Source organism: Morchella importuna, assembly GCF_003444635.1.
Source record: "Morchella importuna strain M04M26 chromosome Unknown Morimp01GS007, whole genome shotgun sequence".
NCBI classification, from domain to species: domain Eukaryota; kingdom Fungi; phylum Ascomycota; class Pezizomycetes; order Pezizales; family Morchellaceae; genus Morchella; species Morchella importuna.
Window position 1 is genome coordinate 704,955 of NW_025763404.1, and position 266,486 is coordinate 971,440.

General features: G+C 46.8%; 74 protein-coding genes across 74 annotated transcripts; 39 read left to right on the forward strand and 35 right to left on the reverse strand.

Moving 5' to 3' along the window:
• Nucleotides 1-6,488: 6,488 nt before the first annotated feature.
• Nucleotides 6,489-7,169, reverse strand: LAJ45_03377 (uncharacterized protein; the record flags this gene model as incomplete). The annotated part of the gene is made up of 1 exon (XM_046112964.1): nt 6,489-7,169. The coding sequence occupies one exon, from the start codon at nt 7,167-7,169 to the stop codon at nt 6,489-6,491; it is 681 nt and encodes a 226-aa protein (XP_045973841.1).
• A 5,661-nt stretch (nt 7,170-12,830) lies between these two features.
• Nucleotides 12,831-17,109, forward strand: LAJ45_03378 (uncharacterized protein; the record flags this gene model as incomplete). The annotated part of the gene is made up of 8 exons (XM_046112965.1): nt 12,831-13,182; nt 13,239-13,597; nt 13,663-13,780; nt 13,849-13,999; nt 14,085-14,207; nt 14,281-15,644; nt 15,705-15,968; nt 16,040-17,109. 8 exons carry the CDS (start codon nt 12,831-12,833, stop codon nt 17,107-17,109), a joined length of 3,801 nt encoding a protein of 1,266 aa, XP_045973842.1.
• Nucleotides 17,110-19,594: 2,485 nt separating this feature from the next.
• LAJ45_03379 (uncharacterized protein) lies at nt 19,595-20,311 on the forward strand (the record flags this gene model as incomplete). Its single annotated transcript, XM_046112966.1, has 1 exon — nt 19,595-20,311. The coding sequence occupies one exon, from the start codon at nt 19,595-19,597 to the stop codon at nt 20,309-20,311; it is 717 nt and encodes a 238-aa protein (XP_045973843.1).
• Nucleotides 20,312-24,723: 4,412 nt separating this feature from the next.
• LAJ45_03380 (uncharacterized protein) lies at nt 24,724-26,572 on the reverse strand (the record flags this gene model as incomplete). Its single annotated transcript, XM_046112967.1, has 3 exons — nt 24,724-25,795; nt 25,869-26,371; nt 26,477-26,572. 3 exons carry the CDS (start codon nt 26,570-26,572, stop codon nt 24,724-24,726), a joined length of 1,671 nt encoding a protein of 556 aa, XP_045973844.1.
• Nucleotides 26,573-27,189: 617 nt separating this feature from the next.
• Nucleotides 27,190-27,519, forward strand: LAJ45_03381 (uncharacterized protein; the record flags this gene model as incomplete). The annotated part of the gene is made up of 3 exons (XM_046112968.1): nt 27,190-27,193; nt 27,253-27,403; nt 27,456-27,519. 3 exons carry the CDS (start codon nt 27,190-27,192, stop codon nt 27,517-27,519), a joined length of 219 nt encoding a protein of 72 aa, XP_045973845.1.
• A 207-nt stretch (nt 27,520-27,726) lies between these two features.
• LAJ45_03382 (uncharacterized protein) lies at nt 27,727-28,849 on the reverse strand (the record flags this gene model as incomplete). Its single annotated transcript, XM_046112969.1, has 3 exons — nt 27,727-28,216; nt 28,300-28,646; nt 28,703-28,849. 3 exons carry the CDS (start codon nt 28,847-28,849, stop codon nt 27,727-27,729), a joined length of 984 nt encoding a protein of 327 aa, XP_045973846.1.
• A 3,044-nt stretch (nt 28,850-31,893) lies between these two features.
• Nucleotides 31,894-32,718, reverse strand: LAJ45_03383 (uncharacterized protein; the record flags this gene model as incomplete). The annotated part of the gene is made up of 4 exons (XM_046112970.1): nt 31,894-31,924; nt 31,989-32,103; nt 32,170-32,583; nt 32,652-32,718. 4 exons carry the CDS (start codon nt 32,716-32,718, stop codon nt 31,894-31,896), a joined length of 627 nt encoding a protein of 208 aa, XP_045973847.1.
• Nucleotides 32,719-37,330: 4,612 nt separating this feature from the next.
• Nucleotides 37,331-38,706, forward strand: LAJ45_03384 (uncharacterized protein; the record flags this gene model as incomplete). Its single annotated transcript, XM_046112971.1, has 6 exons — nt 37,331-37,479; nt 37,534-37,690; nt 37,747-37,832; nt 37,890-38,293; nt 38,348-38,380; nt 38,444-38,706. The coding sequence occupies 6 exons, from the start codon at nt 37,331-37,333 to the stop codon at nt 38,704-38,706; spliced, it is 1,092 nt and encodes a 363-aa protein (XP_045973848.1).
• A 1,249-nt stretch (nt 38,707-39,955) lies between these two features.
• On the forward strand, nt 39,956-40,788 carry LAJ45_03385 (uncharacterized protein; the record flags this gene model as incomplete). The annotated part of the gene is made up of 3 exons (XM_046112972.1): nt 39,956-40,155; nt 40,231-40,440; nt 40,512-40,788. The coding sequence occupies 3 exons, from the start codon at nt 39,956-39,958 to the stop codon at nt 40,786-40,788; spliced, it is 687 nt and encodes a 228-aa protein (XP_045973849.1).
• An 828-nt stretch (nt 40,789-41,616) lies between these two features.
• LAJ45_03386 (uncharacterized protein) lies at nt 41,617-43,746 on the forward strand (the record flags this gene model as incomplete). Its single annotated transcript, XM_046112973.1, has 8 exons — nt 41,617-42,015; nt 42,121-42,140; nt 42,200-42,314; nt 42,381-42,494; nt 42,564-42,636; nt 42,694-43,038; nt 43,104-43,396; nt 43,474-43,746. 8 exons carry the CDS (start codon nt 41,617-41,619, stop codon nt 43,744-43,746), a joined length of 1,632 nt encoding a protein of 543 aa, XP_045973850.1.
• A 2,783-nt stretch (nt 43,747-46,529) lies between these two features.
• On the forward strand, nt 46,530-48,173 carry LAJ45_03387 (uncharacterized protein; the record flags this gene model as incomplete). The annotated part of the gene is made up of 1 exon (XM_046112974.1): nt 46,530-48,173. One exon carries the CDS (start codon nt 46,530-46,532, stop codon nt 48,171-48,173), a length of 1,644 nt encoding a protein of 547 aa, XP_045973851.1.
• A 16,346-nt stretch (nt 48,174-64,519) lies between these two features.
• LAJ45_03388 (uncharacterized protein) lies at nt 64,520-65,526 on the forward strand (the record flags this gene model as incomplete). The annotated part of the gene is made up of 2 exons (XM_046112975.1): nt 64,520-64,912; nt 64,963-65,526. The coding sequence occupies 2 exons, from the start codon at nt 64,520-64,522 to the stop codon at nt 65,524-65,526; spliced, it is 957 nt and encodes a 318-aa protein (XP_045973852.1).
• A 1,250-nt stretch (nt 65,527-66,776) lies between these two features.
• Nucleotides 66,777-67,124, reverse strand: LAJ45_03389 (uncharacterized protein; the record flags this gene model as incomplete). The annotated part of the gene is made up of 2 exons (XM_046112976.1): nt 66,777-66,952; nt 67,028-67,124. The coding sequence occupies 2 exons, from the start codon at nt 67,122-67,124 to the stop codon at nt 66,777-66,779; spliced, it is 273 nt and encodes a 90-aa protein (XP_045973853.1).
• A 5,033-nt stretch (nt 67,125-72,157) lies between these two features.
• On the forward strand, nt 72,158-72,448 carry LAJ45_03390 (uncharacterized protein; the record flags this gene model as incomplete). The annotated part of the gene is made up of 1 exon (XM_046112977.1): nt 72,158-72,448. One exon carries the CDS (start codon nt 72,158-72,160, stop codon nt 72,446-72,448), a length of 291 nt encoding a protein of 96 aa, XP_045973854.1.
• A 4,963-nt stretch (nt 72,449-77,411) lies between these two features.
• Nucleotides 77,412-79,507, reverse strand: LAJ45_03391 (uncharacterized protein; the record flags this gene model as incomplete). The annotated part of the gene is made up of 6 exons (XM_046112978.1): nt 77,412-77,736; nt 77,794-78,783; nt 78,839-78,964; nt 79,021-79,146; nt 79,325-79,377; nt 79,442-79,507. 6 exons carry the CDS (start codon nt 79,505-79,507, stop codon nt 77,412-77,414), a joined length of 1,686 nt encoding a protein of 561 aa, XP_045973855.1.
• Nucleotides 79,508-84,422: 4,915 nt separating this feature from the next.
• Nucleotides 84,423-85,445, reverse strand: LAJ45_03392 (uncharacterized protein; the record flags this gene model as incomplete). Its single annotated transcript, XM_046112979.1, has 5 exons — nt 84,423-84,442; nt 84,515-84,816; nt 84,871-84,971; nt 85,044-85,154; nt 85,245-85,445. The coding sequence occupies 5 exons, from the start codon at nt 85,443-85,445 to the stop codon at nt 84,423-84,425; spliced, it is 735 nt and encodes a 244-aa protein (XP_045973856.1).
• A 2,779-nt stretch (nt 85,446-88,224) lies between these two features.
• On the reverse strand, nt 88,225-89,325 carry LAJ45_03393 (uncharacterized protein; the record flags this gene model as incomplete). The annotated part of the gene is made up of 3 exons (XM_046112980.1): nt 88,225-88,483; nt 88,557-89,140; nt 89,227-89,325. 3 exons carry the CDS (start codon nt 89,323-89,325, stop codon nt 88,225-88,227), a joined length of 942 nt encoding a protein of 313 aa, XP_045973857.1.
• A 1,422-nt stretch (nt 89,326-90,747) lies between these two features.
• Nucleotides 90,748-96,411, forward strand: LAJ45_03394 (uncharacterized protein; the record flags this gene model as incomplete). The annotated part of the gene is made up of 7 exons (XM_046112981.1): nt 90,748-91,821; nt 92,132-92,228; nt 92,320-92,417; nt 92,489-92,758; nt 92,838-93,029; nt 93,139-96,224; nt 96,324-96,411. 7 exons carry the CDS (start codon nt 90,748-90,750, stop codon nt 96,409-96,411), a joined length of 4,905 nt encoding a protein of 1,634 aa, XP_045973858.1.
• Nucleotides 96,412-98,717: 2,306 nt separating this feature from the next.
• On the reverse strand, nt 98,718-100,828 carry LAJ45_03395 (uncharacterized protein; the record flags this gene model as incomplete). Its single annotated transcript, XM_046112982.1, has 1 exon — nt 98,718-99,107. The coding sequence occupies one exon, from the start codon at nt 99,105-99,107 to the stop codon at nt 98,718-98,720; it is 390 nt and encodes a 129-aa protein (XP_045973859.1).
• A 4,152-nt stretch (nt 100,829-104,980) lies between these two features.
• Nucleotides 104,981-106,392, reverse strand: LAJ45_03396 (uncharacterized protein; the record flags this gene model as incomplete). The annotated part of the gene is made up of 1 exon (XM_046112983.1): nt 104,981-105,826. One exon carries the CDS (start codon nt 105,824-105,826, stop codon nt 104,981-104,983), a length of 846 nt encoding a protein of 281 aa, XP_045973860.1.
• Nucleotides 106,393-107,168: 776 nt separating this feature from the next.
• LAJ45_03397 (uncharacterized protein) lies at nt 107,169-107,997 on the reverse strand (the record flags this gene model as incomplete). The annotated part of the gene is made up of 3 exons (XM_046112984.1): nt 107,169-107,657; nt 107,734-107,813; nt 107,880-107,997. 3 exons carry the CDS (start codon nt 107,995-107,997, stop codon nt 107,169-107,171), a joined length of 687 nt encoding a protein of 228 aa, XP_045973861.1.
• Nucleotides 107,998-108,217: 220 nt separating this feature from the next.
• Nucleotides 108,218-108,787, forward strand: LAJ45_03398 (uncharacterized protein; the record flags this gene model as incomplete). The annotated part of the gene is made up of 1 exon (XM_046112985.1): nt 108,218-108,787. The coding sequence occupies one exon, from the start codon at nt 108,218-108,220 to the stop codon at nt 108,785-108,787; it is 570 nt and encodes a 189-aa protein (XP_045973862.1).
• A 533-nt stretch (nt 108,788-109,320) lies between these two features.
• On the forward strand, nt 109,321-109,719 carry LAJ45_03399 (uncharacterized protein; the record flags this gene model as incomplete). The annotated part of the gene is made up of 1 exon (XM_046112986.1): nt 109,321-109,719. The coding sequence occupies one exon, from the start codon at nt 109,321-109,323 to the stop codon at nt 109,717-109,719; it is 399 nt and encodes a 132-aa protein (XP_045973863.1).
• A 1,744-nt stretch (nt 109,720-111,463) lies between these two features.
• Nucleotides 111,464-112,997, reverse strand: LAJ45_03401 (uncharacterized protein; the record flags this gene model as incomplete). Its single annotated transcript, XM_046112987.1, has 2 exons — nt 111,464-112,779; nt 112,832-112,997. The coding sequence occupies 2 exons, from the start codon at nt 112,995-112,997 to the stop codon at nt 111,464-111,466; spliced, it is 1,482 nt and encodes a 493-aa protein (XP_045973864.1).
• A 679-nt stretch (nt 112,998-113,676) lies between these two features.
• Nucleotides 113,677-114,092, forward strand: LAJ45_03402 (uncharacterized protein; the record flags this gene model as incomplete). The annotated part of the gene is made up of 3 exons (XM_046112988.1): nt 113,677-113,679; nt 113,753-113,833; nt 113,895-114,092. The coding sequence occupies 3 exons, from the start codon at nt 113,677-113,679 to the stop codon at nt 114,090-114,092; spliced, it is 282 nt and encodes a 93-aa protein (XP_045973865.1).
• A 414-nt stretch (nt 114,093-114,506) lies between these two features.
• On the reverse strand, nt 114,507-116,125 carry LAJ45_03403 (uncharacterized protein; the record flags this gene model as incomplete). The annotated part of the gene is made up of 6 exons (XM_046112989.1): nt 114,507-114,544; nt 114,610-115,048; nt 115,111-115,528; nt 115,598-115,827; nt 115,905-116,033; nt 116,087-116,125. The coding sequence occupies 6 exons, from the start codon at nt 116,123-116,125 to the stop codon at nt 114,507-114,509; spliced, it is 1,293 nt and encodes a 430-aa protein (XP_045973866.1).
• Nucleotides 116,126-116,754: 629 nt separating this feature from the next.
• LAJ45_03404 (uncharacterized protein) lies at nt 116,755-117,985 on the forward strand (the record flags this gene model as incomplete). Its single annotated transcript, XM_046112990.1, has 5 exons — nt 116,755-116,759; nt 116,850-117,001; nt 117,072-117,385; nt 117,493-117,714; nt 117,776-117,985. 5 exons carry the CDS (start codon nt 116,755-116,757, stop codon nt 117,983-117,985), a joined length of 903 nt encoding a protein of 300 aa, XP_045973867.1.
• A 372-nt stretch (nt 117,986-118,357) lies between these two features.
• Nucleotides 118,358-119,807, forward strand: LAJ45_03405 (uncharacterized protein; the record flags this gene model as incomplete). Its single annotated transcript, XM_046112991.1, has 2 exons — nt 118,358-118,590; nt 118,658-119,807. The coding sequence occupies 2 exons, from the start codon at nt 118,358-118,360 to the stop codon at nt 119,805-119,807; spliced, it is 1,383 nt and encodes a 460-aa protein (XP_045973868.1).
• A 459-nt stretch (nt 119,808-120,266) lies between these two features.
• On the forward strand, nt 120,267-121,609 carry LAJ45_03406 (uncharacterized protein; the record flags this gene model as incomplete). The annotated part of the gene is made up of 7 exons (XM_046112992.1): nt 120,267-120,374; nt 120,428-120,503; nt 120,572-120,641; nt 120,697-120,760; nt 120,812-121,275; nt 121,329-121,412; nt 121,465-121,609. 7 exons carry the CDS (start codon nt 120,267-120,269, stop codon nt 121,607-121,609), a joined length of 1,011 nt encoding a protein of 336 aa, XP_045973869.1.
• A 354-nt stretch (nt 121,610-121,963) lies between these two features.
• LAJ45_03407 (uncharacterized protein) lies at nt 121,964-122,461 on the reverse strand (the record flags this gene model as incomplete). Its single annotated transcript, XM_046112993.1, has 3 exons — nt 121,964-122,226; nt 122,278-122,373; nt 122,440-122,461. The coding sequence occupies 3 exons, from the start codon at nt 122,459-122,461 to the stop codon at nt 121,964-121,966; spliced, it is 381 nt and encodes a 126-aa protein (XP_045973870.1).
• A 545-nt stretch (nt 122,462-123,006) lies between these two features.
• Nucleotides 123,007-123,970, forward strand: LAJ45_03408 (uncharacterized protein; the record flags this gene model as incomplete). The annotated part of the gene is made up of 5 exons (XM_046112994.1): nt 123,007-123,020; nt 123,176-123,188; nt 123,325-123,454; nt 123,586-123,741; nt 123,801-123,970. The coding sequence occupies 5 exons, from the start codon at nt 123,007-123,009 to the stop codon at nt 123,968-123,970; spliced, it is 483 nt and encodes a 160-aa protein (XP_045973871.1).
• Nucleotides 123,971-124,612: 642 nt separating this feature from the next.
• On the reverse strand, nt 124,613-125,457 carry LAJ45_03409 (uncharacterized protein; the record flags this gene model as incomplete). The annotated part of the gene is made up of 3 exons (XM_046112995.1): nt 124,613-125,091; nt 125,204-125,307; nt 125,432-125,457. 3 exons carry the CDS (start codon nt 125,455-125,457, stop codon nt 124,613-124,615), a joined length of 609 nt encoding a protein of 202 aa, XP_045973872.1.
• Nucleotides 125,458-125,859: 402 nt separating this feature from the next.
• Nucleotides 125,860-126,580, forward strand: LAJ45_03410 (uncharacterized protein; the record flags this gene model as incomplete). The annotated part of the gene is made up of 4 exons (XM_046112996.1): nt 125,860-126,001; nt 126,076-126,113; nt 126,203-126,345; nt 126,442-126,580. 4 exons carry the CDS (start codon nt 125,860-125,862, stop codon nt 126,578-126,580), a joined length of 462 nt encoding a protein of 153 aa, XP_045973873.1.
• Nucleotides 126,581-127,215: 635 nt separating this feature from the next.
• LAJ45_03411 (uncharacterized protein) lies at nt 127,216-128,406 on the forward strand (the record flags this gene model as incomplete). Its single annotated transcript, XM_046112997.1, has 1 exon — nt 127,216-128,406. One exon carries the CDS (start codon nt 127,216-127,218, stop codon nt 128,404-128,406), a length of 1,191 nt encoding a protein of 396 aa, XP_045973874.1.
• Nucleotides 128,407-130,281: 1,875 nt separating this feature from the next.
• On the reverse strand, nt 130,282-130,801 carry LAJ45_03412 (uncharacterized protein; the record flags this gene model as incomplete). Its single annotated transcript, XM_046112998.1, has 2 exons — nt 130,282-130,730; nt 130,786-130,801. 2 exons carry the CDS (start codon nt 130,799-130,801, stop codon nt 130,282-130,284), a joined length of 465 nt encoding a protein of 154 aa, XP_045973875.1.
• Nucleotides 130,802-131,105: 304 nt separating this feature from the next.
• On the forward strand, nt 131,106-133,400 carry LAJ45_03413 (uncharacterized protein; the record flags this gene model as incomplete). The annotated part of the gene is made up of 1 exon (XM_046112999.1): nt 131,106-133,400. The coding sequence occupies one exon, from the start codon at nt 131,106-131,108 to the stop codon at nt 133,398-133,400; it is 2,295 nt and encodes a 764-aa protein (XP_045973876.1).
• Nucleotides 133,401-134,088: 688 nt separating this feature from the next.
• LAJ45_03414 (uncharacterized protein) lies at nt 134,089-135,002 on the forward strand (the record flags this gene model as incomplete). Its single annotated transcript, XM_046113000.1, has 2 exons — nt 134,089-134,300; nt 134,360-135,002. 2 exons carry the CDS (start codon nt 134,089-134,091, stop codon nt 135,000-135,002), a joined length of 855 nt encoding a protein of 284 aa, XP_045973877.1.
• Nucleotides 135,003-138,516: 3,514 nt separating this feature from the next.
• On the forward strand, nt 138,517-140,742 carry LAJ45_03415 (uncharacterized protein; the record flags this gene model as incomplete). The annotated part of the gene is made up of 5 exons (XM_046113001.1): nt 138,517-138,726; nt 138,790-139,401; nt 139,449-139,914; nt 139,994-140,656; nt 140,717-140,742. 5 exons carry the CDS (start codon nt 138,517-138,519, stop codon nt 140,740-140,742), a joined length of 1,977 nt encoding a protein of 658 aa, XP_045973878.1.
• A 912-nt stretch (nt 140,743-141,654) lies between these two features.
• LAJ45_03416 (uncharacterized protein) lies at nt 141,655-142,830 on the forward strand (the record flags this gene model as incomplete). Its single annotated transcript, XM_046113002.1, has 4 exons — nt 141,655-141,675; nt 142,014-142,042; nt 142,237-142,672; nt 142,750-142,830. 4 exons carry the CDS (start codon nt 141,655-141,657, stop codon nt 142,828-142,830), a joined length of 567 nt encoding a protein of 188 aa, XP_045973879.1.
• A 114-nt stretch (nt 142,831-142,944) lies between these two features.
• On the forward strand, nt 142,945-145,738 carry LAJ45_03417 (uncharacterized protein; the record flags this gene model as incomplete). The annotated part of the gene is made up of 5 exons (XM_046113003.1): nt 142,945-143,850; nt 143,950-144,276; nt 144,357-144,359; nt 145,319-145,382; nt 145,479-145,738. The coding sequence occupies 5 exons, from the start codon at nt 142,945-142,947 to the stop codon at nt 145,736-145,738; spliced, it is 1,560 nt and encodes a 519-aa protein (XP_045973880.1).
• A 1,039-nt stretch (nt 145,739-146,777) lies between these two features.
• On the reverse strand, nt 146,778-147,562 carry LAJ45_03418 (uncharacterized protein; the record flags this gene model as incomplete). The annotated part of the gene is made up of 2 exons (XM_046113004.1): nt 146,778-147,229; nt 147,307-147,562. 2 exons carry the CDS (start codon nt 147,560-147,562, stop codon nt 146,778-146,780), a joined length of 708 nt encoding a protein of 235 aa, XP_045973881.1.
• Nucleotides 147,563-148,159: 597 nt separating this feature from the next.
• LAJ45_03419 (uncharacterized protein) lies at nt 148,160-150,923 on the forward strand (the record flags this gene model as incomplete). Its single annotated transcript, XM_046113005.1, has 3 exons — nt 148,160-149,006; nt 149,084-150,646; nt 150,712-150,923. The coding sequence occupies 3 exons, from the start codon at nt 148,160-148,162 to the stop codon at nt 150,921-150,923; spliced, it is 2,622 nt and encodes an 873-aa protein (XP_045973882.1).
• Nucleotides 150,924-155,637: 4,714 nt separating this feature from the next.
• Nucleotides 155,638-156,874, reverse strand: LAJ45_03420 (uncharacterized protein; the record flags this gene model as incomplete). Its single annotated transcript, XM_046113006.1, has 2 exons — nt 155,638-156,569; nt 156,628-156,874. The coding sequence occupies 2 exons, from the start codon at nt 156,872-156,874 to the stop codon at nt 155,638-155,640; spliced, it is 1,179 nt and encodes a 392-aa protein (XP_045973883.1).
• Nucleotides 156,875-162,380: 5,506 nt separating this feature from the next.
• LAJ45_03421 (uncharacterized protein) lies at nt 162,381-163,302 on the reverse strand (the record flags this gene model as incomplete). Its single annotated transcript, XM_046113007.1, has 4 exons — nt 162,381-162,420; nt 162,489-162,673; nt 162,741-162,833; nt 163,300-163,302. 4 exons carry the CDS (start codon nt 163,300-163,302, stop codon nt 162,381-162,383), a joined length of 321 nt encoding a protein of 106 aa, XP_045973884.1.
• An 894-nt stretch (nt 163,303-164,196) lies between these two features.
• LAJ45_03422 (uncharacterized protein) lies at nt 164,197-165,181 on the forward strand (the record flags this gene model as incomplete). The annotated part of the gene is made up of 6 exons (XM_046113008.1): nt 164,197-164,265; nt 164,326-164,408; nt 164,483-164,856; nt 164,916-165,017; nt 165,080-165,103; nt 165,159-165,181. 6 exons carry the CDS (start codon nt 164,197-164,199, stop codon nt 165,179-165,181), a joined length of 675 nt encoding a protein of 224 aa, XP_045973885.1.
• Nucleotides 164,961-165,468, forward strand: LAJ45_03423 (uncharacterized protein; the record flags this gene model as incomplete). The annotated part of the gene is made up of 3 exons (XM_046113009.1): nt 164,961-165,017; nt 165,090-165,103; nt 165,159-165,468. 3 exons carry the CDS (start codon nt 164,961-164,963, stop codon nt 165,466-165,468), a joined length of 381 nt encoding a protein of 126 aa, XP_045973886.1.
• A 1,113-nt stretch (nt 165,469-166,581) lies between these two features.
• Nucleotides 166,582-167,317, forward strand: LAJ45_03424 (uncharacterized protein; the record flags this gene model as incomplete). Its single annotated transcript, XM_046113010.1, has 2 exons — nt 166,582-166,667; nt 166,741-167,317. 2 exons carry the CDS (start codon nt 166,582-166,584, stop codon nt 167,315-167,317), a joined length of 663 nt encoding a protein of 220 aa, XP_045973887.1.
• A 354-nt stretch (nt 167,318-167,671) lies between these two features.
• Nucleotides 167,672-168,698, reverse strand: LAJ45_03425 (uncharacterized protein; the record flags this gene model as incomplete). The annotated part of the gene is made up of 4 exons (XM_046113011.1): nt 167,672-168,282; nt 168,369-168,411; nt 168,479-168,590; nt 168,661-168,698. 4 exons carry the CDS (start codon nt 168,696-168,698, stop codon nt 167,672-167,674), a joined length of 804 nt encoding a protein of 267 aa, XP_045973888.1.
• A 628-nt stretch (nt 168,699-169,326) lies between these two features.
• On the forward strand, nt 169,327-170,332 carry LAJ45_03426 (uncharacterized protein; the record flags this gene model as incomplete). The annotated part of the gene is made up of 2 exons (XM_046113012.1): nt 169,327-169,933; nt 170,004-170,332. The coding sequence occupies 2 exons, from the start codon at nt 169,327-169,329 to the stop codon at nt 170,330-170,332; spliced, it is 936 nt and encodes a 311-aa protein (XP_045973889.1).
• A 1,646-nt stretch (nt 170,333-171,978) lies between these two features.
• On the forward strand, nt 171,979-172,496 carry LAJ45_03427 (uncharacterized protein; the record flags this gene model as incomplete). Its single annotated transcript, XM_046113013.1, has 3 exons — nt 171,979-172,014; nt 172,080-172,287; nt 172,363-172,496. The coding sequence occupies 3 exons, from the start codon at nt 171,979-171,981 to the stop codon at nt 172,494-172,496; spliced, it is 378 nt and encodes a 125-aa protein (XP_045973890.1).
• A 1,064-nt stretch (nt 172,497-173,560) lies between these two features.
• Nucleotides 173,561-175,377, reverse strand: LAJ45_03428 (uncharacterized protein; the record flags this gene model as incomplete). The annotated part of the gene is made up of 2 exons (XM_046113014.1): nt 173,561-175,039; nt 175,096-175,377. 2 exons carry the CDS (start codon nt 175,375-175,377, stop codon nt 173,561-173,563), a joined length of 1,761 nt encoding a protein of 586 aa, XP_045973891.1.
• Nucleotides 175,378-176,343: 966 nt separating this feature from the next.
• Nucleotides 176,344-177,609, forward strand: LAJ45_03429 (uncharacterized protein; the record flags this gene model as incomplete). The annotated part of the gene is made up of 6 exons (XM_046113015.1): nt 176,344-176,517; nt 176,590-176,662; nt 176,724-176,840; nt 176,899-177,038; nt 177,111-177,467; nt 177,547-177,609. 6 exons carry the CDS (start codon nt 176,344-176,346, stop codon nt 177,607-177,609), a joined length of 924 nt encoding a protein of 307 aa, XP_045973892.1.
• Nucleotides 177,610-178,357: 748 nt separating this feature from the next.
• On the forward strand, nt 178,358-178,924 carry LAJ45_03430 (uncharacterized protein; the record flags this gene model as incomplete). The annotated part of the gene is made up of 3 exons (XM_046113016.1): nt 178,358-178,475; nt 178,526-178,831; nt 178,905-178,924. 3 exons carry the CDS (start codon nt 178,358-178,360, stop codon nt 178,922-178,924), a joined length of 444 nt encoding a protein of 147 aa, XP_045973893.1.
• Nucleotides 178,925-181,881: 2,957 nt separating this feature from the next.
• On the reverse strand, nt 181,882-183,329 carry LAJ45_03431 (uncharacterized protein; the record flags this gene model as incomplete). The annotated part of the gene is made up of 4 exons (XM_046113017.1): nt 181,882-182,171; nt 182,228-182,530; nt 182,586-182,878; nt 182,938-183,329. The coding sequence occupies 4 exons, from the start codon at nt 183,327-183,329 to the stop codon at nt 181,882-181,884; spliced, it is 1,278 nt and encodes a 425-aa protein (XP_045973894.1).
• A 4,826-nt stretch (nt 183,330-188,155) lies between these two features.
• Nucleotides 188,156-194,856, reverse strand: LAJ45_03432 (uncharacterized protein; the record flags this gene model as incomplete). The annotated part of the gene is made up of 13 exons (XM_046113018.1): nt 188,156-188,186; nt 188,479-188,494; nt 188,554-188,655; nt 188,709-188,780; nt 188,834-189,832; nt 189,882-189,987; nt 190,060-190,197; nt 190,248-192,290; nt 192,342-192,618; nt 192,668-192,768; nt 192,819-194,362; nt 194,416-194,616; nt 194,685-194,856. 13 exons carry the CDS (start codon nt 194,854-194,856, stop codon nt 188,156-188,158), a joined length of 5,802 nt encoding a protein of 1,933 aa, XP_045973895.1.
• Nucleotides 194,857-194,933: 77 nt separating this feature from the next.
• On the reverse strand, nt 194,934-196,293 carry LAJ45_03433 (uncharacterized protein; the record flags this gene model as incomplete). Its single annotated transcript, XM_046113019.1, has 4 exons — nt 194,934-194,938; nt 195,000-196,028; nt 196,087-196,151; nt 196,238-196,293. 4 exons carry the CDS (start codon nt 196,291-196,293, stop codon nt 194,934-194,936), a joined length of 1,155 nt encoding a protein of 384 aa, XP_045973896.1.
• Nucleotides 196,294-197,475: 1,182 nt separating this feature from the next.
• LAJ45_03434 (uncharacterized protein) lies at nt 197,476-199,347 on the reverse strand (the record flags this gene model as incomplete). Its single annotated transcript, XM_046113020.1, has 6 exons — nt 197,476-197,576; nt 197,634-198,192; nt 198,249-198,719; nt 198,789-198,978; nt 199,042-199,122; nt 199,199-199,347. 6 exons carry the CDS (start codon nt 199,345-199,347, stop codon nt 197,476-197,478), a joined length of 1,551 nt encoding a protein of 516 aa, XP_045973897.1.
• Nucleotides 199,348-201,578: 2,231 nt separating this feature from the next.
• On the forward strand, nt 201,579-204,944 carry LAJ45_03435 (uncharacterized protein; the record flags this gene model as incomplete). The annotated part of the gene is made up of 6 exons (XM_046113021.1): nt 201,579-201,816; nt 201,885-202,033; nt 202,089-204,265; nt 204,328-204,683; nt 204,741-204,769; nt 204,858-204,944. 6 exons carry the CDS (start codon nt 201,579-201,581, stop codon nt 204,942-204,944), a joined length of 3,036 nt encoding a protein of 1,011 aa, XP_045973898.1.
• A 2,224-nt stretch (nt 204,945-207,168) lies between these two features.
• LAJ45_03436 (uncharacterized protein) lies at nt 207,169-207,456 on the reverse strand (the record flags this gene model as incomplete). The annotated part of the gene is made up of 2 exons (XM_046113022.1): nt 207,169-207,220; nt 207,290-207,456. The coding sequence occupies 2 exons, from the start codon at nt 207,454-207,456 to the stop codon at nt 207,169-207,171; spliced, it is 219 nt and encodes a 72-aa protein (XP_045973899.1).
• Nucleotides 207,457-208,424: 968 nt separating this feature from the next.
• Nucleotides 208,425-210,063, forward strand: LAJ45_03437 (uncharacterized protein; the record flags this gene model as incomplete). The annotated part of the gene is made up of 4 exons (XM_046113023.1): nt 208,425-208,711; nt 208,786-209,099; nt 209,150-209,257; nt 209,309-210,063. The coding sequence occupies 4 exons, from the start codon at nt 208,425-208,427 to the stop codon at nt 210,061-210,063; spliced, it is 1,464 nt and encodes a 487-aa protein (XP_045973900.1).
• A 1,361-nt stretch (nt 210,064-211,424) lies between these two features.
• LAJ45_03438 (uncharacterized protein) lies at nt 211,425-213,167 on the reverse strand (the record flags this gene model as incomplete). Its single annotated transcript, XM_046113024.1, has 5 exons — nt 211,425-211,975; nt 212,029-212,106; nt 212,175-212,495; nt 212,557-212,626; nt 212,691-213,167. 5 exons carry the CDS (start codon nt 213,165-213,167, stop codon nt 211,425-211,427), a joined length of 1,497 nt encoding a protein of 498 aa, XP_045973901.1.
• A 1,538-nt stretch (nt 213,168-214,705) lies between these two features.
• LAJ45_03439 (uncharacterized protein) lies at nt 214,706-215,654 on the forward strand (the record flags this gene model as incomplete). The annotated part of the gene is made up of 3 exons (XM_046113025.1): nt 214,706-214,740; nt 214,882-215,146; nt 215,220-215,654. The coding sequence occupies 3 exons, from the start codon at nt 214,706-214,708 to the stop codon at nt 215,652-215,654; spliced, it is 735 nt and encodes a 244-aa protein (XP_045973902.1).
• A 1,064-nt stretch (nt 215,655-216,718) lies between these two features.
• On the reverse strand, nt 216,719-217,891 carry LAJ45_03440 (uncharacterized protein; the record flags this gene model as incomplete). The annotated part of the gene is made up of 4 exons (XM_046113026.1): nt 216,719-216,865; nt 216,934-217,275; nt 217,341-217,507; nt 217,585-217,891. 4 exons carry the CDS (start codon nt 217,889-217,891, stop codon nt 216,719-216,721), a joined length of 963 nt encoding a protein of 320 aa, XP_045973903.1.
• A 4,666-nt stretch (nt 217,892-222,557) lies between these two features.
• On the reverse strand, nt 222,558-223,851 carry LAJ45_03441 (uncharacterized protein; the record flags this gene model as incomplete). The annotated part of the gene is made up of 5 exons (XM_046113027.1): nt 222,558-222,692; nt 222,772-223,376; nt 223,434-223,548; nt 223,601-223,699; nt 223,765-223,851. 5 exons carry the CDS (start codon nt 223,849-223,851, stop codon nt 222,558-222,560), a joined length of 1,041 nt encoding a protein of 346 aa, XP_045973904.1.
• A 473-nt stretch (nt 223,852-224,324) lies between these two features.
• Nucleotides 224,325-225,517, reverse strand: LAJ45_03442 (uncharacterized protein; the record flags this gene model as incomplete). The annotated part of the gene is made up of 5 exons (XM_046113028.1): nt 224,325-224,406; nt 224,466-224,598; nt 224,653-224,917; nt 224,980-225,392; nt 225,457-225,517. 5 exons carry the CDS (start codon nt 225,515-225,517, stop codon nt 224,325-224,327), a joined length of 954 nt encoding a protein of 317 aa, XP_045973905.1.
• Nucleotides 225,518-227,993: 2,476 nt separating this feature from the next.
• LAJ45_03443 (uncharacterized protein) lies at nt 227,994-229,135 on the forward strand (the record flags this gene model as incomplete). Its single annotated transcript, XM_046113029.1, has 3 exons — nt 227,994-228,330; nt 228,390-228,757; nt 228,824-229,135. The coding sequence occupies 3 exons, from the start codon at nt 227,994-227,996 to the stop codon at nt 229,133-229,135; spliced, it is 1,017 nt and encodes a 338-aa protein (XP_045973906.1).
• A 4,921-nt stretch (nt 229,136-234,056) lies between these two features.
• Nucleotides 234,057-237,527, forward strand: LAJ45_03444 (uncharacterized protein; the record flags this gene model as incomplete). The annotated part of the gene is made up of 9 exons (XM_046113030.1): nt 234,057-234,086; nt 234,175-234,271; nt 234,333-235,785; nt 235,844-236,030; nt 236,089-236,183; nt 236,237-236,364; nt 236,424-236,496; nt 236,553-237,189; nt 237,243-237,527. 9 exons carry the CDS (start codon nt 234,057-234,059, stop codon nt 237,525-237,527), a joined length of 2,985 nt encoding a protein of 994 aa, XP_045973907.1.
• Nucleotides 237,528-239,222: 1,695 nt separating this feature from the next.
• LAJ45_03445 (uncharacterized protein) lies at nt 239,223-240,130 on the reverse strand (the record flags this gene model as incomplete). The annotated part of the gene is made up of 4 exons (XM_046113031.1): nt 239,223-239,296; nt 239,377-239,599; nt 239,670-239,833; nt 239,908-240,130. 4 exons carry the CDS (start codon nt 240,128-240,130, stop codon nt 239,223-239,225), a joined length of 684 nt encoding a protein of 227 aa, XP_045973908.1.
• A 930-nt stretch (nt 240,131-241,060) lies between these two features.
• On the reverse strand, nt 241,061-243,272 carry LAJ45_03446 (uncharacterized protein; the record flags this gene model as incomplete). The annotated part of the gene is made up of 4 exons (XM_046113032.1): nt 241,061-241,528; nt 241,584-241,993; nt 242,043-243,062; nt 243,140-243,272. The coding sequence occupies 4 exons, from the start codon at nt 243,270-243,272 to the stop codon at nt 241,061-241,063; spliced, it is 2,031 nt and encodes a 676-aa protein (XP_045973909.1).
• Nucleotides 243,273-243,460: 188 nt separating this feature from the next.
• On the reverse strand, nt 243,461-247,140 carry LAJ45_03447 (uncharacterized protein; the record flags this gene model as incomplete). Its single annotated transcript, XM_046113033.1, has 3 exons — nt 243,461-245,301; nt 245,401-245,653; nt 245,713-247,140. 3 exons carry the CDS (start codon nt 247,138-247,140, stop codon nt 243,461-243,463), a joined length of 3,522 nt encoding a protein of 1,173 aa, XP_045973910.1.
• Nucleotides 247,141-248,885: 1,745 nt separating this feature from the next.
• On the reverse strand, nt 248,886-252,350 carry LAJ45_03448 (uncharacterized protein; the record flags this gene model as incomplete). The annotated part of the gene is made up of 2 exons (XM_046113034.1): nt 248,886-252,067; nt 252,119-252,350. The coding sequence occupies 2 exons, from the start codon at nt 252,348-252,350 to the stop codon at nt 248,886-248,888; spliced, it is 3,414 nt and encodes a 1,137-aa protein (XP_045973911.1).
• An 812-nt stretch (nt 252,351-253,162) lies between these two features.
• LAJ45_03449 (uncharacterized protein) lies at nt 253,163-256,180 on the forward strand (the record flags this gene model as incomplete). The annotated part of the gene is made up of 4 exons (XM_046113035.1): nt 253,163-254,697; nt 254,822-255,050; nt 255,103-255,505; nt 255,586-255,641. 4 exons carry the CDS (start codon nt 253,163-253,165, stop codon nt 255,639-255,641), a joined length of 2,223 nt encoding a protein of 740 aa, XP_045973912.1.
• Nucleotides 256,181-259,443: 3,263 nt separating this feature from the next.
• On the reverse strand, nt 259,444-261,259 carry LAJ45_03450 (uncharacterized protein; the record flags this gene model as incomplete). The annotated part of the gene is made up of 3 exons (XM_046113036.1): nt 259,444-260,900; nt 260,963-261,128; nt 261,191-261,259. The coding sequence occupies 3 exons, from the start codon at nt 261,257-261,259 to the stop codon at nt 259,444-259,446; spliced, it is 1,692 nt and encodes a 563-aa protein (XP_045973913.1).
• Nucleotides 261,260-263,802: 2,543 nt separating this feature from the next.
• On the forward strand, nt 263,803-264,153 carry LAJ45_03451 (uncharacterized protein; the record flags this gene model as incomplete). The annotated part of the gene is made up of 3 exons (XM_046113037.1): nt 263,803-263,820; nt 263,905-264,046; nt 264,101-264,153. 3 exons carry the CDS (start codon nt 263,803-263,805, stop codon nt 264,151-264,153), a joined length of 213 nt encoding a protein of 70 aa, XP_045973914.1.
• Nucleotides 264,154-266,486: the final 2,333 nt, after the last annotated feature.

Consider the following 266,486-nt stretch of genomic DNA (forward strand, 5'->3'; position numbering starts at 1 on the left):
TACGAACGCACAGGAATTGGTTTAACCTTCTGGCGGTCTTCCGTTCCATTACTCAGTTTTAGGCCTTATTGCTCGCTTTATGCTATGGACTGGGTTGTAGCTTTAATAGAACTACTAGAAAACAGAACATTTGCGTCGAATGGTTTGTCTAGAAAGTCCCGGGAAACCTCCAATTGAGTGAGATATACCAGTGGACGTTAATTATACTCAACCACATGTAGCTACATGTAACACCTAGTATCTCCGAGCCTGTCGACTCGCATGGGCCATGCACATTGTAGCCACCATTGCCAAGCCCATAGCTCCCGAGCGTATCAAGAGTCTCAATAGTTACCGTCACTGTTTGAACGGCCCGGCCCAGGTTCGAGTCCTGGGTGCCCCCCCTTACTTGCTGAGGGTTTTGATGCCGAATTTCGGACTTTTTGAAACCAACTATTACCGCACACTCAACTAAACCAGCTACAGCCGAATGGGTACGCTCGAGACCGGAAACCGGTACCCTGATAGCAAGGGTCAATTTGTGCTCAAAAAGCCCAATAACTACATAAGTACCGAGAAGTGGTACCTTTATACTATAGGGCAAGTATTCTGATAGAAGGTATTTACCCTTATATATATATGGAGATTCAAACTGCAGTGCACGTGCCCAATAAGCTGCTGTAAATCTCCAAACAGCACCTTGTTACACCGATTACAAAGCCACGAGAAGAATGGTCAGGGCACGTTTGGGAGTCGAGACTGTAGAAAACGCCGTTTTGCCCAGGCCTCCGTTAGCAAGGGCATTCAAAAGTCCAAATGCCGAAAAACCGCAACTTGTAGCGTAAAGTGGAGGAAATGGAGGGGGGTTTTGGGGCGGAGTTATTAAGCGTGACGTGTACTGTTTGGGAGACGTGACTGTGGTGTTGAGGGTACGTTACGACAAGGCAAAATTGGGTGGTGGCAAGTTGTGATAAGAAAAGTTAAAACTCCGTTTTCATAATAAGGTTAACGTTGTTTTATAGACCTGCAAAATGGGTCGCCAAAAAAAAAAAAAAAAAAAAATCTGTTTTCTCAGAACGGAGTTTTCAGCAGAACGGAGTTTCAAGCCCCAATAACTCCGCTCCGGACTGCTCCCAAACGGGCCGTAAGCATGTAGGAAATATTGGGAGCCGGCCATTGGCTATCTACATAGCAAAAAGCGGAGACCTAACTAGGAATTTTTTTTTTATTGCATGCTGCTCTTTTTGTCTGCAACCTGTATCCCTATAAAGCCAAGGAATCTGCTCCCATTCTCAGCTTTCTGTAGTTAGACTCCGTCCAATGGGGGGCACGATTATAGGGTTAGGGTTATTGGAGGTTCATGTTTCAGATATCTTTTTTTTTTTTTGTTTAATTCATTAATTGCATGCAATGTTTCAGATATCTAGAGCCAGTATCAACCAAGTCAATTTAGGAATCTGTAGATATACATTTATGCCTCTTCTTTCTACCATATCTTTGAATTTTTGTGCCAGACATTGAGGGCCGTGAGACGAGCCTGAACAATGGGGTGAGTCGATATTCAATGAATTTCCCCTGAATACCTTTGAGAGCAAAATCTATGGTGAATATTATCTTCCAAGACTTGAGTTTAATTAAAATCAGAGCTACTGGGCTCGAACCATATGAGCCTTCAATTGTCTCTAGAAAGGGAGCCTAGCTGCTCATGCCATTATTACTTCCAAATGCTAGGCCGTTCTGTGAACTTTCTCCGGTATGGCCTTACAGGCAGTGACAGCAAGATCGGACGCGTCATGGGGGGACACTTTGTCTTGCCTGTATTTGATATATATGAAAGGTAGTCTTGTTCACAATGTTGCCCAATCAGAAGAATGGTGACGCATTAACCAGGAGATATGCCAAGACCCAGCGAGTGATAGATCATGACGCCGATAGACTGATTGTGCAAAGGTGGGCTGCTTAGGTTGATACGTAGATCCCGAGTAACATCCCCTTAAGGAAACACTATCCAGGTGTAGTCTCGTGCCCAGTCTGTGTTTGCTTTGATTCTGCGTCTGGGAACGAGACGAATCCGGGTGCGCTATCCCTCTCGGATAACGGTACTTGGGCGCTTGAATGATGATAGCAAGGCTGCTAAAATGTGCCCCCTGGGGGAGAAGGAAGGAGGGAGGCGGTTGCTTCTCGACTATGGGGGGTAATATAATATAATGTTGGCATTGTGATAGAGGCGTTTTTCTGGTGGGTTGCTATCACGCAACGTCGTTTTGAGCAATCTAGATAGTGTGGCTTGATGTCGTGTTAGTAGCTCTACGATTACGTTCACCTCTCAAGCTTCCGCCCAGTCTCGACCTCTCCCCTCTCCACGTGCACCACACCTCAATGTTACCCCCACGTCTCCAGCTCACATCTTGCCATCTCTACTACATACTTAGGGTTTATTATTATCCCTTTTTGTGGCCGCGGGCCAAGCTGGATGAAGATCTCGTTGTATCAATCTCGACTAAATCTTCCAGGCCCTCGATTCTTCAGCAGGGCTCCACTCTCACGTGGGTAAAAAGTTACTAAAAACATCTGATTCTGCGGATACTGGTCCAAGAGCTGGAGCTCTAGCTTGAAGTCGTTACCCTAGCCCGGGCGATCTCAAGCCGAGTCGGCCCGGCCCGTATCAAAAGATCGACTCAAGGGATGTATAACTTGAGAATTAAGGCTTTGTCTCGGCTCCAATATATCAATCCGACTCAGGGGCGAGCTAGGCATGTGCTTCTTCAGGCATCGGATCCGAACTGATGTTGATATCCGAGACAGTGGCAATCAATCTGTACCGCAAAATTTTGAGTTATTTGGGGGGTTACCAAGGCCACCTGCTAAACTACATTTAGTTTAGATTCTGCAGAGGAGGGCTGTTTTCTCGAAGATCTCTTTCTCTAAAGTGAAGATCCTCAGCTTTTTGCCTTGGCAACCCCCGAATAACTCAAAATTTTGCGGTATCAATTGACTCTTCTTGGGATACGAGAATTGCCTGGCGTTATGCACGAGTATTAATTCTCCCAAATCTCGCCATCACCGGAGCCGCAAACAAATGAAAGCAATTTGGCAAATATGGACGTTTTCAGACTCAATGCATATGGGTTAGGGCTGCTTCTAGGCAGACACGCTGTAACAGCCATCCGAGGGATATGTTGCTCAAGATTTACTATTTCTTTTATAACAGATAACTATCAGGGCCAAAGGTTTTAAGGCCCCTGAGCTCGCCACATAGCCTCGATATTCAGAGAATTCTCATTGGAACAGAAACCGCTTTTACGTTTGACTCATGGACTAACAATGGTACTAATGCAAAAGGATAAGAGAGGAGATAATAGCTCAGACAACAAATCTATCTACGCACTTGTAGGATGTCGTCTTCGATTTCGTCCTCGACTTTGCCAAGACCTGGCTTGAGAGATGCGCGAGCTTTGGCCACTTAATGCCCTTTCGCACCCTACATATGATGTAATTTTTGAACTCAATTGCACATTAGGAGGAAGCTTCCGTTACGCAGTTAGGTAGTTACACATGCTTTCCCTGCGGATGTTCGCGCCAAGTTTTCGGTGTCCGCTCATGGACGTTAAAGGAAATATATTTACAATCAAAGATGCGCAATCCCATTGGACCTGCGCCTGCAAGCCTGAGTCCCACTTGCCTGGATCATGGGTGAGGAATACGGAGTCAAATTCAAGCTATCAATTTTAAATTATTCTCCAAGAAGAAAGTACGGGTACATCTGCCGATAACCCATCTATTACTTACCATCTCCAAGTTCTGGGCTCATCTAGAGGTCCCAGGATGTTGTATGCACGTCAAGTATGTAGTACATACTGACATATAGGATAATAATACAGATAACCTCACCCCTGAGGTTATGATAGGACACAAGGTTCTGACTAGCCAACGGTTGATGCATCAACGGCTGCAGGCCCAGGTTAACAACAGCGAATTGAACCTCATTTTGGTGGTACATAACCTCCCACAACTGATAACATCACCAGAATCTTAGCTGCAGCTGCAGCTGCCCCGCACTTTGGTGTAAGGCGATGCCTATTAGTCGAAAACTCCATAGGCCAAATCCAGTGATTTACGTGTCCAATTGTTCTTCTGGATACGTACCAGATCGGCTTTCTGAGACAATTTACTACAGTTCCCGCTTTCTGGGCAACACGATAAGCGTGGTGAATCTTGAAATCAGGTTTATTCATTGCTATTCGCTGAAGACCATGGGCCAAATTGGCCCTCGAATTGAAGGCGATTTGATGAATTCAGTACCGAAAATAATTGATATTCAGGCAACGGTGCTCTGCGTAGCCTCGGGCGTATAATATGGATCTCACTTTCATTGGACAATATATTTGTTTGATGGCGTGATATACGAATGATTAGTAAATTATTCGAGACCGGAGCTTAGGAAACCTTCACATGATAGCAAACATCTTGGTGCTTGCTGGCATGCAGATGTTGATGAAACAAAAGCTACCAATAATGTGGAGGAATAAGTTTGGGTGCATAAACGCACCTTCCTAAAATGAGCTGATCAGAACTTCTCGTAAAGTAATGGAATGACCTCGCTCCACGGCCAACATATCAATATCTGCAGCTTCATTCTTTAGTGGCAAAGGAAGGGCCGGTGAATGCAAGAGAAGAGATAGCTCTCGTTTAAACCCAGCAATTCCCAAAGATGGGGTTGACTACTTCCTTGAGGAACGAGAGGGGGGGGGGGGGGGTGGAGGGGGAGGGGAACATTAACAGTACCGGCAACCCTATATGCACAGTACTATATTGACTCGCCTGAAGTTCAAAATGTGAGTAGGTATTGAATGGGAAACAATACTTTTAAAGAAAAACGTTTACAGGGATGACCGGGCACCCTTCCAAGCCAACATTTTATCCGTTCTTAGCATCAATCTACTGCATAACTTCCAATTTGGGGCCACTTTGTTGATAAAGTGATACCATTGGTACGGGCCCAAGATTTTCTTGTGTTGCTATCAGCTCTACTTTACTACTGCCGTGTGGTGGTGTGCACGCGTGGTAGTTAGCTCCGAATATCACTTCCTTAGATTAAATACCTGCATAAAACTTCTACGTACATGCATTGATACGTAACCTAACCCTCCTTTTATGATTACTAGTACTTTTTGTTTGCCAAGACCAGGAACAAAACTCCGAGAAATTTCGACTTCAGCTATCTAGGGTCCTCGTGATGGAAGTTGCAGGTACATATATAAAAAAGAAAGAGCCCTACTGGCTGGCTGGTAGACTTCTTCTCTACTATATGTACTTACATGCCAGACTACATAGTTAGCGCTCTGGATATATATACAAACCATGATATAATTATATCCGGCAGCGCGCGTACGGTACGTACATTTGCATACGCCCCCCTCCCCAAAATTGGGGTTCGCGATAAGTACATATGTAGGAAAAAACGCAGACCAAATCACTAGGGCTGAAATTTTTTTCTCTTTCCAAGATTTTTTCTTTCAGCCTTTCGAATTCAAAAATTTATTTTCCACGACGACATCAGTACGACGACACCCTCAAGAACGATTTACAGTGCTAGAGTATTTCATGCAGCCGTGAACAATGACTCGCATATGCAGGCATGTTGGTCTGTCTGTTCTACACCAAGTAACGTTTACCTACTCTACTCTACGCTAGAATACATGAGGCTAGCTTACCTAGCCAGCCTTGGCGAGGAATGTTGCCACCCCATTGGCCGGCGGACGACAGTGGTACATGGCGCTGGGACGAAAACCGAACCGGTACCGCCGGTCACTTGAGGCAGAATTACACAGCGAGCTACGCTAGGCTAGGCTAGGGTGTGGTGTGGTGGGGGTGGGGTGTGGAAAATGGTGGCAATATGATCATTGGTTCAGTATTAACTAAAAAAAAAAAAAAAAAAAAATAAGAAGCCACCTACATGTACATAGTTCTATGTTGTGGAATTCGAATCTCTATCAGAGCAATTGCAAGCAGGATAGATAGATGTAACAATGTAACAATGTAAAAAATGTAAAGAGTAAAATGGAGAACGTAAACCCGTGTGAGACGTAAAATCATGAATGTTTACAGTGGAAAAGAAAGTAGGCTAGCAAAATAGATCATGTACATATAACAAATTGTTTTTTTGAAACTCCTCCGGATCCTTCATCCCTCATCGCTCATCCCTCATAATCGTTATCATCATCAAACTCCCAGCACAGCATATTGAACCGAATTGGTGGCTTTGCTTAGCATAACAATAATAAATAACAAAAGAAAAACGTCAAAAACGTTATGACAAAAAAAAAGGAAATGGCTTGTAGTTGAAGAACAACCTGTTACTGATCCAAAAATTAAAGAGAACAGCAAACAAAAACTAAAAAATACACTAAAAGCACATAACGATAACTCTCACCCGTAGCTATCCCCGCCAAGGGGGCTCTCCATAACAAATGAAATTCCTCCCCGCCAGAAAAGACCGATCGTCAAGATCATGAATACCTCCTCACAGGAGTAGACTCTCTCCGTCCGCCATAGCTCCTCCTCACCTCATTCGTATACAGCCTCCCGCCACTGATATACCCATCATCACTGCCCACGGACCCCTGATCCGACCGATACCCAATATAGCTCGACCTGTCGCCGCCCGGGTTCACCGTATACCGTCTCTGCCCCGCCGCCGCCCTCACGCCTCCCGCATGCACATGCGGCGCATAGCCTGTGTTGTGGGCCGCTTGGTAGTGCGACGACGGGACGCCCTGGTGGATCACGGGGCCGAGGCCATCGGCCTGGAGCACCATCGGCTGGTTGAAGCCCATCTCGCCGCTGCGGATGCTGGACGTGGGGCTGTCGAGGCTGCTGCGGCTGCTGCGGCTGTAGCGGCCGCCGGGGCTGAGGCGCGGGGACAGCTCGGACCGCCCCATGGGTGTGCTTTGGATCAGCACGGGTGGAGGCGTGGTGGAGCGCCTGCGGCTGGAGAGCGGGATGCGGGTGCTCGTGCTGGTGTAGGCGGTGGCGCCGCGGTAGGTGTCGGGGGAGGCGTGGTAGCGGGTTGTGCGCGGGGCAGTGGAGTAGTGTGGGTGGGAGTGGCGGTCGTAGGATTTTTCGATGATGGGGAGGGTACGGGTGGTGCGGTGGTAGTCGTAGTCGAGGGGCTGGGAGCAGGTGCACATGGTGGATGAGTGTTTGAGGTTGTTTGTTTGAGAACTTTGTGAGTGTAATGGAATTGGTTCCTTGAGGAGGTGTAGTAGTAGTGGTAGTTGTAGTAGGATGTAATATAAGACTTGAAGGAACTGGTAGTAGCAGTGTAGTTGTAAGGCTTTGTGTTTGAGTAAGAGTGACTCTCGTGCTGTCCTTCAAACAAAAACACAGCGGAACAGTAGCAATACTTATATCTGCAACACGCCCCCTTTAGCCAAGTCCCGAGTGAGCGCCTGTGAAATTTTTTTTCTTCACTATCTGCAATGTCCTTCTCCGGGCGCCGGGGGGGCGATGGGAAAGGGGGGGGGGGGTGTTGGTGGTGGGGGGGAGGGTCAATTATCAGATGTGTAGGGATGATCCCACTGAGCTCTCATGCTCATGCTCAATACATGTAGTTGTAAAGTGTAGGCAGGATGCCTATATTAGGGAGCGTATGTAGGAGGGAATCAGCGGGTTAGTTATCTTTTGAATAGGGCTACATGAACATCCCGCTGATAGGTGGAGGCGAAATTGGGGCGCGATGTTCCGGTAAGTGGTTTCCGCAGATGGATGCAGGTTAGGTGTGGTGGGGGGGGGGGGGTTGTTTGAAGAGTAGAGCAGAGAGCTACAGGTACCACAAACAATGTCAGCAAGGTGCCTGTAATATTTCCTTTCGTTCTTGTCGACCATAGGCTGATAGGATATGTCTGTGGGTAGAGTACCTACCTACTCTACCTATAGCTAGTACTATTACGTACCTAGGAACAGTACTCTACTCTACCAGTGAGTGCAGCAAGCACATCTAAGGGGGGAGTTCCCCTTCGGCGACGCAGCCAGCGAGCCGGCCGCTGTATGTACTGATCTACCCTTTTCCAGAGCAACTCCATCCAGTAGCAAGGACCTCAATTGGTGATCCCCGAATTTTCACCACATTCCGCGGGAATCTAGGGCGGTAATTTCTGGGCGAGAACCATTAAACTGACTGATTGATTGACTGATTGATTGATTGTAGTAGGTTGTTGCACGTTGGTTGGACGTACCGTACTACTCTACGTGTACGTTTGTACCTACGAGGCGCGGTTGGAAAATCTAGAACCTTGGAACAAAAAAAAAAACCAAGTCAAGTCATGTACCGAAACTCGTTTCTGGACGATCCATTGTTCAGGTTTGATTGCTGTAGAAAGTTCGAATCTAAAATCCTTGCAGGTGATGAAGGAACGCGTGCCCTGCCCATGATTGACAGTAGCGTAGCAGCAGCAGCAGCAGTAGACGTACTACTAGTTGGTCTTAGTTGTAGATCAACCCTCATAAACGCCTGCATTTTCGGATGCGCCATGCCCTGCCCTGCCCAATTGTTAGCTGTCGGCGTTTGGTTACCGTACCGACCTTATCGACTTCTCCCCCCAATGCAACCCAGCAATCCCCAATATATTCCAAGACAGGATGACGAATAACTAGCAAAATTCCAACCTAGTAAAAGTAAAATTGTAGGGAAAGGGCAAATAATAATAAATTATTACCCATCACAAAATAAACCCCAACCCACAAACGCCCCTCCGCCGCCCCCCCACCAATAGAGAGCCTCCCAAAAAGCAAAAACCTTGATAAATCCTGACGTCAAAGTCCAAAAAAATAATTGTCGCCGCAGCATCTTGTCCCATAAATGCGATATGTTTATTCACAGTCTGATTGGAAACTCAATTGGGGGGGTCCAGGGGGTTGAAAGCAGAGGGCCCAGTTATTTTATTTTATTTTTTTCTCCCGTCGCACAAAAAGAATGGGAACCCTTTTTGGGCGGTGCGGTGCGGTGCGGATGTTTACATTCGAAAAAGTCTGCAACAATTGGGAAAATCGCTCAACATGCGATAGTGGGCGTGCGCGGGCGGGCGGGCAGGACAAGTTCCCTCCCCGGCTGGACCGTAGGCTGCGGTTAGATATCCATAGGCAGGTAATTGCAATCCATATCTCGCTACCTCTCCGTTAATTTGTTCAGGCGAGAGAAATTTGGATACGTTCGGTAAACTGTCGCTGCTGGTTCTAGCAGAAAAGATAGACGACAGTCGTGTGACATGACATCCGACGGATTACAATACCAGTATTGAGCAATCAATTGCAAGGCTGCTAGGGCTGGTACTGTTCCCACTGCATGATAACTACTGTAGGAGTAGTTTGCGTCTCCTCATATTTCCTCTCTCTTTTTTTTATTTTTTTTATTTTTCATTTTTTTTTATCTGCTACGCAGCTCTGGAATTGTTTTCCTGTTTTTCCCGGCGTACGTTAGCGATCTATCTTCTGTAATTTTATACTGCATGAGCAGAGCAGGAAAAACCAGGGCCTGAAGATTTCTCGAAATCCTATTGACCGCCTACCTAGTCTCTAGAATCCTCCCCCGCCCCTTTCTCTCGCATACAGATACAGAAAGCCTGGGGTAGCTGGGTATAGAGTACGGTAGGTTGTACGATAACTCGGCCTAAGTGCAAAAAAAATTAAAAATGTTTCCGTAGTAGTAGGATCAAATTAAAGTAAGAATGCTAATCAGGACTTCCCCCCCCCCCCCCCCGGCCCTGACTCTCCACGACCGACTCTTCCCACCAAGTTGATTCCAAGGCCGCAAAACGCCCCGAGGTATTCAAATCTAAGACACACACCTCACCCATGTCACCCGATTCGACTCCGACTCTTATGTTTTTCGGAGAAAATCAATTTATTTTTTTGTTTTTTGTTTTTTGGTGCAACGTCGTGAGACAAGACAGCTAACACTGACATTGACAACGAGGTTGAAACATCATGTGCGCTGATGCCTGAGGTTTTGGGTTTTTTTGTTTTGTTTGGGTGTTGTTTGAGGATGATTTACATACCTGCCTGAGAATGGGAATGAGAAACATGCGCGGGATAGGATACGTGTGAGGGATTCGATGTATATCCGACCCCGACCCCCGACCCCGACCACACCGCACAGCACCGCACAGCACCGCACAGCACCGGTATACCCAGTGTCGAGAATAGGTCTCGTTAAGCATTGTAATTCTATTCGATGATGTTTTTAGCCCGCTCTCTACAGCGTTTACCCCCTTTCTTTCCTTCTTTCTTTCGAATTCTTTCTCTCAGCCCGCGTCTTCGTCCAAGTATAGCACAATAACAACAAACAGTAGTACGTACCCAGCACAAAGGGCAAAAAACGAGTGTTCCTGTGCGAGATGCGGCATCGAACGATGATGCACGGCACCCATCTACCCAGCTATAGGCGCTCTATCTGGTCAGTAACAGCTCAGAGAAGCAAGCAAGCAACCCGTCCGGTGCAGCCCCACGCACTGTAATGGCATCTCGTAATCCTCGCTCGTGTTCGCAGTTTCACGATCGTACATCGAGTGGGGAAAAACGCTGTTAATCCTCATGACCTGGTTTGCTACTTCTTTTTCAAACGCAATGAGCCTGGCCTGTGTGTAGGCTTCAGATCAGATGCATTCCACGACATTGTAAAAGTATGTAGGTAGGTACAGCAGCAGCAGCAGCCACGGCCGTCCAAGCAATCACGATATCGATATCCAGCTCACTTCGAAATCCACAACCCGTCCGTCGCATCGGGAAACGACAGGGCTGGTTGATATCCCACGATCGATTTTAACGGCCGAAGAAAGAAATAAAAGAAACAAAAGAAAAAGGAACAGTGTCCAGCATCGGAATCGGAAATAAGTGATTCCTGTCAGGAAGGCTGCGGTATGTAGGTACTCCGCATACATAGATACTCCAATGCGACCGATCGGTCAGCTATGTTTACAAACCAACCCTCGGTCCTCGATTCGGCCCTGTCAGTATGTTTGTTTCCTGGTGCTCGGGAGAGTACATAAAGATAGAGGGTCAGGCAGGCAGGCAGGTACGCTTAGGAACATCGACAGTTGTATAGCAGGATCGTAAAGTCCAGGGGGCCAGGGGAGAAAAAAATTTGTCTTTTCAACGAGGCTTGCATTTTTTTTTTAAAGCAGTGTATTGTTACACTCATGTGATCGTGATGGCTTGCTGGGGGGACCAATTAAGCTTTTTGGGGAAAGAAAAAAAAGTGGTTGACAAAGGTGATGTATGTACTTACATGTATGTAGTTGCAGAGTGATCGAAACCCTTACCCAATTTGAATGTTAAACATTGTCATGCCTGTTTGTTCTCACCCAGTACCTTTTCGGGTTAGGGGACAGTAGAAAAACAAAAAAATGGATGTTTGTAAAGAAAAAAAGCATTGAAATGTTCGTGGAGCTAGCCCGGGTCTTGTGGTGAGACCATGTAGGTACATACATGTACGAATTGCTTTTGTATGGAAATGTCAGAATGTAGATCTCGAGCTGTGTATGTTGAAACATTGAGGGTACTTACAAATGCGATTAGTGACACCGGTTATGAACCGTCAAAACCCTTGTTCCCCAATAGGGCAGTTAGTGTAACTAAGGCATTCGTCAGAACCTAATAATCCGAATCGACGAGGAGGTTGAATTCAAAGAAAGGGAGAATCAGGAGAGGGGTATAATCAAGAAGAAGTGTAGGAAGAAGACCCAATAGGTAATGGGGACGGATGGTTCAATCACGAAGGAGGATGAATGCCCATGTACAAGTATCTACTTATATACTTATACATATAAAGGTGACACGTCTACCTGTTAGGCTAGACTGTGGACATCGTTACAAAGACCACCTTACCAGAAGGCTACATGTACACTTTGTTTATATGTGTTTAATCGTTTCACGGTTTTGTCACGTCCGCAGCTGTGACATCCGTAACCTGAAGCACGACATGTCACGTATTCCGCGTGACATCCCATGAGTGACTGTGGGCACGCGCGTACGTACATGTACTCTACCTGCATCTAGGCTGTGACAGGAATTCAAAGTGTCGGACCTGTCGGTCGGTCGGTCGGTCGGTCGGTGCTCAGCGGTACTCAGCCATCGGGATATATTAATACGAGCTCTAGCTCTTACGTGGCTTCTGGGGATTTCACCTCAACGTCTGTCCATCGTGGGATGTTAGCGACTTAAGGAGTACATACTCCATGATCCAGCTGAAACCCAACACCACTTTTCCTTTCTCAATCTTCGCAATATCCGATTTTTAAGCTTCCTTGGAAGCACATACCAGCACAGACCAGTACCTATTTCATATCCCCCCTGCCAAAAACATCAATTGCGGTATTCGCTTCCCCCCGGTGTTTCGGAGCCCGTATTCGGGTTTGCATCATAGCTTCCCACTCGCATCCTGTAGCGATTTTCGCTAATCTTATCTTATCAGGACACCCCTAGATGACGTTTTAGTGATCTGCACAGCCACGATAGCCACGCGTACCCACAACTACCCTGCAGGCTAGTATGTATTCGTATTCGTTTCGTCACAGTAGGAACCCTGTTTGGGCTGTTCGGCGGGGGTGAAGAGCAGGCGCAGGACACAGAGCGACACGGAGCTACAAATACTCAAAAGAGCTGCTGTCGCCGCTTGCAATTAATGGGGGACACAGTCAGAACTCTTTTCATGCTTCCATCTGCGCATATTCTTGGAGCTGATATAAACCAGTGCTTCCAGTACTGTTACACTACACCACAAATATATCCTTAAACACTACAGCTCCCAAGCAAGGCAAGCAAGCACCCAAGCTAACTCCCCTCCCACCACCACCATGTCCGACGAAAAGCGCCCCTACCGCCCCGACAGAGAGGGCCACTACACTCCACCTCCGCCGCCCCCGCCGCCCCCACCGCCAATCCCCCCACACTACCAGCAGTCCCCACCAGAACCCTCATTCTCACCCCCCTCCTACGTCTCCCTCCCCTCCATTAACTCCTCCACCCCCGCCGGCCCCACAATCGGCCCCAACGGCCGCCCCAGTGCCGATGAAGACCGCAACTACGACCTCGCACAAACCCCCGACTACGGCGGCCCCGGCGACCAGCCGCCGCCCGCATACACGGAGACCTATGGCGAGCTGGACATCACGCAGGACGGCATGTCGACGCATGCGCAGCTCTCTGGTCCGTCCCCTCCCCACCCCACCCCCCCTTCTTCTCCCCGTTAACCCCGCCCGCAGAGGATGGCCGCATCAACATCAACATCCACGAAAAGTCCGGGCACCTGTCGATGCTGCTCGCGCCGGCGATGCGCACGCAGCTGCAACTCGCCGAAAAGGCCGCCTCCCGTGCGCGCGCCGAGAAGCCCACCAGCGCCATCTTCGGCGTCCCCGAGTTCGCGCGCGACGTGCCGCCGCTCAACATCGTCATCCAGATCATTGGCAGCCGGGGCGACGTGCAGCCGTTTGTTGCGCTGGGCCAGGTGCTCAAGAACCAGTACGGCCATAGGGTAAGGGTCGCGACGCACCCGACGTTTAAGAAGTTTGTCGTCGAGAATGGGTTGGAGTTTTATTCGATTGGCGGGGATCCGGCGGAGTTGGTGAGTTTTTCTTTTTCCGGGTTGTGGGGAGGAGGGAGGAGGGGGCTAATGTGGTGTGGGGGTAGATGGCGTTTATGGTCAAGAATCCGGGGTTGATGCCTGGTATGGATAGTCTGCGTAGCGGGGACGTATCGAAGCGCAGAAAGGGCATGTGGGAGATACTACTAGGCGGGTGGAGAGCATGTGCGGAACCTCCCCCCCCCCCCCTTTTTTTTTATTACCATTTAAGACGGAGGCTCACGGGATTTTAGGTATCGAGCCAGGCGACGGCACTCCCGAGGGCTGCGGAGACCCGGCGGCGAATAGGCCCTTTGTCGCCGATGCGATCATTGCCAATCCGCCCAGTTTCGGGCATGTCCATTGCGCCGAGAAGCTGGGAATACCGCTGCATCTGATGTTTACGTATGTTTTACTTATTACTTTTACTATTTACGATGACTCTACTTGCTTGGGATTGGTGGGCTAATGATTGATATGTGGGATTTAGAATGCCGTGGTCACCAACGACTGCCTTCCCACATCCGCTCGCAAATATCCAGAGCTCTAATGCGGAGAGCGGCGTCACAAACTATCTCAGCTATGTTCTCGTCGACATGATGACTTGGCAAGGGTAAGTCTCCGCATCACAGTCCATCACTCGGCCACATGCCCGCCCCCAAATAAACATAACTAACTCTCCGCAGCCTTGGCGACCTCGTCAACCGCTTCCGCGAAACCAAGCTCGGCCTCGACCCAATAAGCACCATGTGGGCCCCGGGCATGATCTCCCGCCTGGCAGTCCCACACACCTACATCTGGTCCCCCACCCTGATCCCCAAGCCCCTCGACTGGCCCTCCCAGATCTCCATTAGTGGCTTCTCCTTCCTCTCCCTCGCCTCCAGCTACACGCCCCCACCTGATCTCTCCGCCTTCATCGCCGCTGGCCCACCCCCGGTCTACATCGGCTTCGGCTCCATCGTCGTCGACGACCCCAACGCACTCACAACCCTCCTCTTCACGGCCCTGCGCACGCTCAACGTCCGCGCCCTCGTCTCGCAGGGCTGGGGCGGCCTCGGCGGCGCTGACATGGCGCCCCCGCCCAACGTCATGCTCCTCGGCAACTGTCCGCACGACTGGCTGTTCCCGCGGTGCGCGGCCGTCGTCCACCACGGCGGCGCCGGCACCACCGCCGCCGGCATCCGCTGCGGAAAGCCCACCGTCATCGTCCCCTTCTTCGGAGACCAGCCCTTCTGGGGGTCCATGGTCGCGCGCGCGGGCGCAGGGCCCGAGCCCGTGCCGTTCAAGAAGCTGACGGCCGAGATCCTGGCTGAGAGCATACAGACGGCGCTGAGCGAGGAGGTGGGCGTGCGCGCGAGGGAGCTGGGTGAGCGCATACGTCACGAGGCGGGCGCGGAGGTCGGCGCAAAGACATTCCTGGCGGGGTTGGCGGGAAGCGGTGGCAGTGGCGGCGTGTATAGGTGTATCCTTGACCAGTCGCGGCCTGCGGTGTGGCGGCTGCGGAAGAATGATGCGCCGCTGAGCGCGTTTGCGGCCGCGCTGCTGGTGTCGAATGGGCTGGTTGAGGGGGGCTGGGGCGGGTTGAAGCTGTGTCGGCATAAGGAGTGGCAGACGGATGTGGGCCCTTATGAGCCGTTTTCGGGTGCCGCGGGCGCGCTGCTCGGCACGATCGGGAGCGTCATGATGGGGGTCGGAGACTTCCCGCGGGAGATCTTCAAGGTTGTGAAAAAGGCAGGCGACTCTTCGCCGCCGAACGGCGAGTCCTCGACCGCCGGTGGTATGTTGGGCGAGAAGGGGTACAGGAGTGATACTTCGCTGAGTGGGACCTCGACACCAAAGTCCATGAGCGGCCCGGGCTCGACAGAAAAGTCCATGAGCGGCCCGGGCTCGACAGAAAAGTCTATGAGCGGCCCGGGCTCGTCACAGCCGAGGGGTCCGCTGGGCCGAGTAGCCACCGGTGATAGTCAGGGAAGTGGGAATAGCTTTAGTATGGAGATGGCTCTGGGCGCCGGAAAAGGTGTTTCTAGGATCGTAGAGGCAGGACTAAAATGTATATTCAATCCTCACTCGGTTGCTTCGAATAACTGAATCAAAAGCTAACATATTACAGCACCAATGGACTTCGCCCTCGGCCTTGCTCAGGGCTTCCATAACGCACCAAGACTGTACGGCGACAACGTCCGCGAGGTCAGCAAAGTCACCGGCTTCCAAAGCGGCCTCAAGGCCGCCGGAAAAGAACTCTCACTCGGTCTCTACGACGGCATTTCCGGCCTCGTCACGCAACCCATCAAAGGCGCAAAAGAGGACGGGGCTGTGGGCCTGGTCAAAGGCTTTGGCAAGGGGGTCGGCGGAGTCTTCCTCAAAGGCGGAGCAGGTAAAATCTCCCCAATTATACATTACCAGTAATCTTTTTTGGAAACACCACCTACTAACACTGTTCAAAAGCATTCTGGGGTATCCCGGGCTACACAATGAAAGGCATCCACCGCGAGATCCAAAAGCTTCAGGTCTCGGACGCCGACAAACACATCCTCAGCTCCCGCATCGCCATCTCCGAAGCAGAACTGCACCAGAGCAGTCTCTCTGAGCAGAAGGCCGCCCTCGCCAAATGGGCCACAGTACGGATCGAGCCCAAGCGACCCATGAAGGACGTCTTCAACGGCGTCAGGAAGGGAAAGGGCAAAGAGCGCAAAAAGACTAACGAGTCCCTCCCACACTACCCCTATAATTCGGTGGAGACGCCAACGATGGCGATCAGCTCGCCCACGACAGAAATCACTCAAGAGGCTGCGCCGTATACGCCCGGTGTATTGCAGCAGGTTGCGTCTTACGATGATGATGAGCTGGAGAGGGCTATCCAGGAATCGGTCCGCGTGACATCGCAGGGGAATGCACAGCATGATGCGGCCGTGGAGGCGGCGATCAGGACTAGTGTTGCGGAGATGCAGAATGTGGCACGGAACAATCCTACGCAGACCTCGGATGAGGAGGAAGAAGCCTACCAGCGCGCTATTAGGGCCTCGATGGCCGAGACTAGCAGATTCAATGCTGCAGGAGGAGGAGGATGGGGAAGAAGTGGTGGAGTAGATGTATGGGAATCCTATGACAAAGAGACTGGTATGGTAGCGGCAGATCGTGATCTAGAGCTTGAAGAAGCGTTGAAGCAAAGTCTGGTCGAGAGAGGTGGCCACATAATGCAAGACGAAGCCGAATTCGAACGGGCCCTCAGAGAAAGTGAGATGTTCGCCGAGGGGGCCGGAGAAGACGATGAAAACGAGCTACAAAGAGCACTTAGAGAAAGCAGGAGATACGACAAGATGCCGCAGGGTAGCACCGACGAGCGTGATGAGGACTTATTGAAAGCCATTGAGGAAAGCAGGATACTTGATGAAGAGAAAGAGGCGAAACGGATCGCCGAGGAAAAGATAGTGATGGATTATGTGATAAAGGCAAGCTTAGAAGAGCAGGAGTACCAAAGAAGAAGGAACGGAGGTAGTAGCTTTACAGTAAATTAGCTTAGACTATAGCTAGCTTAGACGTATCTTTTTATTCTTTTTTCTGCTTTTTTGCGGGGGGAACTTGGAGTTTCTGGTTTTCAGTCATTTGCTTTGGTTTCGTGTCGTCCACGTACGTACGTACACTATTACGAGTCGTTGTTGACTCTTTGATATTGGATTGGAATTGTATCGGATTGGGGAAATACTCAATTACATAGATACCCTCCCCTGAAATCTCATTTCGTCAAATAACCCTTTTCCATATATATTCCAATATAACAAAGAGAGTAGAGTACACTGCATTTACTCTCGATCTCCCCCATCATCTCTGCCCCCCTGCCAGTTCTATTTCCGTCCACTCCTACACTTCCCTCCCAACGCCGCTGCCGCACATAAAAACAAAAAAACACACTCGGAGCTTTCGCGGCCATTCGTCTCTTTTCTGTAGATCATCTTGTCGGAAGATACGGGTAGATCCTTTTCGCCTAAGCACTGGCCCCAATTAACCCCCGGAACACGATCGTCTTCTTCCCGGGAAGGGCCTAGGGCCTGGGGGGAAGGAGCTTCAGCCTCAACGGCGGTAGAGAAATTTATTCCGTTGATTGTTTGCAGATCTGGTGGTGAGAATAATAGCAAGCCAGATATTATTTCGCGCACAGTCCTTTGTTACTGGGTTAGGGTAGCGTAATATAACTATTCTCTTGGCAACGGCACAGTAGTTGATTGGGCTAGCCACGTTGGTCGTAATTGTTAGGGTCTACGAACTAATAGCGGCTACGAATAGAAGCTTTCGGTTTGGAGGGACATCTCCATAGCTGTTGCTTGTTGGAATTTACTTCGGGGTTAAGCAGGCCTAGGCATAAAAACTCCAGGCATTACTTACATGTAGTTATTATTCTCGAGTCAGATCTCATGGAGTAGAGTAGTCCCGAGTCGGGCTCGACTCTACGACATTCACAGAGCATTGACATCATCCCCAATCCTACTTACTCACTTACGAGTCAGAGCTCTTGTGTGTACTACGTACGTAGGTGTTTTAACTCGGCATGGCACTTCAGGGTTTTTACTCCATGTGGCTAGCGCAGCGCAGCTCTAGTTTCCTTAGTGCGGGTGGTTTTGAAAAGATGTGGCTCTATTCATATAATTGTCTCATTATATAACAGTCCCAGGAGAGTCTGAAGATAAAATCATAGACTCTCTACCACACACAGAACCGCTCGCAATATACCCTCTTGCAAATCCAGACTCGCACATACGACATGGTTTCACCTGTCCACAGATCTTCCAGAACCCAAACTGACGTTCCCTTGGATAAAGGCCACCGGCGCCGACAAGGAAGCTTTGTGGGGGAGCCACCCCCAAAACAAGTATGTATGTATAATTCTTCCAGCAGCAGCAGCTGCTACAGCACACATGCACCCCCTGTCACCGTCTCAGCTACTGTGAGAAAGCGAAGAGAGGGACCGTCTCTAGCCTGTGTTGGATCACCCCCCTGTCCAGAACTGTCAAAATGTTTCATGTATATTTTAGCCAACCCCACTTTAACTGTTTCTTCTCTTTCTTGTGCCACCACGCACGCAGCCTACAAACAAGCCTGGACTTAAGTTCCTGCCTCTGTTTTGGGTTTCATGCAACAGAATATTCTAATCGCCTCACTCATGCCCTCGCTCCTCATCTATACGCTACATCTGGAACTGATTTCATCTTAAGCGGGAATACGTACCTACCCTACCCTACTCTACCTGCATGTATATATGTGCGTTCTTGAGATCGGAATCGTCGGATTGTGCCCTTCAGCCATTAAAGGCGCTGGCTGCATTGCTATATACTATATCATATACATGCAATTACTACTTGCCTTGGCCTATATAATTTCCCTTGCCCCCAATATTGCGTAGCTATCTTGCAAGGATGCGAATAACCATATCGCCTTTAGAAGCAGTATCTCTTAAAGCGACCATGGGTGCTGTTTTCCTTCCTCGATATAGCGTTACTCCATCCTCCACAATTACAATTTTTCTGGTCCATTACAATCACCTATCGTTTGAGAATACCTCGAGAATCATATCAAAACCCAGATACCGGCCCTGAATTGCGGTTCAGAGTCCCCCATCCACCGTGTTTTCACCACTCGCATGCCACCGCCTGCCACAACCCGCTCACAATGGATTGGCTTAAACGGAGCGTCATGTTTCCTCTCAATCTCACAAACCCTCACAAACGCCGAAAACCCCCTCCATGCTAGACAGAACTCTAACGGCCCAAGCCCCAGCGGATCCCCGGCCCCCATAAACACCCTCATCCCCCCGCCCCCAGCTCCTCCGGCCCCCCACCGCCAGATTCTACCAGCAAGCCCCACATAGCCGGCCTCAGTCGCTCCATCTTCATTGCCGTGATCATCACCGGCGTGGTAGTATTGACTGTCCTTTCCTTTCTCGCCGTCTGCTACTTCAAGCGCTGGAAACGCAACCGCTCCATCACCGAGCACACACTCTCCGTGCAAATGCATGACATAGACCACACCAGCCATTTCGGCGACGCCCCACGCCCCGACTCCACCACGCTCCCCATGCAGACTGTATCGCAACCAAAACCCGATGCCACTCTCCCCGGGAACGTAGTAGTAGGGAGCCCGCTGGGAACCATGCTAAACCGGTTCCACAGCCCGAGTAATAGCGCATCGCACCGCCGCCTGGGCTCAGGTGACAGTACATATAGTAATAGGGTTATAGCGTGGGATAACGATCACCCCACACGGACTGTCAGCAGCGCCAATGTACCACCCACGCCCAGCCTGTGTGGGCCGACGTCGTCGCCGGTCACGTATCAGGGAGTTCCTGTGTCGTCGCAGCCGTCTACCCCTGGGCCTTTCTCACCAGTTCCGTTTTCGGCGTATCGCTCGCCGTCAATTACGTCGCTGGATTTAAATCCACCACCGGTTCCTACCAGGGGGAAACGGCCGTTTAGGGATACGATAATGGCGGTGCCGAGGCCGCTGTCGATATCAAATAAGCTAAGGAAGAAGAAGATACGGCCGATAACAGAGAATAAGGCGGTTTCAGAGCCGGCTCTGGGGGCCCCTGTGCCCAGCTTTGCAGGGTTTAGCAGGGCGAGTGCAGGGAGTATGAGTAATTGGGTCAGCTGGTGGGAGAGCAGTAGCGATGAGGAGGAGGAAGAGGAGGAAGCGGCGGCGGCAAAGAGGAAAAAGCGGAAGAAATGAAATATCACCCTATATGGAATTTTCTTCGGCCGAGATTTTTCTCAGAAAATTAGGCGTTCGGGTTTAAGGATGATTGTATGCAGGACTTGTGTTTGTTGCCAAGTTCAATGGGACCGCACTCTTTCAGGTCATTACTGATAGCGGCAGTGACCGGCCATGCCGACGAATTTTCTTATTTTTTTATGTATTATTGATCACCAACATGGACGTCGATTTCAGGCTGTTCCTGATCAAGGTCTCAACTATCAGTGATGCGCAGGTCGATGATGGATGAGATGATTATGTATTGGTCTAGGTTACGAAGTCTGTTTTTATACAGGTCTGAAAACAGGACAGGTTTACTTGACCCGGTTCAGCTATGTTACCGCTGAATCGTGTTACGTACGCTCATGCAGTTTGCACCGCGACGACTCTCATAGAGGTTCTCTATATGATACTTATACATACATATGCCTCATTTAATACAAATTGGACTTATTCATTTGCGTTATGCAGTTTTGAGGAACTATTTAGATCGAGTGATATTTCATGAACACGGGCCCTTCAATTAAATTACATACCTCCACCCGAGTACTGTACGTATACTATAGTACTAACAGAAGTGACTTCGCCCCATTTTCATATTACTGTTATTGTTTGCTTTCCGAAATTTTGCCGAGGCCGCTAGTGTAACTGCACGTGTGAACCCATGTCTGTATCTACATACATGTAATACATGTGCTTGAGTACATACATGAAGTTCAATGTAGCCATTCATTCCTCTATATAATCATATAATCAGGGGGGAATAAACCGTTATAACTGACTGGCATGTACACGCCTCATCAAGTAGAATAAGCTCCCCCACAAACAGATAGGAACCAATGCTCCAACCAAAAAAAAAACTACCCACTAGTCAGTTCTTTGCGCATGCAAGATAAACATGAAACCGAAGTCTTGCATATCCGGGCCCATCCAACATACCTGTATGTACATGTATGTATCTACATACTCTACTCGTATTTCTCTGACGTTTGTGGACGCGACTGATATTGCATGCCATACAAAAATACGCCAAGCTCATGATTTTGGGTGTATGCAATAATGGCCCAGTTCAAAAACGTCAGAGAAATACTAGTACCCGTACTTACGCACATGAGCTCGGAACTTTCCATAAGACCCCGCAACGCCCGTGATACGGAGGTCCCGCGCAGACAAGCATCGTCTTCCAGGGGGTTGCAGTTAATATAAAATAAACGAGGGCCATGCACTTCGCTAGATATACCACTAAATGAGAGAGATAGACGATTTCGGATCTCCTGCCCCGGGATTTACTCCTGGTTTATTTCGATTTGCCGTGCCGTTCCGGGGGATTGCCATTTTCCCCTGAGGGCCCTGTTCCTTGAGTACCATGTGGTGAGGGCCAGGGTAGGCGGGGGGATAGGAATTTTGATTTCTTTTAGGAAAATTCCTTGATACAATCTCGAGTACTCGTCATCATGGGGAGTTCGAGATTGTAATGCCACGTTTTCGCAGTGTATTTATACATAAACATGAACGAGCACATGTACGTACGTACCTGCTATTGTAATGTCAGGGTACATTGGGTTACTAACGATAAAGACCCAGGTCTAGAATATTACCGGGTCGTTATTTGTGCGGGGCTTCACTGTCTTATTTGGAAACCCTCGAGACCTCGGGATTCTATATAAAGTTGTCCCAGTTGCCCTAGGGGTGACGGACATGGATGTTGGCAGCCAAAGTACTGACTCTCTCAGGCTGATATTTGATCACCAACACCAACATGTCTCGGAATTTGCCTTTTTATAGCTCATCTAAATTATTCGTAGCCCTAAATGTAGCTGTAGTCTTGAGATTGTATTTTAGCCAGGGGATTTAAGTATGTATATACGTAATAGCTAAGGAGGGCGATTTCTTACTATGTCTTTGGTTGACCCCGTGGCTCAGCAGCAGGTCGTACGCGTAACTTGAACAGAAAGTATTTTGGAGAACTGAAGACTTCATGTTATCTGTAGGATTGTCGGTTAGAGAAATTGGGGTGGGGTGGATGTGTCGAACTGTTAGCTAGAAGTGAACACGGGGTTAAAGCTGGGTGCCGATGTTCCGAGAATTTAAGGTTTCGGTTAGTACATGTAGTGGTCTCCCTCTCGAGCAATCAAGGGGCTAACAACGTCGCGATTAGTACGGAACAAGCCACATATCACACTGCATACGAATACGCAGAGGACATACATGTAGGTACATCTAAACCCGCCGAAAAGTTGTTTATTCCCAAGGGGATCGTCTGGAGAGTGCTAGGGGTACTGGCCATAATAACAGACTGCTGGCTAATAGCACTAGACGGTGTTGGCTATTTCTGAGACTGTACATCAACAGCAAGATTGAAATTGTGTTCGTCTTTGCCTAGTAAAGTCGACGGAACTTAATCCTATATATGTATGCAATTATAGTCGCCAATAGGACTCGACGTTTCCTTCCTCCTCCACTCCCTCATGAGATCCAGACAGTTGTCAATATTATAAGAAATCTTTTGATTACGGGCCGGAAGTACACGTAGGCTATACACAAGTCTCACCGCCACGGCCATGATCTGGTCATTTATAATAATCTCCTATCACCCTTCTCAGCGGTGATTTTTAAGACTCGTTTGTTCTGGGAGCTGAAAGGGGGGGGGCTCCAATGAATCTACGATACCGGAGCGAGTGACAGATTATGATTGACGCCTAACTAATTCTCGCGGGGAAAGCCGTTACTGAATATCACGCCGTTTCTTCGGCAAAAGTTGTGAATTGCGGGAACGGACGAAGGGATAGGCAATTTCTTGCATCCTCATCTTCGATCATGGCCTGACTTTACAGCTTTCCAAAACCTGTAGTTATAACGGCCGGCCGCTCTCACCACGGAAAACCACAAGTTTGGCCCCTAAATATTTACTGTCTCAAGAAAAGGAAGTTTTCCTCGGGCGGTCGGGTGTAAATACCCTCTCTAGAGTACACTGAAACCCTAACTAACCCAATACACACAGCATATCACTCGACTGAGAGAAAAAAAAGGAAGGCTACATGTAATTTTTTATTCTGCGCGCGTCATATGTCTCTATCTCAATTATGGGGTGATGTGATTTTTCATTGACGTCGTACCTCGTGGCCTATGGAGCGGTAAATGTGTCAAAAGTAATTTTACCAACAGTAGTAAATCGTTTTACCACCGGTGGTGAAAATAATGCCATCACTTATACCTTATAATGGATAAAAGCACAGACCTTTTGGCCAAAAGGGGCTATATAATGCCAATTTATGAGTCCTATTGTCCACCAGTGGGGAATTCACCATTGGTGACAGGTATTTTTACCACCAGTGGCAGGTATTTCACCACTGGCGGGAAACTTTCATAAGAGTTGGCATTAATGATTGAACATCTACTAATGAAGTATAGAGCAGCATAAAGATTTCAGTCCTTGTGCCAGTATAAACACTGAATTTCAATCTTTATGCTGCTCTATACTTCATTAGTAGATGTTCAATCATTAATGCCAACTCTTATGAAAGTTTCCCGCCAGTTGTGAAATACCTGCCACTGGTGGTAAAAATACCTGTCACCAATGGTGAATTCCCCACTGGTGGACAATAGGACTCATAAATTGGCATTATATAGCCCCTTTTGGCCAAAAGGTCTGTGCTTTTATCCATTATAAGGTATAAGTGATGGCATTATTTTCACCACCGGTGGTAAAACGATTTACTACTGTTGGTAAAATTACTTTTGACACATTTACCGCTCCATATACATTGGTATTATTTAGCCCCTTTTGGCCAAAAGGTCTGTACTTTTATCCATTATAAGGTATAAACGACGGTATTATTTTCACCACCGGTGGTAAAATTACTTTTGACACATTTACCGCTCCATAATTTACCGCTCCATACCATAGGCCGTTGTACTAGGACATTATATATTCAATTCGAAACTAGTTTTATTTTGTGACAAGGTTGGTCGACTGAAGTGGTTCGAATCCTATCCCGCTCACATACATCACTTCCTCGTTAAAAACTTTTATTCAGTACACAATCGCGTGGTATCCTATACAAGATTATGAGCTGGGCATGGGCTCACTAGCAATAGTAGCATGATGTTGGCAGATCCTTTGGATAACCATATCTACGCCAACTCGAGTAACTGTCATCACAACTACTTGACTAATATCCCTGGGAGCAGCATAAGGCAGTCTTGATATATCGTGGAATTTCCTCACATACCGAACAGTAAATACATTCTCTTATTTGTATCATGATATTCGCCTCTCTAATCAAACACAGGGCCGCGCACAGCGGCATAACCAGAGATAAAACAAAACTCCCGCAATGATCAGTTACAAAAAATAAGCAAAAAGAAAAGACAGCACGCCCCTAAAACTACAACTTCATTCCCAACGCTTGGTGCACCTTCATGGACTGCCTGATGCTAAGATCCAACATAATTTCCTCGCTGCCTCCGGGAATGGCATAACCTCTGACGTCCCTATACAGCCTCTCTACCTTAGCACCCTGACCACCCTTGGTGTATCCAATACCGCCAAAGATCTGGACTGCCTCGCGCGCACAGAACTCAAAGGTGACTGTCGCCTGCGCCTTGAGCCCAGCAATAGCACCACCAAGCTTAAACATCGCCTCGGTTTCTCCCATTTTCATGCACTGGTAAATGATGTTCTCTAGCCAGTTGTGTGTAGCCTCTACCTGTCTTGCCATGTTTGCGAGTTTCATGCGGATGACGGGGTGCTCAATGAGCTTCTTCCCGAATGTTCGGCGCTTATTAGCGTACTTCATTGCTTCCTCATAGCAGACACGCGAGAAGCGCGTGCACTGGATGATGATTCCAATACGCTCGTGGTTGAAGTTTGTCATGATGACCTTGAAGCCAGCATTTTCCTTGCCGATAAGGTTCTCGACGGGAACCTTAACGTCCTCGAATGTAACGTATGTAGTTCCTGATCCGTGAACTCCCTGGCAGTCCATTTCGCGGGTTGTGACGCCCTCGCTGCGCTCAATGAGGAGGACAGAAACACCGCCCATTCCGGGTCCGCCTGTACGCACGGCTACAGTGAAGTAATCGGACCAGACACCGTTGGTGATCCACTTCTTCTCGCCATTGACAATGTAGTGCTTGCCGTCGGGAGTCTTCTTGGCCTCGCAAGTAAGATTCGCAACGTCAGAGCCCGCATCGGGCTCAGTGATACATAAGCAGATACGCTTTTCACCCTTGAGGATACCAGGGACAATGCGGTCTTTGAGTTCTTTTTTGGCGAATTTCATAACGGGAGGTAGACCAATGGCGTACCCCCCAATCATGTTCCAGACAAAACCACCAGATCCAGTGCGTGAAATTTCGTCGGTGACAACGAACTCGTGGAAGAGATCCCATTTCTCAGGTGGTACAGCAGCGATCCTGTAGGGGGTATACTCTACGGGATAGTGGAGACCGAGGAGACTGCAAAAAAAGGAATATTAGTAACCTGTCATGCGAGGAACTGGGGTTGGGGTTGGGGGTTGGGGGTACATACCCCGCAAGGTATCCGCGCTGTCCCATCTGTTGGTAAATCTCAACCGGTACAAACTTGGCCTTCTCCCACTCGTTGAGGTAAGGCTCAATCTTTTCTTCCACCCAAGCCCTGACCTCCGTCCTAAGGGCGGCATGCGACTCGTTGTAGTAGGGTGAGTGGTAACCTTGGTACCAGGCTGGATCGCCGTAGGGGATCATGTCACCCCATGGTTCCAAAGCTTCCTTCAGGTTCTCCTCTGCTGGGGCAGGTGCGACAGGGCCAGATTTCATAGGTACGAGCGCCTGCTCTTCAACTTTCGCTGGCTCTGCGACCTTGGATTCGGCGGGCTTGGGCTCTTCCTTGGGAGGCTCGGGCGCAGCCTTACCCTCTAATGAACCGATCAAAAGCTTGGGCTTGTACTTCTTGAGGATGGCCTCATTATGGTATTTCCAGAACTGGGCGGTTGCATCTTTGCCGCCAACTCGCTGGAGGATCTTCTTTCCTCCGGGATGCTCATCTGCGAACTATCAAGTTATGGCGCGTTAGTTTTGTTTACTTTGATTGACTTTATTTTCCTTTACGCGTTGGCGGCGAGTTAGTGAGCGAGTGGGTAGGCAGGTAAGGCAAACCTTTGTGACATCGTATACATCACCCTCGACAACGATCCACAGCGAGTCAGGCTTCTTGTGCTCTGCTACCTCGGACAGCTTGAAGGTCTTTGACATGGTTGCTAGTATATATTTGATCCTGTGGTAGTTCTTGTAATGATGGTGCAGTATCGAGAAGAGGAGGAGGAGGGAAGAAGAAGAGAGAGAGAACAGATGCAATAAAGAGGCAGCGGACGACCGGGAGTAAGGCATGTGAAAAGGGCAACTCTAGCACTTCTGGACCACTCGATCTCACTCAAAGTCAGGTGGTAACAACCATTATGTCATTCACTCACTCACGGGATGGGGGATTTCACATGTTAGGATATGGGTTTGCTTTCGTTCCCCGCAAAGGTCTCGGACTCCCCGCGAAAAGTGATAATGGGGGGTCTACGATTGGCCGCTGAAGGGGTCTGGGGAAGGTGTGGGACCCTCACCTCGGTGCCTCGGCAGTTACTGTGTTTAGTTAAGCTGCATGTCTAGCTGTGTTGTTGCTGTCACAGGCCTGGACAGGGACGACACACGGTTGTGGGACGTCATAGATCTTGCTTTCATTATTAAGTTAGGAGTTCAACTGTACCTCCACGAAATCCACGAAACCTGAGATAGGATTCACAGCAATTGCATTATCGGATATACCATGATGTTGTTTACGCTTCAGTTAACGTGCGGTAGAGCAAGCACCTTATGGCAGGATGGGTATGTAGAGTGTATTGACCCAGCTTCAACTCCACAGCTCTCTGAAATCACAGTCCAAGACTCTGCTTCACCCACAGACGGTCGGTTTACTCGGATCTCACACGGCTATCCCCACGCCCACGTCCACCCCCACATGCACATGCCGAGCGGCTCTTGCCGTCTCCAGCCGTGTGGTGAAACTGAGACAGGGCCCGCATGTCCGAATCTGAAGTTCTGAACCCACAAAGATCTTATCAGATTCGATAATTGACTCTCCATCTAGATTCAATTCCAGCCCCAGAACTCATCATCCAAAGGCGTTCTCATCACCAAGTCTATTACGCTAGCAACATTTACAGACCGAGAGCATCCATCCAGCAAACATGGAACTAACTAGGGAGTTCTGAGGTTAAATAAGACATCCCCAAAGAATCCGTTTTAATTTACCTAGTCACAACTAAAGATACATATATATATGTAGAGACCTTACGATCGACCCCAACCTCATCCGCCCCCTCTCAATTGCACTCCTTCTCAGTTTACCGGGCACCTGTCTACTGAAGAGCTGCATCCCTAATAAAAAAACTTAGAAAAGCAAAGCGAGCCAACGCCATCACTGCCGCAATACTAGCGATAATTACCACCATTTTCCCCACCAACATCATTATTCTCTGCCATCCCTTACACTTGAAACTTCTGGCCGCCTCCTTGAAGCTCAACGCACCAGTCACCTCTTTTCCAAACGTCCTATCAAAGCTAACAATCGCCTCTTCGGTATCAGGAAGCAGCGATGCCTGCACTCTTACCAATACAACCCACAACGGCAGCACAACAAATAGGTTCACAACAAAGCTCAGCAGAAACATCGACACTCTAATCGGGAGACTAGACTCGCCGCTTGACGCAATAGCAAGCAATTTATACGATGCCCACTGGGCGAGAGCAAAGTGAGCCATTGCGGGCAGCGTTTGGCGTGCACTGGACCATGGTGTGGCAAGGACACGCTTAAACCACCATGTAGGCTGGGGGCGGGAGATAATAATACTATAAAAGAGCACCCCCATCAACACTGCACCACTGGCCAAGGACGGACATAGTGTGAGAGAGAGAGGAGATGATATACTTACTGTGTCACAGCCAACGAAAACCTAGCAAAAAACAATATACTCAATACGCCGATAACTAGACTCGCCGGCAGGGACGTCCCCAGAAAACTATGAAGGATATTTGCAACCGAACCCGTCGCAAAGTAATATACGAAACTTGCACAGTAGCCCCTCCACGCACTGAAGAATCCCGCCTGTGTACGCAGGTGCTTAATGGTCCCACGCATGCTGCTGGTGACATATTGTTGTCTCTCATTGATACCTAGCACGTCTGAAGCCTTGCGATTGTCGGTGTTGAGCGGGAGGGAGATTGCTGGAGGGGTTTCGATGCTCGCGAGAGTGACAAGAACTTTGAAGGTGTATAATAACTATCGAGATGAGTGTTAAATGATGCATCATGCCGTACTAGGGGGAGAGCCCCTACCTGAAGGCAGAAAACACCGACAAGAACATCAGCAGCAAACATCATATAGAACCACGTATTTCCATGGGTGTCGGCGATGAGCGCCATCCCCTCAGGGGTGGACCCGCTGTCGTTTGCAATGGAGAGATAATTGATTGTAAAAACCATGCTAGGCGGTGGTATGTATTATGGATTTAGTACTTGCAAAGCGCGTAGTGAATATGAACGAGGTTTTTGGTGGACGACGCGACGGCGAGGTTATATACCGTGGAAGCACTTTACGCGAACACGAAAGGGGGGGAAACACGTTATCATAGGAATATTAAACCCTCACGCAAATTGAGCTAGTGGTGTGGTATGGTTGGACCCCACGAAGTATGTACTGAGTCACTGTGATCCCTGAAACTTCGCGGGGCACAGTTAATGAAGTGCCACCTTCCAAATTCTAATTACTTTGGAAATCGTTGATAGATAGGGCTATAAATAAGCTCTTTATGCGATATATTAGAGGTCTTAAGTTGGTGTTTTGAGAAAGCTCCTAGTATGATCGAGGACACCCCGAGAACTAATTGCAAGTTAAGCTTCTAGACCGGTATATCTTTGACGTTGACGGTACTGGTGCTGAGACTCCTTAAATTTTATCCCCAGGCCGGCTCAAGCCCCGAAAACTAAAACTATTGAGCAGTTGTAGATAGAACTAGGTTGTCAGGAGTGTACTCCTATCCCGAAGCCGCATTCACCTATTTTATTGGGACGATTATTATCGCCATAATCGGTTATCTACATATGATTTAGCTACTTCTCAGAGTCGTTAGAAACCAACCCCTATTATTACATGTACTTAGACACGACCGGCACTCGGTGACGTGCCGAACAACTTGACTAGGATGGCTCAAGCGTCTATTCAATGACTCTTAAGGTCGCTTTCCCGTTATACCCGAGATTCTCAAACCAGGAGTCACTATAGATATAGAAGATGTAGTGCTTATGGGCTAAGACCATACCTCGCTGAGAATATACCCTTCATTTCTTCTCTACATTCCGTGTCTTGAGGAAATCAAACAGAATAATGATACCAAAGGCTTGATCATCAGATACCAAAGCTCTGGCCACGATGCTAAAATTTATGGGCCATACATGTACATGTAGTTAGTTTCCCCTTCGTTTTTATTCTATTACTATTGGAAAAGAACGCCCCTGAATATATATATGGTTATCAACACTCAGTCAATACACTCATGTACAAGTCCGCTGGAACTTATGTATCTACGATTCTCCGTGGGCAAGATCTCTCCAGTGGTTTGTCTATTCAACTGTACAGAAAACGGGCATTATATATTCGATGCTAAGATGATACAGTCATCAAACATCACTCGAAATCGGAATCCTGTCCAAGAACGTCCGTGAAGAGGGTCAACCATAGAATATAGAGTGAACACATCACATCCCATAGATGAACAGTAAGCATTGGGCACTGAGGATACTCTTGATAGGGTAGGTGCCTAAGTGGGTAGAGCATAATAACACTAGAGCAGGGTCTAAACTCTAGACATCTCAGCTCAAGGTTAGGATGAGACTGAGAACAATCAGTAGTAGAACTTGATCAGATTCTACTAGTATCTACTACCTAAACTATGTCTACTAGTTAAGCGGATCGTTCTTACCTATGAGCGGGCTAGTGGGCGCAACGGGCATCCCAACAAACCTACTCAAAATTATTGTTAGGATATGTTCACCCCTTGGTTATTATTAGAATAATCTGATTCCTGGAAATTTCCATTTATGATTTTTGGTATTTTAGGCATGGAAATGTGCATAATAGAACAAGAAAAGGTTTGTACAAAATACCAAGCCCTTGTCTAACTAATCTTGGTCCTATCCCAAATTGTAGGGTGTGTGGTTTTAGCGCTAAATGCCTAGCACTAGAGGAAGTCTTGGATCATTGGCCAGCACTTGGATCTTAATCTTAATCCCCTGTTGATTTTTTGACATCCAATTCTGGGGGTTGGTTCTTCGACTTCGGTTTATGAACGGGATCTAGGACCTGCACTGAAGCTACATGTAGTACATATGTATGTAAGCACATGTAGGTATTTATGTATAGTTCTTGGCATATGTTTTGAAGATTTTCAGAATGTTTATAAAGCCGAAAATATCATGTGTTTGTGTTCAATTTCCGTATGCACCGCAATATAGCATGGAAAAATTCGAATCTAATCGTGGACGCATATGTACGTATACGAAGCTGATGCCTCTATCACGTATTCCTGAAAAAGCAGGTGGCCGTGTTGCAACTCGTGGGTATCGTACGGCACTCACGGGAATTTCTTACTTGTAGCACTCTATGGCACTCTATGGCATAGGGGGTGGGTGTGTCAACTTCAGAGGAACTTTTTTTGCATGGGAATTAGAGAGAATTCTACCACTAGGATAGGCGCTAGTACCATTAGGGGAGTAGATCTTTTAATTTCTATAGATTGATTGGCTGCAAACGCCGAAGTTTACACCATGCTTCTCGAGCCATATGTTTTTCGGTATTCGAGACATTATCGGACTACTCTACGTAACGGGGTTTGACCGTTTGATGCTACATAGCTGTCATTCTTCCAATAAGGAACGCTAGCACTGTTCTTGGCATGTAACTAAATGTAAATGGTTGTTGCTGTCAACCACGATCCAAGATCGCTCTTAACCACCGATCAAACCGAATCAATGCCACATGGCAAGGAAAAAAGAACAATACATGCACCTTATGGAGTAAGCCCCGCCAATAATTATCCCATGATAAATTAGCACATTCCCAATATGAATCTAAATTAACATTTCTCAACCATTACTTCAGCGTTTGGCAAATTTAGTTCTTTTTCACTAAACTAAGTCCATAACCATTGAATCTACGTAGAATCAATTGTTGATAGCTATCGTCACATTCTGTCCGCGCTCTGGGCCTGGAAATATAATAAAAAGTGACAAACCCCCCAACAAGTTACTAAAAAGACATATAAAACATTGATACATATCGAATATAAAGAGAGAGGGAACTATAAAAGAAACTTTTCAACGCCTGCGTAGTAGACAAAAGAAAGTACCTGCTGTCGTGGATAGAATGAAAGATACGTAAAGGCAAACCCAGTATTGGTACATGGGAACGCTTACCCAGCCCAATAGCGCAGTAATATATTCCATTAGTATCATTGTTGAAGTTTGAAGGGCTAAAATGCGAGCCAAACGTCATTCCCACACCTGATAATCGGAGAATTAATAAACATGGCTTCGATCACTCGTATCCTTCAAAAGGAGCTCATACCTGCAAACGACGTGTGCGCAGCCAACATCTCTGCTGAGCATCATACCACAAGAATCACAGCATCTCCACCCATTCTTTCCGCTCAATCGCTTATATCGTATCTCCTCTTTCTCCGCTTCACCGGGGATCCCGCATTCCTCAGCTATGTGGGGTGCTGGCATCTTGCAAAGAGTGCAAGTACCTCCTTTGCATTTCCCACATATTGCCAAGTCTTCTTCCTCCCTGATCTCTTCTGGCGTAATAAACCACTTCGTATCAAGACCGGCATCCAACTCCACGTCTCCGTCTTTGATACACCCTCTCGAGCAGAATATAGGATCATTTGTACGCTTTTCAAGGACCTGTAGATACTTTTCTTTGAGCCCTATCGTGTCGGTGGGGTTTTCAACTCCGTCAAGGAAGTCTCCAGTGATTGAGAGAGTAATTTCGTGCCCGCAACAGCGAGGAGGAACTGTGCTCTCGCCGCCATCGTCCACAAGGCGCAAGAAGGTTCGACGGAGGCATTCTCGGCAGTAATTATGGGCACAGTGAGGGAGGACCTTTAGGTTATGGGACTTGTAATATTTCATGCAAACCGAACAACGAGTCTTTCCCGCTATATTAAACGAATATCTCGGTTAGTATCGTGTGGCTACAAGTGTCAGTGGGGGTGGGACACCGTACATAATCGCCGAACCCGCCCAGATACGAAGACGGCAAAACGACGCACCCTTCTAAGTGAAAAGCCCATCGCTAATAGAATTAATAATGATGGTGAAAGTAGAGAATGAAGATTCAGTCACAAAGGTTCATGCAGCTAGGTTCAGATCAAACGCACTGTCGAATGAGGGTTGTAGTTATCGATAACACCTTCACGCGACCTCCAGCGTCAAGTGAGGAACAGCAACGTCAGTCAAGTTGCTACCAGTAAACAATCACCACAAATGAAGCGAGAGTAAGCGGGATTCCGGGACGACAAAGAAGCGAATGTAGTCGGTCGGTGGAGGTGGTTGGAATGTTTCTTTAACGATGATAGTGGTGATGGTGTCGACAGTGGACGTTGAGGTCTAGGGTGTTCCTCGGGTCTCTATTCAATGTTACCTATTTCTTCTGTAGCTGTTTGGAGGTTCTGTTGCCTTGCAAAATTCCCAAGCGAGAATTATCCCTCGCCCAGTCTCATATTCAATTATCAATTATCACATTTCCCAGCTCCACCCAAGCTCAGCCTCACTGTGTTTCTAATACCAACGTACCAGTAGCGCTGATATGCATTTGGTGAACAATGGCGGGGTATGGACAGGAGTGTGAGTAACACACAGTTCAGGTGGATGAGGACCATTGAGGTCCGTTTTCGGAATGTGAGTCGAGTCATGCACGCGCAGATCTGACCATTTATGAAGCTTATCTAGTCAACGAGCCACAGCCTATGCTCTCTAGGGTACACATGTACCTAGCTACAGCTGACGAGTCACGTGATGCCATGGTGAGCAGATATCAGGTCAACGTATGTACTAGATCCCTTGCTGTCTAGTCCAGGGTCCTCTGAAGCACACTGGAAATCAATAACTATACGGAATCCTCGGAACTTTGGCAACTTTGGACTGTACTCTAGCTTCTGGAGTAGATACACTAGCACTGGCGTCTGCCGCCTAACTTGTACTTCGGTATCAGGGGTAAGTGAGTAGAACGCGGCGGTTCATATTCGCGAGCAAAACAGGAAAACTACAGCTTTAGCCACGCTGCCACGTTCTACTCACTACCCTTGATACCGAAGTACTGCGCGGGTGACTCACGTGACCTGAGTCTCGATCTCGAGAGGCGGTTTAGAATTTCCCCGATTTGGATTGAGAAGCGAGTGTGCTGTGTGTAAGACATCTGTAGGGGAACCTAAGTGTGAATGGTATAGTTATTTCCGGTTCAATGGCGAAGTGGTTCAACGGCTGATCCGACACAGAAACCAACAAACCTCTGGTTGAAACATCTACCATTCACTATTGAGCCAAGTTTCTTTTTATCTGGAAGTGACTGTACTACATGTACTTGAGCTCGATTGAGAGATGCCAAGCTAGAATGCTGCCTTGGTAAATAAAAATATATACGTTGGAGTCCTAAACGTAGTACTTCTTCACTATAGTCAGGCTCCAGGGCCATTCATCAATTTAAACGAATCAGTCCATTTATAGGGGTTTTAATATTATGGGATTCCTCTCGCACACGCTATAACTAACCATTATGGAATGCAGCACAGCATTGAATTTAGTTCAGAAGGAGAGCTTTCCAAAGCAGGGAACCGAGTTTTTCTACGGAGGGAAACCTATTTCTTTCAGGCATAGCTTGTTCGGCGCTCATCAACAAAATGTCTTTTATTATGGGATTGGTACATCCATGACTGGATATTGATGTAGCTGATAAATGGACAAGCATCTTGTAACTGAACTGTTATTTTTGGGTATACAATACCTCTCTTCATGATGATGGTACTAAAAAGTTAACTCATAAGTACCTTCTAATGGATGAATAGTTTTTCGACTAGACCAGAGAACCTCCGCCCTGACGTAAACATGCATCTAATTACAATTACATAAGGTAAATAATGTACTCGAATTGTATGAGTTACATGTATTTCAGTCATTTGTATTGATGTTCTGGGGGTCTCATCCGCAGACCTCCATACATGTAATTTATACTAGCTAGCTTATGATGACAGCGTGTGGTCACTTGGTTGTGACCACGTTTACTAGCTACATTACAGTCTCTCGGGAATAGCCTACTGCTAGTCCCAAGTTGTACCTTACACGAACGATCCCAAGAAAATATGCGTAGGTACACTTACGGCCTTCATCCCGTGCATGACTATCAATGCATAATCCTATCTAAGGAATGATCCTTCAAAACACTGCCTCAACTAGGTCTAACCATATAGAGCCTTTGTTACTCAATCACCCGTGCTTGAGAAGATGACACAAAGGAAAACCATTGGAGAAGTATGATATGTAGGTACTCGGAGTCGGTTCGGGGTACTTATGAACGGTAATGGGATCTGGAATCCTCCGGAACGCTATTATGACCTCAGCCGCTGACCCGTATAGAACCTGATTCATAAGGATTGAAATTCTTACAAGATCCGTGGCCAGATTATATATCCACAATCGTACTTTGAACTAGCAAGCTTTGTTAACACAGGCTACAACATCTCACTCAGACATGACACAGAGAAAAATCTTCTACGCCCCGATTGGTATCGCAACCACCTCCATATATGGGCTAGAGCAGACGAACTCGCTAGATAAGTGTCTAGGGCTTTCAGTGGTATGGTACAGTTAACAGAGGCGTCCTTCTTTACACAGGAGCAATTATTGACGCCTTTTATTATAGAAGGTTTAAAGGTTTGATATGACGCGTTTAGAGTAGGTGCTCGTAATCACATCTGCGGCGCAGCGTTAAAAACGGGAAACTATAATGTTATGGTTATGAAGCCCAGATATTGAGGTTTTGGCGCCCTTTTCAACGGCGATCGATTTCGATATCAATTGAGATACATGCCCTCTATATCCATGTCTCATGCATGAAGATTCACCAATATACGTCTTCAACAAGGCTAATGATATTTACGATATATGATCCTAGGCTCTTTTATCTGAGCTCAACTAGAGCCCGAGAAATTCCGAAATCAAGAATGGGCCAGGGGTGGGAGGCCAGAGGGTTTTGTTTTTGAATTCTTCTAGGGACCTGACTTTTTTGGATTCCGGGAATGGTACGATATCTGACATCAAGGGTAGCCTCGTTTAAATTAAGCCTATCATTAACGGCGTTGATGTAAAGATTTAGGCCTGGAATGCATGTGGGGATCGTATCTACTTTGCTAGAGTGTCCATTGGAAGAATCGATCTCGGTACAAGGGTGTACGTACTCACGCTTTCGAAAAACAACACCCATGGCACTCATGCATTACAACAATCACTTAAGCTTTATTTTTAGTGTCTTCGAGAAAGGGCAACCCGGGAGATTCTCTATTTTCAGGGACGTAAGAACAATCCAAATACAGACTCGATGAAACGTACCTGGGTTTGGATGGAAAAGAGATAAGTTAAAAAAGGGTAAATTATGAGAAGGGCTGGAAAGATGAGGTATGTATTCACGTCCATGGATGCATAATCCTTTCCAAATACTAACATCGCCAGCTAGATGCCTCTTCCTGATGTGTTACGTACATCGCCCATACCCCAGTAATTCAGCTATAAGGTGACATTATAACTCTAGTTGTATGAGCATAAATTTACTTGCTCTTAGATTAAAATCTTGGCTATCTATGGGAGCTCTTTAAAGCGGAAGCAGCTCCATAAAGACAAAATTTCCAGTACTTAATATCCTCTATTCGTCGGGTTCTATACTTCACAAAGTACTGCAGAGACATGTGATGCGTAAGTGCTGCAATTACCAAATCAGCCAAATAATGCCGAGAAAGATATAAGGCTGAGATTATGCCAGCGTATCGTTATCGTATGCACTCAATCAAACTGTCTTGAATAACTATTCGTTAGGGTCAGAATAAGAAGCCTCGTCCCCATATATATAGACCATAGTTATAGGGTACGAAGCGGTGAGCTTCTGTTCGACCTTCTCTGGATAGTTACATCCCAAGGCGTAATATTAATGGATTGGGGACCCTGAAAATCACTCAAACGGGAGCTTACTCTGTTCGAGCTATAATTTCGATCATTGGTACTATGCACGCACATTAAAGTTTAGGTGCACTCTATTTGCTGCAGAGAACCAGAAATCTTGATTTTACCCAAAAACTTTATATGAGCCGCAGAAGTTCGACTCTAATTTAAGTCATAAAAAGTGGGTTCATATACTAGTGTCCATGTATGCAGGTAGCTTCCTGGTAATTAGCTAGGTTAAGCTTGTTTACAGGGGAACACTTGTTCAACAAAGACTCGGCCTTGACTTGGCACTACCGAGTTCAAGGAACAGCTAATAGGGATCTTACTTGGAAGTACCATGGATAATTGAACGTCTTGTGCCACTCACAGGTAGCTTAGCTTAACTTGTTTTCTAGCATGCCGTTTCGGCACCGCGTCGCGATCTAGATGTGCGAATGAAAATAAGGCATTAGGATAAAGAGTTCGGTTTAGGAAAAATGGCGATTCTGCATGTTCTGCTATGTTAGGCAGATATTTCGGCATTGATAGTCGTTCTAATAGCGCTGGGTGAGATATGAATGAGGTGCTGTCAATTCTGCTAGGGTAATCTTGATAATAGGAAAGATTTGGTATATAAAGAGGTTTCCTTTTCCAATTTCTACAGAGACAGTATCATTGAACAGCAACACAACAGTCATATTCTTAGTACTGGACACTATGCTTTTTTCACTATCTTCCGTTTCGAAAGCTTTGTCGATCCTTACTTTCGGGTTGACTTGTGTCTCTTCTTTACCATTGAAAATTGGGGAATATGGAACACATGATAATGATGGGATATGCAAGAATCCACGAGTGCGCAAAGAATGGTTTGACACCATGAAATAAAACATTAGTGGGACTGGAGCTAACTCTCTTTGCAGGAGAAAGCTTTCTGATCTTGAGAAGGCCGACTATCTCCGAGCTGTAGACTGCCTTCACAGCATTCCAGGGCAGTATGCCGATGTAATTGATGGACTTTCGGTTTTTGAGGACTACATATACGTTCATAAGACCCAAACGCCTTATGTGCACCTGGTGGTATGCTTCAATCCTGATATAATCAACGAATTTCTGAAATAACACGTCAATAAAAGGGGCACTTCCTCCCATGGCACAGATACTTTATGTGGACATACGAAGAGGATTTGAGAAACCGCTGTGGCTATAAAGGCGCTCAACCGTATGCTACTCATAGAATCCCTCTCTCCCCAACACAAAAGCTGACGCCTAGAAATAGTTATTGGGACTACTCCCTAGATGTGCCTCCTACGGCTGAAGTCACAAGTTTATCAGCCTCTCCAATATTCTCCCCTGATACAGGCTTCGGCGGAGATGGTCAATATGCCAATGACAGTTCACTTCCTGGACTTGATCTTCCGAAGGGTACAGGTGGTGGCTGTGTTACTGACGGACCCTTTGCGGATTGGACTATTCATATCGGAAGAAATACAACTCAAATCCGGGATGATAGATGCTTGCAACGAAGTCTTAACCCAACAATTGCAAATGATTGGTGCAATGCCAACGTCGAGGCGGAAATCATGGCACAGAAGGATTTTGGCTGGATGCACCACGTGCTGGAGGGAGAGCCTAGTTATGTCAAAATGGGTGTTCACGGCGGAGGGCATTTCGCCGTAGGAGGTTTGTTAGATCTGAGCTCTAATGCACTTGATTGAATTATATTAACATTCTCAGGATCTGCTTCTGATGTATTTACTGCGAATACTGGTACGTACCAATCCATCCATTGAGATCTGATATAACCTCAAATGCTAACTCTACCTATTCAAGAACCACTTTTCTACCTCCACCACACAAACCTCGACCGCATGTGGTGGCAATGGGCAATGGCCGACCCGGAGAACCGCGTTTGGGATATCTCTGGCCCCATTGCGCCGTGGACAGACATATTGGCCCCCAACCGCACTGGTCTTCCCACAGGGAATGTCACGCTCGAGTTTGAGCTTGGTCTTGGGAGACTGGCAGATATGATTGAAGTCGCTGATTTGATGGATACGGAGGGTGATTTCTTATGTTATATTTATGAGCTGTAGATATAGTTGAGGGTGTTTTTGGGGCTTATGTACTTGCTATACGTTCTTTTTAATTAACGGATTTCTTTTTGTTCACACTGGTGTTACGTATTTGAGGGGGTCGGCCGTGGGGGCTGTCTTTGTGATCTACATTGTAGTACTAGAAGTTAGGGCTAGGGTAGGGAGCAAAAGCTTTGTATTACGATAAGCTTTTTTCAATACTGCCCTAGTGTGTGTCACCTACAAGTGCATTTCACTCGAACCGCGGTGGCCACGGTCCATATGACAAAAGTACATGTAGCCTTGATCAGAGCCAATTAGGCAATGTTCGCTCAGGAGGAAAGCTTGTCTAGACATTGATCAGCTTTCTCATGTTTTTTCTGTACTTTTTTGCTAGCCACATTATACGTGCTTCATGATTCCATGAGAAGTGGCTTACGTGGATGGACCTGGGGACCTCAATTTCTCGATCTACTCAAATGTAGATAGAGTATTTCCTTTTGCCGCTCCATTTAGATTCATTATCGGCATTTTTGTCTGCTAAGTTGTCCATCAACGAATGGGTGTTTCTTTTCGTTTTATGCTATATCCCTTCGTCTGTCGATACTAAACTTTGCGCTGGTGGAGTGGCTTTTTCTCGCGGATCTCTTTATCCTTTTTGTCAGCTAGTTGATCTTTAAGATACGACTCAGAATCACAGGGCAGAATGCAGGCAGCTGAGGGGATAGCGTCGGTTGCCTGCCAGATCGTTTCCTATCATCGAGTGAAGTTGAAGGGGTGGTTTTATCTTTTCATAATTACACCTACTAACACGATGGTGGTAAGAAGTATTGATAGAAAACAAGACTCTATGACCATACGAACTGCAGAAATCTGGGGATGATGATTAATATGAAATATAACCCTAAACACCCGGCCCATTGCATACATATATTTCCCCTTCGGTCCCTTGGTTGAATTTCAACCCTTTAAAATTGCAAAGGCCGGTCGGCCCGGCTACGTGCACATTCAAGGGAGACTCGGAGCCATCTGAGTTTGTAATCTGTGTTAAAAGGCTTTCAGGATTTGCAGATGGAATGTCAACCACCAACCACCACAGTCCTTACAAACAGCCACTTCCACGATTTCAAGATTTGTATTTTAAAGGTTCTCTCGTCATTCCGGTTATATCATACAATCTAGGTAGCCCACCTTTATACGTCAAAACTTTGGATCAGTTATGATTATCAACACCCTGCTGCTGGTATGTGTGCCAGCGATATCCGCACACATGGGAATGAAGTTCCCCACACCCCTTAACTACGAACTCAACCCACACCGGGGCCACTCTAGACCCATTGACGATAACTATAACGACCCTCTCAAACCTGACGGCTCCGATTATCCTTGCCGTGGGTATGCAAAGCTCATGGGTACTCGGGAGGGCGTTCAAGTCGCAACATACAATGCCGGTGGAACGGGCTACTTTATGTAATTCCCTGATATAGCTCACCCATTATATATATATACAGTTAGCTAATCTTGTTTTTTGTTTTGTTTTGCTAGGCTCGAGCCAAACAGCCCTGCTGCGAAAAAAAAGGGCGGGCCACATGGCGGCGGCAGCTGTCAGATCTCGCTCTCATACGACCGGGGACAAACGTTCAAGGTCATCAAGAGCTTCATCGGGTCCTGCCCGAAACGCAGCATGGATGAGGAGCAGAAGTTCAACTTCACGATCCCCAAAGAAGCGCCTAGTGGTATCGTTATATTTTCTTGGTATGTCTATTCCTCTTCCTTTCCTTTCCTTTGCTGCTGTTTCATTTCTAACACCTATTATTGGTTTTAAGGTCTTGGTTCAACCGTGACCACGAGATGTTCCAGAACTGCGCCAGCGTAAACATCAAGAACGGCGGTAGTGGAATCTCGCATCTCCCGAACATGATGGTTGCCAATATTGGCAATGGATGCGATAGTCCAACATGGACCACCGTTGATGGCGTGGATAAATACATTGATCTTTTGTATCCGAACCCTGGCAAAGTGGTAGAGTATGGGGATGGGAGGTATCCACTAGTACTTCCCTCAGGAAAGAATTGTTCTGTACTACCTCGCCCTGCCGTGTGATGGGGGATGACTGGGTGAACTCTTATCACCGAGAGAACTTGATCGACGAATTCTTCCGGTGCTGGAATCCATGGACGTTTTCTCTCGGGGGTTTGGCCGTTGTAGGTTGTACCTACAATTGTTGTTTGGAAACCCTAACCCACTAGATAGTTGGTTAAATATTAGGGTCTTGCCTGAATACAGCTTGTACCTACTTCAGTTACCCAAGCGAGCCACGATCAGCACGTGCTTGAGCCAATTGAATATCAGCATAAAGGAGAGGGCCACGGACCTGTATTTTTCCGTCAGGATGGCCAAGGCACTGCAGCTGTAGAGTAGAACGTACCTACAGCAGTTACGTCGTGATGTGAAATTGAACTACCGGAATTAGCCTCTGAACCCGGTCGATGGCACTGCACGTGAACGTCTTTGTGAATTGTAATCAACTAAAAGTGGGCCCTGTTCTAGCCCCCCCCCCCCCCCCCCCCCCCCCGGGCGGCCTTTATCTACTACCGAGAAACTCAAATGCGCAGATTCCGGGGTAAGATGGCGAACGCCGTTTTTCCCCAGCTTCCCCACGCTCGCTCCCCCACAAAAGTATACGTACCATGTACCCCGCAAAACTAGCAATCGGATAAATCGCCATAGCCGTGAGCTTCGGTACCGATTATCCCGTACTTGTTCTACGCTCTGTGAATACCGGTTTTCTAACGGGGCCCTCAACTGCATCTCCCTTCTAGATAAAAGGCCAGATCCCACGTTGTTTTTGTTCTTTTTCCTGTAGACGTGCTGTCCAGAAGCTCTCCACTGCAATTGAACCCTAATTCGCAATTGCACACTCTGTCCACGATGCTGCCCAAAAGCATCCTCCTCCAGCTCTCTGGCTGGCTACTAGCCTCCCCCTTTGCCTTTGCCAAAGACCCCACAGTGACCATCAACACCGGGACCCTCATCGGCCGCTCCCTACCAGAGTTCAACCAAGATGTCTACCTCGGCATCCCGTACGCAGCGAAGCCGGAGCGGTTCACGCCCGCCACGCTGCTGACGACAAAGTCGAAGGAGGCGAGCGAGGTGAAGCAGTATGGCGCGTCGTGCCCCTCGTATGGCAGTGATACGACGGTGCTGCTGGAGAAGGGCATGATCACGCTGGATGAGGACTGCTTGAACTTGAATGTCATTGTGCCGAAGGGGTATGAGAAGAAGGAGTTGCCGGTGTTGGTGTGGATTTATGGTGGTGGGTGGATGCAGGTATGCTTTTTGATTCTTTATTTCTTTTTGATGTTGACGGGTTGGTTTTGTGGGTTGTGTGGGTTGTGTGGGAGAGACGCTGACGGAAATGATCGGTGACATTAGGGAACTACAGCGGATCCACGGTTGGTCTTTTACTGGTTATTGTAGAAAGGTCAATTGACTAAACTAACGAAATCTATAGTTACAACATGAGCTACATCATCGAGCAAAGCGCGGAAATGGGTAAGCCCGTTATCGGTGTCTCAATGAACTATCGTCTCGGTGGTTTCGGCTTTCTGTACGGTCAGGACGTTCTGGTAACACACTCCTAACCCTAGCCCTGACCGTTGTGTTTCAATCATTGACACAAGTGACCGAACCAGAACTCGGGAAATACAAACCTCGGCATAAGAGATCAGCGTGTGGCTCTGGAATGGGTCCAAAAGAATATCAAGGCTTTCGGAGGTGACGCGGACAAGGTTACGATCTGGGGCGAGGTGAGCAAGCCATTGATTCTGATTCATTTAATTGCCTGCAGAGTACTGACTGGTCAATTGAATGCTTAGTCGGCGGGAGCTTTCAGTGTCGGGAATCATCTACTGGCGTACGGTGGGCGTGATGATGGTCTATTCCGCGCAGGTTTGTAACCCGAAGTCCCCTATCTAATTAACGCATCCAGTACTAATAACACTCAAGCGATTTTGCAATCCGGCAATGCTATCGGCCCCCCACACAACGACACCCGATGGTACCAGCCCCTCTACGACCGCATCACGACCACGACCGGCTGCTACAACGCAACTGACACGCTCCAATGCCTACGTGAGGTGCCATACGACAGCATCTACCCCGCCATGAACGTTGGATATGAATGGTTCGCAGTAGTAGATGGCAATTTTGTCGAGCAATGGCCTGTGCTGTCCCTTCAGCAGAAGAAGCTCATCAAGGTCCCTCTTCTCCTAGGTACTTGCACGGATGAGGGCACGTCTTTTGGTGTGGGCGGAGTCGATAACGACGAAGAGGCTGTTGCGCAGCTTATCAGTAAGTTACCTTCCTTTCCGTCCTCCCGGCGATGCTCGTAGACAGATCCTAATGCAAAAGTTCAGCGTCAAAACGATGGGTGGTAAACACATTCCAAGCACAAAAGGTCCTCTCCTTCTACCCCGACGATCCAGCAGTAGGTTCACCATTCGGCACCGGAAACCGTACATGGCCCTCTCTCGGCCTCCAGTACAAGCGCTACTCCAGCATCGCCGGCGATATCACCATGGATGCGCCACGCCGTCTCCTCGCCGAGACGTATTCCGCCAAGGGTGTCGACCAAAAAGTGTATTCCTACCGCTTCGACAGCCCGCTGCAAAACACCACGAGTAAAGTGGGAGTTGGGCACTTTTCTGATGTATGTTCCTATCCTCTCCTTCCGACTTCATCATACGCTATTCCGGGGTGGTACTAACATAACGGTTTACGCAACAGATACCCTACGTCTTCTCCAACACCGACAACAAGATCATCACCGCACTAGGCGACGACCCATCACACGTTAAGCTTGGGCACCTCATGGCGCGCATGTGGGCGAGCTTTGTGACAGACTTAGACCCCAACGGGCATGGCGTTGACGGAATTGCGAAGTGGCCGGATTATAGGAAAGGGCCGAACAACTTTGTGTTTAGGAATGATACGAGCTATGTGGAGGCCGATACGTATAGGAAGGAGGGTATGGCGTATATTAATTCGTGGTTGAGATAGTTGGTGTACATGGGAGGTGTGGATGTTGTATATATTTATTAAAAATAATGGAAATGTTTAAAATGACAGAGCCTTTGGTATGTCACAGTTCACCATGATCCAAAATAAAAATTTACTCGACCTCACCGCCTCCCCCTCTCGAGAGATCAGGGATCAAAGTAACCTCCTACTAGGTTGTTTATTTCATCACAAAAAAAAAATTAATAACAGAACAAAAGGTACTGCAACGACTTATTGATCAGTGTGCGTTGCTACCCCACCCCTGGTTTGAACCCAGGACCTTGTATCCTGGGTAAACACTCGGTGTCTAACCCGACGAGCAGTCTAACCGTTAGACCACTCGCCCATGGTGGATGCTGCACTGGAAGTGATACTTGAGCTTGGCGGTGTGCCAAGATGAGGTAGACACCCCTAACCCATCGATTCGATGTCACCTGTAGAATTCATTTTAGATCGTACTATAGAGAACTGTATCATCTTACATCATGTGTTATTTTAGAGCATGTCCACCGATAACTGTGTCATTTTAGACCTTTTCCGTGGGGGTGGTTGGTTGGTTGGTGGTGAGGCTTCACGGGGTGTCACTCGGCAGACGGCAGTGCCAAGAGTTTGACAATGTTAGGAGTGGAGACAGATGTCCGCCCCCCCGGTCCGTCACCGAGACAAACTTTCCAATGCCCGCACTTTTTCTGCACTGGAGGACAACAGCCATAAGCGGACAGAAGTGGACACCTGTAGAAACCCTCACTACTTTTTCTTTCCTCTGAGATCCTTTGTATACAATTTACCATGGTTCGTCCTACCGCACTAGCCATGGAATATTCTTTGTTTTTTTTGCAGCTTTGAAGACCAAAGTTGATGTAGTACGCTTCCCTTTTCAATAACCATCTCGTACAGTGCCGTCCTCTTTCATCCAATGCTCACTCCCAACTTCCAAGAACCGGACAAATCTCAAACCGGCGGGGGAGAAAGCAACAAAGCTCTCAAAACTTGTACGATATAAAGCTCAAGACCTCGAACTCTTGACACTCTGCGCAGAGAGTGGTGGACACCCTTCCACTAGTGCGTGCCCGCTACCTATGAGGGCGCAATGTGTTAGCTTGCCTATGGCTCGTAGAGCTAGAAGTTAAGGGCGATTGTACAGCATTCCGTGTTCAAAACCCTCAATAGCTTGGTAATATGTATGTTGAACCCGTTGATTCTAACCCGTGGATATCATATCGACAAGAGCTGCTTACTCCGAGTGACGGATTGTGATGCGATTTACTTCGCTACCTCATCCACTACAATTAAACGCCTAGCCATACATACGGTTTTTTGACACTACATCGAATACTCAATGAGATTTTCCCCTTTATTTGGACACACCGGAAATGGACCCAGTCTGTTTAATTCATCGGTATGGACCCAACTCTCTGGGCTGTGGATTGTTCTCTTTTTCTTTTTTCCTCGATTGCGGCAATTAATTCCCCAAGATCAACCAGTTAGAAATTGAATTCCTTTTAGCTAGAGATATTGTGGTGTGGTATTCGTGGGCGAAATTTCCTCATGCATGCGGGCTTTGGGATAAAAAGGGTAGGAGAGAGTGGTACCAATAGTTACTCGGTGTTCTGGATCATAAAAGATCACTCAAGGTCATCCAGTCTCCCGCGAGGCTTGAGTGAAAATGTATATAAAGAGGGCCAGACCACTCATACTTACCGGCGTGCATATATACGATGCATATACGCTGGATAGTTGGCTTTCCAAAATGTGTGCGGACACATCATGTCAACACTATGTTCTTTTCAATCTGTGACTACATCATACAGTTTGCTTGACCTCTGTGCGGAATGGCCAGTTATATCGTCACTTGCTGGTTTGCTCTTTTGGGGAGTATAAAAGCGGAAGGCCTTCGTTCTTCTTTTCTATCGGCCCTTAGTCTGAGTCATCGATGATCTCATCTTATCCTAGCCGATAGGGCAGCAATCAAATCATTCAAGTCGATCAATATATATACATGTATATGCCGCGGCTATCCCCCAAACCAGGAGTTCCTGATAAGAGCTCACAGCTGCCAGCTACATATATACTTACCTCCACAGACGGTATGAAACCCCTCACAATTGAAAATGATATATCTATACTCTATAAATCCAGTTTTATTGACAGCAACGACCGCAACCCAAGTTGCAACTTTCCGGGTGAAACGGTGCGGGTTTTGCAATTTGTATCTACGCCAAGATCTTGAATGGAACCAGGCACATCCACGTATCTCCGCAGCTCGCGATTCGGTCTTCGGCATCCCCTCCACTACCCAGAAAAGATGATGCGGGGAGCGTACGTGCAGGTTACACCTTCCCGTTCAGCCAATGGAATGTGGAAGAGCTGTATGTAGTAGGTTATATAGGTACATCCTGTAGCCTGTATCGCTTGCATGTTATGGCGGCTGTCAGGGCGCTGCAGGCCCGCCGTCGCCCCGTCGCCCCGTTGCCTGGCAACAGATGCGAAACGGTTAGTTACGTGTAAACACATGACCCTGCGCGACAGGGTCCAATGAAGAATAGCTACGGCGCAGTAACATTCCCCTCCCCCTCATATCTGACATTTCCCATACGAGCTGTGGAGGCAGGTATGGTATGTATATTGGATCCCTTCCCTTCTCCCCTTTCCTACTGACTGATCCCCTTCCCCGTGTTGTTACAATTTGCTCGCCTGCCCTTGATCCTATCTGACTGATCTTGAAGAACCAAGGTGGGATAGAATTCTAGAGGAAAGGAATCGAAGAACAGAAACAATACGAAATGCACCTACGCAGGAGGCTCCCTGCAGCGTCCAGCTTGCGCTCAACACTCTCGGCAATAGTGTTCATCGGCCTACTTCCGTACATCGCAAACGCCCTCCCTCGAGGCCTATTCCCCCGCCAAACAACGACGACGACAGGAACAACATCAAGCACAATTCCCAGCAATATACAGTTCACGTCGTCTAGCCTGTGTGTGGTGCCGGCGCCGTGGACCCAAATTTTATCCTTTTTCCTCACAAATTACATCGCGCGTATCGCAACATTCAAGAAGACATCCGGCTACGAGGGATCGCGCGACTACTTTCGCACCATCATATCGCTATTCGTCCCATTCTTTGGTATCAGTCAGGCTGCCAGTACTATTGCTCGAGGAAGTCGTTTTCTAGGGAAAGATGAAATTGGCAAGGCACTACACGCTGAGACTCTCTGCATAGTGCAGCGGCAACAAACATGGAAGCCGAAGAATGGCGACGTGATTCGAGGTTGCACGCTCGAGGAGCCCTCGAAAAGATCAAGGAAGAAGAACAGGTCCTCAGGTTCACACCATAGGGAGGAGGCAGTACTCTGTATCGAGACTCCGAATATGAAACAAATAGTGAATCCCACTAAATGGAAGATTCAAGGCCAATACAATCTCCCTAACGGGTACGGCTTCGCAAAGCTACCTCCGGGGACCTCTCTAGGGGCCATTAACCCCACCACAGATCGTAGCACAATCGTTATTGCTTCCTCCTATGGAACCGCAAAGTCCTTCCTTGGTGCCCTCCAGATTCTATTCTCCATATACACACTCTACGGCGCATATGGCGCACAGGTCCAAAACTACGGCTATGCCGCATTCGGATTTTCAGTCATTCCTTACACAATCATGTCTTTCCTCAACGCGATCGCAAACATCATCGAGGCGGACTATGACACCCTCTTCATGATCGAGAGCGAAGTGATGGTCGAGGCCTTCGGGCGCACCAAGGAAGAGTTTGTCGGAGCCGTAGGGGCACTGATCCCAGACCTCGATCGACGGGAGTGGACTGACATCAAGTTCAAGCGCCACAAAGAGCGAGGAATTTACGCGTACGAGCTCGACGTCAACGACGAGGAAACAGGGAGGAAATGGAAAGTGGTTGAAGCAGAGCCACTAGGCGCTGAATTTGCACTCGCGGCACAACGATTCGATCAGCCGGTGGGGAACCCGCAGCATGCACTGCCAATGATACAGCAGAAGGAGCCGGTGTCGACAAGCCACTGCACCAAAATCATCATTCCGGGCGCGGGCCAGTATCAACGTAAGAAGAAAGAGGTTAAGAAGTCGAATCGTTTCTATCACCAGTCGGTATTTATAATCGTCATTAGCGCTCTTATCCTGCCGTACATTATTCTTGGTGCATTATCGAGGTTTAAGCCGGAGGAAAGCACGATGAGGCAGAGGACCTTTATGATGGGGTGGTTAGTGTCTGGCCAGGTTCTTGGAGTTCTCGATTTGGCGGGGACGAAGGGTGGGAGGAAGAAGTGGTGGAGGCTGATGGAACTGCTGACGAAGACAATCATTGTCATAATTGGGTTTGCATTCTCGATCGGCGGTTTTATAGAGGCGGGGAGGATGATGAGGAACTTTGGCTTTTGCCTAAGGTTGTCGAATACATAGTATGTGATATGAGGCACGAAATTATGTTTTTTACGGAGTTATTTTCCTTATTTTCCTTGTTTCTTTTTCTTTTGTCTCTTTCAGGGATGGCTATGTTTTGTGTATATAGACATATAATTTCGATGAGCGTGAGCCTGAGTTGTATATATTTAATGGTGATTTTTTTTTGTATTGGTGGTTTTCAGTGGTAGAAGCCGCCAGATGGCCAAAGAAAAGGGATTATGGAGGCTCAATCGAATACCTCTAGTCTAGTGTGGTCCACGAGCCGGACTTGCTCGAGCTTTTAGCTCGAGCCGTTGTCTCGAGCCTATACAAGCCCGACTCTTCACGAGCCGGGCCGGCTCGAGCCCAAATGCCGGCTTGTAAAATAATATCCTTCATCCTGGGATGTATGGGAGTTTGTAGTAGTCATTGGAAGGTCCAAGAATACAGCAAGGTGGTCCGGAGATCCCATATCTCATTGTATATTCATGAATATTCTACTATTTCTGGGGGACTACCTCTATAAAGGCCACATCAACTGTTAGCAATAATAGACTGATCCACCAAAACTGATTCGTTTAGGCTTGAGCCAGGCTCAAGCCCTCAAGCTTTTAACAAGCAAGCCGAGCCCAAGCATAGATATCGCAAGCCGGCTCGAGTTATATCAGAAATCCGGCTCGAGCCGGCTCGTGGACCACACTACTCTAGTCTTTCCAGATCTTTAGTAGGATAAGCAATAAAAGCCCAGAGGGGCCTGAAACCAAGAGTCTCCCGAGTTAAAAACAAAGATTGGGGCTGAATTGAACCCCATAGAACTTTGGGTTTTTAAGCTCCATAAACGAAGAGGAAACACAGGACTCCGTGTACTATTTAGCACGCAATTAACTCTTAGTGCCCAGTGAAAATTCAATGTCCCAGTCGGTACTATATCATGGCCTGGTAGAAATTTAAAATTCCGGGGCTTCCTATTTAGCAGACCCTCCTAGTGGCGGGGTTACTGCTCTACACTGGTAGTGTGTGGATTAGTGTTAATGGTGCGTGGAGCAGTGACTTTGCCACTCGCTGAAATAGGAAGTCCCAGAATTTTAAATTTTTACCAGGCCATGGGATAGTGACAGGAACACAGGGTTTGGGGCCTCCCCGAAGCGGATGCACTCCCCCAATAATCATACAAAGTATAAGTGACGGTAAAGAGCCAATTTTAATCTTCCTTTCGAGAAGAATTGATCCAGTAATAAAGTTGCTCCTATGCCAAGCCCCGGTAAATGCGAGTGATAACATATGACTAACTGAAGAGACGAGGTCCGGCGCCGGTTTGCCCTTGGAGAGATAGCGACGAAAGAATGTATTTTGATGATAAAGAGTATGGAGAGTTGAAGGAATAGCTCGCGTCCGGATGTGTACTTACCCGGGATAGCTATACTAGACCGACCCTGATACATACCTATCGCGCAGTCACCAGAAGGCATGTGGCGGGCGGAGGGTTTGAGTGTAGATAAATCTTATATAGCTATCCCTTCTAGTAGGAGCCAGCTCTCTGTTTCCTAGCCGGCCAGGGAGATGCGGTAGTCATATTGGGACAAGTTCAGCACGATGACTCTCCTGAGCGCTTGACGACAAGATTCTCTTCTATGCGTTTGTGGAGTTAAGATGCTCTTCAAGACGATAGGGGCAATAGGGTTGAGACATTGCTGGAATCCGGGGCCAATGTATTAGTGCTAGGCAACCACATGTACCCTCCGAACGATACAGAGATATCTTCTTGGCACACAATGATATTACTGGCTCACTCATGAGTGATAGTAGCAGGTGCGTAGTACGTATAGCCGCATTTGAAAAGTATTGGCACCTCCGAGCCAAACTCACGAGGCAGTCCTTTCTGCTTTTCAATTCTCATATTCGAGACAATTGCCAGAGAGAGCTGCAATGTCTCTATTGCGGTCATACCTATCAATAAGTTGAGTATGCGCGAGTGCCATGGTTTTTGGTGGGCCACAATTCATGAACGACTCAATATAGTAGGGCGCCAATACTTTTCGAATGCGGCTGTACATGTGATTTAGACGTATGGTCAAGCAATGATCTGAACAATCTAGCCGTAGATATATTAGGTTGTGGATAATGAAGTTCCTACTGGAAGAAGGCGAGGTAGCCGAAGAGAAAGAGTGCCACAGCCGGACATCATGTTGCAAATGCATAACGCAAGGCTTATCTGGATGACTTGTTTTTTCCTTGCTAAATTTTAATTAGATAGATTAGGTGATGATAGGCGGAAGAATTGCTTTTAGCGCTCAAAACGTGGAAGGCTCATATTGTTCATTGCCAGGCACGAATAACTTAAAAGGACCAGTGGACAGCTTCGACTTCGAGGCTCAGAAAAAGCAGTATGTGAACGTAAGACTGAGTTATTGGGGCTAGGGCTCGGGTGTTTGCACTTAAGGTTGAAGGTCTGGCGTATGTACAGCGCGAGGTAAAAAGTGAAGGCTGGCAACCAAAAATACACCAAAATTAGCTTAAACAGAACGAAAACACACATCCCAATTGCGATCGGAAATAAACAAGGCTTTATAGAGTAAGACTTTGGGTACCAAATTTAATATATCTAAAAGGACACTCTCTCAGGTCAGATATGAAAGAAAGTACATGAGCTAGAAGTAGAGCAATTTGGAGATTCGGCTACATCCCATACAAATATGTGGTCTTGGCGTGTTTTTTGGCAACTCAACACAATAAAATCAACATAGCTCATGCTAGAGGAATAATAGTTTAATTTTGAGCTGATAAGTCAATTCTTGACATGCAAGAAATATACTTCTCCAATTCTCGGAGATTATTTATGATAATTAGTAGTCTAGGGCCACGTTGAAAAGTAGCATTTTTGGTGTAAAATGGGTGCCCAGCCTTCACTTTTTACCTCGCGCTGTACACGTATACTACATGTACCAAGCGAAAGAGGTATATAGATGCCACCGCCTTGCTGTTGTCCCCCACCTCCCTTATTTTTTTTAGATTTTAAGCTCTTACGGTCTTCGTCTTCCGATTGGTATTGGACTAGGCTCTGTCAATTTCACATCACCTAAATCTCTGAAAACTACACTTCCAGCTAGAATCTGACTCTTTATCTTCCTCATTGCCCACCCCCCCCCCCCCCTCCACCGGTTGAATCCTTAAAATCGTCAAGTTCTGACGTTTCAAAGTAGTTTGGCTTTACACTATACTTGGATAGAATAAAACGGGACTTTTATCTGGAATTTTACGGCCTTATTCACGTTAAATCAATAGCACAATCCGTTTCTTCATCGATTTTAGTACACATCGGTTACCATGGAGCCTCCCTGAATACAGCTCTCTCCTGAACACTTCTTAGGACTAGGTTTGAAGATTTCTAGTCTTGTTTGAAACATCACTGCCACGTACCAACCATTACAATCTCATATTAAATAAACTAAACTATATCTAGGCGCCATTCTTAACGGATCCCTTAGGCGGTCAGCCCAAATCAAAATTGTGACAGAACCAGATATGGACGTAGCTATGCTTTGATAAACGCTGTTCCTGTTTATTCTGTCCTCGAGTTTCTTCTCACACGCTAGAAAGCTCTACCTGCTCTACTAGAGACAAGGAGAGAACAAATATTAATTGTGTTCAACTGAGCATAGCTAGCCATATCTGGTTCGGTCGTGATTTCGATTTGGACTGACCGCCTAAGGGATAGTTGGTAGTTGGCCATGGTACTTTGCGGTTGCGCCATATCCCTTCCTCCGTTTCCAGACAGTGAGGCTTAAAGGTAGATTATAGCTCTTTCTGTCAAAACAGTACTTCTAGTTATTCAAAATCTCGGGTCCTGTGGTGAGTACTTTATGCCCTCAATTTGGTAACACTTCTCTCACCAGTGTTGGCACTAATAATGAGTGGAACGCGAGACTAACTAAGTGTATAAGGGCCCTAGAGCTTGATGGCTTTTCTTTCAGCTTTAAAGTTCTATCAGTATCCATTTATATCCGCTATGAGTCAGTGAGATGGAACTATCACTAAACAGCGAGTGATATCATATGACGCGAGTGATGATTTGTGATTAATGTAGATTGGACTATCATTGGCTAATATTGATTGTGTATATGCGCTTTCTAGTCACTGTAGCGCAGTATCAATTCAAAAGTTTTTTTGCATATACAGGATATCTCTACTCGATTTACATTTACAATAATAGCCGCCCGTGGGGCGATTTAATAAATGAACCAAGATCTAAAGCTCTAATGATCTCAAGGGAAGGCAAAACATTCGCTTATACCTCGCAAACAAAATGACAGAACCCCATAATCAAGGTCCAAACCTCCCATCTGATAGTAATTCAAAGCGGTGACTTCATCGGACGCGAATAGTCACTAATGTCATGACCTGGAGCTCGACTGCCCTTGGGTTGAATCCTTCATTTTTTACACTTGAGGATTGGCAAATTTGAACCCAACGTCAACTAGAAATGATTAGATGGTATATCGACACGCCTTGACGCCTTTGCGGCGAGTACCGGTATTGGAGCATACGTACACACATGTAGTACGTATGTAGGGGCTTTTGACGAGAAAGATTCGTTAATAGACGACTTTCCTAGCCACTCGAACACCCCCCTCGCTCGGGGGTTTAACGCAAAACAGAAAGGATCTTCGTTATAACCGACTTCTATACCGTTATTTTACCAACCATCATCCACTGTTCGAGTGAGGGGGGTGTTCGAGTGGCCAGGAAAACTGTCTACCTTCGCGCATTAAAATTACCATCATGAAAATGTGCGTATGAGAGAAAACTGATCAACTGCTTAATCTGCCTTGCAATTTTTCTACCCTGACACCGACCAAAGAAATGGAACGCTATCGTTGTTGTATTATATCAAGAATATCTTCCCCACTACTAGTCGCAGCACTATATCGACTTGTTCGCCTCCCGGGCCTCCCTAGAGTTATGCGAGATACGGGATTAGGACCGAGAACCTATCGGATAGTTAAAGATATTGATCTTGACCGGTTTTCTCATCAGGTTTAGACGATTCCATTGCATAAGTTATGACGAGTAACTATCTGCTGCATGCATATATGCATGCAGGTGAATCATTCGAACGGATCCGATGAGACTAGCATTCGTGTCGACTGCATCGATTTAGAAGCACACTACAAGTGTAAATCAATTCGTCAGGTTTTAATGGCAAATCTTTTGGTGTGTTTCGGGCGAGTAACGCACGTGAAAAATGCACGTGATTTTTCAAATTATCTCTCAACCATGATGAGCTTTGGAGTACATTGAGGCTGTAAATTTCACTTGAAGCATATGTGCTTTTGTAGAAGTGGCAATCAACTTATTTAATAACCTCTGGCGTCATAAACCACCGATCTAAAAGGCCAAGTGTTGATATCATCAATCGAGAGACTTTCTGCATATATTTCTTAAGCTGTAGTTGGAGCCAGAAATTTAGATCTAGACTCCATTGGCTGCCTCACTGGCTCTAATTACCTTCATTTTTTCATTTCAATGTGGTTGAGCTATACTCCGTATCTTTATTCTGCCTTGGGTTGGAGCTAACAAGGCTTAAAATCTCTTCAGGGGTCTGTCAGGATATGCTGTAACCCCCTTACATGGGCACCAAGCCCACAGCTAGCTAGTGGATATTGATTCAAATAGGCAAGAACTGTGCTTCTTAGCATTAGCCACAATCGTGGCATGTAAGGGCCTAAAAGCTAAGGGGCATACAGCCATCGGCAGAATTATTGTGGAAATGTGGCGTTGGAGAATCGCCCTGTTTTCCACAATAATTCTACCGATGGCTGTACGTACATACTCGCGACCAGCAACAAGAACCCGAATATGCAGCTGCAATTCTTTGGTGTATTTTTGACTTCTACTCCAATGGAAATTGCAGATTAGGACGTGCATTTTCGGGTTCTTGTTGCTGGTCGCGAGTATATATAATTCACGAGGCATGTCTTATCCTGAAACTGCATATCATTGGTCGTCAGTTTTAGACGGCGCAGCTGCGCAGTCAACGAATAGGAGCAAACCAAGGAAGCTGCTACCCAATCACATAAAGCGATACATGTAGGTACTAATGCAGGGCGCAAGGTCAAACATAGAGTGAGGGAACTGCGCACATATATGTTGTGCGTAGAGCGTAGAAAATACATGTATTTAAAGTACTTGCACTTATTACTCGATAGTGGACAGCCACCACATGCCTACTGCGTAAATATACGAACAAATCATTAACAAGCTCAATCAAGCAAGGCCATTCTACATGTAGCTAACTCTAGTGATGGAAATCTTTTCAGGTGTCGATAAAGGACAGATGGTCAGTTAAAGGAGCATGCACGTGGACCTCTATACCTCTACATCAAGAGGGTATATACCTTGAACCACTGAGATCTTTATGCATTCAAGCACATGTAGTTACATGTAACTGCTTGAATTCTACGAATTGATCAAACAAGGCTGATTGATGGTCTCTGAGTTTAATGGAAATCTTTATCTTCTCTTTATTTAGCTCTAACTCGTTTTCGCTGAGAAAACATCGAGAAGTGAACATACACAAAAATCAAATTTTCAAGAGGTAGGATCTGTAGAAGGATCTGTTTCCTTTTTGGCCACGGTTACAAGGTTCTGTTCCTCCAGGCTATTAATAAGAACGCCACAACAATCCCCGACCCTCTTAATCTCCGTATCTAGTTTTTTAGGCTCCACCAGATTGACGCAAGTTAACCACAACGTATAGCCCGGAGAGTTCTGGAGATACACTGCCACATTGCCTTTACGCCAGGGTCTGAATGGGCCAATCAAAATTTTTGCATAGATCGCCTTTTCTGTCGGCTCCTTATTCTTGTGAAAATTAATACGGTACGAGTTCTTAGGGCATACTTCCTAGTTTGAATATTTAGTACAACATTAAACGCTGAACGGATCAAACGATTAAGGAAAAAGGTATTACAAAGGGGATTGCGGTATGCCAGTCTGTCTGACTGTATGGCTGTACTGTCAAGCTTGACCGAGTAATGCTACGGTTGAGTAACTCTGTAAGCCCTTTCACAAAGTTGAGCACAAATGTACTGTGCCTAACAGAGGGTTTCTTTGGATTTTCCTATACACCTTTTTAGCACAAAATACATCTTATCACCAGTACTTCTCTTACATCTTGAGCCATGGCGATCATTGCAGCCTGTATTTGCAGAGTTCCGAAAAAGTTTGCAAGATGGTAAAGGTTTCCATCGGTCTATAGAAAACCAATTAACCAAAAGTTCTGATAGGTTATAGTAAGAATACTTACAAATGTACATGATCTAACGTGGCGGTAATATAAAATGTCCTCTGTACGGATAAGAAGCGGCAGCATACGAAATCGGCGGAGAATATATGACACAACGATTCTTGCCATGAACAAGTTGTAGGTCTACAAAAATGAATTAGTAACCTAAGAAGAATAAATCTTCAAGTTATTAGAGAAACTTGCGTGAAAAGGACTGATAAGTTCAAAAAAGTGATGGGCCCATGCAGAAATCATGAAAGGATTCAAAGGCGGTTTGATTAGTATGTGTTTCTATTTGCGTTAATCGAATATTCGAGAGTACGAGAGGGGAAAATTCACCTCGAGCAATTCAAAAAACCAACATACAGCGGTACGTGCCTCGGATGGAACACAGTACCGGAGGGTGGGGCCTAGTTGATGCTGATGAGGAGTGAGAGGATTATTTGGGTAGAGTTTGAATGTTCCAGTGTGGACAGCACGTAGGCTATATGTAGACTCTCCTCTTGATCGAGCAGTTCGTTGGACATGGCATCGAATCGGCTTGAGAAATTGGTTGTGTAGCTGGATTAACATTTCCGATCCCATACAGCTAAAGGCCTCTTCTTCATCCTTTCCCTCAGAATATGCATCCATGAGCTCAACCAATATATTATATGATTGCTTGAGGACTCCAATAACATGGGAGGAATTAGCAACTTGATTCTTCCTCATGGTGACATGATTGATCCCATGAATTATAACCTCTCTTAGGGTTTCTTTTTTCTCCAAAAGCTGGTTCAATCTCCCTTCTAGATTGTGATTGGAGATAACGATATGTCGGAATAGCCTTGCATGATCACACTTCGCTGGTGCATTTAACAAACGCATAATAAGATCGAAATCCTCGACAACCGTGTCTGGGATAACAAAATCCCGCATTCGGTCTAGAGAGTACTCACAAAGAAGCGATTTAGGGGGATCATTAGCACGCGCTTTCTCGGCAACTTGAAGCCATGTCAGTTATAGTATTCGTAGCTCTCTAAGGATTGAGGGGGTGGCTACGTTTTGCGATAGACTCATCCTGACGCTTCCTCAGGTCTCGACTCCTGCTGACTAGTTTAAAAAGCCAGGGAGAGAATTTTTGTGTCTTTCGATTCACTTGACGTATGACGTTATAGGCTTCTACATGGTTCTCAAGTAGGTACAGAACCTTGAACCACAGAAGGCCAATCCTTAAATCAGAAGAAGAGTTTGGGCCGTGGTATAACTTTCACCAGGAGAAATTAGCTTCATCTCAAAGTTCTTACAGTAAAGTTGGACACCTACCATTTCCAAGGCCTCTATTTTTGCAGATACATCTGCTCGTTGAGTCTCTAAACCCAACCCATCTGACCGGACTTCAGTGGTGATCTTGTAAATGTCATTATAATAGCTTACTGCAGCGCAGAAGTATTTTGTATCCTTGGGATCTATTGTTATGTGACCTTCACTGATTGAGAGATCCACCACTATAGAATAAAGTCAGAAAAACGCACAACGGAAGAGAAGGGAAGAAGTGTTTTTGGTTTACTTCTATTGGCTTGAAGAGGTGGGTCGTCAAGGAATATGTTACTGGTATTGTCATGATTCAGAGCCGCTCTTGAAAGCATGGTATCTTTCGAACGCTTTCAATGTGGGATATGGAGCTGGTGAGTGAGTTGTCGGGGTTTGTTCTTATGGTTGATGTTGATGGTGGTGATGGAAGGTACCTACATGTTGTTGTTGAATCAAGTGGGTCGTCAGTGAAAGCCCCAAGGGGGCTCTGGAAGGCCCTGGCTTTTTCTTTTTTTCTCCCAACTCCCGCCAACCAACTCGATAAGCGGATCTAAATATTCTTATTTCCAGAAGTTCGCGGTAAGATTGGCCCTGCTTTGCGGCTCAAATAAGGTTTATCTACGCTATTTAGTTTGGGTTGGCTGATTTTGTAGCTTTATCCCGGAAATAAGTTGATGTAGCGACTCACGGTTACGAGGCATGCTGATATTAGACCTTATTGGGAGGAAGGAGAAACGTAGTGGTACTCAATGCGCTGGCGATTGTGCTGATACCACTGCTACAGGTGGTGGTAGTGACAATGTCTGGCCGACAAGATATCTTTACAATTCATTAATCCAGGGATTCGATCCCCCACAAAGCCTCTCTTTTTCAGCTAAGGGTGATACAGACAAACTAAACTATGAGAGCGGGGGAATAATAACTGCAATAAGAGTAATAAACATAAAAAAGAGGGAAAGGACATGGTGGAGAATTATACAGGAACTTGGGCTGGACCTCACCTTGTGCACAAAATAAAACATAAGACGTACGGGATGGCCCAAGGGATATAGGCCAAAGAAAATATATGTATGTATGTAGGCTTCTTCTGCATTAGCGCTATTCTGGTGTTGTGCTTATTAGCTTTGAGACCGAGTGATAGATCATGATACAAGCTAGAAAGGTAATACCGGGAATGCGAAAACTCCCTTCAGTCTTCCATCTCCTAGCATGGCCGTTTAACTAACTAGAAAAAGCTTTTAGAAAATTTATGCCCGATATTGGACACAAAAGCCATAGACCTCATGCCGCATGTTCCTGCATACCCGCAGATTGACATGTGGCACCCAACAGCGAAATGCTTATACACACATGCGCAAGCGCATAATACTCGTACGGAACTTTCCCAAAGTGAATATTCTTCATCGTAGACACACAGATGAATTCTGAGTAAGCGCCTCGGAGAGAGTTCTGGTATTTAAATATTTTCACACTTTGTAATGTATATAGCGGCGGAAGACCGAGCATAAATAGAAGAGACCTATCATCCTCATCAGCTGGCCAGAGCTTGAACAGATCGATGGCTATATATACATGTACAAGCTTTTTTTTAAAATGCATGTATATAGATTATTAGAATAAGTTATCGAGATGGAGAACTGTAGGAACCAAGTTAGATGTAAAACCGTTATACAAAGCCTATGTATCTGTTGATTGGTCACGCTCTCTTAATGATATGTAGATAAATCCATAGCAGTAGAGCTTCGCCTATTCCAATATACAGGCAAGCCACTTTGCGGCTTATTTGTCTATTTGCCTGTCAGTTGGGGCTCTCAGGCCGCTGCGCGGCCCTCGACCCCTCCTGGCAGGCAAAGTCCATCACTATATCTAGATCTGATCTGGTCAATATGTGACTTTTCTGATATATTATCCCCATATATCAACGGATAAGTCAGACAATTTCTCCAGTTAAAACTACAGGTATATCCCTTTAACAGCTACCAAACCGCTAAAATCGAACCACTATCGATTCCCAGAACCAGTAGTAACCCTATTAACACTCTAACACCACTCAGCACAATATAATACCCTATGTTAATATCCAACACAACATGTTTCAAGTGAAACAAAAACATCTCTCAATGAACCAATCAGAAGACTATAAAAGCACATTGCATATACAGGTTATAATTATATACTTATTAGATGTAGCAATGCTCCATCTATTATCTCCCCTCATCTGTAGGTACAAGGCTCTGGCATTAAGTGAGCGAACTAAATGGGGTGTTGACCGGTAAGGATCCGTTCACTCACTTAATGCCAGAGCCTTGTACATGTGTCAATGCAAGGTACCATGCGGCTGAAGGCTGTGGTCCGATTGCAAATTTTAAAAACACCGAGCTATCTAAACTCATACTCCAACTTCTACTCTACTCAGTACCCGGTAAGACTGCAATCGATCGCAAATTCAAACGGTCAAAGAGCAGACCGTTATTGAACTCGGCCGGTCCTAAAGGCCACACACACAGTTTCATAGTCCGTGGCTCGGATCTGTCTTTCCCGCTCCGTGTCTATGTATTTTTCTTCCTCCGTGTCTTTTCTGCCCCGTTGCATGTTATAACCACTCTTAAGCTTTCTGATGCACACAGACCTCTTAATATAACATCCAGAGGAACGAATGCGCACTCCCGAATACATTACAAGACTGGCGCACGACATATCGAGACAAAATGTAAACGTCTTTGCGCCTGGCCATGGGAGTACCTAGGGCTACGTACGTATCTATTCCCATACCGACCGTAAGGGCCCAGCACTTACGCTCTTGGAATACATACGTACACACGCGCTAATATCGATGACAAGCACATGTACCTACTAGATAACAATTAAAGCACTGAAGTGTACGTTTTCTAGTGTTGTTCAATTACACCATTTAAGTGAAAAAGCTCACAGGCCAACCGAGTCCCACTAGCATGGAACATATTTACACCAACAATGGCAACATTTTTGTCCCACGTCACTCAATCAAGAAAAACAAAAGAGCATTGTGCACCGTGGAATACAGCTTAGCCTATACTTAATGCCTTTGTAATCTGCCTACACCAAATACCAACTGCGGTTTCTGCAGTGCGGGGGTTACCTTTGTTCGAATAGCTAGTCACAGGCTTGAACGAGGATCGAAGTTCACATTCGGGTCGTCCAGGTCACCTGAGAATTCAAGAATTAAGGGGTACCACAGCAAGGGTGATACCAAGGGGCTTCCTTACCCCACGAAGAATTCATCACCTGGGAGGCCGGGGTGCTGTTTGAGCTCCTGATATCTTGACTGGGAATACCTAAACTCGTCGACAAGTTATACATGGTAGGCAGAAATTTAGAGTGCCCATGGATCACCATATAGGCTCCCGCCAACTGGATATACGTGTCGCTGAAATTTCTGGAAAATAACCTCCTCAGATCAAAACCATAGACATACCCCCTTCGATCCAAATTAAGGCCCGAATGAGTATCCTTTTACTATTGGTCCATTAAGAAGGTGCACGTGCACCCAGTCACACAAGGCTTCAGCCTTCGTCTACAACATTATCACGGATCGTGGGTACTCAGCCTCAGTGAACAAGGCATTCTGAATGGTATATCCCATCTTAACTGAGTTGTACTCTCTGGGCCTCGTCTGTCCAAGCATATTCGACTCAATGTCCAACTCAATGCAGCAGTAGACGAAAAAGAAACATCGAATGTTCTGGATTGATAGGAATCGGCATTCATAACTAATTGCTATATCTGCGCTGGCTTTCTGAGCTACAATGAATATTGAGGTGTTAGATACTTACATGTAGTAGTACGTACCTGCGTCTTCAAGGCAGTTAAGGCCCAATACACACATTGAAAATTAGATGAAGCATCTCCCCAGAGATCACTCCGAACGTGGCTATGTTCTGGAAAGGTTTCAAATATAGTGGCATAACGTCGCGCCAGAACATTGGACCGTCAAAGAAAGTGTATTATCACCGGGTGTTTAGCAGTTGCACTAAAGGTAGCGCATATTGTTTGTTTTGAGGTCTTCAAACCCAAGCTGGGCAATTGTTGAGAAACATCCTAGTGGCTCAATGGACCAGGTTACTGCTGGCCTCGGGTCAATTGATCTGGTCCGGATCGTTGGCTTAGTCTTCTCCTGCGGATGGCTACGGAATTAACGGGCCATGAAAATTCATTACTTTTTACTCTGGGGTTTTGACTTGGACTTGGCATAAGCCTGGCGATGAAGCCAATAGTTTATTTACTCGAGAGATTAACTGTCATGAAGGGTTAACTGAATATACTGATTTGCCTCACTTAATTCGGCCTCCGGACCAGGCTATAAATCCCATTTCAACTATCCATTTAGTTATCGATTTTTACGATAATTGGCCTGATTTAACGTCGATAAGTTCATCTCATGACCAAATTATAGCCCAGAATACGGCTGGCTCTGCCAAAATGTAACAAGGCTTGTTGACAAGCACGAATACAGAAATCAATAGACTCGTATAAAGATAATTCCTTGTGATAGGATTGTAGGGTTAGGGTTCAACTAACATGTAATACTTGCACACAGCAGAAGCATGCTATAGCCAACTTTTCAGTTAACTTAATGAATCATGATACTTTTGGCGAAGCAAAAAAGTGGTAAGGTAATCTGAGTATTGGCCTTGCAATTGGCCTTGAATGACGTTCGAACGTTCAGCTGGTGGTGTGGTTTATAGGCAACATGGTCATTGTGTGTGAACTGGCCACAATTGATAATAATGCAATAGTCTCGCGACACATACATTTAGCCTCACGTACTCAGGAATCCTAGCCACCCCCCCACAGCGATTCAAGCCCCAAACACCGCAGAATATATGTATATGCATGAAGGACCAATCAGAAGCCGAATACCATACCATCGGTAATTGGCCGGGGCCGGGATTAATTCTTCATCGACATCGCAACCGGTTCTACAAAAAGGTTGGGTTTGCCTGGTCTGCTACATGCCGGCTTGCCGGCCGCGGTAGGATCAAGGATTTTTCTCGGCGGGGCCGGCCGCACGTCATAGACTCATAGTGATCATCACCGACCGAGAGCGATCCCAAAGGTTCTGAATATAGGTATCCAAGTATACGTATGTGTATGTAATACTTACAATGATGTGGCTTGGCCGCGCGAGTGAGACACTGTGTCCAGTGTCCAGTGGTAAGGCATACTATTTTGCAATATCCCTGTAACATACATACCCCTGTAACTGTGGCTAGAATTATCTGGTTCCCACTAGTATATTCTTAGTGGCTCTGTAAGCAGTACCACATCTAAATTCATATACAGAGTCTGGTAGAATTATTGCGAAAGTGGGTTTTCCGTCCTATTGGCCCTTAAAGGAATTTCTGCAGTGGGCACGGACCAAGAAGCCCACATTGATTGGCTAGTCTTATAGGGAGGATCGCACCAATGTCATAGGTTACCTTTACGCAAAGGCTCTCATCACCGAATTCCTTGCTCTGTGGGAGTTTGGAATGGGGCTGTAGCCGTGGAGTGATTAACGGTGAACAATTGAGGCGTGAGGCGTTGGTATTGACATACGCTTTCATTATAACAGTGGAACGTTGATTATACGCATCTACTATTCTGCCTCGGTTGATCTCCTGTTTATCATATGTATATCCTTAACGTATATACGTCGTTAACTCCACCAACAAGAAAATTTTTCAATTGAGGCAAAGGGGGGGCAATCCAGAAAGGCGGGTTCGGTCCCTCTTAAGGCCGGTCAGCTACTAGATGGGCCAAAATAATTACCACATTAGTATAATTGTTCCACTCGGCCAATGATATTAATATATATTACCAATACGGGGGAGTTAATAACGCCACTGGGCATATATAACACTAGCCTATGTTACATAACCCACAGACTAATAAAGTTCGAAATTCGCCATTTCCACATATAATATGGCAAATTGGTAATATAAACTTTTTCTTCTAAGCCACAATAGAAAAAAATCTAATGCAGTAAGTATATGCACTGAACTGAATTTTGTGAGCAATAATTATGAGTTAAGTTATGCATCAGCTGCCTGTGCCGCACCCAGGCATAGCCATGCGAGTCATCGATCTATCTATGCAGGCACAATTCTAGAGAACTATCCACTAGGCAGATAGGCATCCCCACTGCTCTCATCCCTGATGACGGATCGAAATCTTGGTACTCACGTGGGTGAGATCCACCTGCATAGCTAAAGCCCCAGAGCCCCCGTGCAGAACAGAGAAAAAAACGGTGAACATGCACGGTGAAGTCATGGGGGCCCTCCGTTCCTAGCCGGCCAGCCTGCCTTGTGAGGATCCTGCTGGAATATTGGTACTCATGGGGCGTAGAAACGTGAGGATGATTCTGTCGACTAACTCATAGTGGAGGAGTGACAATCCCAGGGCCGCAGAAGTGGGTCCTTTATACGCCTTTTTGGGGGCGTGGAGGCAGTGATGGAGAGATTGACTGAGGACTAGCTTGAATGAAGCTTTGTGAAAATGTTCGGTGTGGGGGTTTTTGATTGAGGGTCAAAGCTCAAAGGGTGGCCATGAGGTCTTGGTAGGACGCCAGTACGCAGCAAAAGACGTTGGGGAGAACAAAGCCGTTCATAGCGTTCGAATATGCGTTGAGGCAGGGTAGGAGAAGTGGTCACTGGGAGAGTTTCGCAATGCTCAATTGTGCTGAGAAAGAGAGAGAGGGGGGGGGGAGGGGGAGGGAGCGGAGGCAGTGTCATTGCAAGTCTGGACTGATGTCAATGCTGGCCGAGAACAGCTGTAGAAACAGAAACCATGAGCTGTAATGTAGAACATGTGCAAACAGACGTTGCCGTTTCAATCCAAAACCTACATTCCGCGGGTGAGGAGGAGGAGTCATATTGTTGGCAGGTATGGAGGAAGTACCTCTCTGTATGCTAGCGTTAATAGGAATCGTACTTTGATGTTGTCAAGACCGTTTTAAAAATTAAAATCCCGAACCACAGGAAGCGTGCCTTGCACTTGCAACTGTAGATACTGACGTTGCTCAGTGACTGGCGGTGTTGGGAATAGACGTAACTGAGCGTTCCTGGACTACTTACATAGGTCGATCATGTTTAGCTAGCAGGCTTCCTTTCTTTGTTCCGATCTGGAACATGCATGCAGTGCCGGCGTCCACATATGGAGGGACCGATGACTAAGGACGTGCGCGGTGATCAACTCCCACACGGGTGTGTGCGCCCGGCAGAAAGGCAGCATCTCAAGGGTGCGATGGGTGCATCATGTTGGGGGGGGAGAGAAATTGTGTTGTAGGAGTAGTGTGGGTGGCACGAGAGGGGGGTGGAGGAGAGGAGCTGAGGAGAGAGTTAGGGGAGGTATAAGTTGCGAAGAGGAGAACCGACATTTACCGGATTCTCGCACATCGATTTTGGTCTGGCAATTAGACACAGAACAACAATTTACAATTACGCTACTACTAGCCCCTATTTAATTACTCTACGATAGAGTATAGCATAGTACAGACAGGTCTCTGGCTTCATACAATTCAAGGTCTGCGACTTGTACTCCTCCTCCTTCTCCTTCTCCTTCTCCTTCCTCCCTGCTCGAATCGAACGCATAGCAACGACTGCAGCGACCGACTTAAAACAAAACAAAAACTACAGAACCTCAACCCCCCCCCCCCCCGCAATTAAGCGCGCCAAACAGAAGCCTGCATCTTCTTTCCCCGCCATTATATTCGTAGCAACCAAACAAAACAGCTACATTTACATTTACATCTTCAACCACAACCACAATGGGAATCGGCCGTTTTTTCTGCTTCGGCTCCTCCGGGAAGAAGTCTCAGCGTCACAATGAAAAGACCACCGCCCGCAGCCTAGATGCGCCAGGACAACTCATGTCCGACAAGCAGCCCCACGCCCAATCCCCCACGTCCCACATCACCACCATCCCCGACGGCCCACCCCCCGCCTACGCCGGCATCATCCCCCCCGCCGCACCCTACAACCAATTCACCCCCATGCCCGAAAACCACCCCTACCCCTACCCCCCACAACCCCATACAAACCCCTACCACCCACACATAGCCACCTCCCCCACCATCGAACCCGTCACCCGCCGCTTCTCCTTCCGCGCCAACGCAACCGTGGGCGTCGACCACTACAGCGCCCTCCGCAACTTCGACACCGTCTTCCTCATCGACGACAGTGGTCCATGCTCGGCCCCAACTGGCGGCAGACCTCCTCTGCCCTCGAAGCCATCGTCCCAATCTGCACGGCCCACGACGCCGACGGCGTCGACATCTACTTCCTCAACCACCCGCGCGCACACACACAAGTGCGTTCGCCCGCCGAGGTGCTCTCCATCTTCAGCAGCGTGCGCCCCTGCGGCGCGACACCCACGGGACGGCGGCTCGGCGAGATCCTGGAGCTGTATTTGGCGGCGTATAGAAGGAACGCGGGGATCAAGCCGTTGAATATCATTGTGATTACGGATGGGGAGCCGACGGACCCTGGGAAGCTGAAGAGGTGCATTGTGGACTGTGCGAAGAGCCTGGATGCGCTTGGCGCGAGGGATAGACAGGTGGGCGTGCAGTTCTTTCAGGTGGGGAATGATGAGGCGGCGACGGAGAGCCTGGAGGAGTTGGATAATGAGCTTGTGGAGGAGGAGGGCGTGAGGGATATGGTGGATACGATTAGTTGGAGGAAGATGAATGAGGGCAAGGGGCTGAGTGCGGATGGTATATTGAAGGCGGTTATGGGCGCGGTGGATAAGAGGCTAGATCGGACGCAGCGGGCATAGATATGGTGCGCGGAGAGAAGGGGGTGGTTTTTCATGGATTTCCTTGTGTCCGCTTTCTTGCTTTCAAATTTTTTTTCGTGTCGTTTTAGGACACTCTTGATGCACCTTTTTTCCCGGATCTTTTCCTATTCTCTGTATTGATTTTTTTACTCTTTTCTATTTTGTGGCCTTGGCCCCATTACGGAGTTGGCACACTCATTGTTCATTTGTGTATTTTACAGGCGTTGGGAGTTTTTTTTTGCTCTTGCTCTCTCAGATTCTGCCGTCATAGCAAGTTTAATATGTATACAGTTCTAATTCGACACACTAAAAAAACTGCGGTATGATCATTGACCATTTACCCCAATATGGACCAATATGGACCAATTGGCCCCGTAGCGCGCACCGCACTGCACACCGCCAACCCCACCCCGCCCCACAATCACTCCCCCACACCTCATCTGATTAAACCGATGGTACCTGCAGCGTGGCGCCCACAGTACCATGGTACTGGAATGTAGATTTACATAGAAAATCGGGCTCGTCCTCTGAAACAGGGCAGGATGGCGGGCGCTGCACGGTGGCTGTGCAGCAAAGCAAAAGAAATGCTTGGATGGTCAAGCTGTATTTGCCGGAGCATAAAACAGCACCCCACGCCCCGCGAAACTGATGTGAGGCGAGATGATGAGATGGGCTTCAAGTACGGTGCTGCGCGTGGGTGGTAGGCGCTGGTCTCCCCCCCGCCCCCCTCCTCATGGAAGTGTTTGTTTGCCCTGCTTGCGGTGGGGAGTCACTCCTCGCTTCTCACTCGCTCGCTCGCTCGCGCGCTCATTACCCTACCACAGGTGCCTGATCGACTGAAAGTTAATTTCAACTACAGTCGTTGTAGCCACTCGTCGACATATATATTCGAGGTTGCACTGTGATTGGTTGTTGTCTCAGCTGAGCAAAGCTAGGATCTGGGCTTTGATTGGTCCGTAGGCAACGCTCATATCATTACCATTAAGGTTTAATTGCTGTTTCGCGTGAGCTTTAGTTGCGAAATAGATATAAAGTCAGCGCGTACATGCGTCTCCTTTCTAGTGCTCTGGAGTAATTAAGGCACTTACTGAGAACATACCCTAAGGCACAGAGTAAACCTTCATTACATTAGTTTAACGCGGCCGGCGGTAACATAGTGTCGCTTATTGACGCATTACTGTACTGGAAACTCGTAAGTAGTAGTCTGACCAGCTAGCTAGCGCTTAATTGGATAGAAGTATAATTTTATATCAGTCATGATCTGGGAGAGCCAGAGTCATTATAATATTAACTTGGGCAAAATCAGGCTGTGAAGTGCTTCTCGTGGCTTGTTCCATGGGTGAGATCGAAACAGAAGTTGTTCTCCGGTCTTGATGACCGGTGGTGAAAGTGTAATTACTATATGACCATCTGACCTCCATCAAACCTACAAGCCATAAATATTAGCATCACTCCTGCAAGTACTGCAATAATGTTTGGTGTTTAAATCCAGTGCACTCACGTGACCGGGCTACCGCTGCACGCACCCCCGCATTACATGAACACCGCGCAGTATCACCGATATCCCCGCCGGCGACGTGGGGAAAGGTTCGTTGCATCTTTTAGTGCAGCGAGCCACTTTGCTTCCATGTACTCTAGACAACTAGAGGAAGATGTATATACTCTACAGCACCTCCAGATCTCGGCGCCCAGTGGACGCGTAACCATGGAATAAGCAAAATGTTCGCCCACACTGAAGTGGTACGTGTATAAAGAAAACTCCGCAGAGTAAAAATCTGTTGGTACCCAACTACATAGCTAGGTGCTCCTCCAAGATGTTACTGACGAATGGTTGAAAGACCATAAAGAGAGAGTTGTCAGAGACATTACTCCATACAGGCATAGCCCGGAACAGCGCTAGGCCAAACACACAGTTAGACAGTGATGAGACGACGACTACCTCAAATTCGAAACCTTCTAGAGTATAGTGTATGCTGAACTACGTGTTCCCGCTTTTAGCCGTTTCTTCCATGCAGAATTTCTCATGGATCATGATCAGTCTAGGCGGAGGAGGCCGGGGTTGGAAGGAATGCCGAAACTTATGTGCTTTCAAGAACAAACTTAAATTTATTCCACCTCGGGAGCCGTAGCCGGAGCGGCCTTTTTCTGCCTAGCAACTCGGAAGGTATCCGACGTTATACATGATATACTTTCAAAAAGTAAGTTCGTGTGCCCTAAGTACATAGCCCGTAGCTAGTTAGTAATATGTTCCTTTTAATTCTAAGTCCGATCATCTGATAGCTCCGTGATCTCGGTCGACATTGGTAGGATGGGCCAATTGATTTGAATGTATATATTTTAGTCGAGGCAGACTGCTCTGTGCGCACGTGTGCTTCTAAGTGGATATTTCATCATGGACAAGGCTGATTTCGGCGAAACTCCCTTGCAATTGATTAGCCCCCATTAGAACGACATCATTATTCGTTGGGTTATCCCAACATGAAACAAGCTAAAAGAGTTTTCTCGAATTAGTATCCTGAGGTACTCGGAGTGGTTCGGTGTAGATTTTTTTCTTCTTTTCATTTTGGTCCATATGCATCCTTGTGCGGTATAAAGAATACACGGTGGACCTGCATATCTGTGTGCTAATTTGTGAGCAACGAAAGTCCGGATGAACGCTTTATCTGCTAAGCCACGATGTATATAAGAGGTAGGAGGTGTCTGATACGTCAGTTGAGTTCTCCTGGGACTGGTCGGGCTTCGTTTGAAAGAATATAATTATCGAAACCACGTGGTTCGAGAAATAGAAACAGAAACATCCAGATCTATTTGGTGATAGTATAAAGCTTTGGAAACGTGGACGCTTAGGCGGTCGTCATCAGTAAAGTTATTTTCCTCTTTTCCCCCTAATGTTTGTGAGTGGCCTGCTTCATAATATCGTATTTCTCTTTATGAAGTTGAGAACGTAGAATAGTATTCCATAGTGTAAACCTAATCATTGGAAGTATCTTAATTGTATTAGTAGTGTCTTTAAAAATAGTAGAATCTAGAGTTTCAAACCCAATCCTTGAAATGAACAACAATGTTTCATTCAATTATTGAAATCGAAAAACCAAGGCCACACAGAATCTGAGGAGAATGGTGCTCTGACATGATCCATAGAGCCCGAGTACGAAGATTGAGGCGGTACGCCGGGCACAATATATCCCTGCGGATGCCTACCATAGCTAGGTGAGATCGCCCCACCGAAATCGTTGGATTTGAACTTTAGCGTTATCATGAGTAAAACCACTTAATTCACAAGAGCCAAAATTTAACTGCCGTTCTAATTAAGCTATGCCTAAGCTTTAGAAATTAAAATCATATGCCTGTTCCCTAAGGCTATGCGTAAACTCTGGAAACGCAAAATCTTATATTTGCTCCCAGGATCGAGTGGGTGCATGCATATAGCACAATATACCTCTATATTGAACCCAGAAACTCATGAGAATACTTTGGTGCTCGCTGATTGATCCTAGATTTTTCATTAGCCCATAGACGCCTTCCCGGGCCACTCGAACACCCCCCTCACTCGAACAGTTAACTTAAAAAAGAAAATATCTGCGCTGTAACCGGTTTCTGTACCTCTTGAATTGGGCTTCTCCACCAATAAGCATCAACTGTTCGAGTGAGGGGGGTGTTCGAATGGCCCGGGAAGGCGTCTAATCACCTATTTACTAACTGTGCGTCCTCTTCAAGATTCATACTTTTTTTAGGGCGGTGGTAAAGTTACTGGTTTTGAAATATCCTTGCCAGACGTTAAGGCTCCAGAAATTCAGTGCATATACCTCCCAGCGAGCGTCCCGGCGTCCTCCAATCTTCTAGAGTACTCCAATACTGTAGATAGCTATTATCCCTGCATCTGTAATATAATACCAGTCGTACTTATGATAGTCTCCTGATATTCTAGAACGCCTAGGACGCCTACCGTCTCTATAATATCATGTGCACGCATATACTTTTGTGATATCTTAAGTGATATCTTAAGTTACTCAAAGCCCACCCGTGCAGTGCAGTGTTACATACATCGAGATGCTTAAGGTGTGGTGACACCTAATGCCATTTAGAGTGGTCAACCCGCCCCTCCACCCACTTTAGCCGAGCTTATTTAAGCGAAACGGGTGGAAAGCTTGGGCCTGCAATCGATCAAGGTACTCGAGCCTGGCCCATGTAGAGGATATGAAAACAAGGCTAAGATAGCTGAGGAATCGATAGAACTGTAGAGGCGAGGGACGCCCCCCATACAGGCCCAGTCTTGATCGTACGCATTTGGTATGTCAAGAAGATAGACATATGTACCGTAAAAGTTGGAGTGTTGCACCCGGGTGTTAAATAAGATCCTAGTAAGTTTCTCTCACCAAAAACTGAAGGATTCGCCACAGTTCGAGCAATAATCGGTGCTTTTTACATACCAGGATCTTCTCTAACGCCCGGGCTTTACGCTCCAAATCTTGCGGTAGACTGCTTCTTTCGAATCCATGAAACTCGAATCGAGGATCGAATCGAATCGATATCAAGAAAGGAGTTCTGATCACCATCGGCACTGCTACGTCTCCAGATCAGCAATTATAATCAAGTAAACTATAACCTATAAGATGTAGCTTACTTAGAATGTGGAGTAGCATGGGATCGATGCTGGCAGCGTTACAGCTGCAGCCGTGTGCATTACATCCCCGACCCCGGTCCTGACAGCTACCCTCACCTCCATTGCAAAAAGTGGCCAGACGTCGCCAGGAGAAAACGAAACTTTTCTGCAAGGATTGATAGACGACTTGACTAGTAGTCAGGGTTAGGTATGTTCTTTCTTTTTGTTGCTAATGCTGCAGTGGATAGAGGATTGGCTAGCAGTAGTAGTGAGCGTATGGTAGTGGCAGTTTTGTAATAGTGGTGATAATATGGCCTTACGAAAGCATACCTAACCCTAGAAGCACGAAACTACCTGCGGTGATAGATTCTCAGGGAAAATCTAGACAGATAACAATCTCCGTATGCAGGAAAGCTTAAAATACAAGTATGTACCTACGTAGAGTAGGTGTGTTCTAGATCTATTATGTGGGGGATCAACGCCACCCCTCCGGCCTCCCCTGCAGCGGCCCGGATAACCAGAAAAGGTGGGGTAGGCAACTAGGTGGGGCGTCTAGTATACCTATCCTCTATTTTGTAAATTTTCCAAACGACTCCGTACGAGTATGGTTGGGGACACCTTGAGCCGGAGTGTCAAAGTTGCCGAACTTCGAGGCTTAATGGCCAGCCACCACAACACATTAAAATTAAAATGGCTCTGTAGAGTAATAGAGAAAGAGATAAATAACACTGTAACAGAGCCCAATTAATTTTATCTGTTGTGGTTGTTGAGCTATTGAGTTTCTAAAAGTTGGGTTTTTGGTGAGAGGCTGACTAAATATCGCACTTCCACACCAATAATTACCCGATTAGGAAATACTTTAGTACATAATTACCCGATTGGGAATAGACCACTGATGCTGGCCAATATCTTGGCATAAATCTACTGTCTTGGCATTTTCGGTGCGATTTGGTGCTAAGTAATTACTAGACTAGGAAGGTGATCTTCACTGGGGACCAATGTCGCACCCTTCCGTCTCTAGGTGTCCCCAACCATATGTTACTAAGGTTTAATGAAAAAGAAAGGTATAAAGCACGCCCTTCCCGGCCTCGAGCCTCTGCCAGCCGATTGTAAGACATTATCCGGATACACACTCCTATGGGCAGCTCTTGCTGCATTCTACCATATGCTCTACCATCGTATTCAATTAACCTTCCATCCGTCACTACCCTCGCATTAAATCCTCAGTACGTATTTGGTTGATGGTACTTTTGGTGCTGTTGCCGTGTGGTCTCCGGGCTGCAAACAATTAATGAATTATCAATCATCCAATCTGATCTGGCGTTAAATTCGCCATTCGATCTCTGATATCTTATCCACTTCCGTCACCACCTTCGAATCAAGCATCAATATCCCTCGCCTGCATTTTTCATATAGTTGTCGGGAGGTGTCATTTACGGCCTCTGCTTTTCCCCGTCACTACCATCGCATTCAATATCCGACATATATCCTCACAACTCATAATTATACACCAGAATTACCAATTCTGAACGAGGTCAAAGAAAACAACGCTTACGAAGACTCAGTAAACGCACTAACGTGCACCCTATTCGCCCCCCCCCCCCCTCCCCCCTCCTTCCTGGCAACCGACAATTGGATTATCGGCCCCGAGCAATCGAGGGACGGAGGAAAGCCAGATTCCAGGAATTCTATAAACGGAAATCGACAAAGACACGTTCATATCACCTGTATCTCTAGAGAGAAAGTCATACCCGGGTTTGGATGCAAGCAGTATGAGTAATAAATAAATAGATGGAGGAAGTCAAGCAAAGAGATGGAGCAACTGCAAGTACGCGGAGGAAAGGCACGAAAGAGATGCCCAGCAGCTAAACACGGTTGAAGGTAGTCTCCTAGTTGCTCAGGGCAAGATTGCACTCGAACATATGGATTCTTTGGAACACGATTTCCTTGATATATTATATATCCTTCCAAATTCAACACTTATTCTCCCACCCGTCATATCTCGCTACATGGTTTGGCAATGGCTCTATGTTGATTTCTTCGATAAAGTACCCAACATTGAAGAGTATGTGGGTAAGGACAACCTGGAAAAGCGAAAAGCACAGGAAGCGCTGGCAGGAACGCGGCCGGGAGACACAGCTTGAGCTCTACAATAAGGACAATGCTGAGAATGACAAAGACATGACGGCCCTCACCATGTGGAACGACCCCATGGAGTGGTTCTACTGCCCACTTATGGAGGAGAACATGAAGGAGCAAGGCCAGGAGTGGGAAGTCACGGAGCATCGGTTAGAACCAGCAACCAACAACAGAACGTAGCCTAAATTAGTCGGAGATAATTAGAATAGGAAATGACGGGAGGGTGATGAGGAAAACAGAATTCAGATTGGGAAAAAGGATGGAAATTATGGACGCAGAAATGATAGGGACGAAGAAGGCTGTCAAATACTATAAACGGAACTACATGTATCTACATTACCCCGACATTTCATGGCTTGCATGAACAAAAATAATAAAATAAAACAATCAAAAATCCTCACTCAAAGGCTCAGGGAGGATTCAGGGAATTAGAAAATGAGCAGGTCTCCCTCTTTTCTACTCAAATTATTCTTTCGCTAGTATAAAAACTATGTTCGTTACGATGTTGTCTAATCTTCCGTCTAAGTAATTTGCCTTTCCCCCCAGTCGATCAGTTGATGTATCCTTTTGTGCGCAATTAATAGCATGTTGAATTTGTTCCCCTTCATATACGTCACGAGGGTAACAACGGGTATAAGCCTGATAGGAACAACCAAAGATTTGCTGATTAAACTATAGAACCATAAACGACGTAGTTGAATATCTAATAAGTATATAATTATAACCTGCATATGCAATGTGCTTTTATAGTCTTCTGATTGGTTCATTGAGAGATGTTTTTGTTTCACTTGAAACATGTTGTGTTGGATATTAACATAGGGTATTATATTGTGCTGAGTGGTGTTAGAGTGTTAATAGGGTTGCTACTGGTTCTGGGAATCGATAGTGGTTCGATTTTAGCGGTTTGGTAGCTGTTAAAGGGATATACCTGTAGTTTTAACTGGAGAAATTGTCTGACTTATCCGTTGATATATGGGGATAATATATCAGAAAAGTCACATATTGACCAGATCAGATCTAGATATAGTGATGGACTTTGCCTGCCAGGAGGGGTCGAGGGCCGCGCAGCGGCCTGAGAGCCCCAACTGACAGGCAAATAGACAAATAAGCCGCAAAGCGGCTTGCCTGTATATTAGACTGATTGATATACATATACTCCTAATCCCCTGTGTTTAGTAGCAGAAAGTAGGCCAATCTAAATCGAGTGATTGATCATGACTAGGCTTACATCTTACTTGAAATCCAAAAACAATAACTGAGCTATCAAGTATCAAGCATCAAGTGTATAACTATTGATTCCAACCCGTAGTATATATACTACATACATACACACACTGGAGTTAATTAAATATTATCAATTACTAACATAACGCCACCTTTACCCTCACCAAACATCTCGCATACCAAAGGCAACATTAATAATATCTACACCGTAGAATAAATACGAACTAGCGCGATAATGGATGTGAACCCTTACTATGGCGTCGACTTTGACTATTATTATGAGCCTGAACCGGCCTCCCGACGCTACCCTCTCTTGACCATGATTATAGCCAAAATAATGTTCGCCATCTATTCTAGTCCGGTGGACTTCATCATAGTGATAGGGTTCACTGTATTTTGGTTTCTCCTCCTGGCTATAGTCTCGCTGGTCGTGCTTGGTGATTTGTTACGTATATTGATGCTCGGGTGGGAGTCGTGGGAGCGGGATGCTGCTATGCCTGTATATGGTAGTAGCATGCAGAGGAGAACTAGGCGTAGAGGAAGGAGATAAAATACTTGGAGGGTACTTGAGGAGGTTTTAAAGACCGCGGCGATATGATGGAGCCTTTCTAAAGGTTTTGTGGTTGAGATATCTTCATGGAGAATATTAGACTCGTTTAGAACTGCCGAGTGACTATGTATGGTTAGAGGACAGAATGAATTGAAATTACTGCTTACGTGTTCTGAAATACGTCAATTCCAGATGCTTCCATAGTATGCTATTCCATTAATGCTAGATATAACCTAAAGGAAATACATCACCGGGATTCACAACGATTCTGTGAACCAGATAACCATATGCGAGATAGAAGAGACAGTTATATCCTGGAAACTTTTGGTGCTAAATAATTCTGAAGCCTGATACTACACCATGGCATGAGTCTTGAGCTTATTCTCAGTATTAGTTATGTAAGTGTCTTTTCTGGGCGTAAGCCATGCAGTGTTGGAGGAAATGTATAATAGCTCTTTGTTGCCTCCATAATATTTGAAGACCCACCCGCCGACAGGATTTAATGAGAGAATATCCGACAGAGAGGTCTTTGAACGGGATTTACAAGAGTATAAGCTTTGTCCTAATATCCTGTTGCCGAATAGACTTGAAAAAACATCACTGATGTGGAATCGAGTGATAGATCATGACTTCACACTCCCCACGTCGTTTGAAATCCGAAAGCTATTAGTTATAATTAGGATATATTATCAAGTATCAAGTATCAATAATTGTGTACCATACCCTAGGGCAGCCCTCCATACTTCACTGAATCCTACAGTATAAGTATGAAGCCATACCTGCCATCTGTCCCCACCACACACCCCACGCCAACAAGACGTATCACATATCCGCACGAACGCTATTAGTATATATTTACACGCCATAAATTAACTCAAGACAAGCGTTAGTAATGGCCTCCTACTACGAGTACTTCTTCAAAACTGAACCGACCAACACCTATCCTCTCTTAACCCAACTCGCGGCTGAGATTTCAATGGCCATGCATAACTTTTCGGACGAGATCAGGATGTTGGCGTTCACCATACTTTGGTGCATCTTGGTGACTATAGTATCGCTGATCCTGTTTTGCGACTTGTTGAAGATATTGCTGCAGTGGAGTTGGGGGACAGTTACTATGCCGGTGGATGGTAAGAATGAGATGGCGGAGGACGTCTGTAGAAACTATTAGGAGTGAGAGCCTTCAAAGATTGATATAGAGAAACGAGGTAGAGTTGATTTTTTATGTGTACCGTAGTGAGGTCTCGATGATTGTCGGTTGATACAATTGGCTCTTTAGAAAGAAATATCTTTTAAAAGCTAAATATAGAGATGTAGTTGTTTCTTAGAGGTTTATCCCGCCAAAGTTTGAAGGGACTATATATTACTCTGCATGATTATCGGGAATATAATGAATGAGCCTTCAAAGTTTCTACCTTGATTTCTTGACTTCGATTAGTGAAGTCAATTACAAGTTCTCCTTCTTCGGCTGTCTATGCTACCCACGTAGTCACCATATAATACCTGTAGAGGGTCGTAGTTTGATGAAAGATCAATCTACTATACAGAGAAACCTATCATAATTCCACCCCCTCGAAACTTCATCCCTATCAAACTTCCAGCGTTCGGAGGGAACAAAACCTGCGGTTTGCCAACAAATACCTCTCTCCAGATTCCATCCCTCCGATAATTCCAGCAGAGTTCGGCCATCGCGGGGGTGGAATTATGATAGGTTTTGCTGTACTATAAAATTAAAGAATACTTATGTACCGAAAGGTTTTGCTAAAACCTAACCTACACCTGGCGCCCTGACCATTGAATGGAATATAGCAGGTATGGCATCAATCACGATCACAGCTGCAGGCCTACGTTGTGAGCGGGACAAATGAAAAAAATGCTGCCCTCTCTAAAGTAGACGCCGAGGCAGTGTGACCTTGGATCAAAGTACTTCTTGTTGATTGATAATAAAGATAAGGTAAACAAGTGACTCGCTATTGTTGAAATAGTCGTGGCCTAGCTGCTCATATGTAGATCGATCGCGCAGCCCGGCCCTGACGGGGGCTTGCCGTTCTGTCTCTTCGTTAGCCATGACTTCGTCCTTTTCCAGCTCCCCGTCTTCTTCTTTTATCATTTCAAGTACGCTAAACTTACTAGTTTTCATCGAAGATAGGTTAATAGATATTGCTTTTATATTGGTCCCAGCTGTTCTTTCGATCATCCCCAACAAGCCTAACTGTAACCTCTGTACTACTAACAATTTTTCCTCTTAATGAAGGCTCACTGTGTATTTATTAACTTGAAGTTACCCCACGATTGGCCGGATTGTTTTTCCGGTAGGCCGTTAGCATGCCCAGGTCACTCTGTCCCCGATTCTCGCTCTCGGATTGTATAGATTAGTAGTACTTCATACTACAGCTGGGGTTTTATATGAAATAAGCAGACCAAGTTGTCGGGTTAATTAATGCTGAAGAGTAGGAGAAGACCTCTGGGGTAGGGTGACAGGGAATCTAGTCTAATCTAGCTGGATCAGCAGCCTGGGGTGGTCATCGAGAATGCGAACTGCCTGATGGATGACATGTGTAAACTGTGCCTTCCATGTATTGAGTACAGCTGACATGACATTTGCCCTGTATATACATGATGTCGACTGGAACGCGGCACTATAATAGATGCCACAGAATACGTAAAGGATATCGATCTCAGATTGGCAAGCTTTCGAATTCAGCTTTTAACTCATACATCCCAGCGATAGCTATATAGCTCTACTCTACTTTACCTTTCGGAGATTCTTGTATCCCTTAAGAGCAGTATATATATTGAGACTATGATGTCGCCGAATACGAATATCGAAAACCTCAGACAAGCTTTTGGATTTAGCCTATTGTTAATATTTCCGGTTCCAGGATAGTACTAGTAGAGTAAGACTAACAACGCCCCAGGCTCCAGCGCGTACCCGGGAATCCCTCCCACTGGCGGGAGTGTAGCGGTTGCCAAGTCTTCCATCTGGGGTTAGGTTAACTTTATCCAGGGCCTCACAGGGAAGTGTGTCGCACTTGAACCTACTTTACATGAGGCAAGATTTAATTACATGTATTTCACCCCGCAAACCGGCACGGTAAAGAGAATTTCTTTGGGGTATGCCTGTTCCTATGCTTGTTCACTCGTAATTTGACTGCATTCCTCGTATTACAAAAGTAGCTAACTTCATAAACTGAATGAAAACTTTCCTTTTCTTTTTTTTCTCCGGCCCCGATTGTCGAGTCTGGCCTAGCAGAGCTCAAAATCGAGAAAGGCAAATCAATAAAAAAGACTAGTCTTCAATAATAAAAACATTCCCGCCCCTAGTACAACCAACAAATGAAACCAAACGCTAGGTACTAATATAAACGCTTAAACATGCGCATCTGACTTCTCTACCACCTGAGAAGTCCCCTTCTCACCGGAATAGCTCTGAACAGGGGTTAAATCTGAGAGGACCTCGCCCGTTTCCTTAACATGGACCCTCGCAACCTTTGCATCATCACCGTCAAAGATCTTTGCGATCTCCTCGAGGGTTGGCCCCTTGGTCTCGACATAGTAGAAGTAGACAACGACCAACTCGAACGCGATCCAGACACAGTAAAAGATGTAGTATTTCCAGCCGATCCTTTCAAGGGCAACGGGGTTGACATACTGGTTGAACACGAGAGCAATTTGAACACAGAGGTTCATCAACCTGGTTTTTTGTTAGAGCTTGATGTGCAAACCGAGAGACTGAAAAATGAGGACTTACATGAGACCCTTAGCACGGATGCTGTACGGGAGAATCTCGACCGAGTAGGCAACCAACAATCCGGACCAGGCGAAGTTGTAGGTAGTATTATAGATAAAGATCATGGCCACAACTGCCTGACCTGCAGCCTTGGATTCATGGAGCGCGTACTGGGCGGAACAGATGGTCCATATGATGAATGCAACCAGCATACCGGACGTGGAGGCCAAGAACAAGGGACGACGTCCAAACTTATCTACGGAGAACGCAAAGGAGATGGCAACAATCCAGTTCCAGATAGACAACCCTCCGTTGATCTTGAATTGTGTGTCGGCATCTGTGATACCGATGGTATTCATGACAACACCAAAGTAGTATGAGACGAGACCGTTACCAGACCATTGGGAGAAAAGACCCGCAGTCATGATCAGAATCATTCTGTGGCGGTTACCCTTGGTGGCAAACAGTTCTGACCATCCGGTGTTCTTGCTAACACTCTGCTCCATCTCAATCGTGTGCTTGATTTCCTGGTACTGGAACTGGACAAGTGGGTCCTGGGTGTCACCGTTGGCGTGATATCTGGCTAGGACATTCAGGGCTTGCTCAGGCTTGTCCTTGGATAGGAGCCAACGTGGTGACTCGGGGACCATCCAGAGACAGGTGAGCTGGATCACTGAAGGGAGAGCTTGCATAATAGATGGGGATCGCCATGACCAATCGCTTTCCATCTTGAAGGTTCCATAGGTCACCCAGGTGGCAATGATAGCTCCAATGTGCCATGTTGTGTTGTAAACAGCAGTGACTCTACCTCTGTGTTGGGGATGGCAGATCTCTGTGAGAAGAAGGGGAGCAGAAGCCTGGGAGATAGAGCAGCCGAATCCGATGAAGAATCGGGAGCAAACGAACATGGCAAAGTTCTGGGAAGCTGTTTGGATGGCAATACCGAGCATCATGAAGAAGATTCCAGTACAGATGGCAAGACGACGACCTAGAAAATCGGAAATATAGGGCCTATGGTCATTGTTAGTTTATGAAATCCACTAGATGGTGTTGAAGAAAAACCTACGCGAATGGAAGACCACAGATAGACCCAATACCCATGATGGCATTGAAGAGGCCGAGAATTGATCCACTAGGATGGTTAAAGAAGTCCTGCCACGCAGGGACCATCTGTAAACCGTTCATCATAGATCTGTAATACATACCATTAGTATATATGCGTCAGAATATAAGTGGTTAAAAACATACCCATCGAAACCAGTTGTTGCAGAACTCAAGATAATGATTGCACAGAGGCCATAGAGTTTTCTTAGACCTGCATCTTTGTACCAGGTAACCTCTGCGAACTTTGGTGCCTCAATCTGGGCTTGGAGACTTTTTTGGTTAGGATTAGGAACCATGGTGACTGCCTGATTCTTTCAAATTGATCGTTTGAAAGATCTAGAGAATGATGGTGAGTGAACAGGAGCTACTATCAGGAGCTGGGGAAGCGCGTCCTATATGTACTTTCCATTGTCATGGCTTTCGCAACCCCACTATATTAAAAAATTACACTGTAACCATGTTCCTGGGGCCAATACTCAGTTCGACCCCAGAGAAATGTCGCTTACACGGTCAGTGTCAGGTTTCTCCGCGCGGGGGTTTGTTCTTCGTGGGGTTTGTATGTTACCATAGGCCAGGCCATGCCGTACATCGACGGTCCGTCGGGATTGAGGCCCGTTATTCCGTCTCCCATGCAAGGCAGCTGTTACATAAAGGTACCGGAAGAATTAGCCTCCAAGTTTATTTCCAGGTCAGGCGGTTTTCCTTTATTTTTGAGCCGCTTGCTGAGGCTAAATGTTGCACAAAATCTCTTCTGTGGCTTGAATTGCTTTACGATTTTGTGGGGTCCATTTTTGCGGGCCTCAAAGCCGGGAATTTCACATTTGTTTTTCTTTCTAGAACACTTCGTGTAGGCATACATATGCCTGCAAATCAGTTATTCACCAATGAAATAGGATTAACTTTAATGCCAACTGGTATAACAAGCACATACATTATGCGTTGTAGTGATCAACTTCTCTTTTTGCCCCCAGATATATCTAGGTTTAGTTATGATTTCCTAATGATCACCTTCGCCGCAATTTATCGGTCAGGCCACGCCAGTACGTATAGCCAGTGTTGTGATTTCGTATCCAGTATCTAGGCCAAACTCATATATTTTTGTCCCTCAAGATAAGCATGCTGTGATATATTTTTAAAAAAGTCTGATCACACCTCTATTAGCAGTTAGATAGCAAAAAACTGCAACCTTATCTCAATGAAGGTGGTTTTATGATATGAACCGCTCCAAAATTGATGGCATATGGCATTCAAACTGTTGGTAACGTTTGTTGGACCATTTTTATTTGATACTATAGTAGAGTCGCCACACAGAGAGCCGCAGAACCACTTATTACTTGGTGGGAAAGCTGGGGATTGTGGGGAGAATAGAGTTCGAAAAACGATTAGTCTTTCCCCGCGAGATCGGTCATAATATCGTAGAGACGACTCAGCACTAGCAAAGTACCTACATGGGGTCAACTGGGAAAAGATTGGTTGACAACCATACGTGAAAGCACAGTAATCACGCGTTTCCAGCTGCGCCATGGGTACGGTACCACTATGCGAAATATATTGAATTTTTTCCAAATTTCGGCTAAAGCCTGTAAAAATTATTTTCATGCGGTGCAGGTTGCCACTTGGCGCCAGAGACTTGTGGGCCCAAACTCTTAGGTTACAAATTCCTGGGACCCAATTTCTTTGCAGGTGGGGTTGTTTTAATATCAGAAATAAGTTGATCGGTTGATTATTCCGATTTTGGTTCCTGGTATCGGATCTTTCGAGTTTTGAGCTTGTGATTGTGGCTTTCGTGACACACATATTTATCGTACTTGAACGACGTTGAAGGCTAAGCTTCTCGTGATATCCCGGAGATCACGAGTGTGAAAATTCTATTTGTTTAGGTGCAAGTATAGATGAGGATCCCTAGTTAGGATAGCTTGGCTGGTGTTTGATCATGAACGCAAATTTGATGTCGCATCACAAGATCTCTTAGTTCTTCGGCCCATAATAAGCTGAACTGAGCACAAGATAGTGGAGGTTCCCATATGTAGAGTATACTATTGACGATGTACTCTCGTAGTTCAGTAGGTGCACCCGTTGCTGGAAATCTAGGAAAGTACAGTAGTAGCGTAGATATACCTGTCATCTGATCTTCAATGTATTTAATATCTCATCAGAGTGACACCCAGGGTGCTTCCAGCCGTCTCAATAGCGTGCTATGTAGGAATTGCTGTATAGGTGTCGCCTGAAAACTCAAATGCGTTTATTTTGCGCTGTATTGCATTGCGGCGCGCTCCTATTGTTCTTGTCGGTATTAACAGACACAAGATAGTGATTTCCTCCTGTATAGATCTAGTATGGTAGGATTCAGGGCGTATAGAGTAGAGTTTAACCCCCCACCTGAGCGCCCCGAAGCATTCCGACGCTGTCGTTGGATTTCGATAACCCCATGGGTAGCGTCGAGTGCTGCATGCAATATGTCCTTGAGCTCATGAGCCAAAGTGACCATTACCGTGTTATTCTCTAGCGTGCTGTACAATACTTAGAAAGCAAGCCTCACCTGCATAGCCCTAGTTAATGTATACGTGAACTGATACCATAAGGAACATTGTGCTACATGCATCCACCCTATTGCAGCCATATATTTCTTCAACGGTCAGAAGTTCCGTAGGCACGGAACTAGTCTAGCTACATTAAGCCATTTCATCAAACCACCTCTTATATATCTCAAGTCTTTTAATCACGTGGATCTTGGCCCCTACAATATGTACAGGCTTCACGCCGCAGCTGTACTTTATGTTCCTGTGATTGGCAGGTGCTGTGCCCCTTAGCCCCTAGATCTTGGCAATATTGATGGCGCTGTAGTCCTATCGTGAAATTGACCTCATACTATACATGTACCCACCATACGTATACATGTAGTGAGATAAAACACCATATTCCACTGGCGCACTACATACTAAATGTGGGTTTGAATAAATGAACGTAAGTGCTTATTGAGCAACCAACCACATGAATTCCGATATATCTACATGTAGAATACTATCTGTGGTATGGCTGGGCATGATTTACTCACTAGCCCTTTTTAAGGTTGTTACTACCACGTACCGAGTGATATTCAATGACTCAATTCATATTAACACTTCAAAGGTTAACGTTTCATCTGCGCAGAACTAATCTCCGATATTCCACTAGATATATATTCAGGAATTATATGTTCACCGAAAACATGTACCAAGCAAAATTTCTGCCCTCAGCGACATTAACAAAACCCTGCAGCGATCTGATTTCCAAATATAATCCTCAACCTTATTTCCCTATATCTCACAGCTGTACTGCTCAATATCACATACGGTACCTGCATTGATATTTCATAAGCGTCTACATCTAGACCCAATGTTAGGGTCAGGGATCAATTGTCCTCCCCGCCCAGCCAGTACAAAATTGACTAAGCACAGCAACAGGGAATACCGGAAACCCAAGCCGAATTAATTTACATGGTCAGTGCTAACGTGGGGTACATGAGTGTTACAGCACACCTTCTCTCCACCCCTTCTACCTAACTGCCTTTACCCCCTTCTGCTCATTTTCTCCCACCACCGGAAACATATCTCCTACATCAAAATGTGCACGCATTTTTGATTGGGTTGCAATTGAGGGGTACATATACGTGGAGTACTCTATATCAATGCAGTTCATCGGTGATAGAAACGCCGATGGCGCGGACTAATACCTTATCCCATCAGTACCGACAGGATCGAATATTACGTGTCTATTATTGATGTATGGTGCGCACCATCATAAAGGTGACAAGTCAGGTTTGGCGGGTGGAACAGGCTTGGCAGGAATTACCCAAATATTGTAGATAATAAATCGTTATTTTAGGGCAGAATAATTGACTAGCCTATGAATATTTAGAAAAAATTGGTTTTAAATTTTCTATATATTCTGAGCCTAGTCAAATATTCTTCCCTAAAATAACGATTTATTATCTACAATATTGGCCTGCATATTTGGAATGTTGTTGTCTACCTCCTGCCAAGCCTGTTCCATTCTGTGAATGCTTGGCGCATTTTACATACAAAAATCCGCAATTTCAAAAGCCTAAGGCTTTTTATCCAAGATAGATATTAAAAATCGAGAAAAATAGAACTAATATTTAGCTTTTGTACTAGAGTTCTATTTTTCTACATTTCTTTTAACATTTTTCGTTGAAAAGCCTTAGGCTTTTGAAATGTCGTCCCAATGTGTCACCTTTATCGTGGTGCGCACCATAATTAATCCTATATGTACCTGCAGCGAATTGGTGGCACAGGTAATAGGAACTTAGGATCTGTTCACTGACAGCTGGACAATGCATGGTGATTAATTAGTACCAGTTCATATTATATAGTCGTCTAATTATGATATAGTTTTAATTTTTCGTTTATTATATATATTTGAGATGGATGTGAGGCTGGTTATTGGCCGTTCTTAGCGAGATGAAAGGAGGGGTAAAAATGATTTAATGCATGTAGTACAATATCATAGCTATAGCCAGGTAAGTTGATTGAAGTTGTGCCTATGGGCGCCGCGCCGGACACGACGGGTCGGGGTTTTGGAAAAAGATTACCTACCGAGCATACTGGAGTCTGCGTGGTACCTGGAACTACTACATGTATGCATGTATGTATGATATGAATAAAATAAACCGCAAAGAACCCAGAGATAGGTCAGTGTTTGATTTCCTTGTTATCCTTGGATCCACATAATACTACGCCGACAAACCAAACCGACTAAAGAGTATACTCCATTCAGGAATAGCTCTATAGCTAAAATACCGGATAGGAAAGAACCACGTTCATTTTCAACAAGTAGGCCAGCTTTACTTTGCATATCTGACTGATAACGAAACCGTGTATTTTGTCAATGCATCTCGACACTTTCCTCCTCCCGATAATCCGCAACTGTATATATAACTATAAGTAGTCAAAGTGACCTCGTATCTGTTGGTCGAGTACATATGTAATTACATGTAGTCTCCCACTCTTCTATTTCATAGAATTTTTACATCAAGATCTCGTTCTACATCTATCACAATACTCTACTTAATCGAGTGACCGAGCATGACGCGATATATACATAACTCATGAATAATCACTCGATTCGAAGGGTTACATGTAGATTATTGAGATTATCGGCGCGAGTCCGGGAGCGATGTCTTACCTATCATGAGACGGTTATTTCTGAGAAATCTACAGAAGATCATGGTTACATGTATTTGTCTTTCTCCATTAATTAACCAAGTCACTTAACAATCCCGTTCTCCTTTTTCAACACAGACCCACGATACTACTGGATGCTCTACAGAATAAGGAAGGCTATAACTGGCTGGAATAGCTTTGTTAAATATACAAACCCAATTCCTCAAACCAGTTGAAATTAGTACGGAATCTAGATTTAGGTATCTTCATATAGATATAGTATACAACCCATCCTTATATATATATGCAGCAGCCGATTCTTTTATAATTATACATCCACCGATCCTATCCAGACCAGGTTGATTCAATCCTACTCTTACAGCCCTAGGCCGACGAAAACCAAGCTAAACAACTCAGAAAGTAAGCTTACCAAAACTCCCTTTGACATTATATATTCCGCACTATCTCGGGCTTACTAATTTTATATTTAACCTTCGCCGCCGGGGGCCCGCTTCCGTTTCTCCTCCTCGCAAGCAAAAACACCCCAAACGTAACCAGAATAACAAAGAACGCCACGCCACCAAGGACCCCACCAACGATGGCGCCAACGTTCGTGATGGTTTTGTCGTTGTCGGCATTTGTGAAGTTGAAGCCGGTGGGGAAGCCTCGCTGTGGAGGGGTGGTTTCGGTACGGAGAGAAGAGACCTCGCCCGGCGAGAGACTCTCGGGCGCTTTTGAGGCTGCATCGCGGAATCTTTCAAGTGATTGCTCGGCAGTTCTTGAAGGCGTTAGGGTAGAGTTATTTAAGGAATTAAGTGAAACTCATGCTCACGGGTTGATGGCGCCAACAAAACCTTGCTGGCAGTGGCGGCCTTGCGAACAGTAGAAAAATATGGGATCAGGGCTGGTAACGTTGATGGTAAATGTAGTCAACTAAATGTGTTACTGATGTTAGAAAAAAATAGCTAATAAGTACTAACGAACAAGTATATAGGAATACTCAACTATCTCTGTATTGAGAGGAAGGGGATGAAAACCAGAGAAGAAGCCCTTTCCAGTTGAATTATTGATTGGTATGCATGGGTTATTAAAGTCCGCCTGTACCGCCGAGTGATTCTACGCGTTCATCTGTTGTCAGCATAAATCCCACTATTATACATACAGCAGTCAAAAGGAAAAGGCCCAAAAAAAGAAAAGCCAACATACCAACGGATAGAACTGGAACTGCACCCTATCACCCGCATCCGCAAACACCTGTTCCGGACTGAACCTCAACTTCAAGTCGTTGCCCTCCCTCCCCACCATCACCACAAACAACCTCTCCCCATTGCAACCGCAAGCGATCAGTAGCTGTAAAAGAATGACGAGGTGAATAATATAGTATGCATTCAGCATGGCCAGCAGCATCATTAACGTCCCCACACATCTCCACATGCGTGCGGATAGAAGAGGTATTTGTATTGCATTTTTCCATCTCTCTATCTCTCCCTACTTTCACGTACGGTATATTAAATATCGAAGAGCGGTAGATAATGCTGGTAACGTGCGGTTTCATTACAGTTTCGGTTGATGTTTTAGCAGTTGACGGGGGACCGGGGTCTGACCGGGTTCGATGCACGTCAACGCACAGCTGCAGTGTTTCGCTTTGGGGAACTTGCTTCCCTTCCATGCGTAGAGTATTCCAGTATCAACATAAAATTCTCTCTATGCATGCAGCTATATTCCTTGGTGGCGGCGGGGGTGGAGAAATACTATGAGCAAACATAGGTAGGCGCTTTGATAGATCTAGCTTTTAAATAACTATATGCGGGGCTTCCGAGTGTAAGAACTAGCAAGTATCGAGAGAGAACAGGAACACCGTTGTTACACAAACATAGTACCTCAGACCCACTCTGCTCGTGTGGTTCCTGACAAGGTGGGGGCGTCTCAGTGGCAAGCTCCGTTCAGGTCCTTTAGCCTACATGTACACTTTACCTAAAGACCAGGATGTACCTACATACATCGCCGGCTTGCCACAACTGGACTCTCTCCCATCATAATGGATTCTTTGGTTCTCCCCCAGCTTGTATGCCACAGATATATTTACCAGCAGTTAGCTCGCCCTCCGCACTCTATCCAAGTCTGAAGCACATCTATCGGACCAAAGCTTCGTCCCATACAATACACGCGACACCCCTGCCCAAGACAGAGATCTGCCAGGGATTGACATTGCACCTACTCCACATATACCCAGAGGTAAAATTATTTAGAAACAGGGTTTGTATGGCTGGTTTGGCAAATAAGACCCCTCCCATATACCTACATGAATAATTATAATCTTACCACGCGCAGCTGAATGTGCATGCGTCTCACTCGTAGCTACAGGACAAGAATACCTCCGGTTTGCCAAAGCCATTTGCTTGGCCTGCCCCATCTGTTTCAGGAGAATTGCGTATGCTCTGCTTCCAAAGCAGGGGAAAGCCCGCGGCCTGGGTTTATGATCGCAAACGTACGAGAAGGGTAAGAATGACCGGCCGTTACCAAGATGATAATCTAGAAGGCGAAAGATTTGGCCAGCTAATGCTCCAACTTGGGTGCGCAGGCTCGAACATGGTCTCTGGGTTGATAACGGCGGGTAGTGCGGTGGATCAAGTTGCTCAGATGGGGACGGTGCGGGGCTGGCTTTGGCCTTGCTTCATATGGCATCTATTCAGATGTGATGAGTGGATATACAGCTCCGTCACAGTATAATATTGCACAAGGCTTCAACCAAGGAAGTATTACTAATAGGCTCTCATATTTGATTGGTTCTACACGGCAGGCCTTCGTTAAGCATTCCTGCGTTGGGTTCTACGCCTGCTCACCAGATCACCCGATTATACGCTTAGATAGAACCACAGGACTTGACTAAAGGACTGGCTCTTTTCGTCTGAGAGGTTTTAGCCGTTGGCTCGCTACATGTGTGTAGGAGGGATATACAAGAGCGCACGAGCGGCCGGGAGTGCGGTATGAGCGGAACCGGGATCCTGTCGGGAGGCGATAGTGAAAAGAATAAAAAGTCCGGTGACCTTAAGCTGCATATTTATAAAAGCATTTCTCTGCAGATCGTTCTGACGAGTGATATACCGTGATTGGAATCATTTACTTTTGTCACTGACTTCCGGCCCATGAGATTCTTGCGGAAGATGCTGGAATGAGATCCCTGATGCCTAACTTTTCGGCCTCTTAATATCTAGTCGAGACTAGAATTGGTTGGATCGACCAGTCTATACGCGTACGTACGGGATGTTGTATTCGTGTGGTTGATCGGCGCGACTAGATGCATGCACACTAGACTTAATTGATCAAGAAGAAAGAACGAAAAGAAAGGAAGTAATGGTGGAAGCGGGCCTAGAAAGAAAAGATTTCCGACCCTATAGTTGGTGCATATTTGCTGGTGGTAGATATCGATAAAGATAGGGGTTCGCGACGGCACACCAGTGCGGCCAGTACCATGTCACAAGAATGTTTCCTGCTCATGAGCTATATTTCAACTCCTGCGCGCGTTATACACGCGCATATACATATACACTTTATATATATGGCGTATTTTGTTTTCGGCTAAATTAAGCTACCTAGCCTAGTACTGGATATCCTCGATTTCACAATAATGATACACAAGTACCTCCTTACAGAGCTCTCCCACCATATAGCCTTACATATATAGAAGCACATACTGTATACTTTGGTCCGAACTTAATCCCCCCCTGTCACGCCTAGAGTGCCACTCACGTTGAGTTTGGTTACCCTCTTTTGGGAGCGCAAAAACGGAAATGATCGTTTTGCCTACAAATCTGGGTCGAGTGATACTCCATGATTCGGAGTGGAACAAAGAACGTTTGCGGCAAGCATTTAAAATAGCGAGTTGAGATTCCGTTACACCTTCTACCCCCCCCAAAACACACACACACACACATTTTTACACACGAAGAAAAATTCCCACTAACCAAGCCGTTAAAGAAAAAAAAGATATATGCATACAAGCAAAGCAAAGTAAAGCGCCCAAAAGCAAAGAAGAAAAAACATTGCTTCATCGGAATTCATGAACCAGGAAACCCTTTTTTTTGGCTCTCTCTCTCTTACTGTTACCAACCGCTAGAGCCTCGCACTACGCTACCCGTGAAAGATTAAAAAAGAATAATAGGGGATAGTTGGTTTGGTGACTAGCTTAATACTTCCTCCTCTTCGCCTCCTCTGCCGCGGCCCGTCGCACGTCTGCGCCGCTCGCCTTCTCCCACACGTTGCCGCCCCACTTGATGGCGCGCTCCGCGATGGCGGAGGGCCTGTCGATGGCTGGACGGACGTCGAGGTAGAACACGGGCTCGCCGGTGGGCTCGGGCGCGCCGGAGTAGTAGTCGATGACGTAGCGCACCTCCTGGCCGTCTTCGCGGAGGACGTACCAGTCGTGTCTGTCAAACGGCGGGGGTCTTCTCCTGTCATCAGCACACGATCCACCACGAGAAAAACCAAGAAAAAAGGAAAGAAAAAGAAAAAACCTACCCGTATTTCTCAGGATATACCCTCCCCAGCATCTGCAAGATCCTCGCCTTCGGCGTCAACTCCTTACTCCTCCCCTGGAACCTCAACAGCCTCGGCCACGGCTGCTGACCCTCACTCTCCCTCTCCCTCTCCCTCTCCGCCTCCGCCTGCGCATCCTGCGCCTGCTTCTCCCGCAGCGCATTCATCACGCCGCCGCCAAACTGCCGCTCCCACTCGACAATCTCGCCCCACGCGCCCTCGTTGAGAAAGTTGTGCACGGCCACCATGCTCTCGACTGCGTCCTCGGGGATGTGGTCGTTGCCCTTGCGCTTCATGGCGTTGTACATCTGCTGCGGCGACGGGTACTCCCAGTTGCCCTCGCCCTTGTCGGCGCCGCGCGGGATCGACGACACCTCGCGCTCCGTCGGCAGAACGAGCTTCTGGCCCGGCGCGCGCGTCTGTGGAAGGTTGGAGAACATGAAGTTGAGAGGGTTCATGCCTGAGTCCGAGGGCTCTTTCTCCTCGCTCCCGGGGGGCACGTAGGGGCAGGCGGCGGCGTCCTTGGGGGGCGCAGCGGTCTCGGGCTTGTGCATGGGGCATGATGCCTGCGGGTATGGGTTGGATTTTTAGCTGGGGTCAATGGGGGAGCTTTGGGGGGGGTGGGGGGGGGGTGGGGGGGCGGGGGTCTTACGGGAGGCTTGCCACTGGTGGGGTGGTTTGGGGGGGGGCCTCGGCGGGGTGCGGGAGCACTGGCGGTGGGTTCAACGGGATCAGCCCAGAACCAGCCCATGGTGAAGATATAATCTGACGGAGGAGGAGGAGGAGTTGAAGGTAAAGAAGTTGTAATTGATTTGGTGGTGGCGGGGGCGCTCTTCAAGGTAGCTGTGGGCGTAGTAGGAAGAGTTGTTCGTGGTGGATGTGGATGTCGGACAAAGTAGGGACCTGAGGTTTTATTTCAGAGGGTGGAAGAGGCGGTGGAGAGAGAGTGAGTGTTGGTGAGGTTGGTGAGGACCGCCGTTTAAAGATCGCTTATTCATCGATCCTCCCATCCGATCTTTTTTTTTTTTCCCCCGAGACGTTTTTTTATCCCGGTAGCTCCCGTGCTTACATGTACATCCTGGTCGAGAAGGTGCACCGAACGGCGCTATCTCGAGCCCTCCAAAGACGACTACATGTACATACACACTGGACACTCCCGCCCGATCAGCCAAGTACATACATGTACTCCACGTGCACATTTATGGACGAGCGACGCAATTTACAGGTGCTCAGAGGAGAGCTCTCAGTCGTACCTAGGTGACTACAGGCAGTACTGGTGGTATGTACATAGTCCTCGGGGGTGAGCGCGGGAATGCGGCGGTCGGGTTATAATATGGGATGCTCCTGGAAGAGATAACTATTAACTACGCATGCTGACCTTCTTGCTTCTTAAAGTTGTCCAAGACTGGCTGCACGCATATTCAATGTTCTGCCCATATATATAAACAAGACCGCACCCACGAAGAAATCATGTACTACATATGTAGCAGCTGCGATTTCAGTGCTTCGTGCCGTCGATCACAGACAGCGCTGCGAGCTACAACACCGGCACGGTTTGAACCTCCGAGCTTTGTTGCCAGCCCGACAAGCTACAGATATATATCACCATGGGGTGTGGACCGCAACAAACAATCCAATTGACCAAATAAACTCGCATGCAACCAGTGTTTATTTGTGTGTGTATGCAGAGCCGTCATGAGTGAGTAGCAGCTGGCCGACGTTGGGACCAACACTGGAGGTTGAACTCACCCACTCATTGTTACCGAAAGAGCCAAAACAATGAAAATGTCTGCCCAATCAAACAAAGAGGCATATTATAAACAAGTGAGCTTCATCAAGCGTCTTCCCTGGTTGGTTGCGATGCCACCGACTGATTGGTCAGTTTGCGCAGATAAACTTTCCACCTGTAGCGGCATTGTTGGAGACAAAGAATATGTCTACACCACCCCCCATCCATCGAGAACCCATATACTTCAAAGACCCAAGGGCTCCCTAGGATTGCAGATGAACTTGCTTATTTTTTCCTCTTTCTCACTCTCTCACCCTCCCGGGCCAGCACGACGATATCGGTCCCCTCAACTTCATCCCTGAGGAGAAAAGAAAAAAAAGGGATTCCTGGGATATCCATATATAAAAAAACCCTTAAAACAAATCAATCCATTCCACCTCCACCATGACAGGACTAGGCTTCATCACCGACACCCCACGGTCCGGTCTCCCGACCGAAACCGCCCCCCCACTCACCGCCCTCCCCCTACCGCCACCTCCACCACCCCCCCGGCGCTCCCCGCCCCAACGCCCCGAATTCAAAGCGCCCCCCGAGCCCGCCGACGAATTCGGCGACCTCCCCCCACCCGTGCCGCCCACAGCCGACGAAATTGCCGCCGAGGCCGCCGAAACGGCGGCGCTGCGCGCGCGGCAGAAGCTCGAGATGGACCGCAAGATGACCGACACGTCCGAGATCTACGACCTCCTGATGGCGCAGCAGGAGGCCGCAAAGGCCGCGCAGGCGAAGCGCGAGGCCCTGGGCCTCGAGGCCAAGGAGGAGGCCGCGGGGGAGAAGGACGCGAAGCAGGAGGGCGCGGAGAAGGACCCGCCGTATGAGCGGGCGCTGTCGTCGCTGTCGTCCGAGTCGGATCCGCTGGACCTGCCGCCGGAGGTTACGGCGAAGCTGACGGCGCGGCGCACGGCGAGGCGGGCGGAGGAGGCGAGGAAGCGGCGCGATGCGGATATTGAGGAGATGAGGCTGATAACGCTGGCGCTGGCGGCGAAGGAGAAGCAGGCGGCGCAGGAGAAGGCGGCACAGGAGACCGCGGAGCAAAAGCATGGTGGCCAGAAGGAGAAAACTACGGCGGAGAGGGCGGCGGCGGAGAGGGCGAGGGCCGATGCGGAAAAGTTGTCGGCGGCTGCGAAGGCGGCGGCAGCAGCAAAAGCAGCAAAGACGGCGGCGGAGGCGGAGGCGGAGGCGGAGAGGCGCCGGCAGGCACAGCTGAAGGCGCAGAAGGAGCGGGATCTGGTGTCGGACGACGATGTGACGGATGATGATGACCCGGCTGATGAAGGGTCGCCTCCGCCGCTTAGTGACGAGGATAGAGCGATTCTAGCGAGGATAGAGCGGGAGGAGGGGCGGGCTCACGCCTTCGCGGACATGATTGATAGCATCTCGTTCACTGTTGAGATTAACCACGGGCTGCAGATGAATACCTGCCCTTACTGCCAACTTAACATTGGTGCTCTGGCTTATGATGTGGGTACTTTTCCTTTTTCTTGTCTTTTTACTCATTGCACCTGTGCGTCTGCGTCTGCTTCTGGTAGAGGGTTTTGAAATTAGTGCAAACACTCCCCCAAATCTGAAATGAATTAAACAAATCCAAATCCAAACCTTGCTATCCTAATATCCCTATTACTGCTTTGTTTCTGCTTTGATCCGCGTTACATGTTGACCCAATTCCACTCCACGATCCCCATTATCAATTTATACCCAGCGCTCAAAGCATTGCATTGCATTGCATTGATTTTCCCAAGAGAAAGCCCAAAATACTAAAACAGCACTCTAGGAGAAAAAAGCCCATCTATTAGCCGATCTTGCTCGCGAAACTGACGACGAACCGTTTCCACGCGCCGACGAGATGATACACGGGCCCGGAGCACTAGGTATGCATTCGTGTCATCCATTTTTTCCCGCCCTCAAGCACTTTGGCACAAAAAAGGTTCCATTTTTTTCTAACACAATGGACTCAAATAGATTTGGAATACGACGACCATGCAATGAGGCGATGGATCTATATCGACCAGCGGACGCATTGCCAGCACTGCGGTATAGAGTTTACAGAAGTCGGCATGGTGCGTATCATTGACCCAAACAATACCCTGCAAAAAGAGAAAAAAATCATAACTAATCATAACAACCACAGAGAAAACTCTGGTTCACGGGTGCTGAACGAAGGGCTCAACTCCCTGACCTTCCAGCCTCTGTAGATCTGCAGAACAGGAACCACAGGATACGGTGCCCGTACCAGAGGCGGCGGGCGGGCTATAACCACCTGGCGCAGTGGGGGAATGCCAATCCACTCGATGGACGGAGCTTTGCGACTCTGCCGAGGAGGAATAGGGCTGATTTGAATCATCTGTACGCTCAAATGGATGCGATGGGCGACGACACTTATGGTCTTGAACTCATTTATGTACGAATTCATACGTTCCCCCCCCCCCCCCCCCACCCCACACACACACAATTAAGACTCTTACTAAAGACTGGGATAGGACAACATTCCTCGAAATCTCTCGGTCGATGCTGTTCGTACTGTTATAAGGTATCCCTACAACACCGAACTGAGCAACTCTCAAGCACAAGAGTATGCAAGAGCAGTCCGCCATGTGTTCTGCCCCTCTTGCCGTAGAAGACTCCGCAGGAGGCCGTACAAAATAGATGGTGAGGAGCGTCCCGCAGCAGAGGTAATGCAAAATTCTTCCATAACATTTTTATCTTCACCTTATCCTTCCCCTCTCCCCCCTCTGCTCCCCGCCTTCTTTATTCGACTAATTCTCGTGCAATCTCATAAAGACACTTGAAGAGCACAGGGCAAAGTGCAATCGAGTTCCTCTACCTGCAGACTTCATAGGATGGATCTCACTTGAAGTGAACCAGTTCTTGGGCAAGCTACGAACCGCATACCCTGCAAAGGCAACCCTGATAGCAATCTCTGAGCAGGTCAAGTGGTTCCACAGATGGAGACTAGCCGCAAACAGCACTGTCCCATTCACTATACACGGGATAGCTTCTCCTGACATAACCGCGGGCTGGCCTCCGGTACCACTACCCCCTTGCTTCGTCGGTAACGCCGCTGTAGTTTTGGCCGCCACGGCTGAACTTCCAGTCCCCCGTGCTATTCCCTACCGCCCTTATCGTGCGCATGATGGTACCACGAAGGATGATCAAGGACCCGAAGGGGAGGACCCAGAGGATGACCCAGAGGATGACCCAGAGGATGTGCCAGAGGATGTGCCAGAGGATGTGCCCAAGGAGAAGGAGAAGAAGGAACCAGAGGAAGATCGGTCGTCATCCCTTGAGCCCGCCTCAGACGACACTGATCCTGAAGATGATGTTGAAGGCGACAATCTAGATGATGACGACGTACCTAGCGACGATGACGCCGATGACGATGATGCCGAGGAAGAGGAAGAGGAAGCCGACGACCCGCTTAGCGAAATCAGCGAAGATGACGACAATGGGGACGAGAGCCTCCTCAAGGATTCCGATGTGCTCAAAGGCAACGCCCGCGCCTCCAGGGCACGACGCGCCGGATTTATCGCCCAGCAAGCCGCCATGCAAGAGACCAGAGCGGCAAACCAGGCCACTCTCGACAACCTCGGTGCAGAGGCAGCACAAAGAGAAGCCAAAAGGGCGGCATTGACCGCTATCGAAGAAACAACGGGTCTTGATGCAGCACAAATGAAACAGGCGGCCAATCTAAAGGCCTCTAGCAAAGGAGGTCTTACGGCGGTTGACACCGTCACACAGAAAATAGCGGCAAATGATGAAGCGCTTCAAGCCTTTGCTACGGGAATTGAAGGCGCCGAAGAGGAATATGCGGGAATAATGGAGGCGATAGCAGCAGCTGTAGCTGCGGAGAAGGAAGGTAAAACTTCCAAAAAGGATGCTATGACAGATGCGGAGAAGGCAGCAAGAGTAGTAAGGAGGGCGGCCAGGCTCGAAAGGGCACAAAAAAGGGCGGCCAAACAAAATACCCGGGCAGCTGCAAAGGCTGCAAAGGAGAAGGCGAAGGCAGATGCGATGAGCGCAGAAGCAAAAGCGGGAAAGGCAGCCACGAAAGCAAGGCAGGAAAAAAAGGCGGGGAGCAGGGCACGAAAGAGGGCAAGGAGAGCCCTCAAGTTGGACGCAGCGGCGAAGGCAGCCAAGGCCATTGCGGATGAAATAGCCAGGAAGGCAGCAGAAAGGGCAGCAGTACCTAACCCAGACCCATGCCCGATTATTGAATTCTTGTGTGGCAGATTAGCACAGCCTATAAATCCAGGGAGTGGATTGCGCTTTTCCACGGGAATGAGGAAAGTGACCTCGCGCGTGATATTGGACGCACCTCCTGGTGCTTGGGTATCTTTCATGTTTCCGACGTACGACAATACAGGTTACGCACCAGCGCCAATGATAACCCCAGTAACACTCGCAGCATTCGCTGGTGGAAACCAGCCTTACCAGAAATATAATATGGGCATAAACTACTTCATGAGGCACCTAGGTTTCTCTGTTCCGCAAGGGGCAATCACTCACATTCACACCGGCCCGGCCAAAACGTTTATTGCCAAAGGAGTTGCTGCTAGATCCCCTGGGTTCATGAGCTGGTTGAATCCTGTCAATATCAACCATAATCACATTACTAGGATGTTGACATCTTTGTCTATATTAGGGAGACAAGCACAAGCAATCACGCTAAATGCTGCCTTAGTTGCTGCCGTAGGTGCGAGAGGCCCTGCTCTCGCACCACCCCCAGAAGTACTAGCCGCGTGGGCAACGGCAGCTAACCTCACGCCCGAAGCTATCACGGTGATGGAGGAGGCATCAATACCCTTAAGGCTAGCTCAGATAGCTCCTCCTCCTCCTCCCCCTGCTCCGCCTCCTGCTGATTCTGGCCCCCCTCCCCCTCCCCCTGCTGATTCTGCCCCTCCCCCTCCTCCTGCCCCTCCTGCCCCAGCTATGAGAAAGCATGGAATCCTTGTGTACGAGGGGGCAAGCTATTATGCCGCCAAGAGGAGGAGGTTGCATACAGACATGAATCCATTATTACACTTCGCTGTTGCCCCCGCGCCCAGTGGAACACTAGAAGCAGACAATATCAGGCTTAAAGCTTTCGTTACAAGGTCTAAGATGAAACGTTATGTATCACCACATGGAGTTGGAAGACCCGGTAAGCGGCGTAAATGGCACTCTGGGGAAAGCGTTGAATCCGCAAACTTGTTAGTAGCAAAGTCACAAGGAGTGGTAGAAGAAGATAGTGATGATCATGACGAAGATCAGGGTAAAAACGAAAGTGGGGCTGAGTCACAAAGTAGTCAAGATCTAGATCAAGAAGAGACCGATATCGACGATAGTGGTGTAGAGGGTGTAGAGGATGAAGAAGGTGAAGAAGGTGAAGAAGATGAAGAAGATGAAGAACATGAAGAATCAGGCGATGAGGGGGATGATGAAGAAGAAGAAGAAGGGGGTGAGGACGACAGTGAAGACGGGAGTGGAGAGGCAAGTACTGCGCAAGAGAAGCCAGGAGAGGCCACCGAATCAGATGAGAATGCGGAAGATGAGTCGGAGCTTGATGAATCATCGACTGCAAGTGACGAAGGAGACACAGACACAGAAAAGAACGAGAGAGGAAACCGTGGCAGCCCAGAGAGACTTCAGCTCGCCACGTATAGGAATCTGGCGAACTACAGCCCACGAAAGCCTCGAGCGAGTACCTCCTCCGAAGAGCAATCTGGAATGTCAGTACAATCCGACGCCGACGATAGTAGTGATGGAGGTACGGCCTCCTCCTCGGGCATCTTTCTGTCGGTCTACCAGAATCCAGCGAGTGTGTTATTACCCACGACTCCGAGAGTATCTGGGAAGAGTCCATCGAAGCCCAGGTTGCCGTTAGTCAGGTAAGCAAAGCCAGAGAATAGACCTCACATACCATGAGAATAACTACAGCATCGCTGTATTTCAATGTACTACATGCTGACCCAAATGCAAACAACCAGCATAGACCGGAACGCTCCAACATACACCCCTCAATCCCGCCTGCTCAGAACTTCCGATCCCGCATTTCACCTCCAACACCAAACATAAACTCTCAGTCGAAAAGAAAAGAAACTGGGCCCGGACTAGCCCCAACACGCCTTGGTTGATTGTATTTAATTTCTATTCTATTTTTGATTTCTTGTTGTTACGTACATCATGTAGCTAGTTTCCTCCTCTCTAGAGTGTTTTGGAGTAATTCGTGGAAATAAATCTTGTTCATACACTATCACTCGGGGGTATATACAATCGCATCTGCCTGTAAACTACACCTCTGAGATGCCGTGAGATCAGAAAGACTGTATTTGGCAAACTGGATTATTTAACTACTCAGCTGATGTCAGTGTCGGTGAGATGAGTCGCGAATTCACCTGTTGGTTGTGTCAATGCCAAGGCGGTCATACTTTGTCAGCAATACATCTATTCTAACCCTAACCCTTGAGATGTAGCTGATTTACCTATCTTTAGGACTGTTGGGAGTGCTCTAAATTGTGAGGGTCGGTAAAACTCTATATCAAGCGTCGCCCTACGCAAATAACACGGAGTCTCTTCTTGGCAGGCCGTGGGTTGCGGGCACGGCGGCATAAAGCGGCAAGCATAGACCGCCCAACCCGCCTCCACGCCGCACTACCACCTCCACACAACCAACGTCTACTTCACCCATAAAACATTCATCAAAGCCGGATATCTTGTTCTGAATCGTATACCTCGCTTATAGGTAGTTCTAATGTGTGCTGAGGAATGTTGCTGGATGCTGCCTACATAGGTAGCTAAGTAAGCAAACCGCTTACTTCGTTCAAAAACAACGCCTGAAACTACCACGCTTACTACAATAGATCTTCCGGTCTGACTCTGAATGCTAAATATTAGACCGTGTGCACCTGTGTCGAGCATGTACCTGTGCTGAGCACCTTATAATAAAGGCAGCATTTTAGCCACCATTTGGAGCGGATCCCTAGAGATCAGATAAGATGCTCAGCACAGGTACATTCTCGGCACAGGTGCACACGGTCTACTCAACGGATCCAGACTGACTGCCAGTCGCCTTGCAGCTGTCAACGGAGTTAAATGAATGCGGCTTTCGGAGTTTTCCAAGAAAGACCCCATACATAAGAATTGGAGGCCTTGGCGCAACTATATACTGATCAATGGATGCCTGATAATTGTTTTTTATAACTATGTTGGCAGGGGGGTCATTTGGAATGGTTGTTTAATGGCCATTAGTGACCAAGGTCTATATCTATCTGGATTTCGAGTGCCTTAAGAAGGATATAGATATAACATAGCCGTGACAAACAGAAGGTGTGTATCCCTCTGGCAAATCGTCCCTCAAGTAACCACCCACCCATGTAATAGTGCGTGGATGAATATCTGAAATAGAAAGCAGTGAGCCGTCATTCTAGAGAGATAGCTGTGCGTTTTGACTCTTCTTGCGCCCTGCAAAGAAAGAATGGAGTGTAGATAGATAAATAACTAAGTAAATAAACCAATACAGCCCTGGCCGGGCTTCTTCCCTTTCAAACTCCTGCCCCTCCCCCAAACCTTCCCCTTCCCCCGCCTCGAGATTACTACAAACAGGTATGCGCGCACTCACACGCATCTCATGATCATGCAAGAACAAAAAAAAACACATCAAGTTTGACGGTCAACAAATTGCGGCAACAACCCAAGAATAGAGGAAACGAAGGGTCATGAAGAAAGAAAAATTCCGTCATGAAAAAAGAGAAATTATGGATGAGGGAATCATGATTGAAGAAAGAAAGGAAGTGCTATAAGCCGAGATATAATCACTTCGGCTTTTCAAAAGAGAACCAAAAGAGCAAACGAAAAATACGAAAAGGAAAAATAAAAAATGAAAAGAGAAAACATAAGAATAATGAGAGAAAATATAACACCCATATGATATCGCCGAAAAGTCCCAACCACTCCCAAAATGAAAGGAAAAAAAACAAATTTTATGCCGCTGTCAGTCTGGTCCGCAGTACATTGTACCCGCGGGAGATAACCAAATTCGTAAACAGAGAAACCAAAAGAAAAGAACACCCCGTCACGCCTTATCATGACGTTTAAACCCTTCCTATCCCAATCCAGTTATCACAAAACGCGGTAAACACTCGAAATCAACCAAATAATATATGCAAAAATAAACAGCTTTGAAAACAACAGTTTTTTTGCGTTGTTAAAGATCGGAAATATAGCAACCTGATATTCGAATCCTAGATTAAAGGTCCCCAAGTGCCATTGATGATCCTTCCCCCCATTTTCTCCCTCTGCCCTAAGCTCTGCTTCTCTCGATGATTCCCCTTCCTCATCCCCTGTAGTTCTATCCGGGCCATTCCGGTCGAACCTATCCATCATCATCCGTTCTCTGGACCTTTCTCTGAATGAGCTCTTGTGCACCCATGTGCACTCATCCCCCTGCCGAGCCATTTGCACAGATAATCGTACGAATCAACGGAGCCTGGCCCGGTTTGGCCCAGCGGACCCGGGTCATGCTGCCTTTTGCCCAAAACCCTTTCCATAATCAATTCGCTTTCCCCCACTTGTATCTTTTCGTTGTCCTCTTCTTCGTCCCTAACTTTCGGATCATCTCCATGTACCGAGGATTCCGGTGTGGTCATTGGTGGCGGCGGGCTAACCAGGAGGTCCATTGGCTTTGAGATTATTAGAGAGTCCTCAAATGCAGCGATCAACTCTGGGCCCCGGTATTCAAGAAATCTTCTAGAATCCTCTGCTTCGTCATCCATCTCTTTTGTTGCTCCTCAGAATCGTAAAAAGTGACCAAATATATCACCGTATCGCCCTCGACTGTTTTGTGACTAAGAATCTCTTTTGGCCTCCTTTCGCAGGGTGTTGGTTTACTTGGCCAGCAAGTTGTGCAGTAAAAACTTTGCTTGCAAGCTTTGCAATTGCAGGATGTCTTACGGGGTATTTCTTCTTCCTGCTCTTCTGTCTCTGTACCATCATCGGAGGAAGCAGCATTAGTCATTGATGGAGACGACGTGAGTGTACGGCTCCGACAATCACTACACACATCTTTGCCACAAGTAAGACAATCCTTCATCCCAGCCCTCCCAGTTATTGATTCCCCACAGCCGGGCACAGGAGATGTCGAATCGTTTGAGAAACAAAATATTCTCCGACAACCGCCTTCACACTTCCGGCAACGGTCCAACTCATGCTTTTTACAAATTTGCCTCTGGCAGCCGTCGCACGTGTCCCAGGTGATAGAGCCCATACAACTCGAACACAAGATGTCCGCAGGGTTGGCTGCCGTGGCCGAATCGCAACATGCCTGGAGGAGATGCATTACGGGATTTGTTTCTGAACTAGCCGCAGCCGCTCCTGGTATTGGGATCGGCGCCGTTGCAGCATTGTTGTTGTGAAAATTGTGAGCTGCTACCGCCCCCGGTATAGGAATGAATGGTTGTGCATTCTGGGCGGTTTGGATTAAGGGATTGGTAACAGATTCATCCGAGTCTACCGATGAGGGCGAGGGGCTAGCCGGACGAGCGTATGCGCAGTGATGGCATAGAGCTTTTGCGCAATTTGAGCAGGTCATCTGCTGTACACAAGCCTCGCAACGATCCAATATGGCTACATCGCAATTGTCACATGCTATCCCTGTGCCTTGAGTTTCTTCAAACCGTCGGCGCTGAGCGTGCTCATGGGGCGATAGTAGGGTCAAATGCGGGGCCGCAGCATTGTTCGCTCCCTGTTCCATAAGGACCCTCCACCGCTTATCGAAAGGTACACAGAACTTTTCTTTTCCTCGCCTCAAAATTTCCCTTCGCCTCGGACATCTCAGCTTGGGGGTTGGACACAAACCCAAGTCGACCCATATTCCCAGCTTATCGGCCAACGTCGTCAGGTACCTACTCGGTTCATCTCCGTCCGCTGGCTTACGGTCGATAAGAAATGGCTTGCGACGCACACCACGAGCTTTATAGACGTAAAGCGATTTAAGGGCTCTCTTGGGAGAAGTCACGGTAGAAACAGACAGTGGCTCGACAGAATCCTGGTAAACGAGGTAGGGTACTATGTGATGTTTTATCGATACCTTCCTACACCCTCTCACGGAAAGGTGCTCTAATGTATTTTGGCACCTGTCCATGATCTTCCCGAAAAGAAAATATCCCGTGACAGCAGTCCAGTCGAGAGTCAGGGAGGTTATCCTATTCTCGATTGGCAAGGTTGCAAGGAGCCGATCCAAGTTGTAGACTGTCCCTAAGCGATATGAGTCGAAAGATAGGTTCTCTACGACTGGGAGGCGAAAGTCGAGATGTGAGAAGAACAGTGGGTAGCTGTACAAGAGTTGACGAACATGCTTAGAAGTCTGGGATAAAGCGATCTTTGAAGGCGTATGTAGATGATTCACAAGGCATTCCAAAATTGGTGTATAGATCGTGAGAAGCGCCTCCAGTGGGGAGAGGTGAGCTTGCGGGGTGAGCACGAGCCCCATGGACATGATAGATTGGTGGATAGAATATGTATTCAAGCACAGGTCCAGCAGTTATCCGTGGTTCGGCAACAGACAGCAGCGAGATACCTGATGGATAAGCTTAAGGATTAGATGAATAAGGAATTAGGGGGTGGAATGATGGCAAAAGGACGGGCAGGAAGATGGGAGAAGGAGGAGCAGAAGGAGGAGCAGGAGATTAGAGGAAGGATGGAAGAGAAAGATGATGATGACTGATCCGGCTTTGGGGGGGGGGGGGTGTCAAGTTAGAAAACGCAACCAAGAATCAAGTGTCGAACAACAAGCAGAAAGATAAGGTCTCTTTAGGGAAAGAAGGAATATCTAGAGCGGGGAAAGCGTAGATACTCTTTAATTAAACAAACTGAGATAAAAGGGCTATTGGCGGGTACTGGTAGCTACATACCATTCCATGTAATGCCTCCTCAAGTGGTTTTGAGAAGCAGAAGCTCCTGCGTGCTGGCATGCGTTCTACTTCTCAATATCTACCAAGCAGCTAAAAATGCATATTCTCTCGCTAAAATTCTCGTGTGAAATGCATCAATTTGAGTGAACTGTATCTTCAAGTCGGACATCATATCCGTACACAAGCATCGATTTCATCAGTACATATCAATTTCGATAAATGTAGGGTATTACGAGAACATTTCCCGACACAAATCACACACGTTGGGCCTGCCAACAACACTTCCCACCCGGTCCTCTTTGAGAAACTACATGTACTATCATTCGTGGAATTATCCCCTTGTGACTTTACCCCAGTCAACAAAACAAAGGAAACCATTCCTCTGCATCCCACTGCAGAAGCAATCTTCCGAAATCGTCATCCGAACTTTCGGGGGGAGCGGAAAAGAGGGGCTGATTTCGTGGTGGAAATCGCCACGGTCGCTCAGAAACGTCGCCAGAGTCCCACAGATCCCACTCTCTCTCAATTGTCCGTGGGCATGGATATAGTCATAGGTAGGGAATTCGAAGAGGCCCCCAGTATCTCAAAGGACGTTGTATACATGTATTTACCCATAGCGCCGGTGTTTGGCAACGTTTCAGCAATTGGGAAACCTACCGAAGTATGAGTTCTGCCTCAAGAACCGAAATTATTCTCATTTCTATGTTCTTGCCGCTGTCCATTATTGTATTTATTCAGCGGTTAGCGAAAATTCTGGGCTGATTTGTTATTTAAGGTTTGGGATACCCCTTGACCCTTGTCGAGGACAAGAGGACAAGGTTTAGGGCTGAGACACGAGTCACGTGCGAGTATCGAAATATTACATGTAGTACTTACATGTGCCTATTCAGATCTACATAAACAGAGCCTATGGGGCAAATGGTAAATTTTGGGCCTAAAGAGATCGATAAAGGTAGATATCGAGATATTCACTCTAGATACCGTACTATCCCAAAGTCTAGCTGATCATGACCATGACCATGATTCCAGCTATATATGCTATCAAATTATCCTCCAATATACTTAGGCGTTCAGTAAAAGGTCGTGAAAAATCGCCTGTCCGCCTTGGTATGTTCTCACAATAAGACTTCTATTCTCGACAATTGGATACAGGCAGTCCAGAATTTGCGGCGGGTGTTGGTACCACGTGTACGGGATCTCCCATATGGCGCCCAGATTCAGAACGGTCTGGTCACTTAACCAATCTCCCAACGCTTTCGACAGTCCCTCGGGCAGCTCTCTGCTAATTGGTTGATATGTGCTTGCTGAGGAAAGTCTAGAAGACGGTTATTTCCATGCTAGTTGTTCGGATGAGGGGGCAATATTGTGTGCATATATACATGCGTGTAACATCTCCATGACCCATTAAATGGGATATGATTCGAAACCCAGTCTTAAGTTATATATGTGTCACTAATTGGTATTAGTTGTAGCATGCGGGTGTCTTGTTTGACTGATACATCGGCCAATTGGATCAGCCCTTTGCAAAGGCCATCTGAAGCCTCTCAGGAGGTCAGCTTACAATGACATGGCTAGGTGCTACCCACTAGCAAGGTATCTTTCTCTCAACCCATCTCCTAAGTATTCTGCCCTTCTGCTGGCTCGCTCACCCGCTCTCCTATTCATCCCCTTCAGGTTATGGTTCCCACACGGTTCCAGAGTTTTTTATTCCTCTACCAGGCATTGGACGGTAAATTAGAACTATTATTATTTTTTGCTGACCACTTATAGCCCACTGGCTTGCTTGTTGGCTTTATAACAGAACCCAAACCCCCACTCCCGACCCCGAAACAATCTCAATCTACCGCCTCATGCCCCATACCTGGTCATTAAGGTTCAGAAATAAGGATTCCGAAACCAGGCTTCTTTTTTCTTCATGTTTAAGGCACCCCGAAGAGTGATTGTGCCAATAGCGTCTATTTAGGAGTAAAAATACACTATCGTTATCCAAAGACCTCCCCATGAGTATATAAACTCCAGATCGATTCAAAATTCGTCTTAAAAAAAAGAAGCTCCACTTTTGCTCCTCCACTGATCAGCCGTCTTCGAAATACAGGTTAATTCTATGCACAATAATAGATGCGTACTCGTTTCGCGATCACTATCCGCGAGAGTCCGATCCTGGACTTTAAGCGTTAACATTTGGGAGTTGGAGCGAAATACTGTGGTTGGAGAAAAATAAAAAAGTGCTCCGGCCTGCGGTTAATTATTACTGCATCTCAGTGATATATGCATGCCTCTTCCCTTTGTTTCTCCCCGCAAACTTTACAATTTTCCATGCCGCCCCCCCCCCCCCCCAAATCAAAGTCTCTATTTAACATTAATTAAGCATCCTAAAAGATAATGATGAAAGATACTGACAATTCACTTGTTATACATCAAAATCTACAGGGCATCCCCCGCCCCTCTTCATAGGCCTCCCGGCTTAATAACTAACTTTACTTATTCTGCTGAGTTGACGCATATGATAAGCGAAACACCGATCAATTGACCATCGTATACGCTTTGGATTTTAAACTAAAAACGAGGGCCTAGATGATTACAACCGATGGCCAGGGGCGAGCGCTTATCAGCCACTAAAAAACAAATTACAATCTAACAATACTACATCGATTAATATTGGAATTATATATACATGTCCTGAATCATGTGACGACAAATATCGTCTCTGAAGGCATCAACTACACTGGCGTATACCCGGCTCTAAGAACTAGCAGAGGCAATACTATTACAAATATATAGTGAGTCGACTGTAGCGCGCTCAAACATAATAACCAGATGTTAATTTCATCCAAAAGCAATTGAGACAGCACCTTCATATCCAATTTAGAAAATTCAAAAACGAAAGATCTCCGAATCTTCAATATAAGCACATCCCTCTGCTGAGAACCCCGACCGACCAAATATCAAAATATGGAGGGCACAGATAAAGGAATACTGAGCATCAGCTCTTCACAACACACCCAGAAAGACAATGTATGCGAGTGATATTTCATGAGGATAAGTTACTACATGTACCCACGAACTATATATTTATCCACAACTATTCTGAATATTTCAGGTAAATACAAGTGTGTCGGACTGTATGTACTATATGGATATCAGGTCACTGTCAATTCCATGAAAATTATTGACCCGAGTGATATTTCATGACGTATCAAGCCTTGAGAGTTTTACTGATTTCTGTCTTACTCGAGTGCTCTATATTCTACTACAATAATATATCCCTTGATCTAGATAGATTATCCTTGGTACAACTAATAGAAGCAAGCCGAATAAAGATTTAATAAGAGCGATCTCCATTGAGGCATCTATTACATCTTCGACAATGCCTTGTGTGCGTGTGGTGAAGGGGTGGTACTACTCTTGGGGAAGAATTTTTAACTAAAGCTGTTGAACTTAGATATCTCGTGGGCTTTAATTCAGCCAGTAATAACCTTTGAGCAATCCAAGCGTCGCTTGGAGGTTGTATCCTGTGACACCTTTACATCCACCTGACGCATCAGATAAAGCAGGATATCTGGAGATAAGACTCGAAACTAGGAGAATGTATTCCCAGCCTTGTTTCTGATTAGACTTGCAGTCCACTCATGGATGTGATATAAAGCCATAGCGTAAAGTTTTAAAATGTTTAATCTCATGCCATTATACACAGTATATACAGCGATAGACTTCAGTCTTAAAACACTAAAATCCAATCATTTATCCTTTTTCACCACCGGCCAGTTCGGTAACTTTCCATTGACATCTAGTGCTGTCAAATCCGCTCCTTTCTTCACCAACAACTCACATGCTGCGTTACTACTCCTGTGCCTCGCACAGATATGCAGCGGCGTCCTCTTAAATTTGTCTACCACGTTGATATACTTCTCTGAGCCTGCCCGCAACAACATCGCCACGATCTTTACAGATCCACCCCTGCAAGCCAAATGCAACGGTGTCATCCCATATTTATCTCTCGCATTCTTCCCCGCACCACACGCTAACAACTGTCGCAAAATCTTTGCGTTCCCTATGCGTGCCGCAATATGGAGTGGCGTCCGTCCAGTATGATCCACCGGGTCAACGAAGACTCCCATCTTTAACAGCATTTTCGTAACAGCTGCGTTACTTCCGGCCGCTGCATAATGCAGCGGTGTCATTAGTGTCGAGTCTTGTCCTTCGGGGTCATCTAGAGATTTTTCAAGTTGCTCCTCCGCGAGACTATTAAAACAATGCGCTGCAGCGATCATAAGCACTGTGCGGCTGCGTGGGTCCCCGTTATGAAAACTACCTCTGGTACTCAAGACAATTCGGCGAATAAGTTCCCTGTGCTTATACTTCACAGCATAATCGATTGGTGTCATTCCCGAATTGTCCATCATTTGCGCTTGGCCTCCGGCCGAGGCGCCACTACTGAGGAGGAGGAGTCTTAGGACTTGATCATTGCCGTTAATACATGCAAGGTGCAGCGCGGTGCGGCCGGTGAAGGCGTCCTTTCCAGTGATTGCTGTGTTGGATGGGAGACGTGAAAAGCCGGTGAAAGATAAGATCAATTGAACCATTCTTAAATCTCCAATCATACATGGATGTAGGAGGGGCGGGGGGAATTGAAATTCGGCAGGAGCTTCCTCGTCGAGGGTCCCTTCAGCATGGAGCAGACAGCTACTGTATGTATCACAAGTACACTTGAAGGATTCAAGGATGCTTTGCGTTGTGCGGTAGTCGCTGTTGCGGATTGCCCAATGCAATGCTGTTGCTTCGGAAACTTGGTCATAGAATTTAAGCTCTTCGTCTTCGAGCAAAAAGCAGAAAGTAGGTTGTCCAGGACTTTTATATGTGACAATTGTCTCTTTTTCATCATCCTCAATTTCTTCTTCGACAATGATGTTTTGAGAATTCTTCAGGAGGATGGAGGTGAGACGTTTATCTCCGGAGGAGGTGGCATAGAGAAGGACACCAAGTCCCTCATAACCGCTGCTGATGCGCGCAATGAGATATGGCTGGAGGAGACTGACAAATCGGTACCCCCTGCTTGGATAACTTTGTTGACACAGTGAAGGGAAAGATGGTCAAAGATCTCAAGAATGAGGTCGTCTGGTAAATTTTTGAGGATTGACGAGGTTTCCATGGTGATGATTGGTGATGGTGCAAGTTGTCATTTAAGAAAGATGTATGTCTTTGAGGGATATGTGTATGTACATATAAAGCCCTATCTGTACTGTACATGTATTACGTATGTGCCTCCTCATATTATTTGATGACACGATGCTGTTTACATTGATTATATACACATGTATTGTGGCTTACCTCATTCGACAGTACCGTAACCACATACATGTGTACATGTAATCTAGCGTTGCAATAACAAGTAATCTACTATATGTATCGTATACACTTTACTACATGGAGTCAATGGTATAGGTTAGAACCCAGAAAATGACTTTGCTATACTAAAAGTGACGAAAAGATTGAAGGATACATACAACCTGAGAGCAAGCCTCATCACTCTAGAGAGCTGAGACACTGTTTAATTAATATGGATATAAATTAGAGCAGAAGAAAGTATAAATGGGTCACCAGGCCTCTTTATCTCTTTTGGAGGCGGTGCAGATTTGATTTGGGCAACCTTTACCACTTAATACCAACTCCACTCTTTAAGGTATCATTGATCTGAACCCCCCCCCCCACGACCACACATGCAATTCAAACCCGAATTTCTCATATACTATCACTTTCAACCCATATTGCATGTAGCTTAATCTACAGACGAAAAAGAAAAGAAAGAGAATAGGAAAATTCAAGAGCGCTTGTAAACCATTAAGTGCATGATCAGAGTACTTTTATCACTGGAAGAGAAATAAAGAAAGAAATTTACAAAAGAAAAAAGGAAGAAAACCAGACATACTACCTCTTCTTCTTCCCTTTACCTTTCGTCCCGGATCCCTTTGCTTCATCCGCTGCCTTAAACTTTTCCCTCCTCTTTGCCAACCTCGTCCTAACTTTGACACGATCCGCTTTCCTCTCCGTTTTTGTCAGATACCTAAACTTCTTCTTTTTCTCCTTCGGCTTTTTCTTCTTTGCCTTCTCTTTCTCTTTCTCTGCATCCTCCCTCTTCTTCTCGTTCGCCCTTTCTGTCTCGCTGTCTACCTCTTCTGTAGGGTCCATATCCATCGCCTCGATCGTCACAGTCGTGAACTTGTCTTCATCGATATACTCCTCCTGCTTATTCAGCTCTTCCGGCTCTTCCGCCTCAGAATCAGAAGTATCGTCACCAGAGGAGTCGGAATCATTGTCGCCATCTGTATCGCCATTTGCTTGCGCAGCAGCTTTACGGGAGAGGGATTGTAGTTCGGCGATGTGCGATTCCAATTCCTCTTTCCGGGAGTCCCGGAGCTACCGTGAATCAAATCTCAATTAGCAAATGGGTGAGCTAATTGTGATGTCGAATAATAGTCCGATATAAATATACCTTTTTGCGCTCAACGATCCTCTCTTCTTTTTCCCTGCGGGCGGCCTCCTCTTGGGCGAGTTTGATCCGTTGAAGCTTCCCTGCGAATTTCCGTTAGATCTTCAATTGCAAGAAAGAAAGATATCTAGCATGCTGGAGAAGCAAACGTTTGTGGAAGCCGGTTAGATACTCTCGTCGTGCTGTTGCGTCGAATGTGAGTTCTTCGGTTGTTCCGGATTTCCGTTTCCGCGATGGTGGTGCCATCGGCTTCTGTGATTTTCTCATTATGGGCCGCGGTGTAATTGGTGGTTTGTAGTGTGGGTTCGAGACAAGATCACCAAATAAAACTAAAATCTCAACTTAAAAATTACTGGTGCACAAGAAGGGCCGGGTAATCTTATAATAGGCAAATATATATCCAACTAAATTAGCGTACAACTAATTAACCACATACAGTTCGATCGTGATACAACCCTAGTATCTTTCTCCGCTTTGGTACCCAAAAATGCCAGCACCTGCCTACAAATTGACTCGCTACTTCATCATCAACTCGGTATTATACTGGGAACACAATCTGCCCCCTATCCGCGATAAGCCTGGGTACTTTTTGTTTGACAATCGAGCAGTCACGATACAAGAAATTACAAACCTAGCTTCGAGATGGGAGACCGGCATCAATTTCGGCCCCTTCGGCTGGAACAACTTTGCAAAGTCAGAGATTCAAAATGCGATATACCAGTTACATAAAACCGGAGACCCGGAATATAGGATAGGCAAAACTTCATTTACCGCCGAGAAGTTACGGGAATTTGCGGATTACATCGAGTCAGAGACAACTGGACGCGATGGAGAGAAAGAGAAAGAGCCAGTTATGGATATTGAGCTTGCAGGCGATGGCCATCTAAAGAAGATTGTGGACAATCTTGAGGCAAAGCTAGAAGCAAAGCTAGAGGCTGTTAGGAGGTATAGGAAAGTGTGTAGTGAGGTAGCGCTTATGAGGAAAAGTCTGGCCAAGAAGGAGGAGGAGCTGAAGGAGTGTGAGAGGATCATTCAGCTAGAATCGGAGCAAGTATAGTTAAGAGCCTCTTCATCATGCATGTATCACTACGTCGTAATTTTTTCCATGGCTGATAACATTTGTTTAAATCAAATATTGCCACTTACATGTATCCGCTGAACTTCCTTCTAGCTGGATTATCGAGACTAGATTTGACCAGCCATTTAAAGACGTCTATTGTGATGATGATGATGAGAACAGGATCACCTACATGTACATGTATCTATAATTATCGTCTAGGTTTCTGCTTACTCTCTCGCTTCATCTACGTATTTCCCTATTACTAAGCGTTTACCACTAATTAGCACTACACACGCATAGTAAATTAGAGGCTTCCGGCCGGGTAACTGCTTAACTATGAATGAGCTTTCGAGGTAAGGTCAAACCAACTAATCCTTTCCAGGATAAGCTCCCGCAGTCAGCACGCAAGGTTCCAGCAGCTGCAGATACCTAGCTCACTGAAGCTCCAGCGCTCACTCATTCACCACCACCGTCAGTCCAACCGCATACCTACATACGTACTCCAAAACATCACAAACCTTTATTACAAAATGTCCTCCACACGCCCGGGACCACCGCAGTCACCTCCCCCCCGTCCTCTCAACGTTAATGAGATCTCCAAGCATTTGTTCGCGATCGAAAATCGCTGGAACGGCGTCGCCACTACAGAAGACGAAGACGCTCAATCGGAAACCACACAGACGACCTCTACGCTTGATGGTGACGGCATAGATACTCCCCGGGCATCAGAGTGCCAGGATGATGATGAAGAGGATGAGATGGTGAGCAAAGTTATTGCGAATCTCCACGCCAAGATCGAAGCCGTGAAGAGACACAAAAAGGTTGCGGCTGAGGTGGCTACATTGAGGAAGCTTCTAGCTGAGAAGGAGAAGGATTTGGCCGAATGCGAAAGGATTATGACCCTCGAACTTGGACAGGTTTCGGGGTGAGTGTGATATTGGGGGCAGCGGGCCTACTCTGGAATCGTGGGAAGGTCGTGTATAAAAGTGCAGATTTGGATTTCTGATGGCTACCATGTGCTTTAATGGTACTCGAGTACTGCTGCACTAGTTTTTGCAGCTGGCGGGCCTTTTTTTATACAGAGTAGATAGAGATATCAATACCACGCTAAGGAAAAGGCTTATTTCCTTGTTCTTTTTCTAACTAGTACATATGTATTCTGTGTAATCCCAACTCTTACCTTTTGTGACCACCTGACAATACGGCATACAAGGTATGGGAAATACTCAAATGGAAATCGAAATAACTGCCCAGCCTTCCCGCAACAACTACAACATTCCCCAATCACAAATCTCTTAGAAGCTTGCATCACAATACACAGATCCTCGTCCTTCATATAGCTTAGTAATCACCCCGCTCCAGTCACATTCAGCGTCCTATCTTATCCTTTTTCTTTACCTGAATAGCCACGCCATCCCACTTCCATAAATCCAAACGCCAGCAAACATGCAAGAACATCTCGAACGCTACTACAATATCGATGGCACGGACTACTGGGAGGGTGATCTCAAGAAGGTGTACGCCGGTACAGCCACATTCTACATTTACAACAAGCATCTCTACACCCGCCCAGAGCTTGAAAGACTCTGCACCGTCTGGGGCCAATGCTACAACATCAACGGTCATCGCTACACTAGAGAACAACTAGAATCATGGCTCTCCATCATAAACGCCAAACCTGCGCGGGCATACCGTCTCAGCGGGATTACATGCACTGATAGATCGTTGGAGCGGGCATTAAATCGTTTCAAGCACTATGAATACTCCGGCGGGGTCGTGAGGGGCACTGGTGGAGGGAAAGATATTGTTCCGGATAATGAGAGCGAGCGCAGCGAGGCGGATCTACCCGCGGTAAAAAGGCGTAAAAAGGATGGTATGGAGAAGGAGATCGTGGAGAAGGTTTTGGCGAGTTTGAAGTCTAAGATCAGGACCGTCAAGAGACATAAGATAATCGATGCCGAGGTCAAGAGGTTGAAGAAATTGTTGGCGGAAAAAGAAGCGGACTTGGCTGAGTGTGAGAGGGTCTTGCAGTTGGAGGTCAGCCAAGTCAATACTAACTAAGAAAAAAAAAGAAAGAAAAAAAACTAAAAAACTAACATTATGGTCTGTTGTCAAAAATCTTGGGCTCGGTTTCTGGGGCTTCTTCGTTCTTTCCCTTTCTTACATATATGAGCATATTAATTAGTTCATACCATGATCATGGATACAACATGTGAGATTTCCTCACCCTTTCTCTCTTCTTTTTACTTACTGATTTTCCTAGGCCTATCAACCATACCGACGAAAAAAATAATAGGCTATGTCTTCTCAAAACAATATATAGCTTTTGCTGCCCTTTTTCCTTTTCCTGTCTTAATACCCGATCTTTCCTGCATCTTAGCATGTTGGCAAGGCGTGTACTTCCACTCGTTTTTTGTTTCATTTTTTTCTGGTTTTGTGCTGGAATCGATGATGGGTTCTATACATATGTATCTTTCTCTAAATCACTGATCATCAAAAAGAATATTCGATCACAATGGATCACTCGGTGCCTGCCAAGTTTCTATTTTTATCAATCCACCGACTACACGGATATCCCTACCAAAACACATAAAATGCCCATGATTCTACTAGACCGCACTAATATAACTCATTACCCACCAGGAAACTCCTTCCCAAACCCAAATATTAAGTTTATAACATCGGATCTACGCCAGTGTCAACCGCTTGATGGTTTCCCATCCCCTCCACCGCCGCTGAGTCCGGATTCCTCAACATGAAACTCCTTGTAAAGTACTCGTTGGGATGGATAATGGTTTCTTTAAACCTGGCGCTCCCGGTCTCGCTCTCTTTCTTAAGCTCTCGTGCGTGTGCATGCTCAAACACCCGGTTGCACGCTATGTGGAACTTTGTTGCCTCCACGTCGGTCTTCACTCCCTTGAGTAAGTCACGATCATGTATACCAGCTGCGTTCAAGCTGGCAATAAGGTTATCAACGCTGAAGTGGCGGTATGGGCACCCATGGGCTTGGCCCGCAGTTGGTGCACGCTCTGTGAGGATCTGCTGGCAGGATAAAGGCTTGTAATTTCGTCCCGTTCCCTGGAGGCCATAGGCGTGGCGGATATTGTAGCGGTACTCCTTTGTGAATTGATCGTCTGTCATCAATGAGAAACTCTGGCGCCAGAAAATGAGTGATTCTTCAACAGATAGACCAATTCCCTTGAGAAAGAGATTGTATTGGTACCGGCCGAAGTGCTTGAGATGTTTGTCACGGCGAAGGGTAGTGTGGAGGTGACGCATGCACAGCGGCATGTACTGCACTAGACCGTCGATGGAACCGGCGGTTATCGTGGCCCCATTGAGTGTAGTTGTGTTGGAGTTGGTATATTCGGATGTTGTGAACCCCAACGAAAGGTGATTAAGAATTGGGATAAGCCGGTCGTCCTCATCAAGGCGGGGGAGGGCCTGGGCCGTGCGTTTAAGGGCATTCTCGAGACCCTGAGTAAACTCTGCTAGTACGAGTGATATCTGCTGCGACACAGGCACATATGCTTTTCCAGCTCTGAGCAAAACTCGGCGCTGCTCTACAAGGTCGCTAACTTTCTCCCAGTCGACTTTGAAGAACGATTCTCCATCTATTGACTTCATTCCCGTTGCAGCAATCAAACTCTCCCGCAATGCTCGCTTCTCATCGTCGCCAACTGTTTCCCAATCAAAACCCAGGCTAGAAACAAATGCAGACCTTTCTCGGGGGTCATCGGTCGTAAAGCGGAGCTTGAATAGTACAGTCTCAGCCCTAGTAAATCTATTCCTCAATTCTTCACTCCGCGCAAACGCAAGACGAAGGATAAAATGCGAATAATGGTCTTTCCGACGCTCTTCTTCTTCCCCCCGCGCCTTTGCAGTGTTTGCGCTAAGTGGGAGGTATTGGTCTAGCAAAGGGGTGATGGTTGCAGAGAGCTCGGCCGGGGTTTTATTGCGGTAAAGACAGGATTCGATTTCGCCGAGGACTACGCAATGTAAGTTTTGAGATTCCTTATGAGGAATCAAAGAGATACGGACTTCGCAGGCGATCGATTGCCCATTGTTCAAATTGTTCCAGTGTTACCTCTGCGGTGGGAGGGAGATTGTAAAAGTTGAGACGGTGGGGGTATGTGGTTTGGCCGAAATCCGCAGTTTTACCGAAATTCTTCTTTGAGTCTATAGGGCGTCTTTTCTGTTGAAACATGTTGAGGATATTTGATCAAATCTTTCGTTCTTTGGTTTCAGGCGTAAAGAAGAGGACGTGAAGGCTTTCACGGACGGGTTTAGGAACAGGTGGTTGGGAGGACGCGTCGCGTAAAGGCCTATAGCCAGGGCTAGGGTTGTTCCAGCCACGAGGTACTTATCAGTGAGGCCCAAACGACTACATGACTTCACACAAATTGAAGTATTGGTTATAACTCTAAGTGCGTAAATCAAATACGGAATGACAGGTTTTAAATGCTGAGTTGTATTCTCAGAAATTCAAGTCTTGTTCTTATTATATACATATGTACATGTAGTTTTCCTACTTCACCAACACGACAGATACTAAGACATGCATCTCTACTACATATGTCTTACATGAGTGGATGTATAATCATGTGTTCAGGACAGAATCACAGAAGGTCACTCACCAACTTTATTTCCCATTCTCAAATATCCACATGTCAAAGCACTTTTCATCCCAGGTCAGAGCCTCATACCAAAGGCCAGGTTGCTATGCACGCGTAGCCCCCTGAGCTTATTCCAACCTCGTATTCAATACAAGCTTCCACTCCTTTCTCTCACTCAACTACGCTCCTTTTTTATTCAAAGAAATTCTTGGATTCTCTTTGTTCTAGGCATTTTGCGCCTGTTTTTTCGTGCTTCTATTCTAACAAATCATGGTAAATCAATCATCACCGGCGGAGGAGAAACATAAGGCTGCAGAATTTAAGACCTAACAATGTTCATAAACAGCTCGCCAAGCTTACCGGCCTGATGATGCTCCTTATCGCATCCGCTGTTTTCCTGTACTATACTGTCTGGACTTTATTTATTGTATGCTCCGCTTTGCCTCTTTCTTCCTCTTTGGCCACTAGCTAATTAGATGTTTGTGTAGCCATTCGTTGACGAGGGTCACCCACTCCATGACCTCTTTCCCCCACGCGTCTGGGCTATTCGCATTCCAGTGATCCTAATCCTTATTGGAATTGCTGTAGTTGGCAGTTTCTTGAGCGTTGTTATGATCAGGAGTGGGAGGAAGAAGGCTGCGAAGGAGAAGGCAAAGGCTGCAGTTCAAGGGAAGAAGAAGAACTAGGCTTTTCGGAACGTTGAAAGGAAATAGTGGCATAAAGCTAGAGGAAGGCGCATGTTATATATGTTGGAATTAGAGTTGAATGATGATAATACTGAAGTATTGAGCGCAAACATCTGGCATTGATGTTTAGAATGGGCAGGATAAGCCTTCTATTATCGCACATCTAATTTTCTGGATTTGGTTTGTGATGGCGCGGCATTTATACCGTTTTTGAATCAAATATCCGAGCCAAGAAGGAGAGGAACTGTAAGACAATTAACCTGCTTCTGCGGAAACTCGATAGAAATAAATCGCTAGGCCAACATGGGACCGTAACCGGGTTATCTATATACATAACAAAAACCATGCCCCCAACCTCTAATATCCAGACTTCTGCGATACAAAGCACTTGACGAGTTGCTCTTCTCCATTTCATTAGGTCTGGGTTGGTTCCGGAAGGCGAACGTGATAATCTACACCAGTGATCAGTAAATTCGTACAGCAATATGCTTTGAAGCTGAAAGGATTTGTGGCATACCTGAAGCGCAAGAAATATACCTCACCCAAGGCAAGCTAGGATATTGCAGCTTTGGCTCGATAATCTTCAGGTATCTCACCTGAATACCACTTGTCGTGAAATATGGAATTTCGAATTTAACGCTTATGGGCCTCTTTTTCCTTTCCGGTTCTGCCTCCTTGACACTCGGGAGACCAAGCTCTGCTCTCATAAGGAACTCCTTTCCTCCACCGAATTGCTTGATCTTCCAAATGATAGCAGACTTCTCGGGAGCATAGTGGACCGATCCGATATTAGTACGGAAACGGGGAGAGTCAGCATCATCAGGCACAGGGACGATGATCTCAACGTTGTTGGCTGTAGAACGACGTTTGAATTGGGCCTTTGCTTTCAGCATGTATTCGATTCGGGAGCCAGAATGAGATTCAATCATGCATTCAACCCAGATTAGCGGTTTAACCTATCGTGACCGGTTCATCAGTTTTACCCCTAGTGTCGGCGATATTAAGTCTGGGGTCAAACCTGAGTGTTCAACCGGTAGCTCATCAACTCAAACTCTCCGTCTGGTGGGATAAAGCTAATGGTTCTGTCGTTTTCGAACCTGGAAAGCCTCACACACTGGTGAAACTTAACATCCTCCATCTCAATTGCCTTCCCTCTCGTTGTCCTTCCTGTACTTTCAAACATCACTTTATCATTCAATCCTAGCCTTAATTCCGGCATACCGGAGAGGTAACACTTCATCTTGATAGCTCCCAAAATCTCCGAACGCAAGACGTTCCCATTACTGTTAACAAGGAGGTTGAGAGATTCGATGACGTCAAGGAAGACTTCGTTCTTTCGGTACCGAATACCTTCGGATCTCCAGGAAACAGCATTAGTTACGGCTATCGGAGGTCGGGCTTGTATCTCAAGTTTGTGAGATTCCTGGGTGATATATCTGAATCGAATAGTGATTAGCGTCACCAGTATCACATAAGCGCATGCGACTGGATATAAAGAATCATACTCTTGGAGAATTTTGGTTTCAGTAGTTTGCGGATATCCAAAATCCATCATTTCATCTAGCAGCTCGTAGATGATAACGAAATTGTCCCTAATACTTTCCTCCTCCAACTCCTTAAAGTACTCAGTAAAAACCTCAACTATCCGATGTAAAAACAGCAGTATTTCGGTCGCATTGGAGTTCCTCTTCGTGAGAGCCAGAACATAGAGATTGTTGTGCCGTATATAGAGATACTATCCAGTCCTCCAGAGAAACATCAATATCTAAGACATTCGTCGCGGGGTGCAGGTGGGGGTGACTGGCAACATACGTTAATCCCTTCGTGAGAAAAACATGGTGGGACCGCAGAGCTTTCTTCCTCAGCTTCTAAAAGAAGGATGGGAAACTTCTCAACCGCCGACATGGGGATATCTCCCCGGTAGTTTCGAGCCAGAAGGGTCTACAGACAGCATTCAGCCACGGTTAACCTCAACATTAGCTGGGGAAATGTACCTTGCCCTTAAGATCAAGGAAGAAGAGGGCAGAAGCCATAATGTCTGTGCGAAAAGAGTATAGTGGTATGCTTCTGGGAAGACGGGAATGTAAGAGAGCTCTTCGAATGGTGAGGGTGGTTCCTGGGCCCGGGAGTCTTGTCTTTACAGCTCACCTCTGATTTGGGTTGCTATAAGCTTTTACCGAGGGGGCAATGTGGCTGGGTACGTTGCAGCTCATTACAAGCCATATTCTATAAAACCTAACCCTATATATCCACCAATTGTGATGGCAACCATATTCCCTGACTTACCTGCATAACGTAGTCAAATCGATTCCGTTCCAGCAGTTTGTATACATGTAGGCACATCAAGCAGTAAAGATGCAAAATAATTTATATTCATCAAGATTCAACTCCTAGCAGCACTGGACTTCAAGTGAAAGTTCCGGTTTTCTGGCATTCGGTTTTTTTTGGACAATCGAAAGTTACCCGGTCCTAAGTGTGACTCCTTGCAGTAAACTTTAGGGTTCAGCCCTTACAGTTTACCACACAAATCACACAATTCGAGGAATGCCCACCAAAACATTCAATCCTCGAATTTCCGCCCCACCACCGACGAACGACAACACCCTACGACCCTAGTAATTCGCCAAAATACTCGTCTAATTCTCACGAGAAATCCAGAAATATGGCGTAAGCTTCACCATCCCGGTTTACGAGAAATTGGTTGGGAAATATGGAGGGATGGGAAGAATGAAATGCTGATGGATATATTGGCCACAGCTCCGCTCAGTCGCAAACAATTTCCAAGCGTCGCAAGTTCGTTGCGGACGGTGTTTTCTACGCCGAGTTGAACGAGTTCTTCACTCGTGAGTTGGCTGAGGAGGGTTACTCCGGTGTTGAGGTCCGCGTCACCCCGACCGTCACCGATATCAGTATGTTGTTTCTACGGCCTTGGAATTGGAGGTATGCTGGAGGTACGATATATCGACTAATACTCGATAGTTATCCGTGCCACCCACACCCAGGAGGTTCTCGGAGAGCAGGGACGCCGCATCCGTGAGCTTACTTCGCTCATCCAGAAGCGCTTCAAGTTCCCAGAGAACTCTGTTTCTCTCTACGCTGCTAAGGTCCAGAACCGTGGTCTTTGCGCCGTTGCCCAGTGCGAGTCTCTCCGCTACAAGTTGCTCAATGGTCTTGCTGTCCGTCGTGCGTGCTATGGTGTTTTGAGATTTATCATGGAGTCTGGTGCCAAGGGTTGTGAGGTCGTTGTCTCCGGAAAGCTGAGAGCTGCCCGTGCCAAGTCAATGAAGTTCACTGTAAGTTTATCATTGGGCGCGATCAGGGCACGAGGAGGGCATAACCACTTCGATGGTCTGAAAGCGAACTAGGCTAGCAAGTTTGAAGCTTATTGGGATTTCTTTAGGACGGCTTCATGATCCACTCCGGCCAGCCCGCCCGTGACTTTATCGACTCTGCTACTCGCCACGTCCTTCTCAGACAAGGTGTGCTCGGTATCAAGGTTAAGATTATGCGCGGAAACGACCCCGATGGCAAGTCAGGACTCCAGAAGTCTCTTCCCGACACTGTTACTGTTATCGAGCCCAAGGAGGAGGCCCCTATCGGACAACCTTCATCCCAGGACTATGTAAGTGCTCCAGAGTTCATATCTTCAATAACCGAAAATTACTAATAGACGTGTGATACAGGGTGCCAAGGCTGAGGCTGCCCGTGCTGCCGCTGCCCAGGCTGCTGCTCAGGAGCAGGCTGCTGAGGAGCAGACCGGTGTTGAGACTGGTAACGAGGGTGCTGTCGCCGGTGACTTCAACCCCGAGTCTGCCCCCATCGTGTACGCTGCCCCTACTGAGTACGTTGCCCCGGTCTCCCAGACTGAGGCGGCGGGTGATGATGGGTGGTAAAAAATAAATAAATATGCGCTTTTGTTTGGTCGTTATGTGATAAACGAATGTTCCAAAAAAAATCAATCTTTTCTTGTTTCTCAAAAGGTGTATGGCTAGGGTTTTCTTGTTCTTTATTTCTTGTGAATTTTTGAGGACTTCAGATATCACACAGAAATCATTTCCTGGCACACGTTGTACTATGGTGAACCAGTCCCTGGTGCTCGGAGACTTCCGTCGAGTGATACATTATGATCGTCAGTTGAGTCTTGGCATTCCCAGAGCCTCAACGTGTCCTCCGCGTCACTCCCATATGTAGTTACCAATGCCATCCTTTCATACCTAAACGAAACGAATGTACACCGCGGGGTTCCTTATACTAGCAGCACCGCAATGTCACAAAAAATCTCTACCGGCTGGTATTTTTTTCTTTTCACACTTGTCGGCGCATGTTGCGGCTTGATATACACTGTCTTCATAGGTGATGGAGAACCACTTATTGCATCGTTGGGATTCAGCGGAATTGCATTCGCGGCAACTTTTTGCCTGATTAGCTGGCTCGGGGATGCTTTCAAAAGAGTTGGATTCAAGGGGAGAGATATATCGAAGCCAGATCGGAGAGAGCTGTAAGAAACTCCATGAAACAAGTAGAGGAGTGGTTTTGGAGCAGCGAAACTGACTCTAAATGTTTAGACCGGAAACCATGGGCGCTGTATGTGCTGTGGTTTACTTGATGACCATGATCGTATTTATGCCATTTCCTTTCTATGAGTACTTTGTCGCTAGTACAAGTGGTGGGGGGAACCGGGACGTCACCATAGAGCTCGAGGAGGTCGAGACTGGACGGCTGCTTCACAGATTTCCACACAATAAACTTGGCGAATATCTCTCAGCACTACTTTCCCTCCAGGGAATGGTCATCCTTGGTGTTGCTGATGATCTTTTTGATGTCCGCTGGCGACACAAATTCTTCCTACCAGCTATAGCAGCAATCCCAATGCTCATGATATATTATGTCGACTTTGGCGTAACCAATATCGTTGTACCTACACCGCTTCAACCATATCTCGGGACTGCACTTCTAGACTTATCTTGGGGATACTATGTCTATATGGCTGCTATCGCAATTTTCTGTCCAAATTCAATCAATATCCTTGCTGGGGTTAATGGAATCGAAGTTACGCAAAGTATCGTGATCGCCTGCTTTATCGCGCTCAATGATCTGCTGTATATCTCTGTTAAAGGCCACCCGGCGACCGATTCGCATCTATTCTCGCTCTACTTTCTTCTTCCGTTTTTGGGCGTATCAATTGCACTATGGTGGCACAATTCATACCCGTCTAAAGTGTTTGTTGGAGATACATTCTGCTACTTTGCAGGCATGACTTTCGCTGTTGTTGGGATACTCGGTCATTTTTCAAAGACTCTCCTCCTTTTATTTATACCACAAATCTTCAACTTCTTGTACTCCGCACCACAACTATTTCACCTCATTCCTTGTCCACGTCACAGGCTCCCCCGTTTTCGCGTTCAGACAGGGTTAATGGAAGCATCCCGCGCCGAGTTTCCGAATCCACCAAAATGGTATATCGCACTCATGTTGACGACGCTGGAGAAGTTCGGTTTAGTACAGGTCTGGAGAAGCGGAGATGGCGTGATTACAGAATGTAGTAATCTGACTATCCTCAACTTATGGATTGTAAAAATGGGACCTATGAGGGAGGATAAGGTTGTGATGGGCATTACAACTTTACAAATCGCCTGTGGGGTGATTGGTTTACTGATCAGACATAAGGCAGCACTACTGGTGTTTCCGAGCGATAATCTGAACATCTCCTTTTAGAATCTATTTCAATTTGTGTTTTAGTGTAAGGTTTGTATATTGCCCTGGGAGGCCGCTGAATACGTTGTTTTCGTTTTTATCATAACTGTACCTACTCCTGGCTTTGCTAGAAGGTTGTATAATAGGGATTAAATCCATTCAGGAAAATGCACTTGGAATTTGTGGCAAGGGTGTTCTTCGTGTCGTGGTCCGAGGTACCTGTGGAAACTTGATGAGTGATAACCTATGAATCGGGAGTGTTTTGGCCAGAAAACACGCTAACGAAGCCCAGACAGATAATTTTCTTCCCGCGACTATCGAGTGACGGATAGTCCCAGCTTGCCGATAAATCACGCGAAACCTTCCATTGAAGCTTCGACCTCAAACTCTCGCCATAGCACGCAATTGCTGCTTCCTGTTGTCCGTCCGAGTGCGTTGCCAAGCCGCCGCTTCCCCTCCCAGACACGGGCTGGCAATACCATGTTACCCCGCCTACTTGTTCCTTCTTCTTTCCCTTCCTTTCCCTCGACATTAGCTACTGCTCGTCCGGCTACTCAATTCTTCAAGCTGTCATCCAGAAGTGCATTGGTATTATTTCCTTTCTAATTGTGTATTGATATGGTAACTGATCATTAGTTAAGATTGCTAGACATTTGTCTAACCCTTCAGCCAAAATGTCCTACTCCGTCAGAAAGATTGGGGTTCCCAACACCCTTGGTACGTATTGTATTCAGTGAGATCAGATTCAGTCTTAAAGCATGGGTTAATTGACTATGTAACTGTAGAACACCGAATTTTCATCGAAAAAGATGGTATCCCAGTGTCTCCCTTCCACGATATCCCGCTCTACGCCAAGTGAGTGCTCTAATTAGCCATTTCTATTGTGAAAACTCTAACGCCATGGGAATAGTGAGCAAAAGACAATTCTTAACATGATTGTCGAGATTCCTCGCTGGACCAATGGAAAGCTTGAGGTTTGCACCCCACAAACCGAGCGAGATTCACAAATACTAACACACCCATAGATCTCTAAGGAAGAGCTTCTCAACCCCATCAAGCAGGATGTAAAGAAGGGAAAGATCCGGTTTGTCCGTAACTGCTTCCCTCACAAGGGTTACCTTTGGAACTACGGTGCCTTCCCCCAGACTTGGGAAGACCCTTCCACCATCCACCCAGAGACTAAGGCCAAGGGTGACAACGACCCGCTCGACGTTTGCGAGATCGGTGAGACCGTCGGATACGCCGGCCAGATCAAGCAGGTCAAGGTTTTGGGTGTTATGGCTCTTCTTGACGAGGAGGAGACTGACTGGAAGGTCATTGTTATTGATGTGAACGACCCATTGGCCCCTAAGCTTAATGATATTGAGGATGTGGAGCGCCACCTTCCTGGCCTGCTCAGGGCCACAAATGAGTGGTTCCGTATCTACAAGATCCCAGATGGCAAGCCTGAGAACCAGTTCGCGTTCTCTGGAGAGTGCAAGAACAAGAAGTGAGCGTTCCTTAATAGTCAACGTTATATGGCATTACTAATTTTCCATGCAGGTATGCTACTGACGTCATCCGTGAGTGTGCTGAGGCCTGGGAGAAATTGATCACTGGAAAGAGCGACCCCAACCAGATCTCTCTGTAAGTTAACCCAACATCTATGTTTCGTACGTTTAACTAACGATAAATACAGTACCAACTTGACTGTTTCCCAGTCCGGTGCCCACCGTGTTGACCACAGCTCGCTCCCCCCGACTCCTCATGGAGAAAACCTTGCGCCCGCTCCCATTGACCCGAGCATCGACAAGTGGTTCTTCATCTCTGGTGCTGCCATGTAAAGGGTTTACTGCACTCGTGGCATATTGTCGTTTGTAGAGGTTATTTGAACTTTGAATAAATCCACAAATAGTTATATGTAGCAGGAATATGGATAATTTGAACATTGGCCACACTTGGATATGCAATATATTGGAGATTCTTCATATGCATACCCCGCATAAAGTGTGAACTTGATTTCCTCATAAAGGACGAAATCGATTCCTGCCAAGTTTATTGTTCACAATAGAAAAAAATAAGATCAATGCATTGTTATCTCTTCCAGAGTATTGTTTGTGGATAAGAGCTACTTGTTGGAGCTAGTAAAAATACAAAAGCGGCTGTTTATTCATCCCCAAAATCATTAAATACTAAATTTAGATGAGTAGCCTCTCAATCTTGTCCTTCAAACTTCTAATCTGTCCTTGAAGCTCCGAGGCCTCGTTAGAGGTAACAGAGGCTGAGATGACAGCGCGGGAAACACCGCATGCGCGTCCGAGAGCGATCTTGGAGGGGACGAAAACGTAAGGGACGTTCTTGTCTTCGCAAAGAAGCGGGAGGTGGAGGAGAATCTCAAGAGGGGAGGTGTCCGCAGCAAGGACAATGAACTCCGAGATACCACGATTGAGAGTTTTGGTGGCTATCTAGGCGTTAGTGGAATACGAAGGTGAGAATAGTGGGGTGAAAATACCTTCGTTAGCACCCTTCTTCAACTGGCGGTAGTGAGATGCCTGCTGGACAATATCTAGAATTTGCTGTGTCAAAGCAGCGTCGGCGAGAGGGAAAGCTATGAAGAAAATGTTAGTTATTACAAACAAGATTGACTTGATGTTGTGCGATTGCGAGAGCATACCTTTCGGGTTCGGGGAGGACATCTTGACTTGGTTTTCGTATTGTAGGTTCTTCAAAGAGAGGCAAAGGGTTCCTTGCTCGGACGCTCGCCCTTTAACTGTTTATTTGGGGAAGTGGTGGGTGGTGGATGGAGGTTGAATGAACAATCTTTGTGAGGCTCCAAATGCAATATTTTTTTTCTCGCTAGGATTTCGAGAAGATCCCTGTCAAGATCAGGGCGTGCCCTAAGGTACCGAAGATATAGAGCGATTTAAAATATGTATTAAAAACTCTGATTTTGCAGGAATAATAATCTGGTGTAATTTGATTAAAACTCCAATCAAAAACCGTGTATTTGCTGTCGCTTTCTAAGCCAAGTTTACACGTCGTCATCCGGTGGTTTAAGCCACCCATCACCTCAACCTTCAGCGGCACCCAGGCAAGCCCCTCCGTCTTCATCTCCAAGTTCCAACCACCTTCCCTACAGAACCTTTCAGCCAACCCAACATTTACAGACTTAACGACAACCCTTCGTTTTGACTTATATTCTTTACCTTTCACGTTCTACGAAAACACAACAACACTCAAAATGACTGATCTCTGGTAAGTCCACAATACCTGTATTGGCCCCTTTCGGACCTCGGTGTGAGGCAAAACCGTCAGCTTCTGGCGATTGCCACGGATCTGCTTGAGGAAAAAAGAATTTGTCGTAGTCTTTTGGAAAATCGCCCGCTAACGTGTTTTTGTCTTCTCTATAGTCCTGTTTATGCGGTATGTGTCCCTTGACGCGACAAGCGATCACTGAATCTCAACAACAGCCCAATTTACCCGACTTTCTCCTCGAATCTCCGCTATAGTCATGGCTTGGATATTAACAACACGGACTTTTGACTGACGCGAAATGTAGCCCTTTTTCGGTGCCATGGGTTGCACAGCCGCCATTGTCTTCACCTGCTTTGGTGCCAGTTACGGAACCGCGAAGGCTGGTGTTGGTATCGTTGCTGCTGGTGTTTTGAGACCCGACTTGATCGTCAGGAGTATGTTTTCCCCCGTGTTTTCCCTGCCACTTTCTCGTCCCGTCTTGTGTTTTTTGCTTTTTGTGAAAACAGTGGCAAGATCGGACCTATTTTAAACTCGAACGTCGATGCTGATATTGCGTTTTTTTAAGACATCATTCCCGTTGTCATGGCCGGTATCATTGGTATTTACGGGCTCGTCGTTTCTGTATTGGTATCATCTGGCCTGCAACAAAGAGTTTCACTCTACACCAGCTTTATCCAACTCGGTGCTGGTCTTTCCGTCGGTCTTGCTGGTTTGGCTGCTGGTATGTCCATTGCTACTTTATTGGTAAACCCTCGGATGGTGCTAACGCGAGTTCCTTAGGTTTCGCAATCGGTATTGTCGGTGACGCTGGTGTCCGCGGTACAGCTCAGCAGCCAAGACTCTTCGTCGGAATGATCTTGATTTTGATTTTCGCCGAAGTTTTGGGATTGTACGGATTGATCGTGGCGCTACTGATGAACGCCAAGGCCTCGACCGACGTCTCATGTTAAGTTAACAACGAGGCTGGGCTTCTTTTGCTGGCAAAGAAAAACGTCCCGGATCTTGTGGACGTCATGACAGGAGCAAAGGAGAAATAAAGGACGATCAATGTAATCTTTTGTGTACTACAGTGGTGGCGCGGCGCACTTCTATTGGTCTTATAAGCATGGGAAACGGATGGAACGGATGGGATTGGTAGGGAGGAATATGATAATCTAGCGAAAGACAGGAGCACTGCTTTTCTAACCCTCTTCTTTCACGGGCCAGGATTGAAACCAAGGGTTGGGATACCAGGGTTGTAGCTGTAGTTCTTTTTTGCTTGCGTGTACGGAATTTTTGTGTCTGATTTTTTTCTGTTATATGTGAAAATAGTGTTATTTGAATTTTGTTGCATTCCATTTGGTAATTACGATGCAGGCACTGTTTCTCGCATCCTGTGCCTTGCACCGAGTGATTGAACGAGTTGCAAACCTAACCCTATACCAAGCCTGCCCACTTTGATATTGTATTTACCAATCCCATCAACATTTGATCCGGTCCCTCCCCAGACTGCAAAAATGAAAAAACAAAAAAACAGACTTTTGATATATCAAATAGTACACCCCATTACGTATATGAAAAGGAGAGAAAGAAGATAGCACCTTACAGCCCACTCAATCCACATCCATCCCATCACCCGCACCAACCTTCTGCCTCCTCTTCGAGACCTTCACCTTGACCTTGACCAACTCTGGCTGCTGCACCTCCTCCTCCTCATCCCCGCTCTCAATATCCATCATGCCATCCTCACTCACCACATCAGCCTCCTTATCCTTCTCAGCAGCAGCAACAGCAACAATATCGGTCCGCTGGTCACGTGGCAGCAAGTGCTGGTTCTCGGCAACGAGCTTGCGGTTTGCCTCGCGCTCGCGCTGCTTGTTGCCTGCCATGCGATTGCGGTAGAAGACGCGCTCGCGGCGGGCACGGATCTCTTCGACGCGCTGCATGGCGGTGAGGGTTTTTGCGACGAGGTCGCGGGAGTAGCGGGTTGGCACGTGGCGGCGCGCAGAGAAGGTGAGCGTGGTGTCGACGACCATCTCTTTGCCGGCCGACTTGCGGAAGGCTTTTGTCCATTTGAGTTTGCGGGGGTTGCCTGGGGGGGTGTTAGTGGGGTGTGTGTGGTTTGGGAGGATGGGGAGGATGGGGAGGATGGGGAGGGGGGAGGGGGAATGGGGGAGATGGAGGGGAGGGGAGGGGAGAGGTACGCTTCATCTTGAAGTTCTTGTGGCATTTGGAGCGGCAGAAACGGAATTCTTTGGCGTCGTTGCGGACGAACATGATGCCGTGGCCGGGGTATATGGGCCCCGAACTGTAGATGTGTGGATTCGCATTAGCATTCTTGTTCTTGTTCTCTTCTATGAGGGGAGGAGAGGGGGGGATATTGTGCGACACAATCGCAATTGTAGAGAAGGAGAGAGAGAGAGAAAACGTACCAGAAGTGACACTGGTGGATCCTCATCTTGAATTAAATACTATATCCGTCTCTTCTCTACTTTTTTCCCCACGTACTACCAATTCCTCCTACTTGTTCTTCTCCTCCTTCTTCGCCTTATCTGTCTGTTACTGAGCAGCAGCTGCCGTGGTAGTTGTAGCTGCCTGTTGTCGTTGGTCGTTGGTCGTTGGTCGTTGGTTGTTGGTTGTTGGTGGTGATAAAGTTACAAGCTTTCACATCTTTACCAAACATTTTTTTTTTTTCTCTCTTTCCCTTTTGCACGCCCGTGGTAGCGGGGTCTTGGCACACCACCCACCAACTATCCTTGGCGTGGGGCTGCTAGAATTTGGTTTTCGGCCCAGGGCAGCCGCCTCCGTCGCCGCGGGTGTCACTCGACTCGATTACTCCCTTCCTTTCACCTCTGAAGAAATGCAGACGGACCACGACCACGACCACGACCACGACCAAGAGCGAGACCAAACCACCATCACCACGACGCCCCAGACAGAAGCACAAAGCAGCAGTACAATGTCCAGCGCAATCCTCATCGGCTGCGGCATCGCAGGCGCCGGTATGTCTTCCACTCCCACCACCCACTCCCACCACCCACTCCCACCACCCACTCTACTAGAACCATACTAACAGCCACCCTCCTCTGGCCGCTCCAACAAACAGCCCTCGCCGTAAGCCCCCCCCCCCCCCCCCCATCCACTCCCCGTCCCCCGTCCCCCCCGTCTCTTAGAATCCCAACCACTAACACAAGCAAAAACAGGGCCGCATCGGACTCCAAGCCTTCAAGAGATACAAAGCCACCTCCGGCGCCGGCGTGGCGGGCGCCTTCGGAAAGGCGTTCTACAAGGGCGGCTTTGAGCCGAAAATGAACCGGCGCGAGGCCATCTTGATTTTGCAGCTTGCGTTTGTGGCCCTCCTTCCTTTTCTCTTTCGATGCCCCCCCCCCTGTTTGGTGATGGAGAGTGAGTGAGTGGTGGGCTAATGGCGGATGGTGGATAGTGAGCGGAACATGACGAAGCAGAATATCCGCAAGCGGCATCGCGAGATGATGTTGCTGAACCATCCGGACCGTGGGGGGAGCCCGTATTTGGCGGGGAAGGTTAATGAGGCGAAGGAGTTCTTGGAGAAGCATGGTTAGTGAGGGGAGTGGAGATGGGGGATGGGGGGTGTAGATAGAGGGTTGGATGGGATAGTGTGTTCGGGGCGTTTTGTTATTTTTGTATATTATTAGAAAATCGATGCTCTCTTCTCTCCTCTTGCGCTGTGGGGGGTAATAGATGGAATAGGTTATAAAATGGAGCCATATCTTGAATATCCTTGCGATTAGCATGTAACCATACATACAAGTAAGTCACTTAAGGGATTCTCTTATCCCTAGCATGAGGATAAAAGCCTGGGAAGAGCTGTTGGGTATACTTCTAGGTCTTGTTGTAACTGACAGCGAGAATATATCACCGAGTGAGATACCATGACCCAGTTCGAGACCACCAAATTCTCAGACATATTTCTACACTCCGTCGAGTGGCCAATGCAATTGCCTGAGAACATTCCCCTCTCAATAGCACTTTCTAATATCTCCGAGCTGCCCAGAGATGCGTTCCCCGCCGCTGCAGAGCCTCTTCTTGGCAAGCACCAGGGTCCGCAGAGCCTCCCAAATTTTTTCCGCAGGCCCTCAAACCCCCACCACCACAAACTGAACTATCTCGAACCTCACGATCACAACCTCACCTCCACGAATTGTCACGAAACAGGGCAATTACATACAAAACAGACATGACGACAGGCACGCCCCCTCTCAAGTTCACCACCCACGCCTCTCTGCGCCGGCGCCTCCTTCTCGCAACGCTCACAGGCACACCCGTGCACATAAGCTCCATCCGCCCCAACTCGCTCAAGCCCGGCCTCACACCCTCCGAATTCTCCCTCCTCCGCCTCCTCGACACCATCACCAACGGCTCCCACATCACCATCTCCGTCACGGGCACCACCCTCCTCTTCGTCCCGGGCCTCATCTCCGGCACAAACAACTCCCAGCTCTCCCACACGCTCCCCGAGAACTGCGCCCGCGGCGCCACCTACTACCTCGAGCTCCTCGCCCTCCTCGCGCCCTTCTCAAAGACCCCGCTCAACATCGCCCTCACCGGCGGCGTCATCACCGCCGCCACAGAAGACGACTACTCGGTCGACACCTTCCGCACCGCCGTGCTCCCGCTCTACGCAAACTTCGACATCACGCGCAACATCGAGGTGCGCATCGTCTCGCGCTCCTCGGGCCCCGTCGGCGCCGGCGAGGTCCACTTTGTGCACGCCCACCAGGTGCGCCTCCCGCGCACGCTGCACCTGCAGACGCCCGGCCGCGTCAAGCGTATCCGCGGCGTCGCATACGTCAGCGGCGTGAGCGCCGGAAACAACGCGCGCATGATTGAGGCTGCGCGCGGCGTGCTCAACCGCTTCTTGGCGGACGTGTATGTGTACAGCGACGTCAAGAGCGCGCAGACGGTGCCGGTGGACTATGGCAAGGAGGGGGCGGTGGAGAAGGCGCGCGGCGGGGTGCGCGCCAGCGGGCGGACGAGGAAGATTGGTGTTGGCTTTGGCATGGCGCTGGTGGCGGAGACGGGCACGGGGGTGCTGTATAGTGCGGATGCGTTTGCGGGGCCGGCGGAGCCGGCGGAGGATGTGGGGAGGCGCGCGGCGTATGCGTTGTTGGAGGAGATCCGGATTGCGGGCGCGGTGGGGAGGACGGGCGTTATGACGATGCTGACGATGATGATGATGGGCGTGGAGGGGGATGTGGGGAGGGTGGTGGTGGGGAGGGAGGCTGTGGGGGAGGAGTTTGTCGGTGTGGTGAGGGATCTGAAGTCGTTTTTTGGCAGCGAGATTGCCGTGAGAGACGGCGAGGGGGGGAATCTCGTGGTGACGATAGTGGGTAAAGGCGTGGGCAATGTGGGCAGGAAGGTGGCCTAGATCAAGCAACTCTATATCTCGTATTCGAAGCATGTAATGAATCCTTATTGTAATATAGATGGTCCGTAAATAAAAGCTCTGCATTCCTGTTTTTTTCCAGCACCACGATCATTGACTCCACAGCACACAAAATGACTCCGTCTTGACATATATCAAGCTGAAGGCGTTACAGTGACTCCATGAAACAAAAATATGGCCGCCCTCTAACAGGGTATGCTCATGTAGGATATTGCCACTAGGCGTGGCTCGCATCAGTAAATCGCACATATTAGATTCTGATACACAGTGAACAAGGGTCAATGATCGAATATACAAGTACTGAAGGTAGTGTATATGACTGTAGCAAGACCGAACCGTTGAATGAGAGGATTAGAGAAGAGACCGTGATGATTTTGAGAGACTACGAGACTTTCTAGCTTTATACGGCATCTTGAAGACAGTTTGTCGCGCCGCCTATCAATCGCGAATATAAGTTGAAGTATACGTAGCTGACAGTCACATACGTACGTCCTGCCCGAAAATACCCTCCTTCCGCCGCCGCCCATCAGATGCATCTATCCCCACTCCTTGTCCAGGCAGCCACGGGCATACACTCCCTCCAAACATCTCAACAACCAGGGGCTGCTTTCTCGGGTGTTGAGTTCCCCACACGCTCAGCAGTCCCAAACAAACTTAATGAAGTAATCAATCAATCAAGTCTCAAACAGAATGACCATAACCGTAGGGTTGCATACAACTAATGAATTAAAAAAAAAAAAAGTCTTAAACACCTCGATCGAGTGATATCCTATGATGACCCTGCGTGTACCGAAGCTGGAAGCTTTTTTTTTTGTTTAATTCATCAATTGCATGAAGCTGGAAGCTCCTCCTGTGGCTCTGCAACAAGCGGACTGCTTCTATATTTCCCCACAACCTTACCCTCTACATATCATCTCATCAACTCATACTCATCAATTCCTACCATGCAATCGGTCAGCATAGGTGCCCCCGTTGGAATCGCTGGCCGCTAACTACCAAGAAACAGCTACACCTACCTACTTGCAATGATATAACACAAACGAACTAGCCATCCCGGACCTTCACCACGCTATTCGTGAACAGTCTCTGACTCTACTCGATCATAAGATTACAATCGACCTGAGCAGAGTTCTGGACAGTCCGGACAGGCAGTGCCTGTATACGGGTATAAGTTATCGATGGTGTGGTTGTGTTTATGGCCAGCTGGACGGTGCTCCCCCATTATGGTCGGGTTGGTGAGGTGCCATGATGGCGCATACAAACGGAGGTAAATACCTAGAAGCACTTGCAAATGCTCCATCATTCTTCGATAGGGTCCTCTCCGTGGAACTAGCACCTCATCCGGTCCCAGAGAGGCACATAGTCCATACAAGGTACAGATGAGATGAAGGTACCTAGGCGCACATATACTAACATACTATACTAGAGGCCGTTTGGTAGGCTGTATATATGCGTCTGACACGACCGAAGCATGAATTTGAACGACTTTTATCACAGGTGTCATAGGAATAGTGGTACGGTTCATACGGATATCACAACCTAGAGGCTCTATATGTCGTGTATTTAAAACGAGAGGCCTTGGTTAGAATAGGCGGCTCTGTTCACGGTTCCTGGAGACTTTGGTTTGAGACTGCAATGAGATGAGGCCGCGCAATATAAATCGATAATCTAAGAATTAACAGAGGATATTAAAGAAAAAAAAATTCTAGGTGGGTGGGAGGGGTATCATATGCCACTACCATATATGTATTTACACTTGCTGGGCCATTGTCAATCACGAACTATCACTCACGCTCCCAAACTCCCTCGCAACACACAAAAAGCCAGAAAGAAAGAAAAGAAAGAAAAAACATACAGCTATACCCCCATCCTCCCAAACACCCTATCCAGCTCCTCCCCGCCCTGCCCTTCCGGCCCCCTCTGCCCCTCACCCCCCTGCTGCTGCTGCTGCTCACCACCCCTCCTCAAGGGCTCCAACATTCTCATCCCCGTATCCAAATACCCCGGCGCAACCCTCCTCTTCTCGTTCAGCTCCCTTTCCGCGATAGCTTTCTCCCACTCGGCGACCTCGGCGGCGGCCTTCTCACGCTGCGTCTGCAGGTGGGCGACGAGGCCCTGGCAGCCCTGGATGACGGCCTGCGGGGTGGTTGTCATGGCGCCGGAGGGGGAGACGATGCTGGGTGGGGAGGGGGAGGCCGGCGGGAGCGTACTAGGGAGTGTCTGGAAGGTGTAGGGGAGGGTTACGGCCGTGGGGAGGTGAATGAAGGGGGAGACGGAGAGGGGGAGTTGTTGCAGGAGGGCGTGCGCTGTGTGGGTGTTAGTTTGGGGCTGTAATTGGGAGGGGGAGTTTGGGGTGCTTACAGCGGTAGTCGTGCATTGCGGGTGTAGTTGTAGTAGCTGTGGTGGTTTTGTAGTGGGTTTAAGGGGAGGATTTGTTGTATGTCTGTAGTCCGGGCTGGTTTGGATGTTCAGAGCTTATCGGTGAAGCTGTTATCGAGCCCAAGTCGACATGTGGCTGTGCACCCCACCACGGCCACACTTCCCCCACGTCCGCCGGTTACCCTGCTGGCACCCACTGCCACACTAAAAAAGTTCGAAATTTCAAACCCTCACAAAATTCACGATATCTCAATATACACAGCAATTGAAACCCCCCAATTGCCCCACACCGAACCCCCAAAATGGACCCCCCCTCAAAACGCACCAAGCTCGACTCCGACGACCTCCCCGACGCCCCCGACGACCCCGCCGGCACAACCGTGATCGCCGCCTCCCGCACCAAGCAGACGCTCTCGGCCTCCGATGAAGATGTCCAGCAGCGGCGCACGCTCTTTATCCGCTCACTGCCCTACTCTGCCACCTCCGAGGCCCTCTCCACAAAGTTCTCGTTCATCGCCCCGCTCAAGCATGCCACCGTCGTCGCCGACCCGCTCACAAAGCAGTCCCGCGGCTTCGGCTTCGTGACGTTTACTACGGCCGAGGATGCGCGGCGCGCCGTCAAGGAGCTGCATAACACGCTCTTTGACGGGCGCAAGATGAGCGTTGAGATTGCGGAGCCGCGGCACCGTGACGAGGCGGGGAAGCAGGCGTCCAAGGAGAAGAAGGAGAAGAAGGAAGCGGAAGAGGTGAAGCGGAGGGCACCTAGGCTTATTGTAAGGAACTTGCCGTGGAGCGTGAAGGATCCGCAGCAGCTGGTGAAGGTGTTTCAGAGCTATGGGAAGGTGCGCAATGTCATTATCCCGAGGAAGAGCAACAAGCCGGGGGCGGAGATGTGCGGGTTTGCGTTTGTGACGATGAAGGGCTACAAGAACGCCGAGAAGGCCATGGAGAAGACGAACGGGATGGAGATTGATGGCCGCACGGTGGCCGTGGATTGGGCGGTGGAAAAGGACGAGTGGGAGAAGACCAAGCAGGCCGACGATACCCCCGAGAAGAAGACCAAAGAAGAGACCAAAGACGAGGCCAAAGACGACTCCGAAGAAGAGGAAGAAGACGATAATGGCGGTGTCGGCGTCCTCGAAGGCGAAGACGCAGAAGACATGGACGATGCCTCCGACGCCTCCGACGACGAGGGCTCCGACCTGCACATGTCCGACGACGAAGGCTCCGACGACGAGGAGGGCGAAGACTCCAAGCCAAAGCTCAAGCACGACCCCAACGACAACTCGCAGGTCATCTTCATCCGCAACCTCCCCTTCACCACCGACGACGAGTCGCTGCACGCCCACTTCACCGAGCAATTTGGCCCTGTGCGCTACGCGCGCATCGTCATGGACCGCGAGACGGAGCGTCCCCGCGGCACCGGCTTCGTCTGCTTCTACAACCTCGAGCACTTTGAGGCCTGCATCGCCTCTGCGCCGCGCCCCAATTTCGCCACTGGCGCCAATCGCTCCGCGACACTTCTGCAAGACGAGTCCGACGACCCGACGGGGAAGTACACCATCGATGGCCGCGTGCTGCAGGTCACACGCGCCGTCAACAAGAACGAGGCCTCGAAGCTGCAGGATGCGAGCGCCCAGAAACGTGACAAGGCAGCGGGGGATAAGCGCCGTCTGTTCCTGCTCCAGGAGGGGACCATCCCTGCGTCGTCGCCGGCGTTCAAGACGCTCAGCAACACGGAGAGACAGCTGCGTGAGGCGTCGTTGAAGCAGCGTAAGGCGCTGCTGCAGTCGAACCCCATGCTGAATCTATCGCTGACCAGGCTCTCTGTGCGCAATCTACCGCGATCAATCACGGCAAAGGAGCTGAAGGCGCTGGCCAGAGAGGCCGCTGTCGGCTTCGTCAACGACACAAAGGAAGGGAAGCGCCAGCCGCTGTCGAAAGAGGAGCTTGCCCGCGGTGGAAAGGACGACAAGGAGACTGAGCTCCGCAGGAAGAAGCAGGGCAAGGGGATCGTCAAGCAGGCCAAGATCATTGAAGAGAAGGCTGGCAGCGGCAGGTCCCGCGGATACGGTTTCATTGAGTACTCGTCGCACCGCTGGGCGTTGATGGGGCTGCGATGGCTGAATGGGCATGCTGTGCTGGGGACGGGGAATGCAACAGTGGAGAAGGGGAAGAAGCAGGAGCCAGTGTCGGGTGAGGATAAGAAGAAACGGCTGATTGTAGAGTTTGCGATCGAGAATGCACAGGTTGTGCAGCGCCGCAATGAAAAGGAGCAGAAGGCGCGGGAGCGCAGTAAGCTTGTTGCAGAGGGGAAGGCGAAGCCACTCGAGAGCACAAAGGAGAAGAAGGCAAAGTTTGCGGCGGAGGCGAAGAAGAAGGTCGACTCGGCCAAGAAATATGAGGGCATCAAGCGGAAGCGGGAAGACGAGAAGAGTGGCCGGAACGCAAAGAAGCCAAAGAAGGACGGCGACGCAGAGACTGCTCCCTCGAAGGGCGACAAGAAGGACTGGGAGGCGAAGAAGGACGAGAAGAAGGCAAAGGCCGCGAGAATCATTGCGAGGAAAAGGCAGATCAGAAGAGCCAAGAGAGGTTAATAGGATATTCTTTTTGCGTTTGTATCATCTGGTTTGTAGATATAAAAGTTTGGCCGTGTTTCTTATTTTTTCTTTCTCGTGTAATTATAATACCAAGGATGGGTTAATGGCGAGTGAGAGCTTGTGTCCGACGTGCTGCCAATCATCGAAACACAACTTTTCCGCCCCAGCGTAGATGCAGTCACAGCTTACTAAACCTCCCGGCCCCAGTTCTTCCCTCCAATCACGCCCCACCAGTGACAATTTCTCCGACAGTGACATTCCGCCACCCAATCACGGCCCACAGGTGACAGCCCGGGGATCTTACCAAAAGTCCGTCCGATGTGGGCCCTGTCGATCAATCCACCCGCCGCCGGGACATGTTTTTTTTTCTCCATCTCGACATGTCACTAGATAGATAGCCAGACTTAGAGGGTCTACGGGCGAATAGCATAATTCATACGCCCCCCCCCTCCTCCCCCAAAATCTCAATTCTATGCCTGCCCCCGTGAGCCCTCTCTACCAGTGAGGTCTCTATAAAACCAGTCACCGTCCTCGTCCCCTCATCCTCAGCATGCTCCCACGGCTCCTCCCTCTCCGCACTCTATCCCAGCTACAGCGCCTTTCTCTCCTCCGACCCAGACTCTCCGTCCCATCACTACCTCTACCATTACCCATCCAAGTTCGTAGAATAACGCTTCCCGGCCCCATGAACGGAGACGCAAAGGTCCTGAGCTCGCTCACCGAGGACGAGATTACGGCAAAATACCGGCCGTTCCTGCTGCCGGAGGAGCAGGCGGCGAGCGACTGGGTGTCGGAGCTCGAGCTTGATGCGGTCACGGCGTTTGTGGAGCAGCATAAGCGCAAGGAGGATTATAAGCCATTGAAGTTTTTGGTCCTGTATGGGTCGTTGCGTGAATGGTATCTAGTCTGTCCTTTGGGTGTGGGTTATGTGGAGACCGTAGTTAATATGTGAATAGCTCCTACTCCCGAAAAATGGCCTATGAGGCCTCCCGGATCCTGCATCGTCTCGGCGCCGACGTCCGCGTCTTCGACCCGCGCGGCCTTCCCGTCAAGGACGACGTTCAGCACGACCACCCGAAGGTACAGGAGCTGCGCACGCTCTCACACTGGTCTGACGGACACCTGTGGTGCTCGCCCGAGCAGCACGGGAACCTGACCGCCGTGTTCAAGAACCAGATCGACTGGATCCCGCTCGCCACAGGCAGCGTTCGCCCCACGCAGGGACGCACGCTTGCGGTCGTGCAAGTGAACGGCGGCAGCCAGAGCTTTAACACGGTTAATGCGCTGCGTGTGCTGGGAAGGTGGATGAGAATGTTTACAATCCCGAACCAGAGCAGTCTGCCGATGGCGTGGACGCAGTTCACGGATGAGGGGAGGCTGATGAAGAGTGGGAATCGGGATAGGCTCGTGGATGTGTGTGAGGAGCTTGTGAGGGTGAGTTTTGTGTTGAGACCGAGCTTTGATATGTTTGCGGACCGGTATAGTGAGAGGATGGAGAAGAGGGCGAAGGAGGAGAAAGAGAGAGCTGAGAGGGAGAGGAAAGAGAAGGAGGCGGCAGAGGTGGAATCGGCGCAGGAATTGAAGGATGTGAAAGCTTAAGGGCGACTTGTATTATAAATTGTTTAGATTTTCTTTTCATAGAGGAGTCAATGATACATTGGCTGTTTGGGTTTTGCTTTGTAATAAACTGAGGATGATGCAGTGAATATTTCTCAAGTTGATGTTCCTGCTCATATTGATAATCTTCTCAAAACCCTTAAACAAGGCTTGTGAGAACCCGCAGTACGACTACTTTAGTTTCATCACTTACGGGAATATTCTCGATATTGATAAGTAAGAAGGACCAATGTATTCTTCCAAGGTCACCGTCTGGCTTAGTTACAGTCCAGTTCTATTGGATACAGCCAAATCATGGCACCTCACTCGACCGAGTGAGTGACCATTGATGATCCTACGTGGAAGTTGTTTCACCGTCCATCAGCGGCCCAATTTGATTGAAAGACCCTCTCTAAACATGCCAGAAGTTTTTAGGGTGTTGTTGATCAATGTCTCGCTATCTGGAGACTCGAGGTTCTATTACTTTGTATATATACTCGGATGCAGGGATTGATTGATTGATTGATAATTCATTAATTATATTCGGATGCAGGGAGATGAGAGTGATGATGATGATTAGATTAACTCAGTGCTGCAGTTAGCTTTATAGGACCTCAAACTAACACATACATATGCTTAACTGATTAAACCATGTCGCCTTTTTTTTTTAGCGTGTCTTAACCCTATTCTGCTAACCTGCTCCAAAACGTGAAATATATCTTTTCTGTATCCTGATGATATATCAAAGCATTGAAAACATCATACAAGGCCTAGTGATACCTCCCGAGGTATGCGCAATGGAGTGCCATCGGTTACATTGAGAATGTGAAATTTCTTTCCTCCCAATAGGTTCTCACTTAGCCCTTAAGGGCATCAACGCAACCCAATTCTTATTTCGTACGCTCCGTTTTTACATAGAATATCTCCGCCCTTATATATCTTTGCATGAGATTGCTACTTGTAGTCTATAACTACGAACTTGATGGCCCAAGGCTGGATTGGGACCAGTCTACATGAGGGTAGACCGCCCTCAAAGAATCAATAAATACCAGCTGCTCAACGCAACTAATATTTGCTGCTCGTAGCTGAAGACAACAATGGGTGAAAACAATCAATCGTCCTTACTACATATTCGCTGCAGAATATGGGTGCCAGTATAGACATCCTACCCATATAGGTAAATCGCCAAAACCCCTTTGAATTGGTTTACTAGCTGTCAAAATCGAGCCACCCAATTGAGAGAATGAAGACTCCTTGTGAGGCCTAGATCTAGACGCGAAGGCTGAATTAATAGAGAAAATAAAATGCTGACGGTGTCTCAAGCGGGATGATTAAGTAGGAAGAACCGTTTCTACAGAGCCGTTCAAGCAGTTATTTCCACAAACCTAGCCTGATATATGCAGATCCCTTCCTTGTTAGTATAGCAGACACAGACTTCTGCTTCGGATTTGTGTTATATCTCCTCTGATAACATAATTATAAAGGCTTCGAGTAATAAGTTCTAACCAGCTTTCTTGGATCCTGGCTACCCGCCTGCCTATAAATCCCATGCCATTGAAAAAGATCAAAAAACCACGAATAACCTAGTAATCCGTCCATTCTTAAGTTGTACTTTGCCACTATAGCTCCAGGACCTGTGCGTTGGTAAAGCCAAACAGTTGTAGTGCTAAGCTATATTTTAGCAACGAACATGTGTATGTTTTCTCTGCCCAAACTGCATGTAACTGCTGATCCTGTTTGAACCACTGTGGCCCGATGCGGTGTCCCCGCCAGGCATGCTGTACTGGGATGGCTGCCATACCAACCTGCTTAGTGGTGGATAGGGAAGGCCAACCGCGGGCATTCTCAAGTGTTTGATATTTTAATATGAGCTAAAGCATAATCTGAGACGGCAATTTTGCCTGGGTCGTAGAGCCACACAGAAAAACAGAAAGACGGCGAGAATAGCGGTGCTCCATACATGTATATATCCTGTTCTGCGTGGTGCTCTGGAGCAGTGTAGTAGCGACTTCAGGAACACAGAAGCTCCAGATCTATCTTCTCAAGGCTGTTCTCTAAAGTCTAAATCTATGTCATGTAGGTTGAACTGCCTGTCCCATAACTCTGTTCTATGCTCTTAGCTATTCAGCACCCTGGTCAGATCTTCTGCTCCAGGGATCGAGGGTCTTTAACCTGACGGAGATCGCTTGGGAGGTTCTTTATAGGAGAACAGGCCCTATCCACCTAGCCAAGATGATCGAGCCATAGCTTAGGATGCTTTGTGCTATTCACAATCTCTGTTAGAAGTGCTGAAGTGGATGGAGCTGGTCCTGTGGGTAACTCTTCTCAGTCCATAGCAAGCTATGTATCTACCTGCTAGAGGGGCCTGTAAGTGATATTTTTGGGATAGAAGTGTCCGTATCGGCTGCATCTCGCAAGGATTCCCAGCCACAACCACGATTTTATTCCAGGTGAACCCGGGTTTCATATTTTGACGTGTTTACCAGGTAGGTAGGTACATGGGGCACCTGTGTGGTGCAGGTACAACAGCTAGCTGCGGTATGATGCAATCGTCAAAAACACCCCGTTGTCAAAGGTCCGATAAAGAATTAACGGGTCGGCGCTGTGTCAGTCCAAACCAGCTAGGCAGAGGATTTATCGCCGAAACCCTGTCGGCCAGGCGGGCACGGCAACGCGGCATCGGAACATCGACATCCGCGGTCATCAAAAATCACTCAATCCCGTTCATTTGTGCTTGTGTGTAATGTAAGTTATGTAACACACAGCCGCTCAGCCACAGTGGCGGTAGCACACGTAAGGCCGCGTGGGAACGAGTTTGACTTACGTACCCCTCAAGCCCTGAGTTTTATTGTTCTGACAGACAAGACGGCAGGCTGTGAGGGGAAGAATGTCAGATCTCTAGTAGTACTTTGCTTTATATCCACACGGCTGAAGATAGATACTCACTTCTGAATGGGAGAAGAGAGAGGGAGAGACAGAGAGAGAGAGATCAGGAACTCGAGCTGGGATACCAATTCTATTTAAACTTCATCGCTCGGCTCACGACATTGTGCGGTGTCAAACAGGGATTCTAATTTGGAAGGATCCCAGCGTTCATTTGTCCCCCTAGAGAAGCCGACCGAGCGCTTTGGAAAGTAGAAAGGGGAACACAGCCGCTTAAGCGTGCAGGACCAACCAACGGCCGAGCTCCACCAATCCCATCGAGCAAGGATCTTTCCAGGGCGTCATCTTCTCCCAACTCGGGCTGGTTGAGGCTTTTGCACCCACAGTTGTTCCTCATTCCTTCCTTCTACCTAGACCATCAACTCCATTCCATTCCCTGACAGTGTACCGTACCTGTTTGTTCTCTCTACTAGTACCTCCCTCCAAAGCTAGGAATACAATCGACAATACTCCATAGAAATCTCTCTTCAACTGACAAAGGAGAGAGCACGGCCATACATAGACCTAGAATCGACAAACTACTGTACACATTACCGCCCGCACACACGATACCCACCCCTCCCCCTCTCATGCCATGCCGTCCATACTGAACAAGGACGACAAGCTGGTCGTTAAACGCGCAGTACCTAGTCCATCAAACAATATCATCACTGTCGCTGTCGCACGGCTCTACGTGAACTATCCAAATAAGCACAAATGGAACTTCACCGGAATCAGTGGGGCGGTGGTACTGGCCGAGGACATGGTCGGACATACGTTTTTCTTCAAAATAGTTGATGTTACTGTACGTGTTACTTGTTTCTAGGGTGGGGTTGAGGAGAGTCGTAGTACTAACTTTACGAAACAGAGCAACAAAGGTGTGATATGGGACCAGGAGCTCTACGAGGGCTTCAAGTACAATCACGACCGAACCTTCTTCCATACCTTTGAGCTCGAAGACTGCATGGCGGGGTTTTCGTTTGCGGATGAGAAGGAAGCTGCAGGGTTTCACAAAAAGGTGGAGACACGGGAAAAATACGCAAAATCGAAAGGCCGCCCCGCTGGGTTCAGCGCACACATACCGCACCCTCACCTTCCTCATATAGGACGCAGCGATAGCATTTCTCGCAATTCACCCTCTCCCCCTGCGCCGAAGGCTCAAAACGGAGGCGATGTGCCGTTTTCAATAGACAACCCAGACCCGGAGTTCCAGGCACTCCTAAAAGAGCTCATGGACATGGGAATTACGGCAGATCAGATAAAGGATAATGAAGACTTTATCAAGAGTTATATCGCCGAGAAGGAAAAGAACGCAGAGGCAGAGAAGCGTAAGCAACTGAATGGGAATGGGAGTTTGCATGTAATAGAAGTACCGGGGTCACCAAGGGGAGTTGATAGGAGTTCGAAAGCCCCTCCACCGCCGCCGCCTGCACCCCCGCAATCTGCGCCCCCACCACCCTCTGTGCCGCCTCCGCCGCCTGTACTCAGGAATGGCATTGGTCAACTGAGTCCTCAAGCAACTGGAAGCTCGACCAAGTCACGGAGGGGACCAGCACCACCTCCACCAATACCCAGGGGGTCAAGGCATTTAGCTTCTCAATCGACTGGCTCGTCACCGCCTCCCCCACCGTCCCGATCCCCAGCTCCACCGCCGCCACGAGCTGCATCTCCGCCTACCCAGCCACGATTTGTGGTCCCCCCTCCGCTTCCTACTGCTGGTGCCTATGCCAATTCAGCTCCACCGCCCAGACCACCACTACCGCCTACAGAAAGAGCACCGCCACTACCACCGAAGACACCCCTGGAGGAGGACCGGGCAAGGTTTGCAGTTCCGCCACCTTTTCAGCCACCGAGCCGGCCTCCGCAGGCTCCTCCACAACCTCCTCCACAGCTTCCTCCACAGGCTCCGCAACCCCCCCCAAGCCGAGGACCGATACCTGTTCTACCATCACGACCAGCATTCCCAGGACCCCCACCCCCACCTCGTCCACCGGTAGAAGCGCCTCCACCACCAACTCGAGGTTATTATCCCCTATACTTTAATATTGAAGCTATAACTAACTCATATCTAGATGTCCCACCAGCGCGTCCGCCGCCGCCGCCGTTCCAACCCCCCCCGGTTGTTGCGGCCCCACCACCAGCTCCCCCACCACCGCCACCACCACCCCCGCAATCATCCGGACCTCCCCCAACACTTCCCCCGCACTTATCCGGACTACCTAGCCTACCTTCCCCACCACCTCCCAGTATGCCCGGGTTCAGCAACAATGCGCCGCCTCCACCAATGATGCCCGGCTTTAGTTCAGGTGCACCACCACCACCACCACCGCCCCCGCCCCCACCTCCTTCCAGTAGCATACCCAGCTTTGGCGGATATGCACCACCAGCACCACCACCGCCGCCGCCGTCATTCGGGTTTAGTAATAATGCCCCTCCTGCACCACCGCCACCTCCACCCGGGATGGCCCCTGGCGGACCGCCTCCGCCCCCGCCACTACCAGGCAGAGACGAAGGCGCAGCACCGCTGCCCAGCAAGAGTGCTCTTCCCCCTGGAGACCTGCTGGCGTCTATCAGAGGCGCGGGAGGAATTGGTGCGCTGAAGAAGACAAAGACCGTCAAGGACGCAAGTGCGCCGGCTGTCAAGCCGTCGGCTACATCAGCGCCGGCCGCTAACCCAATGCTTGCGCTGCAAATGGAGCTGGATAAGAGAAAGGGCAAGGTTTCGAACCAGAGTGGTAAGTTTTTCATACGGTGATAATTGTGAAAAAGAATGTGAAATGCTAATAAGAGGTTAGATGATGAGGATGACGGCGACTGGTAAAAGAGTCGAGTGTGTAGGATGGACGGAGTAGGGGAACCAGGGCAGGGCGCTGTAAGTTTGGAATGCCGTTCACCAATGGAGTCTTCTCCCCGTCGGTGGGGCAATGGCTTGTTTGGGCGGGCCGGTTTCTTCCTTTTCTTTTATCGATCGTTTTTTTCTTTTCTGCGCGCTCTTTTCCTTTGTAATTTTCCTTTCTTTCTCTTTTGTTTGGATTTTTTTCTTTCTTTCCAGGAGGGGCCAGGTTACGCAAAAAAAAAGTTGAGAGAGTTGCGGTTTGATTCATTTTGAAACCCTTTAGTACAAAAGGGGCCTTTTTTCCCATCTTTTTTTTCTTTCCATTTCCTTTTTTTCTCTCTCAAATGCGGACAAAGTAAAGTAAAGCAGTGTGAGTAGAAGAAGAAGATCGAAGGCTTTATTTCTCGGGGGAGGTGTTTTTTTATTTTTATTTCTATCGCGAGCGAGATAGCTGTAGGGTTAAGCTTTGGGTTTGGTTGGGTTTACAGCCAAATGGGCGGGTGGGGTGGGGTGTTTTTGTGAGTGTTTAAGAAGAGAAGAGAGGGGGGTGTTGGTTGTGAGGAATAAAATATCAATATCAATACTTTGTAGTATAGCAGATACTCTCTATACATGTCCATCCTGCACAGCACTAGTAAATACTACAAGTTACAGTAGTATTAGTAGTAGTAGTACATACCTACATGGTGACATCTCAATACTTTGTAGCTATTACCTAGTACTACATTGAATACATGCTAAGGATATCAACATAGTGTCTATCAATCAATGTCATGTAGGTACGCGGTCTTCATGTTTATCCGATAGGGTACCGGTTGTTGGCCAGGAGATGGCCCGAGGCGACGCTGTGAGTGGGTGGATGGATGGATGGGTGTTGTGCTCGAACAAATTCCAATCATGGAGGTGGTGATGATTCTCGTGAGCGGTGTGGGTTAGTAAACAGTTCGAACGGTTTAGTAAACAGCCTGGCCTGGTTGGCTTGGCGCATGGCTACTTTACTTGGCAGGTTACAATAAAAAAAAAAATTCTTTCCCAACGTCGTTCGTCCAGTCAGTCAACTAGGAAGAGAAACAACCCTGCTGGTTTTTTTTTCCCTCTGGCCGTTGTTTTTTGCCCCCTTCTGAAATTAACTCTACACAAGGTATCTAACTCCAGTGGACTCTACTTCGACTACGGTACCGAATTGGGGAAAATAGTAGTTTCTGGTTAGAGAATTCTTCATATTTTAGCTTGCAATTTTTTTTTATACATTATAGGCCCAGTACTACGCCTTTGTTTATACAAGGTTTGTGAGGCCTTTCTATATTATAAAAAAAACCAAAAAAATAGGCTTCTAGTGATGAAGTGGTTCTTGTGAGAGGGCCTTTTCTTGTTTGTTTTCCCTCTTTTTACTATTGGGTTGCTAGAACAAATCCTTATGTGTGCTGGTGACGGCGGTGGTGCTGGTGACGGTGGGGCTAAACGTGAAGCTTGTGTTAGGACGCCGGTTTCGAGGTTATTTTCGTATCGTGCGACGCCTGCTGTGGTCAATCCTGCTGTGGTCAATCCTGCTGGTGCTGAACAAGAAGAAGGAGAGCGAAGAGAAGAGGGAGAGAGACAGGAACGGGAAAGAGAAGAAGAAGAAGAGGTTGTTGTTGTTGAGCCGCAAGTGTCTCAAGTGCCTGAAGTGATCGTCGTCGAGTCTCCAAGACAAGAAGAATCAGAAGACAGAGAAGAAGACGACGAAGAAAAAGAATCACAAGTGCAGCAACAGCAACAGCAACAGCAACAAGCCACTCATCTTCCTCGCCTTCCTCCTCCTCCTCCGCAACAGCAACAACCACGACCACGAAAATCAGAAACTGCAACACCTGAATCTTCTTCTTCATCATCATCACTAACTCTTCTTCACCAACCTCAGACAGACGAAGAAAAAGTAGCAGCAGCAGAAGCAGCAGCAGCAGAGGAAGTTGAAATCGTCTCTGAATCTTCTCAATCCACTGCTCCTCCCAGTGCATCGACACCATCATCAACATCATCATCATCATCAGGATCATCACCACCATCACCACCATCACCACCACCACTCTCTGACCCGACCCCACCAACCCTAGCAGCACCAACACCACCACCGGAAACCCCACCACAAACCCCACCACCCCGCCCACCCTCCCCCTCTTCCCCACCCCGCCACCCCCCACCGCCGCAATGGTCCGCAATATCGTCGTCCTCGGCGGCTCCTCCCACCCCGAACTCGTCGCAACAATCTGCCACCAGCTCGGCATCCCCAACGGCCGCATTACGCTCTCCAAATTCGCCGTCGGCGAAACCCGCGTCGAGATCCAAGACTCTGTCCGCGGCAAAGACGTCTTCGTCATCCAGTCGGGCTGCGGCCGTGTCAACGACGGCGTCATCGAGCTCCTCATCACAATCTCCGCCTGCAAGACCGCCTCCGCCAAGCGTGTCACCGCCGTCCTCCCCCACTTCCCCTACAGCCGCCAGTCTGACATCCCCTACAACAAGGTCGGCGCCCCGCTCACAAAGGCGCCTGCAAACTACGGCGGCGGCGCCCGCGGTGGCGAGTACACCTTCGAGTCCCGCCCCGGCACCCCCGGCCCCGTCGACTTCCCCATCCCCGGCGTCTCCCACGGCGACCTCGAGAAGGGCCTCTCGCGGCTGGCGCTCGAGCGCGGCATGGAGGCGCCCAGCGGGCCCGGCACGCCAAAGAGCTCCATGACGCCGCTGCTGCGCCGCAGCAACACGGCAGAGTCGGTCAATGGGCTGCGGGGCAGCGGCGCGTCGAGCGAGTGGTCGCCGCCAAAGAACACGGGGTACAAGCAGTGGGTTGCGCAGGCGGGCACGCTGGTGGCGGACCTGCTCACGTGCGCGGGCGCAGACCATATCATCACAATGGACCTGCACGACCCGCAGTACCAGGGCTTCTTCGACATCCCCGTCGATAACTTGTATGGGCGCCCGCTGCTCCAGCGATACATCAAGTACAACATCCCCGACTACCAGAACGCCGTGATTGTGTCGCCGGATGCCGGTGGTGCCAAGCGCGCGACGGCGATTGCGGATGCGCTGGGAATGGAGTTTGCGCTGATCCATAAGGTGCCTTTCTTTTTTTTTTTAAACCACCCCCATCCTTCCCCGGCATGAGTGGCGTCCGAAGAAGAGAGAGAGAGACGGGGTAGACTAACGGAGCAGCAGGAGCGCCGCCCTACACGCATCACGGACCGCCAGAACGCGACCATGATGCTCGTCGGCGACATTGCGGGCAAGGTTGCGATCCTGGTCGACGACATGGCCGACACGTCCAACACCATCACGCGGGCCGCGAAGCTGTTGAAGGGCAAGGGCGGGGCGACAAAGGTGTATGCGCTCGTCACGCACGGCGTCTTCTCCGGGGATGCCATTGAGCGCATCAATGCGAGTGCGCTGGACCGGGTCGTGACGACAAACACGGTGCCGCAAGATGAGAATCGGAGGAGGTGCCATAAGTTGGAGGTTTTGGACGTGGGTGAGGTCTTTGCGGAGGTGAGTTTTCCTGTCTGTCTGTTTTCTTTTCTTTTCTTTTTTCCATTTCGGAAGTGAGTGCTGATTTATGGTCGGGATAGGCTGTGAGGCGGGTCCACCATGGAGAGAGTATCAGTGTGCTGTTCAGGAATGAGTAGTGTTCTATCGATACTCTACTCTACTCTACTCTACTTTCCGGAGAAAACGAAGGAAGGGAAAAAACAGAAAAAAAAAGGGAAAAAATGGGAAAAATAATACAGGATGGGATACAGCTTTCTTTTCTTTTCTCTTCTTTCTTTTCTCTTCCTTCTTTTCAGTGTCTTTTATGTTACTTATTCCCTTCTTTTTCATGTGCTTTCCTTTTCTTTTCTTTTCTTGCTTATGGATGGAGGACTTTTGTTGGTTTCTTTTTAGTATGTAGCTCGGTGGGTGTGTCGGTGGCCGGTGGATAAAAAAAAGGGGGATGCGGACGAGAGAGAGACAATATGTGTGTGTGTTGTGTTGTATTAGATTCCTTGCTATCAGTTGCAGTTGCAGTTGTAGTTTCAAAAAAAAACACAAATAGCCAGAAGAGAAATGAATCGAGATTTAGAGCAATTGACCTGCTCCCCGGTGATGAGTGAGAATACATGATGCACCCACCCCAACCCAACCCACAACCCCACCACTTTTTTCCCGCACCACAATCATTACCCCTTGCCCTCAGTCAGCCCCACTCCACACAAGCTCCCAACTCCACACCCAACGCCCACTTCCGCTTCCACGGACTTCACCTCCCCTCAACCTCACTCTCCACCGCTTTCCCCTGCAGCTCTTACGTCATCAGCCACACGCCCACAAACACCGCCACATATCGTCCGACTGACTGCATACCTCTCCATCCAATCCGTACATACCTCTCCACCCAATCCAATCCGTACCTCACTTCTCTCTACCTACCAACCCATACCTCTAATCCTCACGGTGTAGCAAAAGAAAAGAAGAAAAAAAAGATGCAGACACACACCGAACACCCCCCCATCCCCGAACTCTCAAAGAACCCCCTCCCCTCTCCGCCTACCAGGAGGGCCAGGTCCGCGACCTCTACTACGCCCGCGTCCGCGGCCTCTGTGCCGACGAGATCAAACGTCTGCTCCCTGCCCCCCCCCCCCCCCCGCCCCCTTGTCCCCTCCTCCCAAGGTGCATGAATGCTCGTAAACTCGCCGCTGACGCTCACAACACAGAATTCGCCGACTGCGCCCGCAACCGCACCATCTCGGCGGCGTGGGCGTGCCGCACGCCGCGGCAGGCCATGAACAGCTGCATGGTGCTGCACGCGACGGCCGCGGTGGAGGACGAGGCGCGCGACGAGTGGTTCCGCAGGAGGATCGAGAAGAGGATCAGTGAGCGCGAGAAGGTCATGGGCGATGGCACGGTGAGGGGGAACCCGCCGAAGGCGGTGGTGGGGTTTACGCAGTTGGGGAAGGGGAGTGAGGGGAGATAGTGTGCTGGGGGGAAGAGGAGGACGGGGGAGGAGGAGGAGGGGGAGGGGGTTTATGGGGGGAGGGGGTTATGGGGGGTTAATTTTTCTTGTACAGTGGGTTTTAGAGAATATATTGGGATTGGGTTGGTGTTTGATGTGCGTGGTTTGGGGGTAGGGGGGGGGGCGGCGGTCAGTTGGCCTGGGGTTGAGCTGTTTTGTGCTTACTAGTAGTAATTGAATGCTGGTTTGGATTGTAACTGTATGGTTCGGGACAAGTTGTTACTGATTGAGAAAGAGTACCAATTGACAGTACTAACAAGTGTGTACTAATCCAGAGTCTTTATGGGAGGAATAGCTAAGAGTACTTGACCAATTGAACAGCGCCGGTTGAGGCTACCACTTCATGTAAAAGCTCTCTTTAATTTCCAATTCAATTAAGAGACACCAATTGGGACCGCCGTATTGATCAACAACACTACTAGATGGCCGTGGTAGAAGCTCCTAGCCATGATTAAATGCTAGCCGTGGTAACGGTTAGTACTGATTACAATACTCAAACCACCAATGCTCATTGGGGGACACATCCTACTAAATATAACTACATGTGCCTATAGCTACCGATCAATTGAGCAATACATGCTTCTATTAGCTTGTACCGAGCTCCTTTGTAACGTTATTACTAAGTATGTAGCTATGAACACATGTAATTATGCTAGCCGTAGTAAAAAATCACGTGTGGTATTAAGAGTACTGATTGGGTACTGATTAAGAGTACTGATAAGGCTTCACTAATTATACTCATCCAGCCTCTACTGATGACGAATACCGATACCGATCTACTAGACATGTAGTTGGATATGCTCAATTGGATTGCATGATTAGAACACTTCCCCGAAAATCTATACCAGGAAGAGAGGAAGAAAGAAAAAAAAAACCCAAGAACCAGAAGAAAAAAACACCATAAAAGAAAACCAATTCCCACAACCCCTCCCCCCCCCCCCCCCTCTACGCATCCACCATACTACTATCCTCCTCCTCCTCCGCAAACAAATCCGCCCCATCATCCAACTCCATCTCCCCCCCACTCCCCCCCCCGCCACCGCCCCCGCCACCACCCCCTCCCACCCCCTCCCCAACCCCCCAACCCCACCCCCACCCCCAACCCGCCCATCCCCTCATCCTCCTCCTCCCCACTACTCTCCGCCATCCAATCCTCCCTCGTCTCCGCCAGCTCCCAACTGATCCCCGTCAGCGAATACTTCTCCGGCGGCAGCCGCACCCCAAACTCCTTCCCCACGGTCGGCAGCCCAACCCGATTCCGCTCCTGCGCAATGTCGAGTAAGAACTCCTTCGGCAGCGCCGTGTTGAACTGGTGGTTGATGCGCGACGCAACGGACATGCGTAGGTCCGACAGCGTCACCGACGACGGCGGGTTCGGCCCGCCCGTGTTGCTGGTGCTGTGGATTGCGTCCGAGAAGAGGAGCGCGTCTTGGAGTACCGAGGAGGTGTAGCCTGTGTGGATGCGTCAGCATCCTTTCTTTCTTTCTGCGTGCTGTAAGAGGAGAGGGAGAGGGGAGAGGGAGGAGTACGGTAAGCAAAATCCATCAACATGAGCGGCACGCGCTCCTGGTACGACGACACGCCCATGGACGCCAGGATGAGGTGTATGATGCGCGCATCGCGGGGCTTCCTTGTCCCCGCCGGCGGAGCGTCCGTCCCCGCTTGTTTTGTGGGGTCGTCTGCAGCGGCAGTAGCGGTCGTGGCGGCGGCGGTGGAGGAGGAGGGTTGCTGCGAGTCTGCCGCGTCTGCTGCTGCGGCGGGGGCGCTGCCGTTTGTGTCGGCCATTGATTGTGTGTTTGTGATGTTGTGATGGGGGAATGGAATATACCACTGGTGATGGTGGTGAGAGTTAGTTGTTGGTGGTTTGGGAGCGGTCACGTGCAGAGGGCTTGGCGGACTGGGGTTCGGTTTTCGACTATGGAAGCAAGGTGGATGGATGATCATTGGCTGGGATGGCGATGATGGCCGATTGATCATTGGCCGGAGAGCAGTCAGTGATACATGTACATCATGAGGTAATGATCGGGCATGCATCTTCCAGAGCCCAGACCGATGCCATGCACCGGTGCTGAGATGAGCCCACGGGCTAGCGTTCAGCTGGTCACCCCACCCCACCTGCTGCCCCACCCGTTGCGCAAGTAAACAGATACCCCGCTACGCTACAAAAAACAGCCAGGGCCCTCTCTCTGCCTTGACTACGACGACGCCAGAAAACCTGTGTTCGCCAGTCATTGACTCACGCATTCACATCCCTTTTCACCATAACCACAACCACCACCGATATCACTGGGGCAAAACTGCTACTTCTCGGTCAATTACACAGATACACTCAATTGCACGAAACTGCACTCAATTGAATAGATACAGCTACATACATACAAAATGTCGCTGCCCCTCATAGCCGCAATCGACCCCTTCACCTCTCCCTCCTCGGGCCTCTCCCCCAGCACCCTCTCCCACATCTCCCAAACCCTCCTCACCGTGACCCCCGATACCCTCCCACAAGCCCTAGAATACATCTCCGCCCACACCACCACCCAGACCATCTCCGTGAACGTCACCTCCCTCCTCTCCACAGATGCTATCCACTCCCTCCTCGACGCGGGCGCAACCCGCCTCTTCGCCACCTATGAGCAGCTCTCCACGCTGCAGCCCCTCATCAACGACGACTCCCGCCTCGCCCTCCTCCTCGACACAGCCCACACCTCAAAAGACACCATCGTGTCTGCCATCAGCGACACCAGTGTCGGCATCTACGCTCACAAGGTCACCGACATTGATGCCGTCGCCGCATGGCTAACCGAGTACGGGACGGGCAACCACCCACCCGTGTATGTCTCGTTTGCCGCACAGCCCGCGCTCGCCGATGTCGTGCGCATCGCGAAGCTGGCGGCCGTGCCCATCTTGGATTCGGCGTGGATGACGGTGGACGGTGGTGAAGGGCTGCTGGGCGTGGCCGAGGTAGTGATGGCGGGAGTTGTGTCGGATCGCGAGGACGGACTGGTGACGACGTTGGTGGTGGACGAGCGCGGGGTCGCATTAGGACTGGTGTACAGCTCGCTGGAGAGCGTGCGCGAGAGTATCAGGACAGGCAGCGGCGTGTATCAGAGCCGCAAGAGGGGGCTGTGGTATAAGGGTGCCACCAGCGGGGCGACGCAGGAGCTTGTGAGGATTGATGCGGACTGCGATGCGGATTGTCTGCGCTTTGTGGTGCGCCAGAAGGGAAGTGGTGAGTCTTTTCCCTCTTAACTATCATTACCCTCCCAACTATCATTACCCACTCAAACCCATTACTAACCCCCGCAGGTTTCTGCCACCTCGAAACGGCCACCTGCTTCGGCGCTTACACCGGTCTCTCGCACCTCCAAAAGACACTGCAAGCCCGTAAGGAGTCCGCTCCCGCCGGCTCCTACACCGCACGCCTCTTCTCCGACGCGCAGCTGCTGCGCGCCAAGATACTTGAGGAGGCCGAGGAGCTGTGCGATGCAAAGACCAAGGACGAGATCGCATTCGAGGCCGCGGATCTATTCTATTTTGCGCTGACGAGATGTGTGGCTGCCGGTGTGGACCTGGCGGATGTGGAGAAGAATCTGGACAAGAAGGCGCTAAAGGTATCGAGGAGGAAGGGAGATGCAAAGCCCAAGTTTCTTGCTGCTGGAGAGAAGGCGGAGAGTGGCAAGTCTGCACCCGCAGAGGCACCCAAGCCCGCAGAGACGCCCGCAGAACCGCTCGACCCCAACCGCCCCATCAAGATGAAGCGCATCGACGCCCAGTCCACTACCCCCGAAGAACTCGAAACAGTACTTCGCCGCCCTGCACAAAAGACAAACACCATCATGTCCATCGTCACACCCATCATCGACTCTGTGCGCACAAACGGCGACTCGGCCCTCATCAGTCTCGCCCAGAAGTTTGACCGCGCAACCCTCACCTCCCCCGTCCTCCGTGCTCCCTTCCCCGACCACCTCATGGCCCTCTCCCCCGAGACCAAGGCCGCAATCGACCTCAGCTTCGCCAACATCCACACGTTCCATGCCGCCCAGGCCGAGTCCGAGCCCCTCACAGTTAGCACCATGCCTGGCGTCCGCTGCTCCCGCTTCGTTCGTCCCATCGAACGCGTCGGTCTCTACGTCCCCGGCGGGACCGCCGTCCTGCCCTCCACAGCACTCATGCTTGGTGTGCCAGCCATGGTGGCGGGATGCTCCCGTATCGTCTTGGCGACCCCAGCACGCCCCGATGGCACAGTGACACCCGAGATTGTGTATGTCGCGCACAAGGTCGGCGCGGAGTGCATCGTCCTTGCGGGTGGTGCACAGGCTGTGGCGGCGATGGCGTATGGCACAGAGTCCGTGCCAAAGGTGGATAAGATCCTCGGCCCTGGGAACCAGTTTGTGACGGCCGGGAAGATGTATGTCAGCAACGATACTTCCGCGGGGGTGTCAATTGACATGCCCGCTGGTCCCTCCGAAGTGCTGGTGATCGCGGACCGCAGCGCAAACCCCGCGTTCGTTGCGAGTGACCTGCTATCGCAGGCGGAGCACGGTGTTGACTCCCAGGTTGTGCTGATCGCTGTGGGGCTCGATGATGCGGGGCTCGAGACGATTGAGGAGGAAGTTCACAAGCAGGCGGTGGCGCTGCCGCGAGTTGAGATCGTGAGGGGTGCAATTGAGCACTCGGTGACACTGCGGACAGCGACGATAGAGGAGGCGGTGGCGCTCAGTAACACGTATGCGCCCGAGCATCTCATTCTGCAGGTGGAGAATGCGGCGAAGGTCGTTGAGGGTGTGGTGAATGCGGGGAGTGTGTTTGTGGGCATGTGGACGCCCGAGTCGGTGGGTGATTACTCGGCGGGGGTGAACCACAGTTTGCGTTAGTATTCCTGATTTCTATACCCTCTCTCTATAAATATAGTAGGTAGCTAACAAAGCTAACAGCAACATACGGCTACGCCCGCCAATACTCCGGTGTCAACCTTTCAACCTTTGTCAAACACATCACCAGCAGCGAGCTCACCGAAGAGGGTCTCCGCAACGTCGGTGGTGCCGTCATGCAGCTCGCAAAGGTTGAGGAGCTCGAGGCCCATCGCAGGGCTGTCGAGATCAGGCTCGAGTGGGCTGACAAGCAGAAGGAGAATGCTAGCAGCTAGTGGTTAGTATTGTAGACTATAGAGAGACTGTGACTTTCGGTTTAGCTTTTTTTAAAAATGGGGTGATGGAGGGTGCTTTTATATTTTTTCGTTTTTTTTATTATTTATTAAATGTAGCTAGGGTGGCGGGGAGAGAACTGATTCCAGGGACTGATTTGTTCATACGTGATCACTCGGGGTGAATGATCGTTCTCAGCACCGCGTGAGGCCAGCCAGTTGCCGTGACCTATGCTTTCAGGCTGTTTGCATTCGGGGTCTCTCTATCTTAGGTCTGCAACTCCCTCAAGAAGATTGCTCAAGCCCCATTTCTCGAGTGAAGAAGAGTGATGATGATGGGTGGATCAAGTGGACTACGCAACCTAACTTATAGGCTCTCAAAACTCAACACATATGGTTAGCCGATTACAGCCACGTCGCTATTGTAACTCGTATTGTGCAACATGTCTAAACACCTATATAGTCGGCTATAAGCCTGTCACTCAGTCGCCATTTCTCTTTTTAGTTTAGGAAATATCAAGGACAATATTTCCAGCCCTCGAAATTCAGCGCCCAGATCAAGCATGGGAAAGCTAAAGTAGAGAAATAGCGACTGGCGGCCTCACGCGGTAACCTTGTAAAAGAGCGGGCAACTCTTCAAAAACCTATCCATGTCGACGATACACAGCACCCCCTCCCCTTAATACAAATCCTCTACTCCAGAGTACATACAAAAAAAAAGAAGAAAACAGATCAACAAAGTAATGTCCCAGGCTTAAGAATTATGAGCTGCAACTGCAACGCAATCTCGCATCAGAAACCCGGGTTTGATCTTGGATTAAATTCGTCGTGGTATGTCTGGTCAGGTAGGAAATTAGCCGCCAGACATCCGTAGAATGACGATCCGATTAATGGAACTTGGTCCGGGAATTGAACCCAAGACCTTTGATGTGCGCAGGTTTGGTATCATACCAATTGCGCCATCGGTCCATAAATGGTATGTAGGTTTTCAGGGATCGTGAGCGGGGGTGATTTTCTTTTCTTTTTTTCGATTTGGAACACGGAAAGAGAAACGGAGGAAATTTTGGTATTTATTCTGCGCTCGAATATACATAGGACAAGAGGAAAACTTCTCTGATTATGGTAGAATATCAGGCCGATCGCGTAGTGCTAGAGATACACACTAGGATCAGTTTATAGTCACGAATGTCTCGAGCATTAAACAATTGCGGGCCGCAACGGAAACCATGCAGCACGCATCAGAGGGCTCGAAATAGATCTTGGAAATTATCGTCGTGGTATGTCTGGTCAGGTAGGTATCTTAGTAGAAAAGCCGCCAGACATCCGTAATGACGTTCCGTATTGTATATGTGGAGTCACGGGAATAAAGAGAAAGGAGATTGGAATCGTGTTTATTTGTGTGATTCTATGGTTGCGAAGAGAAGTGGTCTGGTCGAAGAGTTTACTCAAAGATGGGGGAACATAGCTGAGGTTTTATATGTGCCCCACAAAGAAAACCTTGGCGCTGCAGAGTATGGAAAACACTTGGCGGTTATTGGTACTTGTTGCTGGCCGCACTTGCGGGCCTAATATTTTTTCGGGCAAACGCCCAATGTCTTTGGCTTCCGCAATTCCACTAAGGCCCTGGACTAGGTATTCGGGGTTCAATTGGATAACTTGCTAGAAAGTTCGATAAGAAGTTCTGCCGCCTAATCGGAACCGTCCGGTAAGTCAGTACTTGCAAGCTCAATTCATCCGAACAAAGTTATGCCCGTCTAGAGTAAGGCAGTGCAGGGTTTAAAGGATGAAGAATGGAGATTTTTGACTGTTCGAATCTTGAGTATCAGCCAAGTGAACCCACGCTGATATCATTGACAACGCTGATATCATTGACATTCATTGGCCACCAGATAGTCAAAAGTCGGGGCCACAAGACGACAAGATCAAGTGCCTACTGCGAAAAATATTCGGATGAGACCAGGGATTATAGTTCTCGAGACCTTTAATTATAAGGGTAGACTCCTGGTTCAATTTGACCGAAGATCTAGATACTATTTCCGAAAAAAAGGTTCCACATGCACAACCCTCTTATAAAATGGTCCTATCTCGCCACCCCAGAAAAATTATCTGGCAGCTGGAACGATGTTTGGCAGGTATAATTCTTCGCTTGATGTTTTTCACCAAGTGAACATGTCCCCACCCTCCAAAATTGGCTAGATAGTAGCCACTATAGTGGTTCGAGTGTTCTTGCGGAAGGTTCTCTGCTCTGCTAATTCTTATATAAAGCTTGACTAGTTATGGCGAGCTAAGATTCAGTGCTCAATATGACTGCGACCAGGAAGGAGCGAAATATGGAGGAAGGACGGAGCGTGTGCGGTGGAAATTCAAAGAGGTAGCAAATAAAGCCCGTTCTTGGTAAAGATGCACTACGGCCCGAGCTGCCTAGCATATGCTAGAATACTTATTTTGCCAAGGACCTGGCCGAACACTCAGTTGACCTCACCCTCCCGCATCTGTAGCACACTTTTGTTACCCGCCCCATTTACTGGGCCGTGTGTGGTGTGTTAAATGAACCATCATCCTCACCGTCCTCGTCGTCCTCATCAACCCCACCAACCATCTACATCCATCTCTAGCCATCTTCATCCATCTTCATCCATCTTCATCCATCTTCATCCATCTTCATCCCATCTATCCGCACTTACTTACATACCTCTACACCCTGCACATCAGACCCCCACAGATAATCAAGGCCCAACTTATCTAATAGAAGCCCACAGGTTCAGATACAGGATGACCTACAAGACTGAGAATTTCTAATGGTCCGCCACGATGACCAGCGCAGCCTCGAGCGCATGGCATCAGTCGACCACGCTGTTCATACAGCAGCAGCAGAAAACGAGACCTCCCTGAGTCCCCTCTAATGCTGGACCCTTGGACCAGTCAGCCTTGGGTCTAGATGAAACTCACCTACTTACCTTCACAGAAAACCTCGACAAGAATTCCAAGTTACCCCCCGTTCATGGCTCGAATGAAGAGAAACACTAATGGATGCGAGTGATGACCTATGATGCAATAGAACTATATCCTCGCGGGCAAAGCCTAGACGGGTTATGGCATCTTTGTATACCTTCTAGGTACAAGTTGAAGCAACTCAACCTTCTAGTTCATAAGCCTGGGGGGGGTTAGGGGCAGTTACCAACATAGTTGATTGGCAATACTGTTCACCCGCGCCAGAAGTCGACACACTGCACCCTCACGTTGTATGTGGTTTTCGGTGCACAGAAAACAAAACTTGCAGGAACCGAGACAAGGCAAGATGTAGCAAGGTGCTTTATTTTCTCTCTAGTGCTGGCGGGAATCAACCGCAAGTCCCTCGGTATTTGGCAGGCATGAGAAGACCTGCATTAGACGGGTGTCTTGAATATCACCCGACCAGAAATATTTCTCAAGGGACCATTTCATTCAATGAAACTTATTACGGATGACATCATGGGGTCCGATGGTACTTGTTTTAATTCCTACCAGACGAAGACACTTCTATCCGGATGCAGGCTTGCAGGAAGCTTTCTCGCATTGTCCTCTTTGGGTAAGGTACTCTTTCTAGGGAAGAGTCCCTGTGTTATACCTTCTTGCAAAAGTCTGCACCAGAGCCGTTGTCTGCATTCCTCCGCCAGAATGAAGATAGAGTGACAACTGGGAACAAAGTACTTGAAAAAATATTTCTGAATGGACTAGGAAATGACGAACAAAATTCAGATTCCTGAATAGAAGATCCGTTGTTTCTGAGTTAATCAATACCCAGACAAAAAGCACCCTTTACAGGCGAGCAGTACACCGCGAGCACAACAGGAATATTTGAAAGGATGATGAACTGATCAATCTTACTGGAAGCTACGATATGGCTTACCAGTATCACTCACGTTACACGATATTACTTTGACGCGCGGGATACTTCCCAAATAGTGGTTGCGAGAAGGGCGATATAACTTACAAGTGATATTTCATGATCAAATCTCAAATCCATCATCGGGTCATAGTGGAGTCACTTCTAGCCGTTATCAGTGAAAAACATGCTGAACAAAAGAGCACACTACATGTCTTAGTTTCTTCGGGAAAAGAAAGGCAAGGGAATATACGTGTCTTTCCACCCAGGTCATTTTCAAGCACTATACCGGCCGCAGACGTCTGTCCTAGGAGCTATTACGCAGCAAGTGTGGTATTTGACATGAACACACCCTTTGAATTTTTCCGAACGATTCTGGATACCACGATTAAGCATCTTTCATAATATTGTGCACTTACAAGTGGACTCTGATATATACTTCACCTTGGGCGAACTTTGATTCTCTACTGAAGTGGAAAATCTTGTCGACTACACGCATGATAAACAACAAAGTAAAGTCACACTTCCAGTTAATAATCACGACTATTAAAATTTTGCACCAAAGTAAGTTATGGGTATAAGAATCATACTGATTTTCAGAAATTTTTCTAAGCCAGAGCAGTTCTACATCCAAAACATAATGGAAACATTATTCCTGCATCCAAGAGCCAATAACACATCTCAGGGTATAGTAACAAAGGAAATTAAACAACAAAGACAAAGACAAAAGAAAAGTCTAACCAGCTCCCTCTCACAAAACTACAAGTACACATACAAGTTTCCCATCACTGTAGTACTAACTTGTAAGCCACACGCTCACACCGAAGCAGATCAACAGACCACAGATCATATTTAAGCTGCAGGGGCGCCAGTTCCAGAGGGAATAGCGCCGGATGGAGCAACACCGGATGGCATACCGCCCGATGGCATAGTTCCATTCATGGCACCACCAGCACCGGCGTCTCCACCACCGAAGACAGTGTCAGAGGCAACACCGCCGTCCTCGGTGAGAGTAGCAGCAACAGAGATATCGTAGGCAGCAGTCCTGTTGATACCGATGGAAATCCAGGCGAGGATACCCTCACTGACGTCGTCGCCGAGGTAGACGTACTCTGGGAACGGGTCATAGTCGTTGTCAGCCTGGCTAGGTGCCCACATGTCCTCCTCGTTGGAGGTGACAGCCTGGGTGTTGGTGTTATATGGGTAGACAGTCTCGACGGCGGAGCGGAGAGTCTCGTCCCAGAATAGCTGTCCGACGTGGGTGACGTTTCCGCCAGAGAAGGTCTGGTTGGCCTGGACGATACCGCCCTGGTGGGCAACAATATGGGTGTGGGTAGCACGTCCCTGGTAATGACCGGGGAAGAGGGTGGTGAACTGGGTAACACCCTCGTGATCGGTGTTCCAGAGACCACGGAGGAAGGTCTTGTCGATGTTGGTCAAATCGGTGGAGTCACCGTTTCCACTGGCGACAATACCTGAGTAGGTACCGGTAGAGTTTGCGTTCCAGATGTCGAAATAGATGCCAGGGACAGGCTCGCAGGTGTTGACATCAATGAACTGAAGATCAAGGTAGACATCGACACCCTCCTGGTCCTCGCGGACGTCCTGACGGATGTACTCGCCGGTTACATAGTAGGGACCCTCAGTAACCTCGGGCGTAAGAAGACACGCGAATGAGCTGCCAAAGAGGTAGCTGGCGTGGGTGTTCTGTGAGATACCAGTCTTGTTTGAGTGGTGGTCTACAGCCATAGCAGAGGCCAAATCACGGGCCTTGTAGAGGTGGTCTGAAGGAATTTGTTAGTAATTGATATCATGGGTGGATATATCATTATCTTGACTTACTGGACTCAATGCCACGCTTCTGGCGGAGCTTCTGGGCGAGCTCGTTGCGACGAGTGACAGCGCGCTCCATTAAGGCACGGCCATTGAGGGTCTCTGCGCAGGCGGCGAGAGAACGCTTGGAAGCGTGCCAGACGGCATCACGCTTGACGAGGTTCTCGGCCTCGTGACCTCCAGGGTGAGCTACTGCTGAGCCAACAAGACCAGCTGCGGCAGTGAAGCCAGCTAATAAAGCAGTGATTTGAACCATTTTGATTATTGAGATGCTGTTATAGATATAAAAAATGCGAATTTAAGATTATGAAAAGATTGTGTAATTGTGTGATGTTGCGAGCGAATGATACTGATTGGTTGTTCTGATGGCTTCCATTGAGAGTGCCAATCCTCAAACTCTTATAGATTTCGGAGTTGAAGGTGAAAGTCCTAAGTCCTCCTCACAGAGCACCCTATTACGCAGCATCTTGCAAGGGCTACGAGTCTTCAAAGATACTGCAGGCGTCAAGATCTCGACATATTGACAAGGGTTGCCAGCCAGATCCCCAAATTAGCGGAAGGTTCCTTTCAGTAGTATAATCTAAAAAAGCCATTGGTTAGCAATAGCAGACAACCGATTCGCAAGTCGGTGTTTCAAGGTGGAGCAGAAGTGGCTATGGCTCGGCGAAAGCTTGCTTTGGGGTTAAGACAAAGTCGTCACCAAGTATCCACATCTCCCCCACATGTCTCCTTTCCACGCGTAAAGTAGAGTAGAGACGTAGGTGGTACGGACAGACTACATACTAATCCTTTCTAAAAGTATGCATATTCAACGGCGGTAGGCTACCAACCTCGGAACTTCCCAACACTCTGCTTTGAGGCTCTGATTTGCCTAGGCCCACTCGCCCTACCTACAATTGTTACCGGATGGTTAACCGACGAAGCCCTCTCTCTTTGTTCTCTGCTTGCTGTCTAGGAGCAGGGGGTTACCGATCCGAGTGATGGGGTGTGGTTTCCAGAAGTATGCCAAGAGCGGGAGTGACGCGTCTGCTGCCGCGCCGCGACGACTCGTCCTTGGCATAACTCCAAAACGGTCAACTTCGGTACACAAGCTTCTTCACAGCTTGGTTTCAAGCATAAAATTATAGTACCTTGAGGGTCACTAAACCAGATACGCGACGTGCGTGAACGGAACACCATGTTTTTGGTAACCACGATAGTAGTCTACAAGCCAATATCGTGCTGTTTCATGTTCATTGAGCTAGTTTGTTGGCTACAACAGGTGTTTACGTGTGCTGGGGTACATCATCAGCCATCACTCGAAATATGGCCATACAAGCTACATGTATTCAACCATTACATGTAGTGCAATTGAGAGAATAAGTGAACTTGTAGGATCGACGTGCGCCCCTTAGAACAAATGGCCTATTACTTCAAAAGCCGGGCTAGTATATCGCACACCTCCTACCTACTACATTCCCAAACAGACGCGTCAACCACCAATTAGAATAAAGTGATATCAAAATCAAATATGAATCTCTGTAGGGCCAAATCGAAATTCTTATCACCTGTCTCCTTCAAAATTTGCGGCAACTATTCCCTGAGTGGCGAAATGCAGTTCGGAGATGGCCTAGCCTCTTTAACCGGAATTACTATTCGGTTCAAAGCGGTATAGCTACCCCTATAGATACTGTTTCAAAAGCTTTTCCCCAGATATTCGGGTTTCTTTACCATTAAGTGCTTTTGTCACTGCGGTTTTAGTAGGGCCCGATCTACTAGAGCCGGTGAAAACACTCTTAGAGGAATCTTTCCCACTTTCCGCCTCCACTTATAAAATAGGTTTCTGGTACTAGGTCTGAATACTCAAGCACGGAGGTCCTCGGGTACCCATTTCAATACGCCGATACTGTTAAAAAAAAAACCAAGCCATTATCACTTAGCCATGTAACTAGTTGCAGAACAAAAGGCTTCATCATGATTGGGGGGGCCACTTAATCGCTCAGTCCGAAAAGCCACGGCCTTGGTGCAATTGAAAAAATGAAATAACTAGTGGGGTTAAAAGGTAATTGCCAATTGGGGGTTTTCAGTCGTCAGTAAAGTGAAAACTCATATGTGAGAACCTATGAAGATCAGTGATTTCAGTACATACGAACCGAGAGTGCCCGTCTATGCAAGGGTGGTCAATTTTCTCTTCCACGCTCCCAGAACAGCATGTTACAAATCCCACGAGTCTCGTTCGTTCGCCAGACACAAGCTAAAAAGAAAGAGTACTAGGATGTGTATCTTTTCAGTCTAAAGATGCGACCCAGGGACCCGAAGATCGATCGAAAGGCCCATGCCAGGTCTAGTGAGTACATACATACATGAATTCACTACCAACCTTGTATACGTACCGAGTGGGCGATAGTAGAGACGACTTAAAGCCCGGATAGTAATCTACCCGCTTTAACATGCCCCGCCACGTTCCATATGAGGAGAATAGGTACACGCGTTGTAGGAGAAAACGTTTCCATCGGTCATCGGCGTCTATCCCAAATCAGCTGTTTTAGTAAAAATGAAGAAACCCTCCGAAGCTGCATTTCCGACAAGAGATTTATCCCCTGTCCAAACTAAATACCATACTCCTGCCAACGGACTGCAAAATTTCTCTTAGTGACCGGCATACCGGTCAAACTAAAAGTATGAGAACATCTTTCATTATTCCATAGGTAGAAGCCAAGTATCTTGGCTTAGTAGACAAGCTTTAAAAACGTGGGCAGACTCCAGAGCCAGAATATCTGGCCAAGTACTTGGCTATTCAAGCTTTTGGTGGTGGACACATCCGGCAGAAAAATCAATGGCAACTTTAGGCGCCGAGGCGATTTATCGGCCTCCACAGGGCTTTCCAACTTTAGACCAAAACGGCAGTATATGATCATTCGGTCCGGGGTATTATCTTATCAAGGGTTGCCCCCCTTAATTGTGGGGGTCTTTTAGAGAAACCACAGCTCGGCCCAGCTCGAAATCAATTAGCCTTATGAGTGTTAGGTACATATCGAGTATTATTATATTCCCCAATGGCAGATGCAGTGAAACCAGTATCTATCGGGTTGATAACAGAAGATGTGTGCTTAACATTCTTTCGGCGGGTTTTAGGGTGCGACCAAACTTTTGGGCTTATGTAAAATATACTAGAAGCATAACGAACTACTCGTTGTCTTTAGATGTTTGGTCGACTTCCAAGCTTTAGACTCGAGAAGTCCAGTCATTAATCAATGATGATTATGAAAATAACCTCATGCTTGAGCGATTATGACTCCTCGTGGAACGTTTCAAGACTTTCCAGCCTGGACTTAAATGATCTCGATGTAGTGATATGTGGGATATGAGAGATAATCCATAGAGACTCGGATATTTTAGGGAAAATTAAGAACCATTGAGCTTGAGTCTATATCCTAATGCTGTTTAGGACCATATAGCCATATGGGTGGGCCGCCAAATATCATGTTCATTATCGGGCCTAGCTCTAGTTAAATTAGCCATCGGCCGCTAATAAACTGCAACGGCGGTAGTGACAGCTCTTTCGAAGTTTCAGTGATAGGCTACCTCGTTTCGGAACATAAATGGGAAAGACCTCATCTAGATGCTTAGGTTAAGAAAAAATTTCAAGGAGTTGGACGGTAATGACCTTGATTATGGTTGTGATGGTGGTTGTGGTTGTGGTTGTTGTTTTGGTGGTGCCTGGCAGTGGAACGTAATAGTATTGTCAAAACTTAACGGCATCATCAATTTTCGGTTCAAACCACATAGCTGGCCCAAACCTCCGTCCAAAAGGCTAAGCGTATCGGAGAAGACCGATACTCTACGACCAAGCACTTCAAGGTTGCTACACTGTTTTAATTCTTCGGCCCCCCACTTACAATATACTATACTCCGCCCGTTGTCAGCCTTCCCTTCTCATTTCAAGGTTCTCCCAGGGCTGAAAGGTATTGAGTTTACTCTTCTATTTCTTCTTTTTGTTTTATCTTGAGTGCCTAGTCAAGTGGCCTGTTTACCTTCTCACCTCCCACTCTTCCGTATCATGGGCCATGGAGTTTGAACTCAACGATAAATGTGCAAACATAGGTAGCTTACGTGTGTTAGTCGTGGACAGTTCTGAGGATCGGCCCTGAAGGCCGTCTTAGCTCCGCCTCATGTGAAGAATTGAGTGATATTAATTGTTTCGTCAGTCTCCAACGCACTCACGACCGGAGCTAGGGCTTTTCCATATCAACAGTTAATGCATGCATATTCGATACTCAGCATCAAGACACACAGAAGTACCTCGATGCATACGTGTTCCCGCCCACAGATTAAGGCTGTACAAAGCCAAAGGAGTCGAAGCTAACCACCTCTCCGCTTTACCTCGAGTACTGTCTGACTAGACTGCAGATATTAGTATTTACGAACCTATTTCTACCCACTCAGCGTACAGTGTCAAGAGCGACCCAAGGAATCCACCGGTGTTATATAGTACCAGACCTAGTTTTATCCGCGATACCTAGGGTCTTTTTCACTTCACTTTAGCTCGAGGCGAAGGGTTTGCAAGACCGAGGTACCTCAAGATCGTCAGCTCACTTTACTCCGAGGTACCTTGTGGGCCTTGGGAGTCAAACTCTAAAACCACGAACAACCACAGCGCTCGAAGAGGACATAGGGACACGCTCCAAAACATACACGCGGAATTTTATCACATCAGCTCGATGGAGGTACTGACCAAGTGCAGGATATACCCCACAACCGACCCCTTGTGTCGCCTGACCAAGCAACGGGTGTGGGTCCAGTCTCAGAAATCATGAGTCCCCCAAAAATTGTTCGCCAAAACATTCATTGAGTTCGAGATGAACGGTGTTGAACACTTTTACCCAGATTCTACAATATATCAAGAATCCCCCAAATCCAGGCAGACATTCACACACCCCAGGCGCTTTTACGTCACCGTATAAAACAGGTACAGCTAGACAAAATCTAGCTTGCACATTCTTATATCGCACTATCGTCAATATATCCACATTATTCTTATTAACAATATGACAACATATGGGTGGGTTGTGGGTCATGAAGTATCACTCGTTGTCTATTAAGTTCCTCGACGGCGAGGTTTACAAGTAGAGACTTGGGCATATTAAACTAGGTTATGCCGGATGAGTTCTTTCCCTGGGGAAGTCTAGTGAAGGTGCCCCATCTGTATGCATCGTTTTAAATGGTTACTGAGTAATATCACCCATCTGCCAAGAGAGGAATCACAATTCCTCACTCGGCCTATGACGATCGCGACTCATCTTGACTACATGTAGTGACAACCTGTGTATTTAAATTTTGGAGAAAAACAGTGCCCACGGCCAAATACAAACGGATTTACTGTAGATTAAGTTAAGTGCCTCTAATGCATATACGCTTACATCAAACCTGGTTAAAAATAGTCTCCTCTATTTGAGAGCTCTCCAACCGAAGCACCAAAAAACTATGCCAGCAGATTGATGATACTGTTTCCCATTTTTTTCCCTTTATACAATGGCTGGCAGGTAGTAGGTATATAGATAGGTTTCCTCATCACCCATTCCTCCTTCCCCGGTGCCCAGGACTAGTTACTAGAAACAACATATTGACGTTATCTCTAATTTTTTGCCAACTTCTTCAGATTTGCAGTATGATGACATTACTACTTTTTGATCCGAAGTTGCCAATCCCCTCCAATGCCAACCAAGAAAGAAAGAAATGTAAAAAAAAAACGAGAAATGAAACACCGGGTTTTTTTATTGCATTTAAAAGACAAGAGCGGCACCCTTGGTCTTCTTGTCACCACTGAAGAGAGAGAAACCAGCATGTCAGTACCGTTTTTAACACCGATCGCGGGGAGGATTGTAGCGTACCCAAGCTCGAAGTGCTTGCATCTTTTCAGGGCAAGCTGGGCCTTGGTCTTGCAGATAGTGCACTCCAGTCTCAACACGACCTTCTTGGTGGTCTTCGCCTTCTTGTGAAAGACGGGCTTAGTCTGACCTCCATAACCGGACTGCTTGCGGTCATAACGACGCTTTCCCTGGGCGAACAAAGAGGCCTGGAAAATGGTGGGGCTTCGTTAGTTTACTTTCGGGGTGCTGACATTCGAGGGAACGAGAACGGACCTTTCCGGCTTTGTACTGGGTGACCTTGTGCTGTGTGTGCTTCTTGCAGGACTTGCCCTTGCAGTAGGTCTTACGGGTCTTGGGGACGTTGACCTAGAGGAGCCAGAGTTGTTAGCGAGCGCTCTGAGTCATGACTCTCATTTCCATTTTACATATCCGGTGGTGGCGAATGCTGGTTTGCTGTGTCCGGAGCTTCGTTCCCAGCTCATCCTCTGCCCAGAATTTCCAAATTGCTTCGAGGTGAATGGCGGCAGTTGGCATGATCTTTCTGTACGTTTGGACGAGTTTGTTGATAGGTATCTGTGTCCCGTTGACGCCACTGGCCAAACCGAATGCAAATCGATCCCCCACATCCATCCCTTCCCCACATCCGAAAATCCCGGCAAACCCCCGAACCTCGAAACAATTTCAAGATCCGCTACCTCTCATCTCTGCTCCAGGAAAATGTCGTCCATCTCGGCCTCGGTATCGCGAAAAATAATCCCGGTTCGGCACCACCAGAAAAACGGACGGATAAAAAAAAAAAAAAAGACAAAAATTGGACATGGAGAATCCTTACCATTTTGAATCAGTTGGTGGTGAATTCGGGGGTCGTGAGGGCTCGTTTGGTGGTCGGTGTTGTCGTAATCGGTTGTCCAGGCGAAGAAACGACTTTGGCGCGTTGGTGGTTGCTACGGCCATCGTGATCGTGGGGCGCCGCTGTGATGTGTGTGGGTTGTTTAGGGCTTCTGGGACTGCTTATCATGCCTGTACCCTAATCTGTCAGGATGCGGTCTGAGATATACAACCAAAGATACCAACTTCACAAGACTACAATTGTATTTACAATCTAATGCCCCAAAACAAGAGAAATTGGAAGGCAGTACTGTATTCAGATTTTTTTTAAAGAAATCTTTAAATGATTCGCTATTACGAGCTGGAAACCCTCCCCCGGGGGTCAAGGATTCGCACATACGATACCCATCTTATCTCAGCTAAAAGCTAGCTCCAAGGTGTCGTGGATCTTGGGGGTCCTAAATATGGACAGATAGTAATCGTTTGAGATGAGAGTCTTTGAAGGGAAACAGAAAATGCTCTGCTCAGAATTGAGATTGCCGATCTTAGTGGTCCCCTGGCATGGTACAGAATGGCCACAGTCAAAGAGACCCAAAATGTAGTCCTTATCAGGTCATTTAATGCATGGGATTAAAGAACGGTCAGAGACTAAAAGAAGATCAAATAAATACGGGCTGATCAGAGTGATGAGACAAAAGATATCTTCAGAAAATACGATTCATTGCTACTCTGCTATAAATTTGGTCAAGATAACTGTATCGTAGACGAAACTGAAAGCCCTTGACATAACCAGATATCGCGCTAGGCAAATATGAGATCTGATAAGATCTCCAATTGATAAGAGCCTCCAACGTCAAGAAGCTCCATCCCAAGCAACCAATCCCAAACCACAGCTCTCACCATGATCAACGCCGTACTAGTATTCAACAATAACGGCCAGCCGCGTCTGACCAAGTTCTACTCCCAGATTGTTCGTCTCTATTTTCTATAAACATTTCCCCAAAACAACCAACTAACCAGTACCTCTCAGGACGTCTCACTGCAGCAAAAGCTCCTCACCCAGATCTTCTCCCTCGTCTCAAACCGCCCTGCCTCCGCCTGCAACTTCCTCCCGTAGCTCTCTCCCTACCCAACAATATTTGAACCCCATGTACACGAGAATACTAACTCCCAGCCCTCACCACCAGCCTCCCACCCCTCCTCGCCGGCTCCTCCTCCTCAACATCCTGGAACACCAGCGCCGGCGACGAACCCACCACCCTCCTCTACCGTCACTATGCCACGCTCTACTTCATCGTGATCAGCGACTCACTCGAGTCACCCCTCGGTCTCCTGGACCTAATCCAAGTGTTCGTGCAAGCGCTCGACGCCCTCTTCGAGAACGTCTGCGAGCTCGACCTCATCTTCAACTTCGAGACGCTGCACGCAACGCTCGAGGAGATGATCATCGGCGGGTGCGTCGTCGAGACGGATCTCGGCAAGATTGTCAAGGCTGTGCGCGACGCGGGGAAGGTTGCGAAGCGGCCGAAGGAGCGGAGTGTGGGCGGGGGAGGCGGGTCGGGTATGGGCATGGGGAGGGGCGGATTCATGAGCGGGGGGGATGTGTGGACTGGGAGATAGGCGGTAATGTGGAATGTGGAATGTGGTTGTGGGTAATTGATTGGCATGGCGTTTGGGATGGCCGGGAGGGTGGCTGCTGCTGGTACGTACGTAGATATCAAGGTATAAATATCATAGAGCGGTCCTTGAGTTCCGGTTTGGGAACCTAGTTGACTATGAGGAAGTAATATCTAGGAACAAGCAGCCAAGTGAGAGACCTAGGGGGTACTTGTTAAGTATAACCATGGGCTAAGCTGCTCTTAGATACTGCGCAGTTGTATCCGTAAGTCGGTCCGAGACCAGTTATAATCGGAGCTGGAACCCGATCCGGCTCCTTCTCAACGACCGAGTAACAGCACCGAAATTGGGTTGCATTAAAAAAGAGGCCGGCCTGGGTCATGACTCGCATAGTATTGTCCTAAAGCTTAACCTCTCTCCACAATGCCGTAAACTCTCTTCCAACCTTAAACAATTCATCCCGCACAGGCCCAAATCCCTAAGATCAGCCCAGATTTACTACAGTATAGAGACCATAGTCCAATTGAATCAACGATGCAACAGATCAGGGGACTAGGCACCCCATTTGAACCCCATCAACGTGCACAACAGGACCACAGCGCCAACAGAGCCCTAAAAGGGCCGGCTCTGCATCCAATAACTCTATTTAAACACTTGTCAAACAAACAGCCTTCCCCCCGTACTCCACCAAACCCCCCACTCCCGAGTGAGCATCCATGACCCTGCCCCTCCATTAGCAGCCCCATGATATGACCATAAAAGCCCATGCAAGGCCTGGTAAGCATCGGAACCCTATGAAGGCCCCACGTCAGAAGACTTCCAGAACAGCCTCTCCGATGCCGTGCAGCGCATTGCATGATCATCAGGAACAGCATACACGATGCCTGCGTCCCCATCGCCAGCGTCAAACCTAGAGTACGTACTCGCATAGGTAACTGAGCACAACCTCAACCCCACCCCTGTACTCTAGAGTACATACGGCCAATACGCCGGAACAACTTCCCAGTTTCCAAAAAGTAATCGAGTCAAGTCCCTTCCCATGCTCCATCTAGTGTTTGATCTGCTTCCGTGCTCCATTGCTGGTTGTGTACGTATGGGAAGCATTGACTATTACATAGAGTAGCTCGCCCCAGCTGCAGGAAGAGAGAGAGAGGTATGACGACATGAGGCTCAACCGACCTTGACACAGATGACCGATGTTTATATTTCTTTTTTCTCTCTCTTTTCTTCAGCAGCGAATTGGGCTTATGCCAACCAGGCAGGAGCGCAACCACATCCCATCCACATAGCAATGCAATTGGCTCGACGGGTTAGGCGACCAAGTAGAGTAAGCAGGCAGGCGGGTAGCTAGCTGCTAGCTAGGGAAGGCGAGCGAGGTAAGGGGAATCGTGATCATGCGGATGCAGTGTGGGTATGATATGATAGGAACCTGGTGAGAGGAGGCGGGAGGGGGAGGGGAGCTGAAAAAGTGGTTATATAAAGCAATGAGTCTTCTCTCCTCTAGCTCGCTACTTCAGAACATTTGAGAAAACTCGGAAACTAGAGCTATTACTCACACACTACTCCATACCACTACCTACCACTACATAGCTACATACCTACATACCTACAATCCCATCTACAACACCTACAATCCACCACACCCAATCCCAAGCAAACCCCCTTCACCATGGCATCAGTATCCCAGAACGGCACCGGCACCTCCACCCCCTCCGTCGGCGACCCCACCTCCGACTCCTTCTCCGTCTGTGTCTTGTAACTCCCCCCTCCACCCCACCCCCCACCACCACAAAACCCATATACACACATACTAACACTCCCCTCCTAGCTGCGGCGCCAACGCCGGCACCTCCCCCTCCTACATGACCGCCGCCACCGCCCTCGCCACCACCCTCCACGCCAACAACTGGTCCCTCGTCTACGGCGGCGGCACCGTGGGCCTCATGGGCACCATCGCACGCACACTCCGCTCCCTCGGCGGCAACGTGCACGGCATCGTCCCGCAAGCACTCGTAGCCTTCGAGCAGGGCGGCGCCACGCCCGACGAGGCCGAGTACGGCAAGACCACCATTGTCAACGACATGCACACTCGCAAGAGCATGATGGGAAAACTGTCCAATGCGTTTGTCGCGCTCCCGGGGGGGTTCGGGACGATGGAGGAGCTATTTGAGGTGGTTACTTGGAACCAGCTGGGCATTCATGCGTGTCCTATTGTGCTGTTCAATGTGGATGGGTTTTATGATGGGCTGCTGGCGTGGGTGAGGAGTGCTGTGGAGGCGGGGTTCATTAAGCCCGGTGCTCAGGGAATCATTGTTGAGGCGAAGACGGCGGAGGAGGTTGCGGATAGGATCCGGGATTATGTCCCGGCGTCTGGGAGAATGAATCTCAATTGGGGCTTGGAGTAGATAGACGCTAGTTGTATTAGTTTTTCTAGCTAAATAGGTTTTTCCTTAGTTATATATGGTTCACAGGAATATGGGTTTCTTTTGATCTTTTACGAAACTATGGAGTTGGGGTTATTAGGTCGAATTTTAGAATTCTTGCCTGTCACTACATACATAGTTACCATATAGTGTTTTTATCCTAAAGAAGGAAGGACCCTAATTCTCCACGAGCCTAGTATTAATTCAAAATTCACAAAAAATCACAAAAAAAAATCACTGGCACTTATTGATATCATAGCTCTGTTATTCCATTATTCACAGGAAGACAGACAAGTAAGAAAAAAAACTACAGGAATACGAACTTTTTCTTCTACTCTATTCCGTTGTATCCATAGTCTCCTCCGGAGCAGCCTGAGCCTCCTCCTCCTCCTCCGCACCCCTCCCGCCCCTACTGCTCTGGACATTCCCCAGCTTCTCCAACCACTCACCCACCTCATCGCCATCATAGAGCCTAAACTTCTCCCCACCCACACCCACGACCGCAACACTCGTATTCGCAATCGTGAGCTCCTTATCCTGCGCCAACGAGTCCCTCAACGCCTTCAACCCATGCAAGACCAGCTCCTCCCTCGAGCTCTCCGCAAACTCCTCATACGTGCGCTCGAGGTACGTCCTGGCGCTCTGCGAGCGGGCGCCAATGGACGCCCCACGGTACTCGAGCACCATCCCCGACGGCTGGAACTCCCACAGGTGCGGGCCCGTCTCGTCGACGCCGGCCACGAGCAGGCCGACGCCGTAGGGACGCCGCCCGTAGTGCTGCGTGTTGACCTGCGCCTTGTCGGCGATGGCGTTGACGACGCGCGCGACGGGCACGGGGCGGTTGTACAGCAGGCGCGAGGACATGGATTGCTGGCGCATGAAGTTTGAGAGGACGCGGGCGTCGGGGGCGAGGCCGGCGAGGGCGACGCCGAGGTGGGTGTCGATTCCTAAAAAAACAAAAAGCTCACATCAGTATTATACCCCGGAGCTATATGTGAAGGTTTGTGGGAGGATGTGGGAGGTTGCTCCGAACCGATGATCTTCTTCTGGTAACTGCCCAGCTCCTCCGCGTTCCGCTGTGGTGCCAAACAGGTCCTGGTTAGCAATGTGCTCTTTATCGCATTCCATCACGGGAGAGAATACCTTCAAGGCAACAAGCACGGCATGTGTCTTGCTGACCAATCCCACGGCGACAGAGCCCTGTTTTATAGCCTCGAGAGCATATTCGACCTGGAAGATACGGCCCTGTGGGGAGCTATTTGTCAAGGTTCAAGTTAGTGGGGGGAGTTTCATCATGGAAAGAGGGGTTATGGATGGCTAATTACAAGGTGACAGAATCGTTGTCGTAGTTGTTTCTGAACATTTTGAGATGTTTGGATGCTCAGAAAATGATGGATGGCGGGGGTGATGGATATGCTGTCGATGCTGCTGTGTGCGTGGGGTTGAGTGAGGTGTTGAGGGTTGACGCGGAGGTTTCCTAGTTCTGAGCAATACGTAGGCGTGGTAGATCTCAGAACGGAAATGACTGGAGGCAGGGAACAGCGAGTTTGATATTAGCGAAGTAGAGTTGCAATTATTACTATATGAGCTCTGGAAACTTCTTAATAGACAATAATTCGCAACTTGAGCAAAAAACAGACAATACTGCCACTGCCTGCCCCGCTATTTGATTCCCCTGCAGCTCCCCTCCGATAAGATGCTGCCTGGTTATCTGTGTCGTCCGGGTAAGCTGCAAATGGCGGACTTCAGTGTGTAAAGATTTCAAAGAAAGATTTCTAAGCTGTTTCTCCACGGAGTTTTTATCCCTCTCTCCGATAGATAATTCTCACCCCTCCTCGACTCACACCGATATAAAAACATTCTCTGCCTCACCAAATTAAACTACTCAATTACAGTCCAGAAAGAAAGAAAAAAAACCCATCCACTTGTTAATACCTAGTAGTAAAGTACAGTACCTACATACCTTGACTCACGAGACCAGCCAGTCCAAAATGTCACCACCAGCAGTCCTCGTCGACACCTCCTCCTCCGACTTCTCCCTCCCCGCCCCCACCCCCACGGGTCGAACACTCCTCCTCTGCCCGCCGTCCATCTCCTCGACCCCCGCGCTCCTCGAGTCCGCCCTCTCCGCGCTCCCGCGCGACACCACAGACGTCCAAATGCTCGACCGCCTCGCCCTCGGCCTCGTGTCCCTCCCCCCAACAACCTACACCACCGTGCTCCTCCTCTCCACGCCCGCCACCGCAACACCCGAGCCCTCCGCCCCAGTACTAGAAAAGGTCTTTGCCTCCATGGCACCCGGTGCCAAATGGCGGTCTCAGAACAACACCCCCGTCAGCGCCGACAAGCTCGCCCTCCTCATGGCCGGCTTCATAGTGGCGGACGACGGGTCCCTCGTAAAGCCAGACACAAGAAGCGTCCCATTGAAGCTACGACGAAAGGCCGACGGCCCCGCGACGGTGGTGCCAAAGCCAGTGGCAGCGGCGCCGAGCGGCGTCGGGTTCATTGATTTTGGCGATGACCTGGATGACGACGACGAGCTGATTGACGAGGCGACGCTCCTTGACGGCGATGACCTGGCGGCGCCGATTCAGCAACGTAAGCTACCTCCCCCTCATGTCTCTCTCCCGTTATCGCTGAGAGAGTGCTTTTAACTAACACAGACCAGCGGCCGAGTGTCGTCCCAAGCCCGGGAAGCGTAGGCGCGCGTGCAAAGACTGCACATGCGGGCTCAAGGAGAAGCTCGAGGAGGAGGACGCCACGCAGCGCTCGGCGGCCGACAAGGCGCTTGCGGCGGCAAAGGAGAAGGCCGCGGCGGGGATCAAGCTGAATGCGGACGACCTGGCGGAGATCGACTTTACGGTTGAGGGCAAGGCGAGCTCGTGCGGGAGCTGTTACCTTGGCGATGCGTTCAGGTGCGCGGGGTGCCCGTATATCGGGCTGCCGGCGTTTAAGCCTGGTGAGGCGATCGTGCTGGAGACTGATGATCAGTTGTAAAAAAAAAAAAAAAAAAAAAAAAAAAAAAAAGTAAAAAGTAGATCCTTTGGTGTTGTTTTTTTTATTCTGTTTTTTTTTCTTTTCTTTTCTTTCTTTGGTATTGTTTGGTCCGGCTTTTTCATTCGTTTCTTCAATTCTCTTTTGTGTCTAGCTTGGTTTTGGGTCGGGGTTTACAAGAGGAAAAAAGGTACAATTCTACATACACGGTGACTAATTGCATCTGCATTTGATTGCTTGCTTGCTGGCTCTTTTTCCTTACATGACATAAGTCTCTTTTCTTCTTCCTCTTCCTCCGTGTCAATGATAAACATGACTGCACCTACTACAAGTGTTGCCAAAAAACACCCCCGTCCCCTTGGCTGTCTCTGTCCTGGCTCCTTCCCTTTGGCTGCCATGCGCGCCGAGTGACACATCATGACCCAACGATACCGACGACTGCAAGACGTCATGCAAACCCAGCGTCCTTCCATAAAAGGGGCCACCTCCTCCCAAGATCTCCTCTAGCAACCCCTCACACCCTCAAACACCACGTATCATCATCACCACCACCAAACACCAGCACCAGCACCACCACCAAAAACAAAATGACACCTTTCTTTGTAAGCTTAAGCCCACGACATTAACTGCGCTGAAGGGGCTAACACCGCTGAAAAAAATAATAGACTATAATGATCTGGGAAGCTGTTGCTCTCACGTGGGGTTTCTTCACGCTGTACGACAAGAGGCTTACGGTCCCCTTTGCGTCGGTGCTTTAAGATAGATGCGGGCGGGAGGGTCAAGGGTCGGGCCGGTCGGGTATGGCGTCTTTCTTTTTGGGTGGAGCTCATGGTGAGCGGGGAGGAGGAGGAGGAGGGCTATGAGCAATGATACTCACGGGTAGATAATGTTCTCGCCGAGCCCGAATTCTGTAATTATATAGACAGAGTAATTATTTATATATGTAGTTTTTTTTCTATACATACGGTGGTATAAGATCGCTCATTATCCTGCAAGCTGTCGAACCCGACGACCCAACAACCCGGATTGAAGTGATGCTACTCTACTGCGTGCATCTGCATAAAGAAGCGCTGCAAAATAAAATAAAATAAAATAAAATTCCGACATCTCCGCCCTACAGACCTTTTTTTGTGTCACCACGATATGTATCTCCGAGTGATGACCCATGCATGACATCGCCGTTCGCAAAATAGAAAAGGCTTTTAATTAGGGCAAAAAAATAAATAATAATAAAAAAAAGAGCTCCTTACAGATACGCCCCTTAGATTCGTTAACGAAGCTAAAAAAAAAACTACATCTATTAGAAGCCTTTGGAGCTTGTAAAATCAATCGATCCCGAGCTGTAGCTATGTACCGGGTGTTGAGGGTAAGTGATCAGAATCTGATAAGTGAATGTTACGGTGAATAGGTGTCAGATTCTGATCACTTTTCGCTACATGTATTTCCCAGTCTTGGCAACTCACCACCCAAGCAAGCGCCTCGCGTCACCTCAGCCCCATCTATCCATCCACCCATCCATCGCCCGCCCATTCACTCCAACCTCAACTCCAAAACCCACCAACCCACTCCGACACCACGACATCCCCAACCCCAACTCCACCCAGCACCTCTCCACCACACCACACCCCAGCACACCACACCCTCCCACCATGGCCGGTCTCAAAACCATCATCGCCCTCTCCTTCGTAACCTCCCCCCCCCCCCACCACTACCTACCCACCAGCCAACCAACTAACCCCCCCCCCCGTAGGTCCTCGCGATCGGCTTCCTCCTCGTGATCCTCTCCTCCGCGCTCTTCGGAAACTACTTCCCCCTACTCGTCGTCGCAACCTACTGCCTCGCCCCACTCCCCAACGCCGTCTGCTCGCGCTGGAGCAACCCCGACGACTTCGAGAGCACAGGCCCCGGGCTGGACCTCGGCCGCTTCCTAACAGGCTTCTTTGTCGTCATGGGGATTGGTAAGTTTTTCGCACCCTCCCTCCGCGGGGGGGGGAAGAGGGGGGCTAATGTGTGTGTGTTGTGTGGTTTTGTAGCTCTCCCGGCGGCGCTGGCACACTCGGGAATCATCCAGGTGTCGGCCATGGTCATGTCGATTCTTGGCGGCCTGCTCATCTACGGGACCATCATCTCGTTCACGATGTTCTTTCAGGAGGAGTCGGACTTCTAGGTGGCTAGCTAGCTCGCTGGTGGTGGTGGCGACTGGTTCGGTTTGGTTTTGCGCGCGGGGACGGCGGGTAGGGTGTGGCAGGGCAGTATGATATGGTATGGATCGATTGATGAGGGGTACGAAGTAAAGTAGTAGCTCTACTTTGCTACATAGAGAGAGAAAAAAAACCGCAGACCCAATGGACAATAAGATGACGACGAAAAAAGAAAAGAAAAAAAAGACTGAAAAAAAAGACTGACAGAGCTGAGCGGAATGAATTAAAACACGAGACGAAAAACAACTTGACCGGGGGGGGGGTTCGGCGCAGTGGTGAATGCATGAATAAGTATTGTACCATAGTTATAACTTTTTCTTTTCTTTTTTCTTTTTGAAAGCCTTTGGACAGGGGGGGATGGCCGAGGAGGAGGAGGAGATGGAAGCTTAAGGGACTGGTTTAATTGGCATTGGTTTGTTTTGTTGCTTTACGGGATAACGGACGGGAGCTAGCAGTGGATCGGATTCTCTTTTTTTTTTTTTTTACGGTTTCATTTGTGCCTTTTGGGGTTTTTAGCGGGGGGGGGGGGGGGGCTGAACTGGCAGTCGGTGTGTGTGTGAAATTCATAGGTTCTTCGTTACCTTTTTTTCTTCTTGCTGTTTTATCGATCAGCTAGGTATATCCATGTAGAGTGATAACTATGAACATATTATACTAGCTATAATTGCCAAGAGATCATTGACAGCTAACGATTCTCCACGAGCAATCACTCGAAAAGCCAAGACATCAAAAGGGATTAGCCATTACACAGCAGTCTAGTGCGGTCAGCCTACCATACATGATCTTTTAGCACTCTATCCTGCCCATCGCCCTCCCACCAAACACAGATTGCCTATCTGTAGCCCTTCCACATGGACGAAACCAATAATACAATATCCTCAAAACTCCGCAAACGCAATATGAGCCAACAACAAAAACAAAAACAAAAAAACAAGCTAATTACTCTGTGTCCAAAAACTTAGAACTAATTAAGATACAAAGCAAACTTCAATTACTTCACACACACACGCACACACCCAAACATATTCAACTATCTGATAGCCCTCTGCGCCTTCCAAGCTCTGAAAAGCCTCCCAAGCTCCTTTGTGGCCCCCATGATCAACGGAACACCAACAGGTCCCATAAGCGGCAGGTAGACAGCGATCTTGTGCTCCTCGGGGAAGTACACCTGGCCAACCATACTCTTCTCGAAAAACGCTCTTTCGGCCTGGATGGCAGCGTTCTTACCTTCTTCCAAGGCACCGCCCTCGCCGGCAAACCGGCCGTTCTTGAGCTCGTGGCATGCATTCTTCAGTGACAGGAGAGTCGAGGCTACTGAAGTAGAAACCGAAGACGGGATGGAGATGGATGGGAGAGCAAGCGTCAATCTGTACAAGGAACCAAGGGTAGAAGATGCAGAGACAACGAGCTCAGCAGATCTTTGACGGGTTAAAGAGTCAAGTCTAATGGGCAGCGATGCTGGACGAGTTGGTGCCCCAAGAAGTGAGAGAAGCTGGGTAGCAAAAAGATCAAGCGCTGGCTTTAGCGCTTCTTTACTCAGGTGCGATGTAAGCTCTGAGCTGCTATTGGGAGAACCGTGGTTAGGGTTCATAATCATGACACCACCCCACTGGGGCAGAAGGAAAGCATTCGTGGCACTGTCCGAAATCAGAAGAGGAGTTTGATCCTTCGACGGAATGTAAATGATAAAATTGATGGTTGGGTAGCTCGTGATGCTGACCAATGGCCACTCGGCGCTGTTGATAAAGCTGCTGAGGTCTTCTTTCTTCAATACCCACTGTCCCTTTTCCTCTCCCCCCTCTGGACCTAGAACCCAAGTTGGAGATACACTCGAAGACAGTGATGCGTAAAACTGGATCTGAGAATCAACAGTAAATGTACTAATTCCGCCCAAAGCGTCAAGAAGTGGCTGTAGATATTCAGAAATAGCATGTTCGACATCCCAGCTATTTGGTAATCCTGATGCAGTAAAGAGAGAAAACGTCAAGTGGTACGTTGGAGAATATCTCACTATTCGGCTCATCTTGCGTGTTATGTCCGCTGTATTGACCTTGACCTTACCCAAGCCATTATTTCCATTCGAAGTACTGGACGAAGTTGCAGGAGAAGACGAAGGATTCGAAGTAGTTGATGCCAAAAGATAAGAAATCATCTGCTGTTCCTCAACAAATATCTCTTGAAGAGTACTAGCCACAAATGCCGAGAGGCTTGTCGAGGGATTGTAGGAAGGCGAATAAGATAGATTTATCACACGTGATGATGGAGTCAAGTTATACGAATGGGGTTTTCCGGCTGGGCCAGGTGAAAGTCGTAGAGTCGCAGCCACAACCTCGTCTTCTTCTCTCTCTGGGGACTTTGGTGCATTCGTGGAGAGCCGAAGTCGCAGATGATGAGCAGAAAAGTCATTCGCATCATCAAGCGCATGTTGCACGGTCTTCAGTAGATTTTCGGGGTCCGGTAATAATGGTGCCTCTACATCTATGAGTAGCGGAAATTCTGCTCTGCATGCCTGTTGACCTTTAGCCTCCTGCGCCATGAAAGGGGGATACATCGACAGAAACCCACCCTCCCATCAGCCCAGCTTTGCATCTCCTTTAACGGGAGCGGCGCCCGGTATATGGCGGTTGTAATCCACCATAATGGTATTCCTACAGAAATAACCACGATCCAAAAAGATAGAATAACGAAAGATCGAGTGCGAATGTTCTCGGGGGTGTCTGGGGGGGGCGATTTTGTCACTTTTGAATCGACCGAGTCTACTACATTTAAAGGAGGCTGTTCTACCGCCGCTGTAGATAGAGTGTTGGCAATTTCAGAAGCTGCATTGGGCCCCGAGGTGGAGGCCATTGTTACAGTTTAGAAGTGATTGTAGAAGGCAGGCTACACTGGTGTTGAGGCTCAAGTGTCGCGGATCGCGACACCTGGCAGTAACAATGGAGATCACGTGCATATAATATACTTGCATGAGGGATACCAAGCATTATTGGCTGCTTGCTTACATACATTACAGTCTATTTACTCCTCGATGTCTCGGCCGGGACACCTCAAAATCATATTCGGGCGAGAAATTCTCCTACAAATTAAGAATTATCCCAGAGCTGAGCTCCGAAGAAGCCTCTCGATGCTAGACTAAATGTGATATCAACTAAAGAAACCACAAATTAATATAAATATCATGATCTTGTGGATTGAGGTATATGACTACAATAATTTATAAATTCTTAACCTGACGTAAACATATTCGCAGCCCTTAATTATATTGACTCATACGAATTAACCGGCCATAGTCGCCCAAGAATTTTCTGTATTCGACAATAAAAAGTTATAGTTTAAATAGTATATTTTTCCGGGTACAAAGACCGATTATACCTTTACAAGACATTACTCATACAGTTATCACTCTCGATACAAACGATGTTGCACAGTATTGCTAATGCCAACGCCCTCGAGGCTGAAACAGACACAATTACAAACCGAACAAAGTAAACTCCAAAATAGATGATGTGCATACCCGCCTGTTTCGGTGACGTCATGGCATAAAGTAATACATTGCTTGATAATACTTTTACGATTGTATCAACAACATTAAATGATTGACAAGCAATTTCGAGACATGAATTTGGCCGATTATCTCTAGAAATGGTGAGCTTAAGTCGTACAAGCTAGCCTGAGAACTTAGATATAAAGTTTCCTGTCCTCCTCTTAAATGAATCTACATACAAAATAGCAGAAGTTCAACAACGCAACATTTTTAACAACCCACTTATCAACTTTCGTTTTAAACCATCTTTCTTGAAAGAATAAAGAGCAACCATGAGCAAAATCTTAGTCGTCTTCGGTGCTACCGGCAACCAAGGTGGGTCGGTCATTAGAAGTGTCCTCGCAGACCCCAAATTATCAAAGGAGTTCAAAATTCGCGGCGTCACTCGTGATCCTTCAAAGCCAGCAGCCCAGAAACTAGCAGAACAAGGAGTCGATGTAGTCAAGGTATGCTCAATGTACCCCCAAGAATCCAGAATATTGTTTGGGGACATTCAACTAAAACCATAGATTTAATAGGCGGATTTACTCGATAAAGGGACGCTTCGCAACGCTTTGATCGGAGCGCATTCAGTTTTCGCTGTGACAAATTGTAAGAGTGTATTTCTCATGATTTTCAGCCTCAATGTCAATAGGCGGCTAACGAGGAACAGACTGGGAAAAGGCATCGAAAGAGATTGAGGTGACACAGGGGAAGAACATCTCGGACGTCTCAAAGGAGATCGGCGTTGAACACTTGATTTGGTCCTCACTACCCAATGTCACGAAATGTACGTCATCTAAAGATCTACATTGCCCATAGCTCTTCTTAACCCTGACCTATCACAGTAACCGATGGGAAATTGTCAAATGTCCCTCATTTTGATGGCAAAGCTGAAGTCGAGGAGTACATCAATGCACTCGGGGTTCCGGCAACGTTCTTTCTGGCAGGATTCTACATGCAGAACCTAAAGAGCGCTATCAAATTGGTAAAGCCGTCCAACCTTTTCTTTTCCATGTTATTCTAAATATACCAGCCCGTAATAACACTATGATTTTAGGGCGAAGATGGGAAAAAAACATTGGCGTTCACTTTCCCAGGGGACACCGAGGTCCCGCTTTTCGAAGCATCAGCTGATACCGGCAAGTTTATTGCAGCGATCCTATCTTCAGACTATGCAAAGCCCAGAGGGAAACAGGTCTTGGGGGCATCAGGCTGGTTCACTCCCAACGAAATCATAACTACATTTGAGGAAGTTACGGGACAACCCGCAAAATATGTACAACTACCTGAGGAAGTTTTCAGAGGCTTCCTACCTGAGGCTTTTGCAACTGAGATGCTAGAGAACTTCGCACTGATCCGAGACTATCAATATTATGGCCCAAATGCCAAAGAAAGTCTCGAAGAATCACTGAAGGTATGAATCACTACCCGATCGACAGAAGCTACGGCGTTCTATCCTCTTACATCCTGTATATCTGATCCTTACTCGTTAGATTTTGAACCAACCCCCCACGAGCTTCAAGGAATTCGTCCAAAGAAATGGACCTTGGGAATAAATATGATGGGAGAAAGGAGCGATGGAAGTCATCATTGGTGCGCCCGGTATTTTAAGGCTCGTTTGAAATGCTAGCTATGTGAAGTAATCATGAAGAAGGAAAATACAAGAGCCAATAGCAGATTCTATTTCAAGCTGTGGGACGAGGTGCAGTTGATGATCTCTAATTCATCCTAAGCCGCAGGCAACCCCACGGCCTTGCAACTTAAGTGACTCACATTGATCCAGAACTCTTTCATACATGAATCTCAGAGAATAGACACTACTTTTGAATCCTACTAAATCCGTTTGCTAATAGTGCGCTTTAAGGAAACGACGATACAAATTACGCAAAGCAAATTCATCTGGCGTCATTATTTCTCACTCGACTACAGGTTTAGCTGTTGCATATGTCCACAAAGCGTTAAGGATTGTGCCACGGTGTTCTGGGGTTGCTGTCAAACTTTGCAACGGCAGCCATCTGCAAGCCGGGGTCTCCAGGAGGTCCGTGGAGAGCTGCGGAATTTGACAATCTGGCGGTTGTGTATCGACGACCAATGAATCAGCAAGTTAGTGAATACCCTACTATTGGCCCACAAGCGACAGCTCGTGAATCGCAGCACGAAATGCATAGGCCTTGAGTTATATCTTGGCATATGGATATTACCCCTTCTCACGTCCTGGACTTCTAGGAGGGCACGAGCCGGTTGATTATCACTATCGCCATCATCAACACCCCTCACCAGATCCTCAATTTCTGACCGAACAGCATGGCAGCTATGGAGTCCGAAAAAATAAGGCAACCACGAGAAAAGCTCAATGCAAGGCCCCTCGCAGTCTGGATTCTTCTGGGTGTCACAATGGAAGAGAGAGCAAACATTTTAGATGGTGGGGATCATTATTGATATCAAGCTACTTTGCTAATTCCTAGGTTATAGTTGTCCAAGAGGTCTATGATAAACATAGACTCGTTGATCAAGACACCGGCTTCACCAGGATCCCGAAACACATTCTCGCCGAAGCGAAGTCGGATCTGATCAAGAGATTACCATTGGTATTCGAAAAATGCGAGACGGACTGGTTTGCAGATTGGGCATTAAACCGACGACATCTAAAGAGAAACAGAGGGAGACAGAGCAACTCGGTACAGCAGCAACAGCAGCAATTTCCTGACATTCCGCCCCCTGGGGGGTTTGATGTGCCACCTAGATCTAATGGGTCATCAACTTATCCTGGAGACACAGGTATGTACTCTACAATACATTGTTCGGCCCTTAACTGTGCAACAGTACTAACAAAATACTATTTTCTGTCCAGGCCATTTCCGACCTTGGTAGCTAGCAAAATACAGATCCTACGGTGGCGGGCGACATGTAATCTGCTATTGTCGCCTTTTGATTTTTGTTTAGGCCCCACTTCATACTCTCAAATTGTCAAACTTGGTTTTGTATGATAGACTTCATGGAATTCACTCGAAAGGGGAGAAAAAATATGTCGACGGTAGCTACTTGATAGGTCCGATGAATATTGGGTTGTACTACGAGATCTAACATAGCTAAAGCCAAGAGAAGCCATTCTATAGTTGCTGATTGTCTTATGCGTTATAAACTCGTTTTGATTGAATGATTTATATAACATATTATTTTGTTATTGCATCTACATCTGCCGGCTGATAGTTGCGACTTGTTCTACTATACATGTATTAATGGAGTTTCCCGAAACAGGTCCTAATTGGCCCTAGGATATTTGATTTTTCCTGCATGCATCGGATTTATAATCATCAGCCTTAGTTGAGAGCATACATGTACCTATATCACGTCTAGGATCTCATAATAAGTTGGAGTGTTGTTTGTGAATCATAAGAAAAATTATTAAACATTAACGAAACGATATGACATGTAGTATATGGAACATCGCATCATTCCTGTCTGCCTCACAAACCATCACTCGCAATATATCAGCATGGACTGTTCTAGACAACTCTTCGTTGGCTCTTCAAAAAAAAAAAATTTGTTTTATCTGCCCATTGATTAGGCGAGAGAAATAAATTGTGGAAATGTAGTGATGCACTTCGCTCCCCATACTTGCCGCTTGAGATGTCCTGCTGCTGCTGCTGCTGCTGCTGTCTGCTGTCTGCTGCCTGTGTGCCTAGTTTTCCTGCCTTCCTGCGGCATCGAAGACCCATAAGCGAGCATAATGATGAGTGATGCTTTTATACGACTAGGTGATCTCGAACACGTATAACTATACGCGGCGAGCATCCTGGGGAGTTTTTTCTTTCTTTTCTTCCATGCTGCTGCCTCAACCATCCAGAAAGCAGTATGAAAAAGGAAGCATCTGCCTAGAGCATTATTAAGGTATTGGCAGACCGATTGGTGTGCCGGTGCGGTTAAGTAGTCGAATAGAGCAGGTACTTAAAGGAGCAGAATTAAGACATGACATGCATACATGCACCCGGTACGCATGTCTCTCTTTTTTACTTTCCTAGTCCAACCAGGACGGTGGGATTGCACTTAGTAAGCTTGGTTCTGGCCAGTCAGTCCCATATCTGCCGTTCGGGCCGTGAAAGCCTATCAGAGGTTCAAAACAAATTTCCAATCCCAGGGAACTCTCTAGAACACAGCAGACGGCGACTTTTACAGCGAGAGGTAAAATTATTGTAGAAACAGGGGTCTAAAAACAGGGTCTCTGTGACTGGGCAAGCCAATAGGACTCCTCCCATATTTCTACAATAATCTTACCGCAAGCTGTATATTTGGGGACCGGCCAAGAAAAATTTTGATCTGGCCAGTCACAGTTTCAGATACTGGCCTATCAGAGCTGCATTGTAGCTTTGCAAAACGGAGTTTCCAATTCCAGGAGATCCGTCTGGTATCGGTACCCAGACCGCCGGGCTTCGAGGCCAACCACAATCGCAGCCAAAAACAAACCCCCGGTAAGTCCCAGGCATATAACAACACCTATGAGAACTGCAAACCAAGAACCTCCATCCCCCGGTATGCCCAAAATACCATTAACCTGATTGCGATTGCATCGGCCTGGAGGTGATTGGGGATTGGCGAACAAAAGCAACCACGAGCAGCAGCATGCCAGCCAGAGGACATATCAGTGATAAGGAGGATGAGGAACATGACAGGGAAGAAATTTTCAACATTGAACATCAACCCCAATCCAATTGATGGTTTATTGCTGTGCAACACCATAGGCAGAGAATGTATGTAGCAGAAATACGAACGAGCCTGGTGCATTGCAGCAAACAGGAGGGTGGGAGAGAGACTAACCTGGACAGACAGACGGACGGGCAGACAGACAGTCTAGACATATGCAAGAGTGTCTACTCTGCATAATGCCTACCCACAGGTCAGGGAGAGATGCTGTTTTAACCCACTCTAGAGTACGATCCGTAATCGATCTGTTCCACTGCTTATCTGGCCCAATTAATGGAGCGGACTACCGCTTATCGCGCTGTAACCCTTGAGTAGCCACTCAACGTCATGTAACTCTATCTTAGCCTCCTATCCTATCCCTGTCCTGTTTAAGATCTGCTCTAACTGGTCTCGTCTTCTCTGCGCATGTTTTGATAGCTCTTTTTTGTTCTTTTCGATGAGGATACCATAGACTGGCGAAGTTCGCTCGTCACTGGCAAACCCGGTGATTACATTATCTTTAGCAATTACATAACTTTCTCGAGATATGAAACACCGGCCAAAAAGTGAAGAAAAGTAAATCGTGGGATATCTTGCACACCTATTCTCTGCTCCTTTGCGTGAGATGCAACTCAGACTGCGCACCCAATCAAAAACCAAAAACCAATATCAGGCCCTACACATTAAAACTGATTCACCTTTGTTCAGATATAAGAGAAGAAAAAGATGAACAATAGGCATCAGGAATAATAAAGAGCTGGTGCCACAGTAAAAAGAACGCAATAAAATAAAAATAACGATGAGTGCCAGGAATGATGTTCCGATACTCATTCGTCAGAAGACGTAAGATATAAAAATCCCTAAAATGTCATTATATAGATAAACTGGCTCATTAGATCTTGCCCTGAAAGATCAACTAAAAAAGGGCTTGAAAGGTATAGAACAATATAAACAAGAAGTTGGAGAAACCCAAACACCATCCCATGATCGCCATGACCCGTAAACACAAAACAACAGGAAGGTCGGACTCGGAAAACAAAAAGGGGTCTAACGACAAAAAGAAAACTAAAAGAGACTTAGCCTCGAACCCTTTCATATTTCGAGTGAGACCAAGGCCGCGTATGATACGGGATTGTAGCCACCATCTATCATACGCGATCCGATTCCTCAATATTAGAGATTTCATTCGCAGACTCCCAGAATCCGGCAGTGTCATCCACCGGAGTCCTGCACCCGGAGGAAACGGACGAAGAAGATGCCGAGGTCCACTCGTCATCTTCAGAGTGGTAGTCACCATCGAAATCATGAAGGCTGTAGGTGAGATCGTAGGAACAGCTGTTGCCAATTTCGACAAAATCGTAATCCCAGCGGCACTCCTTATCGAGTTGGGTTCGGGGCAAGAATTTTATCTTGGCAACGTAAAAGACAGCACCAGCGACTGCAAAGACCATTAGTTTATTGTCAATTAGGTGATAAGGGCGAGATTAAACATACGCAAACTACCAGCAATCAAATCAACAGCATAGTGGTGCTGGAGATAGAGTGTTGCCCACCAAATCCACGCGATGTAGCCGTAAAAGACCCATCTAAGACGAGGGAAGACATGTGCTAAAAACAAAGCTTCGATGGTAGCACATCCAGCGTGTAGGGATGGCATGGCACCAAAGACCATAGGAGACGCAGTGAATGATGATGAGTACATATCAAGTCCGAAGAGCTTGTCAATACGAGCAAGTCCCGCGGGAGAGCCAGGCATGGAGTAGTTCGCCGGGGAGAACCCGTGCAGATTTTGGTACCCTGGTAATAAAGATCAGCAGTGTTTCAATAGTAATAAAAAACAAAAACAACGTACATGGCGGTGCGCATGGAAAAAACAATTGGATTGAAACACCAATAATGTTCATGTATCCAAAGCTGCTAGAGAAAACATTCACTGTTCCTGGTGCGCCCCAGACGAAAAGCGCTGCCGCTGTAAGAAAGGGGCCAGCGAAATGGATGATCCCATATGGCAACCACGCCAAAACATCAAGGACCGCATTCTGCTGTGCCGATAAGATGTTGCTAAGATTTGCACCATATATGATGTTTTCCAGTGCGGGAAGAACGCGGACCCAGATATGTGGACGAATCTCGGCTGGGATAAATCTGTTGAGAGTTAGATGTTGGCACGTGACCCGTTGGGGGGAAACAAATTAATTACTTACCTGCACGAGAAAAAAAATACCAACCAACTTACTACTGGAAGAAACGGCAACCAAAACTGCCTTGTAATAGGCATGAGCATAGCAAGCATCAAAAGACTTGCTACTCCAGTCTTGATGAGCGGACCCGGGAATTCCATGATGGACAAACAGAAAATGCCCAGAATAATGATGAATACATATTGACCATCATAAATGGACCATTTATGCGCCCTTAGCGACTTGAGGGTATCCCTTGGATCAAATGAGGTTTCCAGAGCTGCCAAAGAAGATCCAGGCGCCTGACCACTTCTCATTCGAGATCCAATTTTCCTCTTCATCCTCTTGAGACCCGGTATCGACGGCCATCCAACCAAAGTTTGTTTGGTGAATGTTTTAGAGTGAGTATCCAACATTGCAGGAAAAAGTTTTGAGGTTGGAGACTTCATCACGTCGAATGGGAGAGTCCTGGGATGGTTGCTAGGGAGAGTGTTTGTTGATGGATGGTTGTTGCTAGACCAGAATGCTAGCTCGGGGGTTGACGTGAGATGGAAGGAGTGAGAAAAGGTGAAGGTGAAGAGAATAATGAAGATATATGAATGCAACTGCTGACTGGCCCGGAACACCGTCGACGCGTGGAACTCACGCTTTTGTCTGCCGCGGAACGGATTTACTGGAGGCTGGGCGACAAAGGTCAGAATAAGGTACGAGGTGGTACAACCTGCGCCACGAGTTACCGCTTACGCATAAATAACGGCCAGCCCTGGTTAGTGCTGGTAAATGTCCAATCTCCCGCCGCCCCCTTAAGGTAACGCCCACTACGCCTCGGCAACTCGTTGGCGGTAAATCACTCGCTTCACAAATTACAACCTTGTTGAAACCGGGTCCTGGGCATTCCGAGCAAGACTTTTCATCTTTGATGAGGAAAATTGTCCGTCTTCCGGAATCCGAAGACCGAATACGATCTCACGATTTTTTTTTTCCCCGGACACATTTTAACGAGGCCCTAGGCCGATAGAGTATGTAGCTGAGGCATTTGCTAGCAATATTGAAGTTCCGGCGCCAGGTGTTTTTCATTTTAATTTCACTCAAGGAAATTCATCAAACATGATTCAGTTCGAAATGAATTGTGAAGAAACGCACGAGTGATGAACGATGAAGTGGGTGGGTTCCAACGTTGCAACGCTTTGCTCGTCAGCCTTATGACATTACGCGACAACTCTATTCTATTCGTGCGACACACAAGCCTCCTTTTGACGTAAGTATTGAACTGACAACAGATATCAGCGGACAATGACGCGTTTCCAAGTGCATAGCACACACATCCTCACTTCGCCTCTTCTCGTATCGTATCAGATAAAAAATGTTGGGGCTGAGGTTTTCAACATATAATGTAGCATCGGGAACAGATGGATTTGACTTCTGGTGGAAGTACATGTAGGTACGTACATGTAGTGAAACATTTTTAAATAGAGCAAGTAAAGTGTCTACTCACATGGTTCATGTCATGGCTTTGTTTGGCCCGGAAACGGTTGATCATATGTTGAGACAAGGGTCAAAATAGGTGCCGCGCGGTTCCACCACTCCATTCTTTGTTCCTTATGCTTATCACGAAGAAGACATCGCCCAATCTTGGCTCCCGAGATTTTCATTTAGGTTATCTGCCACAGGGCGGGAACGCGATCTTCAGCAGCTGGAAGTAACTTTGCGGAGTACCGGAGTGCGGGATAGATAGGCAGTTTCCTTAGGCAGTTTCCTATGTATGTACTACAAGGAGCTTAAGGTTTCAAACCTACCCTCAAACGAAAATAGAAACACGCATACACGCATCAAGGGTTGAAATTTGGTTCCGGCTTTCCTTTTACTGGTATTAAGCCATCAAACTAACGATAACGTGTAGAAAGGTCTTCTGAATGATGCACCAAGTATATCTGATGACTGACTAATTAATGATGGTGGGGATTTAATGACAACTACCACATTATCAAGTATTCGCTCTCTCGTGATGATAGTGAATCTTTACATGTACATGTGGTTTGCCTCAAATTACATGTAGGTGCACGTAAGTAGACTGCTTAAGCAGGGATCGTTACATAGCCGCCTACGTATTGTATCTACTGTACTCTACTAGTATTTTCCTGACGTTTTTGAACTGGGCTACTATTACATACACTAAAAATCATGAGCTTGGCGTATTTTTGTACGGTATGCAATATTAGTCGCGTCCACGAACGTCAGGAAGATGCGAGTACTCGTACTTTCCTAACGTTTGTAAAAGGGGCCACTATTGCATACCATACTAAAATTTGGACTTGGCACGTATTTGTATGGTATGCAATAGCGGTTCCTTTTACAAACGTCAGGAAAATACGAGTACTCTACATGCATGTACCTAGATGTATTTACCTAAATGTAAGTACCAAGCCTAACGGTCATACAAGACATCCAGTATTTCTCTTTGGGCAGTTTAGACGACTGCGTCACCCTAGATACTTTAAAGTGCTCGTATCTACCTACATGTACCTGGCGTTTTTGAGCTGGACTGCTATTGCATCCTATACATATAGTCAGTAGTTACATATATGTAGTATTACATATAGTTCTCAAACCCGAGTAATATCCTCTTAGTTTATTCCAATATAGGCGCGAGCCTCCATATCCAGCGGTATTGTGGATGTTGAATGCATGTAGCCACATGACCGAGCATTTATCAGTATAAAGGGTTAGGGTTAGGTGTGACAGCCAATCATCAAGGCTCACTGAAAATGACAAGTGACACGTACTCTTGGCGCGAGTGACAAACTGTGAAAGGCCATGGCCTTTATCGGCCTTATACTCGCATCGTGCTCAAATACTCTCGCAATATTTTGTCCCGGTCGGGACGGCTCGGCCTTCTCGTTGGCATCATAAGGGGCTCCGCCATAGTATAACGATTTTCTATGGTATTCAATAACGACCGGCCCAAGAGTAGAGTATATACTCGTAGCTTCATAGCGTTTCCGAACACGACCAATATTGCACGACATACGAAAAGGTGGATTTGGCGCTTTTTTGTATGGTATGCAATAGCAGTCGTGTTCGGAAACGTCATGCCGCGCCAAGCGATATTACATCATCACCTCATCTATCACTCGGAGGGCGGCGGCTAACTTAGGGCCCGTTCGGACAACCTTAGATTATTTCTTCGGATTATTGGACAGACTGGATTATCAGGTAGCGAAAATGGTAATCATAGTACTCATAACAAGTGGATAATCTACATGTCCGGATAGCGATGAAATAGCATTAGGCTCTTAGGATATCTGTGTTGTGTGGGAATAATTACCTCCGAAGGTGATGGTTTTCTTGGCGGATTATTAGGATAATCGGGAGTTCCGAATGTTGGATTATTCAATTGCACGAACAGCATAGATTATTGTGACAATCCAAAAGTCGATAATCCGTCAGATTATCGCCAATAATCTAGATTATTAGGTTATCCGAACGGGCCCTTAGTTGGGACATTGACTATCATAGTCCGTAGCTAGGAATATTCTTAGCACTTCCGAAGATGTCGAGAAGGAAGTTCGATACGCACGTAGATACAAGTATGTATGGCTTCTTGTGGGGTTTATACATCATGTAGTCGATCCTAGAAGTACATGTGTGTTTGCTCGTGTCTTGGGTATACTGTCACCGTCATCTTTAGTACCACTCATAGGCCCATACTCCCAAAGCCCGCCCTCAACCCAAACCCAATGGTAATAGGACTGCTAGGCATTAAGGGCGGAGAAATAAATTGTTTGGCCTGTTTCTCCTTACGTTCCCATTAATTCCTATGTTTTAGTAGACCAGGTTTAAATAACTATTTACTGTCCCCTGTAAGCTCCCCCAGCTTATACGGGTGAGCTTATAGTCCACACATAGTAGCCCGAAAGTCCGAAGATGTCTAACCCCGCTTTGCAATAGAAGTACAACCTGGGTTATGACCATCGGTACACGTAGTATCCGTCACCGGATACACATGAGGCGTGTGTAGGAAGATAAAATGTTTAGGGGACTACTGAGGTCCGAGGAGGACTATGATGCAATGCCCAGAGACTACGAGGAAAAGAACATACTCGGCCCAAGGGGAAAGGGGGAAAAGAGAGACGACACAAATTGTTTTTGGGTGGTTGCTTTTCTTATCTTTCTTTACTGTTGAGATGGCGGTGGATGTAGGGTAGTTCTGGGATGGTGCGATATTGCCATAACCGTAAGGTTGCATGCAATTAACGAATTAAACAACAACAAAAAAAAAGACGTATGTAGGTGTGGCGATTTGTACTACATACAGTCTCGATCTCATGCCTAGACTAGGGTATTAATTCTGAGAACGAGGGCAGTTTTAAAATAAGTAGCGGGGGAGGGGAGGGGGGGCGAAAACTCATGATTAATGTAACTACATGTATGGTTGAGATATAATACTCTCTACTACGAGTGGAAATGCATCAGGAAATGCATCAAATTTTTGGTGGGGAAATGCATCGGGAAATGCATTAAACTTTGTATGGTAGAAATAATTAAATCGTGTGGTGGAAATAATTAAAATCGTGTGGTAAAATACATGTAGTTAATATTTTGTTTGGGGAAGTGATTGAATATGGGTCCTTGTGCACCGGAGGAAAAGGGATGGAAAATGGTTTTAAGTGCAATGACACGCTTTTACATCCAATTTACATTCAATTTACATCCATTAATTATCCCATTTCCTCGACCGAATTTTTTCAAAAAAAAAAAAAAACCGAAAAAATATATGGATGTCTATCTAGATCATTACCTAGATAAGGGTTGAACCTCCTAACTTAGGCTGACATAGCTAGGACTATATCAACTATACTAGCTGAATTGATGTAGATGACCGTTTTGGAACACCTATAGGCCCAGGAATTATGTGGTAACTTTTTAAAAAAATATTAAAGGGATCGAAAAGGGAGGGTAAAGGGACTGAAAAGGGATCGAAAAGGGATCGAAAAGGGAGAATAAAGGGAGAAAAAGGGATCTAGCGAAAATGGACAGCAAATGGATCCAAAAGGGACAGTAAATGGACAGTAAAGGGACACAAAAAGGACATAAATTGGATCCCGGGGTCTACAGTGGGAAAAGACACAGGAAATGCCACAGTAAAAGGGATGTAAAGGAAAAAAGTATCCATTTCCAACAGACGTACCCCTGTAAGCACATTTACATGTGCCTTTTCCCGAACTTTTGTGTGGGAAATGTGTTAATTGATGCATTTCCACTCGTAGTAGAGACTAGGTTTCAGGTACCCCGTCAACAGATATAAATTATGAGAATTATTCTTTCGAATTAGATTTCCCAGACGTGAAGGGGGGGGGGGGGGGAGCCATGAATTATCTAATCGCACACGTTTATTTAAAAAGATCCCTATCCTTTACAAGAAAATAACTAACAAGGTGACTATGCACCACGCAATATACCCCCATAACTCGCCAGCGTGAAGAAAAGAAAGTGACAGACAAAAGGTAGGGTAAGTACAGAAAACCGCGCCGTCCTACGTTTCGGTACATAAAATACAGAACTTACCAGAAAGAACACCATCCTAATAAGGAACAAAGATTAGCGAAGAATGTATATTAAACCGAACAAGAGAAAACATACCAATATAATGCTGGCATAAGTTCTCTAAATTGGTTGCTTGATCGATCAACCTGGCAACCTGTTTGGGAATCTCTAGCTCCTCCCCCACCTTGAAATCCGTACCTAAAGGGCGTTAAGACCATTGAAATTTAAAAAGAGAAAAGGGAATAACATACCTGTGAGTTTTGCCTTGACACGCTCTAGAACCTGGAGCGCTCGTTCATTCTGCTGTTCCGGTTTTCTTTGTTCTGTCCAATGATTAGGAATTTATGCGCGGCTGAGATTAGATAGTTGGGCTTACCATGATCTTCACCATCCACAGAGAGACTTCTAAGCCTCATAATCTCTGCTGGATCCAACACAGTCATAACACTTCGTCTCCGCTCACCAGGTACAGTCGGCCCTATCTCTGCTGGGCTCTCCTTTGTTCCCAATCTCCAGTGCATCAAAGGGTCATGCATAAAAGCCTCTAGTACAGCCATAAGTGATTCCTTATTCTCCCGCAATACCTTCATAACTGCCTCGCAAGTAGTCCTGAAACTACCCTCGATGTTACTGACTTCCATGGCATATGTCAACATGCGTGTCAATCTAAATGGGACTTTCTCAGGGTACTTTTCTCGGTGCATCGCGACCTCGAAACAGTCACCAAAATCAATATGAATGACTTTCCCAGTGATTCTGTCAAGCATCAAATTGGAAGGATGTCTATCGCCGAGCCCAAGAATATATCCAGCCATTGACATGACACCCAGCGATCTGGTGTAGTTGGTACGGCGGTCGAGCCACGCCTCAGAACTTTTGCTTTTGAGCCATAACACACGGTATAGGTCTTGACCGGTAGTATTGTCCAAAGCATATCCAAAGACTTCAACCTTTTGCATAAGCGTTAAGTTGTCGTAATCAGGTGCCATTTGAAGCATAATCCTGTGCTCGATGTTTAGAAGAATCTTCCTGCTCTCTCTATATTCTCTAATCAACACGTGAAGAGTATCACTGTTGGGTACCCATCCTAGCAGACCCGAGTTCTGAGAAAGCGGGATAACTGGGTACTGTTGGATATTTAGATGACGCTTGAAGCACTCCGAGTCCACCGAGAGTAATGTATTTACTAATCCGAAAAGTTGCATTACACGTTCATCCTGTCGAATATCTTCATGCCCCTTCAAGACGTATTGATAGGAGTTTCCGTCGCTTCCCTTGATAGTTAATTTACGCGGCCTCTGCTTGGAAGAAATGACACTAAAAGTGGGTTCAAAGCCCATAATCCTGACAATGGCTTTACCAGTTGCGTACGTTCCTGCTGGGAATTAGCGTCAGACTTATTTAGGGAAAGGTATTATAATTACCAGGGACTACCAAGTCAAGATTTTCAGCCACTAGAAGTTTTGGAGATACATATTGTAGATCCAGGGAGTTGAGTTGAGGCAATTGTTTTGTTATTTTACGGAAAACCTAGATTAGGTGAGGTATTAGCAATCAATAAACTACATTGATCTGCTTAGTCGGTGTGATAGGTGGACATACCTGGTAATAAAGGTCCCATGCTTGGTTGAGGTCTCCGACTTCATTAGTCCTCTTATATGCAACGCAGCATTCTTTTGCTTCATGCAAGTCTCTACCGAAAGCTTGATGGAATGAGATTTCCCTTAGTGTTTCCGGCCCCTATAACATCTGATTAGAATATATTCTATGCTATAGAGCGAGTAACCCACCTTTTCTAGCATAGTGTGTAGCGGTTCAAGAGTCTTGAACATCATTTCAATGTTATGGTCTCCGAAATACAGCCTTGAAGCCTCTTCTAGCCCTTCATGCCAAAGCTCATGCCATAAGACTGCAACCCGAATCAATTCATTGCTAACAATCTCTGCTTGATCGACCAACTTTTGACTATGAGCCTTCATACTGTCCATTATTTGAGCGGCTGACTTTTGACGCCTAGACAAAGAGGATTTTGATGCGACAGTCAAGGGATATACTAAAGCCTGTGGGTGTGCTCTTCCGACTTCCGCAATAAGTTGATGGATTGAGTGCCTTACTACTGCGTCCGGCTGATTAATTCTAGCAATGAGTTGTGGAATGACCTCCAACCAGGTATCGATGCTGACAGAGTTGAATCCTTCTGTAACAGCCACGTTTACTTCTGGGTGCCCACCGTGTGCAAACCACAATGTCAATAGCCGAAGAGTATCTTGAAGAGAGCTTCCAGCGGAAAGTGAGATCGACCGGAAGAAACCGTTCACAGCAGGTATGACATGATCTCTGACCATTTCTTGATTCAAGTGTGTATTTTCTCTACCCTCTGCCGCAGTAGCTGCAGTGACTACTTCAAAATTGGCCAGGGCCCAGGCGTGCCAAGCTTTGTACCAATCCTTGTGGAACTGAGTTGCTTTGTGATATGAGTCCAAAATCTTATAAGCGGTGTGTGGCTCTGCATGCCATGTCTTGTACAAAGCAATCTGCCATTCACCCTGCTTCAAATAGCACCTTGCAAGAAGACGAGTATGCTCATCTTCAATCCCAGGAATTAAGGCTTGTTGTGGGGGAATGCCGTGGTGAGCCATACTGTTGGCGAGATTCATCCTCAAGTCTCTTGAAAGCGAATCGGTGAACTCAAAAAGATGTACGATTGCTTCTTGTTGTTGTCCGGTAGCCCACATAAACTTCAAGCGCGCATATGTCACCTGAGGTGGTACTGATGTGCCTGAAATATTCCCGATGCTTTCGTTCTGTGGAAGTAAAGAATTCAACGATTTCTCCGCGAGGCCTATTCTCCCAGACTTTCTGCAAAGATTTGAGAATTTAATCCACATGTCCATATTCTCTTTTGGCGAAATTACAAGTGCACGGACTTTCAGCATTCGTTGCCAAACTTCGACATTTCTCTGGCAGCCCTTGAGGCGTTTTGTCCAGGTTCGTCGCATAGTCTCCTGCTTCTCTGGCTGGTCATTGTTTTGTTTATATGTGATGATTTCCTCTAGTTCTGCCAACATTTGGACCCGAACAATCACACTATAGGCTCGATTGTAACTCTCGCCAACCAACGCACTGAGTTCTGTATCAAGGCCTTCCCTAGCTTTCTCAATATGCTTCGCCGCATCTTCGAATTGGTTTCTGTGAAGTGATAGAATTGCACCAAAGAAGCTCCTGTCAGGTGAATGTTCTTTCATGACCATGATATACTCATCCATGAGTTCCCACTGACCCAATCCCCAAGCAGCAGCTGCCGCAAGTGGAGCGATAAGTCGTTGTATCTCGCGGCCAGCATGCCTCCATTTGTCCTGTGCAAGTTGTGATAGATGATCCCACTCCCCCAATGCGTGTAAACATCTCATCTTTCCCATAGTAATATCAAATGAGTTGGGATCAGTCAGCTCCTTCTCTTGATAAGCCTTCAGAGCCTCTTCCCATCTCTGTAGCTTCTCAAACCACGATTCTCGAAGGGGAACGTCGTTGTAGACCTGAGCTCTTCGAAGAATACCAATGGCAGCGTCAGATTGTTGCAGTTGATTATTAATACTGATTAGTGCTTCAATGACACTCGGCTGTGGTTCTTGAAGAAATTCCAGTTCCTTATAATGCAGCGCCTTAGCATAAGCATGGCATTTTGCAGCATACATTCCCAACGTTCGAATGTCGATTGGAAGTGCTTTATCATCGTGCTCCATGAATTCGGCAAGATTCAAAAGAATCTGCAAGATTTCAGGCGGAATGTGTGGCGAAATCAGGGCTGTCTCGATGGAGCGAACCAATTCTTCCTGGAAAGGGGTCAGAATGACTTCACTCTAAATAATATCATGGGTATTTACCTGGAACTGATCATATAACTCTGTCCAGCAGGATACGAACGCAGCATTGAACAAATCCCGAGCTAATGGGTAGTATGCTCCCGCCAGTCCTGCACAGGCCCTCAAGGCATGGGAGGGTGACTGCTTCAGAAGTTCAACACTGAATCGGCGGATCCATTCCTGCCAATCCTCACGAGTTGATCGTTGAGAAGCCTCCCATGCATTCTTGAGATGTTGCTGATTTACCGGCAATTTCTTCGGTCCGAAATCAGCAAAAGAAACTTCGTCTGCTTTCTCGCTAGGGTCATTGTTAGCCATATGAATCAACATATACTGGGGCAACGTACACATCATCGGGACTCAGATTTTGAGGTAAAGGTTCACCCTTCAGCACCTTCCCAACAAGTAAGTCATAATTCCCATGAGAAATCTTGTTCGCTTGTAAAATCTATAAAGTCAGCACAAAATAAATCATGGAGCGTGCATTGTACCACATACTTTGTTAATCATGGGGATGAAGTGAGCATAATCATGACCTAGCTGGAACACAAGGGCGCAAAGCGTATCCAATGCTGTAACTCTCAGATCATTACTCCCAGACATCAATACTCTGGACAGCGGGTGCACAATCCTCGACGCATGGTCAGAAATGTTGACCTTCCTCGACAGTCTTGCCACTGTTTCCATTGCAACTTTTCTTGTCTGTGGCTTCTGGCTGGGCTTTTCAAACATTCGAACGATAACCGGAAGGATGAGATGCATATATTCCTCACTACTAGAGCCGAATACAACAAACGCATGAAGAACCTTTTCCTGTGGCCCAGGGCGATTGGGATCGGCCATTTCAAGAACCTTTAGCATTAGCGGAAGTAGTTGTGCGAGATAAACCTTAAATTCTCCTTCTAGAGAATGCGCGATGGCCTCAACTAGTTGAAGAATTGTAGTCTGTAGAGTCGGAGTGGAATCCCAATAGTCTCTGATAAGCTGTAGAATATCTGGCAGAAAATTCCTAATATGCTGCTTCACGATCGAAACCAAGATGCTCAGCTGGTTGAAGTACGAATCCAACTTGCTAGCAGGACAAGCCCGAGTAACAGACAGAAACCCGGGAATAATCTGACCCAAAAACGGAACACACTTCAGCCCAAGAGTCTTAAAAATGTTCATGATAGCATCAATGACAGAAGAGTGGTGTTGACCGAGGGAAGGATCTTTTAGCATGTTCATGAGAGAATTGATAACCACAGTAGGATAATAATCTTCATTCGAGGGGGTTAGTCCAGTCATAATCAAAGACACGTCTGTGACGGCATGAACTTGGTCGGTTGAGATCAGTTCAGAGGTCCGCTCCACAGTTTGATGTTTGTAAGGATCCAAGGCCCCCAAAATACCCATCAATTTGATCGTTTCCTTTCGCAGTGTAGTGTTCTGTTCGGTTTTGACGATACCTACCAATATAGTGAGGAGCTGGGGGTATTGAACATAGGGCTCGATTACATATCCCGAGTTGCTAGCCAATTGGCCAAGAGTTCTTAAGGCGGCATCTCTTTTTGCTGGCGAGCTTTGGTCTTGCAAAGTTTCAATGATAAGCGGCATTAGCTGCGGGATATATGGAACCATATCCTCTCCACCAACAGTTGCAAGCTCTCCTAGAGCTGTCAAAATACTTGAAGCCACCCCTGCGCTGGGGTCACGGGCCCGAGGGAGAAGCACTCGAACAATTGGCTCGACGTATGGTCTGATGAGCTTTTGCGATGCAGCGACCAAGTGGCTGAGAAGCCTTGCACTCTCTTCTTTATTTCGGGGAACATTGGAGTATTCCAATTCTGTGAGTAGTTGGATAAGAGTTTTTCTAAGGGAAGGAATAACATATGCGGGATTATGAAGGGTAAGCCGTCCAATAATGGTTATCGCGGCCTCTCGAATAGCAAAGATTTCATCGTTTAAAGCCAAGAACAGAGATCGAACGTTCTCTGCCTTTGCAAGATGCCTATCAAAACGAGCGTCGAGAGAGAGCAGAACCGTTTTACGGATATCAGGGTCTATTTCAAAACATTAATAACGATCTTCATAACCTTTTCACAGCTTGACAAACCTGAGTCGGCAATAGCCACAGTTAAGAGTTTTTCCATTACTTCACCAACCACTTGGATTGCATGATTACTTGTTTGATAGCAGATTGGATCTCGCACAAATAGTTGACAGCAAGTTAGTGCGGCTGCTTTTCGAACCTCAATGTTGTCGTCTTCCACGTATTTCATGGCAATATCACGAACAAATTCATTTAAAATGTGATCTTTCCAGTTAGATTCAGATCCCTGCTATGTATGATCCTGGTATATCGAATGTCAAAAAATGACTTACTAGTAAAATCAAAACTACCAAGGGTGTGAAGTGCTAATGTGATTTCTGCATCCCTCTCCTCGGCCGTCATACCGTCTCTGGATTGCTTCGCTGCAATTGTCATGGATGGTTGGACAGTTGCAGGGCTCCCCAAAGGTTTGAATGGCCGACCACAAAGAACCATACTGATCATATTGAGAAGTCGTTCCTGTATTGTTGGTAGGAGAGGGGGAAGGTAATGTGATAAGTCGACCAAGGCCTGGGTAAGCTTCACACTGAGGTTGCAGGAAAATATTAAGCCGAGTAGATCGTGCATATATTTAGTCAAAGCCTGACCTACCGCCGTGGCCAGCATACTAATACACTCGAATATCGGCGCTTCCTGTTCTGCCCTCTGTGAGCGATTTCGTCCCTTCATAGTGAGACCCTCTTTTATGCTGGCAAGTATTCCATCGAGATATGGGCCCATGCTGCTTCCAACTGCTAACGCCACCTCACCAATTGCTTTATAAGCAGAGCCACGTTCGTCTGAATCTTTCTTTTTGAGCTGTGATTGAAGATGCATCATAAATTTGTGCAAGTAGTTGTTGACGAATTCCGCTGGGTTGTACTTTGCTAGACATGGAATCATCTTGATAGTAAGTTTCCGAATACCTGCGTCACGATTATCTTTCAATCGTAAAACTGTATCACAAGTCTCTCGGTAACTATCCTGCATAAACATCCCTGCGGAATCTAACAACTGTAGGTAGATCAAGAGACTCCCATGTATGCAATCTGCTGAAGCGGACCGTAGTCCTATTTTTGCCTCCTCTAAAATTTTTGCATACCACATATCCCGATTTGTTGTGTCGCGATGTTTCATGATTGCCAGACACACACCCAAGGCCTCCGCGGCTGTCTCCCTAATCAAAACCTTCTGGTCCCGTAATGCCACCCATATCAGGTCCAATATCTGACCGATGAAGCCATAAATCAGTGTTGGCGAGCTTCTCGCCAACTCTCTCAGGAGTAATGCAGAAGCAAAGCGTCGATTCTCCTGCCGGTCGATTTGTAGCCACTCAAGAGCTTGTTTAACCTCACTTTCTACCAACTCAGAAGTCAAGGTTCCCCCCGGCGCTGCAAGTTGCCCTAGGGTTTTAGCAGCAAGAACCATACAATGGTTGTCGTTCCCCCTCATTATACTTCGTAAGTAATTCGCGTATCGTGTGGTTTTTTGGGTGCTGTCGTCGTGGTCGACATCTATGAGCACACCGAGGGCTAGAATCCCTCCAATCTTATCGGTGGTATCGCTGCTGTGGATGAACTCCGACACTCGACGATTTACCTCTGAGTGATATCTCGACAGCTGTTCGCTGGAGTACTCTAGATGAATCATCAGCACCTAAACGAGTTAAAGATTACCGCGACGGAACTGGCAAACCTCGGGAAACAACTTCCAGGTGTATCTTCAACTCATTAGTTGCCTTCTGTCTTACTTCTTCATATCTAAATCGCCACCGAGAGTTCGTCAGCAACCTCAGTCTCAAAATTTGCCTGAGCCTCGCGAGTGGGATATGTTATCGAGCGCGTACTTGCTCCGTATGTCTGTAAAGATTCTCCCTAGCGTGTCCAAGTGAGGGGAAGCCATGATGGCCTCGGGAAAGGCGGTTTCAAGAAATTAGATATACAACCCCACGGGTGTGAAATAGTCGTATGTTTAGAAGAGCTCGTTGTGATACCAGTTGAGCAGAGCTTCTGCTGTTGAAGTTCGGGGATGTGCAAAAGCAGGCTAGTGGCTAGGGACGTGAGGTTCACGTCTTGGCATGTGATACCAGTGGCGGAACCGATACGAAGCTTATCACGAGACGGCCGGGTTCGAGTAAATATTAGCTGCGCCAGTTGAACAGAAAGTTGGACGGTTTGAACAAAGGTCTACTATAGCGGTTTTAGGCAAAGACCTGCAAGAATTCAGCCAGTAAAAGGTGCAGAACTTTCTGTTCAAGACTTTCTGTTCATGTTCCTCGTGGTTTAATATAAGTTGGCAGGATAAATAATTCAGACTGCGTGTAAATGAATTCAGGAACTATCTCAAGCTACTGTACAGCTTTCAGCCCTTTATTTCTCAAAACCCAGGGCGGCTACGCCACTCTCTGGTATCTCAATTCAGATACATGTATGTATGTAGTCTTCCAGTGTCTGAACTGGCTTTAACAGTCCTTTACTCCAGCTGACTAAGCAACTGCTACCTGGCTACTGCCAAGAATGACTGTGCGAATATCCCTCATACAGGTCTAACAAGTACCATACACCGCTTATACGGAACGGCTTGTTACAAGGCATATGTACTTAAAAACAAGAAGAAATAATAGGGCTAATACGGAGAGAATGAGTGTTTACATGTATGGCATGGTAATGCTCGGGTGGCCAGTCATGTAGACGACTTTGCCAAAGTCTGACATCAATCACGTATTATCACTCGATCTATGCAATAGCACGAACACCCAATAAGATGTAACTGCATGTACTATGTACCTACATACCTCATATACGCGTGTATTCCCGAGGTCTCACGCGACACGGGTACGCCGGTCACTTATAACACATCACTCTTGGTTTTTATGTAGAAAGCAAGGAAAAGGCAATCTAAATAGTCAAAACAGATAGTTTCTATATATGCCAGATACATGTATGTACTATCTAAGGACAAGGGAGAACTTTTTTAGAAAGCAGACGCAAATAACACGAAAAATAGACACCGCCCGCCAATTTTAATATTACAAAAACCAGAAAGTAAAACCTACTCCGTCCTAATTTCAACAATCACAAGTGATCAGAGATCTTGGTATGTAAATAACTTTGTATGTAGTACATTCATGGCACGTATGGCATCTGCCTGTTTGATAACACATGAGATGTTGATTTCGCTCGCACCTAAAAAAATTCGCATGTTAGCGTTTATGAGTAGGGAGGGTAATGGAGATATCTTACCTTGTGATATCATCTCAATATTCACATTACTCTCAGCCAAAGTGCTAAACATCCTCCCAGCAATACCAACCATCTGCTTCATGTGTTTCCCTACCAAGGAGAGAATAGTCAAATCGCGAATGACATCGACTGTTCCGTAATGTTTTAACTCCTCAATTGCTTCTTTCAAATCGTTCTCCCTAACCTCCGAATGTAGTGCCATAGACACATGTACCTCACTTGTGGAGATAAGGTCAACTGCTAACCGCCATTTGTCGAGTGTAGAAAAAATCTCCGCAAGGAAACCATGTGCAAGGGACTTTCGATTTGAATGGACATTGAGAACTACGATATTATTCTTGGTAGTGACTGCAGTTGGGCGTTTGTGTCGCTGAACAAGAAGTGGATCATGTGTTTTAAGGCGCATGTGCCTTGGGGGCTCGGTAGGTGTATCCTCGCCTTTGCGATGGATAGTATCAGGAAAGATGATAGTACCTTCACCTGCGGGATTTTCGACGTTTTTGATACGGATTGGAATCCGCGCGCGGATTACTTGCTCCATGGTGAATGGGTGTATAACCTAGACCACTTCATCAGTTTTGTCCATTTGTATAGACATTTCTGACCATGATTTACCTCTGAACCGTAATATGTTAACTCTGCAGCCTCTTCAGGGGTAATCACTGGGATCAGGCGTGCTGTTGGAACCTTCCTGGGGTCCGCAGTGAAAATCCCATCAACCTCCTTCCACACCTGAAGCTCCTCGGCATCGAGCCCAACCGCCAGAAGTGCGCTGCAGAGATCTGTGTACCCTCTGCCGACCGAGGTCAAGAGACTACCGGGAACAGTACCAAAGTAGCCTGTAACTACTGGCACTCTATCCTCACATAGCTGAATCCTTTCTGCCAATTGCTTGGGAAGGTAGTCGTAGAATTCTTGGTCGAGACCTTTTTTGACTGTATAACTGCTAGGAATAATGCTATCCAAATTAACATATTCCGCACCAACTCCTCTATCTCGGAGAAGAGCCGTCATGAGCAAGCATGCCAACTTTTCTCCGGCACCGATGATAATGTCCTTTGTCTTCGGGCTAATTTCGTCGATGATCTGGAGGCGATAGTTGTTTAATACCTTGCGCGTCACTAATTCTACACAGTAAAAGGCCTTATTACGAACCTGGGCGGCGCTGAGGAAGTTGATCAGCTTTCCACATTCTGTCTCTATATCGCTCTTGAGCTGGTCAAGTATTTCTTTGGATTCTATAAGCTCTGCGCCAGCGTCAACATGGCTTTCCCGGATCGCTTCGACAATATCAAGGTATAGTCTTGAGCCGGGTTTTAAAGCTTCCTCCGCAGCTCGGAGAAGTCTAGGTACCGTGAGATTAAATATCAGCAATGAATCTAGACATCAAATAATTTGGATGACTCACCTATTTGTGGTCCCTTCTGCCTTTGTATCTGTACTTCTCGCCGAACACACAACTGCGATTTTATTCCCACCGAGATGTGCCCTGTATTTGGTCCCAATAATGAGAAAAAGTGCTCCATAACTGCGATTGTAGCCATGATCGAGGGAAGAGCTCTTACCGCACGATATCTTCGGCAATTTTCTCGGCGAATTTTCCCACGCTGGTACCGCCAAACTTTTGGATGACCCATCCGCCTGAAGCGTCGTTTTTTTTCATCTGAGTGTGTCCGTTGGTTGTTGGAGAAGGCGGAAGAGTTTCAAGGGCCATTATGGAGTCTTCTTTCTTCTTTGATATGCACTGTGTTTTAGTGTCTTTGTTTTTAAATTTTGTAAGGTGGGATGAAAAGATCAAAAAAGTCTCAAGGGAAATGTGCGGGGGTATTTAGCGAGGTTGCGACAGGGGCGATGTTGCAACTGCCCCAAGACGTTTGCGGGCTGGACCCGGTTTGCATAATACCAGAATTTGTAGAGTATACAGAGTGCATGTACCTACATGTAGTCAACTAGACCACATATCCCGCAAGAATTGATATTGAACGTTGTTGTTTGGTATTATACTAGTAATAACTGATCTCGGGCACTTCCGGCTTTGAAAGAAATTGATAACCGCAATTCAAGAACATTCCTGCCAGGAGGAAATAGGGCAAACCTTTTGATTGGAGGACTTGAAAATATTCTAGTTATATATACATATAGCATTACGTCGACCATACAGAGCTAGAGGGCCTGAATACAGGATTAAGCCTCCGGTTGCGGCCAGGCTTAATTAATTAACTATATCGCCAGCTAGTATAACCCGTTTGCGAATCTTTTCTCGTCTGGTTACTTTATATTATAATGCGTAGTATACGATAGATAAATTTATTATCCTTAGTGATGATGGGTCTGTTATGAGCCCACATAACTTGCGATAGAATCATTGGCCATTTGTATTACTACTGTGCCAATGTTTCCTAGCTCCATGAAGGCCTTTGGACAAATTTTAAAGGTTACAACGAGAACTCGGGATACTAACAGAGAGTTAAGGTACATAATGTATTTCAAACACTCCCGCAGCGCCAAAAAATTAAACCTCACTAATTTACAGGTCCCAGAGTACTACAGCATATATATATACATACATGATATAATGAATGTACGTATCTACATCTACAATCGTACAAAAACGTATTCAACTATTTTGTACAGCAATAGCAGCCCGCTTTAAAAGTGTATTGCATGTACTATTTACATATCATTTCAAAGCTTCCATAAGAATGGTCTCATCGGGACGAAAGATGGCGTGCTTGCAAGGCAATAGCATCTTGCTACTATTACCGCGATAGGGTTACAATTAAAGTTTCGAGGGGCACACCTTATTAGGTTGATTGGGTGAGAGCTTTGTGATATCTGGGAGTCGATTTAGGATAAGAGTTCTCTTCTCATCTTTGGTGTAACATGTTTCAGCAGTTCATGAACAGTAAAGCTAGAGCCTAGTCTAGTGCCCGCTCCCTCCCGGGCCCCTCGTACTCGATATATGATCATATAACCGAATTCGAATTCGCGGGGAGTATCTCAGAGCCAGCCAAACCACAGAGGTATCAGCAATAATTATAACGGAAAAGGTCTATAAACATAGTTTTTCGGTGGACGCGCTGTAAAGTAACATATGGCGCAAAATGACACAGTTTGAATTCCTATGACCCAAAACGACACAGGCTGGTGAGCGAGTTGTTTAGTATAGTTGATTGAATACAGTTGATTGAATGAAATATTGATACAGAATAATCCGGAGTGTTTTGCGCGGAGGCTTCAGCTAAAGGTGACATCGTGGTTCTTTACATACATACTATACAGCTAGCGAGTACATACACATAAATTAAGCCAAATAACTACCCATATTTGAGAAGAGGACGCTCTGAAGATCATTTGTTTGATCCCAACAGTACGAATTTACGGAGGTCAGATAGTAGGTACTTCAAGCTAGACTAGTAGAGTGCTAGGTATAATATGTACCGACCGTATCTTCCGGTGTAGTTGCATTGCTTTTAGGGATGCCGAATGATATGGGTGGGATCTTGTGATCCGATCAAAATATCGGGGGGACCAAAATCTGGGCTCTTGTAATCGGATATGTATAAAGTACTTAAGGTACATGTATCCAAGATTTATCTTTCCTTCTACGCGCGTAACAAGGTGTTTCAAATCAATGTGGCATTTTAGAAGGCTTTGAAGTTTGAACGCTTATGTATTAGCAGTTTTCATGCATTTCTAAAAAAAAAAACCACTCAACGCGTGGCGGACAGCACGCGTTCCCAAAGGAGACGTAAAGCAGAAAAACGCGACACCACCTCCTTCATATTACATCAAGGGTCTAATCATCCATCCAAGCCTTGCTTTCAACAATTTCTTTCCTACGCTCAACTTGCTCTATTTTGTTTTTTCGTAAATCTTTTTTACCTTAATTCGCGACTTGAAAGGCTACCCACAACTCCCAGAATCTAAGTTTACTCGCGCACAATGCCTGCCGCAACGAAGAAGAGACGAATGCTTACATACGACCAGAATGGTCGTCTTAGAAAAGATAAAGATACACCTGAGGCTTCAAGCGCCAAAAAACCTAAGATTGAAGAGGGGGCGAAAACGGTTGGCGAGACTAGGGAAGCTCGACTGGCGAAGGCGTCGCAGAGTGTTAAAAAGAGCAGCTTCGAGGGCGACCTAGAGAAATTAACACAGGAGATCCATGAATTGAAAGGAGGTGAGTTGTATCTTCTCCTGGAAATTTCGGTGGCATTAGCCCGGACCTAGGTTAATATTTGCAAACAGGTAATGCTGAAAGGGACCAAAAGTGGGCAAGGCCGGATTTAGAGCCTGGATGGGATCCTGCTACGGAGAGTCTCATCTTTCAACAGATTGATGTTGAAGAAGGGACTTTGAATGGAAAGACCAACCTACGGTTATTCGGTGTTACTGAAGTACTGTTTCTGGATTTGTTGAAGGCTTGAAGAGCAATTGCTAACTTATCAATAGGATGGGCACTCCGTACTTCTTCACGTCACTGATTTCCTTCAATACCTCTATGTCGCGGCCCCCGTAAACTTTACCCACGATCTTCTACCGGACTACAAAAGAGCGCTAGAAATGAAGCTTTCTAATGGCTTCGATAATATCATCCACACAGTTCAACTTGTCATGCGCCAGAACCTTTACCACTACACTGGTGGAAAAAACTTACCATACATAAAAATTAGTGTAACGGACCCTAAATACGCCAGCCGGGTGAGAGGCTTGATTGAGCGTGGAGATGCAAATTACAAGAAGATGTGGCCTTCTGGAGATATTATGACTTTTGATAATATCCAGTATGTCATGCGATTCATGGTCGATACGAACATCTCTGGTATGAGTTGGGTGGAAGTGCCAGCAGGGAACTATCACATGCTTCCGAAAGGGGAGTTAACCTCGACTTGCCAAATTGAAGCGAAATGCAGTTACCGGGATTTGATTGCTCACTCGGTTGAGGGGGAATATTCAAAAATGGCACCTCTAAGAGTGTTGTCATTTGATATCGAGTGTGCCGGTAGGAAAGGTGTCTTTCCGGAAGCAGACAAGGACCCCGTTATTCAGATTGCGAATGTTGTTACACGGTATGGTGAAGATAAGCCATTTGTTCGGAACGTGTTTACAATGGACACTTGTTCACTCATTATCAACACTCAAGTATTCGAATTCTCAAATGAAGCTGATATGTTATTAAAGTGGAGGGAATTTTTAATTCAGGTGGATCCGGATGTCATCATTGGTTACAACATCGCCAATTTCGACTTTCCATACTTACTAGATCGCGCGAAGCATCTTAAGATCCATGATTTCCCTTACTGGACTCGTCTCTCAAAAACCAGGGTGGAATCAAAAGACACAAATTTCTCTAGTAAGCAAATGGGAAATCGTGACACGAAGGCCACCAATACCAACGGCCGTCTTCAGCTTGACCTTTTGCAATTGATCCAACGTGATTATCAACTTCGTTCATATACTCTTAACTCTGTTTGTGCCCACTTTTTGGGTGAACAGAAAGAGGATGTCCATCACAGTATGATTACAGAATTGTTCAACGGAACGCCTGAGTCCCGGCGGCGTCTTGCAGTTTACTGTCTTAAGGATGCTTATCTCCCCCAAAGATTGCTTGATAAACTCATGTGTCTGGTTAATTATACAGAGATGGCCCGTGTTACCGGTGTTCCATTCAATTACCTGCTTGCCCGTGGACAGCAAATTAAGTTTCTGTCACAGATCTTTCGAAAAGCCGCTGAACAACAGTTGGTTATTCCTAATCTAAGACAGGAGGGCGGCGATGAGCAGTATGAAGGTGCTACAGTTATCGAACCCACTAGAGGTTACTACGATGTTCCTATCGCAACACTTGATTTCGCGTCTCTATATCCTAGTATTATGCAGGCGCATAACCTTTGTTACACAACACTTGTTAAGAAAGAAGTCGTCGAGAGACTTGGGTTGGAGAAAAATAAGGATTATACGATCACTCCGAATGGTGATTGGTTCGTTAAAGCCACTGTTCGAAAGGGGATGGTACCTTTGATTCTAGAAAATCTTTTGAGCGCTAGAAGGAAGGCCAAAGCAGACTTGAAACACGAGACAGACCCCTTTAAAAAGGCTGTACTCAATGGTCGTCAGCTCGCGCTGAAAATATCTGCGAATTCTGTCTACGGTATTACCGGCGCCACAGTCGGGAAACTGCCATGTCTCCAGATTGCCTCTTCTGTTACCAGCTATGGTCGTCAGATGATCGAGAAGACGAAAGAGGAGGTTGAGAAAAAATATACTATCGCGAACGGATACTCCCACGACGCTCAGGTCATCTACGGTGATACTGATTCCGTGATGGTAAAATTCGGAATGGGGGACCTCCCTACTGCTATGAAGCTAGGCGAGGAGGCTGCACAATATGTGTCGAGCAAGTTTATTACACCGATCAAATTAGAGTTTGAGAAGGTGTATTTTCCGTATTTGCTTATCAACAAGAAACGTTATGCTGGGTTGTATTGGACCAGAACCGATAAATATGACAAGATGGATACTAAGGGTATTGAGACTGTGCGAAGAGACAACTGTAGATTGGTACAAGTCTGCATTGAGACCGTGTTGAGGAAAATGTTGATTGACCGAGATGTTGAGGGAGCACAAACGTTTGTTCCTAGTTTTTCTCACATTTAGGTTACATGTACTAACTTGGTGTTTTTAATCGCAGATACGTTAAGGACATGATATCAGATCTGTTGCAGAACAGAATCGACATGAGCCAGCTGGTGATCACCAAAGCTTTGTCCAAGTCAGACTACACAGCTAAGCAGGCGCACGTCGAGCTTGCTGAAAGAATGAGGAAACGTGATGCCGGTTCTGCGCCTACACTTGGAGATCGTGTCGCGTATGTCATCATCAAAGGCGCAGGTGGTGCAAAGAACTACGAGAAATCTGAAGATCCGATTTATGTTCTCGAGAACTCCGTCCCTATTGATACGAAATATTACCTCGACAATCAGCTTGCGAAGCCCTTGACTAGGATCTTCGAGCCTATTCTTGGAGAAAGGAAGGCGCAATTACTGTGTTAGTCCTCTACCCCTTCCCTTCATTGCTTACCTCCAATACTAACAAACACGATAGTGACTGGAGACCACACCCGTACAATCTCAGTTAGTGCACCCACGGTTGGTGGACTGATGAAGTTCGCTAAAAAGACCCAAACCTGCATGGGGTGCAAAACTCCGCTCACAAAAAAAGCCGAGGCCGATGGCGCTGTCTGCGAGAATTGCAAACCACGCTTCGGAGAGCTGTATCAGAAGACACTCCAAAAAGTATCCGATTTAGAAGTCAAGTTTGGACGACTCTGGACACAGTGCCAGCGTTGCCAAGGATCGATTCATTGTGAAGTTATTTGCTCTTCAAGGGATTGTCCGATTTTTTATATGAGAATGAAGGCAAGGAAAGATATTGAAGATGTAGGGAAGGAGTTAAAGAGATTCGATGTGGACGTTAGTTGGTAGAGAGAGACGTGGGATTACGTCTGGAACTTGTGTTATTTTTTGATCGTTTTTAATGGATGTAAAGAGATTTTCGGAACAGTATCGGCAACGAATGCATAGCCTTGTGACTGTAGGAGGGGCGCGGTAGTTATTAAGTGATACATGTACTTTTTCTTTAGTTCGTATGTAAAATAGAGGTTTGGTCAAAGGGAAAATTGGGGCTCTTGAATCCTGACAGAGACTCAATGGTTATTTGAATAGAAGTATAGTTACATAGGCCATGCCTATTGTAGATTTCAAAGTCCTCCTCAGGCTCTTCATGATATATCACTCGAAAATTCATTTATATATTATGTACACAGCTATGGACCATGCCTGTCCTAGGAATAATTATAAAATATATTTATGGGGTGACTCATAAGTTATATTTAAAAAAAAACCATATTGATACTCTATTTTCTTTTTTCAATTACATGTAATTACTGTTGTGCACAAGCTCTATTGTAAGAATTTAAAAAGGGAAGGCCTTTCCGGTCGTCAAATAAATAAATTAAAGCTTTTCTGAAAGGAAATCCTCGTTACATTCCTCGTAACAATACTCGCACGTCAATTATGTATCTGCTTAACCAGCAAAACACACTAAAAATCGAGGTTTTCAACAACTCATAAAAAGTCCCACACCTAAACCAAAATATCAACGACCAAGTATAGTATAATTTTGATAAAGGAGGACCATGTTTCAAATTCTTGGCCCAATTGAGATACTGGTACTAGTAAAGGTGCCATAAAAGGACCCTTTTAGACACATTTCACCTTCAGGGCTTGTCCTTTGTAGATATGGCCTAAAAGTGGCCTGTAGAGTCTTTCAGGTGTCTAGATAGAAGACATAATTTCAGGGGAGATGGGAAAGCTCTCTGGATTCTGTGTGTGTTTTGCTGGTTGCGCAAATACATACTTGATATGCGAGCCTGAGTAAACCTCGAGAGTGTAGTTGTGATAAATTTCGTAGGTTTTGAAAGGTGGTATTTGTTGGCACGAATGGATAGATGATTTATTAGTTGGGGGTGAGAAGGATAAAAAAGAAAGAGGAGCACATGTAGGTACAGCGCCGGACAGTCAAAATCAACCCTCATGTTCTTTTCAAGCCAGAAATTAGTCCTAATCGGGTAATAATAATCATCGAATCATCCCAATAGGGTAAGAATTATCCCGATTAGTGTGGCCGCCTTGGCATAAAGCTATTAAAGTTATTATTTCACACCTATGTTTTTTTCGGGCAGATTGCACCAAATGTTTGAGAGGTCATAGTGCAGCCAGTTCTTAATTATTTTAAATCCCCTTTAATGGGGATGTTTACAACCATGATTAGACCCATTATACAAAAGAACATTATTTTTGGACAAGTGTTGCGTTGTTGAAAGTCGATGGGGTGAAGGGGAGTCGGTGGTTGCTCTGGCCGGCTGGTTTTGGCTGTCCGACACCGTACAGCAACCCGCTAGGATGAGCCCCCCTGAGGACGAGGATTACAACTCCCCCCCCCGCTCCTGTCAATGATCAACAAACCATATTGTATTGACCCTTGTTGTAGGATCAAGGTATAGCAGCATATCTTAGCTTTTGTGATATTCTTAACCAACACGGCATCCGTTGCTTTAACTAAAAATTGTTGGGGCCCGAAGGGCCACTGGGGGCGGGAGACGATAATAAGCCTCGGGGAATCTCTCCACTCGAAATCAGATCTCGACAAGACAGCGCAAAAATTGTCTTTGGTCTGATAACATTCTATCCAAATGCCTGTATCTGATGTTGGGCTCGGTCGGGTATAATGCTTTTCTAAAGCGCTAGAACTATTTCAGCCTTGGTGATCCTGAACTCTTGTGTGTCTGGTGAAAATCTAAAAGAGAACAGCTTTTCTTCGTGAAAAGGCTTACGCCAGTGACTGAGGTAAAGGTTTAATTTATCTTAACAGAAAAATAGACGTGAGAATAAGCAGTGTTACCTCAGGTTGAATAGGTTTTATCCTCATGATAATCCTTGAGAGTTTTGTCAGGCAGTGTACGTTCCATCAGTCAGAGTACGAGTGACTTTCTTTTTGGCTCGGTATTCATTTGCGCAGGGATCCTGGTGCAAGATTCAGCGATTTAGTGGTTTGTTCGTGATTCCCTCCGAGCATTCGGCCCCGCCTCATACCAGTGCACTCGCAATAGTGGAAATGTAACATAGCTCCCCAGAATACTGGAAAGCAAAGTTCTAAGGAGCAGCACTTCCCAAAGCAAATTTGCCCCTTCATAGCGAAGCGGGTTCAACTGAGTAAGTATAAGGTGATTGACGCTGACGATTGGTTTGAAGAGGCGCATCGTCGGCGTGAAGCACGGTGACGATGCATGTAAAATTCCAAGATGAGCTCACCGAAATTTTTGCACCTGAGAATTCTAGCTGGGGAAAAAGCTATATACCGGCCGACCTACTCTCCCAAGTTATTAAAAACAAGAAGGAAGCCAAGAAAGTAAATACTTGAGCACATATTATATAGGCTTAAATGAATCATCCTTCCTCTGTTTCCGGGCACTGTGGTACATATGAGGAGTATCTATAGTGGTATGCTAGATTGTATTTTTGGCTATTCAGAAGATCTTCCGGCCGCCGAGGACTTATCACACCTTAAACCCTAATCTGGTAACCCTCCTCGAAGCTACCCACTCAGGGCATCAATCAGGTACCGGGAGATAAACTCTATTTTTTACTGGCTAGTCAAAATGTTAGTGTCGAGTAGAGTAGAGCGTTGCAGTGATGCCCACATCCTGTTTCCAAAACGTGTCTTTTTTTTTTTTTGATTGAGAAATATTCCTAGGCCCGCTGGGTAGGTTTGTATGTCGTAGCTGCGCATACGACGACCCTTAAGCTCTACATACAATACTGTATCTATGATAGTCTGAAGATGCTCTGTGTAGCGAGATGCAAACCATGATCCGTTTACCAAATATCAGGGATAATGACTTCCAGCCAGTCAAATTAAACATTCCATTATTGAGCCGCAATCCAAACAGATGTCTTTTAGCCGCATGATGTCATCAGACACCCTGGGATACCACCGGCCAAGTATCAACCTACTTTACAACAACCAACCACACAATATTACGTACTTGAACAGGAAGTTTGCCTGAATAATAATAAACAGTCGAATTGTCAAAATTTATGACGTCAGGCGCCCGATTTTCTGTAGAGTTGGATCTATAAAATGGCATCCTCAAGGCCTCTCGCATTTCAACACTATTGCCGCTCCTACTCCTAGAAAGATTTTAGTATTCTTTGTCGTTCGCTCATTATGCTTGCGCTTCTCCCAGTGTTGGCGTTATTTTCGTACGGAGCTCTTTGTGTCCCTACGGATCTTATTGTTCGAGACACTTCAACAGACCTTGTCGCCAGGAGTATTGTAGATGACTTTAATAATTTTATCTCTAGTGCTTCCGATAAAATAAATGTGGATGATATCAAGCAAGGCATCCTCCCGGATTTCTTTTCAAACATTCCAGACGAGCAAGAAATCAAGGATCAACTGGGGCTCAATGACACTCAAATCGATGAGCTTCCTCTCGAAGTCTTAAACATCCCGTTCGTAAACCCCCACCCTATTCTCCTTTTGCGCCCTATTCTCCTTTTGCGCCCTAAACTAACTACCTATCCAGTGGCTATGCAAATTACACAGGCCGCGGCTGGAACCTGCGTATTCACGGACAGGCATACAAGCAGCCTCTATCTCCAAGAGCTACAGTCTCAAATGAGACTCTTGATAAGGCAGCAAATGTTTTCCTTCCGGATTTAGACATAGACCAGCTGCAACCGCATGAAAAAGACAATGCGAGAAATCTTACGAGCGCCATTTTATCTTTACCGCAGGAGGATGTACAGTTGGTTTTCACATTGAATGTAGCAGAGGGTCAGAACATCAGCGGCGGATGGAACGGGGAAATACAGTGGGGGAAGTTAACTGATTCAAGAGGTATGTTTATAGCATCTTTATTAGAAGAAACGAAATTAATAAATATGTAGGAGAAATTGATGGTTTTGTTCAACTTCCCGCGAGTGCGAACGATTTGCCCCCTGGTAACACTACCACACAAATCACCAGGTTGGATATTCATACAAATGGCACTGACAGTAAGGTTCTCCTAAACCCCTTCTAATAATAGGAGGCTCACTATTGTTCAGCTGGTAATGCAACTGGGTATCTTGTACCCAACCAAGGGATCACGATCATCTCCGACATAGATGACATCCTGCGTGTTACCAAGATCTACCAACCTCAAGAGGGCTTATTTAACTCATTTGCTCGTGACTTCGTCCCTTGGTTAAATATGCCTTCTATCTATGACACTTGGTCGACTCAACACCCTGAGAACCCATACCACTTCCATTATCTCACTACTACACCAGAGCAAGCTACGAGGGTCTACATGCAGTTCATCTATCACACATACCCCGTGGGATCCTTTGACACCCGCCCTCTGAATTTTACTACCGTCGATCAGACATTTTCCGTCAGGAAGACCTTGCTAAATAAGATTTTTGAGACATTTCCGCAACGTCGGTTCGTGCTTGTCGGTGATACCACGAATAACGATGTCATGAAGGATTACCCAGAGTTGGTGACACGTTTTCCAGGCCAGGTTGCTTGCATCTTGCTGCGGAATACTTCCGCTACAGATAGTGGAAATAAGTTCCCCTATGATACAAGTGGATTTAAGAACCTGAAACAAGAACAGTACATGTTCTTTAACATACCAGATGATCTTACGGGACTTGATTTTACGAGAGGAGACTGTCGGAATGACAGTGCACAGCTGGGTACTGTAGAATTTGGATGGCAGGGGTTACCTTTTGATATAAGCAGTGCTATTAGTAGGAAGGGAACAGCAACAGTGTGGTCTGCACTTTTTATGACAGTGCTTGCAGTATTTTGGTGATAGTCGAGGGATTTATAGGTTGTTCTTTCTTAAACATGACTATTATAGTGGTCTACCTTTTGTAATTGAGTTTTAATATCCGCGGGCGGGTGATGGTGATTATGACACGAATATCATAATGCGCAAAAGCAATTCAAAAATAGTTCATTGTCACGTCCGGCGGTCCATCATACATATTCATTTATTTAGCTTTCCCCTCTAGTACGGTGCCTGTATATAGCTCGATGTCTTTACATACGCACCGTTGAGTTTATGTACTTATGTATGCCGCGGTGCCAAAACATACATTCATTACGGATGTCAGGAGATTATATGACTCGAATATAAACACGGGGGGCTAGTATACTTAATCAAGTAATGGTGCAAAATAAACACAGTACCAGTCGCTGTAATGTTATTAAGGTCTTAGCAGTGATAGTTGCCAAGCCTCTCGGCCTGATACAGTACAATCTCCTTATAATAGGGTTCGGGTCACAAGGGTATTCGCCTTATAAGGGTAGGTGTTGGGGTCCTCATTGGGCTTCGTAGGTACAAATTTGCTCCTCGGCCTATGAGGGTAACCGCTCTATAAGGGTAAATTTCGGCCCCGACGTACCCTATTCCTCAACAGCGAAACTAGCCAACAAGATACCAAGTGAATTTATGGTACTTTAGAAGGTGAGGATCATAGTTTTGGTAAGAATTATCATGAATAGCTGCTGCTTGTCCTTTTATCACTGTTGTTTGTCGGAAGTTACCCTTCTGTAGGCTAAAAACCCCAAAGTAGTGACTTGCAAAAGCGCTGATTCTATCCTCAAGACTCATGTATCATGGGTATTATCAGAATATCTAGTTAAAACGTTGAAATCCGGGTGCCTTTCGGCGTTGCTAAGTCAAACATTGCCTCACTTATCGGGACCCTTGGGTACACTCAGCGAACGCTTGCTAAGGGCAATAATCTCCTTTATGGATACAAGATTCTGGTCTTTAGCGTACCTTTATAACAAGTTTTCACTGTGTGTCAGGAATAATCATAAATCGCTCATGTATTTACTAATACTAGTACTCTGCATCCATCGTGATCCCGAGTCATATCTCATGATGCACATAGTCCCTAGTCAGACTACATGTAGATAAACTATATAACGTATTTTTACAATAGACTCCAAAATACACTCTCGTTCACATATCCAGACCTACTCGTTATTTATCACATGTTTATATGAGGAATAAATTACTGGAACAAGGTTATTATTGCATTTTTATTATACAAGGCACTGATACGGGCACAATACCCTTACTAACTGGTTTCTTAGAATAAGGCGTATAAACCCTCGCGGCCCGTAGAACATAATCGCCACTTAAGCCCCCCCCAAAAAAAATTAATATGCAGGCCCAACCAATACATTCCTCTCCGTATAGCTTTCCGGGCCATGTGGTGTCTTGACCCTTTCAGAACTTCCGGTCCTCACGCCAAACTCCAACGGCAGGGGCATCGATGCCTTTCTCCCATTATCACCCATAATGTCTCCGTTACCATACGGCTCATATACGCCTTCCTCGTACGTATGGCTAATATTGACTGTACGTGGAGTGGCTTTATTTCGTTGCTCCAGTTCTAGGGCAGGCATCCTCCGCTGTACTTCCTCGTTTTTAGCTTCGCCAGTGTCTCGGACCATAAAGCTACTTTCATTTCTCTCATCGGGGACCAAGTCGCCCCTCCACACCTCCTCCCATCCTTGACGCTCTGCTTCCTCGGCGGTGATCTCAACGAAATTTCCGTTGGGCGTTTCGAGGTAATGTTTCTTGGGAAGACGCTCTATGTCGACGATGGGTTGAACAATGGGGTGGATTTCTGTGTGATGAATCTCGCGAGTTATGACGGTCGTTATTTCTTCGTTCTCGACAGGGCGGATTACGGTATGTATTACCGCTGGTCCTAATTAGTGAGTGGATGAAGTCATGGAATATAGGTTTGTGGCTTACGATCTAGTGTCTCTTGGTGAATTGATGTGGTCTCGGCGGAGGTTTCTCGTCCGGGATTACGATATCGCTGCTCTTCCTCTAGTGTGATTTCTTGGGCTATTTAGTTATTGATCTTGGTGTTTACATGCATTTATGAATAGTTTTACCTTTAGCCCCAGCGCGCGAGTAAACATACTCGTTCTCTTGTCCCCCTCTCGTTTCACTCGCACTGATGCCATTATACTCACGTGCGGGCTCATTGATCAAACTTTCCACCTTTGGACCCGTATCAACATTCTGCGTATTTATAAAACTGGGAACCACCCCTAGAGGGGGTCTGGGGAGAGGACGAGAAGGTCCCGCAGTTTCCGGAGGTGCTGTTGTTGATTTCGGTGGAAATCGTTGTTTGCGAAGATCACCGTCGTACCGTTGCCCATAGTAGACTTTAGAAGTAGGGCGGCTGTTGGGATTGAGGGATTGTGTTATTGCTATCCAAGTAACAACGTTAGTTGAATTAAATTTAGGATACTAAGGTTTCAGATTACTTACAGTGGTTCGAGTAATCACTGGTTTGGCTATCGTCAGAAGAATTTCGACAAAGTTCATTTCTCAGCTGAGGCTGTGTGATGCAAAGACGAGTGAGTATTAGTGTTGCATGTAAAATCCGGAAAGCAACGACCTACTGGTGAATTTCGATTCTCGTCGGCGGCTACGGTATCCAGAGTTTGTTCATGAGTACGAAGCGGTTCTGGCTCGATTAGTGTAGGAGAAACAGCCTCCGAAGGATTCCCATAATCAGTGATATGAATATGTCCAGGATTATTGAAAATGGTACCTGAGCGAACTGGCTCAGCCGGGCCAGGTTCATACCCCGAATCACGAGGTATGTGGGGGTTTTGATCATTATCAGCAATAAACGTAGGTTCTTGCTTCGTTTCTTCGCCCCCTTCCCCCTCCGCTACTCTTATTGTATCTGCTCCCACTCCCATTAATCCCATTCCCGTTCCTATTCCCACTCCTGCTCCTGCTCCTGCCCCTGCCGCTCTGGATATTAGGGTATCTTCACGAGAACTACGAGATTCTCTTGCCTGGGGAGCAACCAATAGTGCTGGGGCTATTGCAGATTCCGAAGCCCCAGTCCGTGTAGGCGGAGAACGCATTCGAGGGGCAATAAGCCCAGAGTCGTCTTTTTTGAATTTAGACCCCCCATGCCCACAAGGTAATCTCAAGAGTGCGCTCTTAATTTTTCTACCTAGAGGCATCTCTGTAACCGGAGGTGTTCAAATGTCGTCTTTCGAAGGTTGGGATACCAAAGATTTTTTCGAAATTTAGGAATTAACTGGAAAGTGGGAGTTTAGGATTTTGGAACAGAGTAGATGTGATATGCTCAAGTAAGACCGGTGTGAAAGATTCGGCTCTCAAGAAACGTCACAGCAGAGATCTAAAAAGTCTAGCCCGCTCAAGCTTTCCTCTCGCCTTGAAACAAACAGGATTATCCGGCTAGTACTTGCCCTTTCACCGGTTACCGTAGACGAAAGACAAGAGGCCCCGATACCCGTTGGGTGATCCGATTTCCCATGACCTCTTCACTCATGCCGAAAGCCACAATCACAATACCACTTCTAACCAAAACACACTTCTCGTTGCCAGCAGAAGAATCAAAAATCTATGCAGAAATCTTGAAATTCCGCATAACTCTCCGCGGATCTTGGATCTCAGCGCTTTGAGTGCCCTTTGTTCCCCTTGCGTCACCAATTAAGCTTAGGTCCTTGTCTGGGGAAAGATAAATGGAAGGAAGGAAGAAAAAGTGGAGTTGGGTGCTCTCCTCGTTTTTTTTTTTGATAATATTCAATTTTCGTCTTTATGACGTGACGTTAAGGTTCACAACGAAGGACATCTCGAGATGTGGAGAATTCCTTGTGGTTCGGATAACTCCCACCCTGCTACAAACTCTACTAGCCATTGGTAGTTTAATTACTCCCCTGTGGTGATCAATGACGATCGAATCCCCAACCGCAAGCAAATCACCGACTTGTCGATATTGGTCCGCCAAGTCTCTACATGCCGCGCTCGTAGGCGCCAAGACAGCCACAAAGCCTACAAACGGATTACATTCCATCGAGTAACCTTGAAATGAAAAATAGGTTTCAGATATGTGCTTTACTCGCGTCAGGGAAAAAGAACCAGAACATGCAAGTGAGAAAGCAGGGATTATTTGTATGGAGTGGCGCTGAGCTGCCATACAAACTAGGCATTTGCATGTTCTGGTTCTTTATCCTAGACGCGAGTACACCACGAGTAGAGTAACATAGTTAGTGGAGAATGAGTGATAAACCTGCGAGTGCAAGACTATGACGATTGCATCTTACAAACCCGATCCAGTCCTCTATTCACTAATTCAATTCTCCACAATCATCGGATTGTCCACCGGCTCAACTCCCAAACTCCACAATTTCCAAACAACCTGGTTTTTACGCCTCACCCCCAATGAGCGCATCTTGACCTCAGAGGCTTTCCCGCGATTGCTAGTCAGTGATATGACGTCTATTGGGGCTTTCGATGTATATAATGACCCTTAATGGGAAGTCTTTACTTCTCTCGCCATCACAAATCAACTTCTAGTTACGAACACCACCTTAAAGACTATTACTACTACTAAATTTGAACTACCAATTTACTCACATCACATTAAGTCAAAATGCAGTCCATGAAGAACGCCGCTAAGGAATTCATGTAAGTGTCTCTACCGGACGAAGACATCACGAGAGTCATTATTTACTCTTTATGATCTCTTTATTATTCTTCCAATAAATTTGTATTTCACCGCTAGATCGAGTATCACCGCTAACTCTCACTTTCTTGGCCATCTGACAGTTCCCGTGATAAGAAACATGATACCGAAGTCAGGGAAACCTTTAATCCGGCTGTAACGAAGGAGGTCATCATTCCAAAGGAGACCGAGGAGACCACCATCGCCGTTGATCGAGAACTACATCAGAGGCATTATCAGACCAGAGTGCAGCCCATTGAGGACAAGGAGGTTTTACCGGAGGAGCACAGGCATCAGGTTATGCCAGTTGAGACCCGTGTCACCAAAGATGCTGACGAAGACCTCGTAAGGAGAAGGCTTGAGGAAGAGGTAGGCATCAATTTTATCCCCCAACATAACAGAATTTACAATATGGCAGTGTCAAATAATCTAACCTTGCCAGAAACTGAAATTCAAATCTACTCGCGAGGTTCTTCCCGTCGAGCATACCAACATTGCCGGCGCTACCATCACCGGCGAGCACGCCCACCATCATGTTTATGAGCAAGTTCAACCCGTTATCGAGCGTGAGGTTATCCAGCCTGCCGTTATCCACACCACTGTTCCAATCCACGAAAGAATCGAGCACGCCCCTACCTTCCATCCCGTAACCGTCCAACCTAAGATGACGCTCGAGGAATACAGACGTGCCGGTGGTGTTCTTGAAGGCCGCAACGAGACAATCGACATGTTTGAGGGCGAGCCCGAGGTTAGGGAAAACGGTGGGGCTAACCAGACACACCCTGATGCTTACGGACACGGAAAGCATCGCCATCACCATTCAGGCCATTCCTCACCTGTTCCGGGAATCAACAACCGCAGTGTTCCCGCTCACTAGTAAGCGATGCACTGCTATAATTGATATGTATTACGCTGGAGATGACGATACGATGGATGTGAATGGGCAAGCTGCCCTTGTAATATTATTTGCTTTGACGAGATCAATTCTAGGATTGTATTTGTAGTATGCAGGGGAGAATATCAGCTAGTTGTTTTGTTGTCCACCGTCTTTCTTTTTTGTTTGATATCGATGCATATAATGTAACGTATTCTTTTTTCTCGTTACACAAAAGATCATCTCCAGAAGAAATCCGCAGTTATGTACTGGATCTCATATATGCATACCGTGAAATTTTGGTTACGATTGATCTTTATACTGCTCCGTTTCCAATTGCTACAACGTATAGGGTATATTTGACAGATAAGTTAAATAGATCTTAAACCCCCTGTCAAGGCAATTTCGATCTCGTTCGACCCGTCCCAGCATTAGGAACCTACTCTACTTTGGGTAACCAGGCATAAAACTTGGTTTCTTGGAACTTTGTTACACAACGCTAAACTAAAACAAGTAATACCGTATCAAGGCAAGTTCGCGGAACACATCCGCAACAACGCACTGAGGGACCTATCTTAAATTTTAATAGCGGATCGAACTGGAGTGAGGGAAATTGTTAATTCGATTATTCTCCACAGCGTTATTTCACTTATGGGCTAGGAGTGTACTCTAGAAGCAATTATTACACAAGCCAAGAAAGAAAGAGTGTGTTGTAAAACCGAAGCGTCGATCACAGATGATCACTCGTGCCAAGTGATAGTCATGTAGTCGCATTCCCGGGCTATTGAAAACCCCTCATCCGAACACTGGCCCGGATTGTTGACACAGAGACCGGGAAGGTCTCTGACTTTTATAAACACAGATTTAAAGCATTTGAATATCACTCAAAGAATAGGTAGAAATGTTTAGCGTAAGCTTCACGGAATCAACCGCAATATTATTTTTCGGGGCACGATAAATATAGTACAAAAAACTAGCTATCTAAAATATCCATCCGCCATATAAACAATTTCTCGACCGCCGCTCCGGGTCAACCAGATTAGGATTAAGGCCTTCTAATTTCGCATTTAGAAGGTGAGGGTGGCACCAGCGGTTCCGTAGACAGCAGAGTAGACAGCGGATGCCGCGACCTTGGTGTATGAGTAAGGAACCGACTTGAGGGTACCAGTAAGGGCTGTGTTCTCGCCATCACCGAAGTCGTTGCCAGAAGCGTACTATTTGATTAGTGTATTAGTAGTTGAAATCGAGTAAGATAATAATATCTAGGAAGAGAGGAACTAACAGCGTAACCAGCATCGGTGGAGTAAAGAGGCTTGTCAGAGTCAACGAAGACGTTGTTCTCAACCAACAACTGCGCACCCTGGCGGGTGTTGATACCATCGGAGACAGAGAGGTAGTAGTTGTTGTAGATGTGACCGGTACCGAAACGGAAAGAAGGACCACGGGAGTTCAAGTTGTAGAAGAAGTTACCGACGTAGGTGACAGTGAGATGACCCTTGTCCTCGGAACCGTTAGAGTCAGAGTGACCGACGAGGGATGCCTTCCAGTGGTCGTGGAGGAAGTTGTTGGAAAGGGTAATGTAGTCAGAGGCGTGGGTGACATCGAGGAGTCCATCGTAATAATCCTAAAAGGTGCCATGTGTTAGGAATTGATTAGGTCGGAATTAATTCCCGGCAATTGGTAGCTTACTTTGTCGTGGTCACGGTCAGAAGACAGATCGCAATGGTCAACCCAGACATTCTTGGAAGCCTGGATACCGATGGCATCACCGGCAGTAGCGAGGACCTTCTTGATGGTCAAATTGCGGATGATAACGTTCGAGACGCCGTTCACGCGGAGACCAACGCCAGAGAGAACTATCAATGATATATTAGTATAGTTTTCCATGGATCCACAGCTCAATTGCCAAGATTGATAATGCAAGAAAACATACCGGCGTTAGAGTTGGCACCAACGATGGTCTTATCAGATGCAACCTTGATGACAGTGTTACCAGTAATGGTTCCCTTAACAACAATAACCTTCGAGCCGGACGAAGTTGCCGCAGTCTGAAGGGCAGCAAGGGAGGAAACAGTGGTGGTAGAGCCACCGGCACCACCTTTGGTACCGCCATTCTGGGTAGCGTAACCTACAGAGGCGGCATCGGAGGCAGTGGCGCGCTTGTTGAGCTTTCCAACGGAAGCAGGTGCGGCTGCAACGAAGGCAGCGAGAAAGCTGACGGAGAAGATTGCGAATTTCATTTCAAATGAGCTTTGTGTGTATTGAAAAGTAGCGTTTTTCCTGAAAACGAGTGTGGAAAGGTAAGAAGGGAATGGAAAGAGAACGTTGTTCAAGACTAGCTGTGAATGAATGAAGAGAGTGAACTGGACTGGTGAGAGAAAGGCACTAAGGGGGAGGAATGGAAGCTTTATATAAGACTTTCCATATATTAACAAACCCAAAGGAGAAATACAACTATTGGAGATTCCAGGGTAAATTCCAGGGTGACAGAGATCATGAAAGTAAAGCCGTGCCCTTACTACTATGTATCGTCACATTTTTTGAAAATTTGTAATAGTAGGAATTAATGTATTTTGGACATCTAAGCCAGGTACCGGGAAACTCCTCAATAGATTGGGTCGAGTAGAGATATCGTAGCCGACAGGTTGGTCCAGGGACCATGTTCCTGAGTATCGTGCAAGATGTAAGTACCTACATGCACGTACTAGTTACATGTAGCTATTATTCTCAATTAACTCCATTGCTAGCAGCAATCGGATCTCAAAGCGGGTCCAGTATACGTAGGCAATCACCCAACTCTTTGGGCCGTCAATCACGCATTTATGTGCCAGGGGTGCATAATATATTGGAACTTAATCTCAACCTCTTGGCCTTATCTTGGCAGGCATCTAAACGAAACGCGGAGACATACAACCACATTACTCGGTTAAGATCCGACCCTGCAAGAGAAAGCCACACAGTTAGCAACACAACTGAAGGCGTTAGGACCCAGGGAAAGGGGGGGTTATCTTGCACTTCACACTGACGTGATTTTGTCCCTCCACCCATTCCACCGAGATAGCGAGCAATTCTGAAACTCCTACTTAGCTCAAGACAGCGGCGGCAAACAGTGAGTAGAAACAACATGTTTCATGAAGCGGTGGAACCATCGTGCTCCCTCTAGCTTGGGATTAGTAGCCTAGTTTGACCTGTAGACATCCCGTGGATTCCAGGTTCCCGAGAAGCTTGTAGTCTTCGATCAGGTATTCAATGATCTCACCGTTAAGCGACATCGATCCTAATACACTGCAGTGGGAAAAATACAACTACATAGTCCTGACATATCGGCTGAGAGTTTCAAGTATCAGCCCAAGGAAAGTTTTACTGCTGATCATGATTTCTCAACGAAAATCCAGCATCCAGATCCAACCTAAACACATGATGAGCGATAATTCAGTTGTCACCTCGGTATTCTATGGACAGATGAATCTCCGATATTCTGTCCGAGCCTGTTTAGAGCTCAGGTCGGTCTTCGGGATAGTTGCAGGAGCAGTGCGGAATGTAAGAACACGACCCGGTCTTACAGTACTCGTACTTCGAATTACGATAAGAAAACTAAGCACAGACAATGCTACTTTGCATCTCTACCCAAGTATCTCCCCGACACGACATTCAAAAGGGGGCCACGAAACAGCAGGAAAAACTTAGATTACAAATGCGCACACTATCTACTTTGATTTTTTAACATATCACTATCACTAAACGAGATCCATAGATCGGAATTAGAATATACAAAACCTCCTATATGATCATATAATCGGTCTGAATAGCTGGGTCGACATAACCCGGGATATCATAAAGGGGTAAAATGGGATGCAGAAGGCTTAAGCTATGTCCTTCGGAATACTATGCGGATTAAACCCCGTAAATGGAATTAGGCTCTATGGTTAAAAAGAAGCTACCCGCGCAATCGCAGGTTTCAATGATCTGGGTTGAAGGATCAAGAGATAGCCCGGTATTCCTCCCCAAACGGCCCCCCTAGGTTCAGAGATATGGATGGAAACTTCCGTACATATACTCCGAAGGTGGCGTATTGTGGGGTAAGTCAAACCGTTATTCTCGGCGCACTCAACAACCGATGACTGGGATCTGCGACCCGAGAGCTTTGGCCTGTCGGGCTGAGAAAATATGGTACCATTTTGAAAACCAGGCTCTAGATCCTCTTAATAGCTATATGTTGGTCCGTATCAATCACCCATCCGTCGACATATTGCAGAGTCTAGAAGCACACGTTGATTTAAATTTGAGGGCTATGGTTTGTGATTTGAGGGCATTAAGGGATAGGGGTTCAGTCAAATCGTCTAGCATATGGTGCTTTTCGAGACAACTAGGTATTAGTGAAGATGAGCTTTTCACGAATAGTTTCCAACTACATACTTTGACTGGGTATTCTACACGTAAACAATATAAATTCTCGCAACTCAATAATTCTGACCTCAGCACATGGGCACCAGTCTCCCAATAAAATTCACCAACTCCTTGGTTCCTTGGGTGGATTCGATCGGTCTAATGCCAAAATTTTAAAGGAACTCATGATTGTCCGTTGATACATATTTTGCGCGGAACATATTAGTACGTTTGCAATCCCATTATCTCATGGGGCTCTTTAGATAAACGCACCAAAACTTTGTACGAATGTTGTAAAGGAAGGGTTTTCTTCAAAACCAATTTCGACCCGGAAAAAACCCGCCTGACAGCTAGAAGTGTAGATTTTCCATGATGTAGCAATATTCATGGTTATCTTGCCGTAGCTTCGAGTTCCGGAGGACAATAATCAACTATGGTACATGGTGCCAGTTTACACTCACGGCGTACTCGCTTGTTAGGTCGGAATTCTGTGTGGGGATTTTGTTATAACGACTTCCGACCTTTTAAATAACGAGCGAGTAAGCGATCGGTTACGTTTCTATCGGACGAACTAGAAATGAGTGATACTTTATGATCCCCCAGTAATAACGGCGTAGACCCGACGCCTGTTGCCAAGCTTCATAACACGTCACACGAATATCGGCATCTTGGCAAATTATCGGTCAACTTCTCGAGTGCATGGAATACCGATATTACACTACTACATGATCTTACGCTCGGGGTTTTCTAGGGTAAAGTGTATACATAAAGTGTGGCACAGCTACTAAATCCTGAAGATTCTTATGGCAGTCCCAATCGGCAACGAAGAGCGTCGGAAGACACAAACTTGTATCGTAAACACAATTAAACTCCTTGTACCTGATGGTGTTCTTAGCACCGAGAGTTGAGAGATCACAACCCAACTACCTGGTACCGTGTTTGGCACGCAGGTAGGTAGACATCAGAGCACTAGGATTTTAGCACGGAATATGTTTTTCCCGGCCTTGGCATGCACTCCTTTTAATTCTCCGTTGCCCAGATTATCAGGGGTTTGTTAAACAATGCAACCACTTGCGTTTTCAAACAATGCGCGCGGTAAATATTAATTGAACCTTTTTTGGGAACAAATATATTACGCACTGATCCCACAAGCAAGGCTGACTACAGTCCTGAAAAAAAGGGGGAGGATGCAATAGATAGTGTAGCTGTAGCAATACAGCTGCAGTACAATGCTGAGTTAAATGGGTGTAAGAGTTATTATACATTAGCAAATACTGCAGTCTCACGCATGGCATTCTTGGACTATGTATATAATATATGCGTTTTCCCTACACATCTATATCCAGGTCATGCAGATAGCCATGATCAAAGGTCACTCGACTTGGTTTGAAATCCCAAATAGTTTCGCTTTCAATTCTCTTGGCTATATAATATATTAAAACAAACTAGCCTCAACCATGTCAACTCTGGAGCTAGTCTACGGACATCTTTCCGATCCACTTGCAACCTCCGAGTTCAAATTATAAAGCTGGTGTTACCTGATATTGCTAAAATCCGAGTGATTTATAATGAATCTGAATTGCCATGATTTTTCGTCCCTCTTTGAGTGCTAGTTTGACAGTTCATCCATTCGGCAATAACTGATTTATTTGAGATTGATTGGTTGACTCATCCGTAAACACTCCGCACTAGTATTAGAGTCCCGTACGTACACTTCAACATCTTTCTATCCCCTCACTTGTAGAGAAGTCCACTACGTATCCTATTGTATGCATACCTGTACTTAGTACTTGACACTAGGGGTGTGCCACCTCGCGACCGCGGGTTGTTGGATTCTGAGTATTGAAAATATTGGAATATTGGAAGGTATTCGATGGGGTGGACTCCAAACCCTCCACCCCCCCTTCCACCCACTCCACCTCCTCTCCACCTCCTCCACCACCCGCTGTCCTCCACCTCTTCCTGCTCTTCCAGCTCTTCCAGCTCTTCCAGCTCTTCCACTGCCCTCAACCTCCCACTCCATCCAGCTCCCATTGCTCCCAGTGCTCTTAGTTAAAAATTGAATTAAATTGATTATATCTTTAAATATTAGTGCGTGAAGAGCTTCTGCAGCATTATATTTTGGTGGGGTGGGCTGGTTGCCATGCAGAAGTCAGTGAGGGTTAGGGGTTACGGCTCTCGACCAGATGGCAAAGAGTAAATCGACGTGACAGGACAACATACGCTGCCTGATATGATGGGTCGATAACGGTACTCCGTCAGGTAGTATCAAGACTTGTCTCCTCTTATGTTTTATGCATATTGTACTTTATCCTCTTTATCGTCTTTAAGTACATTTAGGTACACAATCACGGATTTACGCAAGAATTGGCATAGTTAACTAAGCACGAGGCTAGAGTACATTTAGTCGCATCATGACATGTTGACTACAGAGTAACAAGCAAACAAGCAATCTTTGAGAATATATAACAAATTCTGAGTCACATTCTTAACTTAGCCTCAGGCCTCCCACGCATGTATTTACAACTTTGGCGACGCCCGCCCATTCGATTTGATCTCATCTATTTTTCCCTTCTGCTCAGGTACCATCGTGAGTAGTGCCCCCTTCTCTATCGCGGACCTAACGTTGTTGATCACCAAGCTCTCCATTTTATGCTGCAATCCCGAAATCGTTCATTAGTTATCTCCCTTCATCATGGCTAGACAGCAAGGTTAGAGGGGGCATATAGCTTACCTGCGACTCATACGTGAATGTTCCGAGATGTGGAAACAAAATGCAGTCATTCCTCCCCATCAGCCCCGGATGTATCTTCGGCTCCTCCTCGAATACATCCAACCCCGCCCCTCCCACCTTCCCACTCTCAAGCGCCTGCACCAACGCATTCTCATCTATCACTGGCCCTCGCGCAGTGTTTACAATTATCACACCATCCTTACACATCCCGAACTCTCTTGCGCCAATATAATGCCTCGTTTTTTCAGTGAGCGGCAAGTGGACACTGATGATATCGCATGTTCCCAAAAACTCTTCGAAGCTGGCGATATACCGTGCACCCGTCGGGTTTGCCTCATCTGGAACGGGCTTACGGTTATGATACACAATATTCATTCCGAACCCTACCGCTCGTACCGCAAGTGCTGTTCCAATACCCCCCATCCCAAGAATACCTAAGATTTTACCGTCAGGATCGTGTCCGAGTGGCTGGTCTCCACGCCATTTTCCGTTTCGGAGAGAGCTTTCAGCCTGGTAAGAGCGTCGGAGGGTCTGGAGTAGAAGCATAATTGCGATGTTTGAAGTCGCAGCATCCACTGCTGTGGGGGTATGAGCAACGAAGATGCCTGATCAGAGCACAATCTTAGTGATTTATTCGCAGAAGGTAATTTGACCAAAGTTACCGCGCTGAGAACATGGCTCAATGTCGATTTGATCGTAGCCAGCTCCGTTATGACATAGGAATTTCAGGCTACTTGGGAGAGTCGAGATAAGTTCCTTGTCGAATCTTCCGGTGAACTGATCCAATTAGTTTCTTCCTATGCCTCAACAATTCAATGCAAATACGAACCTGCGCGGAATCAAAGGTTCTATAGATCGCTACGACACCGTCATATTTACCAGCTTTGAAGTCGGCAAGTATAGATTCGCGAGTTCCGGATATTATTTCCTGGTTCGATAAACTCCAGTTAGGAAGAGTCGATAGGGAAAAAAGTATAGACATAGAGAATAAACCTTTAGATCTGCAATCTCTGCAAGAGCTTGCCATTCCTTCTTTGCGTGGGTGATATTACCAATCAGTAGAGCAATAGGACGAGTCATGACGATAGTACGTTAGATATCTGGATATCCAAAGTTCTATGAGAATAAAGGGTTTTCTAGACAGATATAAGCCAGCTAATCTTGAGGAGCTTGAGCTCAAAGAATTCAGGCGGAATACAGTAAAGACTAGGACCTCGGGCATGATGCGACCACCCCGCATAATTTACCGAAATTGCCCCGCTCGATGAGTTGCATCATTACACATAGATTCTGATTTGGCGTTGACAACCCCCACGTCCCCATTCCCATTACGTGCAGTAGCGTGCGCTATTTTTGTGTAAAGCAACCTCTTCATAGATTCTCACTCGTTCCAAGTGCCTTCCAACGCACAGTTTACTCGAGCTCTTAACATCTTTGCATGAATATACGTCAAGTAGTAAATGCGGATTTTTATTCTATCAGATCTCCTCATTCGGCTTTTTTTTTTTTATTATTATGGAATCACGCCTCAATTCATGAAAGCTACATGTAGTTTAAGCGGATTCAAAAATGTTGGCACCACCCTGTTTCCAGTCAGGGAATCCAAAGTTGATGGGCCATGGCGGAGTAACAAATCTGTCGTTTCATCATCAGCAAGGTTTCTAAACCAAATACATATGTGGTAAATCACGTACCTCTGGGGCCCCTTCTCCTTGTAGATGCTCCCCAATACTTCAAGATCTTCCTCATCAAGCTTAAGCAGCTTGTTGTTCGCCTCGATTCTTGATGGAGTAACAGATTTTGCTAAGACGACAATGCCACGGTTCACTGTCCCCTGAGTTAGAACGGCATTAATCATAAGACAAAGAAATAGCCACTTACCGTGATAATTTAGCAGGACGGCTCCTACATCGACGCCGTGCTTCTCAGCTACTTTCAACACCTTCTCTTCCTTTAATAGTGGTCCACCGGTAGATCCAAGAGGTGAATAAGCGGTTACGAGGATCCCATTCTCCTTGCATAGCGCCACTACGTCATCCTGTGGCAGCAATGGGTGGTTTTCAATCTGGTTTACCGCAGGGACAACAGTTGTCTCTTTAAGAAGCTTGGTCAAGAAGGGAACCGAATGATTGGATACACCGATGGCCTAATCAAAAAGATTTAGTTAGTCCACTTGTTTTAGATAGAAGCCATAAGTAGAAACCTCACCTTAACCTTTCCGCCTTCTAATAGCTTCTCCATCAACTTCCAAGTCTTGATATAATCCCACCCCTCGTGCAAATCACGTCCACCTTCTGGCTTTGTGGGGAATTTGTCGTGGTTTCCATTCGGGTTCAATGGGACAGGCCAGTGCATTAAATACAAGTCGACATAATCCAGGCCCAACAACTTCAGACTCTTGTCGAGTGCCTCCTCTACACGAGAGTGATATGTTGACCAGACCTTGGTGGTGATAAAAATATCTTCTCTCTTTACGCCATTATCAAACGCCTCCTTCAGCCCAGTACCAACTTCCTCCTCGTTACCGTAGCACCAAGCGCAATCGATATGTGTATAGCCTGCTTTCAACAACGCGTGGGCAACAGCCTTTTGAACTTCACCAGCAGGAGCTTGCCAGGTTCCTTTAATGGGAGTTAGTTGATAAACAACAGTCTAGCAAGTATCAGAAAACGAGAATGTACTGACCTAGACCGATCGACGGGATGGAAGCACCAGTGTTAAGTTTGAAGCTTGATGGAACAGACATTGTGAATATGCAAGAGAAACTATAGAGGACTATGAGCGAGCGCAACGATGAAATGATGGGAGGAAGTGGGGAAGGACAGAACGTTTACAGTATTTATACTGGTCTTCTATATGGCTCCAGAATTCTACAGCCGGTATCACACCCTCACACCCTCGCATCTAAAGCAACCTCATGCTCCGAAGCTCATCTCTCGGATGCATCTCTGGATTCATGGCTAGCAATGGCGGGGTTTTGGAGGGGCATCCAGGGTTCAGCTATTAACCGCCCGCAGCCGTCCACCTGGATTCGAGTAGTTTAGTTTGTTTCCTGGTTTTATCCGCTCTCGGAATAATCAGCACCGAGAGAAAAATTTGGCAATAATTCTCTAGTATTCTATCATTCGTGCCTTAAAGTGAGACAGAAGCACGAGAAGGAAGTCGGCTGAGTCCTCGGGCCGTTGCCGACCGAATATTCGTGGGCTTAAAGTTTAACTACCGACGTGGGGGGTACCGGTTGGCATGTACGTGCATACCTGATGCGGATCGGGCAACACCTGGCCGCCGATATAAAAGTTAAAATTTTCAAGACCTTCCTCTCGATCTCGGGCTCGTTCGACGTTCACGCTAATTATATGCATGGACAACCGATTTAATATTTTCTCTAGGTCATATTCCAAGCTAGAAACGTGTAGCAAAAGCTCGCGATCGCCATATAGGAATAATATTCTGAATGGTTTACACGTATAATATCGGACTTTACAACGGTTCCGGGACTTTGAGAAATGCGTGCGCAGGTGCATAGTATTTACCTACTCTATACTCGCGCTACTAGCTTAGGGACTATAGAATTGTGTTCGAATACATGTATGTAAAGTTTTATTGATTATCGCATCCCTCGTCACATGATGAGTTTCTTGGGCGGCTTCAGTTCTAACCCGCACGAGTTACTCATGTATATACGTTACAGCCTCTACTACATGTAGCGGCCCAATGTTTCATCGCCCTAGAGGATAAGCTTAAATTTACCCGAATATGCGTACGGAAGCTTACATGTAGTTATATGTATGCCTAACCTTAAGTACTTTAGCTATGGCTCATAGGTCAAAATTGTAGATGTACGTACCGTACATGTGTCGCTCTAGACTATCAGCAGACAATCTATGGCAGAAGTCCGAGGACGAAACACATGTTCACAAAGTCTAGCCAAGTGCCTATACATGTATCTACCACAAAACTCAACAAAGGAAATTTCTGACTAGGCTCATCGCCGCGCCGCCGACGTTAATTAACTATCTTTAGAGAACAACCCCTATAGCTAACATTAAGCTCGCTAAGAGGTGTTTTTCGTTAGATTGTTTAGTAAAGGGATACCTATTCTACATATACTTTGATCTATCGATATATAGCTCCTATGGCCGTGCTCAACAAAATCTTGGAATGTATCATAACCGTGACGTGGGCTCCATGCAGCATATTGTTTACCACATCAAAGACGTTTACTCTATTCCTAAAGGTGAAGTTCGCGTATCGATATTTACAGATCTGTTCTAGATTGATTAATTGAGCGATTACTAAGTATGTATGTTCCCCAGGCGCATCTTTAGAACCCCGTAAGACGTCCCTGAAGTTGTCAGCTTTAAATTTCGCACTACCCTTACCACCAAAAGAACCAGAAAATGCAAGCGACTGAGATAGGAATAATTTGTATAAAAAATCACCGCCACTCCATACAAATAATCTTTGCCCTGAGCAACTGCATTTTCTGGTTCTTTTCGTGGTAAACCAGTAGAGCTACCAGTAGACCAGTGACGCTTACCCCTGGGACCAACCCCAGCCGTCTATTGGGTGGAAGACTTCGGAGGATAACAGCCAATCTTCTTACGAATTTGAGACGCTACTACTCACGTACCTACATATCTCTGCGTGGAGAGGTTCCTGATGTGTCCAAGCTGTTGATTATATGTGGAAGAAAAGCTTCTGATATAAACTCTACATGTCTGCCTTGCGAGCTGTAAGGTAAGACCTGTGGGTATGCTATGTGCCCTACCAATAGCCTACTAGGTAGACACGCGTTTACCCACATAAAAGAGTAGACAGAAGGTCATGGGAGTAAAGTTATGTACACACAGAAGACAAACCTTGACGTCAGTTCGACGTTGATATGCCGCAGTAATCATTGGCACGAAAATCACTGTGGCGCTTCCAGGATAACCAGGTACGTTGTTGGTTGCGGCGGTACCTAGCGAGGAGAAGCAACGGATGGATAAACACTAATCGCAAGGGATCACGATTATCAAAAATTACGGCATCACAGCTGCGAGCTCTTCAGGCGCCACTACTATCAGGTATTAAGTAGGGATATTGCTACAAAGGTGTTATTTATACGAGCTCTTCATCTTGTCGGGATTTAGGGGAACATGAATCTTTAAGCCTTCTTCCCATTTAACCTTGCCCCACAAAATATATTGGACCCTTTATAATTCAGGAACAACACTAAAATGCCTCTTTTAAAACCTAACTATCTATTAATATCCCCCTTTCTCCATCCGACGAGAACATTCTTGAAGGTATGTTCTCAATATCCTATTTCTAGAGCTCCACGTCAGCCGTTTTCTTCATCATGCCCTGGGGCGCATGCCACCACACGAGATCCCCCGAGCGCCCCTTCTACGGAAGCAAAGAATCTCCGTACCGGATTAGAGGCACCTACATTTCTAGGGACAAAGAAACGGCTTCCTGAATTTAATCTTGCAGACCATGTTGTACTCGTATCTGGTGGTGCTGGTGGCCTTGGATTAGTTCAATCCGAGGCCCTTCTTGAAGCAGGAGCAATAGGTACCCGTTTTCAATTCTAAATAAATTCAGTATACGAACTAACTGGATTTGATATAAAGTCTATGCCCTTGATCGCCGCGACCAACCTCCTCCAGAGTTCGAGGAAGCCTGTGACCGCGCCGAAGAAACGCTAGGCACTAGATTACGATACCGGAAGATTGATGTTACCGATGAGCCTGGGCTTCGAAAAGTAGTTGCTGATATTGCCGAAAATCATGGAAGAATAGACGGTCTTATCGCTGCCGCAGGTATCAATAAGGAGGGAGACTCTTTGGAATACACAGCCGAAGATTTCAACAAGATCCTACAAGTTAACGTCACTGGTGTTTTTTCGACGGCACAAGCAGTTGCCAAAGAAATGGTGGACCGGAAAACTGGAGGGTCTATATGTTTGATTGCTAGTATGAGTGGAACAATAGCTAATAGGGTAATTAACACCTCCCACGGTTGTAACCCATTATACGAGCTAACATTAAGAACTCATAAACTGTAGGGTCTTGTTTGTGCCGCATATAATTCTTCAAAGGCGGCAGTATGCCAGTTGGCTCGAAATCTAGCGTCTGAATGGGGAAAATTCGGAATTAGAGTAAACTCAATTTCACCTGGTTATATCATCACTCCCATGACGAAGAGTGACTTTTTATCATCCCCGGAGAGAGAGCACGAGCTTAGTGATGGTAATATGCTCGGCCGGCTCAGTCAGCCAGAGGAGTATAGAGGCGCTGGTGTATTCTTGATCAGCCCTGCTAGTAGCTTCATGACAGGAGCAGACCTGATCATTGACGGAGGTCATCATTCATGGTAGAATCAATACTGTATAGTTTTCTATGTCTTAGTCCTCATTCTGTTTATCTGTTGTTTTTTCGCATTTTGGGTAGCAATCGGGCGGAGGCGAATTATTGGGACTGGGTGGGTGAACGGAACAAAGTGGAGACAGAAATTTGAAACAAGAGCAAGCAAAGTTTTTCCTGCGATGTTGGTAAAAGTGGGTCGAATGGAGAGTTAGAGTAAGATGGTTTCTTTTGTTTCTGTAATTGTGTACTTTTAATTTAGCCGTAGTACTACAGGACTTTGTGGCTATGAAATACCCTAGTGCGTGTTTAAAGGGTAAACATTTTTCTTTTGGAACAAGAGGTGAAACTCCATGATATTTGATTATCTCAGAGGATCGCGGGTAGTCTGAAACCAGGATCGAAGATCGTACGAGGCCTGGATGGATAAAATTCTAGATGTTACAATTGAGTGTATATCGATCTGGAAAAGTCATCAGCATAGCCGAATCCTTACTTAGAAGAACCACACAACGGATAAACTCCACATCTTCCTAAAGCTCAAAGGACCTGGATGCGGGCCCAGGGCCCAGGATTAATTTTTCGACCGTTTGTCCCATCAATTGGTCAAGTTGGAGAGTGCGGTAGCGGACTGGTGAGGCCTTGTTACATTGCCACACAGGTTCTTTTTACTAAATAGGCATGCACCCATTATGCATACATGTATGGTAAGAAAAATCTAAGTTGTGAGATCTCGAAGTTTCCTTTTTTATTTTTTTTATTTTTAGCTTAGTGGCTCAAGCCACCACATATTACCTGTTATTCAAAGATTTAGGTAGGTAATATTCGTGGGGCGGCATTGAATGACTAGCTGTAACCTATCCGTTGCATTTTTCGTGATGTCGAGTGATTTATCATGATAAGGTATTTACCTAGGCCTTTGTCGGCATATCCTGGCATTCAGGTGTAGCTTAGCTGAAACCTTCAGCAGAAACTGAAAGCATGTATCTCTGACATGTATGGAGCGCAGACCGATCAAAATAATTCAATTGATGCGTTATTTGATCCCGTCATTATATATGGAGAAGCAGTGACATATCATGATCATGATTCCATACCAGTGGCAGTCTATACATTAAGTCAAGGCTTTGAGTACGATCCAGTGCCAATTTCTAGCAGAAATAATCACCAGGGTTGAAATTTGGTGGGTACGTAGTCATATCCAATGCTCAGTACAAGTGATAGTGTGCGGGGTCGGTGGTGCATGGAATTGGTTTGGGGTATGTAGGATCCGGAAGCAACAGGTGTGAGAATTAACACATAAAGAATATTGTTGATCGAAATACCAAGGAGAGTAAGAATCTAAGCCTATATCTGAGTAATATCATAGTGATCCCATTGTAGCCCCGTGATTCCTATAGCTAAACGAGTGTCTGATTATGGACGAAAAGGTCTGTGGATTTTTTAAAAATTTTCTTCATGAATGACCATGACTTCTTTTAATAGCCACCGAATCTTTTCTTAGAAACCCCCAAACTTCGTGTTTGTTGAATATATGTGAGGTTGATACATGTATTTTGCTAACTCGTGGAATTGCACATCATATGTGCACTTATCATCGTGCAAAAAGTAAGTGCACGATTTTCTTTGCATTCACGTTTTCGCACGACTCCTCCCATAAACCTTGATCAAAGAAAAACGTCGTGTCAGTTTCTGTACATAGGATACGGATATTTTTGGAAATACTGTGTTGAAGGCTGAAGAAGCACGCCATAATGGATATCGAAACTTACTCCTTGGAGACAGATATTGATGTGTAGCGGCCCGTACAATTACCAATGATATCATAAATGCGTACACCACATCCCAAAAGGTTTCGATTGAGAACTGCAGTGTCCACACAATCGACCATATGAGAATGATATAGGCTAACGTCCTGTGATAGGATAATTTAGCGAGCTCATATTAGTCAATTGAGATAGATGGATCGGGAGAATTCAATAATTGCACCTTGTGGTCAGGTCGGAGGTTCTTATTATTATAACTTTGATACTTCGATTATCTACTCTAGTGCTTGTCAGACGGGATTACCCGTGACAGTTAATCGTGTACTACTCCATACACTTGGCTGATACATACAGTACTTCAAGTACTCAAATCTGGGTCAATAGTCGTGTGGTCGATTCATGGACCAGGGCCAACTCTATCGGTGTGTGTTTTTGCACTGATCCTTATGATCAGCTCTACGAGTCTGCACGAACCGCCTTGACCTTGCCGATTGTCGATCAGTGAGGGAGTGGAAAGGTGAAGTCTCGGGTAAACCGCACTTTCCAGTAGTTTCCCGAATAGGCTGCCTTACTCACGGCAATGTATTATTCTTTGTCCTACATAGGTCACCTATTGGTTGGGATGGTTGTGTGTAGAACGATCTTGGGTGAAGTTGCTTTTTCTTGGTCTATTTTTGTTATCGATACGACGAATGCAGGGGTATGTAGGGACCGTATTGTGACTTCGCACTTGGCACGTCGGGCTGGTCTCAACTGTGACAACACCACCGCAGGCTCGGCTTATTGATTCAAACCTAGAAATGAATCAAGTCCTCATATTTGAAAACTCGGCTCAAATTCCTTCAACTTTCCCGCGTATGTAGGGATAGTGGAGTACCTACTCAACATACTATAACACTCTGATCAAGCTTTGCGCATGAAAAACAGGGCGAGACTCCAACGGCTGTCTATCCATACTCTATTTGGAATAATAAGGCTTGTTACGATACGATGCCTACTGTAGGCACTATTCCACAGTAGGCAAGATGATCAGGGTACCGGATGCTCTGAGTGATATTGATTGGCTTGATAATATGGCGCTGGAACCTTAATTGGCCGATCACTTCAATACATAAGTTCGAGAATTTGAATATCGTCTATGTAGAATCAGGTAAGAGTCTATGCAGGAGTAACGTGGCCATGTTGCAGGGCAAAGTCCATGGTAAGAAGTATTTCTTTCCATTCGATAAACAAACGAGACGCAACAATGGCCAATGAACTAACAGTCACTGCCTACCACCATCACTATTCCGGACACGTAGAGATCAAAATGACGGCTATGATATATATAAGTACCCGTAGGTTTGGCCCGAACTATCCGGATCATGAATTTTTTCGTTTGTGTCTCTTTTAAGCTCTACCAGTTTGGTATTAGTATCGAGATTAGTCTAAATGACCTTGTGCTCTCCCATATAGCACAACATGTGCAAAAGCCACTTGAGTAACGAGAAATATCATCATATCAGCAGGCTTCATAATTTGGTCATAGAAATTCTGTCAGTAGTAGTTCAACTCAGGTGCTGTCCTTTATTTTTAGATTAGATCGTAAAATTGTTTGTACCACGTATCGATGTTTGGCCACAGGGATACTTCGAGTATGTACTCTATGTATGTACACAGATACAGACAACCTATTAGATTGACTCTGACCGTTTTATGCAGGGACTTGCCTTATCAATCGTGAAATTATTTTTCAGTCTAGATCATCGCATTAGAGTTTTAGGTTGAGATGTTAGTATTGAACGAGGGATTAATGGATTATTATTTGCCGTTACTGCATATACATATATATATGCACTTATTTATATAGAGTACTTACTCTAGGATTTACGCACAAGTCATGCTAGCACATGGTCCAGGATCTGCCGGGCCTGTAGACATTTGTACCGCACCTCTATATTTTGGGTGTGGTGTATTCCAGCTTCGTCTGAACTTGTGATGTCCCGTAGTGCAATTACGGACTGTAGCTGATTCTATACCGCATCTTTTAATCGAAGCCTTAGGAATTTTGCCCGAATGAATAGATGAAATCATATATATTGGATCTGTAAAGTACGCGATTGCAAGTACTGTCTGACAAAATTAAGCTGATCGACGATTAAGTAAACTAGGGCTTTCTCAACAAGGCTATTGCATGGAGCCCAAATTGCTCAATTAACCAACGAACAGGTATGTAGTATAGGATTTTATTCTATGATTTGGGAGTGTGTGGGCCATAAAATGCGGCTGAAAGCTAGGTTCCCCGGATCTTCTATCGATAGAAGTACCCATAAATAAACAAAATCGCCTATGGATTCCAAGGCCACGGATCCTGGTCCTTTGTTCTTAATTGTAGTACTGTGGTGTGACGCTGGTGTGAATAAGGAAAGGTTCAATAATTGGTACAACCAGCAAGAAATGCTTGTTCTTGCTCGCCTCAATTGATCATTGCAACATCACTTGGCGAGAAACAGTTCGTGATCTGTTCTACTCTAGGTGGGTGTGGGACTAGACTCGTGAACCCTATTTTCGGTAACAACCAACGTCTAAGATTAGACAACAGTACTACTCGTAGGTTCATGACGTTTCCGAACACGACTGCTATTGCATGCCATACAAAAAAGCGCCAAATCCACCTTTTTGTATGTCATGCAATATTGGTCGTGTTCGGAAACGTCATGAATCTACGAGTAGAGCGTAGAACATACCTATGTCATTATAGCGAGCGGGCCGAGTGCGGATCAGATCTCGAGCATGAGATCTCAAGAGTTACATAGGTAGTACTCTAGAGTAAGTAGAGATGTTGGAAAACATGATCAGGGGAAGAGAGTGTCGAAAGGACTTCCCCTAGAGAAGAGTATTCTCCGATGGCACTGTGGCAACGGTTCCTTTTCGCCTTAATGTTTCGGGCAATACCTTAATGTGCACGCCCATGGATGATCCTTTGGTAAATCCCCAGCCTACAGGAAGGATGTAAATGTAGGTCTCAGCTACAATGGGAACCTCCCTAAAAGTCACGTCCCACCATGGCCTAGCGTGTGTGTGAGACAGACCATTGGCTACCAACCATCGATCGTGGACATCAGCGGACATCAGCGAACCTCACTTCAGGGACACACGCACAAAAGAAAAAAAACCAAACGTTCCAGGCATGTATGGGTGTAGGAAAAAGAAATGTCAGGTAAGCCAACCAAAATCTACGTCTGTCGTACACACGGGAATATGCATTCTGTTAGTACTAACGCGTACTTGAAATTATTCCGCTCCAGATGTATATAAAGCTCTCCGGACTTCACGTTTACAGTCTTCTCAACCAGCTCCACGGCACAGACACTCGCTTTGCGACCTTATTACACTCGCTGAAAAGTCTTCAGAATTGGCAAGACCATCACCATGAGACCGCACTCGTTTAACGTGCTTTCTATAGCACTGGTGCTTACCGGAATTGCGAGAGCGGAAACATCTGTGTATTCGCCTCCGGCGTATACTTCAGTTTTTACCCCACCTCCTTATACTCCGTCAGGATGTCCGAGCGCATACACACCTCCTCCATATACCTCGACATATACTCCAGCGCCAATTACTGTTTCGTACTCTACAGAGGGATATACTTCAGTATACACTCCTCCTACCCACACGAGGGTTTATACACCACCTCCGTACACGCCCTCTGGTTACAGCACTGAAGTTACACCAACTCCATATACTACTATTGTCACCCCAGAGCCCTATACTTCTGTTTATACACCTCCTGTAGAATATACTTCGGTCTATAGTCCTCCTGCGTATACTTCAGTATACACTATACCGCCATACACACCTTCGGGATCGTCTGAGCTTTATACACCTCCTGTTTACACCTCGGTTTATACCCCCCCTCCCTACACATCAGTCTACTCGCCTCCGTATGTTCCATCTGGATATACGTCTGTTAGCATACCAGATGTATATACCTCTGTGATTAGCCCTCCTGTATATACACCATCAGGCTCTTCGGATGCGTATACTCCACCTCCGTATACTTCAGTTGTAACTCCTTCGGCGTATACAACTGTTTATGTACCTCCGGTATATGGTTCAAGCTCTAGCAGCTCAGAGGATAAAGCTCCATCAAGCTATATTAGTAGCAGCAGCAGTAGCAGCAGCAAAATTCCTGTTTACACCTCCCCCAGCACTTCTGATTACACGCCTCCGGCCAGCTACCATACTCCTCAATTTACCTCAGTGGCATTCCCTACATATGTAGAGCCAACTCCTTCCGAGTATATCCCCACGACATATGTCCCAGGACCTGGTGAAACTTCATATGTTCCGGCCACAGATGCGCCTACGTACATTCCCCCAAATCCATATAGCAGTGCTACAACCGTGATTGTCATTAATAATCCAGTTGAGACCGGTACTTACACCACGAATGGCACCACCGTTACTACTAATGGTACTACCAATGGCACGACGGATGGTACTGACGGCACTGATGGCACCACTAACTTGGGATTCACACCCGTTGTTGGCCCCCCCCAGGTTGAGCTACGATTGCCTATCGATGAGCTTCAGACCCAGTTCCCCGATGTTTGGAATATGTTCTTGATTGGATTGGAAGCCATGATGGCTGTCGACGAGTCGAAAGATCTTAGTTACTACCAAATTAGTGGAATTCACGGTCTTCCCCATATTCCGTGGCAATACCCGATCAGTAGCGCCCAGGATCCCAATCGTGGTTATTGCACTCATGCTAGCGCACTTTTTTCAACATGGCATCGTCCCTACTTGATACTTATCGAGCAGGTTCTTTACGACCATGCAGTTGCTGAAGCCAAGAAGTTTACTGGACCGGATGCGCAGAAATATCGAGATGCTGCGAAGAAAGTTCGACTTCCGTATGTGCCAAGATATATCTTAACGCTTTGTAACTGGGTAGCTAATTGAGTATTTTAGATATTGGGATTGGGCTGCTGAGTCAACTAAGTCTCACCTTCCTGCATCTATGACAGTTGAAACCATGAACGTCATCAAGCCTGCACCTGGAACTGGAGAGCCTATTACCGCCAATATTCCTAACCCACTGTACTCTTATACTTTCACCCGGGATGACTACAGACAGACATACTTTGATGCGGGCATAGTAAGATTCTCATTTATGATAGATTTCGTCCACCTATACTAATTATATTTTGAATTAGTTCCGTGACACTCCTGGTACTCGTAGGCAGCCAGATGGGTCTGGGTCTTCTCGAAACGCCTTAGCAGATCAGGAAATGGCAAATACATATGACTCGTAAGTTTAGCCCACACGTATAGCTTAACTTAGCTAAGTTATTCCAAAATCAGCCGTCGTCAAAACACCTACAATCTTTTCTCGATCCCAACTTTCCAAGGGTTTACAAGTAATGCATGGGATGGTGGCTCGGCGCCTAATGCGTGGACCAGTATCGAATCTATCCACAACGATATTCACTGTAAGCTTTCTGCGGGTTTATACTTGCAACACTGTGGCTATACTAATACAAAGATTTAGCCAATTTGGGCGGAGCGGGTGGACACATGTCCTACGTGGATTATGCTGCTTTTGACCCGATTTTCTGGCTTCAGTAAGAGCTAATTTGGCCCATATTTTTCTGTTAGAAAATACTAATATAAATTGTAGTCATTGCAATGTCGATCGTTTAACCGCAATGTACCAGGCTGTCTGGCCTGGTAATGTAGTGGAGCCTCAGAGTGCCAGTGGGACCTTTGCCAGAAGAACCCAACCAGGTGATATGGACGATATCAATACACCCCTTTATCCCTTCCGTCACCCCAACGGCGCGGAGTGGACTTCAAATGATGTTAGCACTGCTGGAAGTATCTTCACATACGGCTATGCCTACCCTGAAGTACCAGTAGAATACCAGAGCAGAAGCACGGAAGAGCTCCGCAACTTTACTACAGAAAAGGTCAACGAGCTTTACCGCCCTGCACTGAAGAGCGCTGTCACTACAACACCATCTGGAGATACCGTTCGCCGTGAATGGATCGCCATCATGGCTGTTGATACCGCTGATATTCCCGGAGATTTCCAGAACCTACTTTTCGTTGGTGATATTCCAAAAAATGTTGCAGACTGGAAGACTGCAGATAACCTTGTCGGCGAATCCGCAACATTTGGAGCTGATAAACCGATGCATAATGTAATTCAAGCGAGCATTCCATTGACGCAGGTTTTGATCGACAAAGGAGTCGGACTGGACCCTGAGAGCGCTGTAAAGTTCTTAAAAGAAGAGTGTCATTGGGTTGCAAAACAGGTTAGTTTGTTTATCAAGTCTTCAATGAGTGTTACTAATATAAGTGCTTATAGGGAGGAGCTAGTGTACCACTCTCTGAACTCAAATCCTTGAAGGTCGCTGTTACGAGCACAGAGGTTGAGTACCCAGAGGATAAATCACAGCTTGCTATCTGGGGCCAGCCTTTCGTCCATACCGAGGTTACTGAAGGAAAGGAGGGAGGTATGCAGCCCAACGAGACCTATCTCGTCCAGAGTGAAGTCGCACCCCCAGTGCTTGACGGAACTACTACCGATTCCAATTCCACTTCTCCGGCCCGTCTCAGAGAGAGATCAAGGCCGTGGAGACTGGTGTTGTAGAGTCAACTAGTTTCTAATTGAAACACCATCTATTATTAAGGCCTCGGGTTTTGGAAATGGAATAGTGGATTTTTTTACGGATATGATTTCAATGGTTTCTTTTTTGGTATAACCTGATGTTAGTTCTTTTATCTGCTTCAATTTGGCTATATTCTTTTTACTTTTTATTTTTATTTTTTCCATTCAGGTCGAGTCACTCTCTATAACTATTTCAAATTGAACAGATTTCTATAAGGCAAGCACAAACAATAGCCAGAAGTTCATATAAGCGACTAAAAAAAGTAGGAATGTATAGAAGCGGGTCTGAGGTCGATTTTCCTTCAATATTTGTCATGCAAGTGATGGCTGTTGGAGATTATACATGCATGTTGGTCTAGCGAAGGTCATGCATGTACCCGCCCGTTCTGCATAAACATCTTCATTTCTAGACCTACAAGGGTTTCTTTCCTCTCCTATTGGTGGATGATTATACCGTGTGAGCCACAACTACAGTCGCAACTCGATATGCCGGATTGCCAAGATTCGAAGGATTTCATACGGGATAGCAAAAAATCCGGGATAGCAAATTGATTTTGCAGTAAAAATACCAAAACCCCAGAGGATTTCGTACGGGATAACAAGGGATCCGGCGTATTGAGATCCGGCATATCGAGTTGCGACTGTACTAGAATTTCGGAATCACGCCAAATAGGAGATGTATGCCGGGCGCGAGACTACGTGCATATTTTCTTTAAATCCAGAATCTATGTAGTAAGTGGATCTTTGCGCAAAAGGGGGAAGGGGCCGCGGATGTAACGGCAATCTTACAAGAGATTGCATTCACGAGGTTTTGTAAACCTCACCCGGGAATCTACATATATAACTGCCAGATCTCAGATGTAAAGATCGCTTGACTGACTACCGGGTATTAATAATGTATCCCAATGCGGAATAATTAGTAGCGATATTATTAGTGTTCCATAGAGCTAATCCTTGTCCATATTTTAGTTGAATCTACGAGTGCCGTGCCCTGTCTGGTGCATCGATTTGCAGATAAATGCAATTGTAATCTCTATTTTGAGTAGAATTTACCTGTATGTGGACGGGTATCATGCGGGAAGTCTATGGATGTGGTGTTTTGGAGTTGTCAGATCCGGTTAGGACTGGTTGGGTGGATGACATAATGTAGCATGTCCGAGTGATGGTTTGTGAAACACACGTGGTTACAGGGAGCATGTGTGCCAGTTTAGGTCACCGAGTTATGATTTCGCGTATGAAGTGTGGTCTTTGAGATTCTGATGAGGGGTATATGTGACCAATGTGGGGGGTACATATAGTCGCTCGGTCCCTCCGTCATCGTGCATATCACTTGACAGGTAGCTTTATAGTTTACAATTTTGATCTGGCTCTTCGCAATTGCAAGCGTGGTACAATATATATTATATTCAGGAAACGGCCCTCGACTCTGAACTACCGTCTTATATCATTTGGGGAATTTAAACATTGGGAATTTGGAATAAAGAGTTAGAGGCATGCACGCTACGGGACTCTCCTTGTAAGCACTCTATATATCTGTACATCTAATTATATTGCTTATGAAAAATCCCTCAGAAGGTACTGGGTCTTTTATACTAGTCAATTATCTTGACAGACATATCTACATACCAACTACATACATACATGTAGTCGCCAACGCAAATAACAGCTACGCATCTATCACTTCCTCTTCGTCTTTTCACCCTCCTTCGCAAAAACATTCATCGTCTCCAAAAACCCCTGGACTAACAGAGCTATTTCCCAACTCATTAGCCAACTAGCCACCCGCAATATATGTGTGTGGGGGGGAGGGGGGGGGGGGGGGGCAACATACCACTAGGAATCACAATCCAGAAGAAATTCGCGAAAAAGAAATACGCCCAAAAATAGTACTTCTCAGGTCGAACGGTGCCATACATCTCGATGGACGCTGTTGCATAGTACAGCACGTCGCCGTAGAGCTGGCCGAGTGATACGACGATCTGGAGTGGGTATCGCGCCGGGTGGGATACCGCAATGGCGTACACGAGGTAGAAAGAGAGCGGGCCCCAGAATATCTGCACACCACACTGTTAGTTTTGGGGAAATTTAAGGAGAGCGTTTAGAGAGAGGGCTAGGTGAACGTACAGCGGTGACGCGCTCCATGGCGACTGTGAAGGCATCGTAGGACATGTAACGTGAGTCGGAAAGGGCATACTCCTTCCAGAGCTGGGCAAAGAGGTGGGTGTTTCCGGCGATTCTGGAGGCCGTGTAGCCAAAATAGCCTTCGAAGAACAGGTGTATAAACCCACCTACAGCGCCAAAAAAGTAAGTTGGCTGGGTTACCTGAACTGATGTTTTTGTGGTATTTTTGTGGAAAACTTACACAACATAAACCAGGTAGCCACAATCTTCTCATAGGTCGTAAGTCTCTTCCTCGCTACTGCTCCTAGGAGAATTATAGTTCCGATCACGATCATTACGCAATAAGCCGCAAATCTAGAGATGAGCTCTGGCGTGGTGAGGGTGTTGGGAACATAATGCGGCAGACGGAGATCCTGGGGATAGTAAGGACTGCGGTGATTGTGCAAAGACGTAATGTTCGACATATTATTGAAAATTGAGTTTTATGAATACTTGATATTTGCGCTGCCATGTGTGTAGAAACCGTGATATATATCAAAATAGAGTTGAGGCTCTCGAGCTAGCGTGCCCCGACTAAAACAGGGGTCCTTGATCAGCATGGAAGCAGCACACCCGGTCATCGTACCATACCCGGATTTTCCCACATCCGCCCTGGATCAGTCAACCTTACCCTGTCGTACACAAAATGGGGTGTTTATTCAAACCACACTCTAAACCACAAAGGTGCTTAATTTAAACCACTAAAAAAATTCATTTACCTACAAATTCATCGGTTATTCCCCTTCTGTGAAACACATGCTAAACGCCCATCAAACACCTAATAAACACCTTTTAAACCACCTTTAAACATCTAGTAAACACCTTTTTAAACACCTACTAAACACCCTTAAACCACATTCAAACATCTACTAAACACCTCCTCTAAACACCTTTAAACCACCCTCGGTTATTAAATTGGCAGGGCTTGGCCGAACCCGTGGTTTAAATCACGCACAATAGTGGTTTAATCAAGCACCTCAGATATTTCTTAAACGTGTTAAATTGGTTACTAAACCACTAACTGATTATTTAATGTTTCTAGCTATTGCCGGGTCTAGTTGCACTAAATACTATAGCTAGAGCCCCGCTTGTATCCCTATTAATGCATGCGCGCCACCCTAATGATTCCTACACTAATCGTATACTCCATACGTATATACCCAATCCACAGTATCCTGAATACGCCGGTAATCCATATCCGTAACAAACTCCTTGATAAGAAAATATGAAATGATTTAAACGCGCTGAACGATATATCTGGTATGCAGTTAGTTTATTTTCATCACTGATATGTATTGGTTTCGAGGCGATAGTACTTACCTTGAAAATGATATTAGAAATCTAATGAGACGTGATCACTGAATCTTGAAGTTAGCCTTTTGATTTCTAATATCTCTCCTGACATTAGCAATCTGTTCAACCTGTTTCTTCGTAGCCTTTATAGCCGCTGTCTCGGAGGCCTTTTCCGTCATCCTAGTTGCCCTTCCAGCTCTTGTGGTTGCCACCGGCGAAGCAGGAGCTGGAGTGGGAGTTGGGTTAGAGGCGGGTGTAGCGTCCGTTGCAGCGGGTTTCTGCTTTCTCGGTCTGCCCCGAGGGCGCTTCTCCGCGATCACGTCGGGAATAGGCGCCTTCTTATCGGCTTTTCTTTTTCCTTTTCCCTGCTCCGGCTCCGGTCCTCCTGAGTTTGGTTGAGTACTGAGTTCCGCTCCATTGGGGGTATCAATGGGAAGGAGGGGGTTAATTTGTACCTCAGAACCGGTCCTGGCGCCCTTCGTGGTTTTGTTGAAGTTTTTTCCTTTACCAAGCCCTTCCATATGATGATTCTGCACATACAATATATCAGTACACAACTTATTCCCACGCAGTAACAATATATACTTTCTTGTTCCATGTTTTAGAGTTCACAGGTAACTCGACCACTTTTGCAGGCCCTTCATCTCCAGAGTTGAACTCATCGTCATTTGGAGGGAGAACCTTCACGAGTACCCCATCTCCACACAAGTCAAGTAGCCGGCTGAAATCTTCTTCGATTGAAATAGGACGCCAGATGAGTGCTTTAGGGGGGCCATCCGCTGGGCGGTAATAAACTATATCACTGTCGCTAATTGTCAAAACATTAGATATAGCCGACATAAATCCTTCGAAACCCCGGATAACAGGCATCCTGATCGGTTTGTTGTTAGCAATGTAGATACTAAGTATCTCGCTAATGTCATCTGGTTCCGTTGTTTGTTGTTCCCTAAATGTAGGGGCCGAGCTAATTGATGAGGAGGCCCTTTCAGACCGAGCTAGATTGTGTTAACACGATAGAGTAGTGTTGGAGAGGCTGGAACATACTAATATTCACTATAGTCATCGGTGAAATGACCTCCAACGCTGACTCGTTAGTGATCGGAGTGGGGTTTAAGGGCAATCTGTCCCCTTTTGCTACCGGTGTGGCCGCGAGGAAAACATCAGTATGGGTGGTGGTTTGTCGAGATTTCTGTTTGGGTGCAGAGGTCTTGGGCGCCGACTGTTTCGCTGCGGAGGACTTGGGTGCTGAGTGCTTGGGAGGGTTAGGCTTGTTAGACGGACGGTGATTGATGCTGACAGTTTTCGGGATAGTGCCGGGGGCTCGTTTCCTGGATGCTACAACGTCTTCTTTGTCGCTGTCCACTTCCTCTTCTTCGTCAGAATCCTCCTCTGGCACTTGCCTGTTATTGTGAGCATCGGATTCGGCGGGTACATCATTTCCCTCCGCCAATCTTGCTTCCTCCGCCAACTTCGCCAATCTCGCTCTTTCCGCCAAGAGACGTTCCCTAGCATTGTAGTTTCGGACTTTGTCTAGGCAGAGTGCATGTATAACATCTCGTGTCAGTTTCGACGTCCAACAACTACCAAACTGTTCCCTCATCTCCGGTGCAACGATCTTAACTAGTTTGTACATGACGTTTTGGTCAAATTTGTTGAATGGCTTGGTTAATGGCTGACTTCGCCTCGCACAAAGCATCCTCAAGTAGTCGCGGCGTTCTCTGATACCTATATTATCTTTGGCTTCAAGTCCCATGCGTGATGCTAAAGTTTTTCGCATCTTGTATGGCGCCTTTTTCTTTTCTTTCTTTGGCTCCTCCTCTGGTTGTGATGCTGGCCGCGACGTATCAACAACCAGTACCTCCGCTGCCAAATCTTTCTTACTCCGCACATGTCTACTGGGTGTCTCAATCTCGCTTGCAGATCCATTGTCACCTTCGGAATCCTGGGAAAGCCTAGGGGTAGGGTGGGAGGATGATGGTGGACTTTCGCGTATTTGGGAGAGTATGCGCGTAGTCTGAGTCTCTTCGATTTGCGTCTCTGGTACATGGTTCGAATCGGCATCATCTTTATCGATTTTTATTAGTGAGCTATAAATACACGAGCTAGATCGAGAGGTTAAGGAGGGGAGGATTATGACATACCAGATACGTCCCCCTGATTTTTCTCCCACTCCAGCTCGGCTAAGCGTCGTTGCTCTTTGAGGAAGGCTTTTTTTTTTGCCAACTTGAGTTCCTGACTATCGCTTGCCCCTTTGCTAGCACCGCGATCCGCCATATTGACGAACCTCTTGTTCTTTGGTTGATGGGGTAGATGCCTGGCTGGTTGATGAGATGATGATTTAGAGATGGAGCGGTTCAGGAGTTGAGGTTGAATTTTAGACGAGGCTGGGGCTTAAAAACTACAAAAAGAGTTAAGCGCCGATCAAACTGAGCTTAGCGCAACGAAAAATTTTCATTTCACTATCAAAATAAGCTGGTGTATCTACGAGTGAGGTATTCGCGACCATTCTTTCTGATGAGTCCTATCATCTCTACAATATTATCCACTGGAATAACAGCTTTTATCCCGACATTCGAACGATATAGCAGTCTTCCATCTTCTTCCACTGTATACTGCTGGACATACGCCAAATCTAAGCGGTTTTCGACATTGCCCTCTTCCTCAACACGAGCACCGTCCGAGTAGACCACACTGAAAAAGAAAATAATCTCCCCGTATCCCACCCCGTCTTCTTCGAGTTTTGAATCGAACATTACAATGGAAGAATTTCTTGTGGCGTTAACCCTTTTCATACTTGAAGAAGTGACTACAAACGGGTCCAGATCATGGTAGATTGTGCACGACGACCATTTAATACACTCAGTAGGTAAGTTATCCAAGGCTACTTGCATATCAAATCTTTCGATTGAGCCCTCCTCCGTCAGACGAATGTGCTCCTGGAGATAGAACTTTAGATAGCGTCTTTCCCAATTACTCAGTGTATGTTTGCGAGCCGGCCGAGAGAAATGAGGTTTGCGAGAACGCTCTTCTGGGTCTGGGGGCACTGTAGATATTGCTTTTAGTCGCCTAGCAAAGAAACGATGAAGGAGAATATTTCCGTCCTGATCCTCATACTCTGAATTATCTCCGTCCTGGCCAATACCCGGGAGTGCAATTACGTATGGCAGGTGATTACGCCGCTCGTTCAACAACATTGTAATTGCCATATTGCGGTTTGCGGAAACACGCGACTTCGCCGACGCTGCTATCATTCCGCAAACGCGCTCCATTGGCCATTGCCAATAAACGAACATCGGCCCAGCCCATCTGATACCGTCTGCGACATGTAGAACCTGATGAAAAACAGGTAAACATGCAGACAGTCTCTCCCATTGTTTTTTGTAGTACCGGTTTTCGTAATACCGGATAAACCTTTTAATACGCCTCCCCACAGCTAACACCTCGATGACAGTGATTTCATTGTCACAGGCAAGTTGAATAGCGTCTATTAGGTTGAGGTAATGTTCGTAATCCTCATCGGGAAGATTACCCTTTAGGTAGATGGGCGCCAAGAGAAAGGCAAACGTTCTCCACTCCGCAGCCTTTAAATGGTGGCAGTGCTCTGCAAAATTGCGTATCGGGTCACCAAACAGTGTTGGGAAGGTGTTTGCACTGGCAACCATATCTCTCGAGATATCTAACCAAATCGATGGGCGTATATTGTACTCATCATCTGTTTGTACAAATTTCTTCGTTGCTGAAAATCTAGCTGGAGCCGGGGGTGAAGGTACAGGTGTATTCCGGTTTCTACCCCGGGCTATACGTGCTCTTGGCCTTCGAGGAACAGATCTACGACGTCGTGCACTTTGATTATCCGCGATTTCCAAGTCACTACCCGATTCCTCTGATTCCTCCGACTCAACATCAGTATCCATGCCTTCATCAGCAGCAGCAACAGCATTGATATTTGCAGTAGCTAAGTCCGAGAAGAACCTTCCTCGCCAGTGTTTCACCAAGTCTGGTATGATGTTTTCCCACCAAAGATGCATAGCATCAGGAGGGAAACTGCGCGGAATGTCTATCGACTTCAGCTGTGACAGACAGCAAGGACCTTTGATTCCATACCTTTTTGCGGTATGTTCATCTCCAGTTTGAACAACGTGCAGGCCAATACGGCGTGATTGGGTGTCATCCCGCATAGGTAGATTAGACGAATCATATGTAGTCAAATCAGGGGGTTCGCCGCCGTATCTTGCCTGGACGGTCGGTGGTGCAGGATTTGTGGGTGGTTCAAGCGGGCAATAAACACCCCGATGAAAAACTCCTTGTACATAGCAATATGGACAGTAGCATATCCCCCTATTGCCTTGAAACGCTGTTAGTAGGGATTCATTCCGTATGCATTTAAAATAACTCGAAATACCTTTAAAATTCATCAGCTTCTCCCTGCCAGGCATATCTGCAGCAACGAGACAAATATGAGCACGGAGTGTGAAGTTGTGATTGCGAGAGGCGTTCCAAACATTGGGAATACCCCTCTCGAGAAGCAGGAATTCTTGTATTAAAGGAAATAGAAAGGATTCTATATCTTTTGGATTATTCGGTCCAGGAATAAAACCTAATAGTAGCATGTTACGTTTCTTGAAACGCACAGCTGGTGGTAGGTTGAGATTAACCTATACAATGAAGTCAGAACATATACTAAAATGCAGTACACAAATATTAGAGGAACTACCAGAAGCAGTGGCCAAATGCTAAAGCTTCGTCTGCTCTTAAAGACTTTCACTCCGTCTGTGCTCAACAAGAAACCGATGTCGGTATCATTGCTGAAAAGACCGTGTCTAGTTTTCATATCGTTGAAGAGGTCAGCTGACCAATAATCAGAAATCAAGCCTTTATCGCGATCCTTTTCGGCAATAGACCTGTATGTTGTCATTAGGGAAGCTTGTTCGGCTTTCGAGAACAATAGGGAAATCCTATGAGCAACGGGTATGTAGCTATGCGTGGCATAGGGGACTTTAAGGCGTGGGTTCCTGGTCCTTGAACTTGGCTCCATCCAACGTGGATGGTCGCAATGTGTGCATCTTTCCAGCTCTGGATACATAGCATAAGACATGTGGGAATGAGGGCAGCAGTCGTAAAGAATTTCTTTTATCCCCGTTCGCTTTTCAATCTGTTTGCGAATTGTACGGTAGTCCATCATTTTGTCGGTAATGATACTAGAGAACAGCTCCCGGGTATCATTCGATGCTTCTCTAGAAATCTTGTGCTTTAGGGTAATATCATCGAGAGCAATCGACAACATGTCCTGTTTAGTGAGGGGATCGCCTGTAGGATTACGGTAATCAAACCCCAACTCCGGCTCTGGAGAGTCTGCGTCTGCCTCCGGCTCCTGAACGTCGGGACCTAGCTCTTCATCTGACGATTCCTCAACTGGTTCAAACTCCTCGAGTGGGCTACCACTGCTTTCTATGAAACCCTGTCTCATCTGTCCAAGAGCTGGTTCTTCGTCGGAATCGTAAGAGGAAGATGATTCAGCTAACAAGTCACCGAGATCTGGCGCCTCGACTTCTGAGTCTGAGCTGGCAGTAAACAATATGTCCCCGACTGGTGGTAAGTCCCCTATCTCATTGTGCGGAAGCCCATGATCAACGTCTGAAGATTGAACGGGCTCATGTACCGGTGATGGCACGTCCGACTCCATTGTTTGCGTAGCTGACAGTGGGAGAGGGGTTACTGTCGGATTTTGTTGCGATTGTGAGCTGCGAATCGCGTGGACATCTGCAGGTGCCGGTGAAGGCGAGAGCGATGAACTTTGATTTATTGGGAGGTCGTATTCTATCTCTGGAATCGGAGACGAGCTTGGGGGCCGGGAACTGGCGGGGCCCGGGACTGAATCTGATGAATTGCGCAGCTGTAGAACAGGACTCGAGGGGGGTTCCCACGGATTAACGGGGTGTGATAAAGGAAGGGGCGGGCTACGATCTTCAAGCTCCGGAATCTCAGGGTCAAATGCGTTCCCATATACAGCTAATCGAACAGCTTGACGCCTGTCTTCGGCCTTCAGCGCCAGATGCCTTGTCCAAGCACTCCGGGTAGTAACTTGATGGGGCACATTGCCGTACATAGAGCAATCGCACATCCTACTGGCAAAGGACGACATCTTGATGATCTATCGATGAATGATGAGGGGGTGTTGATGGTGGACGTGTATGCAGGTACACACAGCTCAGCTGGATGCATGCGTAAGATGTGCAGTGTGGTGTTGTCACGTGATCAAGCGAGAATAGTGTGCTGCTGAGTAGAGGTGTTTAGCTAAACACCTAGGAGTAGTTTATTCAAACCTCAACGAAAAATGTTTAGTTAAACACCTTTGGGTGGTTTAGATAAACTACAGAAAAACCATCCCCGGGAATTGGGACTGTAGGTGTTTAGCTAAACATCCTAGGATAGTTTAAATATACCCCTAGTAATAAGCGACAAAGTCGGTGTTTAGTTAAACTACTTTGGATGGTTTAAATAAACACCAAAGAATAAGCGGCACACCAGGTGTTTATTTAAACTACATTGAGTAGTTTAAATAAACCCCCAAAATCGTAGGGACAATCGGTGTTTAATTAAACCATGCTATGGTGGTTTAACTAAACCTCACGAAAAAAAAATGAGGATCATTGTGTAACTAAACAACTCTAGGGTAGTTTAGCTAAACACCGTAAACGACACTAAACAACATTGGTGTTTAGGATGTTTAAATAAACTCTTTAGGTGTTTAACTAAACCACTAAGGTGTTTGAACTAAACTACCCTGGCCCGGTTGCTTGTACCACAGGGCTTAAGTATGCGATATTGCACATATGATACGAACACGAAGATGCTATGCAATATTGGGTAAGATAGCGGAGAGTAATATACGCAACTGGAAGCGTATACAATATGAGTTCTATTTGTTTTTCTGCGCGTTCCCGTTAATCCAATTTCAAGGAACGGGTAGCAGCGTGAGTACTATATTAATATATTACGTGTGTTTGTGCAACTACACGAACACGAACACGAAACTGAAAGCAGAGATCTACACATTGCGCTAAGTCTAGCTTCCTGCTCTAGGTACTTTACCACTCCGACACCCAACGATGCTTTAGAGTTTGACTTGACGGTAAAGCAGGCTTTCAATGGTTGGTGTTAACTAGAGGAAACTACATAGGGCTCTCCCACCGCGGAAACCTACCTGGTGGATCTTCGTTCTATTGTTCTACTGAAACCGTTTAAAAGGGGGGCCGCTAAGCACATTTGTTTATGGAACATTCTGTGTAAGCTTCCCAAAAGAGGTGCAGAAACGTTTAGTAAGATAAAGTCGATCAACGAGCCCAACCAAGGCTTCGTTCCTCATGAGACAAGAAAGCCCTTTGAGTACAAAGTTCAAAGTTGTAGCACGTTACACCTAACGGTAAGCTGGCAGGTATTTATCTTTGACTCTAACCGGGTACTGCTTCATTCAGGTCACAAACATATGCATCTAGAGTCTGACCCATGTGGTGGAAAGAGTCTGTAAAAAAATAATTCGTATTGATTTTGGAATATAGATTCCTATATATGTAGCTATGGGGTAGTAATAGTCGTGAACTAACTCTGATATTGTTGCCTGAATTGTAAAAATCAATTAACTGTCACACTACATGTATCCGACTATAAATGAAATTCCGGACATGTGCTTGTTGACAAAAGGTTAAATCATACTCATACGGGTAAATGAATCAACAAGAAAAGGAGAGTAAAAAAAAAAAGGAAACATCCAACCCAATCGAACCTCCACCCGACCATCCGTAAGAAGACTGAACAGACACTCTGTGGAATCGATTTCCTTACGGGCCTAAAGTAGTTTGCCAGTAACAGCTGTCTTTTTAGGTTTGTTCAGCCCTCCTTGGGCTGCTTATTTCCACCAGCTGCCTTCCCTTGACCTCCTTCTGCGCTCTTTTTCCCTGTCGTCCCTTTATCTTCCTTTGCGATAGTGCCTCCAATTGGATCGCTAGTGAGAATAGTGCCTTCTTCCACCACACCGCCCTTAGAATCTTTTCCCTCGACGATTTTCTTTCCCACACCATTTACTTCGACGATGCTCTCTTTTGTAGCACGAGTCGCATTCCTCCTTCGGCGCGAACTAGTATTGTTTTTAACGGGGTTTAATTCAGCCACTCGGATGGCCTTAAGTTTGTCGATCGGTTCAGCACACACATCCTTGCAATACTCGACTTTACAATAGCCTCCCTTAGTATATTCCGGTTTGTTGAGAAGAAACCTCTTGAGTTTTACAGCACTCAAAATTTTGATGAAAGAGACAAGAACTTTGATATCTTTTGGCTTTTGCTTATCATCGCAATTCTCTGCCGTTCTTGTCGACTTAGGCATATTTTGAGCACTAATAATTTCAACATTTTCGAGGTTCGAATCCGCCATACCCCAGGATTCGATATCGGTCTTTACTTTTTTGATAATACCAGCTTCATTGAATACTATCTCGTTCTTGACAAGTTTTCCTGGCACTGCCTTTCTCTCTTTGATCCACTGTGTGACAGCTTCAGCATTGAATTGTAGCAAAATGCATCTAGTGGCATGCTCGTCCTTCACCGCTCTCGATGTTGCGGGGTTGACGAGACGCTGGTCATTATGTCTCCAGCGGACAAGAACTTTGACACCATCAAGGATGAGGAAACCAGGTGCTTCGTCATCGAACCCCCCGTATAGACTTCTATACGAATTAGATTGCTGGTTTCCAGTATTAACCAGCTCCCAGAACCTGTTTGCGCCCTCATTCGAGTAAAAGCTAACATGAGCGTACCGAGTTTCATCACCTCCCCGATTTTGGCTATCACCCCTTACGCCTTTCCATGCAGATGGATGTGGTGATAATCCCGAGACATATATATCTTCGAGCATTCCACCTCTAAGCTGTTGGATAAGCGAATGGTAGGTGACCGTACTTGGTATGGGTTGCAAGAAAAACTTCCGGCGAAGACCAACTTCTGTAGAGGGTCCGCTTCCAAAATCACGTTCAGCTTGCTGGATTTGAGCCTTAGGAATGATGGGTTTTGAGGGGGTGCCCTTTTCAATCTTTTGTGTTTGGGGGTTTGAAAGAATGTTTGCAGTCTTTTGGATTTGAGGGTTTGGTAAAGTGACAGGTGAGACCTTTGGGGTTTCCACCTTCTTAAGCAAAGCATCACGGTAGTTGAATACCGGTCGTGCAATATCCTTAGTGACCGCGATCTTTGTGATTTCTAGGTTTTCCTTTGCAGGAAGGGGTGTCGACATGTTTAAGTGCTCATTCATTTTTAAAGCAGCTGGTGGATCAGTCGACATCACTTGTGTCTGAACTGGTTGTATAGCTGTTAAGGGTAATTCTGGTTTCGGTTTGTCGTTCATATGTGACTTTTCTTCGACTTCTGATTCTAGCTTGTTTTTTGGAAGCGCAATTGAGCCTGCCTTCTTTCTCTTTTTCCCCTTAGTCTTAGGCTTTTTGCCTCCCAAGGCCTGAGACTGCGTTGGATTTCCTTCATATTTTATTCCTTCAGTATAATTTTTAGAATCGTGGCCGGCAGTACTGTTGCTAAATCCGTTATCCATCTTTTCAACTCCAGTAAAAACGCCGACATTATCTTTCTCTACCCCCTTTGTGCAGTTCAAAGCCTCAGTGGACCCGAGAATTTGGCTTATGACTGTCTGTAACCCAGACAATTTTGATAGATGCTCGTGGTTACTCTCGACGCTCCGAACGCCGTCAATTGTATGTGTGTTTTCTATTTGGTTATTATTGATAACCTGCTCCGACTGTTCATTTAATGTCCCCGTGTTAAGAGAAGAATTCATTTCTTCGGAGATCAGGTTCAGTTTCTCGCTTCCTTGTAGAGATGGAGAAGATCCTGTTGCAGCCAGGCGTGCTTGCACCTCCGCTTCATCCTCGGAGTTCCAGCTTCCCCAGGATCTGACACTACGATCTTCCCTAATGATATTGAAAGCACCATTCTCCCAATTCATCTTACCCGGAACTCTTTCAATAAGCTCTTTGGGGATCCTTCTAACTGTGTTGTTATCCGGTAGTTGCCAATCCATCGGGTGGTCATCATGTGAAATGACAGAAACATTCTCTGTAGGATCCTGAAACTTGTTTTCATCTTCAGTCATATAGTAACCAATATACTCATCTCCCCCAGAAGCCTCTGGGAAGGTACTTTTTGACACCATTTCGAAGTTTGAAGCTTTCGGGTTTAGTATAAAGTTAGAGTGAACCTCTAGACATTCCTTTATAGTGATTGGACCTGAGTTGACTATAACTGGTGGTGTATATGGCTTTTCCGCGTAGAAATTGGAAGTTGAAGGTGGAATTTGATTCTCAGAATTGTCAAATGTTTTCCTCTGGTTAGGACTTCCATTTTGATCAATTTGCGCATTGTTGACCTTACTTCTACTCTTAACTTCAACCCAGTGGATGATTGAGGCTGGTGGAAGTAAACTTTGTCTTGCAAAGTATGGCTTTGGCTTTCGAAATGTAGCTGGGATCGGTTTTCTATCTCCCTTAGCCTGTACGTATACCTTTCTTCGTTCTTGGCGGGCGTCCTGAGAATAGGCTGGGAAATCCCTTGCATACTGATTTGCGAACGAGTTACAGTTCTCTTCTCTGTTGTTTATATTAGGAGTATCATGGTTTAATGAATGACAAATACTACTACTTGATTCGGTCACTTTGGAAAGTGGACTTTTGCTACCAGAGGAGCCACACTTCTGTTTGTTTCTCCGCATAAAATCCGGTTGATTGCAGTGGATATTCCAGTCTTGTTTCTTCGAGCCCTCAAAATGTTTGGGGGCAGGAGAGGTGGTTCCTGGAAAGGTATTTCCTCTATTCCTTTTTAGTTGGATAGACTTTGTGGGAAGGCTTTTATCTTTCGGGCCAGATAAGCTTAATTGAGGTTGATGGTGGACTTGCTCAACATATGTCAAGTCTGGGGTGTTTTGTGGTACATTCATGTATCCTAGGGGAGGATATTGACCATAATTCTGCCGAAATTCAAATTTTCTCGAATTTGAGTATCTCTCTCGGCCATCTGAAGAACATTAGTGAAATAATCCCGGAAGTCACGGGTTAATTTACTGACCATGAGGATATTCATTTATATGTTCACTATGAGGATGAACAAAGCCTTGATTTTGTTCTTGGTGGGGTGGGGCATGCAGTGGTGTACCAAAACCTTGTTGATAGTATGGATAAAAGTTAGGTGCGGGGTGAGGACCCGAATGCCAAAGGGGAAAATTTGCTGTTGTGCCATTGGGATTCATTGTGGGTATCAGGACTCCTGGTTGGTATTGTTGATCATAAAACGGCACCATGGTGGGAGCGAATAATTGTGGATAGAAGGGCTGGGCTGTTGGCATCAAGCCCCGACGAGACGGTAACCCGCCAGGATTTTTATCCATATGAGCTAAAAAAAAATCAATGAAGTTCAGTTACTAGTCATCAAGAATATTTACTAACCTAAGGAAAAAGCAAATTGGTCTAGAAAAACAAAGAGCTCAGGCAAGACGTAGATGATTACACCTCAGAGAAAAGTGTGTAGAAGATGGTAGAGAGAAGCTTTCGGTGATGAAAGGTAGATGACGGAGATGAATTTAAGATTTATCGAGGTAGTAGATAGATGAAGCAACAGCGATGATGGCGATGTTGTGAGATGATTGGAATAAGGAGGGGGGAGAGGGGGGAAGGGAGAAGAGGGAAGCGGGAATAAGAGGGAAGAAAGAAGGAGAAGAGGGAAGAGGGGAGTTAAGGGATGCTGGTGGTAGTGGGCAATCGTTGATGGTGGGGTAGATTGAGCCGTCCGCCTGGGTAGGGCAAGCGCAAGCTCGGTCAACCGTAAAAAGATAAATAAAAATAAAAAAATAAAAAATAAAAAAACTACCCTAAGTATTTGTGTGTGACGTACTCTTTTCATTCTATGGAAAGCAGCCATTCAAAGCTGGTTTATAAAATTTACCTATTGTCAGTCCTACCCTTCATTGAGTTGGTTTCAGTATTGCACACTGCTTGTCCCAACCTTCACATTAAACCAATCATCCCATTACCTCAAACTTCTATATATCTATACCTCATAAACATCTCCACCCAAATTATCCGCAAATTCTCTTCTATCATAAATCTAACAGCGATGGAATCTTCTCATCAAAAACCCACATCGCCTCGTCCCCCACCAGTCAATACTGGCGAAGAAAGGAGTCCATCACGAGATATTAGCACCTTACAATCTTGGATAAAGAATAAGCTCGATACAATTCCTTCCAGATACAGTGAATACGATGAAGGTATGCAGATTATTAAAGATGCTATCCAACAAGAGTTTGCTCCTCGACATCAGGGTATTGTAATGCTGGCCTTATCAAAGGAATTCTACACAATGGGTATAAGCACTACAGACACTGGAGCCGAAATATGGTCCCGCTGGCGATACAAACCCCAAAATCAAATACCAGAAGAGAGCAGCACAACGGGGAACAATCTTTCTAGAGGCTCACTCGCAGCTCAAGCAAAGTCGGAAGATGAAAATTCCGAGTTTAACGCAGAAGGAGTTTCTCAGGCCCTACCAAATAGTGACGCAAATTACTGGGGGGACCTTGTAACTCCAGCTCGGCCCCAGACTCATACTAGAGCAAAGGTGGTATATATCCGATCCAAATCGCCCAAATCGCCCAAATCTGGGGATGAAGGTCCTAGTGATTCAAGACTTATTGAACATAAAGATGTATCAAAGGGCCTCTTAATAAACGATTCAGCATTCCTGCATGCATCATCAATTGATAATTTTCATAGGGAAGGGGATTCTTTTGAAAATAATTCCACTCTTATGAGACCCTATGGAGACGTTGAGAGTATCATGGCCACAAAAAACTATGAAACCAGGCTTACATCTACTGGTTTTAAGAGGGTTATAACCTCATATAAGGATACTCCCTCGCTGGGAGCTACCCAGCCTGACAGTAATGGGTCTTCGCTGGGACCCTTTCTCCCAAGCGATACTACCATTTCGCGAAGCTTTGGCAGCTCTCCAGGCGATGTTGATCCGGCTTCTGGCTATTACAGCCGTCTCCCAGACATTCCTGTCGATACCGCTAATAATGGGGTGAATTCTAAGAACTCAGATGTCCGGAGAGGCCATCATGCCTCTTTGAACTTACCAGAGTTTGAAACTTATAGTAGTAATACTCATCATGAGAAGTACACCGAAAATAACTGGCCTATCGAAGAGGTCCGTGATGAATATGGTGCTTTGGCTGGGAACTCTATGAAATCACCAAACAGCCATCTTCCGGATACTTCAAACAGGCGTTCTAAACGGGAAGCTTCACCTTCCTCAGTATATTCATTCAACTCCGACAGTCCCCATAACAACCCAGAAACCAGCAATGATATGCGGTTTAAAGGTGCTTTACCAAAAGCCCATCCTGACTATGACCCAGGTAACCCCTATGACAGCGCGTCCCATACATACCAGCCTGAAGGAGGTATTGTGAGACCCAAGCAACCTAAGGATTTCAATGAGAATTTAGCTTGGCAGAATAAGCATATTGGTGAGGGGAGGAAAAGTTTTCAAACAAGGCAGAGTCTCCATGGTGAAAACTCATACAAGTTCAAATCCAGAAGCGGAATCGGAGAAGTTCCTGCGGATCGAGGAGCTACAACAAAATTGTAAGCAGAATCCGAAATTTTCGTTTTTGTTACTTCTATCTTTTCCCTACCCTAATCCCCACAAAAAACCGCCCAAGGTTTTCAATTGCTCTTCCACAACACTGCTCACACATGTCAACTATAGTTTCAACCTCACTCAACCTAGTTTTACGGTTACAAAAGAGGTCATCCAAGAAGAGGAGATAGATGTTCTCGGCAACTTTAATCGTCCCACATTTGCTGTGCACATACCCAGTTTTGGAAGGGACTCAACGGATGAAATTCAGAAGATCCACGCCAAAGGTGACAGCAGGCCCGCATTTCTGAAGTCTTTTCGTGGGGCTGTCCACGACGGTATCAATATGACATGGAAGGTGTGTTAAAGTATCAATGAGATACATGTGCATGTTCTGACGGTAGTTCTAGGGCCCCACAAAATCACAACAGTATAATTCAAAGCCTTCATCCAAGTTTAGGACAAGACCGATCGAAAAAAATTCTATCTCGGGGCCAATGCATGATGGAAACCCACTTCAGCTATCTGGTAGCAGGTCCACGTCAGATATTTTGAACACTGCCCGTCCTATTCCTGGGGCCGGGCAAATTTACAGTAACCCTTTTCAAAGTATTGGCGAAGCCTCCAATGTCTCGCTTCTTCAACGCCCTACAGGCGAAGATATCACAGATTCTGGGCGTTTACCCTGGGAATACGATGCTTCAGCAGAGGACCCAAACGGAAACGACAATACGAACCAAGTGAGACTATACGACCCAGAGTCTAAACTGGGGAAGGCGATGCTAGATCCTGAAAATCCCACAATCTCCATCGGTCCGTTCCAACAGGCTGCCTTATACTCCTGGGTTGAATGCTCGGTTGTTCAGGCTTGTAGCGACTTCCTCGGTAAACAGCAAACGTCATTAAGAGTAAGCCTCTTGAAGAAAGAGGTCAAAAGGTGGAGGCGTAACGAGGTTAAACTTACAGACGGTACTAAAAAGAGGGATAGACCCGTTGGGTTCATGTTCGGCATGGAAGTTCAATGCCGACTCCTCGAAGGAAATTATAAGTGAGTTTTATCCATCACCTAGTAATCATTCTGAGAACACTGTCCCACTGACGATCAAAATTAATTAAAGAACGCTTGTTTTCTCCGGACCATCGAAAATGAACCCGCTACCAACTATCACATCCTGGAAACAAATGATTCCGTCCTTTTCGCCGCGCAGTTTCTGCATCCCTGACTATGTAATCCTTGAGCATCTTCGTATGGCTGAAAGGATCCTGTGTCTCTTTGGGCCAGGGTATTGGGACAAGACACTTTTTGAGAAGAAGCGCTCAGATGCTGTAGAATGCATAATGAATGCTGGAAAGACACAGGCGGAGAGTGATGAGGAAGAGAAGATGGCAAAGCTACAGAGAAAGAGGGTAGAGGCCGAAGAGGAGTTATTGGCAGAAGTAGGCATGTTGTCGACTGAGAGAAGATCATTTGAGGGAGACGAAATTTAGGCAACCGTGGAGACGGGTGGTAGCATTCGATCTTGCGGAGTTCTCGAGTGGTGAACGTTGGAGGAAGAAGTCAGCTGATATTCTCAATATCAAGCATGATATGTATATGGCAGGTGATTTTCCGTGTGACGTTGGCTCGATATCAAATCTTTGATATCGCCCAGATTTCCATCTGGTTTGTTTTTACTGTCTTTTTTCTTGGCTTTAAGCACCCAGTATTAGGGGTGAATACGTCTTCGGCGGTACAATTTAATGTATCCATCTATATGTCAGCACTATTTCGCTATAAGATCACTAGGCACTACATGTACATACATACAGGCAAATTAATACCACAAAATACTTGCATTATTGAATGAAGTTCTTCGAGGTTGTATTCGAAGGCCAGTGGATAAGAGTAGCAAAGGGTGTTTATTCAATGATTGCGGAATCCTGATACTGTTATGAGCTGTACTTGAGAGGGTAATCAGAACTCCATAACAAATCCGCCCCTTACCCTTGACATCAATACCTAGTTAGTTATCGGATCAGACCCGCCAACATTTCAACATCTCCAAAAAAGGGGGAAATACCGTTACACTTTCAATAGGAAAGAGCACTTGGTGAAGCTGTATTCCGGGAGGCGATATCCAACTAGGATCAATTCTTGTAGGTGTTTGTAACCAAACCAGCTTATGCAATTAATGAATTAAACAAAAAAAAAAAAACCAAACCAGCTTGGCGTGTTAAATATTATGTAAGCCAATATTATCATTCCAAATCCGTACACGAGTGATTGGCAGTGACTCTAGCGTTGTCTACGATGGATTTAAGTTTGTATGTTTTAGAAAGGTCTTTGTGTACGGAAAACTACATGTAGCATCTACGGTCTATATTTAGTATAGCTGTTGAGAGATTGTGAAATGGTGGGAGGGGTAAGAGAGGGGGATACTTAGGGATGATAAAATCCAATCCTTTATCATTGAGTTTAAGACTAGTAAGAGTTTGAGGGAGCATATCTAACCAAAAAGGTAACAGTAAATAGCGATAGTTGGTGGACAAGAGAGAGGCAACTTAGCTAGGCTACACTGGAAGATTTTGCTATTCAATGTTTATAGCCATTGGGTTGTATATCAAGCCGGTGTATACATGGAAGTGTATAAAACTGATGCTATGAAGTGAGGTATTTCGCGTTAGAGAGGAGGAAGTAACAAAAGGTATGAGGCGGCTGAGAGTAGATATATTTAAAGCTTTGTATGGTAATCTTGGGAATAATGTACGGCGGGACGGATAAGTCGATGCGAACCTAGAATACATCAACTCACACCAACAGCTTTAGAATTATCAAATAGAATTTAGGGGAAGAGTTCTAAGAGTTCCTCGTAATCTTACAGGAGCCAAAAGAATATATCAATTACCCAAATCAGTGAAGAAGCCCACAAATCCAAACGAAAAAGATCACACAGATGAATTTGTTTCGGACTCTCGGAGCATGTGTATCCATACATCCCAGAATGCGAAACTATTTCAAATGTGGGTTTTCACTAATAGATGTACATGTAGTTATCGTGTTCAAACGTATCAAAGCACGAGAAGGTTTAGACTAGGAGGAAGGGAGGAAAAAAGAAAGGAAGGAAGACAGAAGAGCTTTTAAAAGTTTAAGACCGCCAAGAGTATACGTGTATATACAAAGTTAGGCGAGCTGGGTTTTTCGCCGCCAGAAAGGTACATGTAATTCAAGTCCTTGTATGCTCAAATCTGCGGTGAGCCGTGTGTGCAGTGCAAGCTAGTCTACCGTGAACGTGGGTATGATCCGTGGTTGGCAGATTTCCGCTTTAACTACATGTAGCTTGTGATAAGGCCACTAATTACTTTTGCCTCTGGATGCCGTACTTGAGAATCGGATCTATAACAAAAATTCTAGATTCCCTTGGAGGTTTTCTTTTTGAGTCTGCCCATATGTTGATTTGATAGGCATTGCCAAGCCATATGGACCTACATGCATGCGTAATTAATTATACCAAAAACATATCTATTAGATGGGGTCTGTGTTAGATTAGTAGAGCACAATTGCTATCCAGAGCAGTTCAGGAGCACAATCTTTTCTCCGCCACGTCCCGTTGACTCAGCTAGGAAGTTGGTCGGTCTCATCTATCATCTTCCACTTCACCTCCGTATAGAAAACCTGTAGCACCCACCTCTACAACCACATAACCTCAACCTGCCTCCCCCGCCCGCCGAACAGTAATTGAGACCCAAGCACTCAATAGATACATGTGGCTATCTCCACCCTTTGGTCTACTACATGTATATAAGTACTCCTATACCGGGCTGGTCTGATAGACAGCAGCTAAACGTCGCAGCGCCGTTTTCACAACAGAATCTATCAATGCATACCTATCAAGCAGAGAAAACCCTGTTCTTTACTCCCTCTTCAGAATTTCAGAAAATGATGTCTAAATTTCCCCTTCAGTTCCCCGCCTCCGCAGCCGTACAGCGTCCCCGCCTGAGACCGCGCCACACACACCACACCACACCACACCACACTGACCACCACAAACGGCCTCAAAGCTTAACCACCTCCTCAGCGGTCAAAGCAGCCTTGGAGGTCCCCGCGCAGAAAAAAAGAAAGTCTGAAACTGTGGGATTTAGCGCTCCACGAGTCTGGTTGCGAATCCAGCGTGGCACCATTTCGTGGGGTACAGACAGATATCTGGCACAACATACAATACCAAGATCAGCCAAGGCATTTGCACCAGGTCGATTGTGAGGCTGGCATGTGTAATTGGTTTAGTTTGCAAAGAGACATCACGATCATCTCTAGGCACAGCTAAGGCCTCTTCTTTTTTTTTAGTTTGCTTTGAATAGATTCCCCCCGCCCCTGATTTTATTTTATTTTGGTAAAGAAAAGTTGAAAAGATTCATAAAAAAAAATATAGACTAGAAATATAAAAAAAAAAAAAAGATAAACCATCCATTTCGTCTTCACCTTGAGCTGGAAGCAACGAAAAAGGAAACGGTAAAAAGTCAAGATCTAGCACAAGATATTTTTTTTATATTGTTGCTAATTCCAAAACCAGTACATCGTTCCTCTTTTTGTTTGAAAGACCACAACATGAGCAAAAATAAAGGGCTGAAATATCTATAAAAGAATAAAAAAAGAAAAATAAGAAATTATCCAGTAACCAGTAACCAGGTATATATAAGTTTCGCTCTACATGTAGCCATCTAATGGGCTATGCGGGGAGCAACGAAAAAAAAAACTGAAAAAGACCGTGGAAAAATTAATTGGCAGGAGGAGTCCACTGGGGAGCGTTGATGATGATACCCATAAGACATCCTGAGATGATACCGGCGATGGGGAGTGTGAAGATCCATCCACCGTAACACCATCCGACCATTCTCCAGTTGAGCGCGCGGAAGTCTCCGTTACAGAAGGCAACACCCATGGTGGCACCGACAATGCACTGAGTGGTCGAGACAGGGAGTGAGAGACGGGTGGCCAAGACGACAGTGATGGCAGATCCAAGCTCCATGGAGAAACCACGGGATGGGGAGTGCAGAGTCAAACGGTTACCAAGGTTGCGCATGATGTTGTATCCGTAAGTCCAGAGACCAATGACGATACCGGCACCACCGTAGGCAAGAATCCAGAGAGGAACATCAGCCTTACTTCCACCATGTCCAGTCTTCCAGACCAAGAAGATGGTAGCGAGAGGTCCGGTGGCGTTTGCGACGTCATTAGCACCGTGGGCGAATGAGGAGGTAGCAGCGGTGAGGACCTGGAGGAAGGAGTAAAGATGCTCGGTCTTGTTGTCAAAGTGGGCAGCGCGGGCGTGGGTGTCAGTGATGTTACCAGAGAGGAAGTCTTCACGACCCTGTTCGCCAACGACATCGATACGGACACCATGCATGAAAGCGTTCCAGGCAAACATCATGAGGTTCTTAGGAGTGTACCATGGGCCAACATCGGCCTTCTCAACCTCTTCAAGAGTCTTCCCATCGACCTGAGCGGCGTGCTTAGAAGTATCAGAGTTGGTGGGCTCACCAGCCTCAATGTCCTTCAACTTACGGGCTTCGAGCTCATCGCGAGTAGCGTGACCGGCGTAGTAGTCCTTGACAACCTCGACGTGACCAGAGGGGCGCTCAGGGACGGGGCCGCGACGGAGGAGGAGAGGTCCATAGATGATTTCCCATCCCTTGAGACTCCAGTCCTCGAGGACAAGAAGACGATGAAGGTAGGGAAGGAAGAAGGCGACACAGAGAGCCATAACACCGAAGGCAACTCCGAGAATGGTACCAACAATCTGAGCAGTGTTCCAGCCATCAAGGTCCAAAGAGGCGGCACCCTTCCAGACGATAAGCATGGTCAAGATACCGGAGGTGATGGCGAAGTAGATCGGGACCATAATCATACCCCACTTGAGGGGGTTCTCGCGCTTCAGAACTCCGTACTTAGTGACTGAGAAGAGGATAGCGGCGAATGAACCAGCAAGCGCGGGAGCGATGAGCCAAGATGCAAAGATCTGGGCAACACCCTTTCCTTCCCATCCCCAGGTAATACCCTCGGCACCGACAGTTGCAATTCCCATTCCGATAATACCACCGACGATACAGTGGGTGGTGGAGACAGGCAAACCGATAGATGTGGCAACTGTAAGCCATGTTGCTGATCCGACCAAGGCGCACAACATTCCCAACATGAGGACGGCAGGCTGTCCATCGAACTGATCAACCTTGACTGTAATGAAATGTTAGCCATCATTCCACTCATCATATCCATGGTTCCTTTGGTGGGCCTACCAATCTTAGATCTGATAGTATCGGCGACACGGGCACCAACGAGCAATGCACCGGCGAATTCCATAACGGAGGCGATCAACATGGCTTGCAAGAGAGTAAGGGATCTGGAAGAGACGGAAGTAGCGAAAGCGTTAGCTACATCGTTGGCACCAATGTTCCATGCATCCTATTGAACCCAACAATATCAGTAACAAGCCCATGATATTGAAGTTTATAGTGCAAACCCACCAAGAATGCAAAGAGCATCGCAATTGCGAAGATGTAGTCATATTCGGGGAAAGCTTGTCCAACGCCCATTTTGATTGTTGGTGTTGGCTGAGAAAATCTCAGTCAGAGGAGTGGGTATTAAAGTTTTGCAGGGAGAACTTCTCGTTCTTGTTGCAGGACCCTTTTGTCGGCTTTGAGCTGTTGCTGTTGACTGGTAGACTCTGAGTAGAGAAGAGGAAAAAAGGTCTTGATGGATGCGAGAGGCAGGACATATTTATGAGAGTCTCTTAAAGCTGGGCTGATGTTCGCCAAGTGCATGTACAATCTGGGTTGGCCAATCCCCCACCACCCACGCGCATAGTTTCCTATCCAGCTTTCGGAATAATTATATGTAGGTAGCACATGATTTTCCTACCGCGGGACCCCAATTCTAGTCGTGCCTAGAAGGGCAGTAAGCCTGAAAAAAAAGTTGTAATATGAGACTGGGGTAGGTACCGAGCTCATGGGTGGTGCACATATCTGCAAGCAGCCCGGGGGGTTAGAGTAGGATACATTGCAGGATTGCCTGCCTGGTAGAACATGTGTTTATCCTTGCTTCCATTGATATTTTAGCCTTGAGATTAGCAGCGGCAAATACCCAATCTAGCCCTACTAGCCCTACTGGTAGTAGAAGATTCCCTCTCCAGATCTGTACTTTAGTCTATTCTCTCTAGTACGGGCCGTCATATCTAGAGTATGTACAGTGGATATCATGATCATAGTTATGGGTATACTCTTGTACCCATATCAAAAGATAATCATATATCTAAAAACTTGTCATAAGGGTATTAGAAACGCTCCGGCATCTCCCATTCTAGTACAAACCAGTGATAATCAGCAAACTTACTATGATTAATTCCTCAATTTGGAATTTTAAATAAACTGCCACCCTTCCCAGGTCAAAAAATATGATCCATATCTAAAAAATTTCCCCCCCAGCGGTGGCGGAGGTGGTGGTGGTTCCCTCGATCCTCCTATCAAGGCAAGTTACACTGCACGTGTATAAAGCCAAGAAAGGCGAGTTGATGAGCTCGGTAAGCCTACCGCCATAACTCGAAAAATTGGCTAGCTTCCAGAGATCAAAATTACTTGTATGGGAAACTTCTGATGCCATTCAACCAATCACTCGAGTGATAATCCCTGGCCGGAGATAGCCAATTTTTCGAGTTTTGGCGGTAATTTTCTCCTATTACAGCTGTTGGTGGCGGCAGTCCCTAATGAAGTTTTTTTCCTTCTTTCTTCCGCAGGTAGAGTAGAAGAGTGGTTAAACTCCTTTCAAGATAGGGAGGTCGTGGGTCTCTTGGCGCCAAGAATATATGTACTCTAGTTTTAGCTTTTTGTGTATGGCTGGGCACGAGGTGAATTACCGAGTCAGTTGTGAGAAAAAGCAAATTCCATTCTCGCCATGATTTCTTTTTTTTGACGAGCCTGTCGTTATTTAACCTTAAAGCATTCAGAAGGACTCTGAAGGAAACCTGCCCCCGGTCCCCGAGATACTCCGTGTGGACGCAGATTTAGGATGTAAAGCAAAAGAAAAGTCAAGTCGCATCTGCTTGTACTTACAAGCACTACCAATCAGAAGGAGGCTGTACAAGAGACCGGCATCTGCAGTACCTTCTCTAGAGTAGCGGGAGTGACCCCGGTGGCCGCCCAATCACTGCAGCAGCTGTCAAACGTGGGTGAATCGCTCTGGCCGATAGGGTTAGCAACGTGCTCTGTAGGAACTCTCTCATTGGTCCATTCCAACTCACTCGCCAAGGGGCCAAGAATTGGTACATAAGGCGCATTGCTCCCACCTCCCCAATGCCAATGCCAATGCCAATGCCAATATTGCCAATGCTTTCGCGAAGAACTGTCTTGACTGCACGGTTATTCGAGATCAACTCCCCCCGTCGCCCCCCGTCATGGCTTCACGTAAGTTTACTCTATCTACCCCCAACCCCCCCGTTATCCTCTCCGCGTATCAGACTACTTCTGTAGAGGAATCATACAATTTGAGTGGGGCACATAGGGTACCTAGATTGTAAAACATCGATCGAAAAATAACGTACCAACCACCAACCAGTCTCACCTCAGATCAGACAAATGACAAAGGTTACTACACCTTTCACCCCGCCAAACGCGGTCAATTCCAAAGTTGTCACCAAATCCAACCCATTGGTGCTGTTCCCTTGACTTACTTCCCTTCCTTTCCCCACATACGAAAGGAACACAGAAAAAAGGAAAATAAACGGGTGAATCTCCGCGTGTTACAGTCAAAAAAAAAGTACTCTCCTGGTAATCCAATGATCGGGAGCTTTGCTCAAACTCTGGAACGGCAAATTTTGAAAGGGCTTTAAGTCAAGGTGGACGATCACGATACGATGATGATGATATCTAGAGCGGGGCGTGATATCGTATTTCGCCGGCCGCTCTATATGAGAGGGCTCGATTGTGCGATTGCAATTGCTTTGTTTTGCCACAACCGAGAGCAGCTCCCTCAAAAGTGAGTGATAAACTATGACCTCTGACACCAGCATCGGCACCAACCGGGGCATAAATGTGGGTTGCAAACGAGAGAGTTCCGGCAACCTGGAACTGGGATTAGTTACTCTATGAAAGAAAGCTGTGAGGTGAGGTGAGGGTGACATATGTCGCCCAGAAGTCAAGCAGTGCTGTGTGCAGGGGTTGATGCTTTGAATTCGTTTTCTCGCTAGATTACCTACTTTACCTATCCGCATTCACCACAACCGCTACCTACCCGAGTGATTTTTTCTTCTCCTTGTGGATCGTTTGGAGGGCTAACTCTTTCGTCTACGATCGCGCAACCTTCTTGGCTGGCACCTAAGAGATCTGAGGGTGGCGTTTTTCTTGCCCTAGCCAAAGGAAACCGCATGTTGATATGAGGGATAGGTATCTCCAGAGTCCAGATAAGACCCAACACCATGTCAATGCCGCAGTCCTGATCAGCGAATAAAGATCCACGGAACATCAACGCTTCCTTCTTCTTCGCCAGCCGCTTCGGCCAAGCCAAGTCGGTTCGGCAACCACGGGAGGAGGGAGGAGGGCATGGGAAAGTGGATAGTGGGATAAGTGGCGCAACAACGTGCTGCTGTTTTCGTTGGTTGGCAGACGCAATTGCGGGCTCCCCGAATACCCTAACCCGCCCAGCAATTGTTTGGCTCGAATGGACCAATCACCAGAGGCGGAAAGCAAAGCGGATAACGGTTCGGGATCCGTGAAATGCATCATTTCTTCTGGAAGAAAGGGCGCATCACATCATGTCCACTGCCTGCAGAGGGAGGCACGTGGGGTCTTGGGGTTGGATTCCGAAACGTTTCCAAGCCCTTTCTTACGCAACAGACCAAAAGTCTTATTTGTTCTTCTAGACAGCTGCCTATATGCCTAGATCATGAACACACGTGCACAGATTAGGGAGTGAGCACTTGACACTGGAGAAATTTTGTATCTCCCTAGAACTGTCCTCAATTTTAATTTTAATTTACATACATGTAGTTCCCAATTTCAGATTTCGTCTGAATCCTGATCTGCAAAGCACCCCTCCAGTTAACTAGCCCTTTCTGGAAGGATAGTCAAAAGTCTCGTATTGCTTTTACGTGTAGTGCGTTGAGAAACATGTCACTTTGACAAATAAAGAATTCGGACGGACAGACGCGAGGTTTGGCCCTGCAGTAGGTGATTGAATAAGCCTTTTTTTAAATTCTGTGGCGGGCGGACGCCGCAGGTTCGTTTGGTGCTTTCTTTGTATGACAATCATGAAATATCACTCGGTTTTGTAGCATTTTTTTGTTTCTTTTAACCCGGAGCTCGTCTTCATAGAATGACAACCCTTCAAACAAATGTTATAAGATATATTTTCAGTGTAGTGTTTGCGAGTAAAGTGAGACTCTAGTGCTTTACTGCACGAAACAGAAGCAAGACATCAAATTCATCATATTGAGACTTCATTACTACTGAAAGGCCACATCCATACTCTATTCAACATAGTAAATCGAGTTCCCCGAGACACATACTACCTCGCCAGCTGTGACACAAATCTCGTAACTAGAGAGGGAGAGACCCTCGAGCCTTCTACATCCCCTCTTTTTACTTTATTGGTAGAGTTGGTATCCATATCAAGCTAAACCTGCTCTACCTCAGAAATCCATGCAGAAGATCTCTACTCTAGATTTCTCCAGATCCTAAACCTTTAGATCAAACTTATGAATTCCCCAACCTAGCAGACTCGCCCTCTCACTAACCTTTCGTTCGACTTCGGCTCTCAACTGCTCCCCTCTACATAGTTACCTACCTACTCCACTTCGTAATTCCGAAAGAAACTGACTACTTAGCGAGACGCATAGAGTACAGCAGAGAATGAGCGGAAGCAACCTTATCACATCCATAGGATATTCTGCATGAATCTCACTCTGATCCTCGTTAGTCAGGGACAGACATCGGCGTGCGTGTGTGGGGGTAAATTAGTACTAACCACCACCTAGAGTAGCTGGTGCCTGCGCTGGTTGGTTGCGCTGGCCCACGTTGCTGGCAAGCGAACATATGCACGCAACGAATTTGGGTCTACTCTACATACTCTACCTCCCTAGTCAGTAGAACACCCACGAAGTTAGACCACTGCCAGCCATCGAAGAGACGAGGTTTCCCCCCCCCCCCCCCCCAACTAGAAAACGAGAGAGAAGGAAATTAAACCGCGACGACAGTGGTCGTGGAAAACCTCGGCTGGAACAGGTACTCTGCGGTCTCTAGTTAAGGGGATGCTTTCGGAAGGAGTGGTCGTATAGGGAGAGAGAAGGTTTGCTCTAGGTAGTTTTACTTTACGGTTGACAGATGAGAGGAGAGAGAGGTTGGTTGGAAAGGGTAAATAGAGCAGCAACCTCACGCGGGACACCACAGCACGATGTACTCTATCGGGGCAGAGTACATTGAGTGTACCTGTATGTAGCCTGACGACGCTGGCCGGACGGCCTTACAACCATCACCACCACAGCGAGTCCATGGATCCGTCTCATGCAAAGGAAGCAGCGCAATCTTCACGTTCTGAGAGGAATAAATCTCCTTACATCAGTCCTCAATCTACGATGGTGAAACAAGCGAGACCCTTCGAACCTATGATTGGCCCACCGGTACCAGTGACAGCAACCCCACGTCCACGTGCTGAGGCGAGTTAAATTAAAGAGAATACATATCAACCACCCTACCCTGCTGTGAAACACGAGCAGCGGTGGGCAGATCACTATTTATTTATTTTATTTATTATTTCCATCTCACCTACGGGCAC